Here is a 288,358-nt window from a genome sequence, read left to right as displayed (position 1 = left end):
ATCATTTTTCATGGAACGTTTGTGGTAATTAAATAGAATTTATTTAGAAGTTATCAGAATACATTTTCCAGGAATAGTTTTACCAGCTCCGTGCAATGCTCCCTCTAATTGTTTTCGTCACTGAGCAAATGTCAGGTCTGCTGAGCGCAAACTTGAAAGTCGTGAAAATTCTGTGCAACTTCCAGTGCGCATTTACTGTGAAAATCAAATCCAATTTTATGTGTCACATGCGCCGAATACAACAGGTGTAGAAATGCTTACCTACAAGCCCTTAACCAACAACGCAGTTTTAAGAAAAATACCACAAAAACATTTATAAAAGTAACAAATAATTAATGAGCAGCAGTAAAATAACAATAGCGAGGCTATATACAGGGGGTACCGGTACAGAGTCAATGTGTGGGGGCACCGGGCTGTACCCGCTTTAAGTTAGTTTTAACAGTGTTCAAGGAGGCTACTGTGGTTATGTGATTGTAATGTAGGCCTACCAGAGTGGCTTCCATCAAAAACAATGGAGAAAATGCATCCCATAACATTTTAACATCTGTTCTATCTTTCAGCCTACAGTACTAGCCAATGTGTGGTGTTAATGTAGGCCTATTACATTCCATGAGACTTTCGAAAGAAACATGCAGGGCTTGACACTAACCTGTTTATTCACTTGTCCTTCAGGCAAGGATGTGACTGAAAATGTTTTTGTTTGATGCAAGAAACCCCTTCACAAAACAACATTTATTCACAGAGAATCAGACAAATTATGCTACCCTCTGCCTATTAGCTACTTAGCTTATTCAAGTCTGTCTCATAATAAAACACTGCCCCTTTAAGACAATAAAAAGCTCTTACCTGACTGTCTTCTCAAAGATGTCTAAAAATGTACACGTTTTGTGCTCTTGTAGGAAGCAATCAGTCCCCCATTGCTGACACAAATGATCTATAACTGGGCTAATTACTCACTAACTAGCGAAGGACATGAACAAATGTACAAAGGTGCACACATTGCTACATGCAGCTCTCGCTTTGATCTCAAAACAAGTGCATCTACTCACGACCGCTCATGCTGTAAAAACAGTCCAGTTCAAAGTGAATGGCACAGATCCCCCATATGGCAATGGTCTATTTGCATATAGACCTACTACAGCTCTGATTGGTTATAGCGCACCGGTCTGTGTAGAGTACGGGCCTGAGTAATGCCTGTCAGTGTAATAGAATCCTACTCTGATGTGTTCTGCCTACAACAAAATCTCTTTCATAGTTAGTTTTGTTTTGGTATGTTGCTATAAAAGTGGCTAATATTGCATTGATTCGATCACAATTACTACAGTAATGGGAAACGTTGATAGTGTTAACTAATGGGGAAAACGCTAGAAAGTTAAGTGAAGTTTTCATGACTTCCGCCGAAGTTGGTCCCTCTCCTTGTTCGGGCGGCGTTCGGCGGTCGAAGTCGCCGACCTTCTAGCCATCGCTGATCCTCTTTTCATTTTCCTTTGGTTTTGTCTTGTCTTGTATCACACCTGGTTCCAATCCCATTCATTACATGTTGTGTATTTAACCCTCTGTTCCCCCTCATTGTCCTTGTCGGTGATTGTTTGTTTTGTAAGCTATGTGCAAGATATGTTCTGGTGTGCGACGGGTTTTGTACCCACTTGTATTATTTTGTATATTTTGGTTTTCTGAGTTTTTACTTATTAAACTGTTCCGTTTTATACCAAGTTCGATCTCCTGCGTCTGACTTCCCTGCCACCAGCACGCACCCTTACATAAGTTCAATCTCATGCTTCTTTGTGAGTGCTATTTCTTCTGTGCTGCAGTCCCAGGGAGCCGTGCGCTACTTAGAGGTAACAATGGCTCCATGTATTTTCAAAATGGAAAAAGTGAGGGATCCCCCTGGCTGTCACCCTGGCCTGATATTGCATATATTGGCTTCACTATCTAGCTACTTCCCTTCCTTCCCTCTCCTGCCAGACAGCAGTGCTTGCCAAGCAGGAAGGAAGTTGTGCCCCATGGTAGTGTTGTGTTCCTGGCTTGCAGCGTGCAAACTCGCCCAATTGAGCAGTAATGTTAGACTGTATCACGACATCCAGATTACTACCAATGCAATATTATGAGTTATATATTGTGTAGGCTGCTATGCTACTCAAAATAAAATCAAAGTAAGATGGAACAAATTACCCACGTAAACTACTGCACTGCGACATGTGATAAAGCTGCCTAGTGGGAAGCAACTACATAGCACTTTGATGCAACACCGTTGCAATGGTAATTTGTATCAGCTTGATGATGCATTTGCTAATTGGCATGTCACAGTGACTTCCAAATGGTGCCCAATACTAAAAGTTATTTCTCCATCACCCATCGAAATAAACAACACTTTATTTTGCAAGTTTTAACTACCGCCATGCTGATGTTATTGCCAGCTAACCAGCATAAATTAGCTGGCTGGGAAGGGCTGGGAAGGGCTCATCAGGACGACTGACTGAACCTAAAAAAAAAAATCTATTTTTTTATTAAGAATAATAAATCAATACAAAGGTACATGGGAAACACAAGTATACATAAAGAGTATACAAAGGACAGTTGGGCTAGGGGGTACAATAACCCATTACACAAAGACAATAAAACCTGTTCAACTCTGACCCCCTCTGGTGGTATTTTCTAAATTACGCATAAAATGTTATTCTACCCTCAAAGTACATTTTGGTTTCAAAACAATAAGTCCTACAAACACATGCTTAATACTGTTAGAAAGGTAAGAAATATGTGACTACTACAGAGCCTGAGATATAGCAGACCCCAAAAAGCTGAAACTTAGAGAATAAGATAATTGAAAGTCTAGGTTTTAGAGAAAATATGTCACCAATCACTGTTCCAAAAATAATTTTAAATATTGGATCTAATGGTGGCACACTAAACATGCGCAAATTCCCATTGAAACACAGTGCAATGATTGTGCAACGTGCCATACATTTTTCGTCTTACAGGAATTATATACACATGAGGAGAAAGCTGAAGTCTCTTCCTATCGATTGACGCAAACATATCCTCCATCTGATTCCCAGTTCGTCCAATAGATAGCAGGAGGAGAGCACATGACGTCTCTTAGCCACTTGAAACCAGTTTCGTCTGCTTTGGGTAGTGAGTCACTGTGCCAAAATGGCTGAACAGAATTTCAAGCCTGACATTTTAAAATGACCATAGCATTCTAAATGTTTGCACTTTTGGTGACTTGACCTACATTGCATACTCTGTGAATATGTCCATAGTGCATGATTAACAGTATGGCCTTTATGTGGGGGGGCGGTGGGGTGATTCTTCTGACATTGCCAGCAGTAAGATTTGAGTTTGATTTTCAAAAAGACAAGGCCTGTAGCTTTGAAATGCTATGTCACTATAGCTGTAGCTTTAAAGTTATGTTTAGTATCGCCCAAACTCACCAGGCACTGTACAGGGCCCAAAACAACCGCTCAGAGTTTAACATAAGGGACATATACACATTCATAATTTTAACAGATTTTTTGTTGGTAGAGTATTAAATTGCCTTAAAATATTGTTACATTTATTTTTGTAAAGTAAGACAACTTTTTGGTTGTAAATGTACCTTTGTGAATATTACATTTTGCCAAAATAATAATTAAATGAATTATGAATTTTTACAAATGATTTCTATCGTAGGTCAAAGAATCCAAACAGTAACTCTCTCCGTAATAGGGTAACATCTTCCTAAATATGATCAATTATAAATCTACTGATGTCTTGCCACAGATTCTTTACATGAATACAATGCCAAAATAGATGTAACACTCTCTCTGGGTGGTCGTTACAAAAGGTACAATTTGAGTTTGTCTTTTTAACATTTCATATAGTGGTTGGCAGAATAATATGTATGAATCATTTTAAAATAAACTAACTTGATTTTGTTAATAAGTAGGTATGTGTGAGGCAACATCCAAACAATTTTATATTTCCTATTGGTGTAAGGTATGCGTAACTGGCTGTAAGGGAGTCAGGCGCTTGAGAGCAGAATTTGGGTAGCAAACGGAGCCTGTTATTTAGGTCACTAAGAACACTAAACACAATACGGGTTGACATAACCCAGCGCAAACCAGTCTAACCACGAAACAATAAACAATTCCACACACAGACATGGGGGGGGGGGGGGGGGGGGGGGGGAATGAAAGGTGGATCGGCGATGGCTAGAAGATCGGGGACGTCGAATGCCGCCCGAACAAGGAGAGGAACCGACTTCGGCGGAAGTCGTGACAATTGGTGAGTCAACAGGGTTAATGGAAGGTAGGTTCTGAGGGTCAGGTCTTGACACGTTCCTGAATAATAAAGCATCACCTCTGGGAATGGGATCAAAAACGATTGCAAAATCTTTAGGTGTTACAGGGATCTTGTAGAGTGATAAGAATTCCTAATAAATAAGTTTAAAAAAACTGCATTTACAAGTTGGCTCACCAATAGGATATTATTTTGGAACCAACAGGGTTAAAATTTAGGAAGCCTCTAGACTTTTGATCCTTAGTAATGGTTATGCCTAAATATGTAAGTTCTTCTTTCACTGGAATACCACAGTATTTGTATTTATTATGGATCCCCATTAGCTGCTGCCAAAGCAGCAGCTACTCTTCCTGCTGTCCAGCAAAATGAAGGCGGTTACACAATTTTAAAAACATTACAATACATTCACAGATTTCACAACACACTGTGTGCCCTCAGGCCCCTAGTCCACCAATACCACTACCACATATCTACATTACTAAATCCATGTGTATGTATAGTGCGCGTGTGTGTATGTATGTATGTGCCTGTGTCAATGTCTGTGTTGCTTCACAGTCCCCGCTGTTCCATAAGGTGTTTTTTTATCTGTTTTTTAAATCAAATTTTACTGCTTGTGTCAGTTACTTGATGTGGAATAGAGTTCCATGTAGTCATGGCTCTATGTAGTACTGTGTTCCTCCCATAGTCTGTTCTGGACTTGGGGACTGTGAAGAGACCTCTTGTGGCATGTCTTGTGGGGTATGCATGGGTGTCTGAGCTGTGTGCCAGTAGTTTAGACAGACAGCTCAGTGCATTCAACATGTCAATACCTCTCATAAATAAAAGTAGTGATGAAGACAATCTCTCCTCCACTTTCAGCCTGGAGAGATTGACATGCATATTATTAATATTACCTCTGTGTACATCCAAGGGCCAGGTGTGCTGCCCTGTTCTGAGCCAATTGCAATTTTCCTAAGTCCTTTTTTGTGGCACCTGACCACACGACTGAACAGTAGTCAAGGTGCCACAAAACTAGGGCCTGTAGGACCTGCCTTGTTGATAGTGCTGTTAAGAAGGCAAAGTACTGCTTTATTATAGACAGACTTCTCCCCATCTTAGCTACTACTGCATCAATATGTTTTGACCATGACAGTTAACAATCTAGGGTTACTCCAAGCAGTTTAGTCATCTCAACTTGCTCAATTTCCACATTATTTATTATAAGATTTAGTTGAGGTTTAGGGTTTAGTGAGTGTTTTGTTCCAAATACAATGCTTTTAGTTTTAGAAATATTTATGGCTAACTTATTCCTTGCCACCCACTCTGAAACTAACTGCAGCTCTTTGTTGAGTGTTGCAGTCATTTCAGTCGCTGTAGTAGCTGACGTGTATAGTGTTGAGTCATCCACATACATAGACACTCTGGCTTTACTCAAAGTCAGTGGCATGCCGTTAGTAAAAATGGAAAAAAGCAAGGGGCCTAAACAGCTACCCCGGGGAATTCCTGATTCTAACTGGATTTTATTTGAGAGGCTTCCATTAAAGAACACCGTCTGTGTTCTGTTAGACAAGTAACTCTTTATTCACATTATAGCAGGGAGTGTAAAGCCATAACAAATACGTTTTTCCAGCAGCAGACTATGATCGATAATGTCAAAAGCTGCACTGAAGTCTAACAAGACAGCCCCCACAATCATTTTATCATCAATTTCTCTCAGCCAATCATCAGTCATTTGTTGAGTGTCCTTCCCTATAAGCATGCTGAAGTTCTGTTGTCAATTTGTTTACTGTGAAATAGCATTGTATCTGGTCAAACACCATTTTTTCAAGAAGTTTACTAAGGGTTGGTAACAGGCTGATTGGTCAGCAATTTGAGCCAGTAAAGGGGGATTTACTATTCTTGGGTAGCGGAATGACTTTAGCTTCCCTCCGTATATGTTTTTATTAGTCTCCCAACTTCTTACAAATTCTATTAAGAATAGTCCTGTACAAGGTATTTCCATAGCTGGACAATAAATTATTATAAACCAGCTGGCTGACGATGTCACGTCCTGACCAGTATAAGGGTTATTTGTTATTGTTGTTTGGTCAGGACGTGGCAGAGGGTATTTGTTTTATGTCGTTCGGGGTGGTGGTAGGGTGTTTGATTTATTATTTCTGGGTTTTTGGGTAATGTTCTATGTTTGTATTTCTGTGGTCTCTAGTCTTTTGTATTTCTATGTCTAGTTTATTGGGGTTGGACTCAATTGGAGGCAGGTGTTTTCTCGTTGCCTCTGATTGAGAGTCCTATATATGGGTATGTGTTTGGTTTAGTGTTTGTGGGAGATTGTTCCGTGTATAGCTTATGGCCTTACAGGACTGTTTATTCGTCGTTGTGTTCTTTTGGTGTACATGTTTATTTTGTTTTTTCCTTCTTTCCTTAATAAAAGAAGATGAGTACACATATACCCGCTGCGTTTTGGTCTCAATCCGACGACAACCGTTACAGACGAACTACACTTTTTCTGGAAGATGCTAGTCAGATTCCCATATCGATCAATGTGATACTAGAAAAAAAACATGATAAGAATATGAAATACACAATAAAGTAAGTAAGCATAATATAGACAGGAAATGTTTAAAAAGTCAGTTACAATACTATTTACATGTGCGGGGATACTGGAGTGATGGAGGTAGATATGTGAAAGGGTAAGGTGACTAGGCAACAGGATATAAGATAAACAGAGTAGCAGCAGCTTGCATGTGAGTTGGTGTGCGGGTGTGTAAAGTCAGTATAAATGTATGTGCATACTATGTGTGAGTGAGCAAATGATGGAGTGAGTGTTTGTGTGTGTGTTGGAGACAGTGTGTGTGAGTGTGTTGGACCCTGTGGGTTTGCATAGAGAATACTGAATAAAAGTTAAATAGAGATACAAGGTAAACTCGGTCTGTGTAACTATTTAGTTAGCTATTTATCAGTCGTATTGCTTGGGGATGCAAGCTGTTCAAGAGGCTGTTGGTGTCCGACTTGATGCACTGGTCCTCTTACCGTGCGGCAGCAGATAAAATAGTCTACGGCTTGGGTGGTTGGGGTCTTTGACAATTTTCCAGGCCTTCTTTTCACACCGCCTGATATAGAGGTCCTGAATGGCAGGGAGCTCGGCCCCAGTAATGTACTGGGCTGTCCACACAACCCTCTGTAGCACCATGCAATATCAGTGTAGACGAAGGGGAGGAGACAGGTTAAAGAAGGAGTTTTATGCCTTGGGACAATTGAGACATGGATTGTGTATGTGTGCCATTCAGAGTGTGAGTGGACAAGACAAATATTAGTAAGGTGTTCCTAATGGTTTGTACACTTAGTGTATATTCTTCGTATATATTTTTGTGTTTGTATGCATAGATTGCGGGCTGTAGGCTTGAGAGAAGTGGAAATACTGGGTGAAATACACTGGCAAATGAGACATCAGAATGTGTTAAAACGTGGTAATAAAATGTGTAATAACATACTGGGGCGAACACAGTCTTCTGGGGTCATTGGCTGCCTTTTCTTGTTTCTGGATAAGACAGAGTAATAAAGGTATCATATACTTTCAATGACTATCCTGTATTTAGATATTAGAAGTATGTGGCTAGGTACAGTCACCTCCAAAAGGATTGCCTCCCTTGATGAAGATGAGCAAAAAAGACTGTATATAATAAATAATACAAATACTCAGCTATAATGTATGCAAAACATTTGGGGGAAATTATATTATTTTATACTAATACAATATTCAGTTTAACAAGTAATAATAATTGGGACCTCTCGAGTGGCGCAGCAGTCTAAGGCACTGCATTGCAGTGCTAGAGGCGTTACTAAAGACCGTGGTTTTATCCCAGGCTGTGTAGCAGCTGGCCGCAGCAGGGAGACCCACGTGGCTGCGCACAATTGGCCCAGCGTTGTCCAGGTTAGGGGACGGATTGGTCGGCCGGGATGTCCTTGTCCCATCGAGCTCTAGCGACTCCTTGTGGCGAGCCGGGCGCATGCATGTTGACTTCGGTCGCCAACTGTATGGTGTTTCCTCCAACACATTGGTGCGGCTGGCTTCCGGGTTAAGCGAGCAGTGTGTGAAGAAGCAGTGAGGCTTGGCGGTGTCAAGTTTCGGAGGACGCATAGATCTCTTCCGAGTCTGATCTTAGACCATTCCTCCATATAGAATCTTTCCAGATCCTCGATATCCTTCAGTCTTCACTTATGGACTCTTTAATTTAAACCACAGGCTTTCAATGGGATTCAAGTCCAGAGACTGAGACGGCCATTACAAAAGGTTGATTTTGTGGCCAAAACCATTTCTTTGTGGATGTTTATGTGTGCTTGGGGTCATTGTCTTGCTGGAAGATTAACTTGCATTCAAGTTTCAACCTCCTGGCAGAGGCAACCAGGTTTTGGCTAAAATGTTCTTGGTAGAGTTCATGATGCCATTGACCTTAAAACCTCTTAAGGATCAGATCCCTTTTTTATTTGTATTATTATTATTATTTTGTAAAATGACATACCCAAATCTAACTGCCTGTAGCTCAGGACCTGAAGCAAGGATATGCATATTCTTGATATAACTTGAAACAGCAGGGGTTCAAACTATAGAACCCAGTTCCTACATTTCAATATAAAAATTGATTTTATCAAACAAAACAATGATTCATGTTATCTCTGGGACCCTCAGGATGACAAATCAGAGCAGGATTACTGAATGGTGAATGTATCAAACCAAGTAATGTGATAAAAGTTTTTGGTTGTTATGCACTCTCCTCAAACAATCGCATGGTATGTTTTCACTGCAATAGCTACCGTAAATTGGACAGTGCAGTTAGATTAACAAGAATTTAAGCTTTCTGCACATATAAGACATGTCTATGCCCGGGAAAGTTGGATGTTACTAACAACGTCATTCTAGTCACATTAGCGCACGTTAGCAACAACCATCCCGGTATAGGGGCACCGATCACGTAGAGGTTAACAAGGCCCCCAGGAGCAGTGAAAGCAAAACAGTCCCACAACATCAAAGCTCCACCACCATATTTTACTGTAGTTATGAGTTTCTTTCTGCATATGCATCCTTCTTTCAATGCCAATCCCACCGCAGGTGTGCGAGGCCAAAGAGCTCTATTTTCGTCTCATCTGACCATATCAAATCAAATCAAATCAAATCAAATCAAATCAAATTTATTTATATAGCCCTTCGTACATCAGCTGAAATCTCAAAGTGCTGTACAGAAACCCAGCCTAAAACCCCAAACAGCAAGCAATGCATGTGAAAGAAGCACGGTGGCTGGGAAAAACTCCCTAGGAAAAACTCCTGAGAAAGGCCAAAAACCTAGGAAGAAACCTAGAGAGGAACCAGGCTATGAGGGGTGGCCAGTCCTCTTCTGGCTGTGCCGGGTGGATATTATAACAGAACATGGTCAAGATGTTAAAATGTTCGTAAATGACCAGCATGGTCAAATAATAATAATCATAGTAATTGTCGAGGGTGCAACAAGTACGTCCGGTGAACAGGTTAGGGTTCCGTAGCCGCAGGCAGAACAGTTGAAACTGGAGCAGCAGCATGGCCAGGTGGACTGGGGACAGCAAGGAGTCATCATGCCAGGTAGTCCTAGGGCTCAGGTCCTCCGAGAGAAAGAAAGAAAGAGAGAATTAGAGAGAGCATATTTACATTCACACAGGACACCGGATAAGACAAGAGAATACTCCAGATGTAACAGACTGACCCTAGCCCCCCGACACATAAACTACTGCAGCATAAATACTGGAGGCTGAGACAGGAGGGATCAGAAGACACTGTGGCCCCATCCGATGATACCCCCGGACAGGGCCAAACAGGCAGGATATAACCCCACCCACTTTGCCAAAGCACAGCCCCCACACCACTAGAGGGATATCTACAACCACCAACTTACCGTCCGAAGACAAGGCCGAGTATAGCCCACAAAGATGTCCGCCACGGCACAACCCAAGGGGGGGGCGCCAACCCAGACAGGAAGACCACGTCAGTGGCTCAACCTACTCAAGTGACGCACCCCTCCCATGGACGGCATGGAAGAACACCAGTAAGTCAGTGACTCAGCCCCTGTAAAAGGGTTAGAGGCAGAGAATCCCAGTGGGAAGAGGGGAACCGACAAGGCAGAGACAGCAAGGGCGGTTCGTTGCTCCAGCCTTTCCGTTCACCTTCACACTCCTGGGCCAGACTATACTTAATCATAGGACCTACTGAAGAGATAAGTCTTCAGTAAAGACTTAAAGGTTGAGACTGAGTCTGCGTCTCTCACATGGGTAGGCAGACCATTCCATAAAAATGGAGCTCTATAGGAGAAAGCACTCTGTTCCAATCCAAGTGCCAATGCCATTGAGAAAACTTCAGATGTTTTCATTTGTTGGTTGATGTCAATAAAGGCTTTTTTATTGGCATGGAGGTGGTGTGTAATTGTAGATTTGGAGACTTGGTGACCCCAAGATGCGACCAAGTTCTGTAATTCTCCAACTGTGGCCCTTGGACTTTTCTTTGCTTCCCGAGCTACCTTTTTTTGGGTCCTCTACCTGGCAAGTTTTCCACTGTTCCAGTGGCTTTAAACTTCTGAAATTGTTGCCCGAATAGCAGTAAGTGGTATATTTTGGCATTTCAGTGGGATATTCTACCCATAGCCATATTTATGAAAGTCAACAACCATTTCTCTCTTTTCATTTGTGAGTAAATTTCCTTTCCCATGGTGATGTATGACAAAGGGATTTTACATGCGTGTTACCTCATTTTTATACACCAGTGAAACAAGAAGCCATGGAAGTCCACAATACAGTTCCTTAAACTGAGAATAATGTCATTGTCGTGTGTGTAGGTGGCAGGGAAGTTAGGCGCAGGAGAAACCAACTTGGTGTAACTGGGGTAGTTTAATTAAGATAAAAGAAACTACAAAAACCAACGTACATAAAAAAATAACATTGGTAAAATAACCCGTCGCGCACCAATACAAAATACACGCGCACATAACCACAAACAATCTCTGACAAGGACATGAGGGGAAACAGAGGGTTAAATACACAACATGTAATGAATGGGATTGGAAGCAGGTGTGTAGGAAGACAAGACAAAACCAATGGAAAATGAAAAATGGATCAATGATGGCTAGAAGACCGGTGACGTTGACCACCTGAACAAGGAGGGGCATCGACTTCGGCAGAAGTCGTGACAAATAATTTATAAAAGTACAATGTTAATGCAGATTTTATTTTGTTCGCTTATGTTTCAAATAATTTCTATAGGTGCCAATAATTTTGACACTTATCTTTTTGATAGTTATTTTTTTTAGCAATTGTATTAGCTAGTATAAAATAATATAGTTCCCACGTTTTATTTTGCATAAAATATAGCTCTGTATTTCTATTATTTATTTTATACATAATGTTTTTGCTAATCTTATCAAGGGTGCCAATCATTTTGGAGGTGACTGTACTGTATATGTTTAAGAGAGTGAGACCTTAAGTTGTGCGTATCTGGTATCCATAAGTATCTGGAGGCCCTCTTTGGTCCCATTTTCAACCAACAGCTTCAACAAGAACAGAGTTCAAAGAAAAGAGGTTGGGGTAATTCTTGATAATATTACTGATTGTATACAGGAGGAGCTGGTCTTTCTCCACAGAGTGAGTATGGCATCTTTCCTCTCCTTCTGACTGGCCAATTCTGACAGAGAAAAGTCCCCCAAGACCAGGTCAAACTGCACCTGAAAGTATTCACAGCATCATCATCATCACTAAAACCAACACATTGTTAGCTTTCACATAATCAGACACAAAGACGGGAACTTAGACAGGTTCATCTTTTTCGCTGCCGCCTGGTCAACAAAGGACAGCATAATGACTATGTAATCTCTGTCTGTCTGTACATTGACATGAATGACTGGACATGCATGCCTCTAAGAAGGCGATCTGCTATAGTGTTCATTGCCCCAGAGTTGTCCACACACATTACCTCCTTCAATGTATCAGTCCAAAATGAGTGTGATGCCCTGGGGGAAAAGGAGGAGGAATATTAATGTGAGGTCTCACTACACAGACAGACAACTGAAATTATGTTTTTGTTCTGATTCTTACCAGAGAGCTGTTTCTAACCCTGAACCGAAGTCCAGGAGAGAATGAGGAGAGGAGGGATCTATTTTCTTTATCTGGGAAGAGTGGTGGGATAAAAAAAGAGAGAGGTTCATGTAATGCTCTCAATGTTGCCAAGAGGGGATTAGACTGTATGTAGCATGGCAGTATTAGCCCTTTCAAACCAGTTCGAAAAGCCACCAACGATTTTCTGCATTTTCTTAATATCTGAAAGGAATTGCAGGTAACAAAGCCTGTACTTCTATTTTCAACCAACCACGGTAGTCATGAATGCGGTAATATGTCCCGCCAACGCCTTAGTTTAACACCTCTTGCACACCAGTTGCGTCAAACTGTATGGTTCGGCAGAAGTCAGAATGGTTCCGACATCATTTTTAGCCGACACTGTCAGCTACCATTCACCAGCACGATCAAGGACCCTTGCCCAATCCATGATGGATCCATGTGCTGTGCTGAAAATAATTGAATAAAGTGTTGAACTTCTTCCGTCCCCTTTCTCTGTCTTAGCTAGCCACTGACTACTCTTTAGCTAGCTTGTTAGCCGAGCAGTAGATCCAAAAATTATTTTGTATTACTTTGCCTAGATAATTGTTTGTACACTATGTCGACTTTGGTGTCTATTTCAGACCTTATGGTATTTTTCAAAGATGAGCATAAGCGCATTAAAAGGGGAGAAGACCACTATAAGTCTGGCCATGTGGAGAAGTGCAGCTATAGATGAGAATGTAAAAATCTATTGACATTCAGAATTGACTTTGTTAAGACATCCAGTCTGTATTGTAGACAGAGACAAATCTTCAAAGGCACAGTATGTATTTATCTGGAGTGGTACATGCATTCAAACAGTCTTGATTTCTAGGATCCTTCCCACTATAACACTGTAGTTTTTACATGAGGAAAACTGCAGTTTTTCCATAAACTTTGAATTGATAAATTAGGATAAAATCCTAAGTTATCAATTCAAGAGACAGTTGATTAAATATTCTACAGCTGTAATGTCATCAGTCAAATCAAACTGTATTTATATAGCACGTTTCTTACAACAAATGCATTTGAAGGTGTTCAAAGTAATGCATTGAAAGGCATGTGGCACTTAACATCCTTCCTGTTGGCAGATTCTCTCTACCACATGCGAATGCCTCCGTGGAGCTCAGAAGTGTAGCCATGCAGCCTATTTTGGTTGTTCACAATATCGGCCATACGGATGTGGAATGCGAGTGGAGGAAGCCAGCCGTGTCCAACCAGGTGCAGTCAGTGGAGGACCTGTCCCGATGAGCCCAGAGAGAAGAATCTTCAGTGTCTAAGGATCTGTCTCCGGGGCAGGTTCAGTGGGATGGTATGTCTCCTTGAACCTGAGTCAGAACAACCGCTACCCTCCCTGTAATCTCTGTCTGTACCGGACATAGTTAAAAAAAACAAGAGCACCATGCAGGCATCCTGGCTGGCATGGTGCTGTCGGTGGAGCAGAAGGAGGCTATATGGCAGGCAACAGTTGGACAGCGCACAAACCCCAACTGGCACACCATAACGAGAGGGAGGTTGACAGCCAGCAATTATGGAGCAGTGGTTAGGGCCAAGCGCGTTACTCCGTTGCTGCTTAAAAGTGTGTTGTCTGTAAAGTGGGGCACAGATAACGAAGATGAGGGCATCAAGGCATTCAAAATGGCTACCGGGATGGATGTGCAGGAGTCAGAGGTTTGGGTCACAGGGTCTGGGCTCCTGGGAGCCTCACTGGATGGTCTGGTGGGCATCACAGCAGTGGTGGAGGGCCCCTGAGACCCTCAACAAGTTTTACAGATGCACCATTGAGAGTATCCTGTCGGGCTGTATCACGGCCTGGTACAGTAACTGCACCGTCCGCAACGGCAGGGCTCTCCAGAGGGTGGTGCGGTCTGCCCAACTCATCACCGGAAGCACATACAGTGGGCGTGGACATCAGCACTGAGCACTCCTTCCCAGGGCAGGCCCGCCCGCTCGCCTGTTAAGCAGGATTAGCCCGTTTGGAGTTTGCCAAAAGGCACCTAAAGGACTCTCAGACCATGAGAAACAAGGTTCTCTGGTGTGACGAAACCAAGATTGAACTCTTTGGCCTGAATGCCAAGAGTCACGTCTGGAGGAAACCTGGCACCATTCCTACTGTGAAGCATGGTGGTGGCAGCATCATGCTGTGGGGATTATTTTCAGCAGCAGGGACTGGGAGGTCAGGATCAAGGGAAAGGTGCAAAGTACAGAGAGATCCTTGATGATAACCTGCTCCAGAGCACTATTGGACCTTAGACTGGGGCGAAGGTTCACCTTCCAACAGGACAACGATCCTAAGCCCACAGCCAAGACAACGCAGGAGTGGCTTTGGGACAGCCAGAGCCTGGAAATGAACCCAATCTCTGAAGAGACCTGAAAATAGCTGTGCAGTGATGCTCCCCATCCAACCTGACAGAGCTTGAGAGGATCCGCAGAGAAGAATGGGAGAAACTCCCCAAATACAGGTGCCAAGCTTGTGGCATCATACCTAAGAAGACTCAATGCTGTAATCGCTGCCATAGGTGCTTCAACAAAATACTGAGTAAAGGGTCTGAATACTTATGTAAATGTATATTTCCATTTTTTATTTAAAATCAATTAGCAAAAATATCTAACAGTTTTTGCTTTATCTTTGTAGGGTATTGTTTGTAGATTAATGGGGAGGGGGACTACAATTGAATCAATTTTAGAAAAAGGCTTTAACGTAACAAAATGTGGAAAAAGTCAAGGGGTCTGAATACTTTTCGAATGCACCGAATATACAGAACCAGTCATTTACTCATTCAAGGGTTTTTCTTTATTTTTACTATTTTCAACATTGTAGAATAATAGTGAAGACATCAAAACTATGAAATAAGACATGGAATCATGAAGTAAGGAAAAAAAGTGTTAAACAAATTAAAATATATTTTAGATTTGAGATTCTTCAAAGTAGCCAACCTTTGCCTTGATGACAGCCTGGAATGCATTTCAATTAACAGGTGTGCCTTGTTAAAAGTTAATTTGTGGAATTTCTTTCCTTCTTAATGCGTTTGAGCCAATCAATTGTGTTGTGACAACGTACGTTGGTATCAGTGGCGACCCGTCATTCAGGGCACCTGTTTTGAGCCCCACATTTTTAGCAAAAAGAAATAAATATATATATATATACAGTTGAAGTTGGAAGTTTACATACACCACCTTACCCAAATACATTTAAATTACGTTTTTCACAATTCCTGATATTTAATCCTAGTAAAAATTCCCTGTCTTAGGTCAGTTAGGATAACCACTATTTTAAGAATGTGAAATGTCAGAATAATTGTAGAGAGAATGATTTATTTCAACTTTTATTTCTTTCATCACATTCCCAGTGGGTCAGAAGTTTACATACACTCAATTAGTATTTGGTAGCATTGCCTTTCAATTGTTTAATTAACTTGGGTCAAACGTTTTGGGTAGCCTTCCACAAGCTTCCCACAATAAGTTGGGTGAATTTTGGCCCATTCCTCCTGACAGAGCTGGTGTAACTGAGTCAGGTTTGTAGGCCTCCTTGCTTACACACGCTTTTTCAGTTCTGCCCACAAATTTTCTATAGGATTGAAGTCAGGGCTTTGTGATGGCCACTCCAATACCTTGACTTTGTTGTCCTTAAGCCATTTTGCCACAACTTTGGAAGTATGCTTGGGGTCATTGTCCATTTGGAAGACCCATTTGAGACCTAGCTTTAACTTCCTGACTGATGTCTTGAGATGTTGCTTCAATATATCCAAATTATTTTCCTCCCTCATGATGCCATCTATTTTGTGACGTGCACCAGTCCCTCCTGTAGCAAAGCACCCCCACAACAGGATGCTGCCACCCCCATGCTTCACGGTTGGGATGGTGTTCTTCGGCTTGCAAGCCTCCCCCTTTTTCCTCCAAACATAATGATGGTCATTATGGCCAAACAGTTCTATTTTTGTTTCATCAGACCAGAGGACATTTCTCCAAAAAGTACAATCTTTGTCCCCATGTGCAGTTGCAAAGCTTTGAAGCAGTGGCTTCTTCCTTGCTGAGCGGCCTTTCAGGTTATGTCGATATAGGACTTGTTTTGCTGTGGCTATAGATACTTTTGTACCTGTTTCCTCCATCATCTTCACAAGCTCCTTTGCTGTTGTTCTGGGATTGATTTGCACTTTTTGCACCAAAGCACGTTTATCTCTAAGAGACAGAACGCGTCTCCTTCCTGAACGGTATGAAGGCTGCGTGGTCCCATGGTGTTTATACTTGCGTACTATTGTTTGTACAGATGAACGTGGTACCTTCAGGCATTTGGACATTTCTCCCAAGGATGAACCAGACTTGTGGAAGTCTACATTTTTTTTCCTGAGGTCTTGGCTGATTTCTTTTGATTTCCCCATGATGTCAAGCAAAGAGGCACTGAGTTTAAAGGTAGGCCTTGAAATACATCCACAGGTACACCTCCAATTAACTCAAATTATGTCAATTAGCCTATCAGAAGCTTCTAAAGCCATGACATAATTTTCTGGAATTTTCCAAGCTGTTTAAAGGCACAGTCAACTTAGCAAATGTAAACTTCCGACACACTGGAATTGTGATACAGTGAATTATCAGTGAAATTCTCTGGCTGTAAGCAATTGTTGGAAAAATGATTTGTGTCATGCACAAAGTAGATGTCCTAACCGACTTGGCAAAACTATAGTTTGTTAACAAGAAATTTGTGGAGTGGTTGAAAAACAAGTTTTAATTACTCCAACTTAAGTGTATGTAAACTTCCGACTTCAACTGTATATATTGTAGATATATATACACTTCAAAAGTTTGGGGTCACTTACAAATGTCCTTGTTTTTGAAAGAAAAGCAAATTTTTTGTCAATTAAAATAACATCAAATTGATCAGAAATACAGTGTACACATTGTTAATTTTGTAAATGACTATTGTAGCTGGAAACGGCTGATTTTTTTAATGGAATATCTGCATAGGCGTACAGAGGCTCATTATCAGTAACCATCACTCCTGTGTTCCAATGGCACGTTGTTTTAGCTAATCTAAGTTTGTCATTTTAAAAGGCTAATTGATCATTAGAAAACCCTTTTACAATTATGTTAGCACACCTGAAAACTGTTGTCTTGATTAAAGAAGCAATAAAAATGGCCTTCTTTAGACTAGTTGAGTATCTGGAGCATCAGCATTTGTGGGTTCGATTACAGGCTCAAAATGGCCAGAAACAAAGACTTTCTCCTGAAACTCGTAAGTCTATTCTTGTTCTGAGAAATGAAGGCTATTCCAGATTACCTGGCCTCCACAATCGCCCAACCTCAACCCAATTGAGATGGTTTGGGATGAGTTGGACCGCAGAGTGAAGGAAAAGCAGCCAACAAGTGCTCAGCATATGTGGGAACTCCTTCAAGACTGTTGGAAAAGCATTCCAGATGAAGCTGGTTGAGAGAATGCCAAGAGTGTGCAAAGCTGTCGTCAATGCAAAGGGTGGCTACTTTGAAGAATCTCAAATATAAAATATATTTGGATTTGTTTAACACTTTGTTGGTTACTACATGATTCCATATGTGTTATTTCATAGTTTTGATGTCTTCACTATTATTCCACAATGTAGAAAATAGTAAAAATGAAGAAAAACCCTTGAATGAGTAGGTGTCCAAACTTTTGACTGGTACTGTGTGTATTGTATATACAGTATATACCCAATGCATTGGGAAAGTATTCAGACACCTTGACTTTTTCAAAATGTTGTTAAGTTACAGCCTTATTCTAAAATGTCAATCTACACTCAATACACATCAACGACAAAGCAAAATCAGGTGTTTAGAAATGTTTTCAAATGTATTAAAAATAAAAACATAAATACCATATTTACGTAAGTATTCAGTATGGCGACTTAAAATTGAGCTCAGGGGCATCCTGTTCCCATTGATCGTCCTTGAGATGTTTCTACAACTTGATTGGATACAGCTTGTTTTGAAATCAGCACAGCTTTTTTATGTTGTCAAATGTCACCCATAATGTGTCTTTCTAATGTAAAAAAATGAAGGTTGTATTTAAATAAGCTATTGCTCTTCATGTATCAATGACCACATCTTAAACACAAAACCGATTTAATTGATAACAAAAACACGACAAAGTAATTCTGTAAGAGCTCGACAAATATGTAAAAATAAATAAACTTTTGTATGCGTGTTTGGAGAGCTAAAAGCTGTAGCCAGAAATGAGTGTCATGGTACAGTATGTTAATCATCCATGAGTTGATTATTTGCCAGAGCCTCCCATTAGGATGAGCAGGTAGAGGAATATTACATTTACATTTTAGTCATTTAGCAGACGCTCTTATCCAGAGCGACTTACAGTAGTGAATGCATACATTTCATAATTTTTTTTTCTCCGTGTGTAGACCTACACAAAGTAGCAAGCTAGTGTGCAGGAAAATGTTTATGTGGTGCTTCGCAAGAGTCCAGTCCCAGTCCCAGTCCAGTTGTGGAACTATGTGTGTTGGCCGAGCCAAATAAATTATTAAATAAATAAACAAATCATAGTCTTTTGTCGCTTATTACTGTTAGCTAATTAATGACGCTTGAAGAACTGTTGTATAAAAGCAGTATCACACTCGAGGTCGTGCTGTTATACTGAATATTATTCTCTTCGGCACTCGGCCTGCAGCCTCGTACCTACGACCGAATCCCAGCCATGCTGATGTTCAGCACTCCCCCGTGTGATATTACTTAACTGACATACGTTCCTCACATTATCTAGCTACATTAGGGAGGACTATAAATAAAAAGTCAAAGATGGTCCAAATCTTTGAGTCATCTAACAAAACCATGAATGAAGATGGAATGGATGACACATATCCTGGCATGGATCATATATCAAACGCAGAATTGAAAGGTAATGTTAATTTGTTTATACCCGTCTACCTTTCTCCTTAGCAAGCTAATTTTAGCTAACGTTCATTTGAATTGGAAAATTGGCATACCTAGTAAGCATGCTAATTTTACCTAAATAACGTTGACTGTTAGCAGTTAATAACTGCACGAACGGCCATTCGTTGAAAACACTTGAACTTTGGTTAGATTGGTAGTGCTTTATTGCCAGAAATAGTATTAATAAGGTGTAAATGTGCCCTAATGACTGACCATCGGATATCCAGCTTCACCGTCTTTGGCGCCCCCTCCACTGACAATAGAAAATAAATAGAAAGGGCGCCAAAAACGGCGAAGCTAAATTATCGACGTGTCAGTCATTATCTACAATCTTAGCTAGGCAAGCAAAGATTAACGTAACAAAGATTTTCAATATGGGTGACAATTTAGCGTTAACGTTAGTTTCATTAGCTTGCACTATCTTTTGGTTCAAAGTAATTAACGTCAACGTTAATGATATACTGGTAGTCTAATTTTGATAGCTAACATTAGCTAGCTTGGTAAATCATTCCTGCATTAACTGGAAAGGGAAGACAGTATGCTAATGTCTCATAACCTATATCAACCTGACACTTTGTGTCTATAAACTATGTATTAGTTGCTAATTACTTAACTATTTACAAGTGGTTAAATGTGTTTTTCAGCTGCTAATATCAGTGCAGACATGCTTCCCAGTCTCTCTAAGGAGGATTTACGTGATCTCTTTCCCGGACCAGAGCACTTCTTCTTCAGGAGAACCATTTGGCGACTTACTCATGGTGAAAATGAGGTAATGTTAGATTTTGACATTTGGGAGACATTTAATCTAACCATGCAGGCAGTGTTTCCTGTTATCAAAGAAGCATTTCCTGGCCAGCATTACAATACATGTATCTAAAGATGTAGTTGTTTTGGTCTTTGCTACATTGTGGTGTTCTTTGCCTTTATAATTACCATTGAATAAATGTATGTCTTATACAGGGTCAAGAATCAGACCTGTGTAGAACAGTCACCTCCTCTGGGACCTATGATTTCAGCCCCACTCCCACCCCCTTTCCCTCCTCCTCCTCCACCCCGTTCCACTCTCCACTGCCCCCCCATCCCCCCACCCCTCTCATTTTACATTTTACATCTCCAAACCCAAGAGACCAACATGGTGCCACCAGAACTGTACAGCTTGTCAGCCCACAGTATGTCATATACACAGACACAGAGTTGGAGCAATCAAGAATCACCTTTTTTGAAAAACAGCGTGCTGGACAAGAAGGAGACTATATCCTTTCCAAAGATCTTCGCTGTTGATTAATCAGGAATACAGTAACAAGCATGATTTCCATTAAGAGAGCGGCAGGGGATGACTTCCAGTATCCATGCAGCCGTGAACTCATTGTAATGGTGAAGCGTCTCATAGACTACTACCCAATGCTGCGGGACAGATCTGCAACCAGTGGAGCTGAGTGGGTAAGTCACTACTCAGGTATTCAACACATGTTTCCAAACACAGCACTGTTGGATACCTGGCAACCAAAGTGCAAACATCTGACACTCAAAATAGGAGGGATGTGCTTCATCCAGATCAATCAGGGAAACGTGTCTGCTTGTATCGTTTCATTTCTGTGGAATATGTTTATGATGTACAGGATCAGGGCAGCAAATACATACTCCTCTGGATCCAGGGCATACTTCTGCCTGCCCATTACCAGCTGGCAGTCAATCACCAGGAGGGAAAAGGTGATGGAGGAAAGAAAGGGTTTAGGGTGCAATAGATGGAGGTATTCATTCTGGCTACAAGGCTGCATAAACAGAACGAGCCTAATAAAAGGAGATATAACACTGAGTGAGTTCTATATCAGTGAGAAGAGCAGGGCTCCCAGAGATCCATAGACTATCTGCAGCACATTGGAGTAGTAGAAACAGCAGAAGAAGCTGAACATGAGAAGGTCCACTGCCAGCACCAGCAGGATGCCATTACAAAGTGTGAAGTCCACTCGAGTCTGCAGACCAAAGAGAGGAGTGAGTAACTTGTATTTCTGAATTCCAAAGCGACCCTGGGCAATATGGTATTTGTTGTCCAATAAGCTAGGTCACCGGGGGTCAGCCTGACCACAAACTGATGTGGTATGGTCGATTTGGAATTAAGCATAATATCATGTTTTTAGTGATTTGAAAAAACAGTCTGACCTGGGCTGAGAAGATGATGATGGTGAAGGAGATGACCACTGTTGCTCCCATGGCGATGACTACAGCAGTGGTGTCGTGGAATGAGGCCACAGTGCTGACCATGTAGGAAAGGCTGAGAGCGACCACTGACTAGAGGCAGTACGCACACCATAACACTTAAAATACCACTCACTCAATCCCAAATCTCACTTTATCCTATCATTGTGTTCAAGTGGTGATAGAATCAAAGCAAGATCAAAGACGGTTGTTCTCATTAGTCATGCAACTAAGTTCTAGGAGAATGTATTTGGCATTAGCCAATAGGGAACTGTGAATACAGTAAGATACACTTATAACCATCACCGGTAACTTCACTTTTTAAATAATGTGTATGAACACATCTAAAAAACAATTGTTTAGTTTATATCTGTAAGTGAACAGATAAACCTAGAGCTCAATTAAGTCTAACCCACACTTCAGTATTACTTAGTGACTTTGCATGGGCCAGTTTGTCAGTCGCTGGTCTAGCTAGTTGTGATGGGGTTGTGTTTATGTGTTTGTGCGTGCGTGCGTGTGACCTACCAGGTTCCAGGGATGGCTACTGCTAAATGAGCTGCAGCAGATGAGGCAGATGGCCACTGAAGCAAACAGGATGGAGGAGCTGAGGTAAATCAAATGTTATTTGTCACATGCGTCGTAAACAACTGGTGTGAACTTAACAGTACAATGCTTACTTACGGGTCCTTCCCAACAATGCAGAGATAGAAAATGGAGAAATAATAGAAAAATGGTCCATATGTTGCTCTGCACCACTGCCCCCACCATACCGGAGAAAGTGTACACACAATGCTGAAGGTCACCAGCAACTGCAGGGTCACAACACTGAACACTTGCACAGGTAGAAAGACAGGGTTACCATTAGCCCCTTGGGAGGGATACTTGGGAGGTAACCAAGAAACTTATGGCTCCAAGACCAAATCTGTCAAACATATCAGTATAAACCTTTCTGACAGCAGAAATGTTCAATTTTGCATTAACATTTTATTGTAATTGGCAGTAATGAGGAAAGACATTAATAATCCACCAGCATGACAGTTTCCCCTCTTTGCTATTGCAGAACAGGATAGTTACCTGGCTCTCCCACATGGTTACACTCTCCAGGTGGGAGGGGTTCGAAGTCCACCCATGCCTGTAGTGGGTACAGGACTGGGCGGTAGAGTAGGGCATTCTGAGCCTCTGTGGGTGTGGGGTAGTTCTGTGCATCTGTCATTCTGAGCGAGAGCGTAGTGTGAAGAGGAGTGGGTTGGAAGAGACTGATGTTTGGAGGAAAATATAGAGGGCTTAGATGATATCAAAAGGCCTGTGAGAAAAGAGATGTGAGATACTAGCCTGGGGGTTTCCACTGTCCACATGAGGAACCTGGAATTGAGTAAACCTTCATAAAGAAATGTAACAGTTACATGTCAGAACAATGATGCAACAATAACATCCTTGAATTTATGACCAAATCAGCATAATGTGTATGTTAATATTACCAAGGAATGTTTTGCATTAGTGTTCTCACTGAGACGTTGTTTTGTCTATAGATGTGTGTGAACGCAGATATTTCTCAGTAACTACAGTTCTCAATAACAGGAATCAGTAGGTCAAACCACTGGGATAAACTGAATTCAAAAATGTAAATATCTTTCCTTCTAAAATAAAATATTATAATTTGCATTTTATCTTTTACAAATGACAACTAAAAAACTAACCCCAAAAAGATGAAATCCCTTATTTTACTACAGCATTCATACACAATTAGATCATATGTTTGTGTTGCCCAATTTATTTCATTATTTTGTCCAAACTGGCACATCATCCGCTACCACCAGGAGATTTTTGACAACCCCAAAATTATGTCATCTTAGTTCTGTCATTGCAGTAGTGGACCAATTGGGAGATGACTTACCTTCTTTATACCTGGGTTTCACTTGTGCTGAACCTCAATTACCGCACTGTACTTCCTGTGAGGTTGAGTGATGATTTAGCGGCTAGCCTACACACAGACTGCTTTGCAGTTTGACTCAGACTGATAAACTGGAACTTCTACCTTCACCTTTAGCAGCCTGTGCCCTTTTGGGTTATTTCCAGAACTGAAATGTCACTGACAGTGATGGTGAACTAAGGCCTTGTTCACCCTGCAGGCCTTAATGCTCAAATCAATGTAGTTTTTCAAATCCATTTTGGACTACCGACTGTCCAAACAGCAAGTTACAAGTGACCAAATAGAATTTGTGTGTATTCAGACAGCTTTCATTTGCTGACAAGGCTACGCTTGTTGTCATAATAACGATGAGTGTGTGCAGTAGGGTAGGCTGACTGGTGGTGGTGCTCAGGGTTCACTCAGAAGTTATGTAGCAAGCTAAGGTGACAACAATACATGCCATGGACGTTCCCCAGTTGCTTTGAATGCTCAAAATCATAGGGTAAGAACACATTTAAAGCCTCAAAGGATAAGATGATCCAACTTTTAAAACAAGTCCTTTTTGGCTAGTCACAGCAGTCAACTAGCGAGCTAGTCACAGCAGTCAACTAGCGAGCTAGTCACAGCAGTCAACTAGCGAGCTAGCCACAGCAGTCAACTAGCGAGCTAGCCACAGCAATGAACTAGCTAGCTAGGTACTATAGCTGTTCAGCTTTCTAGCACATTCACTCATTTGTTTGTGAACAATTCAGACTTCAGGAAAAATAACAGATTTGAATCGGATATGAAAATATATTGGATTTGAATCACTGCCAATGTGAACACAGCTTAAGTGATAGATCATACAGTGCCTTCAGAAAGTACTCATACCCCTTGACCTATTCTACATTTTGTTGTTACAGTCTGAATAGTCTGGGAAAAAAATCTCACCCATCTACACACAATACCCCTTAATGATAAAGTGAAAACATGTTTTTAGACATTTTTGCAAATGTATTAAATTAAATAAAAAAATTCATTTACATAAGTATTCACACCCCTGAGTCTACTTTGTAGAAGCACCATTGGCAGCGATTACAGATGTGTGTCGTTCTGGTGACAGAGCATTCCACACCTGGATTGTGGAACATTTGCCTATTGCCTAAAATTCTTCAAGCTCTGTCAAATTGGTTGTTGATCATGGCTACACAACAATTCTTGCCATAGATTATCAAGTAGATTTAAGTCAAAACTCCAGTGTAGATTTGGCCTTCTGTTTTAGGTTATTGTCCTGCTGAAAGGTGAATTCATCTCCCAGTGTCTGGTGAAAAGGAGACTGAACCAGGCTTTTCTCAAGGGTTTTGCCTGTGTTTAGATGCATTTCGTTTATTTCCCTAGTCCTTAACGATTGTAAGAATACCCATATAACATGATGCAGCCACCAAAAAGTGAATTATTTAGCTTTTTTTTTTGTTGAAAACAGGATGCATGTTTTGGAGTATTTTTATTCTGTACAGGCTTCCTTTTCACTCACTGGAGTAACTACAATATTGATGATCCATCCTCTGTTATCTCCTATTACAGCCATTAAACTCTAACTGTTTTAAAGTCACCATTGGCCTCATGGTTAAATCCCTGAGCGGTTTCCTTCCTCTCCGGCAACTGAGTTAGGAAGGACACCTGTATCTTTATTGTGACTGGGTGTATTGATGCTTTTTTTTAAAACTCATCTACCAATAGGTGCCCTTCTTTGCGAGGATTTGGAAAACCTCCCTGGTCTTTGAGGTTGAATCTGTGTTTGGAACAATACAGATAATTGTATTTGTGGGGTATAGAGATGAGGTAATCATTCAAAAATACTTGTAAAGGAGAGCCACAGTCGGTGCAATGTGTGCAACAAAACATTTTGCTCAAAACATTGTTTTACCCTTTTTGTGTTTGCTTTACTGTTTTATACTTGGGATATCGCTTCTCACAAAGAATTTTTTATTTTTTTTAATCCCCAGAAGACGTCTTTAAAGTATTGAGTAACCAGTACCATATTTTTTAAATCCAATGAACGCAGGAAGGAATATAACATTTCACATGGTTGAAAAATAAATAATAGATATGCTAGTTTTCCATGTAGGCTAGTCATTTACAGTAGATAACTGTGAATCTGTCACAGCAGTCAGCATTGCCTATTTGGCAAAGACCATTAACAAACATGCCATAAAACAGTTATTAACAGTGCTCAAACACCTAAACAAGGACATTGACAAAACAGGGCACAAAAGTATATTTATTGTAAAAAATACATATAAAACCAACTTTGAGACATACAAAAGATTGGAGCTTAGAAACAGTAAAATGAACAGACAAAGACCAAGCCAGTTTGAATTGCAATACATATTTACACTTTAATAAATAAACGTAATTGTTCTATTATACTAAAGAGAAGGCAAATTGTCCATATCTTGGGATGCAGATATCGCTGTGGTGACCTTAAACATTCTCATTGAATATATCAGCATAACCGTCACAAAGCTCAGGGTCTAGGAGGCACAGAACCCTGTGATTAAACGCCAAGAATGCAATACATAGAAAATATCATCCTTGGAGAATAGCTATGCTGCCAACTAATGGCATTTGTAAAAATTGAGGTATTGCACCACGCAGTTAAAAAGGGAGAGTAGTAAAGTAACATTTGGGGCTTCAGATTGTTCAGATTTTTACTGACAACCCTCCCCCCCAGTACACAACAACATAACTATTCATCATATCACCACACAAAAAAAGTACATTTAGGTCTAATGATCAATTCCTCTTTTCACACACACACACACACATCCCCTCCCACTGTTTCAGATACATACTTTTGGCATAATAGTTTCTTTTTTGAAGTGGAAAGAGTAACATGCACAGGGATGCCAGGGCACGACAGGTCGTAGCACCTCAGAGTGCAGGATGTGGTGCAAGAACTCGGAGAGATCATCCAATAGGAATGCTGAACAGGACTGATCCTCATGCTGGTCTACAGCAGTCCGCCCGTGTTTTGATAAACTCACTGTAGCGTCACCACTGATCCCCAGACTAGACTACACCATAGAAGCCTGGAAAGACACAAACCTCTCACCAGGCAAAGGCAGCCAACACAGGCAACGGTAGCTTGTTTAACACATATGGTAATAATACAATGTCTAATAATCCTCTTATGGGGAAGGGTGGTGGGTTAATACAACAAAATCACCCCAACAGCTGTTCATTGCCTCCAGCGATGGGAATCATGGGATAGGCGAGGCAGATGCCTCATGGCGTAATCATGCCCTAAAATACATCATCCCTCACATTGACATGAATGCAGCCAGATGGCCAGACAAGTGCACAGGGGCCTGGTCCAACATTCCGGACTACACCCCAGACAGAGCGAGAGAGGCAGGGGAACGATGACCCACACACCACACCGCATGCCTTCAGCACGACAGGACGGGTTGGTCTCACTGAGAGGAGGGCCAAGTCATCGTAGCAGTATGTTTTTAATCACACCACTTTAGGAACAAAGTAGCACTATGGTCGTTCCACCTCAAAAAGCAGAGGAAAGAGGGTAGACATCAACCATCATAGATTGTTCTGAAATCATTTCTGTTAGAAACATAAGATTAGCATTCGTGCAACCTTATATTTTTGAAAGCTAATTGATTGCATCCAAATTGGGCATTTTAATTTACAGGATTCATATAATATTTATTCAATATAGTACCAAACATCCGAATTGGGCCACACTTTCTTCAAACAATGAGTTATACATGAGGAATCAAAAGGAATGGTCAAAAGCCAGACACTGACCCCCCCCCACCAGTCCCAACCCAACAAGTTTATACAGTGCCTTTGGAAAGTATTCAGACCCCTTGACTTTTTCTGCATTTTGTTAGGTTACAGCCTTATTCTAAAATGTATGATTTCCCCCCCCCCTCAATCTACACAACAATACCCATAATGACAAATCAAACATTTTTTGTGGTTGACATTTCTTAATTTATTACAAAAAAAACAACTGAAATATTCCACTGACTTAAGTATTCAGACCATTTACTCAATACTTTGTTGAAGCACCTTTAGCAGTGATTACAGCCTCAAGTCTTCTTGGGTACAACACTACAAGCTTGGCACACCTGTATTTGGGAAGTTTCTCTCATTCTTCTCTGCAGATCCTCTCAAGCTCTGTCAGGTTAGATGGGAAGCGTTGCTGCACAGCTATTTTCAGATCTCTCCAGAGATGTTTGATCGGGTTCAAGTCCAGGCTCTGGCTGGGCCACTCAAGGATATTCAGAGACTTGTCCGGAAGCAACTCCTGTATTGTCTTGGCTGTGTGCTTAGGGTTGTTGTCCTGTCCAGTCTGAGGTCCTGAGCACTCTGAAGCAGGTTTTCAACAAGGATCTCTGATGTACTTAGCTCCGTTCATCTTTGCCTTGATCCTGACAAGTCTCCCAGTCCCTGAAAAACATCCCCACAGCATGATCCTGCCACCACCATGCTTCAACGTAGGGATGGTGCCAGGTTTCCTCCAGATGTGACGCTTGGCATTCAGGTCAAAGAGTTCAATCTTGGTTTCATCAGACCAGAGAATCTTGTTTCTCATGGTCTGAGAGTCTTTAGGTGCCTTTTGGCAAACTCCAAGCAGGCTGTCATGTACCTTTTACTAAGGAGATGCATACATCTGTCCACTCTACCATAAAGGCTTGATTGGTGGAGTGCTGCAGAGATGGTTGTCCTTCTGGAAGGTTCTCTCATCTCCACAGAAAAACTCTGGAGCTCTGTCAGAGTGACCATTGGGTTCTTGGTCACCTCCCTGACCAAGGCCCTTCTCCCCGATTGCACAGTTTGGCCAGGCAGCCAGCTCTAGGAAGAGTCTTGGTGATTCCAAACTTCTTCCATTTGAATGATGGAGGCCACTGTGTTCTTGGGGACCTTCAATGCTGCAGACATTGAAGGTCTGCAGCGAGTCTTATAGCAAAGGGTCTGAATACGTATGTAAGTTATCTGTTGACAAATTTTATTTCGCAATTAAAAAAAATTATAATACTGTTTTTGCTTTGTCATTAAGGGGTATTGTGTGTAGATTTGAGGATTTTTTAAATGTAATCCATTTTAGAATAAGGCTGTAATGAAACAAAATGTGGGAAAAAGTCAAGGGGTCTGAATACTTTCCGAAGGCACTGTAGCATCAGTTCTCTGTGACAGACAAGTAGTGTCAGGAAAGTATTCAGGAACTCTTATCTGTTTCTAACTACAGAAACGATTTCAGAACAATCTGAGATGGTGGGTGTCAAGGCTTGCTGAAATGACATGCAACAACGCTAGGATTAAAACTCTCTCAACCAGAGGGTATCAGGGCACTAAGAACACACACACCCCTCTCATTTACACAGCCAGTGAGAAGTCTGCAGTTCGCCTCTGCTGTCCAGAGTCGGGCGCTGTCATCCAGGACATTGACTGTCCCCATTCATCCACACCGCTATCACACACATACATACACATACATATATATATATATATATATATATATATATATATATATATATACATACACACTCTACTGTAGTTACTAAATTAGCAACTGTGGTACAATCAAGCACACCTTATGAGAAGAAAGTTCAGCCTTGGGGTAAAAAGTGCTCAGTATGGGCATGACACCAGTACTATGGCCTGGGAAATGCCAACAACCTACTGTAGCTGCAGTAAAAGGCGCTAACACAGTGAGTTCAGCACCAACCAGCCACACAAACTGGCATCATCCACTTTTAACTCAACAATCAACTCACACCCACCATCCCTCTCCTGAAATGTATCATGGTGACAATAGAAAACCACCTACAATCACTACTACAGCAACCCAATCCACAAAATAAAGCCCTGCTTTCCAACATCGGGCTATAAAAAACAACGCATTGCAATATTTACGCATGAACAGTTAACATTTTCAGAGCTGGGCTGTTTTTTTTATGGACAGAAACATTTATTCACTGGAACGTGAATGAGTCCACATTAGGGGAAGAGGAACGCATGGGCAACAGAAACACATTTTTCCTCCCCTCCTTGAGTTAAAAATGACTTTCACAGGACTGTCAACCTGGTATGATAATAAATCGATTTACCGTTTTTCTGGAGTGCAGCAGTTTATAGTTTGGGCTATGTTCACAGAGGAGAGGTGGCTGTCTATTCCAGTGGTATTTATAGTGGTCTGAGTTGAGCTCAAACAGACTGAACCAGGTCAAATGGACTGAACCAGGTCAAATGGACTGAACCAGGTCGAAGAGAAAAAAGTGGTCTGCGGTCGCATCCTTTTGGGGCTGTGTCTGGTTCAGTAAAATTAGGAGGCTTGCCTCTGGTATTTTTCATTGCCGTAATATATTTGCTGCAATTATAGAAACATTGCAGTCTCCTGTGGGGGAAAAAAGTACATAAAATATTTATACTTTCCTCACACTTGGAATGTAACTCTTCATATTTCACATAATATTTTGTCCACACTAACTCCTACCCTGTTGGCTAGTGTGACATCATGGGGTTGGAATAAATGGGGTCATGAACACGTACGTACCTGAGTCAGGTGTGTCCCTGAGCAGGACATGTGACCAATCAAAAGGGTGAGTCAATGAGTCAATCAAAAGGGTGTTCGGGACAGCATGGCTTCACCTTGGACCAGGAGTCAATACAGCTGGACAGAGAAAGAGAGACACAAAGACATGTAATGAGACATACAGAAATGGAATGGTTGTTTTCCCTTTTGATTCACTTATTCACGTATTTTGGACCACGCAGAACATATGTATTACAGCAGTTTAAGTTACATAACTCAATCCCATCTGTGGTCCCAGGGTGGGACTTAACTCTGACCATGGTGCAGGCAGCTGACTGACTCACTGTGAGACAGCCGGATTAGAAACACTTGCTGTGGTTACTGTATTTCTTTCAAAAGGAGGTTCACACCTTAAAATACTTCTTAGTCAAACAGAGGTGAATGACTTGCGATAAGGTTAGGTCATTCTGGTAAAGAAAATAAGGTTATAGCCGCTCACTGCTTGATGCTCCCACAAGTGTTCTTCAAAATCAAAAATCAAATAAAAATGTGAAACACTTACTTATGGGCCCTTTCCAACAATGCAGAGAGGAAAAATAGAAGAATAAATAATAACTTGCCTATACAAGGAGTATACCAAACATTAATACTAAACATGAATATTAAACATTAATACCAACCATTAGGAACACCTTCCTAATATTAAATTGCACCCCCCTCCGCCCCTTTTGCCCTCAGAACAGCCTCAATTCATCGGGCATGGACTCTACAACATGACTAAAGTGTTCCACAAGGATGCTGGCCCATGTACACACGGGAAACTGTTGAGCGTTGAAAAACCCAGCAGAGTTGAAGTTCTTGACACTTCAAATATTTTGCCTTGCCCATTCACCCTCTGAACGGCACACACACAATCCACGTCTCAATTGTCTCAAGGCTTAAAAATCCTTCTTTATTAAGCCGTCTCCTTCCCTTCATCTACACTGATTGAAGTGGATTTAACAGGTGACGTCAATAAGGGATCATAGCTTTCACCTGGATTCACCAGGTCAGTCTGTCATGTTCTTAATGTTTTGTATACTCAGTATATGCATGGGGTACTGTATACTGAATAAAAAACAAACGCAACATGTAAAGTGTTGATGCCATGTTTCATGAGCTGAAATATAAGATCCCAGAAATGTTCCATACGCACAAAAATATTATTTCTCTAAAATGTGCAAGAATTAGTGAGCATTTCTCCTTTGCCAAGATAATCCATCCACCTGACAGGTGTGGCATATCAAGAAGCTGATTAAACAGCATGATCATTACACAGGTGCACTGTGTGCTGGGGACAATAAAAGGCCACTCAAATGTGCAGATTTGTCACACAACACAATGCCACAGATGTCTCAAGTTGAAGGAGTGCGCAATTGGCATGCTGACTGCAGGAACGTCAACCAGAGCTGTTGCTAGAGAATTGAATGTTCCTTTCTCTACCATAAGCCGCCTCCAACGTAATTTTAGAGAATTTGGCAGTACGTCCAACCAGCCTCACAACCGCAGACCACGTGTAACCACGCCAGCCCAGGACCTCCACATCCGGCTTCTTCACCTGTGGGATCGTCTGAGACCAGCCACCAGGACAGCTGATGATGTCCTAGCTCCCTAGCGGGTGGGCCTGGCTCCCAAGTGGGTGGGCTTACGCCCTCCCTGGCCCATCCATGGATGTGCCCCTGTGCAGCCATATGAAATCCATAGATTAGGTCCTAATGAATTTATTTCAATTGACTGATTTCCTTATATGAACTCAGTAAAATCGTTGAAATTGTTGCATGTTGCGTTTATATTTTAGTTCAGTATATATATGGGAAGGGGTAAACTGACAGAAAACAGGATAGATAAGTAGTAGCAGCAGCATATGTGATGATTTAACCTGTTATGGATAGGGGGCAGTATTTTCACGGCCGGATAAAAAAACGTACCCGATTTAATCTGTTTATTACTCCTGCCCAGAAACTAGAATATGCATATAATTGTTTGATTTGGATAGAAAACACCCTAAAGTTTCTAAAACTGTTTGAATGGTGTCTGAGTATAACAGAACTCATATGGCAGGCCAAAACCTGAGAAGATTCCAAACAGGAAGTGCCCTCTCTGACCATTTCTTGGCCTTCTTCAGCCTCTTTATTGAAAACAGAGGATCTCTGCTGTAACGTGACACTTTCTAAGGCTCCCAGAAGGCGCCAGAACGTTGAATGATGAGTTTGCAGTCCATGGCTGAAAAACAGTAGCGCATTTGGATAGTGGTCGATCTGAGAACAATGAGACGGGCGTGCGTGCACGTGAAGAGTCCATTTTACATTTTCAGTCTTTGAACGAAAACAACGACTTCCGGTCGGAATATTATCGCTATTTTATGAGAAAAATCGCATAAAAATTGATTTTAAACAGCGTTTGACATGCTTCGAAGTACGGTAATGGAATATTTAAAAAAAAATTGTCACGATACGCGCTGGCGCGTCACCCTTCGTTACCCTTCGGATAGTGTCTTGAACGCACGAACAAAACGCCGCTATTTGGATATAACTATGGATTATTTGGGACCAAACCAACATTTGTTGTTGAAGTAGAAGTCCTGGGAGTGCATTCTGACGAAGAACAGCAAAGGTAATCCAATTTTTCTTAGTAAATCTGAGTTTGGTGAGTACCAAACTTGGTGGGTGTCAAAATAGCTAGCCTGTGATGGCCGGGCTATGTACTCAGAATATTGCAAAATGTGCTTTCACCGAAAAGCTATTTTAAAATCAGACACCGCGATTGCATAAAGGAGTTCTGTATCTATAATTCTTTAAATAATTGTTGTGTTTTTTGTGAACATTTATCGTGAGTAATTTAGTAAATTCACCGGAAGTGTTCGGTGGGAATGCTAGTTCTGAACGTCACATGCTAATGTAAAAAGCTGTTTTTTGATATAAATATGAACTTGATTGAACAAAACATGCATGTATTGTATAACATAATGTCCTAGGAGTGTCATCTGATGAAGATCAAAGGTTAGTGCTGCATTTAGCTGTGGTTTTGGTTTTTGTGACATTATATGCTAGCTTGAAAAATGGGTGTCTGATTATTTCTGGCTGGATACTCTCCTGACATAATCTAATGTTTTGCTTTCGTTGTAAAGCCTTTTTGAAATCGGACAGTGTGGTTAGATAAAGGAGTCTTGTCTTTAAAATGGTGTAAAATAGTCATATGTTTGAAAAATGTTAGTTTTCGGATTTTCGAGGAATTTGTAATTCACGCCACGCCCTATCATTGGATATTGGAGCAGTGTTCCGCTAGCGGAACATCTAGATGTAAGAGGTTTTAAGAGTAAGAGGTTAAGAGTTAGAGCAAAGGGGGTCAAATGCAGATAACCAAATAGCTACTTGGACTAACTATTTAGCAGACTTATGGCTTGGGGGTAGAAGCTGTTCAGGGTCCTGTTGGTTCCAGACTTGGTGCACTGGTAACACTTTCCGTGCCGTGGCAGAGAAAACTGTCTATGACTTGGGTGGCTGGAGTCTGATACTTTTTAGGATCTTCCTCTGACACCGCCTGGTATAGACTGGATGGCAGGGAGCTCAGCCCCGGTGATGTACTGTGCTGTACGCACTACCCTCTAGCGCTTTGTGGTCGGATGCCAAGCAGTTGCCACCAAGCAGAGATGCAGTCAGTCAAGATGCTCTTAACTGTGCAGCTGTATAACCTTTTGATGATCTGAGGGCCCTTGACAAATCTTTTCAGCCTCTTCACGACTGTGCTGGTGTGGGTGGACCATGTTAAATTCCTTATGCTGGGCATACACTATACAACTTCTAAAATCTTAACTTGGCCATACTCACAGTTCCAGATTTCCTTGTCCCAAATCTTTAATTCTGTCCATTCTCAACCCTGGGTCGTGGGTGCTCATATTACACAATAATTCCCTACTTGATACTGCCGACACGCAAACAGCGAGTTGCTTTATAAGTGTGCACATTATTATGTGGGGAAACATTTTTTTAAAAGGAGACGGAAGTGATGAATATGGACCCGCAAATGGTTGGGCTGACGTAGACAATCTGGATTTATATTCTTGAGGGAATTGAAGGTGAAAACATTTAATATTGAAAAAGGCAGCTGCATTCTCTCCACAGCTCCACCAATCTGTCATAATTAAGGCTAAACCCCACCTATTTCTACAATTTCTCTTCTTTAAAATCTGATTTTAAACCTAACCTTAACTACACTGATAATTTAAGGTTCAGCAAAAGGTTCATTAATTTTTACGATATAGCCAATTTTGACTGTGGCAACTAGTGACAACCTACGCGTTGTTGTTGCTTTCTTCGCCAGCAATGTTTTGGTCTCACATGCTGAGTGCTCCTTGGCTATTAGCTGCAGTCTTTGTCCAATTGCATTGAAGCACCGCTCATAGTACAAGATGGACAACCAATATCTGATACGTCAGAACATTTTCTGGACAACAAAAGGTTGTTGTCCTGGCACCACACTGCCAGATCATGACCTCTTCCCTATAGGCTGTCTCATCATCGTTGGTGATCAGGCCTACCACAGTCTTGTCATCAACAAACTTAATGAGGGTGTTGGAGTCGTGTGTGGCCACGCAGTCATGGGTGAACAGGGTGTACAGGACTGGACTAAGCATGCACCCGAGGGCCCCCGTGTTGAGAGTCAGCGTGGCGGATGTGTTGTTGCCTACCCTCATCCCCTGGGGGCAGTGTGCCAGGAAGTCCAGGATCCTGTTGCAGAGGGAAGTGTTCAGTCCTGGAGTCCTGATCTTAGAGATGAGCTTGGAGGGTACTATGATGTTGAATGCTGAGCTGTAGTCAATGAACAACTTTCTCAATTCTTAAATTATTCAATGGAGCTTTTAGTGATATCAAAGATGACTTGTGTGAGAAAAACATTACTGGATTTTTTTCACAGTAAGCAGTGACAAAATAACCATGTAATTTCACATAGTCCGGAAGGCATATTACTAAATGAGAGTTCCAAAGAATGCAACTCATGATTGCATCACAACGTTTTCCACAGACCTGTGCTTTGTTCACCGTTTGTCTCCTGGGTCACATGTACAGTGCATTCAGAAAGTATTCACCACTCCTTGACTTTTTCCACATTTTGAGAGTTTGTGTCACTGGCCTATACACAATAACCCATAATGTCAAAGTGGAATTATGTTTTTCGAAATGTTTACAAATTATTTAAAAATGAAAAGCTGAAATGTCTTCAGTCAATAAGTATTCAACCCCTTTGTTATGGCAAGCCTAAATAAGTTCAGGGGTAAACATTTGTCACATAATAAGTTGCATGGACTCACTTTGTGCAATAATAGTGTTTAACATGATTTTTGAATGACTACCTCATCTCTGTACCCCGAACATACAGATAAATGTAAGGTCCCTCACTCAAGCAGTGAATTTCAAACATGTTCAACTACAAAGACCAAGGACTCTTATTGGTAAATGGTTGCAAAGAAATTAACCTTTTGTCCTGAATACAACGTGTTATGTTTGGGACAGATCCAACACGTCACTGAGTACCACTTAATATTTTCAAGCATGGTGGTGGCTGCATCATGTTATGAGTATGCTTGTCATCGGCAAGGAGTTTTTTTTAGGATAAAAAGAAACAGAATAGAGTTAAGCACAGGCAAAATTCTAGAGGAAAACCTGGTTCAGTCTGCTTTCCAACAGACAAACTCACCTTTCAGCAGGACAAAAAACACAAGGCCAAATATACACTGGAGTAAGCTTATCAAGACGACACTGAATGTTCTTGAGTGGGCTAGTTACAGTTTTCACTTAAATAGGCTTGAAAATCTAATGGCAAGACATGAAAATGGCTGTCTAGCAATGATCAACAACCAACTTGACAGAGCTTGAAGATTTTTTTTAATAATACATGTGCACATGTTGCACAATCCAGGTGCTCAAAGCTCTTGAATTTACCCAGAAAGACTCACAGCTGTAATCCCTGCCAAACGTTATTCTAACGTATTGACTCAGGGGTGTAGATACCTATAACTGAGATTTTGATTTTATTTTTTATATACATTTGCAAAAATGACTAAAAACATGTTTTCACTTTGTCATTATGGGGTATTGTGGTCGATTGATTTAAAAATAAAATCTGTAATCCATTTTGAATTCACACTAACACAACAAAATGGGAAATAAGTCAAGGGGTATGGATATTTTCTGAAGGCACTAAATCCTCAGTAGGTGTGTATTAAATCCGCAGTAGGCACGTTCACACTGCACCTCAGCCCAGGGCTAAAGAGTTTATCATAGTCCAAAACATGCACTCGTACGCACAGCAGTGTTCTAGAATATTGTACCATTGGCTTTCATACTTTTTGAATGTCAGCGCATATAACTGGTATAACTGCATTACGCTGCAAATACCTATTCTGCAATACTGCGTCCAAAATACCACAGTCAGCTGCAGTTACTGCACTTTTACTGCAGTTTCAAAACTGCAATCTTTTTTTGTAAAGATGGGCTAAGGGAGATTTTAGCCCGGGGCTAGCACCAACACCTTAGCCCAGAGCTAGCTGGTCCTGCTTTGGTTTCCCGGGGAAACATGGTGCCAAAATAGCCAGTGTGAAACAGGGTCAAGAACAATGCATAGACTCTTCACTGTCCAATCACAAAAGCTGCACTTGCACTTACTTTCCATATGCTTGTGATTCGTTCTGCACGCAATTTTGACAAGTACATTTATACTATTTCATTCTTCCATCCGAGGACAAACCTGACAAAAATAAACAACTTCAATCAAAGCAAAAACATTGGTTGCTATGGCTAACAAAAACGGTTGCTTGCACGCTGGCTAATGTCTTCTCACTTAGCTAGCCAACTGAAGCCACAAACTCAACAGCTGGAAGGGCAGAAAACACTCCCTTTCCGTCTGTTTTCATAGCTTTTCTATTGACATTTATTTGGATATAGCTATTAGGGCTGACCCCATTTAGTCAACTGGTCGATTGTTTGGTTGATAGGCTGTTGGTCGACCGAGGTTTCTCTCGTCGAGCAGTTGCATTTTTTAAATATTTTTTATATTATGGTGCACAAGACTGTCTGATTTGCGCCTGTCTCAGTGGACTAATCCATTGCGGAGGCCACGGGGATGGCACAGTCCATCCCTAAGACATGTGATTGTACTGAAATTGTATATGGTTATATTATGGAAAAAATTAGGGTGTAACACTAAAATCTAATATTTTATAACAAATGCGCTTTCTCCCGCATTGGATAAGGTCGCTGTCCGTGGTTCCGAAACAATATTCAGTGCGCAGAAGAATTGGCGCCTTCCCCTATGTTGCTATGTGCAAAATAGCAAAATTAACCAGCATATTGGGACTGAGAACGATGCGGTAGAGGCAGCAGCAGAGACGAGGAAAAAGCCCTTGCCTTAGCCTAATTGAAAATTGAGGAGACAGGAAACCAACTTAATTAGGTTTATAATCAATAGCCTAACTGCTAAATGTGCTTGACTTTATAAATCATCCATATACATCTACAGAAATAAGACAGATCTTGCTTCTGTTGCCTGTTTGTTTAATACCCTACTGATTCCGTGAGCACCAAGCCTCATGCTTGGTAGGCAGTCATTGCAAATAAGAATTGGTTCTTAACTGACTTGCCTAGTTAAATAAAAGGTAAAAAAAAAAAAAATGCAACAGCAAAATTTTGGATAAATCATTTTCACAGATTCGGATGCTTTACCATTTTATTTTGTTAGAACAGACTGGTATTACTTAAAATGTATTGTTTACACTGTTCCAAACAGGCAGAACAATTATATTGTAATCTAACAGCACCTGTTTGTTACACATATGCACGCAGCACTCGCTCCTATACCCTCCTTTTTCTGGATCTCCTTTGTTATTATTACAATTATTATGATCATCATTATAATAATAAGTAATGTCGTTATAATTAGTAGGATTAGTATAGTAGTCTTGTATAACCACCATCGAGCTGTAGGCCTGAGAGCACATTCTGTTTAGTCTTAATACCGTAACTTACTTAGGTCTATATTTCAATATACAGGCTACTGTATCAATCAAGCATTCATTCGTCCATGCCATCACACAGCATACGAGACATTCATGCTTTGAAATGCAATCAAGCCTTTTAGTTTTAAAATTAAATAAAAAGGGTGCTATGAATAATTAGCCTAAATGATACATAAACTGCAATTCCCAAATGTATGCAATTGTTTTTAGTCTGCTGTAATAAAGGCTTTATAGATCTTTTTTTCCCCGTTAGAAAAGACTCTCCGGTACACTTATTTAGTGTTGTTTACACGGTTTCAAATGGTCCGAAAAAATATTAATATTGGAATCTAACAATAACTGTTTGGCACACAATAGTCACGCAACATTTGCTCCTATACCCTCCTTTTCAAAATGCCAAATATCTTCCACAGACCTGACTTCCTCTTTTCCTCCTGAGCAACCAGTAAACATTTGTTGCTTTTTCACTTCCTCCACATACATTTTGCTGTCATGTGTTACTGTGTTCAGAGTTTGTTATAACCAATTTATTGATGTAATTATGATAGGCTATAGGTCAGGCCCTATTGGTCACATGCATGCAATGCTTACATGTTTCACGTAAAGAGAGCAAGGGTTGAGGGAATGTTTTTTCCAAATGAGGGATTTTGGTAACAGAACTTTTCAGTCAGAAACAAGTAAAAAACAAAATGGCTGAATTGTTGCAGCTTCAGCACGGACAGCGCAATAAAACACTTGCTCTGCTGTGGTTCCTTTTCGATGCAGTAGGGAGGAGAGCGAGACAACATGTGCCAGTCACACAGGCACTCACTGTCCTTTTTTTTTTTTTTAACACTGACCGTCGGGCTCTTTCTTGAGTCATTTGTGTGTTTTAGTTATTTAATCAAACAGTGTGCTTAACGCATCTGACAAGCTCAGTGCACATGTAATTGATTTTATTCAAACACTGTCTATATATGGAAAAATAAGTTTCAACATTTCGACCAATCGATTGGTCGAAAGAACACTCCATCCCTTCCTCACACACTGTCTACAGTACCTCACACTCAAACACATACTCATAAACACACACATACACACACACACCACTCTCTCTCCTACAAACACACACTGCTCCCAACTTTTAAAATGTTTAAGAATTTAAGGAGCACCAGAAATAAATAGAGTTTTGATGTAGTTTAGACCTACATTAGGCCTACATGAATCCTACCTTTTGAAGCACATCTCATGAGTAGCAGACCCTTATCCTTTTTTTCCTGTGCCAATCTAATTAGCCTAAACCTACTGTCAAGTTACCAGGAGACTGCATGACAGTGAATTTGCAAAGTCTACTCAGACTGGTCTGTGCTCTTGGTTATAACAGGGGATGAAACAATGAATCAACATTGCGCTCTGCTCGAATGTAACAAATATACAAATCTAACAGAACACTCATCAGGGTCTGGGTCTGCATACCGCTCGCCATCACGGCAAACTTATATTTGAAAAAACTGACGGAGGAATAGACAAGTGAAGAGCGGATGGTGAGAAGCAGGTGAGTGAGGGCTGGTAGGGTCTGTGGGATGCGGCTGGCATGAAAGTATAGTGGATATTATTAGACCTGCACATACAAGAGACGAGTGGCTGGTGCATAAATGTATAAACAAATCTGACTTCATAAACATTTCATAACAGGCGCTAGCAGAATCTTTAGATTGGAAGGGGTGAAAAAGTCGGTAGTATCATATGAAAACGGTACTATGGTATTTTAAAAATGTTGGTATCATAAGTATCATGAGGTTTTGGTACGATGATATTACTATAGTACAGGTATACCGTGCAACACTAATGTCCGACCTATTGGGCCAAAACTTTTAAGAGATCAGATTTTTGGTTTGTTTATTTTGCTAAAAGGACATACTTTGCTAGCTACCCACCTCGTTCCTTTCTGCTAGCATGTGCACGTAGTACACCATCATGATTCATACCATCATGAATCATGGCTATCTCCAGATATACTGTTCCCATCCATACAGCCAGCTGGGTTCTCAGTACATGGCACTGAACTCTCCTGGAAGAAGAAAGGCGGAGGTGCATGTTACCCAATTAACTACTCGTGGTAACGTTGTGGTAACGTGCAGAAAGTGAAGTTCTTTTGTTCACCCAATCTAGAATACCTCAATCAAATGTCAACCGCATTACCTCCTGAGAGAATTCTCTTCAGTCATCATCACAGCCGTATATATTGCCCCTCAAGCCGATACCGCGAAGGCTCTCAGGGAACTACATCACATATCCTGAGGCAGCATTTATTGTATCTGGGTACTTTAATAAAGCATATCTGAGGAAAACTCTACCGAAGTTAACACATTGCCTGCAGTACTCAAGCTTCAAAAACTCTCAACCATTGTTACACTCCCTTTCAGAATGGCTACAAGGCCCTCCCCCACCCTCCCTTTGGCAAATCAGATGACAACTACATTCTGCACCTCCTTCCTATAGGCAGAAACGCAAACAGGAAGTACCGTGCTAAGGTCTATTCAACGCTGGTCTGACCAATCAGAATCCATGCTTCAAGATTGTTTTGATTACACGGACTGGGATATGTTCCGGGTTGCCTCTGAGAATAACATTGACATATACACTGACACAGTGACTGAGTTTATCAGGAAGTGTATAGGGGATGCTGTTCGCACTGTGATGATTAAAACCTATCCAAACCCAAAAACGTGGATAGATGGCAGCATTCGCGCAAAACTAAAAGCACGAACCACCGCATTTAACCACGGCAAGGTGACTGGGAATATGGTCGAATACAAACAGTCCAGTTATGCCCTCCGTAAGGCAGTCAAACAGGCAAAACGTCAGTACAGAGACAAAAGTGGAGTTACAATTCAACGGCTCAGACATGAGACGTATGTGGCAGGGACTCCAGACAATCACGGATTATAAAGGGAAAACCAGCCACGTTGCTGACACCGACGTCTTGCTCCTGGACAGCTAAACATGTTCTTCGCCCGCTTTGAGGATAACGCCGTGCCGCCGACACGGGCCGCTTCCCAAGGACTGTGAGCTCTCGTTCTCCCTGGCCAACATGAGTAAGACATTTAAGCATGTTAACCATCGCAAGGCTGCTGGCCCAGAATGCATTCCTAGCCACGTCCTCAGAGCATGTGCAGACCAGCTGGCTGGAGAGTTTACGGACATATTCAATCTCTTCCTATCCCAGTCTGCTGTCCCCACTTGCTTCAAAATGTCCAGCTTTGTTCCTTCACCAAAGAAAGCGAAGGTAACTGAACAAAGTGACTATCGCCCCGTAGCACTCACTTCTGTCATCATGAAGTGCTCTGAGGGGCTAGTTAATTCGTTTTTTTCCTCGGCTGATTGATCGGAATCTAGGATTACAGGGACTCTGCGCAACTATATTCAATGTGCGGGACAAAATTGAGGCTATGATTAAGAAGTTGGAGCTCTTCTCTGTCTGCATTAACAAGGACAACATACAGGTCTTTCCATCATTGCATGATTTTTTTTGTGTGCAAATGAACTCAAGCTTACGGACAATGGGATCGTATCCCCGAGCTGACAAGGCAGTTAACCCACTGTTCCCCGGTAGGCCGTCATTGTAAATAAGAATTTTTTTCTTAACTGACTTCCTTGTTAAATAAAGGTAAAAAAAAAGTCAAATGTGATATAGCGAAGCACCCGAGTGAGTTGTGTGCGCAATTACGCAGGTACTTTCCTGAAACGGATGACACAAACAACTGGATTAGTTATCCCTTTCATGCCCTGCCTCCAGTCCACTTACCGATATCTGAACAAGAGAGCCTCATCGAAATTGCAACAAGCGGTTCTGTGAAAATGTCATTTAAATCAGATGCCACTGCCAGATTTCTGGATTGGGCTGCGCTCAGAGTATCCTGCCTTGGCATATCACGCTGTTAAGACACTGACGCCGTTTGCAACAACGTACCTATGTGAAAGTGGATTTTCGGCCCTCACTAGCATGAAAACTAAATACAGGCACAAACTGTGTGTGGAAAATGATTTAAGACACTCCAATACAACCCAACATTGCAGAGTTATGTGAATCCTTTCAAGCACACCCTTCTCATTAACCTGTGGTGAGTTATTCACCATTTCCCATGAACAAATAAGGTTTTGTGTGTAAAATGGTTAAATAAAGAGCACAATTATTGATTATTATTATATTATTTGTGCCCTGGTCCTATAAGAGCTCTGTCACTTCCCACAAGCCTGGTTGTGACAAAAAATGTATTGTATGTGGCAGGCTTACAATGATGGCAAAAAACAACATTTCAGAGTGCGCTGACCCTGGTGCTAGAGGGGGTACGCAGCTGGAGGTTGAATGTTTGAAGGGGTACGGGCAATAAAAAGTTTGGGAACTACTGATAAGGAAATCAGCCAATTTAAATAAATAAATTAGGCCTTAATATGGCTATAGCAAAACACAGGGAGCCTACAAATGCATGCTGGGCCAGGCACGTCGTTAGCTGGTGAAACGAGCACAACTGGAGAGGTAATAATGTGTTAATAAGTGCCTTATTGCTTATAACATTGGTCACATGGCTGAGATGGGCACAAGCACTGTCCATGACAAACTGTTCACACCCTTCTTGTTGGCGGAGAGAACATTTTGCAGGTTTAACGCTCATTTCCTACTATTCTATACATAGCAGGACATGAGGTGGAGATAGAATTTTGCAGTTTTAAAGCTCATTTCCTGCAATTCTACAAGCCTTGCCATGTCTTGTGTGTTCATGTGATATCTGAGTGACTCAAACAACACAACAAAATCAATGGGCTAAAAAACCTAGCTAAATACCGTTAGCTGAAATGGGCTAGTTGATCTAGACATTTCTTCCAAGTTATTAACAGCTCTTTCTTAGCTCTGCAATTACAAGAGGAAAACTGCTGCTTCGAAAATTGCACCTTGTGCATTGTAATATTACAACTTTCAAGAGTAAGCCTGACTGAGCTCCTTAAAAAATATATATTTAAGTTTGGGAACCACTGGCCCAGGGCTTTGAGAAGTGTGAATCCTTAGCCCTGAGCTAAAGCTTAGCCCATGTTAACAAATGCTTGGTGAACACAGGATAAGCTAGGCCCAGGGTCAGTCATAGCCTGGTGCTAAGATAACCTCGGGCTAAGAACAACGCGTGTGAAAAGGCCTAGTGCTATTACCCCTTGTGGTAGACACATAGGCAGGCCAGCCGGGCAATGGTCTCTCCCTGCTGCAGCTCCTCCAGACAGATGGAACACTCCCCGCTGTCCTTACTGAGCACGTCCGCTGAGAACACAACGAATCACAGAGACGACAGTTAGACGTTAAAGTGTCATCACAAACCCAGGGGGCAGGGAAGGGACTTTTAACATACTTTCAACACACATTATCCCTGAACTTTTATATATGCTACTGTTTGTGTAATAGACTGTAATTATTATTTGGTGGGTGCTTACATTTGTCCTATTTCAAACATGTACAAGTGTGTATTAATGTGTGTGATTTGGAAATGTGTTTTTTCCCCCCATATCCCTCTGAGAATGGGGTCACGGCCAGGGTCTGCCATTCAAAGGTAAACCTGGAACAAATAGGATTAAGTGCCTTGCTCAAGGGCACAGACAGATGTTTCACCTTGTCGGCTCGGGGATTTGAACTAGCAACATTACGGTTACTGGCCCAACGCTCTAACCTGCCACCATTATAACCCCACTGTTTACCATACAATGTCAACCCTTTCTCTGGGTGAACGTAAAGAGCCTCTTTTGTTTGTAACAAATGAAACAGGCCTCTGCACTGAGTTTTTGGTGGACTCATACTCACTGTTGTAAGGGAGAGGTGGAGATGTGAGGCAGCTCAACAGGTGATTCTCAATCTTGCCCCCCGAGAAAGACTTGGAGCAGAACGGACAGCGGATATCTGGGGATGAGATGACAAAAACATGCCCATGATTAACAACGAAACATTAGACAAACAAAAGCGGGGAGAAGATCAAATCAACTTGTCCATCATGCATGCCATGGGTCTTCAGTAGATGTTCACATTTGCATTTGTGTGATCCGAGTATCATCCTGACAATGATCAAGTCAGGTCAACTAACTCATGATTAGTTTTCCAGTCAACATCATTCCACCAGACAACATGCATAACAAGAGGAGTTCAGCCTCAGGGGTGGGACGACATGGGGGAAGAGTGTGCCCAGTTGGCCTACATATCCCCTCCCTCTCTGCCCTGCTGTCAGCTGTGCCCACGTGAGGACTTTGACCCATTTCCTAGACTTGCTTGGGGGCTGGATTAATGGCGCGTGGGAAAATAAATCCAAAGCTTGGTTTGGGTAGGGGTCTCACTGACATACAACCACTTCTGTCCATCTGTCTGATTAATAATGTAGGCCTACACTGTGAGATTCTTCCTTGTCAGTCAGGACCTTGCCATATGTGAAAGCTTCTTTTTTTTTAAATAGCTGTGGATTGTTTCGTAGGCCTATGACTATAAGGGAAGCTTATTTTTATAAATTCCCCATTACATGCCACCAGCAGTACTTGTACAGTTAATCCCCGTAATTTGGTTACATCAATTTCTGTTACTGCATGTATTAATTACAGTAATTTACCGTTCACATTCTCGGAGTGGAAACGTAGTTTGCAGAGTTCACAACCTGCTACACAACCCGAAACACATTTTGGTTTATTTCATAACCATAATTGACGAGTTGTCAATTTTTTCCATTGTCTTTTGTTTGGAGTGTTCCATGTGAGCATTTGTCTACTTTCTCTGTCCTGTTAATGTTGAGGGAGCGTGGGTGCCGGGGGGACCCATAGAAGTACCTGGCCTGCTGCGCAGCAATGTAGGAAAGTCGAAGTATTTTTATTTATTTTTTACATCCATTGCGAATGACAATATAAACCTATTAAAACTATAGTTCCTCACAGTAGGTTATTTGAAAAATCTTTCCAACAATCTCCCCCTCGATAATCACCAAGCCTCAGTGTGTTTAAGAGCAAAATATAATGTGATGATCTCATACAGTACAATTGGAAAGTTTTCAGACCACTTGACTTTTTCCACATTTTGTTACGTTACAGCCTTGTTCTAAAATTTATTCAATTGTTTTTTCCCCCTCACCAATCTACACAATACCCCATAATGACAAAGCAAAAAAAGTTGCCATTTTTGTAAATGTCTTAAAAATAAAAAACTGAAATACCTTATTTACATAAGTATTCAGGCCATTTGCTATGAGACTCGACATTGAGCTCAGGTGCATCCTGTTTCCATTGATCATCCTTGATTGGAGTCCACCTGTGGTAAATTCAAGTGATTGGACATGATTTGGAAAGAAACACCTGTCTATATAAGATCCCAAAATGACAGTGCATGTCAGAGCAAAGACCAAGCCATAAGGTCGAAGGAATTGTCCGTAGAGTTCCTAGACAGGATTGTGTCAAGGCACAGATCTAGGGAAGGGTACCAAAAAATATCTGCAGCATTGAAGGTCCCGAAGAACACAGTGGCCTCAATCATTCTTAAATGGAAGAAGTTTAGAACAAACAAGACTCTTCCTAGAGCTGGCTGCCCGGCCAAACTGAGCAATCGGGGGAGAAGGGCCTTGATCAGGGAGGTGACCATGAACCCGATGGTCACTCTGACAGAGCTCCAGATTTTCTCTGTGGAGATGGGAGAACCTTCCAGAAGGACAACCATCTCTGGTGGAACGGAAGCCATTCCTCAGCAAAAGGCACATGATAGCCCGCTTGAAGTTTGCCGAAAGACACCTAAAGGACTCTCAGACCATGAGAAACAAGATTCTCTGGTCTGATAAAACAAGATTGAACTCTTTGGCCTGAATGCCAAGCTGGAGGAAACCTGGCACCTTCCCTACGGTGAAGCGTGGTGGTGGCAGCATCATGCTGTTTTTCAGAGGCAGGGAGACTAGTCAGAATAGAGGGAAAGATGAACAGAGAAAAGTAGAGAGATCGTTGATGAAAACCATCTCCAGTGCGCTTAGGACCTCAGACTGGGGTGAAGGTTCACCTTCCAACAGGACAACGACCCTAAGCCCACAGCCAAGACAATGCAGGAGTGGCTTCAGAACTAGTCTCTGAATGCCCTTGAGTGGCCCAGCCAGAGCCCAGACTTGAACCCGACCGAACATCGCTAGAGAGACCTGAAAATAGCTGTGCAGCGACGCTCCCCATCCAACCTGACAGAGCTTGCAAGGAACTGCAGAGGGGAATGCAAGAAACTCCCCAAATACAGGTGTGCAAAGCTTATAGCGTTATACCCAAGAAGACTTGAGGCTGTAATCATTGCCAAAGGTGATTCAACAAAGTACTGAGTAAAGGGTCTGAATACTTATGTAAACATGCTAGTTTTAGTTTTTTTTAAATTTGCAAAAATGTCTAAAAAACAGTTTTTGCTTTGTCAAACATTGAGTCACCATCAGTCGATTGTTGTAAAAATGGCAATTCTGAAAATGCTTAACTGTACCTATGTTTGTCCTGAACAACTGTGGCCCTTCTGCAGGGTGCTGAAATTCATACTTCTAATAAAAACTATTAGCTGACTTTTACTGTGACTTCACTACCATAAACTCTTAACATTAACCCCTACCCAAACCTTAAGCATAACCATTTAAAATGTAAACTTCCATTGCGTAGGTACATCCCAAGCATCCCATTTTCTGTCTCTTAACTACAGAAAACATTTCAGCACAATCTGAGATGGTGGGCGTCAATTCTCTTTCTTGTGCTTTTTGAGGTGGAACGACACAGCAGCCTGATTGTAACAACTTAATACAAGGGGTTCAGCTGTAAGTCAAGTAGCTTGTATGCACGAGAGAAACATCATCCCTCCAAGAATGCCGTTTCAGTAGTAAGTCTGGCCAATTTGTGTCACGTCTCACATATCAGCTATAACAGATGTTTGCGCCCAAGCCAATTAACGTTGCTACCTAGGGTACATTTGTGTTTTTGTTCGCACTGACTGACTGTCTAAATGATGCTGTGTATAGGATTTAAATCTGCCAAAAGTGAATAGGAACTGCAACGTAATAAAACAATACATAAAAAACACAAAAAGGGTTGTCACCATGTCGGTTGTTGACACGGTAGAGGCCAATCCAAGCCTCCGACACCGGGCGTTGATTGATGCCTCTCATACGTACGGATCTTGCGCTGACGTTGCGCCCGTTAGAGTGTCGATTACCGGGTAAACGTTCAGAGAAAGTGCGGTGAGACACGCGGCCTGTCTCCTCTCCAGGCAGATGTTCCTCGTTGACAGCACCCTCGGGACTGCTATTACCGTCTTCCTCGCGCTTGCATTCGCTGTTGTCTTCCGCTGGTGATGACTGGCTGATGGATGGGTGGCTGTTGTGGTCGGCGGGGCTTCCAACGGCGCTCGCCTGTTGCCCTATGTCCGAATCGCTGCCCTCCTCCGATCGGCTACGGTTGGTCTCCGAATCGTCAAAACTCCCCGAAAAGTCTATCTTAAGACTGGCGGGCCTATTGCAGCGGGCTCGTCGATAGGAATCCCGCTTTATGCCATCTTTGACGAAAGCCGAAGACACTGGGTCCTCTTGTAAACGACTAGCTCTTGTCCCCATCTCTTTCGTTTTTACCCACAAAACAGGAGATTTAGCTAAAAATGTGTTATTTTCGAAATGTGTATTTAAATTATTCCCACGATCTCTTAAATTATCTTTGTTCTATAAATAGAGTATTGTCAAACGGTTCCTTTCCTTTCCTGTTTCTGAATCGTCTCTTCTCTCCACATTTGATTTTGTTTGACGTCCCTCTCGTCTGACTGCTTTTGGTTGCCAGCGGAAGTGAATTCAGTTTCATCTTCTTCTTCTTTGGATTTAATTGCGAACTACGCGCAAAAAGGTGTATCGTCGCCACCAACTGGATGGTTGTGAAGAAATTCACAAAATAAAAGTACATTCCATTATGGGAAAGAGAACATTTTAATGAATCCACACAAACTACAAAATAATTTACAAACATAAATAATATATATTCCCACTCCTTCAGACATTCAAAACTTCAAATTACCCTGCTCAGGCTCTGGGGCCTGAGAGTGTGGCTCTGCAAGAGCCAGTACTCCATGTAGCTCCTCATGTCTTTTAATCCCAATGGGAACATCAATGTCAATCTTTTTTTTTACACATTTTCAACTTGCACAGTGCCATTCACCACCATTGCTATAAAAGCCATTAACCATATGATTCATCATACGAACATCTACCACTCCAAAAATATTCTTTAGTATATCAATTTCAACTTCTTCCGACACTCCAGAAATTACTCTTTTGACAGGTGCCCTGCTCTGTAGCTCAATGCATGACCCAGGATAATCATCAACTTGAGTGAGGCCCAACACACATTCCTTCTGATCAGCACAAACACAATAAATCAAAACATGCGCACTTCTCGTGATCTTCACCGAGGGTACTTTAGCTTTCATACCAAGGTAAAGACAGTTTCAAGTTGGATATTCAACTGATATTCACGCTTTCAAACCACTTGAGCCACAGACTCCAAATAAGTGTCATGATGTTGGAAAAATTGCACACATTTTACTAGACGCTCTTATCCAGAGCGACTTACAGTAGTGAATGCATACATTTCATACATTTTTTTCCATACTGGTCCCCTGTGGGAATCAAACCCACAACCCTGGCATTGCAAACACCATGCTCTACCAACTGAGCCACACGGCACACAACATTGCACAGGTATTATTTTCACGATTTGGACATTCATTCTCTTGCCAAAGCTAATAAACATGTGGAAATGTGAGCAGCATTTTGTATTTTGCTGACCAACTGGCAGGTGTCTTCACTGACATTTCCAACATGTCCCTAATTGAGTCTGTAATACCCTTTCCCACCTGGACAAAAGGAACACTTATGTGAGAATGCTATTCATTGACTACAGCTCAGCATTTAACACCATAGTACCCTCAAAGCTCATCACTATGCTAAGGATCCTGGGACTGAACACCTCCCTCTGCAACTGGATCCTGGACTTCCTGATGGGCCGCCCCCAGGTGGTGAGGGTAGGTAGCAACACATCTGCCACGCTGATCCTCAACACTGGAGCTCCCCAGGGGTGCGTGCTCAGTCCCCTCCTGTACTCCCTGTTTACCTATGACTGCATGGCCAGGCACGACTCCAACACCATCATTAAGTTTGCAGACGACACAACAGTGGTAGGCCAGATCACCGACAACGACGAGACAGCCTATAGGGAGGAGGTCAGATACCTGGCCAGGTGGTGCCAGAATAACAACCTATCAATCAACGTAACCAAGACAATGGAGATGATTGTGGACTACAGGAAAAGGAGGACCAAGCACGCCCCCATTCTCATTGACGGGGATGTAGTGGAGCAAGTTGAGAGCTTCAAGTTCCTTGGTGTCCACATCAACAACAAACTAGAATGGTCCAAACACACCAAGACAGTCGTGAAGAGGGCACAACAAAGCCTATTCCCCCTCAGGAAACTAAAAAGATTTGGCATGGATCCTGAGATCCTCAAAAGGTTCTACAGCTGCAACATCGAGGGCATCCCGACTGGTTGCATCACTGCCTGGTACGGCAATTGCTCAGCCTCCAACCGCAAGGCACTACAGAGGGTAGTGCGTACGGCCCAGTACATCACTGGGGCTAAACTGCCTGCCATCCAGGACCTCTACACCAGGCGGTGTCAGAGGAAGGCCCTAAAAATTGTCAAAGACCCCAGCCACCCCAGTCATAGACTGTTCTCTCTGCTACCGCATGGCAAGCGGTACCGGAGTGCCAAGTCTAGGAAAAAAAGGCTTCTCAACAGTTTTTACCCCCAAGCCATAAGACTCCTGATCAGGTAACCAAATGGCTACCTGGACTATTTGCATTGTGTGCCCCCGGCCCCCCCCCCCCCCCAGCCCCTCTTTTACGCTGCTGCTACTCTCTGTTTATCATATATGCATAGTCACTTTAACTATACATTCATGTACATACTACCTCAATTGGGCTGACCAACCAGTGCTCCCGCACATTGGCCAACCGGGCTATCTGCATTGTGTCCTGCAGCCAACCCCTCTTTTACGCTACTGCTACTCTCTGTTCATCATATATGCATAGTCACTTTAACCATATCTACATCTACATACTACCTTAATCAGCCTGATTAACCGGTGTCTGTATGTAGCCTCGCTACTTTTATAGCCTCGCTACTGTACATAGCCTGTCTTTTTACTGTTGTTTTATTTCTTTACTTACCTATTGTTCACCTAATACCTTTTTTACACTATTGGTTAGAGCCTGTAAGTAAGCATTTCACTGTAAGGTTTACACCTGTTGTATTCGGCGCACGTGACAAATAAACTTTGATTTGATTTTCCTAGTTGAATTAGTTAGCGTAAACAATGTACAAACTTTTTTTGAATTCGAATTTCAATAGCTCTTTGGTCATGTGACCTACTGACCTCAACCAAGGTTCAGAATGTCCACTGACTACGCTTCTGTATTGCACACCCTTTAGTTTGTTCATTTTCATATCACTCGATTTTACATGATTTTTTTCTAAATTTACAATTTCAGTAGCTCCTTGGTCATGTGACCTACTTGACTCAAACAAGGTTCAGAATGTCCACTGACTACCCTTCTATATTGCACACCATTTAGCTTGTCCATTTTCATCACACACATTTTACATGAATTTTTCAAAATGTAAAATTTCAATTGCTCCTTGATCATGTGACCTACTGACTTCAAACAAGGTTCAGAATGTAATTAGATTTGAAATTTGAATCTTGAAGAAATTATTTTTAAAATCTCATGAGATGCAAATGGACAAACAAAAAGGGTGTGCAATGTGTAGGTCCACTAAGTGGACATTATGAACCTTGTTGGAGGTGTGTGGGCCTAAAAAAGTGTGTGCAATGTGTGTCTATGTCATCGGGTTAGCTAGAACCCGTTTTTAAAGTTTTAGGTGTATTGGTTAAAGAGCTATTGAAATTTGAAAAATTTGATTTGACACTATGTTGATGGCCCCTAACTGCTGTTGGTGGACGTAAGGAAAACTACAGGTGAATATCCGTCGAATATCCAACTTGAATTTGTCTTTACCTTGGTAGCTTTCATCACCATTTTGGATATTTTCATATTTTCAAGTCGGGCACAAATATTCCCAGAAAACATAGGCTACTAGATACTGTACAATGGGATATTAGGAACACTAGATGTTTTCTCACCCACATGTACTTCGTTTATTTTCTATTATTTTGGACAAAAGTCTATTCATACTTATTTCCACCGCCATCAGATTTAAGCTCCATAACCACTTCTGCCATTGTCTCATCTCATGTAAAATGCTAATGCTCGGCGAGCCAGAGTTCAGTTTCCGTTTGCGTTTTTAGAATGACATTTATTGTAGGGCAGGCCCCGTTCGAATACTTTCAAGCACACTCTTCCTTCTCCCCTACCTTAAAATATCCCTGGTCTGATGACTGGATAGTAAATTTGATTAAAATGTTACACCCTCTCATTTTCCTGTGGGCGAAAACAGCCAGTTGATGAGAGAGGACGAAGGAGAATGGCAAGAATCGTGCAAGCTAACAGGCGGGCCACAAACAGAAAAATAACAGAGCAGTACAACAGTGGTGTGCAGAACGGCATCTGGAAACGCACAACTCTTTGATCCTTGTCACGGATGGGCTACTGCAGCAGAAGACCACACCGGGTTCCACTCCTATCAGCTAAAAACAAGAAGCAGCAGCTCCAGTGGGCACGCCATCACCAACACTGGGCAATTGAGAAGTGGAAAAACATCACCTGGAACATGACAGTGAGATCAGTTTACTTGAGTGGCCTGCGCAGTCCCCAGACCTCAAGCCAATAGAGCATCTATTGAGAGATGGAACAGGCTGTTCACAGCATGAACGTACCACCGTCCAATCTGCAGCAACTACGTGATGCCATGACGTCAGCATGGACCAACGTCGCTGTGCAACGTTTCCGACATCAACACATTGACGTAGCAATTAAGGAATCTAGATTTAACATGTGCGTTAAAAATCAGTCAGTGGTGGCCGCCTGGGCAGCTGGGGACCGTTTCAATTGAAACCCCTGAAATATATCAAAGCCAGCCCATGGAAACATAGGGCAGGCCTAGTTCTATCACATTCTTTTGTCATTTTCTTACTCTCTTTCTTAAGAGAGACAACTCCTCTTATTGTGACCTATTTATTATATGTTAAAACTTTGACGCCCTCTATTGACAAGACACAGGTCTTTACGTAGCCAGGGTTGGATCTCAGTATAGCGTCCTCTCCACTTCCGCTTTAATAATCTACACTGATTTGAAATAACTGAACAGGTGAAACCAAAATCCCAGTATCCACCATATTGCTTTCACCTGTCCAGGGTTTTCAGATCTGTGCAGGTGAAGGGAAGGAGCCAAGGAGATGAGCCAAGAATATTGAGATTTCCCCAGTGTAAGTGTATGAAAAAGTAGGCTTAGTAGGCTGCCTGCCAATTATTCTTGTCAGCAGGTCATAGATAAATACCAACTTCAGTTTGCACGTGACAGCTGCACCCTGTTTTAGCCAACTGTTCTTGGTGAGGTAAGAGGAACTCACCTTACTCGTTTGGACGTGTTCTTATGTTCTTCAAGAAAAAGAGTCAACAAAGGGAGGACAGAGAAGTAGGTTACGTTTTACAGCCTCGCTCAAATAATCAATGGTTAGTGCAATCCGGGATCCTTGAGACGTCCCTACACTAAACTCTAACCTAACCGTAACCCTTACATAAACCTAACTTTAACCGTTTTAAATGTCAACTTCAATGGGGTGACGTCAGAGTCTGGACGTCCCAAGGATTCTGTTTCAAAGAATCAAATACAGACAAAAAAATTATTCGGCCCAACCTCCCTTTCAGCAACCACAGCAACTTCTTTTACAATCGGTAAAGGCTAGGCGGGCAAATCGTATATTGCCACAAGTTCACAGACAAGCATCCACCGCATGCAATCCTAATGGTAAGAGGTGGAGCACTGATCTCGCTCGAAGCATCGCCGTGGGAAGTAGTTTGGGGGTGAGAAATAAAAAGCTCATGCTGAAGATGTCAATATTGGTCGCTAATACAGGACTAGTAAAGGCTCAGTGCACTACTTTTGTGAACAAATTTAAACTAAATGTATTTAAATGTTTACCAGCATTTGTACTTGAGTCTAATCATTATCTGTACAAAAAAGTGAATCTGATAAACAGGCTCTGTCCAGTTTGTTTAAATACTTTGCAAATGCACTTTATTTCTATGTGAAAACTGAAATTGTATATTCATTATTGTTTAGTAAACACTCTTATACAGAGCAACTTACAGTAGTGAGTGCATACATTATCATGCTTTTTCAAACTGGTCCCCCATGGGACTTGAACCCACAACCCTAGCATTACAAACACCATGTTCTACCAACTGCACCACATCATCACATCACATAATCACAAACTAACTTTGCACCTTTTGATGTAGACTAAATGTTTGAGGACAGTGTTTTGTTCTTTCTGGTTTCCATTAGAATCAATCAAATGTATTTATAAAGCCCTTTTTTACATCAGCCGATGTCACAAAGTGCTATACAGAAACCCAGCCTCAAACCCCAAACTGCAAGCAATGTAGATGTAGAAGCACGGTGGCTAGGAATAACTCCCTAGAAAGGCAGGAACCTAGGAAGAAACCTAGAGAGGAACCAGGCTATGAGGGGTGTCCAGTCCTCTTCTGGCTATGGCGGGTGGAGATTATAACAGTACATGGCCAAGATGTTCAAACGTTCATAGATGACCAGCAGGGTCAGATAATAATAATCACAGTGGTTGTAGAGGGTGCAACAGGTCAGCACCTCAGGAGTAAATGTCAGTTGGCTTTTCATAGCCGAGCATTCAGAGTTAGAGACAGCAAGTGCGGTAGAGAGAGAGAGTCGAAAATAGCCGGTCTGGTACAAGGTAGCACGTCCGGTGAACTGGTCAGGATTCCATAGCCGCAGGCAGAACAGTTGAAACTGGAGCAGCAGCACGACCAGGTGGACTGGGGACAGCAAGGAGTCATCAGGCCAGGTAGTCCTGAGGCATGTTCCCAGGGCTCAGGTCCTCCGGGCGGGGAGGGAGAGAGAGAGAATTAAAGGGTGCATACTTAAATTCACACAGGACACAGGATAAGACAGGATAAATACTCCAGATATAACAGACTGACCCTAGCCCCCCTACACAAACTATTGCAGCATAAATACTGGCGGCTGAGACAGGACGGGTCGGGAGACACTGTGGCCCCGTCCAGCAATACCCCCGGACAGGGCCAACCAGACAGGATATAACCCCACAGCAGGGGTTCAAACTGTAGAACCCAGTTCCTACATTTGAATACATCAAAGAAAACTATGAATACATCAAAGAACATTTATCAAAGAAAACTATGCTACATTTTATTTCTTGGACCCTCAAGATGACAAATCAGAGCAATATTACTGAATGTAAGTACATTACATACTTTCAGAGGTGAATATATCAAACCAGTTGCCGTGATAAAAGCTTTCCGTTGTTGAGCACTCCCCTCAAACAATAGCATGGTATAGCTACTGTAAATTGTACAGTGCAGTTAGATTAACAATAATTGAAGTTTTCTGCCCATATAAGACATGTCCAATGTATGTCCTGGGACATTTTCTTGTTACTTACAACGTCATGCTAATCACATTAGCTTACGTTAGCTCAACCGTCCCAGTGGAGGGTCATCGATCCCGTAGAGGCTTTAGTCGAGACCGAGTCTGCGTCTCTCACATGGAAAGGCAGACCATTCCACAAAAATGTTGCTCTATAGGAGAAAGCCCTGACCCCAGCTGTTTGCTTAGCAATTCTAGGGACAATAAGGAGGCCTGCGTCTTGTAACCATAGTGTACATGTAGGTATGTATGGCAGGACTACATCAGAGAGATAGGTAGGAGCAAGCCCATGTAATGCTTTGTAGGTTAGCAGTAAAACCTTGAAATCAGCCATAGCCCAGGAAACCAGTGTAGAGGGGCTAGCGCTGGAGTAATATGATCAAAATGTTTTGTTCTAGTCAAGATTCTTGATTATTGAGGTGGCAGGTAGCCTAGTGGTTAAAGTGCTGGACTAGTAACCAAAAGGTTGCAAGATCGAATCCCCGAGCTGACAAGGTAAAAAACTGTTGTTCTGCCCCTGATCAAGGCATTTAACCCACTGTTCCTAGGCTGTAATTGAACACAAGAATTTGTTCTTAACTGACTTGCCTAGTTAAATAAAGGTAAAATAAAAAATGCCAGCAGCTGTGTTTTGGACTAACTGAAGTTTATTTAGTGCTTTATCCGGGTAGTCGGAAAGTAGAGCAGTAGTCTAATCTAGAAGTGACAAAAGCATACATTAACTTTTCTGCATCATTTTAGGACAGAAAGTTTCAGATTTTTGCAATGTTACGTAAATGGAAAAAATCTGTCCTTAGAATGACAATCGCAGAGAAAGGGACAAGGCAACAATTCTTACAATTCCAACTATTGAATCGTGCAAGATACTGTTCTTAATTATACAACTGCCTTTTTTGCCAAAGCTGAGATGTAAATTTTTTTTTTTTCGTTATAAATTTAAGGGATATTTTGATCTGTTGTGTCAGCCGAGATGCATTATTGACTGGGGGATATACAATGCTGTAAATTGTAAACTGATGGTAAATTGCTCTTGCGTTATTATGGGAGATTGGTTAACATTTGTGTTGACAGGATCGGAAAGGGTGATATGATGACATGCTGGATTTGGAGTGTGAGGGAGAAGTTATGGTTAGACTTGCACTGTTGAATAGCATCATTCTATTCTAATCTGAGTAGCCTACATATGTTTTCATTAATCCAAGACACAGGACCAATCCCTCTGTGTAATTGTATAAATCCTCTGTGAAAAAATACACATAGGCTACCTAGCGCAAGAATGAACTGTTAAGGAGTGTAGCCTACCCTTCCCAGTGGGCAAAACCTGATTTGAATTATGAAGTATTAGCTCGAACATCCCCCCCAAAATTTACTGACCAGAATATGATTTACACTACATGACCAAATGTATGTGGACACCTGCTCTTCAAACATCGCATTCCAAAATCATGGCCATTAATATGTAGTTGGTCCCCCCTTTGCTGCTATAACAGCCTTCACTCTTCTGGGAAGGCTTTTCACTAGATGTTGGAACATTGCTGTGGGGACTTGCTTCCATTCAGCCACAAGAGCATTAGTGAGGTCGGGCACCGATGTTGGGCGATTAGGCCTGGCTCGCAGTCGGCATTCTAATTAATCCCAAAGGTATTCAATGGGGTTCAGATCAGGGCTCTGTATAGGCCAGTCAAGTTCTTCCACACCAATCTCGACAAACCATTTCTGTATGGACCTCGTTTTGTGCACGGGGGCATTGTCATGCTGAAACAGGAAAGGGCCTTCCCCAAACTGTTGCCACAAAGTTGGAAGCACAGAATTGCCTACAATGTCATTGTATGCTGTAGCATTACGATTTCCCTTCACTGGAAATAAGGGGCCTAGCCCGAACCATGAAAAACAGCCCCAAACCATTATTCCTCCTCCACCAAACTTTACAGTTGTCACTATGCATTTGGGCAGGTAGCGTTCTCCTGGCATCCGCCAAACACAGATTTGACCGTCGGACTGACAGATGTTGAAGCTTGTTTCATCACTCCAGAGAACGTGTTTCCACTCCAGCCGACGCTTGGCATTGCATATTGTGATCTTAGGCTTGTGTGCGGATGCTCGGCCATGGAAACCCATTTCAAGAAGCTCTCAACGAACAGTTGTTGTTCTGACTTTGTTCTGACTTTGTTTCCAGAGACAATTTGGAACTCAGTAGTGAGTGTTGCAACCGAGGACAGGTGATTGTTACGCACTACGCGCTTCAGGACTCGGATGTCCTGTCAGCAACAGGTGTGGCTGAAATAGGGTTTCCACATACTTTTGTATATATAGGTATTTTTCTGACCACCATACAACCAGCTGGTCATAATTCTGACCACTATATTATGTGCTATATTTTGTAGTCTACTGGCCATAGGGATAACGTCAGAGCTTGGACGTCCCAAGGATCCCTTTTAGACTTTTCAAACAATCAAGTCCAGACAAGGAAACTATTCGACACACCCTGCCTTTCAGCAACCACCAGCTAAGCGAGCAAATCGTATATTGCCATTAGTTCACAGACAAACAACCACTGCAGGCAGTCCTAATGGTAAGCGGTGGAGCGCTGCTCTCACTTGAAGCGACTCATGTCATTTTCAATATTGGAACTATTATGGTTATACATTTTAAGTGATGTTATACATTTAAGTCATGTTAAGTGATACCGTCAGTGGTGTCAGCCGATATGTATTATTTGTTGGGGGATATACAATGCTGTAAATTGTAAACTGATGGTAAATTGCTCAAGTTATTATGGGAGATAGCCTGACGTTGGTTAACATTTGTGTTGACAGGATCTGAAAGGGCGGTATGATGCTATGGTGGATTTGGAGTGTGAGGGAGAAGTTATGGTGAGACTTGCACTGTTGAATAGCATCATTCTATTCTAATCTGAGTAGACTACATATGTTTTCTTTAATCCAAGAGCAAGGACCAATCCTTCTGTGTAATTTTATAAATCCTCTGCGAATGAATGCATATAGGCTACCTAGCCCAAGAATGTACTGTTAAGGAGTGTAGCCTACCCTTCCCAGTGGGCAAAACCTGACTGAATTATGACATATTATTCTTGTCACAAACTGGTTGAAAATATATACTGTATATATATATATATTTTTTTTACAGTTGGTCATAATTGTGACCTCTATTTGACCGGCTAGTAATAATTCTGACCACTATATTATGTGTTATATTATGTAGCCTAATGTTCATAGTTAAGACCTCATCATAACCTGGTAATGACCACCAGAGAATAGAGTTGGATATTGAAAATATAATTCATTACACTTCTATTTGTTTCTATAGTCACCAATTAAAGTTTAAATCCGCAACATATTCTTACATTTAAAATAGATTAAGCAATGGCAAAAACAAATCTACATCAAACATTGTAGCACATCTGCATACAGTAATTGTTTCATAATTCACCCACATACATTACATACGTAGAAATACTGGAACACAGAGTATATAAAGGCTGATTGTTTTATTTGATTAATGATTAATAAGAGTGGTGTGATGGGGTAGATCCTCATCGAGGACCTCTGAGCACAGAAGGCGATCTGGAGCGTTGTGGCCCTCTCGAAGAGTTGTGTGATACAACTTTATCATTCCTGAAGACATTTTTTTTGGACTCCGCTAAATTAAAGTATTTCCATGGTACTAGTTGAAGAAGTTGAACAAGCTTGTGGCAGTTATAACTTAGCGATGTCTTCATAAAATAGCAACTGTTTTATGCCTCCTTCCATCCTCCTCCACCACGGCAGTCAGGGGCATATTTTAGGACTTTCCAGAGGGCCCACAACTCATTAACCTCCTAAGTTTCCTGACTTTTCGTGACACTTCAGCATAAAAGAGAAGAAAATAAAATAGCGAATGGCATATTGTGGGCATGCAGGACACAACAGAACAGTAACGCACAGTATAATATCTTTAAAAAGTCTGAATCTACAAAAAATGTCTCATTGTCTATGTCAAATGTCTCAACTGCTCACATTTACTTACTACAATGGAGCACACACAAGTGGTAGCAAAGGCATGTTTGCTCCTCTGTCCCTTCATATTGAAGTGGGACATTAATTCATTGGTCATCAATCTGAAACATTTTAAGAAAGAGTAAATCAATATTAGACAGTAGTTGGATAATTATTATTTTGAACTAATCTCTAAATTGTAATATTTTGCTTACTCTTAATACATGTTGTAATATTCAAACAACTTTTTATAAAACACACCGCTCGGTATTCTTGAGGACATTGTCCGGGACAGAGGTTCCCCAAATTGAGGACAGCTTGGCAGTCTTAAAGGGATACTTCGGGATTTTGGCAATGAGGCCCGTTATCTACTTCCCCGGAGTTAAATTAACTATTGGATACCACTTTTATGTCTCTGTGTCCAGTATGAAGGATGTTAAGAACTAGTTTCCTGAGCCAATGCTTATTAGCGTTACCGCAATGCAAGCAGATATCCATAGACTTCCAGTCATTGAGCTATCGCTAGTCTGACTCTGGAGAAGTAGATAAAGGGAGTATCATTTAAAAAAAGGTAGAGAGGCAATAAAGAGACAATAAAATACTATATTTTTCAACTGTTATGTGACTGTCAAATCATTCCTGCAACAAACATTGTCAGGGAGAATGAGCAAGAGAAAAATGGGAGAAACTTTACATGACTCACCAAGGGAGGTGTCTTTTGAATCAGGACACAAGGGTTTTGTACCTGAAAAAAAAAGGCGAGTTAAAATAAAATCCTATTTGCTTTACAGACTTATATTATTAGAAGCAATGCTGTTTAAGTTGGATCTACATACACTACACTCTTAGAAAAAAATAGTTCTTTGGCTGTCCCCATAGGAGAACCCTTTTTGGTTCCGCACATAACTATTTTTAGTTCCAGGTAGAACCCTTTTGGGTTCCATGTTGAACTTTCTGTGGAAAGGGTTCTACATGGAACCCAAAAGAGTACTACCTGGAACCAAAAGGGTTCTACGTGGAACGAAAAATAGTTATTCAAAGGGTTCTCCTACAGGGACAGCTGATGAACCCTTTTAGGTTCTAGCAAGCATCTTTATTTTTTTGTATAAGATCAGGCAATCATGGGCAGCTGGATAGCATGTCTCTTGGGAAATCCAATCTCAGTGAGACCTGATGCAGAGAAAAAACGTTCATGATCATCAGCATAGCTAGTACAAGCCTACTGTAGTTCTTACAAAGCTGGTTAGTAGGAATCTATACACATTGAATATCAGAGTATCAAACAGAAAAAAAAGAAAAAAATTGCACAAAAAACTTACTGTCAATGACTATGGATTTAAGGAGTAGTGGTGCTGCTCTCTCCTTTCCCTAGGATGTGGCAGAATAGGTCACTGGTAACGGAGTGGGCCATGCATTAGGTCATTGACGTGTTTCAGGAACTGTAAAGACCAAGAGGAATCACGATTAACCATTACCTAAGGCCTTCACTAAGTTAGAATTAGCCTAGCAAGTTCATTGACTATGTTGCCCCTCAGCAGTCTGGCAGACATGGAGACAGAGAGAGACAGAGACATAGAGAGAGAGCAAAACATAGGCTATTTACATTTCTTAGTCAGCCAGCTGGATAACTTCTGTACTCCTTCCCTTTGTTCCCTCCTCCATCCTGGCATCCAAGCTAGAAGATTCCTGCAAAAAAAGTAACGTTGGAATGAGTGTTGAGGGGGAGCAGGGATAGGCAAACTGTATCCTATTGTGTATTCATCAGGAACTGATTTTCTTATTTACAATGACGGCCTACCCCGGCCAAACCTGGACGACGCTGGGCCAATTGTGTGCCGCCCTATGGGACTCCCAATCACAGCCGGATGTGATACAGCCTGATATGCATACCTCCTTATTTTGCTACTAAAATTCAAATAAAATTACTGCACGTATTATGTTAATTGATTAAAAGCTTTAAGGGAAAATATAAGTCATATTTTCAGGGTCAAATTCAGGTGCAATAATTTTTGACTGATTATTTATGGAAATAAATGTGTTTAAAAATAGGGTTGTGTAAATCCTGGAGGATTGTAGTAGGATATTGAAAGACAAAAGACAGGCCTACGTGTTATTTGTTAAATTCTGAAAAAAATGTAGTTAGTCATATTAGAACATCAAAACAGTATTCAGTGGAACAGAAGAAAATATGCAGCACAATAAACAGTACAATTAGCTAACACAAAATATGACCATTAGAAGCCAACACACAGTAAGCTACCAGATATCATTAATTAAACAACCATTATTTAATTGTACTGCAGTTACTGTATTTTAATGGCAATACATTTTTTGTAAGGGTATCCTGTGTTATTGTACATGTTTATCTTACATGCTGGTACCTAGAACAAATGTTATGGAAGTGAATGTGCACTTTTCAACTGGATGGACTGCAAACTACAAAAAACACTGCCATAGCCTGTAGTAAAAGCAAAAGTATTTATAGCATCAGAGATTCTCTAAATTAGGGACCATCTCTGATAGCTATAGGACCATAGAGACTGTCACAAATGTTTGCTTTTAATGACCTATCAAATTCGATGAATTGGAGGTGAAATATCACATTTCTTAGATTAAAAAATCTATATATATTTCATCACCGGGTGAGTAAAAACCTCAAATGGCCCAACTCCTGAAGAAATGAATCTGTCTGGATAAGCTGAAGTGGACTCGGCCCGAATTCCATTATCAAATAAAATTTTGCGCCGAATACAACAGGTCTAGACCTTAGTGTGAAATGCTTACATACAAGCCATTAACCAACAATGCAGTTAAGAAAAATAAGAGTTAAGAAAATATTTACTGAATAAACTAAAGTATAGCACAAATAAGTCACACAATAAAATAAGAATAACGAGGCTATATACAGGGGGTACCGTCAATGTGCGGCGGCACCAGTTAGACAATGTAATATGTACATGTAGTTAGGGGTAAAGTGACTATGCATAGATAATAAATAGCGAGTAGCAGCAGCGTTAAAAAAAGGGGGTGTCAATACAAATAGTCTGGGTAGCCATTTGATGAACTGTTCAGCAATGTTATGGCTTGGGGTAGAAGCTGTTAAGGAGCCTTTTGGACCTAGACTTGGCGCTCCGGTACTGCTTGCCGTGCGGTAGCAGAGAGAACAGTCTATGATTAGGGTGGCTGGAGTCCTTGACCATTTTTAGGGCCCTCCTCTGACAACGCCTGGTATAGAGGTCCTGGATGGCAGGAAGCTTAGCCCCAGTGATGTACTGGGCCATACGCACTACCCTCTGTAGCGCCTTGCGATCGGATCCCGAGCAGTTGCCATACCAGGCAGTGATGCAACCAGTCAGGATGCTCTCGATGGTGCATTTGTAGAACCTTTGTGGATCTGAGGACCCACGCCAAATCCTTTCAGCCTCCAAGGGGGAATAGGCATTGTTGTGCCCTCTTCACGACTGTCTTGGTGTGTTTGGACCATGATAGTTTGTTGGTGATGTGGACACCAAGGAACTTGAAGCTCTCAAACTGCTCCACTATAGCCCCATTGATGTGAATGGGGGCGTGCTTGGCCCTCCTTCTCCTGTAGTCCACGATCATCTCCTTTGTCTTGATCACGTTGAGGGAGAAGTTGTTGTCCTGGCACCACACGGCCAGGTCTCTGACCTCCTCCCGATAGGCTGTCTCATCGTTGTCGGTGATCAGGCCTACCACCGTTGTGTCATCGGCAAACTTAAGAATGGGGTTGGAGTCGTGCTTGGCCTCGCAGTCGTGGGTGAACTGGGAGTATAGGAGGGGACTAAGCATGCACCCTTAAAGGGCCTCCGTGTTGAGGATCAGCGTGGCAAATGTGTTGCTGCCTACCCTTACCAGATGCGAGCGGCCCGTCAGGAAGTCCAGGATCCAGCTGCAGAGAGAGGTATTTAGTCCCAAGGTCCTTAGCTTAGTGATGAGCTTTGAGGGCAGTATGGTGTTGAACGCTGAGCTGTAGTCAATGAACAACATTCTCACATAGGTGCTCCTTTTGTCCAGGTGGGAAAGGGTAATGTGCAGTGCAATAGAGATTGCATAATCTGTGGATCTGTTGGGGTGGTATGCAAATTGGGGTGGGTCTAGGGTTTCTGGAATGATGGTGTTGATGTGAGACATGACCAGCCTTTCAAAACACTTCATGGCTACAGACATAAGTACTACTGGTCGGTAGTCCTTTAGGCAGGTTAACCTTGGCGTTCTTTGGCACAGAGACTATGGTGGTCTGCTTGAAACATGTAGGTATTACAGAGTCGGTCAGGGACAGGTTGAAAATGTCAGTGAAGACACTTGTCAGTTGGTCAGCGCATGCTCTGAGTACACGTCCTGGTAATCCGTCTGGCCCTGCGGCCTTGTGAGTGTTGACCTTTTTTAAAGGTCTTACTCATATCGGCTACAGAAAGCGTGATCACACTGTCGTCCGAGATAGCTGGTGCTCTCATGAATGCTTCAGTGTTGCTTGCCTCGAAGTGTGCATAGAAGTCATTTAGCTCGTCTGGTAGGCTCGTGTCACTGGGCAGCTCGCGGCTGGGCTTCCGGAGTCCAGAGTAATTTGATTCTGCCGGACTCGGGAAGCGCTTGGCCCGCATGAAGCCATCTGAGTCCGAGTCCATGCCAAGTCCCAGAGTCTCAAACAGAATAGGCCCGAGCCCAGAGTGTTGACTGGGTACAGTATTCCATAAGACCCTAACCCGCTTTGGTGCGCTCTGCTAAGCTGAATCATGCAAACCCTGCTAAAAAAGATTGAAAAAGATTGGTTCTAGTGTATTATATGCAATGGGTGCATGGCCCACAAATACCATGCTCTTAGATTGGTGTCTATTAAGTGAGTAACATTTAGATCAGGGATGGGTAAGTTTGATGGGGGTACGGGCCACAAAAAATATGAAGTCATACCCACATCTATATCCCCCATATTGCAAGCAAATCATATCTTAGTGGCCCTCTTGACAGCAGAGATAAATGTTTTATGTTTTAGAGTTCATTTCATGCAAATCTAATTTTGCCATGGGTTGTAGAGCAAATGTTGCAGTTTTAAAGCAAGTTTGTTGCAATTATACAAATTTTGCCATGGGGCGGAGAGAAGATTTTGTAATTTTATGACAATGCAGTTCTACTCATTTTGGCATGAGGCAGAGATGAGAATTAGCTGTCTTACTGCTAATGTCCTGCAATTCTACACATTTTTTCCATAGGGTGGAGAGAAATGTTTTCAGTTTTTAATATCTGAGGGACACTAACAAAATCAATGAGATCCCCCTGTAATTTGATCATGATAACGAGTTTAGATAGCTGGCCACTAAACTAATTTAGCAATCCCAACAACAAAATCGCTGACATGGGCTAATTGACTGACTATCAGTAACTGACATAAGAGTAAAACTGCAGATGCACAACCAAATTTTGAAATTGCACGATGTTAGTCTACTATTTTAACTTGCAACAGTAAGTTGAGACCCCGACTAAGTTCCTAAAAATTTCTCAGAGGGACTTCATCGCGGGCCACCAGTTGCCCATCCCTGATTTAGATAACTGGTCAGTAGTTCAAGCAGATTTAAACCAAAAACCAGATATCAACCAAAAAGACGTCATGAAAAAGACATCTTGATCTGGTTACAAGACATCCAGACCAGATATCAACCAGTAAACGACATCTTTATCATGTCCAAGGACCTTACATACTATTTTCAAAGGCAAACTGGCTCTGGTAGCCAAAATAGCCAAATACTCCATCTAAGCATGAATCAATTCTCAATAGCAGTACGGTTCTAGAAACATAAAACCCTCTACATTCATATCACATTAAAATAGTTTCACAAATGCAAAATATACAGTTGCATTCAACAGTGTTTTTCATTTACAACCAGGGGTGAAAGTAGAAACGGTACAGAACCTGTGCACCAAAAATGGATGGGCCTTATCATAGAACTACATATAGAATCCCTATTAATTCAATAGGATCTTTGTGTGCCTAGTCATAAAGATGTCATTTAGCTTTTAAAATGTATTACCTTTTATTGTAGCATAAACAAACCTAGTCATGTTTTCATCTGATTGTCGAACAATCACTTCAAATGGCTCCTTTATTAGGCTACCCTCGCACGTTCATCCACTCGCAACATATTTCCAGTCTTCAAACAGTGGTGAACGGAAAGAGACATCTGTTACTCAAAACACCACAAAGTGTCATGACATTTGGCGATTGTCATTAGGCCAGAATTTATGCTTCCACTGCGGTCTGCGCGAGTTTCTGTGGCAGCCACTCATCTAGGCCTTGGCAAAATCTCAGTGTTCTCCTCGAACCACATCACATTTTGGAGCGTAGGCTACAGCATCCGTTTAAGTCCATTCGTACATTTTTCATGCCTCCGACATGCGGTAGTCGAGTCCCAAGGAGAACGGGTCAAGTCGAGTCAGTCGTGCATACTAAGAGCAAGTCGAGTTGAGTCACAAGTTTAAGTCTAATCTCAAGTCAAGTAAAAAAAAAAAAGAATGTCAGAGACATAGGACACAAACACACGGAACGCCAACATAACCCAGGAAATATGAACATGGTGAAGCTGATGTGGAACGGCGCTGCGTCTCTTGCATCTTCTGACGTCTGGCATCAATGAGCTGGTCACACTGGCGCCGCAGAACCTCATTCAGGCCCTTCTGGTGTACTATCTGTTGCATGACGATCTCTGAGATGATAAACAGTTCATCAGCATTTCACTCTGATTTCATCTTCATTCACGGTGTGTACTGTTTTCCCATGGTGAGCTCTGCTCACTTTTGCAAAGTGATTCCATCTTCCATATTTAGTACACTGTTTACCTTTTAGCTGGGCAATTTTCCTCTTCACCATGCACTTTGTATCCACAATATCCACGTGGTTTGGGGCGTTTTGAGTCTGTGTTGCTCTGTTTTGGAGTTCTGTCCCTTCTGAAGCACGCTCTCTGGAGGTGTGATTTTAGGTCTGCCTGACTGCTTGCACAGCTTGTTCACGTGATGCACTCGTGCTGCCGCCTGAAATGTTTTTTTTATCTGAGCTAGCTCGTGAGATCTGGCTATGTCAATAGCTTTGTCCAGTATTAGCTCAGACCCATCATTCAAAAATGTATCTCACGCGCGGTGATTGTATTCCAAATACAATATGGTCCCTGACCATCTCATCCTTGTTTGCATAATCAGTCTTTCACATGGAGATGCAACTCAGTCACAAACTCAAAATGATTTGCAAGCTCTCTGTACTTCCTCATGGAATTTTCACCTAGCGAAAATCATGGCCCAAGTGATGTCACTGAGTACTGCCCCTATATATAGGACCTTCCACCCCCACCTGGGATATGGATGCCTGATGAAGATCTAAGGGTCGACACGTTGTTATAAATAAATATCACCTGGGAGGATGAGCAGCAGTGTGCGGCGTTTTCCGTTCTGTTGTCCATGAGTTTGCCTACAGCTCCAGCACCTGCGGAAAGTACCTGGATGTGCGTATGTTCTTCAGCGTTTGGCTTTGAGACAGCTGTCACCTAATTGGGATTTTGGACAATATCTAGGAGATGCACTGAGAGATTACCTTGTAAGTAGGACTCTGCTTTGAAGCGACGCAGCACAAGATTCTAGCAGAAAAGGATCTAACATTCAAAAAGGCATGTGAGATGGTTTTGTCAATGAAGTTAAGTCCCTGGTGTTCTGGGAAGCTTTCAGGGAAAACAAAAGAGGCTCAGTCAGTAAATGCAGTGAACAAAAATGCAAAAATAAAATCCTATGCGAGTAAAAGGACACTGGTGAGGAACAGTGTCAGAAAAATGACAAGGCAAGTGAATGCATGTCAGCAACCGTGCTACAGGTGCAGAGAAAACATTCTGCTGGTGATTGCAGATTGAACAATTTGAAATGTCTGTTCTAAAGTTGGACACATAGCATGTGCATGTAGGAACCGCAGAGCGGGACAGATACAGTATGTTGAAACTACTGAGGAAAATGACAAGAAAACGAGGATGATTCAGAGCTGTTTGGGGTGTATACAGTTTACACTACCTCCAATGGGAAAAAGGGCATTACATTGAATGTCACTTTGTATGGAAAAGTCTTGGATATGCAGTTAGACACAAGGGCCGCTGTCTCTCGGGTCTCAGAAGTGTGTTACCAGGATGCTCTGTCTCACCTCCCGTTAAAGAATATGCAGTTACAAGGGATTATCTACTCAGGTGAGAAAACCCCTTCGCTAGGGTAAGTATATACATCAACATCATCATCGCAGACACCCTGGATCTACTCCACCCCAACAGATCTACAGATGACGCAATCTCTATTGCGCTCCACACTGCCCTTTCCCACCTGGACAAAAGGAACACCTACGTGAGAATGCTATTCATTGACTACAGCTCAGCATTCAACACCATACTGCCCTCCAAGCTCATTACTAAGCTAAGGACCCTGGAATTAAACAACTCCCTCTGCAACTGGATCCTGGACTTCCAGACGGACCGCCCCCCAGTAGGCAACAATACATCCGCCACATTGACCGTCAACACGGGGGGGCCCTTAGGGGTGCGTGCTTAGTCCCCTCCTGTACTCCCTGTTCACCCACGACTATGTGGCCGCGCACAACTCCAACACCATCATTAAGTTTGCAGATGACACAATGGGGATAGTCCTGATCACAGACGATGATGAGACAGCCTACAGGGAGGCGGTCAGAGACCTGGCAGTGTGGTGCCAGTACAACAACCTCTGCCTCAACATCAGAAAGATAAAGGAGTTTATCGTGGACTACAGGAAATGAAGGGCTGTAGTGGTGCTGGTCGAAAGCTTCAAGATCCTTGGTGTCTACATCACTAAGGTCCTATCATGGTCCAAACACACCAAGACAGTTGTGAAGAGGGCACTACAACACCTCTTCCCCCTCAGGAGGCTGAAAAGATTTGGCATGGGCCCTCAAATCCTAAAAAAGTTTTGTAGCTGCACCATTGAGAGCATCTTGACTGGCTGCCTCACCGCTTGGTATGGCAAATCAAATCAAATGTATTTATATAGCCCTTCTTACATCAGCTGATATCTCAAAGTGCTGTACAGAAACCCAGCCTAAAACCCCAAACAGCAAGCAATGCAGGTGTAGAAACACGGTGGCTAGGAAAAACTCCCTAGAAAGGCCAAAACCTAGGAAGAAACCTAGAGAGGAACCAGGCTATGAGGGGTGGCCAGTCCTCTTCTGGCTGTGCCGGGTGGAGATTATAACAATACATGGCCAAGATGTTCAAATGTTCATAAATGACCAGCATGGTCAAATAATAATAATCATAGTAGTTGTCGAGGGTGTAACAAGTCAGCAACTCAAGAGTAAGTGTCAGTTGGCTTTTTCATAGCCGATCTTTGAGAGTATCTCTACCGCTCCTGCTGTCTCTAGAAAGTTGAAAACAGCAGGTCTGGGACAGGTAGCACGTCCGGTGAACAGGTCAGGGTTCCAGCAGGTCTGGGACAGCAGGTCTGGGACAGGTAGCACGTCTGTGGCAACTGCTTGATATCTGACCGCAAGGCGCTACAGAGGGTAGTGCGCATGGCCCAGTACATCACTGGGTCCTCCCACCGAGGACCTCTATAACATGCAGTGTCAGAGGAAGGCCCTAAAAATCCACACAACGCATGGCAAGTGGTACCAGGGAGAGCCAAGTCTGGGACCAAAAGGCTCCTGAACAGCTTCTACCCCCAAGCCATAAGACTGCTGAACAGTTAATCACATGGCTACCCAGAGTATTTTCATTGACCATTTTTTGAACTAGTTCTCTGCACACTCACTGGACTCTACCCCACATACTACACTGAAACTCCAACACACACACACACACACATATTGACACCACACACATACTTTTTCACTCTTCACACAATGTGCTACTGTTTATTATTTCTCCTGATTGCCTAAGTCACTTCTACCCCTACTTACATCTACATTATCTCAATCACCTCAACTACCTCGTACCCCCAGCACATTGACTCGGTACCGGTACTCCTTGTATATCGTTTTGTAATTTTGTGTTACTATTTCCTTTATTTTTCTGTGCAAAGTTTCGTACTTTTTAACTCTGCATTGTTGGAAAGGGCTCGTAAGTTAGCATTTCACGGTAAAGTCTACACCTGTTGTATTTGGTGCATGTGAAAAATTAAATATTTTATTTCAAGTGCCAGTGCAAAAGGGCAAAATCTCATCAAAGTAGGGCGATATAGCCTAAAAATCTCAATTTTCTTCAAATTTATGGGCGAATCACGATATACATCTCAATATTTAAAAAGTTTCTCTAAATAATCTTTCTTACACAATACACTTCATTTCAAACAATCAGGAATAATGTAATGAATTCAGGGATTGCAAAATTATACCTAGACTAAAATATACCTAGCCTTCAACCAGAAAACCCACAAATAATGACAGTATTTTATCAAAATAGTTTAACCTGCTTTAGTGCAATAATCACTGAAAATGTCCTTTTTGTTACATGCACAATGCACATCCACTAATGATGACAGTTTCTGGTAGCAGGCATTATATACAAATTATCACAGGTCTCATAAATAATCTCTCAAGCACAAGCCCACAGCTAGTGATTAGCCAGCTAATCTTTATATTTAAAGTCTAGCCAACAGTTCAACTGTTATGAATAGACCCTGCTGTCCATCGCCAACTGCTTGAACAACATAGCCTGTTCACTTTGTTTAGATGTTGAAATCAAGTGCCCTGCCTGGAAAACAATATGCTTATTTCTCAGATTGAGAATGAGTTGCCAATTCCTTATACAAAATGCATATTTTTTATTGCACATACTAGACAGCTCGCATATAAGTCTGTCGCTAAAATACTGTCGCACCACTTCACCCTTGGAGAATTCACATTTGTTTCACTGAAAAGGACAAGTACTTTTTAGTGATCATCAACAGCTATTCAAAGTGGTTGGAAGTTAATCACATGACTTCAATGACATCAGCAAACCTCATCGAAAAGCTACGAAGGCTGTTCGCATCCTACAGATTGTGCGAAAAAAAATCGTCTCAGACAACGGACCCCAGCTGGTCTCTTCCGATATGAAACAACTCCTGAAAAACAATGGAATCAAGCAGACCCTTCTTCCCGCCTCGAACAGCCAGTACTTAATTTGTGCCGGTGTAACGCTGAGAGTCAGGTGCAGAAGGTGAGTTTAATGATAAGACTAAGGCAGGTTCGCAAAACAGGAGACGTGTACTGAACGTGACCAAAACGACCTGATTACTGAGGGCTAAATAAAGGGAGAGTAATCAAGGTGATGATGAGGTCCAGGTGTGCGTAATGATGGTTGCCAGGACCAGTGGTTAGTAGACCTGCGACGTCGAGCGCTGGATCCACCTCTGCTTTTTGGGACCTATTTGGCCGGATCCGGTACCTCTCAAGGCATGATTTTTTTTGTTTCACTTTTTGCAATGTAAAAATTCCTGATATTGTTGTGTTGAGTCGGGTTGGCCAGGGCTTAAAGTTTGAGCAACATTGTAGCCTATGTTTGAGACCAACATGTGGCCGTGTGAGAAGCAGGCCTGTGTCTCTCACAGACCTGGAACGCGATTCACTTTCTATGATCTCTCTGTTCTGATAGACATGAATGAGCTTGAAACTCTCATCTCTCCAGCTTTGCACTTCATAATTTATTTCCTTATAGAATCATAGCTGCGCAAAGGGTTCAGGGGGGCGCAGCTATGATTCTGCTATGATGTCTGTTCAGAAAGAAATTAAATCATTCAGAGTAGCCTACAACACCATGAGAAAGCATATCATTTAACCAAAATATTTGATCAACTTCTAAATAGGCTTTTTGTTTTACAAAGTAAAACAAGAGAGAGAGAGGCTTATGGCACTAGGCCATCACCAGCCAGTGAGCTGCACATCATTGGGTGAGTCAGTGAAACTGAAAAGTTTTTTTAAGACTATCATTTCCTCCTCATAGTGTAGCCTACAATATGTGTCTCCATACGCCTAGGCCTAGGCAATTGATGGATTCAAGACAAGGTTGTTTTCATTGATCTCAGATTCTCAGTTTGTCAATGTAAAAGTAGCCTGTCATTTTGAATTCTGAGTTGGATGACCGTTCAAAACAAATTTTCCCAGTTGGAGCTCATTTTTTCCCCCGACTTCCCAGTTGTCTTGAACTCACTGACGTCGGAAGTCGGAGATTTACCAGTTCCGAGTTCCCATGTTTTAAACACGGCATTAAAAAGATTATGCCGAAGTCTTCAGTCATGTAAAATGATGTAGATTTGCATGAAATGCGTTTATAAAAGGCCACATTTTCCCCAGACTCTAGGCCACTAAAAATGTTATCCATGTGTTATACTACTGCTCTATGCCACTATGCAAATACGATGATATGCATGCAATGCTTTACTATAAAAATGTGTTTTTTTTTTTTTTTTACCTCAGAGCTCCCTAGGTCAGTGTTTACAATGCAGTGAGCCTTTAAAGATTCACTGGACATCTGAGAGGCAGTGCTGATGTTCAGCAGAACTCCATGTTTGGTTTTCACCTGGTTGAGTGTTTCAAATCTCTCATCCATGGACGTCACAGAAGAGTCGACCACAATGTTGAAGTAGTTGACTTCAAGGTTTTTCAGTGCATCAGTCACTGGTTCATCAGGAGCCTCATATCTGAAATGCCTCTTGCTGTTTCTCAGTCTCTTCTCTTACAGAACCACCTACACATTAATTAATTCACAAATACTTTTGGCTGTTGTCTGGGCCTCAGAGAATTCCATTTTCTGGTATGTACTGAGGGAGGCCTTTGCATATCCAAATGCATTGAGGCGGATTGGAGGAACTTGTTCACCTTGTTTGTCATTGTCAGTATCACACAGCAAATCAAGAAGCGGTAGAACCCAACTCCCTCCGCAAGTGCTTGTGCCTCCACTTTGGCCACAGGATCCATGATCGTCTGTCTGTCTTCCAGTAATGCCTCCCGAACTTCAGAAGCCTGATACCTGATTGCATGAACACTTTGGAGCCTACTTTCCCATCTTGTGTCACTCCATGACTTCACGGTTATGTTCACATGTTTCTTCAAAACACTCCATCTTTGTGTGCCAGCTGAAAGAAGGTGAAGAGCTTTTTTTATTCACGCCTTCCTTTATTATTTTGTATTTTTTTGTAGTAAAGAGCTTACTGCAAAAACAATACACAGCGTTGTTTTTGAGTATGAAAGCCAGCTCCTGGTAATCTTTTCTCCATTTGACAGCTGTCTCTGTAATAAGCCTGAATGGAAACCTCTTCTAGACTTGTCTTTAGGGGAAGAATAATCCAGTCCTGGTTTGAATGAACCTCTGCGTACTAACTCAGTCCTCATAAAGTCTGTTAAAGCCTGGGGGCCAATCTGCTAGGTCATTTGGTGGAGCAGCAACTGTTCTACTAGGGTCTGTGCTGCTTGTATCTGATGCTGGCTGTACACCTCTGGTTGTGCTAGTACTGGCTGAGGCTGCCTGTACTTCACCTAGGTCTGTGTTAGTACTTGCTGAAGCCAGCTGTACTGGGTCTGTGTTAGTACTTGCTGAAGCCAGCTGTACTGGGTCTGTGTTAGTACTTGCTGAAGCCAGCTGTACTGGGTCTGTGTTAGTACTTGCTGAAGCCAGCTGTACTGGGTCTGTGTTAGTACTTGCTGAAGCCAGCTGTACTGGGTCTGTGTTAGTACTTGCTGAAGCCAGCTGTACTGGGTCTGTGTTAGTACTTGCTGAAGCCAGCTGTACTGGGTCTGTGTTAGTACTTGCTGAAGCTGCCTGTACTGGGTCTGTGTTAGTACTTGCTGAAGCTGCCTGTACTGGGTCTGTGTTAGTATTTGCTGAAGCCGGCTGTACTGGGTCTGTGTTAGTACTGGCTGAGGCTGGATATGGATCAACTGAGTCTATGCTTGTACTGGCTGATGATCCACCATCTCCTCTACTGACAAATTTAAGCCTAGCACTTGTAAATTATAGCTGCATCAGGCCCATTCAAACTGGCTCCCCCAGATTTCAGTTTTATACATTTTCAAATATAAAATGCTATGGCTTGGCTGAATACTTTATGGTTATTATTTACTGAGAGATGTGCATCCATATTGCCCAGTATGCCCATCTAATCAACATTTTAAATTCAATATATAAATAGTCTGTCAATCCATTGCTTTCCATCTTATATTATTCCAGAGTTGTAACTAAACCTTGACTTAGAGACTAGATAATCATTGTCTTGTTTTAAATTATGTGCGCCTATGAGGAGTGCCGTCACGCCCATATATTGTCTGGACTGGTCCCCGCAGAGGTTGCTGCTGGAAAGCGCGAGTTTCATTTTGTGCATATGAACACATGTTCATGCGCAACGCGGTTATCTTTTCCGAGCTGCATTTTATAAACACCATTACCCGTTGGCGTTTATCAAAAGTAAAATAGTTGTATTTCACTCTCACTTTTGTCAGGCACAAAGTCACAGAACACAGCCCTGGAAGTGGCTGGCAAGCAAGACAGACAGACCAAGAGATGCACTGCCCAGCTAGGTTAGCAAGACAGACAGACTAGAGAGAGATGCACTGCAATCTAGCACATCAACTTATTAACGTTAGTGTCATTTGCTGACATCAAATCTATGAGTGGGGAGAACACAAGTTTACCTGATTGCTGTTCCCGTAATTCACTCTCATTGTGTTTTTTTTCTCTTTTCGTGACCAGAAGGATAGTTCTGCTTCATCCTCTCATCGAAGTTGTAAACATTGCCACCCACTTTGACACGAGGGGGAGGCGGGGCCCTTGCGTATTTTGCAGGGCCCTACACAACTTGCGTATAGGGCCTCTGCCCAACAGACAGCTCCAGTCCTGACCACTCGCTAATGTTCCCGGACAGCAACCTCAGCCTACATCAAGTTGCACAACCAGCACTGGAAACTTACCAGCTCCAGTAAACTCAAAGATTGCCACGAAAGCCTGCAGAGCGCAGGTACCCTGAAAGGACCTGTATGGTCCCTAAAAAACTTGACCCGTAAAGAAACAGAAACAAAAGAGTGCTCAGTTAAGAGACTTGAGTTCAAAGACTAAAAAAGAAAAAACTAGACTAAAAAGGTAAAAGGAGACATTCTTAGTTCAGTTGTTGAAGTTTATTGAAAAAAATTATAAAAAAGAAAAAATCAAAGCATAAAAAAAACTTAAAAAACCCCACCTCAAAAATGATTGCTTTTGCCTCAGAGGATGATGTCATGAACTGGCCAATCAGTGATCTACTGTCGTTGTAAAGACAGCCGTTGGGAGACGAGAAGCAAGTACAGGGAGTGAAGATTTAATGAAAAAAAGAAAGGAAACAAACCACGGACAGCGTCTGGACAAGGGAACTATAACAACATTAATGCTGACACGGGGATCAAGCTGAGGAATAGACAGATATAGAGGAGGCAATCAATAAAGTGATGGAGTCCAGGTGAGTACAATGAAGTGCTGATGCGTGTAACGATGGTGACAGGCGTGTGTAATGATGGGCCGTTGAGCGCCAGAGAGTGGGAGCAGGTGTGACAGTTGTTGGGGTACGCCCACACCATTCCAACACATAAAAGCTGCTATTCAACATACCTAATAAAATAAAAAAAAGTTGGAAGGAAAACTATTTCTCTTATTATAATGAATTATTGGTTTTATTTCATAGAAATCTGGAAGGACTGGACAGTAGGAGAAAAAGTGTAATAGATTGGTCTTTAATACCACTATTAAAAATTCCACACCAGCGTAGCCTGAAAATATTTTTGCTATCACAGATTGTTCTGGCAATTATCACATAGTACTTGAAGAAAGGAAAAACCGGCACTCACTGAAATATTCTTTGTTTTAATGTACTGTATATATTTATTTTTTTGTAGGACAAATGCAAAACAAATGGACCTCGTTTCGGTGGTAGCCTTCATCAGCATTCTCACATAGTAAATTCATTGGGAGGAAGGATGTTTGACATGCTTTTACATTTTTCTTCTTCATATATTCATTTATTCAACATAAAGAATATTAATACTGTATTAGTATCTCAAAAGCACCCCTTTAGACATATTGTTTGTGACAATATACTCTTCAAACATGTCAAATGTTCAGTGTGGGCTCTCTGGTACTTTTTAATGATATGACCCATTTTATACAGTACCTTCAGAAAGTATTCATACATTACATTTACATACCCCTTCACTTATTCCACAATTTGTTGTGTTACAGACCAAATTCAAAATGGATTTAATATTTTTTTTCTCACTCATCTACACACAATACACCATAATGACAAAGTGAGAAAAAAAATCAAAATGTTTGCAAATTTATTAAATGAAATACAGAAATATATAATTTACATAAGTCAATACTTTTTTAGAAGCACTTTTGGCGGCGATTACAGCTGTGACTCTTTTTGGGTAAGTCTCTATGAGCTTTGCACACTGGGATTGTACAATATTTGCCTTTTTTTTTTTTAGCTCTGTCAATTTGATCATTGCTAGATAGCCATTCTCAAGTCTTGCCAAAGATGTTCAAGCTGAATTTAAGTTCAAACTGTAATTAAGCCACTATTGAAAATTAAATACAAAAATATCTCATTTACATAACTATTTACACCCCTGAGTCAATACTTTGTAGAAGCACCTTTGGCGGCTATTACAGTTGTGAGTCTTTTTGGGTAAGTCTATGAGCTTTGCACACCTGGATTGTACAATATTTGCCCTTTTTTTATTTTTTATTCTTCAAGCTCTCTCAAATTGATTGTTGACCATTGCTAGACAGACATTCTCAAGTCTTAAGTTGAAACTGTAACTAAGCCACTCAGGAACATTCAATGTCATCTTGGTAAGCAAATCCAGTGTAGATTTAGCATTGTGTTTTAGGTTTTTGTCCTTCTGAAAGTTGAATTAGTCTCCCAGTGTCTGTTGGAAAGCAGACTGAACCAGGTTTTCCTCTGTGCTTATAGCTTTATTCAGTTTATTTCCCTCCCTAAAAAACTCCCTAGTCCTTGCTGATGACAAGCATACCCAGAACATGATGCAGCCACCACCATGCTTCAAAATATGAAGTGTACTCTGTTGTGTTGAATTTGCCCCAAACATAATGCTTTGTATTCAGGACAAAAGGCAAATTACTTTGCCACCTTTTTTTGCAGTATTACTTAAGTGCCTTGTTGCAAATAGGATGCATGTTTTGGAATATTTTTATTCTGCATGCTTCCTTCTTGTCACTCTTTCATTTAGGTTAAAATATTGTGGAGTAACTACAATGTTGTTGATCCATCCTCTTTCTCATATCACAACCATTAAACTCTGTTTTAAAATCACCCTTGGCCTCATGGTGAAATCCCTGAGCAGTTTCCTTCCTATCTGGCAACTGAGTTAGGAAGGACACCTGTATCTTTGTAGTGACTGGGTGTATTGAAACACCATCCAATAGCCTAATTAATAACTTCACCATGCTGAAAGGGATATTCAGTGTCTGCTTTTTATTTTATGTTTTTTTACACATACCAAACGATGCCCTTCTTTGCAAGGCATTGAAACACCTCTCTCGTCTTTGTGGTTGAATCTGTGCTTGAATTTCACTTCTAGATTGAGGAACAGAGATGGGGTAGTTTTTCAAAAATCATGTTAACCCCTATTATTGAACAGGAAATGAGTCCATGCAACTTATTAGGCTATTTGTTAAGCAGATTTTCACTGCTGAACTTATTTAGGCTCGCCATAATGAAGGGGTTGAATACTTATTGACTGAAGACATTACAGATTCACTTTTTAAATTAATTTCAAAACTGTATTGTGTGTAGATCAGTGACACAAAATCTAGATGTAATCAATGTTACATTCAGGCTGTAACACAACAAAGGGTGTAAATACTTTCTGAAGACACTGTACACAGAAATTGACATAATGGGCTATATTTTTGGCTGCTGTTAAGTGAGCACAATTATCAAATGCATGCTTGTTTGCAATTTCGACCTGTTACACCAGTTGCTCTTCTACACTGAACAAAAATATAAATGCAACATGTAAAGAATTGGTCCCATGTTTCATGAGCTGAAATAAAAGATCCCAGAAATGTTCCATATGCACAAAAAGCTTATTTCTCGCATGTGTTTACATCTCTTTTAGTGAGCATTTCCTAACCCTTTGCCAAGATAATCCATCCACCTAACAGGTGTGGCATATCAAGAAGCTGATTAAACAGCATGATCATTACACAGGTGCACCTTGTGCTGGGGACAATAAAAGGCTACTCTGTGCAGTTTTGTCACACAACACAATGCCACAGATGCCTCAAGTTTTGAGGGAGCGTGCAATTGGTATGCTGACTGCAGGAATGTCCATCAGAGCTGTTGCCAGATAATTTGATGTTAATTTCTGTACCATAAGCTGCTTCCAACGTCGTTTTCGAGAATTTGGCAGTACGTCCAACCGGCCTCACAACCGCAGACCACGTGTATGGCGTTGTGTGGGCGAGCTGTTTGCTGATGTCCACATTGTGAACAGAGTGCCCCATGTTTGGCGGTTGGGTCATGGTACAGTATTGGCAGGCATAAGCTAGACAACGCACACAATTGCATTTTATCAATGGCAATTTGAATGCACAAAGAAACTGTGACGAGAGGCCCATGTCACCCATTGAGCATGTTTGGGATGATCTGCATCGACGTGTACGACAGCGTGTTCCAGTTCCTGCCATCATCCAGCAACTTCGCACAGCCATTGAAGAGGAGTGGGACAACATTCCACAGGCCACAATCAACAACCTGATCAACTCTATGCAAAGGAGATGTGTCGCGATGCAAATGGTGGTCACACCAGATACTGACTGGTTTTCTGATCCACGCCCATACTTTTTTTGTTGTTGAAGGTACTATATCTGTGACCAACAGATGCATATCTGTAGTTGGTAAAATCTTTGAAAATATTGTATGTTGCGTTCATATTTTTGTTCAGTATATTTTCAAACCCTAGCGCCAGGATTGATAATGTACCTGTTTTATATAAGCTCGCTTGCACTAAGGTGAGAGGGGTGGCAATATCTGAGCTGTGTCCATACAAACATGTGCCAAAGTTCCAATTTCAGTATTCATTGGTGGGGATATTTGAAACCAACCTAAAGCTGGTCTTAGCAGTAACGTGGTTGGTTATGGCATGGATTTTGACAACGGAAGCGCAGCCTTTCCAACCGTGACGCACAGTACCCATATGCACATGGAACAAGAGAGAGATGTGCTTTTTTTGTGCCTGTAAAAATTGAAAACAAATGTTTTTTTCCCCCATTTTGTTTCATTTCATTAAGAACCACGCGTAGGTTCCCCTCTCAATGAAGGCAGTTTTTTTTGGTCATGCCCAATCCATTTGCCAAGTAGTCAAAACTATAGACCATAAAGTGTTAAGCTCATGATACCGCTTTGAAATAAATCTTAATTACCAAAGCTTTATTAAAAGATCAAGTTCGGCAGCAGCCAAACATCCCCTTTTTTTAATCTATGTAGGCTATTACGTTATTGTAGCCAGCTCCTGTTATTATTTTGGATGTGCATAAAAACTTCCATGTAGGCCGCACGTGTCAAACTCATTCCACCAAGGGTCCAAGTGTCTGCGGGTTTTCGCTCCTCCCTTGTACTTGATTGATGAATTAAGGTCACTAATTATTAAGGAACTCCCCTCATTGTCTAGGGCTTAATTGAAAGGGAAAGCCAAAACCCCACAGACACTAGGCCCTCCATGGAATTAGTTTGACACTCCTGATGTAGACTATATGCCCATCATGGAACGAGATATGAGAGAATCTGGTGACACTGGTATTTAGAAACATTGAAGTTATTTTCCTGTAACAATTGCTTATTTTCCGTTTAACTTGAAAAAACAATTACAACACAAAAAACCTATTACAACACTGTTGACTGTCAACACTTCAAACATATTGAGCAAACACTGCATGTTTTTTTTGCTGTTGCTATCACTCTTTACTGTAGCTTATGCAATTTAATTGGTGTAGTATCAATCCACAATGGACTAGGATGAGAATATTCCGTGCCCCCAGCCAAATTGGAGTTGATGACAATGCAAACTGTCAATAAACTACAGAACTTGAGACAAAAACATGCATTATTAAGCCTTGATTGGCCAGTGAGTGGCCAAGTCCTCCTCACACCTACAACTTGTTTATTCATCAAAACCCAGCACTTTTGCGCCACCGCCAGCTATTGCGCTCATAATAATGGATGTGAAATTAGCTCAAATATTTCTGACACCCCCCGGACCTATAGTGCTACCGTCAGTGCTTAGATTTACCATTGCGTTAGGTTTGTTAAAATAGAGCCCTATAAGTCATTAACTAATCACAGCCCACCTTTAGGATTGCACATTCAGCAAATCACCAGCAGAAGGAGTTCCCTTTGAATCCATTTTCCCATTCACTGTGTTGGTGGTGCTCATAAAATGGATCATACCTTCAAAATTAGCCGAGTGCCAACTCTGGAAATTTGATGTACTTGTAGAGTATATTGTTCCAAACAATGTCTTGAAATTAACACAAAAAGTTGTACATTTGAGATATTAATATTTTGAATGTTGAATAAATGAATGTGAGAAGAAAAATCTGAATCAAGACATACTCCATATGTTAGAGCCCACTATAAGGAGTATAATGACACCAAGATGGTCTGTATCATGTACAGTTCACAGATCATAGGGTCTTACAGGAGGCATGTATAGGTATAAAATGGGCCCAAAATGTCCACTTTCATCATGATTTCCTAAAAAATGGTGACTCAATGTATACTGCTCAAAAAAATAAAGGGAACACTTAAACAACACATCCTAGATCTGAATGAAAGAAATAATCTTATTAAATACTTTTTTCTTTACATAGTTGAATGTGCTGACAACAAAATCACACAAAAATAATCAATGGAAATCCAATTTATCAACCCATGGAGGTCTGGATTTGGAGTCACACTCAAAATTAAAGTGGAAAACCACACTACAGGCTGATCCAACTTTGATGTAATGTCCTTAAAACAAGTCAAAATGAGGCTCAGTAGTGTCTGTGTGGCCTCCACGTGCCTGTATGACCTCCCTACAACGCCTGGGCATGCTCCTGATGAGGTGGCGGAGGGTCTCCTGAGGGATCTCCTCCCAGACCTGGACTAAAGCATCCGCCAACTCCTGGACAGTCTGTGGTGCAACGTGGCGTTGGTGGATGGAGCGAGACATGATGTCCCAGATGTGCTCAATTGGATTCAGGTCTGGGGAACGGGCGGGCCAGTCCATAGCATCAATGCCTTCCTCTTGCAGGAACTGCTGACACACTCCAGCCACATGAGGTCTAGCATTGTCTTGCATTAGGAGGAACCCAGGGCCAACCGCACCAGCATATGGTCTCACAAGGGGTCTGAGGATCTCATCTCGGTACCTAATGGCAGTCAGGCTACCTCTGGCGAGCGGCCCCCCAAAGAAATGCCACCCCACACCATGACTGACCAACCGCCAAACCGGTCATGCTGGAGGATGTTGCAGGCAGCAGAACGTTCTCCACGGCGTCTCCAGACTCGGTCACGTCTGTCACGTGCTCAGTGTGAACCTGCTTTCATCTGTGAAGAGCACAGGGCGCCAGTGGCGAATTTGCCAATCTTGGTGTTCTCTGGCAAATGCCAAACGTCCTGCACGGTGTTGTATGTATACACAAAGACAATCATGGGACCAATAGTTTTTTGTAATGGACCAGATGTATTTCCTTGAACCGATTCTTTAAAAATTGCACACAGATGAAGTTAAAAGCCAGTAGCATACCACTGCTGGCTTGCTTCTGAAGCTAAGCAGGGTTGGGCCTGGTCAGTCCCTGGATGGGAGACCAGATGCTGCTGGAACTGCTGTTGGAGGGCCAGTAGGAGGCATTCTTTCCTCTGGTCTAAAAAAATTATCCCAGGGCACTGATTGGGGACATTGCCCTGTGCTGTCTTTCAGATGGGATGTTAAATGGGTGTCCTGACTCTGAGGTCATTAAAGATCCCATGGCACTTATTGTAAGAGTAGGGGTGTTAACCCTGGTGTCCTGGCTAAATTCCCATTCTGGCCCTCAAACCATCACAGTCACCTAATAATTTATAATTGGCTCATTCATCCCCCTCCTCTTCCCTGTAACTATTCCCCAGGTTATTGCTGTAAATGAGAATTTGTTCTCAGTCAACTTACCTGGTAAAATACATTTAAAAAAGGATAATGTAGTTGCTAATGGCAGCCTGCAGTACCTCAGTCGGCCTTCAACTCGAGTTATTCAATGAGAGGGGGCAGTAGTGAACTAGCCTGCAACGCCACTTCCTGGAATAGCTCAAAAGGAGCATGTTATGTCTCTCTGAGATGCAATTTAACCAACTTAATTTGTCTTCAATGAGCTATTGGCTGCAGTCCAAATGCAAAGTAGACAGCCCTCGACCCTTGAATGACGTTTTACATCGTCACATCCGGGTGTACTTCAAATGTCCCTTGCTCAATCGAGGGAGAGTGATGATCAGAGTGGCAACCTAAAGCTATTAATGTACCTAGCAAGCTAACGTAGCTAGCTATCACTCCTGTCATCTACCTAGCTACAGTTACCCATAGCTGGCTAACTAGTTTTATAGTTTTGGTAATTTATTCCATTACATTTCAGAATTACACACAATATGTTTATGAAGCTAACTACGTTGTACAGGCTCCTTCCTATGAGACAGCCAATTTGAGCGTCATTCTCATTTGCCAACGCTAAAATCAATGTCATCTATATATTTTTTTTAGCAAGCTAGCATCATAATTATGTCTCACATGCTGAAAATGCAGCCGTGTTGATTAAATGTGGTATTTAGTGGCCACCAGAGCTTGACACGTGATTACAGTTTGCATTAAACTGTGGGTCATATCAACCCCACAAGTTATCAAAGTTCTTCACTCGCTCCCTCGAGCCGAGGGGGCGACGTTTGTGAATTGGACCTCCACTTAATTAAGTTGGGAAAGTGGCTAGGGCGACGACTGAGGGGGTAAAATGAACGTGTTTAGACTGCAGCCATTGAGTCTTCAAATAGGAATGAATGGTGTCACGTGATCGATGGCTTTGTCCATTCATATATACAGTCATTGATTTCTACTCTTACCTCACTCTTGACTATTTCCAAAGTCTCTCGGAAAAGGGGTAAGATTTCTACTCTTATCCTTATCCCGACTCTTCTTTTTCCTTTCCCAGGAGAAAGGAGGAAAATTCAGTGGGATGTTCAAAAGATCCTTTAAACCCGCAGAACACTCAGTACCTGTGCAGGTGATAATGATATATCAATATGTTAAACTATTACAATGTATCTACATCTTGATTTGATGAAGTCTGACTGTATTGACTTAACATGCATCCTATTGATAGGATCATTTATCTGTAAACACTGAGCTCTCAGCCAGCAATGTCAGCCTCGACAACAACACTAAGGTGTGTATGAGGCTGGGGGAGACTTTCATCACTGCTCATTGATCAATGGGCAAAATGATCAACTTGCCTCCTACTTTTTTTGTTCAGGAGAAAGGAGGGATGTTCAAAGGAATTTTAAAGAAGTCTCCTAAGCCTTCCCAAGATGTAACACATGCTCAGGTGTGTGTGTCCATGTCTCAAGGCTTAAAAATCCTTCTATAACCTGTCTCCTCCCCTTCGTCTACACTGATTTGAAGTGGATTTAGCAAGTGACATCAAAAAGGGATCATACTGTAGCTTTCACCTGGATTCACCTGGTCAGTCTATGTCCTGGAAAGAGCAGGTGTTCGTAATGATTTGTACACTCAGTGTATATTATCTTAACTGATGTTTCAGTAATTTAAGGATATTGTATGAAACATTTTTATATGCACAAGTATATGTATTTTTATAACACATGTACTGTTTACTGTTTCTCAGGATCATTTGTCAACAGACAGTGAGCTTTCATCCAGGCGAGGCAGCAATGACAGTCTCGTTGTCAACATCAACACTAAAGTTAGTCTTCAGTTAACAGATTCCTCATTTTGACTATTTCCAATGGCATACAGTAGGATCACCACTGACCTGCCCTTATTTTACAGGAGAAGGGAGGAGTGTTCAGTGGAATGTTTAGAAAATCCCCCAAGCCCCTGGAGGCTAGGATACATTCTCAGGTGAGTGTGATGTCTCTTCAGAGGTATACTTTACCTAGCAGAAACAGTAAACATCCTCGTAACGGAATAGTAGTTTTTCACATGGCAACATTGATAGTCACAGGTAAATCTGAAATGCATATTGTCACCTTTGTGTCTTTTAGGGTAATCTGGATGACCTATCTACTCACAGTGATCTCTCAGCCAGCACTGACAGTCTCTCGGAAAAGACCTCGAAGGCGAGTCACCCATAAATTTAGCATAGTCCTCTTTTTACTGTTATAATTTCTGCTTAACGTTGATTTATACTATTTGCTTGTACCTGTACTAATTCTTTGTATAATTATTTGACTCAGTCCATTACTATATGTAGGGTGTCCATCCACTCTATCCAGAGTCGGTGAAAATTAGCTTTGATGAAATTTTACTTCCTTATGTTATAAAATACATTTTACCAAGACAAATATGATTATTCATGTTCTGAATCGTTCATTGGGCTCTTTCTCTAACATTTAATTAACATATCAACAAATTCGAATTTCGTAATCTAATAGATCAGATAATAAGCACTGAGCTCTGTTGACAGAGCAGTGTAGCTTTCTCGCAACAACTTTTGAGGATATTACATGTTGTGGTGGTTGTCTTCAAAGTTTTTCAGCGGGTCACAAAAAGCTAAATTAGCTTGACACTAGCTGAATTAAATGTAAAAGCATTTGAAAATAAAAGGCTTGTCCATTCATATAGGCAAGTTTTAACTGGAAAGTAATGTGATCTGATTATAATAAACCAATGACTGTTCATCTGGGTAAGGGGGTGGCTCTAGACCATCCTATCAGGGCTGTGTATGTAAATATCTTCAAATTTGTTTCCTGACGCCCACACGATCAAAAACTGAGCATTTCTAGGACCAAAGGAGGCTCAGGGAAATAAAATATTGCAAATATATTTTGGAATTATTTTCATTAAATAAATACATACAGTGATTTATTAGACATACAGTGCATTCTGAAAGTATTCAGACCCCTTCCAATTTTTCCACATTTTGTTTCATTATAGCCTTGATAAAAAAGAAAAAATAATCCCTCATTAATCTACAGACAATACCCCATAATGACGAAGCAAAAACAGTTTTTTATACATTTTTGCAAATTTATAAAATATAATTTAACTGAACTATCACATATTTCTTTTAATTTTTTTAAATACATGTTACAAACATTTATAAAAACCTGTTTTTGCTTTGTCGTTATGGGAAAAAGTGAAGGGGTCTGAATACTTAACGAATACTTTTTATTTAAAAATAAAATTACAAAAACTGCTTTGGGGTTTTAACTTTAGCTGACATAAAGCTGTGAATTTCTTATTTTTTACCTGTTTTTTTCTGTCCTCCATTGAGTTAGTCACCCTAATTTTGGCCTACAAGGGTAAAAACTCCAATAACCTTTTGAACGAATTATGATAACGACATGAGGTTTGGACCATTGGTTTTCGTAGAGGATTATCTACACATTGGTCAAAATATACATTTTTGATTGGATACCCTACTATATGAAAAGGACAACTAAACAATATTATCCAGTAGGCTTTAACTCCTGTAGATGCTTTTGATGTTGATGAGTGATGACATTTTATACTTTATTGCAGGATAAGGAAAGGGATGAAGACCTATCAGACTCTAGGGAGAAACTCACCTTTTCTGACAAACACTTTGAAGCCAAGCCGGTGAGGATTTTTGTGGGGTTTATTTTTGTACTATTTTTGGTACTCTTTATACTTCAATTGGGAACTTCAGTCCTCGAAACGTACTTAGTATTTCTATTTCATACACTGCTCAAAAAAATGAAGGGAACACTAAAATAACACATCCTAGATCTGAATGAATGAAATAATCTTATTAAATACTTTTTTCTTTACATAGTTGAATGTGCTGACAACAAAATCACACAAAAATAATCAATGGAAATCCAATTTATCAACCCATGGAGGTCTGGATTTGGAGTCACACTCAAAATTAAAGTGGAAAACCACACTACAGGCTGATCCAACTTTGATGTAATTAAAACAAGTCAAAATGAGGCTCAGTAGTGTGTGTGGCCTCCACGTGCCTGTATGACCTCCCTACAACGCCTGGGCATGCTCCTGATGAGGTGGCGGATGGTCTCCTGAGGGATCTCCTCCCAGACCTGGACTAAAGCATCCGCCAACTCCTGAACAGTCTGTGGTGCAACGAGACATGATGTCCCAGATGTGCTCAATTGGATTCAGGTCTGGAGAACGGGCGGGCCAGTCCATAGCATCAATGCCTTCCTCTTGCAGGAACTGCTGACACACTCCAGCCACATGAGGTCTAGCATTGTCTTGCATTAGGAGGAACCCAGGGCCAACCGCACAAGCATATGGTCTCACAAGGGGTCTGAGGATCGAGCACATGGAGGGCTGTGCGGCCCCCCAAAGAAATGCCACCCCACACCATGACTGACCCACCGCCAAACCGGTCATGCTGGAGGATGTTGCAGGCAGCAGAATGTTCTCCACTCCAGACTCTGTCACGTCTGTCACATGTGCTCAGTGTGAACCTGCTTTCATCTGTGAAGAGCACAGGGCGCCAGTGGCGAATTTGCCAATCTTGGTGTTCTCTGGCAAATGCCAAACGGTGTTGGAGTCTGTTTCTGACCGTTTGAGCAGACACATGCACATTTGTGGCCTGCTGGAGGTCATTTTGCAGGGCTCTGGCAGTGCTCCTCCTGCTCCTCCTTGCACAAAGGCGGAGGTAGCGGTCCTGCTGCTGGGTTGTTGCCCTCCTACGGCCTCCTCCACGTCTCCTGATGTACTGGCCTGTCTCCTGGTAGCGCCTCCATGCTCTGGACACTACGCTGACAGACACAGCAAACCTTCTTGCCACAGCTCGCATTGATGTGCCATCCTGGATGAGCTGCACTACCTGAGCCACTTGTGTGGGTTGTAGACTCCGTCTCATGCTACCACTAGAGTGAAAGCATCGCCAGCATTCAAAAGTGACCAAAACATCAGCCAGGAAGCATAGGAACTGAGAAGTGGTCTGCGGTCACCACCTGCAGAACCACTCCTTTATTGGGGGTGTCTTGCTAATTGCCTATAATTTCCACCTGTTGTCTATTCCATTTGCACAACAGCATGTGAAATTTATTGTCAATCAGTGTTGCTTCCTAAGTGGACAGTTTGATTTCACAGAAGTGTGATTGACTTGGAGTTACATTGTGTTGTTTAAGTGTTCCCTTTATTTTTTTGAGCAGTGTATAACAACCTTGGTGTTCAGGTCAAGTCTAAGGTACTTGTTCTCTCTCTGCGTGTGTCAGGACAAACTTTCTACAAACAATGATCTCTCGGCCAGCAATGAAAGTTTATCAGAAAAAACCTTCCCGCCAACCTACACCAGTCCTTACATACACTATATATACAAAAGCATGTGGACATCCCTTTAAATTGGTCAATTCGACTATTTCAGCCACACGCGTTGCTGACAGGTACATAAAATCAAACACACCGCCGTGCAATCTCCAAAGACAAACATTGGCAGTAGAATGGCCTTACTGAAGAGGTCAGTGACTTTTAACGTGGCACCGTCATAGGATGCCAGCTTTCCAACAAGTCAGTTCGTCAAATTTCTGCCATGCTAGAGTTGCCCCGGTCAACTGTAAGTGCTGTTATTGTGAAGTGTAAACGTTTAGGAGCAACAACTGCTCAGCCGCGAAGTGGTAGGCCACACAAGCTCACAGAATGGGACAGCTGAGTGCTGAAGCGCCTAGAGCTGTCCTCAGTTGCAACACTCGCTATCGAGTTCCAAACTGTCTCTGTAAGCAACGTGAGCACAATAAATGTTTGTCGGGAGCTTCATGAAATGGGTTTCCATGGACGAGCAGCCACACACAAGCCTAAGATCACCATGCGCAATGCCAAGCTGGAGTAGTGTAAAGCTCGCCGCCATTGGACTCTGCAGCAGTGGAACTGGAGTGACGAATCACGCTTCACCATCTGGCAGTTCAACGGACTAATCTGGGTTTGGCGGACGCCAGGAGAACTCTACCTGCCCGAATGCATAGTGCAACTGTAAAGTTTGGTGGAGGAGGAATAGTCTGGGGCTGTTTTTCATCGTTCAGGCTAGGCTCCTTAGTTCCAATGTTGGGAAATCTTAACGCTACAGAATACAATGACATTGTAGATGATTCTGTGCTTCCAACTTTGTGGCAGCAGTTTGGGGAAGGCCCTTTCCTGTTTCAGCATGACAATGCCCCCGTGCACAAAGTGAGGTACATACAGAAATGGTTGCCGACTGCGAGCCAGGCCTAATTGCCCAACATCAGTGCTTGACCTCACTAATGCTATTGTGGCTGAATGGATGCAAGTCCCCACACAGAAGTGTTGACGCTGTTATAGCAGCAAAGGAGGGACCAATTCCATATTAATGGCCATGACTTTGGAATGGGATGTTTGACGAGCCGGTGTCCACATACTTTTTGTCATGTAATGTACCTTTTTTATCATTTATAAATATTATTGATGTATCTTATTTACTTAGAGACCCATGCAGATTTGCGGGAAGGATATATGTGTTTATATCAAATTTTGTGCCGAATACAACAACCTTACAGTGAAATGCTTACTTATGAGCCCCTAACCAACAATGCAGTTTAAAAAAATACAGATAAGAAATAAAAGTAACAAGTAATTAAAGAGCAGCAGTAAAATAACAATAGCGAGACTATATACAGGGGGATACCGGTACAGAGTCAATGTGCGGGGGCACCGGTTAGTTGAGGTAATATGTACATGTAGGTAGAGTTATTAAAGTGACTATGCATAGATGATAACAACAGAGAGTAGCAGCGGTGTAAAAGAGGGGGGCAATGAAATTGTCTGGGTAGCCATTTGACTAGATGTTCAGGAGTCTTATGGCTTGGGGGTAGAAGCTGTTTAGAAGCCTCTTGGACCTAGACTTGGCACTCCGGTACCACTTGCCGTGCGGTAGCAGAGTGAACAGTCTATGACGGGTGGCTGGAGTCTTTAACAAGTTTTAGGGCTTTCCTCTGATACCACCTGTTATAGACGTCCTGGAAGGCAGGAATCTTGGCCCCAGTGATGTACTGAGCCGTACGCACTACCCTCTGTAGTGCCTTGCGGTCAGAGGCCGAGCAGTTGCCATACCAGGCAGTGATGCAACCAGTCGGGATGCCCTCGATGGTGCAGCAGTAGAACCTTTTGAGGATCTGAGGACCCATGCCAAATCTTTTCAGTCTCCTGAGGTGGAATAGGTTTTGTCATGCCCGCATCAGGACTGTCTTGGTGTGCTTGGACCATGTTAGTTTGTTGGTGATGTGGACACCAAGGAACTTGAAGCTCTCAACCTGCTCCACTACAGCCCTGAGATGAGAATGGGGGCGTGCTCTGTCCTCCTTTTCCTGTAGTCCACAATCATCTCCTTTGTCTTGATCACGTTGAGGGAGAGGTTGTTGTCCTGGCACCACACGCCCAGGTCTCTGACCTCCTCCCTATAGGCTGTTGCGTCATTTTCGGTAATCTGGCCTACCACTGTTGTGTCATCGGCAAACTTAATGATGGTGTTGGAGTCGTGCCTGGGCATACAGTCATGAGTGAACAGGGAGTACAGGAGGGGGCTGAGCACGCACCCCTGAGGGGCCCCTGTGTTGAGGATCAGCGTGGCGTATGTGTTGTTACCGACCCTTAACACCTGGGGGCAGTCTGTCAGGATGTCCAGGATCCAGTTGCAGAGGGAGGTGTTTAGTCCCAGGGTCCTTAGCTTATTGATGAGCTTTGAGGGCACTATGGTGTCGAACGCTGAGCTGTAGTCAATGAATAGCATTCTCACATAGGTGTTCCTTTTGTCCAGGTGGGAAAGGGCAGCTGTGCTTCCCTTTGTAGTCTGTAATGGTTTACAAGCCCTGCCATATCCAACGAGCGTCGGAGCCGGTGTAATACGATTCGATCTTTGCCTGTTTGATGGCTATTCAATCTTGTTTTGTTTTAGGGTGGCATAATGGGAAAGATGTTCAGGAATCCATTTAACTCCTCAACTCAGGTAATCCATTACTGTATAAAAATGACTAGACTGTATGACCAAATAGGCTTTCATTCTTCAAGTAATGTTATTGATGATGAGATTGATAACGTTCCTTCTTCAATCGCAGGATAAGGAGAGGACTGAGGACACATCAAGTTCAAGGGACAAATTAACGTCATCTGATAAACATTCCAATGCCAAAGATGTAAGCATTTTAGTAGAATGTCTTTCAGTACTCTTCAATTCTACAATATGGAATCTCAATGCTGAATATATATATATATATATATATATATATATATATATATATATATATATATATATATATACTATTACTTAACCTTTGATAGAGTATATGTTTAATATGACAACATAAACATAAAAAATAAAAAAACTGAGTTTGTTACATAATTTATACGGCACACACATTCCCACCAGTCTTTGCTTCACGCCAACTCCCACAAAGAGAAAGGACCAGAACAGTGAGTGACTGTGTGTGTCCTTGTCAGGTCAAAAGCAATCTTATCCAGAGAGATAGGAAGGAAGGAACTGAAATGCCAGCAGTTGCTCCTAGACCCACTGAAGAGGTAGGCAGACAGATCAAACTGCTCCTCCTCACCCTGTGTCTAATTTTATAATATCTCTGCTAAGGTTGTCTGTCACTTCTCCTCCGCAGGAGCTGAAGGGTACAGCCTTACATGACCGACTGAAGAAGAGAGAGATGGGCGACAATCAGGTGCGGTTTACACCAGTCATGTTAATTTGTTGATGTATGTGTAATAACATCTATATGTAGCGTACCTGTATCTCTGTAAATTAATGCACAGTTTAGAGACTATATTTGTCGTTCTAGCTAATTCAGGCTAACAGGAATATGATCCCGAGAGAGAGGACGGGGAAAACTGCTGAAACTCCAGAGGTTCCTTCCAGACCCACAGAAGAGGTAGGCTAGGAAATTCTGACTGATCACGATTGATATTCATACCTAAATTATCTGTATCTATCAGTTGTCCTGTGTAATGGTGGCTCATAGGCTGCGTTTAGACAGGCAGCCCAATTCTGATATTTCTTTCACTAATTGCCATTGGTCTTTTGACCATTCAGATCTGAAATAGGTCTGATGTGAAAAGATCTGATGTGATTAGTCAAAAGTTGATTAGAATTGGGTTGCCTGTCTAAATGCAGAAGTACAGCAGGATTTTGTCTTCTGATTCCAGGAGATTAACATACCAGCCAGACTTGGTCAGCAAAAAATTCCAAAAGACAATCAGGTACACACACACACACAACTATCCTTGTGGGAACCTACAATTTATTTCCATTCAAAATCCTATTTTCCTTAACCCCTAAACCTAACCTTAACCGCTAACCTTAACTCCTCATCCTAACTCTGTGATGAGGCTGCCTTTGACTGGCCTCATCACCATTTTAAAATAGTGATGAAGTTTGTATTATGTCAAATGCTTAAGTATATACATGTGTGGTTTGGATAAAGTGCACTAGTCCATTGCCATGCATACCGTACTTATCCACCAGTTTAGGTGTGCCTGACCTCAATTGTTTTTTAATGAGTTGATTGCTCCAGTTTAAGACAGGTGTGATGAGTTAGATAATTAGTGCTTAGTTCACCCATGCTTTCAGTCTCCCCGAATAGTGGTTTTAATCATGTTCTATTTAATGTAGCTCTCTTTGAAACTAAAGTGTAGTTGACAAAATATGGTAATTTAAACGAATTAATGCAATTAACTTAAATCATGTTTTCCATAGTATTTCCCGGTCTAATTAACAGAGTAACATTCAACTAATTAAATGTACAGTACATTCGCATTGGTTAATCATTATGGGCAAAGTTTGTGCTAATGTGTAAATACTGTCCTTTTCTTATCAACTTGGAGTTGAACACCATTTTACAATATGCTCCATAGCAGTTTGTTTGTTGCATCCTGTATGTACAGTCAGTTGAGTTTAGCTGTTCTGGTAGACTCTTTAGTCCCAGTAAGGGGGAGAGTAAGGCTCTGTTTAGAGCTAGAAAAGGGGTTAATCCCTAGTTATGCTGTTTAGCATTTAGGCCTCGTTTTAGCTGCAGTAGGAACCCTATTGAGGGGCTGAGCTTTAGACTCGCCGTCATCTGTCATTTTTGTGAGTTTTCGTATCCTGAATGTTGCTGCTATGGACAACTGTTTGTCAACCCAAGTCAAACCATGTTTCCTAAAATCCTACATCTGCAATAAATTAAGTACTATTTTTCTACCACCATGGCTCCTCCTCATTCCCACCTATCACCTCCCTTGGCTACTCTGAGTCCACTATTCTACACTAACCCTCACCCTAATTGTAACCCTAAACCTAACCCCTAAGCCTAAAATAGACTTTGTCCTCGTGGAAACCTGGGAAATGTCCATTCTTGTTTTACTATCTTTGTGGGAATTTCCGGTACCCACGAAGATAGTATTACAAGCCCACAAGTGAAGCACACACACACACACACTCTGTCATATTTTTTGTAATATGATTTTGCCTGACAATCTATTGGAATGACATTTGTTTGTTGGTTATTTCAGGACCAATCTGATGATCTTAAAGAGGGTGAATCTCTCCTCACTGGGGAAAAGGAGGAGGGAGAAGACAAGGACGGAGAGGTGGTGGTTAACCCTACGGATAGCACAGCTTCCACTAGACCAGTGTTCTTTACTGTGACCATGCAATCATGCAAATATCAGGGTTTCTCTTTAGTTTAGTTTGTTATTATTCCATTACAAAATGCTGGTGTTTTCCAGATTCTCACAATGTTTCTCACTTCCCTTTACTTTCCCTTTGAATTAATGTCTAATTTTTTATTCTATTCTTAGGCCAAGATGAAAAAACCTAGGCGACACAATCCGTTCATGCCACGCGGTGCAGGAGGCAAGGTAACATGTAAATGATCTCCCATCATATTGTGTACACTACGTTTCACTTCCTCCAGGTGTTAACCATAGTTTGTGTCTGGGTTTACAATATGTACAGTGCCTTCGGGAAGTATTCAAACCCCTTTACTTTTTTTAACGTTACAGCTTTATTCTAAAATGGATTAAATAAAGAAAAATCCTCAGCAATCTACACACAATACCCCATAATGACAAAGTGAAAACAGGTTTTTAGAAATGTTTGCAAATGTATTAGAAATTAAAAACCTTATTTACATAAGTATTCAGACCCTTTCCTTTGAGACTCGAAATTGAGCTCAGGTGCATCTTGTTTACATTGATCATCCTTGAGATGTTTTTACAACTTGATTGGAGTCCACCTGTGGTAAATTCAATTGATTGGACATGATTTGGAAAGAAACACACCTATCTATTTAAGGTCCCACAGGTGACAGTGCATGTCAGAGCAAAAACCAAGCCATGAGGTTGAAGGAATTGTCCGTAGAGCTGTGAGACAGGATTGTGTCGAGGCACAGATCTGGAGAAGGGTACCAAAACATTTCTGCAGCATTGAATGTCCCCAAGAACACAGTGGCCTCCATCATTCTTAAATGGAAGAAGTTTGGAACCACCAAGACTCTTCCTAGAGCTGGCAGCCCAGCCAAACTGAGCAATTGGGGGAGAAGGGCCTTGGTCAGGGAGGTGACCAAGAACCTGATGGTCACTCTGACAGAGCTCTAGAGTTCTTCTGTGGAGATTAGAGAACCTTCCAGAAGGACAACCATCTCTGCAGCACTCCACCAATCAGGTCTTTATGGTAGAGTGGCCAGACGGAAGCCACTCCTCGGTAAAAGGCACATGGCAGCCCGCTTGGAGCTTACCAAAAGGCACCTAAAGACTCTCAGACCATGAGAAACAAGATTCTCTGGTCTGATGAAACAAGATGTAACTTTTTGGCCTGAATGCCAAGCGACACATTTGGAGGAAACCTGGCAGCATCCCTACGGTGAAGCATGGTGGTGGTAAAATCATGCTGTGGGGATGTTTTTCAGTGGCAGGGACTGGAAGACTAGTCAGTATCGAAGCAAAGATGAACGGAGCAAAGTACATTTACATTTAAGTCATTTAGCAGACGCTCTTATCCAGAGCGACTTACAAATTGGTGCATTCACCTTATGATATCCAGTGGAACAACCACTTTACAATAGTGCATCTAAATCTTTTAAGGGGGGGGGTCAGAAGGATTACTTTATCCTATCCCAGGTATTCCTTAAAGAGGTGGGGTTTCAGGTGTCTCCGGAAGGTGGTGATTGACTCCGCTGTCCTGGCGTCGTGAGGGAGCTTGTTCCACCATTGGGGTGCCAGAGCAGCGAACAGTTTTGACTGGGCTGAGCGGGAACTGTGCTTCCTCAGAGGTAGGGAGGCGAGCAGGCCAGAGGTGGATGAACGCAGTGCCCTTGTTTGGGTGTAGGGCCTGATCAGAGCCTGAAGGTACGGAGGTGCCGTTCCCCTCACAGCTCCGTAGGCAAGCACCATGGTCTTGTAGCGGATGCGAGCTTCAACTGGAAGCCAGTGGAGAGAGCGGATCTGATGGTTCACAGTATCAAAGGCAGCAGATAGGTCTAGAAGGATGAGAGCAGAGGAGAGAGAGTTAGCTTTAGCAGTGCGGAGAGCCTCCGTGACACAGAGAAGAGCAGTCTCAGTTGAATGCCCAGTCTTGAAACCTGACTGATTAGGATCAAGAAGGTCATTCTGAGAGAGATAGCAGGAGAGCTGGCCAAGGACGGCACGTTCAAGAGTTTTGGAGAGAAAAGAAAGAAGGGATACTGGTCTGTAGTTGTTACCATCGGAGGGATCGAGTGTAGGTTTTTTCAGAAGGGGTGCAACTCTCGCTCTCTTGAAGACGGAAGGGACGTAGCCAGCGGTCAAGGATGAGTTGATGAGCGAGGTGAGGTAGGGGAGAAGGTCTCCGGAAATGGTCTGGAGAAGAGAGGAGGGGATAGGGTCAAGTGGGCAGGTTGTTGGGCGGCCGGCCGTCACAAGACGCGAGATTTCATCTGGAGAGAGAGGGGAGAAAGAGGTCAAAGCACAGGGTTGGGCAGTGTGAGCAGGACCAGCGGTGTCGTTTGACTTAGCAAACGAGGATCGGATATCGTCAACCTTCTTTTCAAAATGGGTGACGAAGTCATCCGCAGAGAGGGAGGGGGGGGGGGGAGGAGGATTCAGGAGGGAGGAGAAGGTAGCAAAGAGCTTCCTAGGGTTAGAGGCAGATGCTTGGAATTTAGAGTGGTAGAAAGTGGCTTTAGCAGCAGAGACAGAAGAGGAGAATGTAGAGAGGAGGGAGTGAAAGGATGCCAGGTCCGCAGGGAGGCGAGTTTTCCTCCATTTCCGCTCGGCTGCCCGGAGCCCTGTTCTGTGAGCTCGCAGTGAGTCGTCGAGCCATGGAGCAGGAGGGGAGGACCGAGCCGGCCTGGAGAATAGGGGACAGAGAAAATCAAAGGATGCAGAAAGGGAGGAGAGGAGGGTTGAGGAGGCAGAATCAGGAGATAGGTTGGAGAAGGTTTGAGTAGAGGGAAGAGATGATAGGATGGAAGAGGAGAGAGTAGCGGGAGAGAGAGAGCGAAGGTTGGGACGGCGCAATACCATCCGAGTAGGGGCAGAGTGAGAAGTGTTGGATGAGAGCGAGAGGGAAAAGGATACAAGGTAGTGGTCGGAGACTTGGAGGGGAGTTGCAATGAGATTAGTGGAAGAACAGCATCTAGTAAAGATGAGGTCAAGCGTATTGCCAGCCTTGTGAGTAGGGGGGGAAGGTGAGAGGGTGAGGTCAAAAGAGGAGAGGAGTGGAAAGAAGGAGGCAGAGAGGAATGAGTCAAAGGTAGACGTGGGGAGGTTAAAGTCACCCAGAACTGTGAGAGGTGAGCCATCCTCAGGAAAGGAACTTATCAAGGCGTCAAGCTCATTAATGAACTCTCCAATGGAACCTGGAGGGCGATAAATGATAAGGATGTTAAGCTTGAAAGGGCTGGTAACTGTGACAGCATGGAATTCAAATGAGGAGATAGACAGATGGGTCAGGGGAGAAAGAGAGAATGTCCACTTGGGAGAGATGAGGATTCCAGTGCCACCACCCCGCTGGCTCGATGCTCTAGGGGTATGCGAGAACACGTGGGCAGACGAGGAGAGAGCAGTAGGAGTAGCAGTGTTATCTGTGGTAATCCATGTTTCCGTCAGCGCCAGGAAGTCTAGGGACTGGAGGGTAGCATAGGCTGAGATGAACTCAGCCTTGTTGGCCGCAGACCGGCAGTTCCAGAGGCTGCCGGAGACCTGGAACTCCACGTGGGTCGTGCGCGCTGGGACCACCAGGTTAGAGTGGCAGCGGCCACGCGGTGTGAAGCATTTGTATGGCCTGTGCAGAGGGGAGAGAACATGGATAGACAGACACATAGTTGACAGGCTACAGAAGAGGCTACGCTAATGCAAAGGAGATTGGAATGACAAGTGGACTACACGTCTCGAATGTTCAGAAAGTTAAGCTTACGTTGCAAAAATCTTATTGACTAAAATTATGAAAATGATACAGTACTGCTGGCTGGTGGAGTAGGCTAGCTAGCAGTGGCTGCGTTGTTGACTTTGTTTGAACGTGTAGCTGGCTAGGTAACCTCGATAGTTTCAGTACTACACCTTGTCATGATACAAAAGCAACTTTGTACCTAGCTAACATAACACTAATCAAGACGTACAGAGAGATCCTTGATAAAAACCTGCTCCAGAGCTCTCAGGACCTCAGACTGGGGCGAAGGTTCACCTTCCAACAGGACAACGACCTTAAGCACACAGCCAAGACAATGCAGGAGTGGCTTCGGGACAAGTCTCTGAATGTCCTTGATTGGCCCAGCCAGAGCCCGGACTTAAACCTCATCGAACATCGCTGGAGAGTCCTGAAAATAGCTGTGCAGCAATACTCCCCATCCAACCTGACAGAGCTTGAGAGGATCTGCAGAGAGAAATGGGAGAAACTCCCCAAATACAGGTGTGCCAAGTTTGTAGTGTCATACCCAAGAGGACTCGAGGCTGTAATCGCTGCCTAAGGTGTTTCATCAAAGCACTGAGTAAAGGTTCTGAATACTTATGTACATTTTTGATAAATTAGCAAAAATGTCTAAAAACCTGTTTTTGCTTTGTCCTTATAGGGTATTGTGTGTGAATTGATGAGGGGGAAAAACAATTTAACCCATTTTAGAATAAGGCTGTAACGTAACAAAATGTGAGAAAAGTGAAGGGGTCTGAATACTTTCCGAAGGCACTGTATGATATGGTTGCGTTGTGGGAAAACTGTATAATACTGTAGAGTAAAAGTTTTTTTTTTGGTTACATTTGAAACAGCGCCACTTGCCCCCCTAAGTGCATTTCTTATAGTTTTTGTTTTGAGGAAATCGGCATCATTGTAAAACATCTACTACATTCTCTGCTGTTCTATCGCGCGTGCAATGATGTCCGAGGGAAAAAAAGAACCGTTTTTGTTGCTGTAATATAGCAAACGTACGTGGCAGTTTCACCGCTATGGATTCCACCTTTTTAACAGAGTGTCTGTTTCAGGGTAAAGCCATGCCGAAGAAGGTTGAAACCCAGCCGGGAGCTACAGGCAGTGACTCAAAAGAGGTAACTCTACTCCATGATCCTCCTTCTAACACTGTTCTTCCACATACCGGTACCGTTATAATGGATACCTAGGTTTTGTTTTTGTTTTTGTATATGAAGGCTTGACTGTCACGGCTGGCAGACTGAAAAGTGGTCCAGGATTACAAAATGGCCGTCACATTGGCTGATCCATTAGATGACTAGGTTATTTTTCTAGCTCTTTGACTCCTATCAGAGAACATTATGTTCAAGTGGTGTTCTTTCCTGTTCTTTTTGTTCTTTCTCTACCTACCAAACTGCCACCCACACCACCACTCCCAGATTGTTGTGCCCATTCCTTTCCACTGCAGATTAGATTAGATTACTATGTGCCCAAACTTGTTCCCTTGCTTCCTTGTTCTTTGAACCCAGGAAGATTTTAATGTCACACTTCTGCAAACAGAAGAGCTAATATATGCCATTTCCCTCTTTCTGTCTGTAATCTGAAATTGTCCACACATTTTCTATTTTCATTTTTGGCCTGTGAATGTGATCTCTGTATCATACTCCTGTATCCCTCAGTACAATGTTGCTACTCTGGCATGACAAACATTGTTTTGCCAAGACATATTCTATGTTTCTCTACTGTGTAGAATGTATAGACAGACCTACAGTACATAACAGCATGTATTCATCACCCCCACCTTCCTATCTCAGAATGACGGTGGAAATAAATCTTTATTTGACCAATTGGAGGAATTCCGTGTTAATCCGGCAGAGCCAGAGGAGCAGGTTGGTTGCTGTAAACAATGCTAAATAATGTCAATCTGTACTCTTAAGATTACTTTTCAAACTTGGTTTCCTCTCACTGACTGCTAACTGCCATCAAGTTTTGCATTTGATTGAAATAGATTTTTGATTGAAAAGTAGGAGTTTCTAAAGTGGTGATTCAAAGCTGACTTAGAGAAATGTCTCTCAGCAGGATATGGATGGCCTGATGGACTGGTGGGGCACAGTGGAGCGTGAGTCCAACACGCACGCATGCACGCACACACACACACACACACACACACACTTCATCCAAATGATGCCATTTTTATTTTGCTACAGAGTGGGAAGACATGCCTCAAGATGATGACTTGACTGAAAAAGAGGAGGCCAAGTAAGTGATGCTATAGTTGGGTCTCATTTTGTGTACAGGCACACACACGTACAGAAGAGCCTTGTTATAAAGCCCCTGGGTAAACAGGTAATTCACACTGTAGTAAGCATTGATGATGGTTATATGAACTTGTTTTCCAGGGCGTTTGCAGTGACAGCTGAGAAGGTGCAGAAAGGTATCCGTGTGTTCAACAAGCTGTTCTCAGAGCGTGCAGAGAGCCTGTGGCAGCACGTCATTGACCTGAACAGCATCGCAGATGCCCTCGACTGCTTCAACAAGAAGACCAAGATCGCCCAAATCACTGGCGGCTCCACCAGCGCTGTAGGAGGCGTGTGTACCATTGTAGGCCTCGCTCTGGCCCCTGTCACCATGGGAACCTCCCTGATCATCACAGCGGTGGGACTGAGCGTGGCCACAGCGGGCGGCCTGACCTCAGCCGGAGCTGGACTCTCTAACACGGTCAACAACTCCATGGACCGTAAGAAGGTGGAGGCCATCGTGACGGACTACCAGAAGAAGATGACCGACATCAACAAGTGCATGCTGTTCATCAAGCAAGGGATTGAGAGCCTGCGCAGGTTCGACCTGCTGAAGATGAAGAAGCACGCGTACAACCGTGACTTCCCAGGCCTCAACAACATCTACGAGGACGGTGCCATGGCTGGGAAGGCCATCCTCATCAACGCCAACGAGATCATGCGTGTGGTGCAGATAGCCAATGTGGCTGGCAGCACCGCGGCCAGAGCTGTCCAGATTGCCAGCATGGCCACCGGAGTGCTCACCGGCCTCTTTGTGGGCATGGACATCTACTTTGTGGCCAAGGACTCCAAGGAGTTGAAGAAGGGAGCCAAGTCTGAGTTTGCTGCCAAGATCAGGGAGGTGGCGACCCAGCTGCATGATGGACTGGTGGAGCTTAATGGCATACGTGTTGAGCTGCAGTCCACAGATCCAGACAACACCAATGACACCAACACCCCAGACAGTACCAATAATCGGAAAAAGCTGGACAGTGATGACGATACAGACAATTATAAAACTCCTGACAGCAAAAGCATTGTTGATAACAGAAATACTGCAGATAACAGCCATAAGACCAGCAAAGCCTAAACTGTACTTCATTCCAACCCATCTCAACTACACAAACTATCCTGTCTGCATTAAAACGACTAGAAGCCGGAACTCTGAGGATATGATTCATATGTCTCTCTGTGATGGCACAAGCACCAATGCCTGAAACTTTTGTTTTACATAGACTGCGCATAGGCAGGTGAAAAGATAACATCACCAGTCACCACTGGCTAGGGTGAAGAATTATTATTAAAACTTCCTCTCTGTAGTATTTGGGGAAATGATGTTGTACAACAAGCCCATGTCCATATTTCGTAATTGTAGATGTGTGCATTGAGCCTGTCTTGACAACATTATCTACAGTACTTTATGAAAAGTAAGGGTTGTGAGCTAAAGCAATTTGTTCATGGAGGCAGGAAACTGTTCAGAGATGCGAATTATGACATGAGGTTACAAAAATTTGCTAACATCTTTTCCTCAGAGCCAAATGTAAAAGCTATACATAATATTTTCACGTTCAGCCAAATACATATTTTGATGGTTTAGATTATTCATAGGTTATGTATTTACAGTATGAAGGGTAGGGGTTTAGTCACTATTTGATTCCTATGAGTATTGCTTGTTACATTGCTTTGTTTTATTTTTAGGTTGGTAGGGGAATATTAGTTCATATTGAAACATTCAGGTTTTTATTAAATCTAATTTGTATTTTAGATTAGGAATGTATGTTCTATTACTGATGAGTGCCTCCTCATGTATATGATGCCTTTCAAGCACTTTAGGATTATTCTATTTCCCTGTCTCGGTTTAAAACTATAATTTTGATATCATTGATGGTCAGTCCTTGCATCTTTAGCTCCGTCTATGAATTTCAGAGTGGTTACATATGTCCAGGCCGATCTCTCAGCTTTAACCAAAACAGGCAGGGTGGCCAATTTATTGTTTCATGTACGGATTCTAGCTTTAATTCTAGTATTTTTTTTTTTATTGTTCATTGGTCAACTTTAGTAGTGTTTTTGTATTTATCTAAAGATATATGAAATGTAATAAGTTGCCAATAAACTTTGAAATGTATGTTAACATACGGTTCTTTGAATTCCATGAACAGGGTTGCAGACATTTCCTTCTTTCTGCCACTGCTGCTGTGTCAATAGGCCTTTGATATTGTATTTGTTCGACAAATAGCTGAGCTCATTTGTCAAATTGACCTCCATAGTAATGTTTGCTGTGGCAAGGTGGTAGGCCGTATATATTTGTATGCACTGCACTTGAAAGGCAAAGATTGTAAAAAGGTAAGCGATTGATTTAGGGGCTGCAGGGAAGGGGCAAAGGCAAGTGGGTTGTTTTCATTTCCTAGCTCTAATTTCTGCTTCCGAAAATCTAAAATAAGGTCACAGTTCACAGTAGAGGTCGACCGATTAATCGACATGGGCGAATAATTACGGACGATTTTCAAGTTTTCATAACAATCGGTAATCTGCATTTTTGGACGCTGATTATGGCAGATTACATTGCATTCCACTAGGAAACTGCGTGGCAGGCTGACCACCTGTTACGCGAGTGCAGCAAGGAGCCAAGGTAAGTTGCTAGCTAGCATTAAACTTATCTTATAAAAAAACAATCTATCTGAACATAATCACTAGTTAACTGCATATGGTTGATGATATTACTAGGTTAACTAGCTTGTCCTGTGTTGCATAGAATCAATGCGGTGCCTGTTAATTTATCATCAAATCACAGCCTACTTCGCCAAACGGGGAATGATTTAACAAAAGCGAATTCGTGAAAAAAGCACAATCGTTGCACAAATGTACCTAACCATAAACATCAATGCCTTTCTTAAGATCAACACAGAAGTATATTTTTTTAAACCTGGATATTTAATTAAAATAAATTAATGTTAGCAGGCTGTCACGCCCTGACCTGAGAGAGACGGTTAATTTTTCTATATTGTTAGGTCAAGGTGTGGGGTGGGCAGTCTGTGTTATATTTCTATGTTGTCTTTTTCTTTGATTGGCCTAGTATGGTTTCCAATCAGAGGCAGCTGTCTATCATTGTCTCTGATTGGGAATCATACTTAGGCAGCCCTTTTTCCCCTCCTTCAGTGTGGGATCTTGTTTTTGTACAGCTCAGTAAGCCTGCAGAACGTGAAGTTTGGTTTTCGTTGTTTATTATTTTGATTTAGTGTTCTGAGTTAAATAAAAAATTGAAATATGAGCACTTACCACGCTGCACCTTGGTCTCCTCCTTTCAACGATCGTCAAACAGGCAATATTAACTAGGGAAATTGTGTCACTTCTCTTGCGTTCATTGCACGCAGACTCAGGGTATATGCAAAAGTTTGGGCCGCCTGGCTCGTTGCGAACTAATTTGCCAGAATTTGACATTATTATGACATACATTTGAAGTCGGAAGTTTACATACACTTAAGTTGGAATCATTAAAACTAGTTTTTCAACCACTCCACACATTTCTTATTAACAAACTATAGTTTTGGCAAGTCGGTAAGGACATCTACTTTGTGCATGACACAAGTAATTTTTCCAACAATTGTTTACAGCCAGATCATTTCATTTATAATTCACTGTATCACAATTCCACTGGGTCAGAAGTTTACATACACTAAGTTGACTGTGCCTATAAACAGCTTGGAAAATTCCAGAAAATGATGTCATGGCTTTAGAAGCTTCTAATTTACATAATTTAAGACAATTGGAGGAGTACCTGTGGATGTATTTCAAGGCCTACCTTCAAACTCAGTGCCTCTCTGCTTGACATCATGGGAAAATCAAAAGAAATCAGCCAGGACCTCAGAAAAAAATTGTATACCTCCACAAGTCTGGTTCATCCTTGGGAGCAATTTCCAAACGCCTGAAGGTACCACGTTCATCTGTACAAACAATAGTACGCAAGTATAAACACCATGGGACCACGCAGCCGTCATACTGCTCAGTAAGGAGACGCGTTCTGTCTCCTAGACTTTGGTGCGAAAAGTGCAAATCAATACCAGAACAACAGCAAAGGATCTTGTGAAGATGCTGGAGGAAACAGGTACAAAAGTATCTATATCCACAGTAAAGAGTCCTATATCAACATAACCTGAAAGGCCGCTCAGCAAGGAAGAAGCCACTGCTCCAAAACCGCCATAAAAAAGCCAGACTACGGTTTGCAACTGCACATGGGGACAAAGATCGTACTTTTTGGAGAAATGTCCTCTGGTCTGATGAAACAAATATAGAACTGTTTGGCCATAATGACCATCGTTATGTTTGGAGGAAAAAGGGTGGAGGCTTGCAAGCCCAAGCACACCATCCCAACCATAAAGCACGGGGGTGGCAGTATCATGTTGTTGGGGTGCTTTGCTGCAGGAGGGACTGGTGCACTTCACAAAATAGATGGCATCATGAAGTAGGAAAATATGTGGATATATTGAAGCAACATTTCAAGACATCAGTCAGGAAGTTAAAACTTGCTCACAAATGGGTCTTTCAAATGGACAATGACCCCAAGCATACATCCAAAGTTGTGGCAAAATGGCTTAAGGACAACAAAGTCAAGGTATTGGAGTGGCCATCACAAAGCCCTGACTTCAATCCTATAGAAAATGTATGGGCAGAACTGAAGAAGCATGTGCAAGCAAGGAGGCCTACAAACCGGACTCAGTTACACCAGCTCTGTCAGGAGGAATGGGCCAAAATTCACCCAACTTATTGTGGGAAGCTTGTGGAAGGCTACCCGAAACGTTTGACCCAAGTTAAACAATTGAAAGGCAATGCTACCAAATACTAATTGAGTGTATGTAGACTTCTGACCCAGTGGGAATGTGATGAAAGAAATAAAAGCTGAAATAAATAATTCTCTATTATAACTATTATTCTGACATTTCACATTCTTAAAATAAAGTGGTGATCCTAACTGACCTAAGACTGGGAATTTTTACTAGGATTACATGTCAGGAATTGTGAAAAACTGAGTTTAAATGTATTTGGCTAAGGTGTATGTAAACTTCCGACTTCTGTAACATTGAAGGTTGTGCAATATAACAGCAATATTTAGACTTAGGGTTGCCACCTGCTCGATAAAATACAGAAAGGTTCCGTATTTCACTGAAAGAATAAACGTTTTGTTTCTCGAAATTATAGTTTACGGATTTGACCATATTTTTGACCAAAGGCTCATATTTCTGTGGTTTATTATATTATAATTAAGTCTATGATATATTTGATAGAGCAGTCTGACTGAGCGATGGTAGGCAGCAGCAGGCTCGTAAGCATTCATTCAAACTTTACTGCGTTTGCCAGCAGCTCTTAGCAATGCTTGAGTCACAGCGCTGTTTATGACTTCAAGCCTATCAACTCCTGAAATTAGGCTGGAAATACTAAAGTGACTATTAGAACATCCAATAGTCAAAGGTATATGAAATACAAATGGTATAGAGAGAAATAGTCGACAAGTCATAATTCCTATTTTAACTACAACCTAAAACATCTTAACTGGGAATATTGAAGAACTGGGAATATTGAACCACCGGCTTTCATATGTTCTGAGCAAGGAACTTAAACGTTAGCTTTTTTACATGGCACATATTGCACTTTTACTTTCTTCTCCAACACTGTGCTTTTGCACTATTTAAACCAAATTGAGCATGTTTCATTATTTATTTGAGACTAAATAGATTTTATTCATGTATTATATTAAGTTAAAATAAGTGTTCATTGTTCATTCAGTATTGTTGTAATTGTCCTTATTACAAATATATATATATATATATATATATATATATATATATATATATATATATATATATATATATATATATATATATATAAAAATAGGCAGATTAATCGGTATCAGCTTTTTTTGGTCCTCCAATTACCGGTATCGGCGTTAAAATCATAATCGGTCGACCTCTAGTCCACAGACCTATGTTTAACAGAACATAGGATCATAAGTACAGCAAAGTTTCTATGGCAGCATCCTCATCACCACTGACCTGGACACTACTGGACTACAGTGCCTTCGGGAAAGCATTCAGATGCCTTGACTTTTTCCACATTTTGTTAGATTACAGTCTTATTCTAAAATTGATAACATCGTTTTTCTTCATCAATACACACACAATTCCCCATAATGACAAAGCAAAAACATTCCTTTTTTTTTTAAATGTTGAAATATCACATTTAAATAAGTATTCAGACCCTTTACTCGGTACTTTGTTAAAGCACCTTTGGCAGCGATTACAGCCTAGAGTCTTCTTGGCTATGACGCTACATGCTTGGCACACCTGTATTTGGCGAGTTTCTCCCATTCTTCTCTCAGATCCTCTCAAGCTCTGTCAGGTTGGATGGGGAGCATTGGGGGCTCTGGCTGGGCCATTCAAGGACATTCAGAGACTTGTCCCGAAGCCACTCCTGCGTTGTCTTGGCTGGGGGTTTAGGGTTGTTGTCCTGTTGGAAGGTAAACTTTCGCCCCAGTCTGAGGTCCTGAGCACTCTGGAGTAGGTTTCCATCAAGCAGGTTTTCAACAAGGATCTCTGATGTACTTAGCTCCGTTCATCTTTGCCTTGATCCTGACTAGTCTCCCAGTCCCTGTCGCTGAAAAACATCCCCACAGCATGATGATGCCACCACCATGCTTCACCGTCGGTATGGTGCCAGGTTTCCTCCAGACGTGATGATTGACATTCAGGCCAAAGAGTTCAATCTTGGTTTCATCACACCAGAGAATCTTGTTTCTCATGGTCTGAGATTCTTTAGGTGCCTTTTGACAAACTCCAAGATGGCTGTTGTGCCTTTTACAGAGGCCTGATTGGTGGAGTGCTGCGGAGATGGTTGTCCTTCTGGAAGGTTCTCCCATCTCCACAGAGGAATGCTAGAGCTCTGTCAGTGTGACCATAGGGTTCTTGATCACCTCCCTGACCAAGGCTCTTCTCCCCTGATTGCCGTGCGGCCAGCTCTAGGGAGAGTCTTGGTGGTTCCAAACTTCTTCCATTTAAGAATGATGGAGGCCACTGTGTTGTTGAGGACCTTCAATGCTGCAGAAATGCTTTGGTACCCTTCTCCAGATCTGTGCCTCGACACAATCCTGTCTCGCAGCTCTACAGACAATTCCTGTGGGACCTTATAAAGACAGGTGTGTGCCTTTCCAAATCATGTCCAATCAAGTGAATTTACCACAGGTGGACTCCAATCAAGTTGCAGAAACAGGATGATCAATGGAAACAGGATGCACCTGAGCTCAATTTCGAGTCTCATAGCAAAGGGTCTGAATACATATGTAAATAAGGTGTTTTAGTTTTTGATCTTTTATAAATTTGCAACAATTTTTAAAAACCTGTTTTCGCTTCCTCATTGATGTGGTATAGTCTATAGATTGCTGAGGACTTTTATTTTTAATCCATTTTAGAATAAGGATCACAAAATGTGGAAAAAGTCAAGGGGTCTGAATACTTTCCGAAGGCAATGTATGGGCTCACTGGTTTGCCCACAATACTACCATTTGATTTCCATTTTCCCAGATGGTCTCTCATCTTGGTACCAACTATTCCCAGCCCTTGAATCTAGCCAGGAAAAGTGAGCAGGATGTTTCAACTGCTGTTAATTTACACTTGAGCTTTTAATCTTGTCTATTAAAATCTCATTTATTTATTCCTGATAAGACCTTTCTTATTGCCAATGTATTTTTAAGACATAATCCATTGTTTAGATGGCAGACAGTGAAACTCCAGTTATGAGTCAGAGTCACATAGGAAACCTAGCTCCTCTGTTACACTTGTCCTCAGGTGACCTGGTAACCACGCCCCATTCCCCAGCCTGGTCTCATAGACTACACGTTATATAGTAAATGTAAATGTGACAATAATTAGTATGATATGTTACATTTGGTATGGTTACAGTGAAGGAATACTCTCCTATTTTACTTGTCTGTGACCCACTGAAAACCTTTACCGGTCAGAGGAATAAGGCAACCTCACACGTTATTGCCAAACAGGGGTATGGATATGGAAATGGTCTGAAAGGTACAGAGAATGGGAGATAATGAATATATATGGATGCAATAAATACAACAGGATAACTATACATGTAATAACATGGTTATAAACAGTGCAAAGGAATGGAATGGAATATTGACAGCAATAGCACAACAGTGATAAATATACTGAACAAAAATAAAAACGCAACATGTAAAGTGTTGGTCCTACGTCTCATGAGCTGAAATAAAAGATCCCAGATATTTTCCATATGCACATCCCTGTTAGTGAGCATTTTTCCTTTGCCAAGATAATCCATCCACCTGACAGGTGTGGCATATCAAGAAGCTGATTAAACAGCATGATCATTACACAGGTGCACCTTGTGCTGGGGACAATAAAAGGCCACTATAAAATGTGCAGTTTTGTCACAAAATACAATGTCGCAGATGTCTCAAGTTTTGAGGCAGCATGCAATTGGCATGCTGACTGCAGGAATGTCCACCAGAGCTGTTGCCAGAGAATTGTATGTTCATTTGTCTACCATAAATGGCCTCCAACGTCATTTTAGAGAATTTGGCTGAGGGGAGGATGGCTCATAATAATGTCTGGAATGGAGCAAATGGAATGGCATCAAACACATGGAACCCATGTGTTTGATGTATTTGATTCAATTCCACTTATTCCACAACCACAAGTCCGTCCTCCCAAAAGAAGGTGCCACCAGCCTCCTGTGTCTCATAATGCAAATTCGGAACATATTATATGAATTGTAATTCGTAACATATTATATGAATTGTAATTCATAACATATTATATGAATTGTAATTGGTAATATATCATATGACATGGTTGATGGACTTCCACAACTGAATAGCCACCATATGAAACGCAATCTATAATACTAAATGGAGGGTTACAGATTTGCATTTACTACGTTACGTCTACCCCTGACTTCATGTTGCAGCAGCCAGCCCAACCCATTCCCAGGTGAATTGGGTTCGCAAGGCACTGAGGTAAGAAAGACAAAAAGGTGAGTTTCATGTCTCACACCCTCATCACCAGAGAGGAACAACAAAGAAAGCGTTTTGACAAGTTGTGGACTGGGATCCCTCTTCACTGGATAGGGACCCTTTCCTGTCTGTAAGTCACTTCTAAAATAATCAAATGTGCAGTGGTGTAAAGTACTTAAGTATAAATACCTTAAAGTACTACTTAAGTAGTTTTTTGGGGTAACTGTACTTTACTATTTATATTATATACAACGTTTACTTTTACTCCACTGCATTCCTAAGTATGTACATTTTACTCCAATACCGTTTCCCTGACACCCAAACCTACATGTTACATTTCGAATGCTCAGGCAGGACAGCAATATGGTCTAATTCACACACCTACCAAGATAACGTGTTGTCATCCCCACTTCCTCTGATATGGCGGAATCCCTCTTCCCGGAATGATTAAACACAAATACTGAGTTTGTAAATTATGGCTGAATGTTAGAGTTTGCCCCTCCGTCTGTCTGTAAAAAAAGAAAAGATAAATGAAATCATACTGGCTGGTTTGCTTAATTAATATAAGTAATGTGATGTATAGCATTTACTTTAACTTGAAACTTTTACACAGGTGTGAAAATTGAGTACTTTTTCGACCACTGTACTTAAGTACATTTAAAACCAGATACTTTTACTCAAGTAGGCTGGTATTTTACTGGGTGACTCACTTCTACTTGAGTCATTTTCTATTAAGATATCTTTACTTTTATTTAAGTATGACAATTTAGTATTTTTTCAACCACTGCAAATACGCTATAGTATTTTGCAAAGGACTGGCTTGTTTTTCATAGCTAGATTAGGCTATTTGACAAGGTGTTTTATTATAAGAATGTGTTGCTTGTTGCCGTGGGTTGGAATGACTTAACACAATACAGATGTGCCTGGCTGGTAGGCAGGTGCTGTTGGTATGAGCTCTTGAAAAAGATGAGTGATGCTGAAATTCTGGGAGTTGCCTCCCACTGAGATATAATATATATATATATATATATATATATATATATATATATATATACACGGCGTGCACAATTATTAGGCAAATTGTATTCCTCGGGATTAATTTTATTGTTGAACAAACACAATGCTCTCAGTCAATCCAAAATGTTATTGAACCTCAAACCTGAATGTTTAACAAAGGAAAAGTGAGTTTTGTCTTTCTCAGGGAAATATATAAGTGTGCACAATTATTAGGCAACTATTAGTGTGCAGAATTATTAGGCAACTAAATTACAAAAATAATTTCTCTCAACTCACTTGTTTATTCTCAATTTTTAGAGTAAGTGTAACAGATAAGTAACACAAAATGACAATTATATAACATTTTTGGCCTTTCAAAAATATTCAGTGACCAATATAGCCACCCTTATTTTCAATAACTGCCATTAGCCTTCCATCCATGGAGTCTGTCAGTTTCTTGATCTGTTCACGATCAATTTTCGCTGAAGCAGCAACCACAGCCTCCCAAATGCTGTTCAAAAAGGTATATTGTCTTCCATCACTGTAAATCTCATGTTTGAGAAGGGCCCACAAGTTCTCAATAGGATTTAAGTCAGGAGAGGAAGGGGGCCAGGTCATTATTCAGGCATCTTTGAGGCCCTTGCTGGCTAGCCAAGCAGTGGAGTACTTGGATGCATGTGATGGAGCATTGTCCTGCATAAAGATCATGGCCTTCTAGAATGCTGAGGACTTCTTCCTGTACCACTGTTTGACGAAAGAATCTTCCAGAAACTGGCAGTAGGTTTGGGAGTTGAGTTTCAGTCCATCTTCAACCCGAAAAGGTCCAACTACCTCATCCTCAATGATAGCAGCCCATACCAGTACCCCTCCTTCCCCTTGCTGGCACCTGACTCAAAGTGGTGCTCTGTGTCCATTACTGATCCAGCAACGGGGCCATCCATTTGGTCCATCAAGAGTCACTTTCATTTCATCTGTCCATAAAACCTTTGAAAAATCTGTCTTCAGGTATTTCTTTGCCCAATCTTGACGCTTCAACTTGTGAATCTTATTCAGTGGTGGTCTTGTTTCAGTCTTCTTGACTTGGCCATGTCTCTGAGCACTTGACACCTTGTACTTCTGAACACTCCAGGTAGGTTGCAGTTCTGGAATACGGTGGCCCTCAACTGACAGCTCCATTAAATCGTACCCGCAAAACACCAGTCTCAACAGTGAAGAGGCTACTCCAAGATGTTGGCCTTCTAGGCAGAGTTGCAAAGAAAAAGCCATATCTCAGACTGGCCAATAAAAAGAAAAGAACAGACAATGGACAGAGGAAGATTGGAAAAGTGTTATTGACAGACAAATCTAAGTTTGAGGTGTTCAGATCACAAAGAAGAACATTCGTGAGACGCAGAAAAAATGATAAGATGCTGGAAGAGTGCTTGATGCCATTTGTCAAGCATGGTGGAGGCAATGTGATGGTCTGGGGGTGCTTTGGTGGTGGTAAAGTGGGAGATTTGTACAGGGTAAAAGGGATTTTGAAGAAGGAAGGCTATCACTCAATTTTGCAATGCATGCCATACACAGTGGACGGCACTTAATTGGAGCCAATTTTCTCCTACAACAGGACAACGACCCGAAGCACAGCTCCAAACTATGCAATAACTATTTAGGGAAGAAGCAGTCAGCTGGTATTCTGTCTATAATGGAGTGGCCAGCACAGTCACCGGATCTCAACTCTATTGAGCTGTTGTGGGAGCAGCTTCACTGTATGGTACGTAAGAAGTGCCCATCAAGCCAATCCAACTTGTGGCAGGTGCTTCATGAAGCATGAGGTGAAATCTCTTCAGATTACCTCAACAAATTGACAACTAGAATGCCAAAGGTCTGCAAGGCTGTAATTGCTGCAAATTGAGGATTCTTTGACGAAAGCAAAGTTTGAAGGACACAATTATTATTTCAATAAAAAAGTATTATTTATAACATTGTCAACGTCTTGACTATATTTCCTATTCATTTTGCAACTCATTTCATGTATGTTTTCATGGAAAACAAGGACATTTCTAAGTGACCCCAAACTTTTGAACAGTAGTGTGTGTATATATACTGCTCAAAAAAATAAAGGGAACACTAAAATAACACATCCTAGATCTGAATGAATGAAATAATCTTATTAAATACTTTTTTCTTTACATAGTTGAATGGGCTGACAACAAAATCAGGTCTGGATTTGGAGTCACACTCAAAATTAAAGTGGAAAACCACACTACAGGCTGATCCAACTTTGATGTAATGTCCTTAAAAAAAGTCAAAATGAGGCTCAGTAGTGTGTGTGGCCTCCACGTGCCTGTATAACCTCCCTACAACGCCTGGGCATGCTCTTGATGAGGTGGGGGATGGTCTCCTGAGGGATCTCCTCCCAGACCTGGACTAAAGCATCCGCCAACTCCTGGACAGTCTGTGGTGCAACGTGGCATGGTGGATGGAGCGAGACATGATGTCCCAGATGTGCTCAATTGGATTCAGGTCTGGGGAACGGGCGGGCCAGTCCATAGCATCAATGCCTTCCTCTTGCAGGAACTGCTGACACACTCCAGCCACATGAGGTCTAGCATTGTCTTGCATTAGGAGGAACCCAGGGCCAACCGCACCAGCATATGGTCTCACAAGGGGTCTGAGGATCTCATCTCGGTACCTAATGGCAGTCAGGCTACCTCTGGCGAGCACATGGAGGGCTGTGCGGCCCCCCAAAGAAATGCCACCCCACACCATGACTGACCCACCGCCAAACCGGTCATGCTGGAGGATGTTGCAGGCAGCAGAACGTTCTCCACGGCGTCTCCAGACTTTGTCACGTCTGTCACATGCTCAGTGTGAACCTGATTTCATCTGTGAAGAGCACAGGGCGCCAGTGGCGAATTTGCCAATCTTGGTGTTCTCTGGCAAATGCCAAACGTCCTGCACGGTGTTGGGCTGTAAGCACAACCCCCACCTGTGGACGTCGGGCCCTCATACCACCCTCATGGAGTCTGATTCTGATCGTTTGAGCAGACACATGCACATTTGTGGCCTGCTGGAGGTCATTTTGCAGGGCTCTGGCAGTGCTCCTCCTGCTCCTCCTTGCACAAAGGCGGAGGTAGCGGTCCTGCTGCTGGGTTGTTGCCCTCCTACGGCCTCCTCCACATCTCCTGATGTACTGGCCTGTCTCCTGGTAGCGCCTCCATGCTCTGGACACTGCGCTGACAGACACAGCAAACCTTCTTGCCACAGCTCGCATTGATTTGCCATCCTGGATGAGCTGCACTACCTGAGCCACTTGTGTGGGTTGTAGACTCCGTCTCATGCTACCACTAGAGTGAAAGCACCGCCAGCATTCAAAAGTGACCAAAACATCAGCCAGGAAGCATAGGAACTGAGAAGTGGTCTGTGGTCCCCACCTGCAGAACCACTCCTTTATTGGGGGTGTCTTGCTAATTGCCTATAATTTCCACCTGTTGTCTATTCCATTTGCACAACAGCATGTGAAATTTATTGTCAATCAGTGTTGCTTCCTAAGTGGACAGTTTGATTTCACAGAAGTGTGATTGACTCGGAGTTACATTGTGTTGTTTAAGTGTTCCCTTTATTTTTTTGAGCAGTATATATATATATATATATATATATATATATATATATATATATAAAAAAAAATTATTTATATATATATATATTTATATATATATAAAAAAAATTATTTATATATATATATATATTTATATATATATATTTATATACACAGTACCAGTCAAAAGTTTGGACACACCTAATCATTCAAGGGGTTTTCTTTATTTTGACTATTTTCTACATTGTAGAATAATAGTGAAGACATCAAAACTTTAAAATAACACATATGGAATCATGTAGTTATCAAAAAAGTGTTAAACAAATCAAAATATATTTTTTATTTGAGATTCTTCAAAGTAGCCAGCCTTGATGACAGCTTTGCACGCTCTTGGCATTCTCTCAACCAGCTTCATGAGGTAGTCACCTGGAATGCATTTCAATTAACAGATGGCTATACTGTATATATAGACACACTGAACAAAAATATAAATGCAACATGCATTAATTTCAAAGATGTTACTGAGTTACAGTTCATAGAAGTAAATCAGTCAATGGAATAAAATTCATTAGGCCCTAATTTATGGATTTCACATGACTGGGCAGGGGCACATCCATGGGGGGTCATAGGCCCACCTACTCAGGAGCCAGGCCCACCCACACCCACTGGGAGCCAGGCCCAGCCAATCAGAAGTAGTTTTTCTTCAGACGATCCCGCAGGTGAAGAAGCCGGATGTGGAGGTCCTGGGCTGGCGTGGTTACACATGGTCTGAGCTTGTGAGGCCAGTTGGATGTACTGCCAAATTCTCTAAAATGACGTTGGAGGTGGCTTATGGTAGAGAAATGAACATTAAATTATCTGGCAACAGCTCTGGTGGACATTCCTGCAGTCAGCATGCCAATTGCACACTCCCTCAAAACTTGAGACATCTGTGGCACAAAACTGCACATTTTAGAGTGGCCTTTTATTGTCCCCAGCACAAGGTGCACCCTTGTAATGCTAAGTATGTTTAATCAGCTTCTTGATATGCCACACCTGTCAGGTAGATGAATTATCTTGGCAAAGGAGAAATACTCACTAACAGGGATGTAAACAAACATGTGCCAAAATTGAGAGAATGAAGCTTTTTGTGCGTATGGAAAATGTAAGGGATCTTTTATTTCAGATCATGAAACATGGGACCAACACTTTACATGTTGCATTTCATATACAGTAGGAGACAGGAATTGGGGTTCAGAGCATGATTTCTCTTTGAATTGTCTCCATATCGAGACGTTATGCCACTTTGTGCAGCCACAGTCTGTATTTTGTATAGTTTCAACAGTCGCTGTAATTTTAAAACTTCTGCTACTTTTAGGGAAGAAGTGGTCTCCGTGGGTTTCCTCTGAACTAAATTGGCATTTGTAGACACTGTTTTTGGATTGAACGACAAGATAATGATCTTGGTTCAGTTGTCTGTTGTGAGATCTGAGCGTCTTAAGCGGATCCTATTCCCCTCCCTTTCCTTTTTGGACTGACATTCTTGCTGCTTGCCCTGTACAATTTTACAAGCATATCACTGTGGTTTCCCAGAGGCAGGATGGAGCAGTGCATGGTGAAGCCAGATGTGAAAAGAAATCAACAGAAACAGGTGAGAGCATACTGCTACAGCAAAACAACATATCTCTTATACAACACTTCTAAAACACTTCTTCTTCTTAAAAAAACATTGTTTATGTGTTGTTTTTTAGACCGACTGTAGGCCAACTAAGATTATAATAACCTATCTGACCCTATAACACAAACCACCACATCAAAACTCTACTTGAATACATTACGAGACTCGTTACAAAACAAAATGAACACTGAAGACATCGTTCTATAAACACCATTTTCAGATGAATAAACCAAGAAAGAACATTAAGCTGAACATAGGCCTACTGTCAATACCGCATAGTTGAATACACTAACTCGTATCTCCTCTCTCGTCACGTCCCTCTCTTCACAGCCTTTACCTCCACCGAAGCCTGCAAAGGAGGTATACTATAATATTTAAAAGCTTTGGATTACAGAGGACTCACCTTCCTCCTGAGTTATGTAATGTCATGTTTTAAACTTCTGTTCTGTATGAGAAACCCTGCTGTAGGGTAGCACCATGGTGTAGGCGGAGGACAGCTCGTTTTTGTCCTCCTCTGGGTACATTGACTTCAATACAAAACCAAGGAGGCTCATGGTTCTCATCCCTTCCATATATTTACACTTGAGTTAAGTCCTCCAACCTATCAGAGCTCTTGCAGCATGAACTGACATGTTGTCCACCCAATGAAAGGATCTAGTACTAAAAGCATAAACTACAGCTAGCTGGCGCTGCAGTGCATAAAATGTGGTGAGTAGTTAACTCAAAGAGAGAGAAAGACAATAGTTGAACAGTTTTGAACAAATGTATTTCTTCAAAAATAAAGGAGAAGCGAGAGAGCTAGCTATATTTAATATTGTAACGGCTGTCGTAGAGAGGGGACCAAAGCGCAGCATGTTGATTGCTCATGATAAATATTTATTTTAACTCAAACCACTAAAGAAAAAATAACAAAGAGAAGACAAAAGCACACAGTTCTGTCAGGTACAGAAAACTAAACAGAAGACAACTACCCACAACCACAGGTGGGAAAAACCCCTACTTAAGTATGATCTCCAATTAGAGACAACGAGGACCAGCTGCCTCTAATTGGAGATCATCCCCCCCAAAAAACATAGAAATAGAAAAACTAGAACCTAAACATAGATATACAAAACATAGAACAACACAAAACACCCCCTGTCACGCCCTGACCTACTCTACCATAGAAATTAACATCTTACTATGGTCAGGATGTGACAAATATCTTTTTACATTTTCACTTTCTCTTATTTAGCTAGCAAATGCAGCTAACGTTAGCTAGCTAGTTTAGACTACTCAAACACCTGGTTCTAACAGAGAGATGCTATTTATCTAGCTGGCTATGGATATCCAACACTGGAACTCTTCCAAGTCAAGGTAAGTGTCTTGTTTTGTACGCTTTGTACAAATAATAAAACGCAGAACTACAGGATGTTTCTTAACATAACTCTTTATTAACTAGCTACAACTGCATGTTCGCCTATCTCCAACCACGATCAACTGACGATGCCCTAACCGTCTGGGTGGTCTTAACCAATCACTGAACAGTAGGATACGGCGGTAAAATGCATCCAATTATAATTCAGTATGTATTCACATATGAATATTACAGTAAGCTTTTGGTTTCATTAATTTATTGCCACCGGAGCCTGCCAGTGCAACTGCTAAACTGCTTGCTAACTGTACACTGTACTGCCTGATTGTAGCTGGTTTACTAACCCATTAGTTCTAGTAGCTATGTTGTTGACTTGAAATTAGCTAATGACAATGACAACGATGTAGGTTGTATGTAGCGTTTAGTGTTTATGATATGACGGTTTGGCTTGGAAAGGGTTTTTCACTTGGTCACAGACAGCAGATGTTTTGTGCACTGAACTCCACAAGCGAAGGGAAAAGTTGAGGAGAGCGCATACATTTACATTTACATTTAAGTCATTTAGCAGACGCTCTTATCCAGAGCGACTTACAAATTGGTGCATTCACCTATAATATCCAGTAGAACAACCACTTAGCATAGATGCGAGAAGGAATTATACAACAATCTGGCTGCTATGAAAGTGAACTGATTTTGCTTGTGATCAGGGTGTATTCATTCCTCCGATTCTGTTGAAAAACGGAACGAAAGGGGATAAACGTACCTGAATGTGTCCAGTAGAAACTCGTTTGCAACTGTTGGACTAATGATTACGCCCTAGATCAGCTAGATGCATGCAAGACTGACACATTCAATACCGCTTTGCACAATGTCTGCTTCACGCCATACATACTTTGGGACGCAGTTTGGGTCTTTGTGTGTAAAAAAAAAAAGATACAGAAGCACTGTCAAAGTTGTACAAAAAAAGTCAGCAAACACCGGCCACGAACGATGTTTACAATACCACGTTGGTAACAATCATTTGTTCTACCGCAACTTCTGGGGTAGCTAGCTTTAGTTTGGTACCTAGTTAGCACCAATACAACCAGCCTGAAGAGAATGACCAGAAACAGCAGTCATTTTCATTATTCTTAGCAATGATTTAGGAATCCTTGTGAGTACGTATTAGCTAGGTTGCCACTTGTTGTTCGCTTATTGAAATTGAATTTCAGTTCATGAAAATAACTAGCCAGCTACTTATCCCTGTTGCCCAAAGCTAACGTTATAAACAGCCAGCTAGCTTCATCTGGCTAGTGAGGCTCAACCAGACAGGATTATGGCACACTAGTGGAATTTGCGGTTTGCCTTCAAAATACAATTTATGTCATTGACAGTATGCAAATAAATACAAATAGTAGAATTTTGCAATACTTTTATTTTCAAGGCTAACCGCAAAGCCCACTATTGTGGCTAGTCTCACATAGATGGGTCCGACCACTATTAATCAAATAAGAACTGTCGTATAAATTAGGGTTATTTTAGACGATGACACCTAGCTATAGCTACTGAAACAGATTATGTCGTTTTGCTGTGTTTTTGGGGAAGAACATTGCATCCATGAGCTAGCTAGCTTTTTTTATGACCAGCACTGTAGGTGCGCGAGACAACTTGACGTATCGATGAATCGTTGTGGCATGAAATACGAGTGATAGTTTAATCAATGTGTAATAACTACGTAAAAAAAATGTATGAACGCGTAAATACGAGTGATAGTTTAATCAATGTGTAATAACTACGTAAAAAATGTATGAACGCGTTACATTATTATGTGACGTGCGTTCATATTCAGGTCCTGATTGGTCAACAAACTTATTTGACAAGTCAAATAGTGTTAAATAGTATATTTTTTTGACACGCAAAGACCCAAACGGCATACCATAGAAATCGTTGTTGAGAGTGAAATTGAACAAATGAACAAGAAAACAGCACAGCAAGTAAGTGAAAGACGTAGGTTTTGATTATGTTTTACTGGTAATGGGAACATACGTAAATGCCTACAAAATACGTTTTTGGTCAGTGGTGTGTGTGTGTGTGTGTGTGTAACGTTTATTTAACTAGGCAAGTCAAATTCTTATTTACAATGACGGCCTACCCCGCCCAAATCCGGACGACGCTGGGCCAATTGTGCACCGCCCTATTGGACTCCCAATCACAGCCTGAGATGCAGTGCCTTAGACCGCTGTGTTCGTGTGTGTGTGTTAACTATTTAACTGTACTAGAATGCTTAAAAGGTCACAAAAACAATGTTATATCGGTTATCGGTATCGTTTTATTTGGCAAGGAAAATATCGGATATCGGTAACAGCCAAAAATGTCATAATGGTGCATCACTAGTAAGTAGCCTAAACATATCCATGTTTCATTGAGCTGGGTGAATGGAATATGAATGACAGTCATCGAATATGCTGTAATATAAAAAAGAATCATCCTCCCGCATCTTAAGGCACCACTGCTTGAATTCAGACATTGATTTATGTGGGATGTGTCTACCTCCTGGTTATATTTCATAAATATTATATTTCATTTAGCAAAGATATATAAAGTTTTTGACCTGACAGAAAAATAATTTGTCTGTGAGTGTTCAAATCAGTTGGGTCAGGTATACAATTCAGCTGAAAATAAAAGAGGGACTATTTTTGTCCGTCAGGCCAACAGGAACTTGATCCAGACAGAGACTAGAGGGAAACAAGCCAGAACTCCAGTGGTTCCATCCAGAGTTAGACCCACTGCAAAGGTAGGCCTATCTGCTCCCACCATAACCACCACACTACTGCATCCCTTACACACTGCTGGCATAAACTTGTACTGACAGAGAGGTTCCATAGAGAGACATGGCCAGTAAATCTCAATGTTTCATATCTAATTGAAATTGTATATTTTTCCTCATGGGTACCCGGGTAATATCAGGAACCAAATGTTATGGCCAGAAACAGCAGTTGCAAGAGGACACAGGCAGAGCACATAAAGGTACATGCACACGAAAAGATTTTGACAATGACATGTCATGTTCCTCTGCCTTAGTTTGAACCTTCTCAGGCCTTTAGTCTCAAACCACTGTCTCTTCATCAGGGCTCAACAGAAATGGACATTTCACCGATTAAGGCCTCTGACCCCCGAGAAGATGAGACCGACTTAAAGCGGGTATGTGTTCGGTGGTTCTGGTTTCATTGAAGAGAAATGTGTCATAGTATAAAAGTTTTCTACAGGACTCTCTTGTAAAATACATTTGATCTCAATTAGAATATCCTGTATAAATAAAGGTTGAATACAAATGCTTCACTCTCTTTATCATGGATATCTTTTTTTAGGACAAATTTGGGGGTCTTGGTGGAATGTTTCAGAAATTACAAAAAGAGCCAACCCCTATCTTTACAGTGAGTGGACAGAGATGTGTCTGACTATCTTAGTAGTGGTGTATGCAGAAACACCTGTCAGTTAGTTTGCGCACCAATCACCTATGTTTTCCTTATGATTGATCTTATAGCTTCTCTTCTCTCTCAGAGCTACATGTCAGATAACGAGAAGCCTGAAGAGCCCACCCCAGAAAAGGAGCAGTCCTCTGAGAACACCAAGAAGAGGCTGAGTCAGGCCAAACAAGTGTGTGAGAGAGAGGAGAGCGATATCTATAGACTACTAAACATATGCGATTGTATTAGAGAAACAATGAGAGACAAAGTTTGCTATTAAATAGTGGAAGTTTTTCAACATATCACTCTTTCAGGACAAAGGAGGACTGATGGGAGGAATGTTCCGGAAGGCAACTAAAGACAAACTCTCTTCTCCTTCACTGACGGTAACATTTTCTTATTTTCGACTCTTGTTTATCTGTTGTTAACTTCGCTGTTTGGGTGCTCTACTACAACTATGATTTTGAAGTGCTTACAAGGTATCATTGTTTTCATTGGTCCTAGGTCAGTACAGTAAGTAGTGATCCCAATGACAAACAAGAACAGACAGCTGAAAGCACTCATGTATGTATCATGATAGGATGATACAAAAAAAAAAACTTCAAGCCTGGTTATTTTCTCATCCTGAAATATGCAAATAAGTCTAACTGTATTCATGTATCTCCTCTATTGTTCTGGAGAAGGGGGGGTTGTTCAGTGGAATCCTCAAAAAAAAACGAAAACTGCTGGAGAAGGGACACCTGCACACGTGTGTAGCATATGTAGATGCCCAATTGTGCACTAATCTTTTTTTGTACTGGAATGCACATTTTTTGTTCCAGGACAATCTCTCAGTTCACAGTGAGCTTTTAGCCAGCAACAACAGTCTCTCTGACAACAACAACATCAAAGTAAGCTGGTTTAAGGAAGTTAAACTCTGCTAATTTGATCCCGCTGATATGGTGGTGTTCTGTGTAAACGGTCCCTCTGTGTGTTCCAGGAGAAGGGAAGGGAGATCTTCAGTGGAATGTTCAAGAAGTCGTCCAAACCTGTGGAAGAACCACCTCAAGCAGAAGAGGTAAAGTAATACGGTATACTATTTACCTGTTGTAAATATGATGTATAAGATTTCTGGTCTCTTGACAAATCTACAATCACAACACTAAAACTGTTAATGGCAATTTTATGTTGCCATTGAACTTGATTTAATATCAATGAACTGTAAAGCGAACAGATGAATAATTCAATTGTTCACGTATTGTCACTGTGCAGGTAACATAATTTGATGAAAGAAAGTACACCCTAACTCTCTTCAGCCCAGCTTAAACAAAAAAAGGGAATCAGGTGCTCAACTGAGGGATTTGAAAATCCAAAAAACATTCCTTACCCCAGGACACTTCAACTGGAGATCCAGGAGAATAAAGGAAAAGGATCACTCAGTTTTTGCATAAATCTAATAGATTTATTGACGGGACAAACAAACAATAGACTTACGTTTCTGCATGGATCGCCTTCATCAGAGCATAACATCATTTCCTCTTTGTGTTGCCTGTCATTGTCATACAGGACCAGCAGTCACTACACAGTGAGCTCTCAGCCAGCAATGACAGTCTCTCTGACAACAACAGCTCTAAGGTGAGGCAGAGTTGAGAACTATTAATGTGCTCAGTAAGAGGGTTATGACTAAAGTATTATGGATATTATCATATAAATAGTTGACAACCGGATTATGTTCTGATGCCATTAGGCAAAAGGAGGACTTTTCAGTGGAATCCTCAAAAAATCCCCCAGAGCTCCTCGAGAGGGCACACTTGCAGAGGTGAGCGTTCTGGAGATTAACACGTGACTCAAAATATTATTTCCGACCTACTTATTAATATGCTGACTTGTATAAAAAAAATTACCCCATAGCAAATGTTATTATGCATTCTGACTGGCTGAACATGTATCTTGATCTGTTTCTCAACCAGGCATTACACGGTGAACATTCAGACAGCAATGACAGTCTTTCTAAAAACAACAGTAAAGTGAGTAAGGTTTGACAGTTCTTTACATCTGCTGAAGTGTTCTTCACAAATAGCTTCCATTGTTTCTTGGAAACGATTGGGTTTCAGGAGAAAGGAGGCACATTCAGTGGAATGTTCATAAAATCTCCCAAACCTGCTGCTGATGCTTCTCAACCTGAGGTAATATAGCGAAGTCAAGTGTTTGGCTTGGACCAGTCTTACATTTTCTATTTGTTCAGTTTATGCTATGCGAACACACTACTTTTAGCTAGTTACGTAAGCGGAGTCTGCTCACATTACAACACACTTGTGAGTCCAAAACAACAATGTGTGTACAAAACAAATTAACTAAACTAGAAGGGCTATCTTAAATTGGAGCACTGTTGTTTAAGTAACTCTTCCCTGTTATGTCTCAGGACAAACGGTCATTACAGGGTGAGCTCTCAGCCAGCAATGACAGTCTGGCTGACAACAGCAACTCTAAGGTGAGGCAGAGTTACTGCATTTAGACTTTGAAACCACTTGGGTTACCTGCACAGAAAGATCATTATGAACATGAGAATACAAGTGATTTTCGATCAATTGAAATGACAGTCTTCTTCTGTCAGGAGAAAGAAGGGATGTTTAGTGGAATCCTCAAGAGAAAAACGAAAGCTTCTGCAGATGGAACACCTGCACAAGTGAGTCTAAGTTCATCTGGTGACCAACGTGTCTGTTTGCTTCAGTTACTTATAGTAAGCGTCTGATCATTTGCTAAGTGCTCTACTGTTTTCTGTTCCAGGAAAACCTCTCTACACGTTACGAGCTCTCAGCCAGCAATGACAGTCTGTCTGAGAACACCAAAAGTAGGGTGAGTCATACTTACTGCATTTAGAATTCGAGAAAACCACTTGAGTCACTGGAAAGATTATAACAATTATGAACATGACATAAGTAACACACATTTGTATACTTATTAAAATGGCAATTCAAATGACACCGTCTTCTATCAGGAAAAAAAGGGTCTATTCAGTGGAATCCTTAAAAAGACCCCCAAAGCATCTGGAGATGAAACACCTGTGCAGGTGAGATCTAACATGTCTGTTTGCTTTAGTTACTTACTTGTAAGAGTTTGTTAATTTTCTAACTACAGTACTGTGTTCTGTTCCAGGACAATCTTGCAACATGCAGTGAGCTCTCAGTCAGCAACAACAGCCTTGCTGATACCAACAACACCAAGGTGAGGCGGTTTGGTGGAGTATTGTCTTCAGACCACACTATGTATCCAGATAACATATGTCAACACAGTAACAACAAAAAATCATTCCAATCTAAACTGTCTTTTTGTATTTCAGGAGAAAGGAAGTTTATTCAGTGGAATGTTCAAGAAATCTCCTATTCCTGCCGATGAAGGCTCTCAACAAGAAGAGGTAAGGTATCTAGAGATGACCATATTGGCTTTTAATTTGACCACGACTAATGATATTTATAAGTCTATTATTAACCGTTGTTAATTGTTATAGTAACACTTCATTGCCTCATAGGACATCATTACACAGTAGGCTCTCAGCCAGTAACGATAGTCTCTCTGACAACAACACTATTAAGGTGAATAGAGGTCCAGCTACCTGTAGCAGGATGTTCCCACTATCATTTATCGCTGTGTGTTTCAGGAGAGAAGTAAATTCAGTGGAATGTTCCATAAATCTCCTAAACCTGCCGATGAAGGCTGTCAACCAGAAGAGGTAACGACATTAGCTCTTAATTTGACCATGACTAGTCGGTCATATTTATAACTTTCGGTGAGTGTTATAGTAACACTCGATTGTCTCATAGGACAAGCGGTCATTACACAGTGAGCTCTCAGCCAGTAATGACAGTCTCTCTGACAACAACAACTCTAAGGTAAGACTGAACTCAGCTAACTTGATCTCCAGGTGACATGATTTCAGTTGCTCTTTCTAAACTGCGTCTGTGTGTTTCAGGGTAAAGGTATATTCAGTGGAATGTTCAAAAAGGCTCCTAAAAAAGCTGAAGCCTCGCAAGCAGAAGAGGTAAACATGTTAGTCCTAAGAATAATTTCTATGGTATATACAGTGCATTCGGAAAGTATTCAGACCCCTTCCCTTTTTCCACGTTTTGTTACGTTACAGCTTTATTCTAAAATAGTTTTTTTTATTTTTTATTAATCGTCATCAATTTACACACAATACCCCGTAATGACAAAGCGAAAACAGGCTTTTAGACATTTTTGCAAATGTATTCAAAATAAAAAACAGATACCTTATTTACGTAAGTATTCAGACCCTTTGCTATGAGACTTGAAATTGAGCTCAGGTGCATCCTGTTTCCATTGATCACCTTTGAGATGTTTCTACAACTTGATTGGAGTCCACCTGTGGTAAATTCAAATGATTGGACATGATTTGGAAAGGCACACACCTCTATATAAGGTTCCACAGTTGACAGTGCATGTCAGAGCAAAAACCAAGCCATGAGGTTGAAGGAATTGTCCGTAGAGCTCCGAGACAGGATTGTGTCGAGGCACAGATTTGGGGAAGGGTACCAAAACATTTCTGCAGCATTGAAGATCCTCAAGAACACAGTGGCCTCCATCATTCTTAAATGGACAAAATTTGGAACTACCAAGACTCTTCCTAGAGCTGGTCGCCCAGCCAAACTGAGCAATCAGGGGAGAAGGACCTTGGTCAGGGAGGTGACCAATAACCCGATGGTCACTCAGACAGAACTACAGAGTTCCTATGGGGAGATAGGAGAACCTTCCAGAAGGACAACAATCTCTGCAGCACTCCACCACTCAGGCCTTTATGGTAGACTATCCAGATGGAAGCCACTCCTCAGTAAAAGGCACATGACAGCCCGCTTCGACTTTACCAAAAATACACATAAAGGTCTCTCAGACCATGAGAAACAAGATTCTCTGGTCTGATGAAACCAAGATTGAAATCTTTGGTCTGAATGCCAAGCGTTACGTCTGGAGGAAACCTGGCACCATCCCTACGGTGAAGAATGGTGGTGCCAGCATCATGCTGTGGGGATGTTTTTCAGTTGCAGGCATTAGGAGACTAGTCAGGATTTAAGGAAAGGTGAACCCGATTGAACATCTCTGGAGAAACCTGAACATAGCTGTGCAGCAACACTCCCCATCCAACCTGACAGAGCTTGAGAGATATTTAATTGTATTTATTTATTTAACCTTTATTTAACTAGGCAAGCCAGTTAAGAATGGCGTACCCCGGCGAAGCCCTAACCCGGACGACGCTGGGCCATTTGTGCAACACTCTATGGGACTCCCAATCACGGCTGGTTGTGATACAGCCTGGAATTGAATCAGGTCTGTAGTGACGCCTCTAGCACTGAGATGCAGTGCCTTAAACAGCTGCGCCACTCGGGAGCTCTGCAGAAAAGAATGGGAGAAACTCCTCAAATAGGATACACATGGTACTTGCAGGTTCCTTCTCGACAATGCTACAACAATAAGAAATAAGAAAAGATACGATTATGAACATGAAGTAAATGGCTCAATAGATCATAATAAACATTTTAGCATATGTATAATACAGGGATGCACAATTCCATCGTGGATGGAGTACCAGGCCGTGATGCAACCGGTCAGGACGCTCTCGATGGTGCAGCGGTACTATTTGGGAGGACCTGGTGTGGCATGCCGAATTTATTCAGCCGCCTTAGGAAGTAGACACGTTGTCGCGCCCTCTTGACAAGTGTGGTGATGTTGTTGATCCATGTCAAGTCCTCGGTGATGTGGATGCAGAGGATCATAAAACTACTGACTCTCTACTGCAGTCCCATTGATGTGGATTGGGGCGTGTTCCCTCCTCTGCTTCTGGAAGTCAACCATCAACTCCTTTGTTTTGCTGACATTGAGGGAGACGTTGTTGTCCTGGCACAACAATGCCAGTTCACCTACCTCCTCCCTATAGACTGACTCATCGTTTTTGGTTATCAGGCCTACAATGGTGGTGTCGTCAGAAAACTTGATGGAGTTGGTGTCGTGTAAAAACAAGGGCTGAGGACACACCACTGGGGGGCCCCTGTGTTAAGAGTCAGTGTGAAGAAGGTGTTGTTGCCAATCCTCACAGCCTGAGGTCTGCCTGTCAGGAAGTCCAGGATCCAGCTGCAGAGGGTAGTGTCCTGGCCCAGGGCTCTGAGCTTGGTGATGAGCTTGGAGGGAACAATAGTGTTTGAATGCTGTAGTCAATGAACAGCATTCTCACATAGGTGTTCCTCTTGTCCAGATGTGTTAGGGATGTGTGAATGGCGATGGAAATGCCATCTTCCGTGGCTCTGTTGGAGCAGTAGGCAAATTGGAGTGGATCCAGTGTGGCTGGCATGCTGGCATTGATGTGGGCAATGACCAGCCTCTCGACGCACTTCATGATGACAGGGGTGAGTGCGACGGGGCGACAGTCATTTGGGCATGTTGTAGTGGGCAGTAATATTTGACATGTGTGTATATATGATATTATAAATGCCTCACAATCGACTCGTAATAAGACTAAGCAATTATACTATTAAAATGTTTATGACTCATAACATAAATGGGCCACCATTTACTGTAGTGGGCAGTAATATTTGATATATGAATATACAGTATATGATATATACATCACATGCGACTCGTAAAAAAGAACCTTTTATAAGCATCTAAGCTATTTAGATTCAAAAACGGAGTTGTTGACCAATAGTATTACTGTAAAGTTCACCTCCAATCAGATATCAGACCTACATGATGTAACCTCTGTATCTCAGAGGTGACACAATGGGGAGTTGGAGAGATATACTAAGCAATTGGCCTATTCAAATGTTTATCTGACTGCATAAAGATTAGCAATGTGCAAGAGACTATAGGGTTGAGTTACAGTAATACGCAATGAAGAAATGTCTGAGAACAGAATTCTAAATACAAGTGTATTGTAGCATAAGTTACAAGGCATTAACAAGCATTACAATACATTATTCTAAGCATGGTCTAAGCATAGTCGGAACGACCATGCCCCAAAAGTCCATGGGGTGGAGAGAGAAAAAAATAGAAAGTCTCACCACAGCAGTTCAGGATTAAAAAAAAAAAACTTTTATAAGCATCTAAGCTATTTAGATTCAAAAACGGAGTTGTTGACCAATGGTATTACTGTAAAGTTCACCTCCAATCAGATATCAGACCTACATGATGTAAACTCTGTATCTCAGAGGTGACACAATGGGGGGTTGGAGAGATAATACAGAGAATGCTGAATTCCTAAGACAACACAGGAAATGATTGCATACAGTTGATAGGAAGAGTCACTTTGGGTGCTGCCCTACAATGTGTCCTTGGTTTTCCTGGGCGCTGGAATGATGATGGTCTCCTTGAAGCAGGTAGGGACTACAGCCTGGGACAAGGACAGATGTCTGATCAGCGAACACTCTATACCTGGTGCTAACATGCTTCCTTTGTCCTCATCTTATCCACATCATCGTGCACATCACATCTAGACGTCAGTAAAATATGTCTCTTATCTGTCCACTGTGTCATTATTGTGACCAAATATCCTGGTCCCTGCCTGTATGCCAATTGTTTGACAGGTATTCTTTCAAAAATAATATTTATTTTAAGACATTGATGCCTTAAGTCAATGGCATCACCTGTCCATGATTTTAGAGGGCAGGATAATGATGATTTAAATCGTTTCACTGTCCAGATCTGTCTACACTTCAAAGATATCCAAATACAATGCGTGTCTGACTACCTCTGGAGGTGGGTAGAAAGATCTGATCACAATCAGATCACAATGAGTCTTTTTATCGTCTACACTTGTCCAAAAATGTGGGCACAATCTAAATGTGGAGAAGATCAGAACAAAGGACGTATGTTAGAACCAAGTATAAATGGGGCTTCTGAGGACATGGCCAGGAATTTTTGTTGGGGTATGTCCGGATTGTTATGGTGGGTACAACATCATCAACACATTACCTAATGAAGCCTGTGACTGACATGTGTATTCGTCAGTGTCGATGGATGAGTTCTGGTTGGATGAATCTTTGAACATATTCCAATCAGTATTCTCAAAACACTCCTGCAGCATTGAGTCTACCTCCTCTGTCCAGGCCCTCACTATTCTCTGTGTTAGTGGCTGCCTCTTGAGTTTCTGCTTGTAGGCAGGGAGTAGGAACAGAGTGACGTGATCTGATTGGCCGAAGTGGGGCTGGGGGATGGTTTTATATGCATCACGGATGTTTATGTACACATGGTCCAGCACATTGTTTCCTCTCATCATATTTAGCAAATGTTATTGCGGGTGTAGCAAAATGCTTGAGTTCCTAGCTCCCAACAGTGCTGTAGTACCTAACAATTCACAATAATACACACAAATCTAAAAGTAAAATAATGGAATTAAGAAATATATAAATATTAGATTGAGCAATGTCAGAGAGGCACTTTTACTGACCTCGCCCTCTGGATGGTAGCGGGGTAAACAGGCAGTGGCTTGGGTGGTTGATGTTCTTGATGATCTTCTTGGCCTTCCTGTGACATCGGATGCTGTAGATGTCCTGGAGGGCAGCTAGTTTGCCCCCGGTGATGCGTTGGGCAGACCGCACCATCCTCTGGAGAGCCCTTCGGTTGTGGGCGGTGCAGTTGTCGTACCATGCGGTGATACAGCCCGACAGGATGCTCTTAATTGTGCATCTGTAAAAGTTTGAGGGTTTTAGGGACCAAGCCAAATTCTCAGCCTCCTGAGGTTGAAGAGGTGCTGTTGCACCTTCTTCACCACACTGTCTGTGTGGATGGACCATTTCAGATCATTATTGATGTGTACGCCGAGGAACTTGAAGCTTTCCACCTTCTCCACTGCGGTCCCGTCGATGTGGATAGGGGCGTGCTCCCTCTGCTCTTTCCTAAAGTCCACGATCAGCTCCTTTTGTTTTGTTGGATACACATAGGCAGAGTTGTGGAGTCTGACTCGAGTCACAAATTTGATGAATTGAGGCTCGACTTGATTGAAAATAAATTCATTTGAGACTTCACTTGGACTTGGGACTCGACTTTGACTTGAGACTGATGACTTGAAATGATCTGGCCAGGTTTTGTCATGTTTTGTCACTCATTCTATGGCACAGAGTCTCTGGATTACTCTCCACGAAGCCAAAGACAGTAGCCGCACCATCAGGCCTTGCAAAAAAAACATGCACAAGGATAGTGAAACGCACACTCTGCCCAATGACTGGACCAGCAAACTGTCAATCAACAAAGGTTGGGTGAGCTAGCGAACAGATTGCTTATTTTTTTGTACAGCTATAGGATCGGGTGCGGCGCAAACATAAAAATTGTAAGGAGAGCTGAAAGAGAGCGACCCGGCTCTACGTATTTTACTGGTTTATGACACCGCCCCCGGTTAGAGGGTAATAAAGTTGCTCAAGAGTTAATACATACAGGAACTTTATTCAAACACACGGAGGAAGATGAACATGGGGATGGTGCTGTAATGGACAAAAACTGAGAGATAATGAATATGCTATACAGGAGATAAATACACTCGCCTGAATAGATATAGACAGATAGGCCAATTTGACCACCTCAATAATATACCATGATGAATTTGATGGATTGGAAATAAGTTTCCCACAAAAGCTACTGGCTTTCTATGGCTTTACACTACACAGTATTACTCAATTCCTAATTTTATTATGCTTTGGTCCGATCCTCAGAGGCCATGGTTTGTGAAGGGGGAAAAAGTTGTGTAATGCTTGTAAGGGAAATGGAGCAATAGCTTCTCTCTCTCTCTCTCTCTCTCTCTCTCCCTTAATTATGTGAGCTAACTTGTAACAAATAAAGAAGTACAGTCATATTTAACATGGTAAATTCACAAAAATTATATAGAAAATGATATTTTTCAAATGGAGAAAGTTTCTATTGCAAGGTGATGAGATGTGTATCTCAAGTGTGAACAGTATTTCTCAAAACTAGTGATAATTGGTAGTGGTTATATTGGGCTCAATTTTGTGAGTTCAAAGACAACTTTGGTAGTATTACAAACTTTGAAACAAGTGGTTTCTAGTAGGCTACATAATTAGAAAATGCCTGTTTCTCTGAACCTCAGGCAGTAGGCTCAAGAACACCTTTCCCTCACCAGTCAAAGGCAGCGTGCCTGTCTCACAGACTGACCAGCAGCAGCAACCTATCCTCCTTATTTACAGTGCATTCGGAAAGTATTCAGATCCCTTCACTTTTTACACATTTTGTTACGCTATAGCAATATTCTAAAATGGATGAAAAAAAAGATCCTCAATCTACACACAATACCCCATAATGACAAAGTGAAAACAGGTTTTTAGAAATATTTGCAAATAAAAAAGCAGATACCTTATTTACATAAGTATTCAGACACTTTGCTATGAGACTTGAAATTGAGCTCAGGTGCATCTGGTTTCCATTGATCATCCTTGATGTTTCTACAAGTTGAACGGAGTCCACCTGTGGTAAATGCAAATGATTAGACATGATTTGGAAAGGCACACGCCTGTCTATATAAGGTCCCACAGTTCACAGTGCCTGTCAGAGCAAAAACCAAGCCCCCCCCAAAAAAGGTATGCAGCATTGAAGGTCCCCAAGAACACAGTGGTCTCCATCAGTCTTAAATGGAAGAAGTTTGGAACCACCAAGACTCTTCCTAGAGCTGGCCGCCCGGCCAAACTGAACAATCGGGGAGAAGGGCCTTGGTCAGGCCTTTATGGTAGAGTGGCCAGACGGAAGCCATTCCTCAGTGAAAGGCACATGACAGCCTGCTTGGAGTTTGCCAAAAGGCACCTAAAGGACACAGACCATGAGAAACAAGATTTCATCTTTGGTCTGATGAAACCAAGATTGAATTGTTTGGCCTGAATGCCAAGCGTCACGTCTGGAGGAAACCAGGCACCGTTCATCACCTGGCCAGTCAGGATCAAGGGAAAGATGAACGAAGCAAAGTACAGAGAGATCCTTGATGAAAACCTGCTCCAGAGCGCTCAGGACCTAAGACTGGGGCGAAGGTTCACCTTCTAACAGGACAACAACCCTAAGCACCCAGCCAAGACAACGCAGGAGTGGTTTCAGGACAAGTCTCTGAATGTCCTTGAGTGGCCCAGCCAGAGCCGGACTTGAACCCGATCAAACTTCTCTGGAGAGACCTGAAAATAACTGTGCAGCGACGCTCCCCATCCAACCTGACAGAGCTTGAGAGGATCTGCAGAGAAGAATGGGAGAAACTCCCCAAATACAGGTGTGCCAAGCTTGTAGTGTCATATTGAAGAAGACTCGAGGCTGTAATCGCTGCCAAAGGTGCTTCAACAACTAGTTTACTACTGAGTAAAGGGTCTGAATACTTATTTAAATGTGATATATCACATTTATTTAAGTATTCAGACCCTTATACATACACGTGTGTGTGTGTGTGTGTGTGTGTGTGTGTGTGTGTGTGTGTGTGTGTGTGTGTGTGTGTGTGTGTGTGTGTGTGTATATATATATATCACACACATTTGCTAAAAAAAAATCTAAAAACCTGTTTCTGCTTTGTCATTATGGGGTATTTTGTGTAGATTGATGAGGGAAAAAAACAATTTTATACATTTTATAAGGCTGTTACATAACAAAATGTGGAAAAAGTGAAGGGGTCTGGGGTCTGAATACTTTCCGAATGCACTTTGTTTTAGAAAACAAATTTGAAAGCCAAAATTGAGGGGGGAAAGCACTCAATGTTTATGCAACCTAATAATCAACCCCTAAAAATACTTCCAGAACCACCTTCATATATTTTTTTCAATTGAGAAAATCTACAAAAGAAATCAGCCCACCCTAGTCTTCATTGATAGGGATGCATGTGACATTGCACAGCAGAAATATGGTTTATTTCTACTTTATTGGATTTATTCTTAATTTCAATATGGAAGGGAAACCAGGTACTGGTGTTTGTATATACCGTTTCTTGACGGGTAAAATGTTTTCTTATACAGGGCGTTGACCCTTGAACCCACTGACCCCCCCCCCCCCCCCAAAAAAAATAAATAATATGTAAAACAAAGTTGCACTGCTATGGCTAACCAAAAAGGACTGGTTTTGAAAGTTGGATCATCAAATCCATTGAGGCTTTAAACGTTTTCTTAAACTATAATTTTTTACACTCAAAGCAACTGGGAAACGTCCATGGCAGGCATTGTTGTTACACAAATCCTATTTAATCACTTGTAACTTGCTGTTTGGACCGTCAGTATTCCAAAACTGATTTCAAAAACCAAACTAATTTGACCATTGAGGCCTGCAGTGTGAACAAGGCTTTAGACAAATTCTAATTGGCTTCTCAAGAGGCTGTGCAGTCTTGCCCTCTACTTGTGTCTGTTCAGCTAGGACAGGTTAAACCTGATTTATTTTTCTGATTTATTGCCTGTGTACATTTGGTAAATCTACTTGTATATTTTGTATGATATAGCGGTTTAACCATTGGATCACCAAGAGCTGTAAATAAATCTACTGAGCATGCCAACCTGCCTACTGATTTCATGACCTTATGACTGCTACAAGGTCCCCAAAAATGTGTTGTAGACAAAATAGTGTCAAGGGCTGTCTGTAGCCTCAATAAATATACAGAGATTTGTAGTTGAACAAGTCATTGCATGTTTATAGATGTTTTCAACTTCGGCACACCAGGAATTGTTGATGAGGAAGCATACACCTCTCCCTCTACTCTTCAATCCATTCAATCCATATGGGAAATGGAAAAGCCGCCTGATTGAATAGAAAAGTTGAGTGAATTGTCAGTTTATTAATGTTTTTATTTGACCTTTATTTAACTAGGCAAGTCAGTTAAGACCAAATTCTTATTTTCAATGACGGCCTAGAAACAGTGGGTCAACTGCCTTGTTCAGGGGCAGAAAAAACAAAGACAGCATTCCCTAATATTCCTCTGCGATTGAAGCCTTGCTTTGAGTTCAAAGTGCAAGTGCTGGTTAATTTAATTACATTTTAAAATGTTTGGGGGGGTGGGGGTGAAGGTGAGGAGGAGGATTATTTAAGATACTTTTTGAAGATTTTTTCAGAAGATGGGCAGGGGCTCTACTGTCCTAGTTTCAGGGGGAATCTGGTTCCACCATTGGGCTTCCAGGACAGAGAAGAGCTTGGACTGGGCTGAGCGGGAGCTGCCCTTCCGTAGCGGTGTGAGGGCCAAGAACCTGAGGTGGCAGAACGGAGTGCTCGGGTTGGGGTGTAGGGTTTGAGCATAGCCTGAAGGTAGGCAGGGGCAGTTCCTCTTGCTGTTCCGTAGGTAAGCACCATGGTCTTGTAGTGGATGCGAGCTTCGACTGGAAGCCAGTGGAGTGTGCGGAGGAACGTGGTGACATGAGAGAACTTGGGAAGGTTGGAAACCAAGCGGGCTGCAGTGTTCTGGATAAGTTGCAGGGGTTTGATGGGACAAGGTGGAGAGGACAAGTGCCTGGGTTAGGACCTGCACCGCTTCCTGTGTGAGGTAGGGTCGTACTCTACGGAGGTTGTAGAGCATGAACCTGCAAGAGCCGGTCACTGCTTTGATGTTTGCAGAGAACGACAGGGTGTTGTCCGGGGTAATGCCAAGTTTATTTGCACTCTGCGAGGGCGACACTGTGGAGTTGTCAACCGTGATGGAGAGGTCTTTGAGGGGGAAGGCCTTCCCTGGGAGGAAGAGCAGTTCCGTCTTGTTGAGCTTGAGGTGGTGGGCCGACATCCAAGTTGAGGTATCTGCCAGGCACGCAGAGATGCATGTCACCACCTGGGTGTCAGAAGGGGGGGGGGGGAGAGAGAAAAGTAGTTGAGTGTCATCCGCATAGCAATGATAGGGGAGACCATGTGAGGATATGATGGAGCCGAGTGACTTGGTGTATAGAGAGAAGAGGAGGGGGCCTAGAACCGAGCCCTGGGGGACACCAGTAGTGAGAGTAAATGGTGCAGACACAGATCCTCTCCATGTCACCTGGTAGGAGCAACCTGTCAGGTAGGAGTGACCTGCAGGTAGGATGCAATCCAAGAGTATGCAGAGCCTGAGACGCCCAGCCCTGAGAGGGCGGAGAGGAGGAGCTGATGGTTCACGGTTTTGAAGGCAGCGGATAGATCTTGGAGGATGAGAACAGAGGAGAGAGTCAGCTTTGGCAGTGCAGAGAGCCTCTTTGACACAGAGAAGAGCAGTCTCGGTTAAGTGACCTGTCTTGAAGCCTGACTGGTTAGGGTCAAGAAGATCATTCTGAGAGAGATAACAAGAAAGTTAATCAGACAGCACACAAGTGTTTTGGAAAGAAAAGAAAGGTCTATAGTTTTTGACGTAGCCTGCTAATACTGTACTTTTGTTTTGAATTCAGGATTCAGATTTGGGAACAGACCGTAATGACAACCTCTCAGAAAGCAAGGTAATCTACTCTGAAAGGGTTGTCTCTGTTGTCTGGAACTTCTAGTGACTGTTTGTGTTAGTGTATTAACTCCCTCTGTATCTGATGTAGGAAAAAACTGCGATTTTGGGACTCACTGGGATTTTCAAAAGGGCTCCAAGACCATCGCCAAAGCCATCCCCACGCTCCACTGTTGATAAGGTAGTAAAGTTGTCACTCTCTGGTGTTCTTTGTAACAGTATCAATGTACAATCAAATGAATGTTTATAGTAACCCTGTGCTCTAAATATGTCAGGACCCTCTTACTGAGTACGAGGAACTCTCTGCCAGCAATGACAGCCTCTCAGACTTCACCACAATTAAGGTAATATTTTGTATACTTACATTTTATGTATAAATACATTTGATTTCATATAATTAAGTATGTTTTAGAAAATGACTCTTTTTTTTGTAGGAAAATCTCTCTGCACAAAGAGAACTCTCAGCCAACAATGATAGTTTTTCCGACACTACAACCACCAGCAAAGTGAGTCTTGAACCTTATTTTACCTACATCTACCTTTATCATCACTTTGTTAACCCACCAATTTGCTTTGTATGTTTAACTGTGTATGTATTTTTGACACAGGAGAAAAAAGGAGGGTTTGGCGGAATCTTCAGGAGAATTCCAAAACCTTTCGAGCAACAGGTAATTACAGTCATGTAACATGAGCATTAGCATGTAGCATTAGCAACTGTAGCCAACTGATATATGTTACTATGCAGTTTACACCCAGAACAGAAAACAATGTAAACGACATATGTTTACATGTCCTATCTTTCTCTCTCTATTAGGACAGTATGGACACAGAGCCACCTGTGAGAGGTAAGCTGAGGCGCCAGAGGACAATCAAGATGAAGAGACGGGTGAGTGATCAGTTATTTAGGTGAATCGACCCATGATTGACCTATGATTTCAGAGATTTCACTCACGTCGCTACTCAATACAGTTACTTGTCTGGTCCCAGTTGGTTTTGAGGCCATACTTTTGTTATGTACTATGAATGATTTTGTTATTTTCATGTTGAATATTAAATCAAAGTTGCTTCTCAGGTTGTGTCATTCCAAGTGAAAAGAACTCTCCAGAGGATTCCAAAATGTACTGCTGCTCGGGTATTGCTATTTCTTCTTACGTTCCTCAACCCCTCCAACTCAGTCCCATCACTTAATGCCCCTCTATGTAATACAGTAGTAGTAAAATAGATGCTGTGGTTTTCTGATTTCTCCCTCAGGACTCTGATAAGGAGCATGTGGAGCTGCAAGGGGTGGCCACACTGCAGGTCAGCTATAGAACATGTGTATCATGCATACTGGTGCTTTATATGTTGCCTGTGTCCAGTGGTCTGATGTCTGTCTGTCTGTCTGTCTGTCTGTCTGTCTGTCTGTCTGTCTGTCTGTCTGTTCCAGGAGAGCACAGTGGAGATCCAGCCTGTGGAGATGGCCGCATACCCCACTGACGGAGTCAACCTTCTGGAGTCTGAAGAGGTGTGTCTGTCTGTCTCTCGGTATCTGTCACTCATTCACACTCTCTGATTTGGAGATGACTGACATGTTTTCTCATTGTTGTTTCTTTTCCAGGAGAGTGACGGCCTGTTGGACTGGTGGAGATCAGTCGAAGGTGTGTTTCCACATCAAACTATTTCTGTATGTCTGTGTGTAACCGGTGCTGTACTGCACCGCTGTAACTCTGCGTTGTGTGTGGTTGATTGAGACTATAGACGTGGACTTTGGAGATCAGGAAGTTTCAATCAAGCACAATTCACTCTCTGCATCCTGCATCTGCATCCAATAGAAAATAAAACATTTGTAGAGCACATATGTTCTGCGAATCGTCACCTCTTTCTACAACAGATGCACAATACAAGGGACTGGGATCATTCTAGGAGCTAGCCATCGTTCACACATACAATAGCCTGCTAATACCTTAGCTAGCTATTAACCACATGTTGAATTCAGAATGTTGACATCATCCTAAAAAGTACAATTACATCTTAACAATACCATCCACATATGAGTAACCTCTAAATATACAACATTATTCATGAACAAAACACTGTGCGTATGACTTTGTGCTTAAAAGAATCAAACTTTTCTGAAGACGACAGAAAAAGCGTGCCTACCCCTCATAGTGCATCAAAATGATTTGAGCACGAGCACGCAGGGCAAAGCGTAAGTAAACACTCCCCTACTCCCAGGATGCAGGCATGCATAATAACAAATCAACATGACATATTAATATATGAACCTGGTGAAATTCACATAGTACTTTAACAACTGTTACATGTGCGTGCATTTAAGTGGCTGAGGGAATATTTATGTGTTGGAGAAGTGTGATAAAAGTATAAATCTTGTGTTGTTGGTTACCAGGTTGGGAGCAGTGGAATGAAACATCCCATTTCCAAGAGGATGAAGCAGATATGTGAGTCATTCATCTCTCTGTGCCTTACGTTCAAGTTCAAAATGTAATTGTCCATCTTCTGTTGACATGGAAAGTTCATTTTAAAACGCCTCCGTCTCTCCCTCTTTCCCTCCCTCAGGGTGGTGGAGCAGGTGGCTGACCGTGTGTTCATGGCGGCTCGGCTGTTTGTGCGTCTCTTCAACCAGCGGGGAGCGTCACTGCAGGGCCGTATCCTGGAGCTGCTGGCCCAGGCCGACGCTGCCGACCAGTTCCACAAGAGGACGGTGACGGCCGCTGTGGGGGGAGGCGTGGCCAGTGTGTGTGGCAGTGTGGCCACCATCACTGGCCTCATCCTTGCCCCCTTCACCTTCGGAGCCTCCATCATCGTCACCGCTGTAGGCATCTCTGTGGCGACCGCTGGAAGCATCGCCTCGGCAACGGCCAACATCACTGATACAGTGCACTCCAACATGGACTGCAAGAAAGTGGAGAAGATGATCCAGGGCTACCAGGAGGAGATCAAGGATATCAGGGAGTGTATGGAGTTTGTACAGGTGGGTTACTGTTCTTTCTCTCTCACTTTCTCACTAACTGGCAACCGCACGCATATTCACATCCTGTATACACATACACACTCCTCCACCTCTATCCCTCACGTGTCCTTTCTCTCTGTGTGTCTGCAGGAAGGTATGGAAGCTCTGCAGGAGGGGAACTTTGAAAAGTACACTGAGAGTGCAGCCAAGAAGGCTCTGAACCACAACATAAAGCACGTGATGAAGGAGGGGGGGCGGGCCGGAAAGAAACTGATGATCAACACAGACAAGCTCATCAGCACCGTGCAGGTTCTAGGCGTGGCAGGGGGGGCCGCCAAAGCTGTTAAGGCCATCAGCGTTACCACAGGTGTCATGTCCGCTCTCTTCCTCGCACTTGACGTCTTCTTCCTCGCCAAGGATTCCCATGAGCTGCGCAAGGGCGCCAAGACAAAGTTCGCCTCCGAGATCCGAGAGATGTGCAAGGACCTGCAGGACGGGCTACTGGAGCTGAACAAGGTGAAAACCCAGCTGCAGAAAACCATGGATGGGATCGAGCTGGAAGAGTACGAGGAGGAGGAGGAAGTGGAGGTGGAAGTGGATGATGACCTGGAGTCAGACCCAGTTAAACTAGCTCAGCTGGAGCAAGAGCTGGACCAGTTAGAGGAGAAGTTGGACAAGAAGGTCCAGGAGGAACAGAAATGGAATAAAAGCAAGGAGGAGGCAGATAAGAGTGAGGAAAGGGAAATTAAGGAGGAGAAGAATACTAAAAAGAAGGATGGTCAGAAAGAGAAGGCGAGACCTAAAAGTAAAACAATCGAGTTGGGGAAGTTGTGTGAGACTGAGAAAGTGGAGATGGAGAAAGAGCGGACGACTGAGAGGGGAGACACTAATGGTAGTGTGAAAGGTGATAATAGCAGCGTTCAGAATAAAAAAGGGTCTGAGAAAGGAAAAATGAAAGATAAAGGAATGGAGAGTAGAAACACCAATGAAAAAGGAAATGTTGAGGGCAAAAAAGAGAAAAGAAATGATAGAGGCAGTACGAATGAGGAGGGTGAAGAAAAGGCAAGAAAGACTGAAAAACAAAAAGGTAGAGGGAATAAAAATGAGCCAGCTGATACAAAGAAAGGGATTTCGCATGAAAATGTAGAGTCTGAAAGGGGGAAGAGTGAAAGAGTGAAGGAACAAAAAGCAGCTGGATTGGAGACTAAGATGAGGGTGAGGGAAACTTCAGAAAGAGGAAACGCAAGCAGACATGGCAGCAAGACTGACAAAGAGCAAATCCAGAAGAGGAGTCAGAGGGAGAGAGGCAGTAGAGATGAAATACCAGAGATTGCTCCAGGGAGAAGACGCAGTAAAGATCTGAAGTGTGGGAGCATAACTGAAACAGGTGAGATGGAGAGAACGAGTAAGACTGAAAGGGGTGGGGTAGAGAGGGGGGTTAGGAACTGGAGAGCAGAGATGGATAGGGGAAGTAAAGATAAGTACAGTGTTGACTTAAAGGGAGACTCAGAGAGGGGGAAGACAAAAGAGGAATCTGAGGTGAAAAGAACGAGTGGGGTTGAGAGAGGGACAGCTAAAGGGACCTCTAAGGAGGAAGGAATTATAGAGAGAATGTCCAGGAGGGAAAACAAAGACAGGGAGTTGGGGTGTAAGAGGGAAAGAGCTGAGGAAAAGCGTGGGAGTAAGATTGAGAAAATGCAAAGAAAATTTGAAAGTGGTAGGGAGGGGGGCATCAGAAATGAAGATGAGGTGGTTCATCAGAGTGAAAGGGACAGGAAGGAGGGTGATGTTGAAAGGAACAGGAGAGATGGTGATGCTGAGCAGAAGCCTCTCCGCCAAGGCTCTCGTCCACGCTCCAAAGCCATCTGCCAATTTTACATCTGATGCATTATTAACTGAGTACTTAAAGAAGTATTCTAAAAGGGATTAACCTAGTGTTTGGTTTTATATTATTTACTTGGAGACATATTGAGACAAAGACAGTCATTGTGTTTTTAATATTTGAAAGAGCAATGGAACTCAAATATGCCTTTTTATACACATTTTTCATGACAAAGTGATTTTTTAAAACTTTTCATTTATTTTTTTAAACAAGGTCACTGTAAAGATTGTTGTATGAAAATGAATTTCTCGTGGACAGATATACATAAACAATTGTCTGGAAGGAATGGGATGTATGGAATAACAAGTAGCAGAAGTTCCGGTGTTTGGGTTTTTTGTCACTGGTTATTTGGACAAATCACGATTTCGCAGGTGTTAGCATGTTTAGAATTTCGGAAGTGGAGTGGACTTTCGGCCATTACTTTCGAAGAGGGTGGAGATCCTTGTTCCGCTCCTCATTCTAGCATCTCTTCTCTTAACATGTATGGACCTAGAATTTAATCGAGCGCCTGACCAAATGCTGGGGACTTTAGTTCTCGGTTAACCAACATTATATGAACAAATCGCTGTCCAAAAGCTGGTAGCTATTCATACAGATGTCAATTAACTCCATAGGAAGAGTCACACTGACTCAAAGCACTTTATAAAACAATGGCTGCTGCTCATGGGGCCGATTCTGACCCGAATTAAGCGCACATAAATGGAACGCAATTACTTTTTTAGGCACTTTTGTCTCTATGCGTATTCTGACCTAAACTTAAGCAAGAGAAAAGCATGCTATTCACCCGCTATTTGTTCGGGGTGGAGATCTAATAAAATGGAGGTGTGGCGGAGGTGTGGCAGAGAAGTGTCAACAGAGACGCCATATTCTGCCTGTTTCAAGTGGAAAAAGCATCTACTTATTTTTTTAAAATACAAATAACAGCATTCTCCATGCACTGTAATACATACATTGATAAGAGCTGTGTAAGTGAGTAATCCGTTTGGAGAAAGGGATTGCAAATACACATAGCAATTGTTTTAGATCATTCATCGTTATGATCCCTGGAGAAGAACGTGAAACCAGTCATATGGAAGAAAACTGAAAATCATATCAACATGACATGTATTGCGGCACCTTTTCCAAAGTTTAGTAGGCTATAAATAGCTGTACCGTTATTCTGAATTTTAATTGTGCACCCTCATAATTTGCGTAGATGACATTTGGAAATCCAAGCTATAGGCTTCTGTGCTGAACCTGACGATTTTATGCATGCGCTTTGTAATGTTTTAATTTTCTGCCCGGCCTTTTCTATGTTTTATTTTACAATTTGTATAATGTTAAATATTATCCACTATTGGGAGCCACCACCAGTAATACCCACATACATGTATAAATGTCACTTTAGTGTTCTTTTTCTTCAATTTGTAGCTTACATTTTGCATCATTCCATTCCATTTACGTTTCTTTCCTCTGTCACGTCTGTGGAGTTGGTCCTGAGGGTCGCTAGCATTAGTGGATCATATTAGGCTAATGTTGTGCAATGATTTGGGACATGTAGCCTATTTGAATCATTATGGAAATCAGACCACACGTAGCAGGTTAAACCTGGAGCCTGGCACACGGTTCACGACGACTGGACCGGTCATACAGTTCCATGATTAGTGAGGAATAGGATAGCTATAATTATTGTTCATTCCTTATTGTGCACTTTTCCCCACCTTCCAATATTTCATGGATTGAATATGACAACTTTCAAGATGTATTTTTGATTCATCAATACATTCTGTGCGTAAATGTTCTCCAAACCTGTTTTTTTTATGATTCATACATACTTTCGTAACCCTAAAATGTGTCTAAATAATCAAGAGTATTTTTAAATCTACCAGTTGGTGCTGAAACGGAGATGAATATGCATATATTTATATGGCTTTCTTTTATTGATCTCTATATTCTAAACCCATTCTCAATGTATTCTAGTCAGTCTGTTGACAGAATTTGAATTTAAAAAGGTACACCGTATTTAAAGGGATGGCTTAACATGAATGTAGGTTACTGAAAATCCTGTTGAATGAAAACTCCACGAGAAAATCTGTTGACCAGGAAGTGAGAGGGATTTCAGCAGTTGAATTAACCTTTTCATGGGCGAGTTACAAATATATTTAGCGTGAGTTTTTTAATGCACGTGATGTCAGAATGCACTCACTAGCTTGGTTTCCAACCAATTGGCAACAGATTTTCATTCAAAATCAGTATAAAGAAAATATGCGCATTTTCCCACCGGTGGTGTTTCTACCAAATGGACTTGTTATGGATAAAAATCAGTGCGTGATGACGTAGTGCAGACGAAATGTACTTTTTTTGCTTAAGTTTTCATGTACTGAATAAAAATGTAAAGTTCCATGTGTTTCCATTGCATTTTCAACTGTTGTGTTAAATAGCAAATGTACAGCTGGCAGATACGGTGTGGTTATACATGCCTATATATCGATTGTAACATGTAATATTCAACAAAAAATTGATAAGGTAATGCTGCAATAGAATGATTACTGACAGAATCTTACCACTCATGCAACGAACCGGTGGACATTTCCGTGCTTCATTGGAAACGTCAGTTCAAAATAATTTTGAAGACTGTTGTGGAGGGAGGGAGAGGGTAGGGAGGACACAATGTGAAGCTAAAATGCAGACTGCTATGGAATGTTGAGTGGAAGTTTATGTGGAATGACTAGCTAGTATAGTTCAGGAAATGGAATGTAAGGTAAGAGGTTGGATGCTGCTAAAATTGCTTAATTGTTTTGGTTGGTTGAGCATTGTAACTTGTTGATATTGCTAGATAACTAGCTAACTGTAGCTAGCTATACGCTAACAGCATCTAGTTAAACTAGCTAGTTAGCTAGATTACATTAAATTCGGCTCCATTGTGACTACCTAGGTAGCTCTCGCTCACTAACGTTAGCTAACTAGCCAAGCTAAACTCAAGTTTATCGTAAATCATGGAGTTGCGAAGTGGCCCGTTTGGTTTGCTGACTAGACGGGCCACTTCGCTTTTCTAGCTAACCAGCTAACAAAAGGGCAAATGTTAACCCACTGAATGATATTTCCTTAACGTGTTAAGTTGAAGCCATTCTCTCTGTGTGTGTGTGTGTGAGTGAGTGAGTGAGTGAGTGAGTGAGTGAGTGAGTGAGTAGCTAGCTAGTATGAGAGGGAGCGAAAGAATGAATCTGATGAACAATTTAGCCTAACATGGAATCTGATTATCACAATACTGTATGCATGGCAACACATGATGTCATGACACATTCTTATGAGGTATAGCTAAGTTAAGTTATCAGTTGTGTGTATCTGTGTTATATCTTTATAGTGGCAGACACCTGAGCTGATTCCAGACCAGCTGGACAGGACATAGTTCTATCAACCTTCAAGGGGAACCCATCTTTAGCTTTTGTCAGGTCACACACCAGTTTACATACACAAATATACAACCCGTCTCTGTATCATAAATTACAGTGTCTTCACCAGCCAAATCTAGTGACCACCATCCTCTGGACTCAGCCAGCCTAAACGGACAGGTATACACATCACTGGGACATTGTTGTTTCTAGGACTGTCCTGTACTAATCTTGGTCGACCGAAAATTGTCTGTTCTTTTGACCAAATGTTTGGTATAAAATTTGAAACGTATATTTTTCCATATATTGACACACCCTATGTGTTTGAATAAAATCAACTATATGCATTGAGCTTGTCTGATGCTTTAAGGTTACGGTTTGATGAAATAAGACACAAATGACTCAAGAGGGAGCCAGAGATCAAGATAACCAGAAGAAAAACTTAACCTTACCCAACCATTCTCCTTCCGCTCCTGCTGGCTTTCGCAGATTCTGCCATTACTCTCCTGAAGTTGCCGGTAATAGGCTACAAGAAGAGTCGGCAACCTTTCTCATGTGGAATGCAAATGTATCTTACCATTTCTACCGATCTGTGTGCCGGTTATGGTTTTCACGTGCACATTTTCATGGAATAGTTTCATTTAATTTATATCTCAATCAGTGTGATGTGATTAATCAAAATTATATCCAAATCTAAATGAAAATGATAAACCTAAAAAGTAACTTCTATTGCCATTGTCAACTATGTAAAAAATAGCCTACATAAGGCCAACAAATAAAAACCTTGCATCCTGTGCAGGTAGAAAATATCCTGATGAAAATAAATATCCTATAAATCATATTGGCTACGTATGGCCTGTCTGCAACAAACTTGAAACATTGTATCAACTATTAACTTGGGTCTGCCCGAAGCTCAATAAATGTATAAAATATTCTGGGCCTCTGTTTCCTGCACCAGTGAGCTCAGGTCAGACACAGCTGTAGGCTATTTGCACAAGGGATAAGAAGCAGTGCTTGACTTGGGCAGGAGCTCACAAGAGCGGAGTACCGGCACCTCAAATGTTCTACTGCTTGAGCTCCTGTTCCTCTTATAGAATATTATCTCAAAAGAATTGTGAAGCTCCTGCACAATAATATAAACAGTGCCAGCACCCAAAATGAGTACCGGAACCTATTTTAGTCCAAGTCAAGCACTGATAAGAAGTAATCAGGTAGACCTATTTTATGACGTTTCCACTGGATCAGAGCGTTACATTTTTCCCTTTATCGAAATGGAGAGAGCTAGAAATATTGTCACTCAATGGTTGTAAAAACAGACTTTTTGCTTGCTGTTTGAGGTGAAGAAAACATTACTTTGAGAAGCTCCACAGCTCAAAAATCTCTGAAACTGGAAACACTTATCTCCCTCACTAGCTTTAAGCACCAGCTGTCAGAGCAGCTCACAGATCACTGCACCTGTACATAGCCCATCTATTATTTAGCCCAAACAACTCCCTCTTCCCCTACTGTATTTATTTATTTATTTTGCTCCTTTGCACCCCATTATTTCTATTTCTACTTTGCACTTTCTTCCACTACAAATGTACCATTCCAGTGTTTTACTTGCTATATTGTATTTACTTTGTCACCATGGCCTTTTTTGCCTTTACCTCCCTTATCTCACCTCATTTGCTCACATTATATAGACTTATTTTTCTATTGACTGTATGTTTGTTTTACTCCATGTGTAACTCTGTGTTGTTGTATGTGTCGAACTGCTTTGCTTTATCTTGGCCAGGTCGCAGTTGTAAATGAGAACTTGTTCTCAACTTGCCTACCTGGTTAAATAAAGGTGAAATAAAAAATTAGTGGTGGTGCCTTAAGCCAACCAGAAATACTATCAGATCCCCAGATGGGTACATTTACAGTGCCTTAAAGTATTCAGACCCCTTGACTTTTTCCACATTTTGTTACGTTACAGCCTTATTCTAAAATTGATTAAATAAAACAAAATGTCCTCAGCAATCTACACACAATACCCCATAATGACAAAGCGAAAACAGGTTTTCCATCAAACTTAAATGGAAGAAGTTGGAAACCACCAAGACTCTTCCAAGAGTTAGCTGCCCGGCCAAACTGAGCAATCAGGGGAGAAAGACCTTGGTCAGGGAGGTGACCAAGAACCCGATGGTCACTGACAGAGCTCCAGAGTTCCTCTGTGGAGATGGGAGAACCTTCCAGAAGGACAACCATCTCTGCAGCATTGCACCAATCAGGCCTTTATGGTAGAGTGGCCAAACGGACAGGAGTTTGCCAAAAGGCACCAAAAGATTCTCAGAACATTAGAAACAAGATTCTCTGGTCTGATGAAACCAAGATAGAACTCTTTGGCCTGAATGTCAAGCTTCACGTCTGGAGGAAACCTGGCACCATACCTACGGTGAAGCATGGTGGTGGCAGTATCATGCTGTAGGGATGTTTTTCAGCGGCAGGGACTGGGAGACTAGTCAGGATCGAGGCAAAGATGAACAGAGCAAAATACAGAGATCCTTGATAAAAATCTATTCCAGAGCGCTCAGTACCTCAGACTGGGGGCGAAGGTTCACCTTCCAACACGTCAATGACCCTAAGCACACAGCCAAGACAACGCAGGAGTGGCTTCGGGACAAGTCTCTGAATCTCCTTGAGTGGCCCAGCCAGAGCCCGGACTTGAACCCGATCAAACATCTCTGGACAGATCTGAAAATAGCTGTGCAGCGACACTCCCCATCCAACCTGACAGAGCTTGAGAGGATCTGCAGAGAAGAATGGGAAAACTCCACAAATACAGGTGTGCCAAGCTTGTAGTGTCACACCCAAGAAGAGTCATGGCTGTAATTGCTGCCGAATCTGCTTCAACAAAGTACTGAGTAAAGGGTCTGAATACTTATGTATATGTGATCATTTTTAATAAATTAGCAAGAAATTCTGAAAAACTGATTTTGATTTGTCATTATGGGGTGTGTGTAGATTGAGGGGGGGGGAAATTTGATCCATTTTAGAATAAGGCTGTAACTTTAAATGTGGAAAAAGTGAAGAGGTCTGAATACTTCAGGAAGGCACTGTATATGCCTACATTTGCGTGCAGGCCTGGTAGCCTATAGGCCTACTTCTATATGTAATCAGGTGCGCGTCCTTACTCAACATTAACAGGAGCGCTCAAAACAAAAGACAATGACTAAAATAAATTAAATAAATTGACAGAACTCATAAATAGAATGAAATAAACCAAAACGTGTTTCTCACAAGTGAAGCATAGGTTGTGCCCTCTGCAACAATGTGTCCTCTCCGACATTGAGAATGATAAGACTGGAATAATAATATATTGAATGTATTAACAGAAATGTTCATAACCAAACATTGTAGATTAGAAATTATAGGAATTAACGGTAAATGTAGGCTACTACTGATAGTAGGGAATAGACACCAACAATCAAAACGCAAACAATTCACAGTGATGTTATGAAACAATGAATGTGCACAAATTAGCGGGAGAGAGATAATTCTGTAGAGAGAAGTGCATTGTGCGCTGCGTGGTCAATCCGACATCTGCATTGGCCATGCAACATTTACTGTGATATGGCCTCTGCAGAAGTCAAGGTATTCAGACTGTACTAATTGCGATTCGTGGAGCAGCGCAGAGCTGTTGTGAAGGAAGTTGTCAAGGAAGTGCGTTTGATTATACAGGATGTACTGCCCCCACCCGCCGTCAACCAATTATGTCAACGCAGAGCTATTCAGAGCTCTCATTGTTATAACATTTGGGAGTTCGCACAGCGATGTGGTACAGAGCTCGATTTGGCTTTTGTATGCCTCCAGAGGCTCCGCAATTGCATCACACCTTCCATATGAACAATGGCGACCGTCATTCAGGGCAGGTGAGCCCCACCTGTTTAGCAAAAAAAATGTTGCCTATTTTACATGTTATTTTGCCATTAATACGTGACATACCAGTTTGCAAACAATGTATAAAAAAATGTTGAGTTAATAAAACACGGTCTCTTTGTTTCCTTGAGTAAGGCAACCCCTGTGTTTCAGCCTAGCACAGTGCTTTCTGTGGTGGTGGGGCAGCCAGCTGGAAAATACGGAGCGTAGGGGGTGGTAATGTTCTCTAGTTGCGCAGTGACTGCCTCAGTGGTCTGTCACTCACTCAAGCAGTCATCATCATGAATCAAGTCGACAATCTACTGGCAAATCCTTTTCATATGAAGAGAAGTTACAGTATCGGTGCTCATCGACCATTGGACAAATATTACAAGTTTGAAATCGCAAATTCAACAATGAGTGGTTTGGAAGGAATCAGTGGCTAAATGCAAGCATTGCAAAGCTATCACTAGCCTGCTATTCAGTGGAGAGGGTGTTTGATACAAATCTGGTTTTAAGGGTCTCTTTTCCAAGCTTAAAAGGTTAAACATTGACATGCCATGGACCAGAAAAGATTGAATACATTGGCCATGCTGGCAATCCAGTATGACATCTGCCACGTCCAAAACACCTGGAAACTCTGAAATCTCAGACTTTAGCGAGTTCAAGACAACGGGGAACTACGTAAAAAAAAAAACAAAGCTCCGATTTTGAAAATAAGTTGAGCATATAAATCAGGAACTCGGGCCTCTTTCTAGAGCTCCGACTTGAAGATCGCTGACGTCAGGATTCCTCTTTCTAGAGCTTCGACCTGAAGATCGCTGACGTCAGGATTCAGGCTTGTCCCCCCCCAAGAGCGCCAGTTGTCTTGAAAGCCCCATAAATCCAGAGAATACCAGACTTTGATGAAAGTTCCATGACAAACTTTGCCCATAAGACCGCCACTCCACCTTCCTGTTCGTGAGCACAGCACAAGGTGAGTCCAAAAATGTTATATGTATGCTGTAGCTAAGAAAGTAATACAAAAAGTGTATGTTGTGTAGTAAGCTGTTAGTAGCCGATGTGCCTCACCCTAATAATTTGGTCCCTTTCCCCCTCATAACTTAGACTACGGTTCTGACTTGGTGGTGCATATGTAACCTATTTTAGAGAGAGAAAAAAAAGAAATGTCATTGAATATTGTAAGAGCATTCATTGTCTGTTTATATGCCCCCTTTATTTATCCTACGTTTCTGACTTGGTGTACAGGGAGAACACTAAGAACGGCCCATGTTCTGAACTCTGTCGCTGTACATTTCAAAAGTCCTGAACAAATACTTATATTGACTAGGTCCGTCCTAGCTCACTCATTAAGGTCTTAATCTTAATTACAGATCGCCTCTTATCCGCTCGTCATTCCCCTATGCCAGTATGTACATCTCAATTGTCAGTAGAAACAACATTTCTTTAAGCAAGTCGGCCATATCAGCTATATATTTTTTAAAGGCAGTAAATGAGGCTGAATTAACTGTTTCGCTGCCAGACAAGGCTCCACTGATAACCAGGTGTAGCAGTGGTAAGGATTCACTCCATGGTGCTGAAAAGAAAGCTCTGCTCTTGGGACAGCTTTATGTAGGCATTAACAGTTTGTGGGCACCTTTCGTCATATAGTGCAATTAATGCATTGTTTATTGGTTTTGCTGGCATGCATCTAAAAAAATATTTTTAAAATTATATATGGGGGAGCTTGCCCCACCAAGATTTACATGCTAAAATCGCCACTTCATATGGAGATCAAGCATAAATAGGCTTTTAGTCTAGGCTTCCGCAATGGGGTCAGCCCTAGTGTACCTACTACCTATATGAACACCAACGCATCATCTGTTTGCATGCCTGGTTGGGAGGTTCTTGAAGTGGAACCATGATAAAGGATATGAGAAGGGACTGTTTGCAGTGATCTGATATCCAAACATGGTGCCCTCTGGTGATCCACAGAACACATCTTCACCCAAACACAATAATACCTGATAAATTAGGTGTGCATCTGAAAACCTGTTTCAATGAAATAAAGAAGCATTAATTCAGTTGAGTATTTAATTGCAATTTATTATTACAGTACAACTTAGACCGAGTAGTATAAAAGAATAATGACATGAAAATCTGGAACATACAAACTCAAGTGGGCAATTTAAAAAAAAAGATTTTTCTTTAAACGTTGACTCAATCTTTAAAGTTGTCGTCATCGCTTGATTACCAATGCTAGTAAAGCCAATGTGGTGGTTTGACTTGTGACTCAGGTCAGAGAACAGCCATTTCTGCTGGTCAAAAGAGGAACAGCAGCACAACAAAATCACTTCATACCGCTCGCCATCTACATCTAGTTCCAATGTACCTGGCTGCAAGACAATGCTAAATGAATAACACAATCACAGGAGTGGGATGAAACAGGGATAAACTAAATTGCATCAAGAAAAATAAAAGACTTGTGGGACAATGGAAGGGTGGTAGTGGGGGCAGATGTTCTCTGAGTGTGTGTATTGACGTTTTCTCACGTTTTGTAGTAGTGTGGGTATTAAAATAGGAGTCGGAGGAGCCACTGGAAGCCATGTGGATGTGTTGTCTGTACAAGTGTGCATCAGTCTGCGTGTGGTCTAAGAGTCCTCATCGCCGTTGACACTGTCACCATCGTCGTCTCCATCCACATGCTCTCCTTCCTCCTCTTCATCATCATCATCATCCTCCTCCTCCTCCTCCTCCTCCTCCTCTCTTTGTTGACTCTTCACCTGCGAGAGCATATTAGGTGGTGTGAGTATAAATAATACTCAAATTACACTGAACAAATATAAAACGCAACATGTAAAGTGTTGGTCCCATGTTTCATGAGCTGAAATAAAACATACCAGAAATGTTCCATACGTGGTTTCTCTCAAATGGTGTGCAAATTGGTTTACGTCCCTGTTAGTGAGCATTTCTCCTTTGCCAAGATAATCCATCCACCTGACAGGTAAGCTGATTAAACAGCATGATTATTACAAAGGTGCACCTTGTCCTGGAGACAATAAAAGATCACTAAAACGTGCAGTTTTGTCACAACACAACGCCACAGATGTCTCAAGTTGAGGGAGCATGCAATTGGCATGCTGACTGCAGGAATGTCCATCAGTGCTGTTGTCAGAGAACTGAATGTTCATTTTTCTACCATAAGCCGCCTCCCAACGTCGTTTCAGAGAATTTGGCAGTACGTCCAACCAGCCTCACAACTGCAGACCACGTATAACCACGCCAGCCCAGGAACCTCCACATCCAGCTTCTTCACCTACGGGATAGTCTGAGACCAGCCACCCGGTTAGCTGATGAAACTGGGTTTACACAACCTGTCAGAAACCATCTAAGGGAAGCTCATCTGCATGCTCGTTGTAGATTGCAGTTCAGGGGTCGTAAATGACTTCAGTGGCCAAATGCTCACCTTCGATGGCCACTGGACAAGTGTGCTCTTCACAGATGAATCCCAGTTTCAACTGTACCGGGGCAGATGGCGTCATGTGGGCAAGCGGTTTGCTGGTGTCAACGTTGTGAACAGAGTGCCCCATGGTGGCGGTGGTGTTATGGTGTGGGCAGGCATAAGATATGGACAATGAACACAACTGCATTTTATCAATGGCAATTTGAATGCACAGAGATACAGTGACGAGAGCCTGAGGCCCATTGTCGTGCCCTTCATCCGCCCCCATCACCTCATGTTTCAGCATGATAATGCACAGCCCCATGTCGCAAGGATCTGTACACAATTCCTGGAAGCTGAAAATGTTTGTTCTTCCATGGCCTGCATCCTGAGACATGTCACCCATTGAGCATGTTTGCGATCGATGTGTATGACTGTGTTCCAGTTCCCGTCAATATCCAGCGACTTCGCACAGCCATTGAAGAGGAGTGGGACAACATTCTACAGGCCAGAATCAACAGCCTGATCAACTATGCAAATGAGATGTCGCGGTGCATGAGGCAAATATTGGTCACACCAGATACTGCCTGGTTTTCTGATCCACGCCCCTACCTTTTTTTAAGGTATCTGTGACCAACAGATGCATATCTGTATTCCCAGTCTTGTGAAATCCATAGGTTAGGGCCTAATTAATTTATTGCAATTGACTGATTTCCATATGAACTGAAGCTCAGTAAAATCTTTAAAGTTATTGCATGTTGTGTTTACATTTTTGTTCAGTGTTAGACACACTTCAACATACTGCCATTCATCATTATGTTTTCTCCTCTACCCCTCCCTCGTTTCTTCCATCTCACCTCCTCCTCTTCTAGCAGATCCCCCTCCTCCTCCTCCTCAGAGTCGTTGAGATCCTCCCTCTCCCTCTTGATGCTCTCCTTCTTGTTGCTGCAGTGCTGCTGTGAGGACACCTCTCCAGGCTCAGGCTTTGCACCCTTCTCATCTGCTCGCAGAAAGAGCGCGATCCGGGTCAAACAAGCCAGAGAAAAAGGCGTCGTCAAAAGTTGAACAATGAAATCCCTTATCTGTACATACAAGTCACAGGAATGCTGAGATTGCCAGTATACATAGAGTACAAACCAGCTCATTCATGTTTTTTGTTTTTATGTTATAAAAGTTAACTGTCCACGTAACCTGGTTCAAACATTTACCATGTAACACTGAAGGAGGCACTGCATGCTGAAACATTGGTTGCTATACCATTAAATGTTAGGGAGCATAGTGTGCGACTTTCTTTTTATAAAAGCTTTGATCACATGGTTAAGGTGACACTCCTACACCCTACCTGTCTTCTTGCTGTGGTCCTTCTCCATGCGGTCTAGGCTCTCCAGCAGGTAGTCTACCTTGTGTTTAATCATTGTCAGCTCCTTCTTGATGGTCTGCAGGTCATCGGTTTTCACTGAGAGAGAAAGAGAAAAAAAGAGATGGATAAAGGTTTAAGAGATTGACCCCAATACCTTATGAAGCTCTGTATGCGGTGCTGTGAGAGTAACTTTCATTAGCAACATTACTCTCAAGCCCTGCACCGTGAGCGTCAGGGCATAAAACAAATATTTTTGGTCCACCAGCCACAACTTGTTTTCTCTAAAATACAAAAAAATAACGTTTTGTAATGTTCCTAAAACAATACATCTAGTAAGACATACTACAACTAGTAAGACATGTGTTATTGTTTCATTTCATGTTGTGACCTGAGTCTTAACCAAAATATCACAGATGAGACAAAACATTTCACCTGCTCCTTTCAAGGGCGGGAGGTTACTGTGGTAACGCGACTTGTCATGTTTGTGCCTGTGAGATTGAGTCTGACTAGTAAAAGCATTGTCTTCTCTTTCCTAGCAGTTGAAACGCAAACATAGTATAACAACCTAGCTTGTGAACAAAACAATGTAAATAGCAAATAAACAAGGACAAAGTCTCACTTCAGTAGACTCTGGTTTCAAGTAAATTAGACCAACTTTTATGCCTATGCGCAGCGCTTCTAAAAATGAATCCGTCACTCAGCTCTTCACATGCGCACAGTCCCCAGCCAGGCAGGGTTGCAGCACTAGGTGGAATAGGCTATATAGGATTCGTAGTTCTTTGACTTTGTGCAATTAAATTTACCAGCTATGAAACAAAAATGTCAGAAATACTTTGAAAACAGTTACTGCTGCATTTATTTTACTATAAATGGGATCATAGTTGGCTTTCTATTCACAAATGAAAGTGAAATGCTCAAAACTATGGAGCTCTGACCACCCACCAGGTGAAATAGACATCTTACCCACCAATGCCAAAATCTACCCGCATTTGATAGGTGCTCATTTTAGGCCCTGGTGAGCATTGAGGGTGCTACAAATAGTCCACTGTGCAAGTTTACTGTACTAGTCGAGTGGCTAGAGCAGAGGGGGCTGGACACTGACTTGTTCTTGAGGATGCCCTCTGGCTGCTCTTGGAGGAAGAGGAGAAACTGGCCTTGGTGCGGCGGCTGCCCCCTCCAGTCATGCTGACCCGCGGGCGCTTGGACGGGATCACTGCTCGGGACAAGGGTGGAGGAGGAGGGGGCACGCGGGATGGGTACGAGTACACTCTGAGAATAGAAGAACGAGTAATGAATGAACAGACTACTGCCTTTACACTAATTCCTCTTGGATATTGAGTTTACACTGAACAAAAATATAAAAACGCAACAAGTGTTGGACCCATATTTCATGAGCTGAAATATATCCCAGAAATTTGCTTCATTCTCTCATTTTGTGCACAAATTTGTTAACATCCCTGTTGGTGAGAATTTCTCCTTTGCCAATATAATCCATACACCTGACAGCTGTGGCATATCAAAAAGCTGATTACACAGCATGATCATTACACAGGTGCACCTTGTGCTAGGGAAAATAAAAATCCACTAAAATGTGCAGTTGTGTCATACAACAATGTCACAGATGTCTCAAGTTGAGGGAGCATGCAATTGGCATGCTGACTGCAGGAATGTCAGCTGTCCACCACAGCTGTTGCTAGAATTAAATGTTATTTTCTCTACCATAAGCCATGTCCAACGTCGTTTTAGAGAATTTGGCAGTGTGTCCAACCAGCCTTACAACCACAGACCATGTGCATGGCGTCGTGTGGGCGAGCGGTTTGCTGATGTCAATGTTGTGAACAGAGTGCCCCATGGTGGCGGTGGAGATATGGTATGGGCAGGCATAAGCTACTGACAACAAAAACTGCATTTTATTGATGACAATTTGAAATGTACAGAAATACCGTGACAGGATCCTGAGGCCCATTGTGAGGCCCATTTTTAAGGAATGTCTGACCAACAGATGCATATCTGTATTCCCAGTCAAGTGAAATCCATAGATTAGGGCCTAATTAATTTATTTCAATATATGAACTGTAACTAGGACTGCGGCGGTCACAACATTTCGTCAGCCGGTGATTTTCAAGCAAATAACTGGTCAGTCTCACGGCAATTGACCGTTAATTAACATAAACACATTTAGCATCTCCTGGCTTCCACACATAGCCTACAAGCCACTGATGCAGACCTTTGGAACATCTACATTTATAGCCTACACCTTCACAATAAATCCATTATTTATTTTAGACCGGTCTAAAAAAGCAAGATATGAAGAAAATGTAGTCTATTTCAGAAGACCATAATGACAACTCAGCGTATTTTAGGTCCTGATCTGGCTATGCCAAATGGCTGCGGGCTACACTAGTTCATTTAGCAGAGAAGATTTGCTTAGAATTGGCATTATTTTATAGTATGAAGAATACAATTGAACAAAGCTGAATAAAATAGAAAGGATATTTTCTCCAAACAATTTGAGGGAGTGCGCACATGCATCTCTTCTGTGTTGAGAGGTTAAGAAATAGGTATTCCTTTATGCTTAATTTAGAGTTATTAATGTAACTTTAGTTGTTCTACAAACATTGGGCTATATGTTTAGATTTTTAACCCTTGTGTAGTCTTAACATTGTGTATATTTTACTCAACCCCTAAAATAAAAGCAGCTTCATTGAATTTTAAACCCCAAATCTATTTTGCATCAAGAAACAACCCGTCATTCATCACAAACTTTGTGAATATCTGTGTTTTCCCTCTTCACAATGCAGAAAGAAAACATTTAATCATTGGACACCACTCGTTTTTATTACAACACACCTGTCAATTATTATTATTACTGCATAGGTGTAAACAATAATATTTTAGCAAGAGATAGCACTTGTAAAGCCTAAGAAAGTAGCAGAAATGTGCAGAAAGTAGTTTTGAATGCATTTTATTGAAGGGAAACAATAAGTCTTGAACTTTTTTGGCAACATAGTGATATATTCTTATATACTGTACAATAAGGAATTCAACTACAAAATACTAGTCTTCTCCCATTTTTTTAAACCATTGCCCCCCACCCACAAGGTGTATGAACAATAAATATTAATAAAATAAGATACAAACCGAAAACTTGAACATAAATCAATAAACTTTAATTAGCACATGCAGGACAATATGCAAGTGTGTGTGTGCATGGACTTTGCAGATGTATTTCTCACAGCACATAGTATTTGTTTTACAGTCCTTCTTTGGAGGGCAGAATTGGCATCTCCTCCTCTTGCCTGCCCCAGCTGCAGCCTCAGGTGGATCAGGACAAGATTCAGCCCCCTGAACAGCTTTCACAAGTGCTGCAGAGGCTGCTGTGCGGGGGAGGCGCTCCCTTCTTTGAATGTGTGGGGTTACAAGTGCCTTTCCCAGCTGCTCCAGGAACACCCTCCTCTTGTTCCGCATCCAGTTAGGGTTTGATCTTGTTCCATATCACGAAGGCATTGTATGAGGACACATCAATGACGTTATGGAAGATGACCAGGGGCCAGCCATCCTCATGCAGCTGTAAGTTCCAATCATGTTGTCCAGGTTGCCCACGTGTAACCGATGTGAAATGGCTAGCTAGTTAGTAGTGGTGCGCGCTAATAGTGTTTCAATCGGTGACGTCACTCGCTCCGAGACCTGAAGTGGTTGTTCCCCTTGCTCTGCAAGGGCCGTGGCTTTTGTGGCGCGATGGGTAACGATGCTTCGTGGGTGTCAGTTGTTGATGTGTGCAGAGGGTCCCTGGTTCAAGCCCAGGTTGGGGCGAGGAGAGGGACGGAAGCTATACTGTTACACACACCTCCTTTGTTGTGGTTGTAGTCCAGGATGATGGCTGGCTTCCTGTCCTCACAATCACTTATCTCAGCCATTTTGTGCAGTGTGCTCAGGAGTACCACATTCTTGTTCCTCTTTGGGAGGTAAGAAACTAGAGTGGTGGTGGGGGTGAAGGCAAACTGATGAGAAGGCCTCTCTCCCCCTTTTTGTGAGGAGTGCAGGGGGGAGCTCAGGCTTGTTCTTTCTAACTGTGCCAACCATGGTGATCTTCCTCTTCAGGAGCTGCTGGCTGAGTTCAATCAGTAGCACACAATCTCAATTTCTCTCTGTGTGTGTGTGTGTGTGTGTGTGTGTGTGTGTGTGTGTGTGTGTGTCTTTGTGGTGTATAAATTATTTTATAACTGCTGGGTCAAAATTGACCCGAAGACAATCTTTATACCCTGGTGGTGTACAGCTTTCATGGAAATATGAACAAAGGCGATGTTTCACTTTTTCTAATGTTGGTCACTCTAGGAAAAGTCATCAAATTTCAAGTAAAAATATATATAATTTAGGGGGTTCTCTCTGCTGTTAAACATAGTGGTGGGTCATTTTTGACCCTGAAGACAACAAGGGTTAACACATTGTAAGGCTGCATGATGAGACTAATGATGCTTAGTTTTTTTTGCAAAGGCTGTACACATTACATCAGTCACTCATTCCCAATTTGAAAAGCACTTGATAATGCCTAGAATTTCCCAACGGCATCCCGTGTGGCCATAACGCACCCTAAAATCCATGCCTTTTGCGGCCAGTGGCCGTTGTGCCCTTCTCCCTGAGTGCTGTGCGCTCCATCACGTGATCAGGTCTTTCTCACAGGCTACAAGTGAAGACCGATACGTCAGGGACGCAACTGCGCGGGGCCTTATCCCATTCCGACGTGCATATTGAAGATATTGGAAGAACTGTCCACATTTACTTTGTCAGCCAACAAGATGAGTAGGCCTAACGAACAGCAAAAGCACTAGCCTATGTCAATCTACTATCTTCCATAGTACAAAGGTTGACCTATTCTATTCTGTGTGAGAAATAAATATTCCAAAAATAGTCGTAGACAGTTGTGGGATGTGATAGATCCCAAATTAATACAACCATGACCATCAAAAAACCTTTTATACGCAATATGGCTGATGCAACAGATCAGAACGTTTAGCTTAAAATGTTGATAAACTATTAGGCTAATTCTTCACATTAGAAGTGCAGCAATGCACACATGGTAGAAGGCTATATGCGCGGATATTCCATTAGCGGAAAACACCATTATCAAAAGTGAATTTTTATGGTGAAAATGATCTTCCCCAAACTTGAAATTCATACGCGGCATATGTATGCCAGCTAGGCTCTACACCCTTTGTAAAGCGCATTCATGTGCTTAATTTTAATAAGTTGTTTGGCCACTTTAGTTGTGATACAAACCTTATTAAAACATGAGGTGTGGGACTATGATTCGAAAAAGGTCGCAAAAAAAGGCATTGTTTTTTATACTGGGCATCATTCACAAGTGATAGGCTTATATTGCATTTGCGTTGATGTCGGAGTGATTAGAGGGACAGAGTGCTGAGTACCCGGCAGTTAGCAAGTTTGGTAGGCTACTAATGACCATCATCAGAGCTTGGAGAAGCCTAATTACCGTGACTAAACGGTCACATGTAATTTGGCTGCCATCATGACTCGTGTGTGGCGAGTCATGAAAAATCGTTGCATTTATATTTTTGTTCAGTATAGTTAAAATATAGCTAAAACATAGGATGTGGGAACAGACAAAGCACTGGACTCACCGGTCATAGTAATCTCTCTGGAAGTCATAGTCCAGATCAAACGTGGGACTACTGTGGGGAGAAAAAGAGTTGTCAAAATAAGATGCACGTATGCGGTGGAGAAGAAGAATTAACGGAGTAAGATTTGGAGACCCAGAGGAGGTTCAAAATATTAGATATTTAAAAACGGGATTCTTTACATTGAATCAGACCTGTACATGTCTCCCGCCGAGCGCTTTGCGGTCTTTGACCTGTGGGGTTTGGGTTCTCCAGCCAAGTTAATGTCTGAGGAAGAGAGAGACAGTTAGTCTTGGTTGGCAGTTGGAAATACAATCTTTATTCATATTCAGTCTATTACAGAGGCACCTTTAAAAAAAAAAAAACGTATTCTCCACAAGCAGGCCGGGTATGGATCGAAAAGATCAGTTTTGCACAATACCCATAGAACCGTGAGTTTGAGGCATTGCTCACCAGCCCCAGACTGGCTTTAGTCCTTACCCAGCACCTGTCCCACGATCATGCGTCCATCCTCGGCCCCTACAGCAGCCCGGGCACATCTCTCGTTGGCGAACTGGACGAAGGCAAAGCCCTTGTGCACAGAACAGCCCACGATCTTGCCGTACTTGCTGAAGATTGCCTCCACGTCTGCCTTGGTGACCAGGAGTGTGTTGAGGTTCCCGATAAAGACCCGCGAGTTGAGCGAGCGCGGGTCCGTCTTGTTGGTCACGTTGCTGGCCATCAGGCTGCTGGTGGTGGGGGACAGACTGGTGGAGGGGAGACGGGTGAAACCAATTATTAACTGTGTCAATACAAGATAAAACTACTCAACCATCTTTATATACAAACAAAACGAGTGGCAGGGAATGTTCAGACCTTGTTCAGTGTAATATTATATCAACAGTATCACCAAAATATGTAAAATACATTTACATTTAAGTCATTTAGCAGACGCTCTTATCCAGAGCGACTTACAAATTGGTGCATTCACCTATAATATCCAGTAGAACAACCACTTTACAATAGTGCATCTAAATCTTTTAAAGGGGGGGGGGGGGTTAGAAGGATTACTTTATCCTATCCCAGGTATTCCTTAAAGAGGTGGGGTTTCAGGTGTCTCCGGAAGGTGGTGATTGAATAGTTTAAATAGTTTAAGCATCTCATGCTCCAGCCATGTAGCTTGCACAAATTTGTTTGTGCCGTATCTTAAAATCAGTCTTCGATGTCCCATGTGTTGGTAGTGTAACAACCATTAGCCTTAAAGGGATACTTTGGATTTCGGCAATGAGACCCTATATCTACTTCCCCAGAGTCAGATTCATTTGTGGATACCATTGCTGTCTCAGTGTCCAGTATGAAGGAAGTTCGAGGTAGTTTTGCGAGCCAATGCTAAGTAACGTTACCCATAGACTTTGTCATTGCGCATTCTGCTAGTATGTATAGTAGATACCCACGGACTTCCAGTCATTATACATTGGTTCGGAAAACTACCTCGAACTTCCTTCATACTGGACAGAGACACAACAATGGTATCCACAAGTTAATCTGATTCTGGGGAAGTAGATGAAGGGCCTCATTGCCAACATCCCAAAGTATCCCTTTAATATCAGTAGTACATATACAGTATGTCTAGTGTGATGCATATGGCACAAATCCAGGAGGTCCTGCTGTAAAAAAGGATCCAGGATAAGCACAATAAGTAATCAGACAACTTCTATTACAATATGTGAAAAATACCATAACGTCGTATTTATGCATACATACAGAAGCTGCACACCCTATTTCATACACAAACCAAAACTCATTCAATAGCTTAATTGACATTTCCAGGAAGAAACGGATGCACACGGGTGTCCATGACTTCAGACAACAGGGTATTATATTAGAACAGTGTGGAGGGGGCCATGTGTGTGTTCCAATCCACCTGTAGCAGGTTGTTGCAGGGTTTGTTTCATATTGCCTGAATTGCACATCTGGGGACATAGTTAACAAGTGTCTTAAAGTAGTAAATGGATAAGTGCTTGAACATTGAGAATGTCACGCTATGGGATACTATTTAGCACTGTAAGCATATGGTCAGGAAAGGGCTTGAGTGTGTACAAATTAGGTGCTTATAATATTAGTGGCACATGTGGTAATTTAAGGAAAGCTGGGCAAAGGAGTTTGGGCACAATCGGACGTTAGGGAGTGAGATCTCACTGGCACTGCATACAACCTGAGTGTCAAGAAAGGAGACGTTAACAACCGTTGGGGGGTTAAATAACCAATCACTCACTCCATAGCGTCTGTGTGCAGGGCGATCGTCTGTCAGTCAGTCAGTTCTGACACTGAGCGCAGGGCCAGTGTGTGCGGGCAGGTGTCTTGGGTGCTCTCAGCAAAAACTACAACTTCATCAGCACCCTCTCAGAACGCAGAACTTCGCCCCACGACTTATACTGAGGCGGGCGACAGAGAACACACCTCAGTGACATTGTATGTACAGGGTTATTACAGTCTTACCTGGTTGGGTTTTGTACATAATTCAATTATGAGCCAAATACAGAGAAAACAGGGTTCAGGGCAATCCTATAGGAGGAGCACATTCAAGGGACACTCTGCTATTGATGTGTAATTGCCTAGCCTATCAACTTGTTTAGGAGAGAGATGCAATATACTTCAGGTACTTTTAATGACAGATTATGCAACAGCATCAATATGTTGATCGATTTTTTTTAAATTACGGGTCAGGCATCCATTGCAAGACTAAGTTCAATCGACAGACAGTGGGCCTAGACATGCTTAGCTCTAATTGCAATTAAGGGGATAAGCAATGGGAGGTAATGTGGTAATAGCTGAGGAGTCATAAAATGTACTAGACGAGCAGTCACGTGTGATGCACACAGGGAAATAACATTGGGACGTCATGTTGCATGAACACACTGAGAAGCTAAATAGTCAATGTAAAAGAGGACAGGCGGGCCTATGCCTACTATGCCTATTTCCCCAACAGTGAATGTTCTGTGCAGGGGTCACCAGAACACTCAAGCTGCTTATGGGCCTTCAGCAGCACTGCTTGGGGTGCACTTCAGGGACTTGGAGTGAGTACTGTAGAGCTGAAAGTCCCGACTCCCTTATTTCAAGCAACCCAAGTGGACAATTATAACATTTGTCAGAGCAGGTATATTGCATTTACCCCCCCCCCCATGTTTTCACACTGCTGCTACTCACTGGTTTGTTACCTATGCACTTTACCCCTACCTACATGTACAATTCTCTCACCTAACCTGTACCCACCCACATTGACTCGGTACCGGTACCCCCTGTATATAGCCTCGTTATTGTTATTTAATGACATTTTTTTTACCTTAGGTTATTTAGTAAATATTTTCTTAACTGCATTGCTGGTTAAGAGCTTGTAAGCATTTCACAGTAAGGTCTACACCTGTTCAGCGCATGTGACAAATAACATTTGATAGGATACAAGTGAAAATAAGACGGTGTAGGGTAATTCCAGGGTAACAGTGATGTGGAGACTCAGATTAAAATGTATGCCAAAGTGAACAAAACTAAAACCACTGACTGCAAAGTTAGACAAACCACAACGCCAAGGACAACTTAAACATTTTACAAACACATTTACTTGAAGAGTGCAGATGCAAAGTTTGGTAAAAGAATCACGGCACAAACTGTAATTATGTTACCAAACTTTGCATTGGCACCGTTCCTGAAGTAAATGTGTTTTTATACAATTGCGGAAATTGTTAAAAGTAGTCCTTGTGCATAGAGTTGTATGGTTTGTTAACTTTAATATCATTGGTTGTTGTTTGGCCTACATTTTAAAAGTGAAATCTTAGTCTCAGCATCACTCTTATTGTGGAATTGCCCTGTACTAGGCATGATTATTAGTAGTAGTAGTGATGGGGAGGGGAAAATTGATAGCTACATATTGGGATATTAAAACTCATTCTCATCTCTCTGCATCAGACATACGGTGAGCAAAATGTTCGGCACATTGAATCGCAATAAATCTTTTTTTTTTTTTTTTTTTAATCACAGTATCAAATAGCAATACATATTGTATCTGCACCCAAATATCGTGATAATATCGTGATAATATCGTGAGGTGCCCGGCCATTCCCAGCCCTAATTAGGATGGCAATTTCACATGAAGTAAAACAGGTTGGGGCTTGCTTTAGCACTTCAAATGTTTGTGGTAGTGGAAGAAGTGTTCGGATTTGAAAAGCAGACTAAGATTTCATACCCAAGTTGTCATCCAACTTGTTGGAAAAGTGGTCAAAACAGCAGTTGTAAAGATTTCATGCGGTTAATAAAACAAGGCTCATACACATTTTGACAAATGGAATTTAATGACTTCTCCGTGAGTTAACCAAACGTCCATGTAAGTACAGTACCAGTCAAAAGTTGACACCTACTCATTGAAGGGTTTTTATTTTTACTATTTTCTACATTGTAAAATAGTGAAGACAACTATGAAATTTGTGTAATTTCTTTCCTTCTTAATGCATTTTAGCCAATCAGTTGTGTTGTGATAAGGTAGGGCTGGTATACAGAAGATTTGATAAAAGATCCAAGTCCATATTATGACAAGAACAGCTCCAATAAGCAAAGCGAAACGGCAGTCTATCATTACTTTAAGACATGAAGGTCAGTCAATCCGGAAAATGTCAAGAATTTAAAGTTTCTTCAAGTGCATTCGCAAAAACCATCAAGCTCTATGATGAAACTGGCTCTCATGAGGACCGCCACAGGAAAGGAAGACCCAGAGTTACCTCTGCTGCAAAGTATGAGCTCATTAGAGTTAACTGCACCTCAAATTGCAGCCAAAATAAATGCTTCACAGAGTTAAAGTAACAGACACATCAACTGTTCTGAGGAGACTGCATGAAATCAGGCCTTCATTGTCAAATTGCTGCAAAGAAACCACTACTAAATAAGAAGAGACATGGCTTGGGCCAAGAAACATGAGCAATGGACATTAGACCAGTGGAAATCTGTTCTTTGGTCTGATGAGTCCAAATTTGAGATTTTTGGTTCCAACCACTGTCTTTGTGAGACGCAGAGTAGGTGAAAGGATGATCTCCGTATGTGTGGCTCCCACCGTGAAGCATGGAGGTGGTGTGATGTTGCTTTGCTGGTGACGCTGTCAGTGATTTATTTAGAATTCAAGGCACACTTAACCAGCATGGCTACCACAGCATTCTGCATCGATACGCCTTCCCATTGGGTTTGCGCTTCATGGGACTATCATTTGTTTTTCAACAGGACAATGACCCAACACACCTCCAGGCTGTGTAAAGTCTATTTGACCAAGGAGAGTGATAGACTGCTGCATCAGAGGACATGGCCTCCACAATCACCCAACCTCAACCCAATTGAGATGGTTTGGGATGAGTTGGACCTCAGAGTGAAGGAAAAGCAGACAAAAGCATTCCTGGTGAAGGTTGAGAGAATGCCAAGAGTGTGCAAAGCTGTCAAGGCAAAAGGTGGCTACTTTGAATAATCTCAAATACAAAATATATTTTGATTCGATAGACACTTTTTTTGGCTACTACATGATTCCATTTATGTTATTTCATAGTTTTGATGTAGCATAGACTAGTGATGCACCGATATTACATTTTTGGATGATATCTTCCTTGCCAAAAAAAAAGAAAAAGATACCTAACACATTTTTGCAGCATTTTAAGCATTCTAGAACAGTTAAATAGTACACACACACACAGCAGTCTAAGGCGCTGCATCTCAGTGCAAGAGGCATCACTACAGTCCCTGGTTTGAATCCAGACTATCACATCCGGCCGTGATTGGGAGTCCCATAGGATAGGGTGGCGCACGATTGGCACAGCTTCGCCCGGGTTTAGCCAGGGTAGGCCATCATAATAAATAAGAATTTGTTCTTCACTGACTTGCCTAGTTAAATAAAGGTTACACACACCAAAAAGTTATTTTGTTGGCATTTACATATGTCCCCATTACTAGTAAAAACAATCAAAACCTATTTCACTTACTGCCATTTCAATGGCATTTGAGAACATGTTTGAAACAAGAACACGCTAGCTCCATTCAAACAACTGACTAGAGAAATAAGATCATCAACTGCGCTTGCTGCAGACGTGATACCCTCTGTCAAGGCATTGAAATGCCTGCTCAACAAAACTGTCCACACAGGCTATGAATAAGCGAGTCGGTGGCATTCTCGCTTTACTGTGTCACCACCATGCTCGATGCTATGTACAAGGACCGCTACGTCGAGGCAGACGAGCAACAGGGTTTATGTGAAATGTTACATACACAGCTGGACAAGATGAAAGCGGACAGTGACAGTGCGCACAGAGGAAGAGAGGAGACGGACAGACAGAGCTGAAACTTCACTGCTTGACATGTACTGTATGATGAAATCCTGGTTGAGAATGAAACGACTGAACGAAACAGCACAGCAAGCAAAATAAATGGGTTTTGATTATGTTTTACTGGTAAAATGAGGACATGCATAAATGCCAACAAAATAACTTTTGGGTCAGTGTGGTGTGTGTGTAACCTAGGCAAGTCAGTGAAGAACAAATTCTTATTTATTATGACAGCCTACCCCGGCCAAAGTTGGGCCAACTGTGCGCCGCCCCTATGGGACTCCCAATCACGGCCGGATGTGACACAGCCTGGAATCGAACCAGGGACTGTAGTGGACGCCTCTGGCACCGAGATGCAGTGCCTTAGACCACTGTGTCCATGTGTGTGTTAACTATTTAACTGTACTAGAATGCCGCCAAATTATGACAAGGAAAATATCGGAATTGGAAAAATTCCATCTCGGTGCTTCACTAATTACAACCAAATAAGTTATGCCTTGAAGTAATTCACTAATTTCATATCAAATAGCTGTGGTAGGCCACAAGTCTTTTTATTCAGCTGAAGCAAGCCCACAAATTTACAGGAAATTTATATTTTCTAGTTCAGTCAATTTTAGCTACCTTAGAAGTGTTTACTTTACAGACTGAGAAGCATCTATTGAGTTGCAATGTCCAATACTTCCAGTTGATTTGGGCATCCAATGTATCTATAACAAGTTTTAAAGCCACATAATCCAAAAGGCTACATGTAATCTTTTGTCCTAAAATTACTGGTCGCAATTTACAAATTATTTTGTTTCACATTTCGATTCATCCCGATTGAACCAAATCCCAACTAATACAATGGCGAAGTGAATAATTTGTCAAATTTATTTGTATTTTTTTTAATCAGTGTTTGCCCAACCCTGGTCCTTGAGTACACATTTCATTGTAGCCCTGGACAAGCACACCTGATTCAACTTGTCATCTAATCATCAAACCCTCAATGAGTTGAATGAGGTATCCGTCCTGGGCTACAACAAAAATGTGTGCTGTTGGGGGGATTCGAAGACCAGGGTTGGGAAACACTGGTTCAAATGAATCAACACTGTATGTATCGTTTAAATGAATCAATTTTGTATGGCCTTATTCAGGAGTGTCGGTGGAAAGTTTTGGGACATGACAAAAACATGCTAATAATAGCTAAACAGTTAACTACAGGGTACAAGATATGTTTTGAATTGGCTACCTAGTTAGTCTGTTTATCATATTGTATAGGCTATATAGGCCTACCTGGTACTGTTATGTCTGATTGCTCAAGGAGCGTGAGACAACGTCCTACTCATCTCACACACATGCAGGGGATGTGCGTAAACAGATGCGCTAAAGTGTCATTCTGATCCTGGCTGAGACGTAGATTTTTATTTCATTGAGACAATATTTTAAAACTATGCCTAAATTACATGAATTCATATCCATAACTTCTCCAAAACTGTTAGGATTGTAGCATTTTCCAAAACTTTTCCCAGGCCTGGAAAACACCATTTAAAAATATCATGACTTTTCCAGGATTTTCATGACCTTACGAAAACATGTGTACCTCTTGATCTGTAAAAGTGATGTTCTGATTCCAGATTTGAATGGCAGAGTGGAGGACGATACCACTCACTAACTGTTGAACTTGTTGGGAAAGTTGTCAAAGTAGATGTGTCAAAAGTTGCATTGTTCACAGTGAATGGAACCAGGGTGGGAAATTAACCAGTCACTGTGGCAGGTAGATTTTTATATTTTTTTAATTAGCCAAAATATTATTTTCTCAATAATTGCACACAAATTGAAATGAGCACGCTTTCTAATGTTTCAAAAACAAGAAATGTACTACTAGTAATGGGGTATATTGCATAATTTAATTTCCTTTTTGTGACCTGCGTCTTTTAACCAATGTATGTTAAGAAATAAATCAGAGGCAATAATAAAAAGAGAAACGGCTCGAACATCAAGCCTGCCCTGCCAAAAAGCTGAGTGATACAGCTGATCATTATTATAGTTCAGGGCGCTACGCTGACATTTTTTACAAGGAGTACATGAGGTGCTCCTAAGTAGAAATGTAGACGCAACCAAATGAAATCTAGGAGAACAATGAATACAAGTTTTTGGGAGTGATGCATGCTCAATCAAGCACAAACATTAGCTGAGAAACATTTTCAGCTGGCCCTTTAAGGGACAGGCCGTTACCATGGTAAATCTCTGACTGACGTCTTCCTAGATGTAGACAGTTGCAGCAAACTCAAACTAACATTGAAAAAAACCAAGCACGCGAACTAAACTATGTAACTGGCCACGAAACGAGGAGAAAGTCACACTTTATTAGCCTTTGTCAATTTCGACCAACTTCTACATGTGGGTTTTGGATTAAAACTGTCCCCAAATGCTCTGTGACCACCCGTCAACGTGGCTGGCGAAATATACATTCTTACCTGCCAGTGACAAATCTACCAGCATTCGGCAGTTGTTAATTTCCAACCCTGAATGGAATGTTGGAAATCATGTGCCTAACAATGGGGAGCTTTACATGCTTACCAGACCACCTGCGTTATGTGAGTGAGCTCGCAAAATAAATTCACGTTATTCAATCATTTAATCCAAACTGCTTGCAGGCGTCTGTGTAGCTAGGCGCTAATGCACTGCAAGTTCCGCTTCTTCCATTTACTCATTGGTTTTTATGAGCATATAGGCTACCCACATCATGAGTGATAAAAAGATTAACGAGGTCCACGCGCCAGTCGGTGGCTGGCGGTAATATACCTTAAAGTTTGTTGCCAACAGCCATATAAAATCTACAGAAGAATGAACGAGGAGAAATGTAAATCAAAGAACTAAAAATGAACTAGGTTTCCCCATTTTACCTGTGGATTAATTGTTGGAGTAGAGAACACATGGTGTGACTGAAAAAGAGTCAAAATTCTACAAACTCAGCAAAATAATAAATAAAATAGACAATATGCAGTAGGGATGCACGATATCGGAATCGGCCGATAGCCAAAAATGCCAACATCGGCCCTGTCTAGTTTAACGCAGATGTGCAAAACCGATGTCAAAGCTGATGTTCATACCCATGTAATGACGCCATGAAAAATACAGCCCTACACAGAACAAAAACATAAAAATACTAAGCGCACACTGCCAACAACTAAACAAGTTCAAGTCGAGCAATCATTTGAAAGAGTAAGAACATTTCAGCGAGACAACTCAAAGGCGAAATCCATTAGTACCAAGATAATGGAATTCATTTCCCTTGGCAATCAACCGTTCTGTCGTAGATGATGTTGGCTTTCGCCGACTGGTCAAGCACCTCGAGCCCCGGTACACACTGCCAGCTTTCACAAACTGCCAGCATTCACAAATTACAAAAGTACTCTACCAGAGGCTGTGAACAAGCGATTCCGTGGCATTCTCTCAACCTCTTTACTGTGTCGCCACCATGCTTGATGCTAGGTACAAGGACCGCTACTTTAATGCAAGAAACAGGGTTTACTTGAAATGTTAGACACAGCTGGACAAGATGGAAATGGACAGTGACACTGAGGAAGAGGCCACGGATAAAGCTGAAACTTTACTGCTTGACATGATGAAATCCTGGTTGCAACTGAACAACGAAACAGCAACTAATTGAAATGAATAGGTTGATTGTTTTACTGGTAATGGGGACATGTGTAAATGCCAACAAAATAACTTTTTGATCAGAATGTTTCAACCAACTAAATTTTAAATAAATCATTATGGTTTTTGTGGCAAGTTAAATATTGGATATGGTCAAAAAATATAATATCGGTGCATCCCTAATATGCAGGTAAAAAAAAACAATGTTTATCTCCCAGGACAAATTAGAACGCAACAGCAAGTTAACTAAATGTCCATGAATGTGTCTAGGGGGATAGACAAATCAACATGCACACGCTGAGACGGTTTAGTCATCATGTTAGAATGTTGAAGAAATAAATCCCTTTAAATAAATTGGACAAAAAGCTCAGAGCAATTGCTCCTAAAACCTCTCATTTAGAAAACAGCATACGAGGAATAGATACGAGTCAGAAACACTACAAATTGACAACGTGTAAATAGGATAATTGGTCATAAAGTAAAGTCTCATCCAAAACAGAGTTTTGGACCAGAGTATTTCACAAGGTAAATGAAAGTTGGGTTCATCTCAATCCTGCCCAAAGCACACAAGTAATCATAAAAACTATAAAAGATATCAAAAAGTTGTCTACAAAGCACAATGGTCCTGACCTCTATGCACATTTAAGTGTGAATGACATTTCTAGCTTAAACGTGTACGACAAATAGCGTTCCAAATAATAACAATTAGTATGACAAATATTTAGAGTGGAACTTTTGCTGTCACTTGTCCCAGTAATTAGACACAAACAACCTGACCAATCAATGCCGAGGTCTCTGGCAGGGAGGGGCCTGAGGCAAAGCACCACTTCCAAAGTAAATGTAACTACTGTACTAGCTATTACCAAAACGGAGAGTGGACTGTCAATGTCGTTTGAGCTGCACCTACCGATACCTTTAGACCCATTGTTTAGTCTACGATGCAACTTGATGAAATCAGGTATATTAAAATAATTACTATTCCACCTGGACCAGTTTGAAAAACACACCCCTAGCCAGGAAGGCCTAAATAAACTCACAATTAATATACAAAGCTGTGATCTAGCTAGCTATACCTTGGTTTAGGGTCTAGCAAAGTGAGGCTGAGTAAGGACAGAGTACATAACTGCATTATTCATAAAGTAACGTTTAATTTGTGGTAACAAAAAGTACAAATGTCCTTGTGTTTTCTGCCACATTGTTAATATTATCTAAGTAAAATATCAAATGACGTAACTATGTGAAAAACGTGTCCAGAGAAAAATGGCCAACCAGCATTTCTTGCAGAAAAAAAACAATTCCCGCAAAAATAGCGTTCCTGTATCAGTCCTTCTGTGGATATCCAAGGACTCCAAAACCAGCTAATCAATCACAAAAATGTAAAAACCACCACCGGCCAAAATCAAGGTGCAACAGGGAAGATTGCTAGTAAAAAAATGTTAGCGATAAAAACAGATTCCACAAGGTTAACTTTAGCTTGCAGCATAGCCAACCAGCCAAACTAACTAATGTTAGCTGCAAAACGGCTGCAGTACAGCGTGTTATTGTCCAGACAGAGCGCGTTATTCGCAGATAGTCATAAAAATATAACTAGCTCGGCTTACACAATCATGAACTCAATTTGCAAGACAACGGAGATGGCAAAAAAAAGCTAGCAAAAATGTTAAGGATCCTTCTAGCCAGCATGTTGCCGGGCCAACTAGCTAGCTAGCTAAAACGCTAACGGAACCAAAGTCACTAAGTACATCAGTATGTTTAGAAACTCTGTGATGGAACCATGATGAGCTAACTAATAGTTAGCTAGCTAACCGCTCGCTCAAATAGAAAAATAAATGCCGTTAAAAAAATAAAATTCCAAAGATATTGCAGTCAGAGAAAAATTCAAAACAGTCTTGAATCAAAATACTCACCAGGAGCTTAAAGGTTAAAATGACTTATATTTCAGCAAAATCTGTCAATATAGTGCTGAGGTAGTCTTCTTGTAGCTATAAGAAACTGGTTACACCCTGCACGAAATGGCGCAGCACATAGAGGGGAGGTAGTCAAGACATGTATTAAATCAAATATGATCTATATTGGCAAGATAGTCGACTGACCGCTCTAACAATGGAATTACATGTCCGCAAAGGTAGAAGGGAAGCGCGATCAGGTGGGAACATTCTAGCCAATGAGAGGGCAGATTCGCGTGTGAACGACGGGCACAACTCTGATATAAAATCGTTTTTCTCAAAGTTACTGGAATGCCACGTGCACCCACCTATATCAGAATGTGTAACAACATAAACATTACGAAACGAATAATCGATCAAATAAGCCTCACGTAGCGAATTCAATTTTTAGTTGACCAAATTCGACACTTCTCATAGACCTCCAGAGAAAGAATGGGGAAAACCCCCACTTGGTCTACTTATCACGCAGATAGATTTGGGGTGGATTTTAAGCCTCTCGCTTCGCCTGTTCCTATCTGACTAAATCCGCTTTAGTAGACACCTATCAAATCTGATTGGCTAACTCGTTGTAAAACCCAAACCGTTCCTGTCAGTGGTTGATTACAATGTCTGTCACCTGCTTTTTTTGTTACAACCTTGCAGCTGATAGGTCGTGTTGATCAGGGTCAAACCTTGTGTTCAAAACGCAAGACCTCTCCGTACAGCAGTGGTATTCGAACTTGGGGGACGCAATTTATTTCCAAAGAATTTCTCACGATGCACACACACAAAACATTTGTTTATAATAGGGTTCCTGCGTGGCGCCGCGGTCTAAGGCTCAGCATCTCAGTGCTTGAGGCGTCACTACAGACACCCTGGTTTGACTGTATCACAACCTGCTGTGATTGGGAGTCCAATAGGGCGGTGCACAATTGGCCCAGCGTCGTCTGGGTTTAGCCGGTGTAGGCCATCATTGTAAATAAGAATTTAAGAACTTACTTGCCTAGTTAAATAAAGATTACATTAAATAATAATAATACACTGAACAAAAATTATAAACGCAACATCCAAAAATATCAAGATTTTACTGTGTTAAGGTTTAAGGAAATCAGTCAATTGAAAAAAATGTTTCACTAGCTAGCAATACAGACAACCTGCTGATTAGCTACCGAAATGAAGGCTAGAATAATTTTTGTTTATCTGTTGGGATTAGGTTATGGTTTGTCATGTTTGTTAGGTGCAGATATTCATAGGCTATACATTGCCTCATTTTCCTTTTATTTGACAGCTTAGCTGTCGTGTTAGGGTAGTAGATGCCCACACAGTGGAGCTCATATGATGAGTTAGATATTTGTTTACACTACCGTTCAAAAGTTTGGGGTCACATTTTTTGTCTATTAAAATAACATCAAATTGATTAGAAATACAGTGTAGACATTGTTAATGTTGTAAATGACTATTGTAGCTGGAAACGGCTGATTTTTAATGGAATATCTACATAGGTGTACAGAGGCCCACAGCAACCATCATTCCTGTGTTCCAATGGCACGTTGTGTTAGCTAATCCAAGTTAATAATTTTAAAAGGCTAATTGATCATTAGAAAACCCTTTTGCAATTATGTTAGCACAGCTGAAAACTGTTGTCCTGATTAAAGAAGCAATAAAACTGGCCTTCTTTAGACTAGTTGAGTATCTGGAGCATCAGCACTTGTGGGTTCGATTACAGGCTCAAAATGGCTGGAAACAAAGACTTTCTTCTGAAACTCGTCAGTTTATTCTTGTTCTGAGAAATGAAGGCTATTCCATGCGAGAAATTGCCAAGAAACTGAAGATCTCGTACAATGCTGTGTACTACTCCTTTTACAGAACAGCGCAAACTGGCTCTAACCATTATAGAAAGGGGAGTGGGAGGCCCCAGTGAACAACTAAGCAAGAGGACAAGTACATTAGTGTCTAGTTTGAGAAACAGACACCTCACAAGTCCTCAACTGGCAGCTTCATTAAATAGTACCCGCAAAACACCAGTCTCAACGTCAACAATGAAGAGGCGACTCTGGGATGCTGGCCTTCTAGGCAGAGTTCCGCTGTCCAGTGTCTGTGTTATTTTGCCCATCTTAATCTTTTCTTTTTATTGGACAGTCTGAGATATGGCTTTTTCTTTACAACTCTGCCTAGAAGGCCATCACCCCGGAGTCACCTCTTCACTGTTGACATTGAGTCCCTCTTTTTAACGCAGTGCATCGATATATTTTATTAAACTAAATCACCAGTGCTGTGGAATATGCCGCCTCACCACACGTTTCTGGCGGCCCAGTATGGTGGCAAATCCGATTCAAAAGTCGAACATGCACGAGGATGGTGCGTGTGAGCATGATGAAACATTGCACGAGCAAACTGAGTCGAGAGAGAAGAAATGTGGTCGAACGAGCAGAGGACGGGTCCCGCGAGTCAGTGTTGTCAACTTGGCGAACACAGACCTATCTCTGTCCATTCTTAGCCTGTAATTTCTGTTATTTGTATGGTATAAAAAAAAGATTCTGATATGTACAGTACAATCAAATGCAATTGCATGAAATGTTTCTAAAAGGCCATTTTTTCTCAGACCTGCAAATACAATGATAGATTCATGAAATGCTTTTACTATAAAGGAGATCTTTCCACCCCTACTCTTGTCCACAGCTGTATGGGAACCCACAACCTTCTGGCCCGCAGCTCTGTGCGCTATGAAAATTCATGCTTTGCCATGCAATGCTTACTAACTATTTTGCCAACTTGGACAGGTCCCCCCTTCCACACGGAACCCCACTAACCCACAGACGAAAACGCACGAGGTGGCTAAAAACAGACCTCCCTCCCATCTTCCACCAGCTTGCTACCTATGGCCCGGCTAGCTGTCTGAATCTCACTGGACCCTCTGATCACTCGGCTAAGCATGCCTCTCCTTAATGTCAATATGCCTTGTCCATTGCTGTTCTGGTTAGTGTTTATTGGCTTATTTCAATGTAGAGCCTCTAGCCCTGCTCATTATACCTTATCCAACCTCTCAGTTCCTCCACCCACACATGCTATGACATCTTCTGGTTTCAATGATGTTTCTAGAGACAATATCTCTCTCATAATCACTAAATGCCTAGGTTTACCTCCTCTGTACTCACATCCCACCATACCTTTGTCTGTACATTATACCTTGAAGCTATTTTATCGCCCCCAGAAACCTGCTCCTTTTTCTCTCTATTCTGGACGTCACAGACGACCAATTCTTATAGCTTTTAGCCGTACCCTCATACTTATTCTTCTCTGCTCCTCTAGGGATGTAGAGGTGAATCCAGGCCCTGCAGTGCCTGGCTCCACTCCTACTCCCCAGGCGCTCTCTTTTGATGACTTCTGTAACCGTAATAGCCTTGGTTTCATGCATGTTAACATTAGAAGCCTCCTCCCTAAGTTTGTTTTATTCACTGCTTTAGCACACTCTGCCAACCCGGATGTCCTAGCTGTGTCTGAATCTTGGCTTAGGAAGTCCACCAAAAACTGTGAAATCATCATCCCTAACTACAACGTTTTCAGACAAGATAGAACGACCAAAGGGGGCGGTGTTGCAATCTACTGCAGAGATAGCCTGCAGAGTTCTGTCCTGCTATCCAGGTCTGTACCCAAACAATTTGAACTTCTACTTCTAAAAATCCATCTCTCCAAAAACAAGTCTCTCACCGTTGCCGCCTGCTATAGACCCCCCTCGGCCCCTAGCTGTGCTCTGGACACCATATGTGAACTGATTGCCCCCCATCTATCTTCAGAGCTCGTGCTACTAGGCGACCTAAACTGGGACATGCTTAACACCCCAGCCATTCTACAATCCAAGCTTGATGCCCTCAATCTCACACAAATCATTAATGAACCCACCAGGTACAACCCCAAAGCCGCAAACTCTGGCACCCTCATAGATATCATCCTAACCAATGTGCCCTCTAATTACACCTCTGCTGTTTTCAACCAAGATCTCAGCGATCACTGCCTCATTGCCTGCACCCGTAATGGGTCAGCGGTCAAACGACCTCCACTCATCACTGTCAAACGCTCCCTGAAACATTTCAACGAGCAAGCCTTTCTAATCGACCTGGCCCTGGTATCCTGGAAGGATATTGACCTCATCCCGTCAGTAGAGGATGCCTGGTTATATTTTAAAAATGCCTTCCTCTCCATCTTAAATAAGCATGCCCCTTTCAAGAAATTTAGAACCAGGAACAGATATAGCCCTTGGTTCTCCCCAGACCTGACTGCCCTTAACCAACACAAAAATATCCTGTGGCGTTCTGCATTAGCATCGAACTGCCCCCGCGATATGCAACTTTTTAGGGAAGTTAGAAACCAATACACACAGGCAGTTAGAAACGCCAAGGCTAGCTTTTTCAAACAAAAATTTGCTTCGTGCAACTCCAACTCTAAAAAGTTCTGGGACATTGTAAAGTCCATGGAGAATAAGAACACCTCCTCCCAACTGCCCACTGCACTGAGGATAGAAAACTCTGTCACCACCGATAAGCCCACTATAATTGAGAATTTCAATAAGCATTTTTCTACGGCTGGCCATGCTTTCCACCTAACTACCCCTACTGCATTCAACAGCACTGCACCCCCCACAGCTACTCGCCCAAACCTCCCCCATTTCTCCTTCTCCCAAATCCATTCAGCTGATGTTCTGAAAGAGCTGCAAAATCTGGACCCCCACAAATCAGCTGGGCTTGACAATCTGGACCCTTTCTTTCTAAAATTATCTGCCGAAATTATTGCAACCCCTATTACTAGCCTGTTCAACCTCTCTTTCGTGTCGTCTGAGATTCCCATAGATTGGAAAGCAGCTGCTGTCATCCCCCTCTTCAAAGGAGGTGACACTCTTGACCCAAATTGCTACAGACCTATATCCATCCTACCCTGCCTTTCTAAGGTCTTCGAAAGCCAAGTCAACAAACAGATTACCGACTATTTCGAATCCCACCGCACCCTCTCCGCTATGCAATCTGGTTTCAGAGCTGGTCATGGGTGCACCTCAGCCACGCTCAAGGTCCTAAACGACATCGTAACCGCCATCGATAAGAAACAATACTGTGCTGCCGTATTCATTGACCTGGCCAAAGCTTTTGACTCTGTTAATCACCACATCCTCATCGGCAGACTTAGTAGCCTTGGTTTCTCAAACGATTGCGTCGCCTGGTTCACCAACTACTTCTCTGACAGAGTTCAGTGTGTCAAATCGGAGGGCCTACTGTCTGGACCTCTGGCAGTCTCTATGGGGGTACCACAGGGTTCAATTCTTGGGCCAACTCTTTTCTCTGTATACATAAATGATGTCGCTCTTGCTGCTGGTGAATCTCTGATCCACCTCTACGCAGACGACACCATTCTGTATACTTCTGGCCCTTCTTTGGACACTGTGTTAACAACCCTCCAGACGAACTTCAATGCCATTCAACTCTCCTTCCGTGGTCTCCAACTGCTCCTAAACACAAGTAAAACTAAATGCATGCTCTTCAACCGATCGCTGCCTGCACCTGCCCGCCCATCCAGCATAACTTCTCTGGACGGTTCTAACTTAGAATTTGTGGACTACAAATACCTAGGTGTCTGGTTAGACTGTAAACTCTCCTTCCAGACTCACATCAATCATCTCCAATCCAAAGTGAAATCTAGAATTGGCTTCCTATTTCGCAACAAAGCATCCTTCACTCATGCTGCCAAACATACCCTCGTAAAACTGACCATCCTACCAATCCTCGACTTCGGCGATGTCATTTACAAAATAGCCTCCAATACCCTACTCAACAAGCTGGATGCAGTCTATCACAGTGCCATTCGTTTTGTCACCAAAGCCCCATATACAACCCACCACTGCGATCTGTATGCTCTCGTTGGCTGGCCTTCACTTCATAATCGTCGCCAAACACATTGGCTCCAGGTCATCTACAAGACCCTGCTAGGTAAAGTCCCCCCTTATCTCCGCTCACTGGTCACCATAGCAGCACCCACCTGTAGCACGCGCTCCAGCAGGTATATCTCTCTGGTCACCCCTAAAGCCAACTCCTCCTTTGGTCGTCTCTCCTTCCAGTTCTCTGCTGCCAACGACTGGAACGAACTACAAAAATCTCTGATATTGGAAACACTTATCTCCCTCACTAGCTTTAAGCACCAGCTGTCAGAGCAGCTCACAGATCACTGCACCTGTACATAGCCCATCTATAATTTAGCCCAAACTACTACCTCTTCCCCTACTGTATTTATTTATTTTGCTCCTTTGCACCATATTATTTATATTTGAACTTTGAACTTTCTTCAAACTACAAATCTACCATTCCAGTGTTTTTCTTGCTATACTTTATTTACTTTGCCACCATGGCATTTTTTTGCTTTTACCTCCCTTATCTCACATCATTTGCTCACATTGTATATAGTCTTATTTTTTTTTCTACTGTATTATTGACTGTATGTTGTTTACTCCATGTGTAACTCTGTGTTGTTGTATGTTGTCGAACTGCTTTGCTTTATCTTGGCCAGGTCGCAATTGTAAATGAGAACTTGTTCTCAACTTGCCTACCTGGTTAAATAAAGGTGAAATAAATAAATAAAAAATAAACAGGACAAAAGAACAGTTTCTAAAACTGCATTTCTAAGGCTCTGGTCTGTCCAAGAAGTGAGGGTAAATGGTATAAATGTTCTCTGCTATCCACTTTATGTTTTAATTATTATTTTGGGTATAGGGGAGGGTCACTTGTTTTTTTTTCAAGCATTCAGGGACGGTTTAGGGAAAATATATTTGCTGAAGGGAGGGCCATCCATTTTCATTTCAGAGGTCAGATTTTATCCATGTAACCCTTATTATAAATAACATTCACTCCCTCAGGTTAGGCAGGGCTCTGGTTCTCGTTGTACTATATCCTGTAAAAATGTTCTTATTACTGTTATTAGTACTGTTATTTCAGTGAATTCAGAAAAAAGTGGGACACATTTTGCAGTTCCGTCTTCTGTAACCTCTTCAGACATCTATCCAACACATTAGCCCAACACATTTCTGAAATCCTCAGATGTTTCCTAATCACACAAAACGTAATTGTCATTGCAGTAAAATTAAGACTATAATAATGGTGTCCAAGTTTATCTAATAATAATAATAATAATACATGGGACTTATATAGTGCTTTTCAAGGACCCAAAGTCTTTTTACAATTAAAGAAATGAAAAAGAAAAACAACAAAACAGGACTCAAAACAAAACACCAGACTAGACGAGACATGAATAAAAACAGGCGTGGGCGCAACGAAGGGAAAGAGTGTGATGTATCCGTGTATGGGGAGGTGAGGGTTGGGATTTGGATACGAACCCGGTCTAGTGTAGGGAGTAGGGTAAGTGTTAGGTGCTGCTCAGTATGGTGCAGAGAGGAGTGTCTTAGTAGTGTATTTCTTTGCTTGCTTGTGTGTGTCAAATCAAATCACATTTTATTGGTCACATACACATGGTTAGCAGATGTTAATGTGAGTGTAGTGAAATGCTTGTGCTTCTAGTTCCGACAGTGCAGTAATATCTAACAAGTAATCGAACAAATTCACAACAACTACCTAATACACACAAATGTAAAGGGATGAATAAGAATATGTACATATACATATATGGATGAGCGATGGCCATGCGGCATAGGCAAGATGCAGTATAGAATACAGTATATACATATAAGATGAGTAATGTAGGATATGTAGACATTAATAAAGTGATGTTATTTAAAGTGACTGGTGATATCTTTATTAAATCCATGTATTACATTTATTAAATTGTCAAGAGATTTGAGTCTGTATGTTGGCAGCAGCCTCTCTCTGTTAGTGATGGCTGTTTAACAGTCTGATGGCCTTGAGATAGAAGATGTTTTTCAGTCTCTCGGTCCCAGCTTTGATGCACCTGTACTGACCTCACCTTCTGGATGGTAGCGGGGTGAACAGGCAGTAGCTCAGGTGGTTGTTGTCCTTGATGATCTTTTCCATATGTCCATAAACATACCAGCCAGCTGGTCTGCGCATGCTCTGAGGACGCATGCTCTAGGGATGCCGTTTGGGCCGGCAGCCTTGCGAGGGTTAACACGTTTAAATGTTTTACTCACGTTGGCCACGGTGAAGGAGAGGAAACAGGCTTTGGTAGCGGGCCGTGTCAGTGGCACTGTATTGTCCTCAAAGCGAACAAAGAAGTTGTTTAATTTGTCTGGGAGCAAGACGTTGATGGTTGATGTCCTCGACAGGGCTGGTTTTCTTTTTGTAATCCGTGTGTGTGTGTGTGTGTGTGTGTGTGTGTGTGTGTGTGTGTGTGTGTGTGTGTGTGTGTGTGTGTGTGTGTGTGTGTGTGTGTGTGTGTGTGTGTGTGTGTGTGTGTGTGTGTGTGTGTGTGGGGGGGGGGGGGGCTTAAGAGTAGGCCGTGTCAAAGAGGTGGGGTTTCAGGAGGGACTGAAAGATAGTGATGCTCAGAGTCACGGATGGCTGGAGGGAGTTCCAGAGCCTAGGAGCACCCCTGGAGAAGGCCCTGTCGGCGAAGCTCTGGAGCTTCGACCTGGGGATGATAAGGTGGCCTGCTGTGGCGGAATGGAGTGTGGGTTGGTGGGGGAGAAGGTCTGAGAGGTGGGGGGAGGTGGTGAAAGGCTTTGTAGGTCAGGAGGATCTTGTAATCAATGTGTTGGGAGATGAACGAAGGACAGGGGTGATGTGCTGCCAGGACTTGGTGTGGGTGAAGAGTCGGGCTGCAGAGTTTTTAACCATTTGGAGCTTATGGAGGAAGCTTGAGTTGATGTCGGAGAGTACTGAGTTATAGTAGTCAAGACGGGAGGAGATGAATGCATGAGGGTTTAAGCAGCAGGACGGAAGAGGGAGGACCTGACTTTGGCAATGTTGCGGAGGTGGAAGAATGAGGATTTGACAATGTGTCTTATGTGGTGGTCAAATGAGAGGGTGGAGTCCAGGATGATGCCAAGGTTACATGCATGGAGGGAGAGACAATGGATTTGTCCCAGTCTACCAACGCAGGAGTGGCTTTGGGACAAGTCTCTGAATGTCCTTAAGTGGCCCAGCCAGAGTCCAGATTTGAACCAGATCGAGCATCTCAAATCTCAAATACAGGTGTGCCAAGCTTGTAGCGTCATACCCAAGAAGATTTGAGGCTGTATCACAGCCAAAGGTGCTTCAACAAAGTACTGAGTAAAGGGTCTGAATACTTATGTAAATGTGATATTTCCATTTTTTATATTTAATAAATGTTCAAACATTTCTTAACTTGGTTTTACTTTGTCATTATGGGGTATTGTGTAGATTGAGCAGGGGGAAAAAACTATTTAAGCCATTTTAGAGTAAGTCTAACATAACAAAATGTGGAGAAAGTCAAGGGGTCTGAATACTTTCTGAATGCACGGTGTCTGTTTTAAGTGTATGCAAATAGATTATACAAGTGGTTAGGAATGGTTTTTAAAAAGACTAGAAGAGAAGTAGTACATTTCTCCTAAACCTTCAACCATGAAAGACTATCATGCATGTTGTTGATGTTAGTTCTGTTTGTGCAGTTAAGGGCAAGGTGAGCTGCTTTGCTTTGAGCCAGCTGCAGCTTTGCTAGGTTTTTCTTTGCTGCACCTGACCATGTTACCGGACAGTAATCAATACTCGACAAGATCAAAGCTTGAACAAATAGTACATTTGATCTTTGTGTCAAAAACGCAGAATATCTTCTCAACAACTTTGTCAATATTGACCACCACGATGCTGTCTATCCAAAGTGGTTTTAGATGTATTTAAGACCAGTTTATTGTTAATTACCCATTCTGACACTGACTGTAACTCCTTGCGAAGAGTCTGTGAGCTCACTGGCTGTAGGTACTGATGTGTAGTGTGTGCAATCAGCAGCATACATAATCATTTTAGGTTCTCATAAGACAAGTGGCAAATCATTTGTAAAAATAGAGTAGCTGCACTGAGGGATACCGCACTGTACATATCTGATGTTTGAGAAGCTTCCATTGAAGAATACTCTTGAGTTCTATTGGTTAAGTAACACCGCAACCATGTGAGGTGATGTAATGCCAATTCAAGTGAGTTTTTCAATGACAAATGATGATCAATAGCATCAAAGGCTACACTGAAATCTAACAATACAGCTCCAACTATCATCGTATTTAAATTTATTTTAGCCAATCATCAGTCATCTGATTGAGTGCAGTACAAGTTGAGTGCCTTTCCCTATATAGATTCTGAAAGTCAGTAGTTAACTTGTTTAAAAAAAAATAGCATTGTATTTGTTCAAACACAATTCTCTCATCAGTTTACTAAGAACAGGCAGCAAACAGGCGGCTGTTAAAGCCAGCAAAGGGTGCTTTACTATTTTTAGGTAGTGGAATTAGTTCAGCTTCCTTCCACACCTGTGGACACACACTCCTTTAGGCATTGGTTAAAGACACGGCAAATAGGAGTGGCAATTACAGTCTGCTACCATTCTCAATTGTTTCCTGTCTAGGGTGTATATACCTGGTGGCTTATCATTATTGATGGATAACAACTGTTTTTCCACCTCTTCCACACAATCTTGACCAAATTCAAAACGGCAATCCTTCTCTTTCATTATTAGATCGTCAATACACAAATATGATGGTTCACTGTTCAATGTTGTCATTTTACTTCTCAGTTTGTCTACTTTACCGGTGAAATAGTCATTGAAATGGTTGGCCCTATCAAAAGGTTTTGTTAAAAATGTTCAATGAACGATGGAGATGAATTGGGTTTTCTACCCATAATATCATTTAAGATATTCTAGTCTTTCTCCTTGTTTTTTATGCCATTTATCTTGTTTTGGTAATATAATTTATTCTCTTTTTGTTAAGTTTAGTCACAAAATGTCTCAATTTACAATGTGTCAACCAATCAGCTGAGCAACCTGACTTGTTGGCCACCTCCTTTGCATCACTTCTTTGAACCACACACATTTTCAATTCATCATCGATCCAGGGGAGAGCTAACAGTTCTCACAGTTAGTTTCATAACAGGTGCATGTTTGTCAACAATTGGCTAGAATAATTGTACAAACACTCCAAGTGCTGCAACTGGATTCTCCTCCTTACACACATCAGACCAACATAAATGTTTTTACATCTTCAACAAAAGAGTCCTGAGAAAATATTTTGTATGATCTCTTACAGATAACTTTAGGCCCTGCCTTTGGAACTTTGGCTTTCCTTGTTATTGCCACAATGTTAGGGTCACTGCTACAGCCAATGGGAGCTGATATTGCTTCGGAGCAAAGCTCTGCATCATCGGTGAAGATACGATCAATACAAGTGGATGCGTCACAGATCCGACACTATGGTATAAACTCTAGTTGGTTGAGTGATAACCTGGGTTATGTTACAGGTATTAGTCATATTAAGAAGCTTCCTCTTGAGAGGACATCTAGATGATAACCAGTCAATGTTTAGGTCACCAAGAAAATACATTTCTCTTGGTGACCTGTAGCAGCACCTTAAAATAAGAGGCATGAGGCAGGTGAACCCGCAACCACTGACTGCTGATGTAAAAAGGGCTTTATAAAATACATTTGATTGTTGAATTCTTGTCTTTATTCATGTCTTTATCTTGCCGATAAAAAAAGAGAGCAAGTGGCTTTCAATAGTGTGTGTGGAGTTGTATGCTTGAGCTATTATGTGGGTAGTCTCTAGCCTAGTAGCTAGATCATTTTGTGCATTAGCAAACTCCTCGTCCGCTCAATAAATAACAGAAGATGGCTAAAGGACACACAGACCACCTGGGATATACATTTTTGTTCTGTCCCCAGACCTCAGACAAGTTTATACAAAAGCCCCTGTACAACCATGTGAAATGTAATGATTTGTTGGTGAATCTCTCTTGTTTTTAAATTAGTTGTAATAAAAAAATGTTTTGCATCTCTGGTGGCTGAAGACTTCTATTCTAGTACATTTTAGACAAAACTTTTGACCAAAGGCATAGCCCAGAACAAGAAACAATTGTAACATACAACAAATATTTTCACATATTTACCAAAAAAAGTAATTCATCCCATGCCGCAAAAGCCAGAGGGAGCCTGGGCAGAAAATTACAGAGGAAGTGTGTAAGTGAAGTATCACAAACTTAATATCTAATAGGCCTAGCTTACACACATGGCTGATTAGTAATAAAGCTTTCAATTTATAGAGAAGTTTTATTTCAACACTGGTGATATTACATGTCAAGGCTCTGGATAAATATGGTGTGTAAATTAAAGTAGCCTGTCACAGTTGCAATGGTATGCCCATTCCATAGCCTATGTAGGATGAATAATAATTTTCATGACAACACGGGAAACAATGTGTACTATGTTCAGTTGTAACCCCATGGGAGTCGCAGATCTGACAAAAAAAGTAAGGAAGATCATTGAGTTGACTGTTTCTGAAAATGACTTGGTTTGGTGAAGATGTAGGCTACAGTATTCAATAGCTACCTGTTTATGCTCTGAAAATACTTTCTATTCACGTAATCTCCCTCATCTGGTCCAAAGGGTCTTTGAATGAGGATGTGTCCCATCTATAGAACCAATGACGCTTGGAATCTGCGAGATAAATTAGGCTATTTATCATGTCGTCTAGTCTTATCAATTTGAGATTAGCAAAGCATCACTGGCAGTCAACTGACCAGAGCCTACTGTGCCTGCAATTCTGATGGCCAGGGAATGCAACAAAGACATTGAAACATCTCTTCAATGCGAGGCAGACTTCTTACGGCTCTACATAGTTGCCTTGCCAAATCGTTCTGCATTGCCCACATTGTACAGGAAACTTCCAGTGGCAATTTAAAAAAATTATATTTAATCGCTAAGCAATACAGTTTGCGTTGCAGTCAAAGCAAAACTGCTTTGGGTTACAGTGCTACGGGTTGAGTACAGTGAGGGGAAAAAAGTATTTGATCCCCTGCTGATTTTGTACGTTTGCCCACTGACAAAGAAATGATCAGTCTATAATTTTAATGGTAGGTTTATTTGAACAGTGAGACAGAATAACAACAAAAAAATCCAGAAAAACGCATGTTAAAAACGTTATAAATTGATTTGCAGAGGGAAATAAGTATTTGACCCCTCACCAAAACATGACTTAATACTTGGTGGCTCCCTCCACAGATTTTCTATGGGATTAAGGTCTGGAGACTGGCTCGGCCACTCCAGGACCTTAATGTGCTTCTTCTTGAGCCATTCCTTTGTTGCTTGGCCATGTGTTTTGGGTCATTGTCATGCTGGAATTCCCATCCACGACCCATTTTCAATGCCCTGGCTGAGGGAAGGAGGTTCTCACCCAAGATTTGACGGTACATGGCCCCGTCTATCGTCCCTTTGATGCGGTGAAGTTGTCCTGTCCCCTTAGCAGAAAAACACCCCCAAAGCATAATGTTTCCACCTCCATGTTTGACGGTGGGGATGGTGTTCTTGGGGTCATAGAGAGCATTCCTCCTCCTCCAAACACGGCGAGTTGAGTTGATGCCAAAGAGCTCCATTTTGGTCTCATCTGACCACAACACTTTCACCCAGTTGTCCTCTGAATCATTCAGATGTTCATTGGCAAACTTCAGACGGGCATCTATATGTGCTTTCTTGAGCAGGGGGACCTTGCGTGCGCTGCAGGATTTCAGTCCTTCACAGCGTAGTGTGTTACCAATTGTTTTCTTGGTGATTATGGTCCCAGCTGCCTTGAAATCATTGACAAGATCCTCCCGTGTAGTTCTGGGCTGATTCCTCACCGTTCTCATGATCATTGCAACTCCACGAGGTGAGATCTTGCATGGAGCCCCAGGCCGAGGGATATTGACAGTTCTTTTGTGTTTCTTCCATTTGCGAATAATTGCACCAACTGTTGTCACCTTCTCACCAAGCTGCTTGGCGATGGTCTTGTAGCCCATTCCAGCCTTGTGTAGGTCTACAATCTTGTCCCTGACATCCTTGGAGAGCTCTTTGGTCTTGGCCATGGTGGAGAGTTTGGAATCTGATTGATTGCTTCTGTAGACAGGTGTCTTTTATACAGGTAACAAACTGAGATTAGGAGCACTCCCTTTAGGAGTGTGCTCCTAATCTCAGCTCGTTACCTGTATAAAAGACACCTGGGAGCCAGAAATCTTTCTGATTGAGAGGGGGTCAAATACTTATTTCCCTCATTAAAATGCTAATCAATTTATAACATTTTTGACATGCGTTTTTCTGGATTTCTTTGTTGTTATTCTGTCTCTCACTGTTCAAATAAACCTACCATTAAAATTATAGACTGATAATTTCTTTGTCAGGTGGCAAACGTACAAAATCAGCAGGGGATCAAATACTTTTTTCCCCTCACTGTATGTTGGCCAGATATGATTGATTCTGCAGAAAAAATATAACGTTCCTAAAGAAAACCGTCTGAATGATCTAAAGCAGTGGTTCCCAACCTATAGTATTGTGAGTCTTTTCAGGAACACCCAGGGGTCCTAGCATCCCTGGTTGAGAGCCACTGATCTAAAAGGATCTACTCGAGGTCCAATAATGAATTCCCTTTGTAATGCACGGCGAACAATACCGGCTCTATTTCAGGTCCAATAATTAATTCCTTTTGTAATGCATTGGGGACAATGCAGGCTCCGATGTCATTTGGATTTTCCGCAAATGGACAGTCCATAGTGACGGACAAGAATCTGATTGGCCGAGAGCCCCGTCTTTATTCACCAGGCCAGGCTAAGATCAAGTTAACCTAGTAGGTAGCAGGTCTGCTACAGAGCATTTGTTGCAATGGTTTCTGATCAGGCTATACGTCAAACTCTCTTTCTGGAAACAGGAAATTCTGAGTTTGCTCAAATTCTGGTTTGACAGATCTCGCTAACTCACTAATCTGGCGTTCTGGAATACCCCTCTGATGCCTGAAACAACCAATGTCAAAATAACACAAGGGACACTGTCTTCTGTTTATTGCACAAATCGTACATGTTTCCAACTGCACCAGTAGAACACAATATTAGGCAGCAGTGGAATAATCATTGATCAAAAGCCTAAAAGATGCATTCAAGAACAAAGAAAAATAGATCAAGATCTTGAAGGGTGAAAATTGAAAATGAACCAAACTCAATTCACTGTTCAACTGAATCCTGCCGATATAGGCTAATGTAACAATTGGGGAGGTAATTTACAAAAGAAGAAAAAACAAATTACGTCATCTTTGTCTCTTCAGTTTAAAAGTACTTTGTCCTCATATATAATATAAACCTCTGCATCAATACCAATCAAATATTTTGACAAATTATTTCTTAAGTCAAACATAATTTGCTAAAGATGATTTCTTTACAGTTTTAATATATGTACATATCAATTGATCTAACTTCTATAATTCTCATACAAAATGAGAAAAAAGCTGGACTTTATCGCTGCCACAAAAACAAAAAAAATGGCAAGCAGATCAATCCTCCCTTCTTCTGTCCCCCTGGCCTGAATGCTATAACACAGACCCAGAGGCCTGAATGGGAAGATGGGCCCAGATATAGAGAATGGCTTCTGAAAGCCCACACAGGTCAAAAAGAGAGCCAAACAGCAGTCTCTACATCTGATCTCCAGAGCCTGATCAAACCTCGTTCCTTCTTTATGGAGTCTGATATCTGGCAGAGGCTGACGGCTGGCATGAGCCGTGGATGTAGGTAGCAGGACCCGAGGCTTAGGGCCTCATCATCAGGGTTCCTCAAACAGAAAAGTAAGAAACCTTTTGGATGTATATACTGTATGCATTATGCAATGAGACCATCCAGGTGGTCCTCAGTAGCCCTCCAGCTCACCGTCTCAGCGAAATGTACTCTCAACGGAAGAGAGGATGGCTTAGGGAGGGAGGGGCTGAAGTCAGGGTGCTCGTCCAGGAGGAGTGTAAAGGAGAAGGATGGGGAGGTTAAGTTGGTGGAAGCAGAGGGAATCTTTCTTTCTCCTTGCTCCAGCCGGAGCTCTGTTTCAGACATTCCTCCTAAGTGCAAATCCCAAACTAAACAACTAGAGTCAAATGTACTCTCAGAGGAAGAGAGTACACCTTGACGTCACTGAGGTTGTTCCGGGGGCCAATGTAGCCAATGTTTCATAACATTGCATGGTTGGCCGCCAAACACACACTTTGTCTAAGAAACTCACACCATATATCCCTGATTAAAGTGCACTCAGTAGCGTGGGAGGGGGTTGGGCTGAGGGAGACGAAAAGCAACACAGCAGAGTGGAAGGGAAGAAGTCACCTGGTATAAGCCATCTGGAGGCTAAACTGATTGGCCATGGGCTGATGTTCTGAAGCTAACTTCGAGAAGAAGAGGGTGTAAAAAGTTTAAGGGGCTCGGGTTTCAAATCTATGGAGTGAATCACATTTGGGGGGATGATCAGAGGTTAGAAGGTGTATTTCCCATCCCTCCATTTCTGCCATCACCAACAGAAAAGTATGAGGGAGAGAGGTTGTTAAGGAGAGTGGGGTAAATGTGTGCTCTGATGTTCAGCAGATTGTGAAACGTGTGTGTTGTTGAAGTGGTTATGTTCTTAGGGGCTTGGCAGAGCACATGTATGGGTGTACGAGTCCAAGTGGTTGTCTAGGGATGTGAGCATTCATCAGCCTCCCTCTAATACAGAACAAAATCAGGGTTGAGACTATTTGCATCAGCAGGTTGTATGAACAAAACTGTCTACAATTCACTCCCTGTCGGATAAGAAATTAGATTTTGTGTCTTGGTTTATACTAGTCACCCTCCCTAACCCTCAGCTGTGTGTATGTACTTATGTCTGCCTGTGTGTGTGTGTGTGTGAGAATACCTTTACTGTTGTGTGTCGATAGTGCCTGCCTATGTGGATAAATTCTAGGGCAATAAAGAGTGTGTGTGTGTGTGTACTCTCGCATGTCTCAAGAGGACATGCACTGGACGTGGTCTGGCCCTCCGTCCTCTTCATCAGAGGAATCTGGAGAGCTCCACGATTCATCAGTGTCTCCCTCTGCACCCTCGCGACGTGTCTGGAAAAGAAAAGGGAGGGAGAGAGCGGGGTGTACTGATTTGATTACTGGAATAGAGATTATACATGGAGGGTGGGTTGTGGTGTGTTACACTTACCCTCTGGGGCCGTCTGTTTCTCATGTGCCTCATGAGGAACCACAGGAGCTGTGTGTCATACTGGTCTCCATGGCGAACACTGTCCTCATCACGCTCACGCTTGTTCTTCTTCATCACCTGAGCAACCACAACAACAGTCACATCAAAACTCACAGCTTTGGTATGCAGTATTCAAATCAAACTTTGTCACACGCGCCGAATACAACAACTGTAGTCTTTACCGTGAAATGCTTACTTGCAAGCCCTTAACCAACAGTGCAGTTCAAAAAGAGTTAAGAAATTATTTATCAAATAAAGTAAAAAGTAATAAAAAAGTAACACAATAAGAATAACGAGGCTATATACAGGGGGCACCAGTACCGAGTCTGTACCCCCTTGCACACTGACTAGTTGAGGTAATCTGTACATGAAGGTGGGGGCGAAGTAACTACGCATAGATAACAAACAGCGAGAAGCAGCAGTGTACAAAAGGGGGGGGGTCAATGTAAATTGTACGGTGGCGATTTTATTAATTGTTCAGCAGTCTTATGGCTTGGGGGTAGAAGCTGTTGAGGAGCCTTTTGGTCCTAGACTTGGTGCTCCGGTATCGCTTGCCGTGCGGTAGTAGAGAAAACAGTCAATGACTTGGGTGACTGGAGTCTCTGACAGTTCCCAGTGAAAGCAGGATATCCTTCTCGTCGGACTCGTTAAAGGAAACAGTTTCTTCCAGTCCGCGGTGAGTAATCTCTGTTCTGATGTCCAGAAGTTATTTTTCGGTCATAAGAGACGGTAGCAGCAACATTATGTACACAATAAGTTAAAAAATAAGTTACACAAAACGAAAACAAATATATAAAAAAATAGCACAATTGGTTGGGAGAGTGTAAAACGTCAGCCATGTTCTTTGGCGCCATCAAGCCTATACGTTGTGTTAATGTTTGGGATATTGGTGATATGTTGTGGTTTGTGTGGATAAAATGGTATGAACCGTACGTCTTTGAGGCCCTTGAGCCCTGTGAGATTCTCGGCAGTGGGGGACCACAGTTTAACATCATGGTCCAGACCACTGGTGGCCAGACCTGGGAGGTGAGGGTGGGGCTCCAGGCAGTTGACCTGGGAACAGAGGATGAGACAAAGCGTGACGTGACAGATTGAGATGAATGAGTGAAGCTGATACTGTACAGTTTGAGAGTATTGCTTGCGCTCGTCAGCTTCTTCAAGCACCGAGGCCCTTTTTATCATCAGACAGCTTCCCACCCACCATCCCTCCTTCCCTCTCTCACCACTCCTCCTCGGTCTCCCTCCATGAACTGGACAATGCGAGCGGAGACCTTGTCCCACAGGTAGATGTGTCCACAGTCACTGCCACTGATCACAAACTCACTGCTAGGGCCATAGAAGTTCACCCCTTTCACTGTGAAATGGAGAAATAGAGAGGTCCAGCAGTTAGAGCGTTGGGCCAGTAAGCAAAAGGTCGCTGGTGCGAATACCCGAGCCGACAAGGTGAAAGATCTATCAATGTGCCCTAGAGCAAGGCATTTAGACCTAATTTGCTCCAGGGGCACCGTACTACAATGGCTGACATGTAAAAATAACAAATTTAACTGCACCTATCCGGTGTATGTGTTGCTGTTTTCTTTACTTATAATTGACTAGTTCATAATCATTCCTTCCCCTTTTTTCCCCCAGTACCTGTAGCGTTGTTGCGATGGCCCTTGTATCTCCTGCGGTAGTCCGCACCGTCACTGTGGCTGGAGTCAAACAAGTAGATATCCTCATCGTTGTAACTAGTCAGGAGCTCTGAACAGACAGATCGAGAGAGACATGGTCACTGATGGGGAGAACAGACATGAGGACAGTCATAACAGCAAGAGCCAGAGGACCTCAGACTTGTGAATAAAAATGTGTTTGAGTCATGTGTTTTACCTGTGCCATCATGACTGTACACTAAGCAGGTAATGTTAGTTTTGGACTCGCTGGATACCAGGTGAGATGGACAGAACTTCTTCAGTACGCCATTATTTTCATTCTCATTAATCTTCCTCTGGTCATAGATCCTAAAAAGGTTGAAGTTGAGGAGAGATAAGAGAGAGAACATGGTAAGAATGTGCAGAATCCAAGAGAATGCACTTTGCACTTCCTCTGCTTTACGATACACCTATAAAAGGGATTTGAGTCTCACCGAACATACTGATCTCTCCCACCCACAGCAAAGTGGTGTGTGTTGACAGGGTTCACAAATATGGTGTACAACCCCACTTTCTTATCCCCCTCCTTCACCACCACCAGTTTACTGAGAGAAAAGGAAAAGAGTAAAACAAAGTGGGTAAAGGGTTAAACGGCTGTTATGTTATACATTGGGCCTGGAGTTATTCCTGGTCTGGTCACATGGTGATGGAAAACGAATGGCCTTAGTACAGTAATGTCCAGGTGATCTTGCAGTAAGGCGTTATCACTCACTTGGCAGGCCGGTCGAGGCGCAGGTCGATGGCAAACACTATGGCGTCCTCCCCAGCCGACAGGAAGGAGCAGGGAGAGTCTGGCTCCAGGGCCAGCTGACACACAGACAGAACAAACACAACACACATAAATCATCTCAGGTCTCAGCTTAAAAAGACTTAGAACTACTGCATCTCAAATGACAACCAGTTCCCCACAGCGCCCTACTTTTGACCAAAGCTGACATACACTGAATGTACAAAACATTAAGAATACCTGCTCTTTCCATGACATAGACTGACCAGGTGAATCCAGGTGAAAGCTATGATCCCTTATTGATGTCACTTGTTAAATCCACTTCAATCAGTATAGTTGAAGGGAGGAGACAGGTTAAAGAAGGATTTTTTAAGCCTTGAAACAATTGATTGTGTATGTGTGCCCTTTAGAGGATGAATGGGAAGACAAAAGATGTGTCTTTGAACGGGGTATGGTAGTAGGTGCCAGGCGCACCGGTTTGTGTCAAGAACTGCAACGCTGCTGGGTTTTATACGCTGCCGCAACTCTATATTAGAAAGGTGTTCTTAGTAATGTTTTATACACTCCTTGTAGGGTTCTGGTCGAAAGTTATGTAATATATGGAGAATAGGGTTTCATTTGAGCCGCAAACCGAAGTCTGGCTTCTTGGACAAATGTTGAAACTCATTATCACGAATACAACCACACTCCTGAGGTATACACATGGTCTCCATACCTTGTGTGCTGCCCCTTTATGCTGAGCCACTCTCTTGGTGTTCTTGCAGCGCTGAGTGGCAGAGAGCTCAGCCACTCTGATCTGACCGTCCCGGGCACACATGGCCAGGGTGGAGTCTCCACTGTGTGGCAGGAACTTTGCCTGGGGAGGAAGAAAGGTACATTTCAACATCTCTCAAAAGTCCCCTACCACATTTATAGCTTACCTTTCTCATTTTACAATGGCTTGTTAAATGGTTGTCTGTCAACAACACCAGAAATGTTGCCCTTTTCTACAATCCCATCCTATCCTGATTGTCCTCTCCCCTAACCTGAAAGACGTTGCTCTTATGCCCGCTGTCAAACTCGAGCTCAGCACGGCGACGTGCCCAGTCCCACACTACCACCCGCAGGTCATCGCTGCCGGAGGCCAGGCGTGTGCCTGAGGGGTTGAAGTGCAGGGTGTTCACACAGCCAGTGTGTCTCTCCAGGCGCCCCTGGAGCTCCAGCCTCTGGACCAAGCCTCGTGCACCACACACACGCCTCACAAACTGGTGCGAGTCCCGGCCAATCTCCCTCGACTTCAGGGAGGGCACCGCCCGCCATGATGGCCCGCTGAGGTCACGCAGCTCCGCCCCCAACCACGCGTCCATGGCCTGCTCGTCCTCTTCCTCCTCTTGATCTTCCTCCTCTTCCTCGTCATCCTCGTCAGAGCTGGAGGAGTGGTGGGCGGTGCCACCACTCGGGCGGTTCCTCTTTCTGGCGGCCCGCTTTCCTGCATCTCTCTCATTCACTCTCTCTCTTCTACCTCCCTCGCTCTCTCGCTCCCCTTCCTCGGTCAGGGAGTAGAGGCCACTGCCGTCCATGCTGTCTGTGTCCTCCTCCTCCTCCTCCTCCTCTCCAGGCACCCTTGCAACCTTAGCATCTGGCATTGGCTTGTCCTTAGCCTCTTCTCCTGCCTCTCTGGGAGCTAAGGGAAGCATTTGGACAAGAGAGCAAGTTGTCACACATTGAGTAAAAACAGTTACTGTCAAGAGGTGTTGAGGAAACTCATCCATTGTAAGACAAATATTAAGTGTATTATGTCAAAGTCATGGTGTCCTGTGTCGTGGATAGATGTTGAACTATGACAGCTATTTGCTATAGTCCTCTTCTACTACCTGCTTGAGATCCAGAGTGTCCCTCTGTGGCTGCGGAAGCATCTCCCTCCCCTCGCTGGTCTTCTCCTGGATCTGGCTCCTCGGACCCATCTGAAAAACAAACATACAGAGATGCCCACATTAGTTTTACATAGCAGGTTCTGGTGGAGTTTGTATTTCCAGTCGGCTAAAAGCAGAACATGGAGTAGCCAGCCAAATAGAAAAAGTAGCCAGAAAGGGAATTCCGGGCTTTGGCCAGAGGAAGTGAATTGAGTGGAGCGGGGGAGCGTCTGCCTTTTCTTTCGCTCCGGTACTGCTCAGCCACGAGCTCTGGGCATGCTCTGCACAGCATTTTTCATTTCCTTCATCACTGTTCTTTTAATTAGGCCTATTCTGTTGTATTTATTTTAAAGAAATAGTTTAGCAGTTTCAAAGTTGTCTATCAACTGTAAGATGGAATCGCAACAGAGCCAGTTACAACTGAAGTATCTGATAATCAATAGATTAGAGAAAAAGCTATTTGTTTTCTTAACACAGGGGCCGCATCTCATCAGGTAGGTCCTTGTTTATTAGCCTACGACATGTTGAAATGTTGACGCTTCTTACGATTGCCTACTTCAAAACCAAACGGTACATAGTCACGAAAGTAGATGGAGTGTTTGTTAAATTATCTTCTCAAGCAAAAAAAATAAAAATGAATGGAGCTAATTTGGAGCAGCATTTTTCTTTCCTGTGAGCGCTGAGCTATCTTTTGGGAAGCGGGAAAGGACATTGAGAGCCGGATCGGTGCGCAAAGACCACTCCATGAGCGATGAGTTGGATTTCCAACAATTCCTCTGCTCTCATATTCTGGCTCAGGGGTCCGGGGGGCATGCCCCCACAATAAACTGCAGAATGAGCTTTATTTTGGTAGCCTCTGGTACATTATAATGCCTTGATTCCATCCGAAACACAGCTATTGAATACTTTAACTTTACCTCCAAATTTGGTAAAATTAGTTGTGGTATTGAGTAATTTGCAATAAAAATGACTGAACATTTATGAATTCAGTGTGTTAGATGTTATCCAAAACAACTAGGCCTATACCGAACAAAAAGTATAAACGCAACATGCAACAATTTCAACGATTTTACTGAGTTACAGTTCATATAAGGAAATCAGTCAATTGAAATTAATGAATTAGGCCCTAATCTATGGATTTCACATGACTGGGCAGGGACGCAGCCATGGGTGTGCCTGGGTGGGAATAGGCCCACCTACTGGGGAGCTAGGCCCAGCCAATCAGAATTAGTTTTTCCCCACAAAAGGGCTTTATTACAGACAGAAATACTCCTCAGTTTCATCAGCTGTCTGTGTGGCTGGTCTCAGACGATCCCGCAGGTAAAGAAGCCAGTGTTGGAGGTCCTGTACTGGCGTGTTTACAAATGGTCTGCGGTTGTTAGGCCGGTTGGACGTATTGCCAAATTCTCTAAAATGACGTTGGAGGCAGTTTATGGTAGAGAAATTAACATTAAATTATTTGTCAACAGCTCTGGTGGACATTCCTGCTGTCAGCTATGTTCTGTCAACTAAACATGGATTCCATGTTGAGAAACAATATAGAATTGCGGGAAAATGGTTTGTGCACCCCCACTTTTATACAAAGGCAGGCACCCATGAATAGACCTACAGGTAGGGTTGAAGAAAGAGGCAGGTGTTAAACATGGGCTTTGCTACACAGAAAGCAGCAGTTGACTACTCCATTGTCAACATTTTACTCAAATCAGTAGGCCTAGACTAGCCAGCCAAATAAAAAAACTACAGGGTTCTACATATTTTTGCTAAAAGAGCTCTATTTTGGTGGTCTCTAGTACACAGCGAAATTACTAAATACTGTCATGACTGTCCTGTGAGGATTTGAAAGGGTCAGATCAGACAGTAACCAGACCCTCTCTCACCCACAGAAAAGTGGAGGAGGGAGGTGGGGGTGGTGGGTCGACACCTCACGCCCTGTTGTAAATCAAGGAGAGAGAACATCCCTCTCCAAATTTCACAGAGGAATGTGCTTTGTCTACACAGAGGTTTCCCGCCGAAACTCTAACACGCTCTAAAGCGAATACTGGAAAAATATTCCTAACAGAGAACGTGGGGAATGGTCAGTAGTGAGCTATACAGTGGTTCCTCCTTTAAAAGTTGTGTCATACTGCAGCACACCTTGCAGGCTGCTGCAGCACTCTATGGCACGTTATTTAATTGTCAGCCATTTTTTATGTTAATGCAAGTTAGTGCTAGTTTGACCAGCAGAGAGCATCTTTAAGAAGCATTTCATACTCTCCCATATTGGCATTACTAGAGAATTTAAAACCTTTTTGTAATAACATAGTACATGGGATTCATTTTAATAAATTTGGCTTAATAAATTTGATTCATATTATGGTGTTTCTATTTAGAGAAAAACGAAACCCTCAAGGTTTCCGTTAGGATGGAATGGAAAATATGGCACTGTACAACGTGACGGTCGGGAGTAGGCTACAGCATAAGAGGATTGGAGGATTCTAAATTGTTTGCCTTCATTAGACAACTTTGTTCCAATATTTCTGTAAATCAGTGATATTTCTTCACATAGTAATTTGTTATGGATCCATAACTAAAATTAACATCTGCATTTTGAAAGAGTATTTTTATCATTATTTGATTGAAGAAAGCATAAAGATGTTGAAGAAATACAGTACTGTACAGTATATGCTTTTATATTTGGATAATAAAGCATTGAAAGCATTTTGAAGACATAAGCCACCTGCATTTGTTTATTAGGTAATCATAGTAAACACGCTTGTCTCAGAGCAGCGAAACGGTGCTGAAATAGACGTCCACAGCTGGAAGGCACATATACACACACACACACACACACACATATATACATATATATATATATATATATATATATACACACATACATATATGATATTTTGGAGATTATTTCATTTTTTTAAAAAGTGAGCAATTGTAATCTGAATAAAGGCCAAAATAATATTTATAAAGGCCATAATATAGCCCTTCTAATAGCCATAATGTTGTGTAGTTTCGACCCAATGATTAATCTGACAAAGAACTTCGCGTCCTGCAGGCCTAGGCATGGCCTGGCGAGACATTTGGGGCGGCAGTGTAGCCTAGTGGCTGGTAACCGAAAGGTTGCAAGTTCGAATCCCCGAGCTGACAAGGTACAAACCTGTCGTTCTGTCACTGAACAAGGCAGTTAACCCACTGTTCCTAGGCTGCCATTGAAAATAAGAATTTGTTCTTAACTGACTTGCCTAGTTAAATAAAGGTAAAAAAACATTCAATAACTATCAAAAGAAAGTCGCACACTCCATGTGTAATCTCCCAGCAATTTAATGGGTATTTACCAACATTTTGGCATCATGAATACTTGAACCAGGTTATGTAGAACCACAGATTAATTAGTGTAACCAATGACAGTGTGTCATAATGATTAAGTTAATTCAAATTTGTGAAACTGTTAAAAAATAGTATATGGCATATTAAATATTATGCTATTGTTATATAGAAACATAATAGAATATTATGCATCATATTAGCATCAACAACATTGTTTCATTCAATTTCACATAATTTCGTATTTCATTTTTGCTACATGTAATCTTTTGGTTCAACAATATATATATATAATGAGCATCATCAACAGGGGGAACATATTAGGTGTACGCTAATAAACTGTAAAACATTTTTTTTACATTTATAACACTTAAGAAAAAATGTGTTCATAAGGGCCTGAGATCAAAGTCAATATTCAGACCACTAGGGGTCAATGTTTTTAGATTGGATATCCAGTAAGCCTCCCTTTGTAGTAGTAGGATCTCGATGTTACCTCCTCTCCTTGATAGAGCAACATGCTCAATGCCTGTGTATTTGAGGGAGGAGATGGGATGGTTAGCTTCAACAAAGTGAGCTGCTACTGGATAGTCAATGTTCTTACACCTGATTGAGCTGCGGTGTTCAGCTATGTGTTGTTTTAATTGTCTTTTTGTTTGTCCTACATAGGCTTTTCCACATGAACAGGTGATGAGATAGATTACTCCCTTGGTCTTGCATGAGATGATACCCCTAACAGTAATCTTTCGACCTGTATGTGGGTGTCTGAAGAAAGACATATCCTGTCTGTTTGGCCCTGTCCGGGGGTATCGTCGGACGGGGCCAGTGTCTCCCGACCCCTCCTGTCTCAGCCTCTAGTATTTATGCTGCAATAGTTTGTGTCGGGGGGGCTAGGGTCAGGTCAGTCTGTTATATCTGGAGCATTTCTCCCGTCTTATCTGGTGTCCTGTGTTAATTTAAGTATGCTCTCTCTAATTATTTTTCTCTCTCCCTCTTTCTTTCTCTCCCTCTCGGAGGACCTGAGCCCTAGGACCATGCCTCAGGACTACCTGGCCTGATGACTCCTTGCTGTCCCCAGTCCACCTGGCCCTGCTGCTGCTCCAGTTTCAACTGTTCTGCCTGTGGCTATGGAACCCTGACCTGTTCACCGGACGTGCTGCCTGTCTCAGACCTGCTGTTTTCACCTCTCTAGAGACAGCAGGAGTGGTAGAGATACTCTGAATGATTGGCTATGAAAAGCCAACTGACATTTACTCCTGAGGTGCTGACCTGTTGCACCCTCTACAACCACTGTGATTATTATTATTTGACCCTGCTGGTCGTCTATGAACATTTGAACATCTTGGCCACGTTCTGTTATAATCTCCACCCGGCACAGCCAGAAGAGGACTGGCCACCACTCATAGCCTGGCTCCTCTCTAGGTTTCTTCCTAGCTTCTGGCCTTCCTAGGGAGTTTTTCCTAGCCACCGTGCTTCTACACCTGCATTGCTTGCTGTTTGGGGTTTTAGGCTGGGTTTCTGTACAGCACTTTGTGACATCAGCTGATGTAAGAAGGGCTTTATAAATACATTTAATTGATTGATAGTGCTATTGCACTGTGCGCATGAGCCACATTTGTAGTTCCCATTTGGGATAGTTGTCAAGAGTGTCTGGGTGGGCTCAGGGGGCATGTCAGGGCATGTCAGAGCTCACCAAACTATCTCCAATATTGCGACCACGCTTATAGACCACCATTGGGGGTTCCTTGAAGAGGTGTGAGATTTTTTTGTCTGATTGCAGAATATGCCAGTGCTTTTTCAGGATTGCTTTCAGTTTTGTCCTTGTAGCCTCTCATTTTGAATTTCTGAATTTTTTTAGCATTGTTGTCAAAATCTGACTGGTGGCCACAGATCCGTTCAACCCTGCATAACTGGCTATATGGTAGACCATTCTTGAGGGGAAGGGGATGCATACTATCCTCACATAGCAAGGTATTGCGATCTGTGGGCTTTGTGTATAAGTCTGTGTGTAAGGCATCATTCTCTTTGATAATCCATAAGTCCAGGTAGTTTATTTTTCTCTCATCAGTCTGCATGGTGAATTTGAGGTATTCAGAGCTCTCGTTTAGTAGAGTTTGGAATTCATTTAGTTCCTGCTGACTTCCTTCCCAGAGCACAAAGACATCCATCTATCCATCTCTTCCATAGAAGTATTTTAGAAAGTAAGGGGCGTGTCTCTGTTTTAAAAAGGAATGCTTCTTCAAATTGTCCCACATACAGGTTTGCATAGTTGGGGGAAAAAGGGGAGCACATGGCTACACCCCGAATTTGAAGGAAAAAGTCTGACTCAAAGACAAAGTAGTTATGGGATAATACCAGTTCAGTAAGTTGTAAGATGCAATCATTGGATGTAGCAAGGGTAGAGTCTCTCTGCTGAAGGAAGTGTTGTAGCGCCTGCAAGCCTCCAGTGTGTGGGATGTTAGTGTACAAGCTCTCCACATCAAAAGTGGCCAGCAGGGTGCCCCCCTGGTATCCTTCCTAAGCCCTCTATCAATGAGATCATGTGACTAGTGTCTTTCACATAAGATGGGAGATTCTCAACCATCGGTTTAATGTGGTACTCCACAAATGTGGAATTGGATTTTATTTTTGTTGGATTTTAGACATTCAATGACGTCATCTTCACGGACGAATCAACCATGGCCCTTGAGCAATTTGCTCAAAATTGCTACAGAAAAAAAGGAAGCTCAAGCAAGCTGAGTCCCATGCATCTGCTCAAACTCCATGTCTGGGGGGCAATTTGTCACCAGGGACCAGGCCCATATTTGATTTTTGATGGTAAGTTTGGCTATTTACAAAGCAAAAGGTACATCAAATATTGTAGCCTACACCTCACGGACTGTTATGTGTTCCACAATAATTCACTCTTGCCTCCTTTTTCAGGTATCATGGCTCGAGATTTCTTTGAGGAAGAAATCATCAAGAGATATACTGGACCCTATGTCAGAGAGGTGTTTCTGGGACCACATAGTTTCTTTCAAGGTAGGATTATAGCGATATTTTGTTACGTTTAGGCCCATTTACATGTATATTTCTATTATTGTACCTAATGTTGGCTGTTAGGCTAAATGTCTTTTTTTCTTCTCCAAATGCAGACAATGACCCAAAACACACTGCCGGCCCGGGTTTGCATTGCAAATGAGGGCATAAAATGGGTCAAGACGCCAGCAGAGTAAGTAGACCTTTATGTCGTAAAATAAAGGTTAAATAAAAATAAATAACAGACAACACCTTCGGTAGGCCTACAGTATATCAACAAATATTTTGTTTAATCTCTACATATAGGTCTCCTGATTTAAACCCGATTGAACTTGTTTGGCATCAACTGAAAACATTCATCCGTAACTCTGCCAAGCCGACAAGCAAAGATGAACTGGTCAAGGCCATCAAGACGTTTTGTCTGAGAAATTGACGATACAACAATGCAACAAATGCATTGACCATCTCAAATGCATTGACCGCCTTCATGTGCAGTCTCAAAAACCATCAAGTGCTATGATGAAACTGCACCTCAGATTGCAGCCAAAACAAATGCTTCACAGAGTTCAAGTAACAGACATCTCAACGTCAACTGTTCAGAGGAGACTGCGTGAATTAGGCCTTCATGGTCAAATTGCTGCAAAGAAACCACTACTAAAAGGACACCAATAAGATTAGACTTGCTTGGGCCAAGAAACACGAGCAATGGACATTAGACCGGTGGAAATCTGTCCTTTGGTCTGATGAGTCCAAATTTGAGATTTTTGGTTCCAACCACCATGTCTTTATGAGACGCAGAATAGGTGAACGATTGATCTCCACGTGTGGTTCCCACCATGAAGCATGGAGGAGGTGTGATGTTGTGGGGGTGCTTTGCTGGTGACACTGTCAGTGATTTATTTAGAATTCAAGGCCCACTTAACCAGCATGGCTACCACAGCATTCTGCAGCGATACACCATCCCATCTGGTTTGCGTTTAGTGGGACTATCATTTGTTTTTCAACAGGACAATGACCCAAAACAAACCTCCAGGCTGTGTAACATGCTGACGAGACCGGACACGTTGCGTGCGCGAGCGTTGCAAAGTAAATGTAGAAATCCATGTTATTCAATTATTGTGCCACGTGCCATCTCCTCATTGGTTATACCCACGTTGGTGATTGAAAGCCGAACTGTTTTGCCGGTCGTCGCGGTAATACTATGAAAGTTTAGATGCCAATCACCATATAAGTTCAAAGATGAAAAAGCCTGGAAGGAGGAGAGATGACTAGAAATGATTGGGTTGACCGTTTTATGTGTGGATTAATTGTCTGAGTAGAGGACCTTGTGCATTTCAGGGAAAATAACAACTCAATGTTTATATCCCAGGACAAATTAGCTAGCAACAGCAAGCTAGCTAAATAGGACAAATTAGCTAGCATGTGCAAGCTAGTTAGCTAAATTGCCATACATGTTTAATTTCTTTTTGACCTGTCCCCAAATTAATGTAATTGGTTCAGAGTTTGTTTTGATATTTTAACCTGCGTGTCGTGATCGCGTTTGGTGTGGGGGGCCAAAATAAATGTATGCACGATTGTGCTTGCGCACAGATGGTTTGGGTTCTGTGTAAGGGCTATTTGACCAAGAAGGAGGGTGATGGAGTGCTGCATCAGATGACCTGGCCTCCACAATCACCCGACCTCAACCCAATTGAGATGGTTTGGGATGAGTTGTACTGCGGAGTGAAGGAAAAGCAGCTCAGCATATGTGGGAGCTCCTCCAAAACTGTTGGAAAAGCATTCCAGGTGACTACCTCATGAAGCTGGTTGAGAAAATGCCATGTGTACAAAGCTGTCATCAAGGCAAATGGTGGCTACTTTGAAGAATCTAAAATATATTTTGATTAACACTTTTTTGGTTACTACATAATTCCATGTGTCATTTCATAGTTTTGATGTCTTCACTATTATTCTACAATGTATAAAATAGTACAAATAAACCACATCAGGAGACTTTTGAGGAATTTAGATTTTTGGGTGTAGTTACCCTTTAATTCAAGTGCACATCTAGCAAGAGGCTGTTGTTTAGCTATGTTTTTGTAGAGCACATGTGATAGTCGAGTTTGCTAAACAAATACCCACTGGGTTGATTAAAATAATCATATCATTCTGACAGGTAAGCAAAGGTTACTTTGTAGCTAACATTTAACAGAGGGATTTTGGGAAAGCCTTTTCATCTACCAGAAGACTGTTTTCATTATCATCAACACTAACGGCTACAAAAAGTGGTAGACACGCTTACTGCACACACATAGACAGGGGCATTCTCATTGCCTCTTCAGGAAGTTGCAGGAAATACGAATTACTGATGCATTCTTTTCAAGTCTTATAATGAACTTGGGCAAAGTAATTATTTTTCAAAAGATTTAGTTGATGCACTACTAAGGTCAATGCATTTTTGAATATTGTTGGATTCCGTGAGCATCCTAATTATTATATTTGAACCTGAATGAGGCTCTCCAGTACCTATTGATCCTGCAGTGATGATTAGCCATCTTCATCGAATGTTTTCATAATTTATCTGCAGATAATCACCAAAAAGCCTTGGCCTCACTTTAGCGTCACTGTCTGGCAAGCACCGAAATCTTAGGAAAGTTAATATTTTGGTTTGCTTGTCCCGATGGGTTAGCATGGACATATAACCACCTTGCATGATTTATGAATGGCAAAGGGATATAGGAGATCAACTTTCAGTCAGTTCAACACTTTTTATAAACTAGTCAACACTTGCTCTTCAGTTGTCAATCAAAGCACAGTAACTAGGCTGTGCACCACAACTCCGCGAGGCTGGCTATGTGAAACAAGCGAAAGAAAATAAATGAATGCGACAGAGAACAATAATTAGTCTAAGTGGATTTCGACTCATTGATACCACTGACATTACAAGGGACGTTCAAAAACCTATCAATATATCGCTAGAAGATGCGTATCATTCATTCTAGGAGGAGAGGGCTCGACGGACTAGCAAATTTAAACTTTTATATGAAAAGTTCCCTTGTTAATATCAAGTGGAAAAAGTAGCCGGCTGAAAATGAGTCTGTAAGAGGCTGATTAACCGACGGCCGGCGCTAATGAAAAACACTGAATGAGACTGTCTCTCCACTACCTATGGTTCCTGCAGTGAGGATTCAACATCTTCATCACATTTTTTCATAACTTATCTGCAGATAATTGCCAAAAAGCAGTAGTAGCCTACCGGTATGCAAATTAAGGAGCCAAATGAACGGCCTTCTCACTGATGCAATTCGGGTTTGTTCTGTTGACCTAAACATTTTTATTTTTAAAAGCCATTCGTTTGCGAACAACTCAACCCATAACTAGGCTACACTGACGAGTCACTTTAGAGGTCACTGGCAAGTCTCGACATGCGCTTCGAATCCTAGGAAAATACAAACAAGATCTTTGGTTTACTTGTCCTGATGTGATACCATGGACATGAATACATTGTATGATTTAAGAGATTGACTTTATTCAGTCAGCTCGACACTTTTTATAAACGAGTCAACACAAGCTGTTTGGTCATCAATCAAAGCACAGTAAATAGCCTATGCGCCCCGACTCAGTGGAAGGCTATATGAACCTGCCACAAAACAATAATTATGTGGATTTCAACTCATCGTTACCACTTACATTACATGGGACGTGTAAATTCACTCACAGGAGACTCATGCTCTCCCTCTGTGAAAATACGTTTGACTACAGCCAACCACAGCGTACGAAAATAACACTGGTACCGAGAGGCGGGACAGACAGCAGACTGACAAACCAGCAGTGTTTCCCTGTCGTCGCTCGCTTTGTGACTGACAGGCGCCTGTCCTATCGATAGATCGGTAAAATATGTATATAGTTTATTCTAGCGGAAGAAGGATATAAATACTTTTCTGACTGGCGAATTGAAACAATTTTATGAAATGAAGCCTAGTTAATAAAGTGGAAAAAGTAGCCGACTGACAATTACTCTTATCGGCTGTTTAGCCGACAGCCAGCGCTTATGGAAAACTATGCAACAGTGAGGCCTGTGTGATCCCTCACCGTTAAGCACACTGGATTTACCATCTGCCATCCTGTTTCTTTCTTCCTGTGGACAGAAGGAGAGCCTGGAATGAACAGAGAGACAGGGTCAAGTGAATTACATTGCTGGCTGCTTTTGAAGACACCTAATTATGTTGATTGTCAATAATTGCAATATGTCCAAACAACTGACATGACCCCCTAAGTTATAGCAATACAGCAAGACATCACTAAAGACAGCTAGCCAGTTTAGTCAGCTAGCTAAGGTGACTAATAAACAAATTAATCATATGATTGAAATCTTGCAAACTAGCTAGCTAAACACATCAGCAACTAGGCCTTAAAGGAAAATTCCACCCCAAAACTATTTTGGTATTTGTTTCATTAGTCCATTGTTGATATAGTCCGAAAATGTTTTGCATATCAGCAATCTAGTTAAGATATATTTGCGTTTCAAAATACAGACAGCAAAACGCATTATACCGGCTGTATTTCCGTACTTTGAAAGTTATTTATCTTGAAGACTTGATTGCTGACATGCAAAACATTTTGGGACTATATCAACAATGGACTAATTAAACAAATACCAAAAGATAGATTTAGGGTGGAGTTTTCCTTTAATGAAATCAAGTGTGTACTTACCTATAGACTGGCAGTTAGTTTCATGTGTATCTGACTTTGCAGCCAGTAACTTGGAGTAAGCTAGCTGATTTAACGCCACTCCACGGTGAAGGAAGTTTCTGATGAAATTCACCAACGGACTAGAGCAGAGACCAGGCTGTGTGTAATCTAGCTCAGACAACATTGATTCGCCCAAGATCACGGTTTAACGCTAACCTTGTACCTATGTTTGTCCTTTGTAGTCTGTGTCAGATGAAATCCATACTTTTTCAATAAACATGAATGAAAATGGCCCATTGTTTCCTATTTGAGATTAAATTAGCACCTGCACATTTGCAAAGGCACGCAACTACAGAGGACAAACATAGGTACAAGGTTAGCGGTTCATAATTTAAATGTTTTGAAGTATTGATCTGAGGCGAATCGTTGTAGTCTGAGCTAGATTCCACAAAGCCTGGTCTGCTCCATTTTATTGGTGTTTCATTAGAAACTTCCCTCACCATGGAGTGGTTTAGTCCACTAGGAGTAAGCTAGGCTGTAATACACAATTAATTGGTATATACAGCCTGGAACTGACTGCAAAATCGTGTAAATGTTCCTTACAAGTCAGAATGTTGAATACAATTACGTTTGAATGTACTCTACCGGTTATCTGTGCGGTTTGCCCTTCAGCTGCTCAAAATTTGACACAATATATCCGCAAGAAAGTATTGTTTACCCATTTCTATCACATGCACAAAACCATGTAAATACCTGCTGACTTCAGTTAGTATGTATGCATCATGTGCACATGCTTGCTCATGACCAAAGGCACGTGCACTAGGGCTGGTAATCTCCAGGGACCTCACGATATGATTTAATCACAATACTATATGTATTGCGATTCTCATGATTATATATGTATAGCGACTCAATGTGATTTTTATTGCAATTAGTTGTTTCAAACACATTGCTCACCTTATGTCTGCTGCAGAGGGACAAGAAAGAGCCATGAGAAAACAAGTTTTGGTCAGTCAATGAAAGAAAAGTGCTTAAAACAAATTGGCTCCCTATTTAAAAAGAAGATGGAGAAAAGGCTATGATGATGGTTGGTGCAGGTACAGCCAACTTGAGCAAAATAATATTGCAATATTGTCAAGACGATACATCCTCGAAAAACAATATCCCGATATGTAACTGTATGTATTGTTTCACCCCATCACTAACGTGTACAAGATTTAAGTACATGCACGCAATGCATGCACACTAACAAGGGTGCGTTGAGTTCGCATGAACGTTTGCTACGTTGCTGAACGGTTTGTACTGAATGGCACGTTTTCCCAAAACGTTATTGTAGTTCTTGAACTGACAGGCTGTGGCTTGAAGCAATGAGTGACGTTTTAAAAGGGTAGCGGTGCATCTTGAATCTACAACCCAACACCTCCCCGTTTTTCAACTGCATCGTTGAACGTTCGATTACGTTTTAAATGTACTGAACGCTGCCTTTTAGTCAACAATCGTTTAGATGGTTTTGCGCATGTGCCAGGTGATACAAATGTCAACTTCAGTACTGGTGCTCTAAAAAGTTATTACTTTCCTGTCGATATTTTGTTGAAAAAAATATCTCCCATCTGAAGGACTAACACCACGGACAACCGGTAGAGTACGTTAAATGCAATTGTATAAATCATTCTGGCTTGTAAGGAACATTTATTTACACGATGTTGCAGTCATTAGTTTCAGGCTGTACATAGATACCAATTAATTATGTATTTAATACAGCCTGATTAATCAGACGGAGTAAGCTAACTAACAGTAACTGTCAAACTAATCTTAGCTACTTGCTGCAGCAACACTGACATTTAACAAAACAGTTGACAGGCCACCGTGTTACTTAAAATTAACCAGAGATAGCTAGCTATCGTGCACGAAGTATTCTGTTGGTTGATTTGAAACGCTAATCTACACATTTTGTTACATTTAGTTAAATGTTGTTCAGGACTTTGACCAATTTCACGGTAGTTACATGTAAACATGCTAGCTAGCTAATGTTACCTCTAGTCGTAGGCCCAACGAGGCGTACGTCGTTTAGTCCTAATCTTCGGTGCAGATGTATTGTCTTCAAGCTATTACTTAGCTAGCTATAGCATATTGGATAGAAAATCTTGGAAAAACACACGACATGAGGAATGTTTGCATAAAGAGACAGGCAAATTAAAGACGACGCGTGTTTGCTCTGTTTATGTTTTGACGTTCAGCTTGTTCTTTTTTTTTTTTTTTTCATAATTCCAATTCCGGCGAAGGACTTTTTTTCACCGGAAGTTTGTGTGTACAACAATGCACCGTTCTTATTATACAGTGCAATGCACCGTGTCATCTAATCTAAATATTTAAAGTACTTTCTGTAATCGATCATATTTGTCCGACACATAACAATAAGTGAAGTTGGGTGAAAATGGTTTCCCACCTGTAGTCCATAAACATGGCATCATGATGCGCATAATAGCTTGTATTATTATTATTTATTACAATTTAATAACCTTTCGCGATGGGGAGGTCGAGGAGAGGGGGTTACTACAAAGCAGAATCAATGAGTTAGCCAGCTAACTTGCCTAAATATTGTGAAATACCTTTTTATGTTTTACAAGGATACGCTTGAAATGGGCATGGCCTAATTGACTCAACAACCCAAAACACATATCCAAGTTAAGCTTTCTTAATTAATCAGAAAATCTATATTTACAGTGCCTTCAGAAAGTATTCTTACCCTTTAATTTATTCAACATTTTATTGTGTTACAGCCTGAATTCAAAATGGATTAAATCGAATTTTTTTTCTCACCCATCTACACACATTACACCAAAAAGTGAAAACATGTATTATTTTATTTGAGCAAATTTTTGGAAATTGTTGCATTTATATTTTTGTTCAGTGTATATATATCCGACTCGCTCTCAGATAAATAACTAGTACTGATAGGTTTTACACAGTCAAATGTAACGAATCCCTACATTTTTTATATAGTAATGTACAAATGATACGTGACATCAATATGTAATCAAAAGGGGACCTTCACGCTCTCCCAGAAGTTTGGTTGGTGCATAAAACCCGTACATTCAGATAAGCAAAAAGGTATGATGCGTCCGCACTTAAAAAGATGTGGCATAAAGCTTAATTCATTTTTTCCATTTTATTTAACTCAGGAGGAGGTTGACATCGATCTGGAGGCCTCTGAAACTAAGGAAGCTTCCCTGGCCATACAGAACAAGTTCAGACATTTCCAAAGGTAAAAAAAAGTAGTAGAGAAAGCTTTATGCAGGAGAAAATGGTATGTTAATGAGAAACAGAAAGACTGAGAGGGTCAGGATTAAATGGTAAGAATTACATTTCAGGTTTATTATCATGACCAAATAATAGTGATTCGGTTTCCCATACTGAGATGCTGGTTAAAGATTAGGGTTAAATGGAAGGTGATTGAATAATGCACATGATCTAAGTTTTTACTGCTTTTTCACAATTCAGTATTATTTACTGCTTTATCACTGAACTCACTTTCCTTGAGAGTCGAGTGTAATTTCTGGTAGTTGTTTTAATAGGGATTTTTTTGTTCCAAAATCCATTTACATTGACCAGTCGTGTTCTATATTAGTTGCTGACCAAAATAAAAAGTTACTCAAATTAATTCAAGTCTTGAGTTTCTATTGGTTACATTTAAACGGCGTAGGTCCCACACATTATATCAAGTCAAGATATCAATGCAATCAAATTGTATCTGATTGAATTGTAAATTCATTTAGAAACAACAGTTCACTGGCTGAAGAAGATGAGCAACCCTAGGAGACCGCCTGGTTGACGCGACTCTCATGGTACAGAGCGAAGGAGAGCTATGACACATTGGTCTGGACAAGAGTCAGTTTGTTGGTGCAATATTTTCAGAAATTCTGACAGACAAAGATGTAGTATATTTAATTCAACTGCTATTAATACTAGGTAAATTTCATATTCACAAATGCAAATGGTCTAATTCAAAACCGAACCTTTTTCATTTTATAAATGAGTTTAAACAATATGGCACTACTTTAACTAAAATGGGGGGAAAAAAAAAAAAAATTCAGGGGGTTGAGAACTCTCGATGTTTGGATTTGAAAAAACATTAGTTGTATTGAAAGCGGGAGGAGCTCACAGGCTGTGTGTGCTTGTCCGTGTGGGTGTTTGAGTGAGAAAGACACAGAGGAGAACCAATCAGTAAAAAAAAAGCACAGCCCCGTTCATTATCAACACTTTGTGCCTACAACATCAAGGAGCCTTTCCAGACTCTGAAGTCAGGAAGACTTCGAGTTTGGTGTCAGCCAGACTATGGGTGACTGTGCTTGGCTCAAAATCACTGCACATATTTTCTGCCATGTCATATCACGCCACTAGAGGCTGCTGCTGCCTAGACGTGGGCAATGCATTTCAGTAGCATGAGTTTACATCAATCACAGTAGATATCACAGAAGGACCATGTAGCTGCTGAAATGTTGTGTTTTTCTCCTCTACAACTAACACCAATGAGGACACACAGTTGTTTGAAATACACAATGCTTACAAAAGCCATATTGTGTGAGTTTTAAAAGGACCTCCCCCACAAAAAAACTCTCCTTTCCCTTTATTTCTCTCAAATGAAGCAAATGAAGCGTAACAGGCCATGGGTTAAGCAAACGGCCTTCATTTTCTACAGTCAACCAGATATGCTTGGCATCTCAGTCAACACTCCTCCTGTCGTCCTGTCCCCTTACAGTACACATTCCCCATCTCTACATTCCGTTCCCCCTCATATCCCTCTCCACAAGAGCTGGAGGTGACTAAATAGGAATTAGCACTGCTAGCCACTGAATACCTAGGGAGGGGGGAGTTAGTATGAGATCATGTAGCAGACTTTTATTTATAACTCCCCTCTCCCCTTTCAATTTGTAAACTTATCTCACATGCAACACACACACACACACTTGCAAGTCGACAAATTCACAGAGCACAGACAAATAAAAATGCTTTTACCATAGTAAAACTATCTGTTGGTTATCACTGAGTCAAGACTGATAGCCCACAGGGCAGGCTAACTGACCTATGTACTTTATGTCTAGTGACACCAAACCAGAAGCGTCACCCTTACCTCTCACCCCTGTCCCTGTGTATCCTAGTGCCACATTGTAGTGCCGGGCCAGTGCCAAGAGAAGCAAACTGGACACCAGCACCCCTGCCAACATGTCCCTCATCGTCCTACATCTATTATTTTTAGCCAGGATCGGAGCCCATCTTAACTAAATATGGGAAAAGTGTCTGATCTCCAGGACTATCTCTGACCATCCCCCTGCCCATCATTCCTAGTCTCTCTTGATTTGTCTCCCTCTAGGTAGTGGAATGTCATTCAATCACTTCTTTCTATTTCAAACTCTCCGTCTTTCACGATCCTCTTCTTTACTGAAGAAGAGGTGGGGGGGGGGGGGGGGGAGTCTGTTCCTCCTCTCTTATGCCACCTACTTTTAACCTGCCACACAAACACGCAGATGCAGGCACACGCACGCACACACACACTCATGCACGCATACAGGATCGGTCCCTTACTCTCGTCAGCGCTGTCACCTCAACAGCCGCTCTAATCCCCTCCCACCTTATTTCACACACACACACACACACACACACCTACATCCAGAATTAAGCCCACCCCCTCTCGCTCACTCTGCCCTGTTTCCAGCTCCCCATGTGAGAGGTTTTTAATAAGGGGGGCTCAGGAGTTGGTCTTGCTCTGTTCTGGGTGGTGGGGATCGGAAGTCCTTCCTCATTTTTATCAAATTATTTATTTATTTATTCTTTTTTTTTAACTCATTGAAACTATATTAATTCCCAAATAAGTAAGGAAACATGAATTGGAGCTGGGTGGTTGTGGCAGTCCTTCTGTCTTGCGGGGGACCGTCATGGGGTGAGGAGGGTTTGGACTTCCCTGAGTACGATGGCACGGACCGGGTCATCGAGCTGACTGCCAAGAACTACAAGTCTGTGATGAAGAAGTATGATGTGATGGTTCTGTACTACCATGAGCATCCCGGAACAGACAGCGTTTCCCAGAAACAGTTTGAGATCGAGGAACTGGCCCTAGAGGTGGGTCAGGGGACTGGGAGAACCTGTTCAGGGGGCTGGGAGGACTTGGTCAGGAGAGTGGGAGGACCAAATCGTGTGGCCAGAAGGACTGGGTCGGGGCTGGGAGGACTTGGTCAGGGGACTGGGAAAACAGGGTCAGGGGACTGGGTCAGAGGGCTGGGAGGACTGGATCAGGGGGCTGGGAGGACTTGGTCAGAGGGCTGGGAAGACTTGGTGAGGGGGCTGGGAGGACTGGGTCAGAGGGCTGGGAAGACTGGGTCAGGGGACTGGGTCAGGGGGCTGGGAGGACTGGATCAGGGGGCTGGGAGGACTTGGTGAGGGGGCTGGGAGGACTGGGTCAGAGGGCTGGGAAGACTGGGTCAGGCATTTGGGAGGACTCGGGCAACTGGGTGGGGGTTGGTGAGGAGAGGGAAGGGAAGGGGTAACTGGGAGGTAGAAGTGGGACACAGTGCCTGGGTAGGGATGCACCATCTCTGCTATAATTGATCAATGCGTTGAGGCATTATGGACTGTGAAAGAAGTGTGTAATAAGGGCTAGGTGGATACAGACAGCATTGACAGGTAACTAAGTGTTGTTGTTAAGGGCATAACAACTCAAATGTGACCTTTGCGACAATTTTCACAACAAAGATGATAATGATTGAAATTAAGATGTTCAAGGCAAGAGATCAGAAGCAGCAGTTGCAAGGGTCAGACTATTAAATTGATTTGGACAAAGTTCATTACATTTTAAAGGCTTTTTAGAGGCTGAATTAGTCATCAAGGTAGATGGGTAGAGGCAGACAAGATATAGTCCATGGCCTGCAGAAAAATTTGTCCACTTTGGGGTGGCAAAGGTTTGATGGTATTAAATTGTTCCCCACAAGACCCTGATCAAATTGATATATGATAGCCACTCCAAAATAGTATATTTTTTAGTTTTTCACACTTATATATATATTGTTGCTGATAAAGGAATGTTCACATGCGTATTGAAAATGACTGTCAAACACCAATGATATTCTATTGGGTGGATCTCATCTTAAAAACCATGGAATTTGGTACATTTTTGCTAACAGATCTAATGATTTACCTAGACTGGCACATCATTGAAACAATGTTACAAAGTCCGACAGATCAAAATCTGGTAGCGTATTGGTTTCATAGTTGCCACCTGTAATAGTACTCAGGAGTACTCAGCTAAAATAAAAGGTGTGCACTGTCATTTGTTGAGTTGTCCCAGCAAGTTAACACAAATATTTAGGTAAACACAATCATCTCTAAAAAAGGAGCATTGGTGATTATAATCTTTTCTGTCCCTGACCATCAAGATTTTAAAATGATGCTCTCTGACCTTCAACCTTACAAGTTATTTGATGAAATACAGTGAGCTCCTTTTTTTGGCTCTTTACTCCAGCACTTTAGATTTGAAATGACACAATGACTATGAGGTTAATGTGCAGACTGTCAGCTTTATTTTGAGGGTATTTTCATCCATGTCAAGGGGAATCGTTTAGAAATGACAGAACTTTCTGTACATAGTCCCCACATTTTAGCGGACCAAAAGTATTGGGACAAATTCCCTTATGTATGTTTTAAAGTAGTAAAAAGTTAAGTATTTGGTCCCATATTCATAACACACAATCACTAAATCAAGCTTGTGACTCTACACATTTGTAGGGTGCATTTGCTATTTGTTTTAGTTGTGTTTCAGATTATTTTGTGCCCAATAGCAATGAATGGTAAATAATGTATGATACTTGTGCATCTGTAACTTTCGCACTCATCATTATTCACAATTCATTTAGGATTATCCGTAATCAGGTTAGCATCCACGTTAATGTAGAAGTGTTTACAAACACATTCGATTCTTATTTACAATTAAAGTGATTCCAAAATGACACAATACATTATTTACCATTCATTTTTATTGGGCACAAAATAATACTTTTTGGAGTTTACTTTATGTTAGATAATCTTTTTGGAGCCATTAGTTCAGTGGCTGGTTGACGAATTTAATAGAAATTAGAAATAATCCAGCTTTTTAGCAATTGGGCCATTGCTGATACCCTCGACATCCCTCAGCAGCCACTTACAATGCATATTTCAGTAGACCCTATACTACAATATACATGTTGAACATAAATAGTGTAACAAGACACCATCTATAAAAAGCTGTAAACCTAAGGCTTTAATACTTCACCAGCTATGTAAGTTGATGCCCTCATCAGGCAGTTTGTTAGAATGTTATGTTGGAATACAGTGTATATGACAGGATTCAAGACATAGATTTTATCTTTAACTATATACAACACCAGTCAAAAGTTTGGACACACCTACTCATTCAAGGGTTCTTTATTTTTACTATTTTCTACATTGTAGAATAATAGTGAAGACAACTATGAAATAACACATGGAATCATGTAGTATTCAAAAAGTGTTAAACAAATCAAAATATATTTTACATTTTAGATTATTCAAAGTAGCCACCCTTTGCCTTGATGACAACTTTGCACACTCTTGGCATTCTCTTAACCAGCTTCACCTGGAATGCTTTTCCAAAAGTCTTGAAGGAGTTCCCACATGAGGTAGTCACCTGGAATGCATTTGAATTAATAGGTGTGCCTTGTTAATTTGTGGAATTTCTTTCCTTCTTAATGCGTTTGAGCCAATTAGTTGTGTTGTGACAAGGTAGGGGTGGTAAACAGAAGATAGCCCTATTTGGTAAAAGACCAAGTCCATATTATGGCAAGAACAGCACAAATAAGCAAAGAAAAATTACAGTCCATCGTTACTTTAAGACATGAAGGTCAGACAATGTGGAACATTTCTTGAAAGTTGCAAAAACCATCAAGCGCTATGATGAAACTGGCTCTCATGAGGACCGCCACAGGGCAGGAAGACACAGAGTTACCTCTGCTGCAGAGGATAAGTTCATTAGAGTTACCAGCCTTAGAAATTGCAGCCCAAATAAATGCATCACGGAGTTCAAGCAACAGACACATCTCAACATCAACTGTTCAGAGGAGACTGCATGAATCAGGCCTTCATGGTCGAATTGCTGCAAAGAAACCACTACTAAAGGACACCAATAAGAAGAAGAAGAGACTTGCTTGAAGCCAAGAAACACGAGCAATGGATATTAGACCGGTGGAAATCTGTCCTTTGGTCTGATGAGTCCAAATTTGAGATTTTTGTTCAACCTGTCATGTCTTTGTGAGACGCAGAGTAGGTGACGGATGATCTCCGCATGTGTGGTTCCCACCGTGATGCATGGAGGAGGTGTGATGGTGTGGAGGTGCTTTGCTGGTGACACTTTCTGTGATTTATTTAGAATTTAAAGCACCCTTAACCAGTATGGCTACCACAGCATTTGCGCTTAGTGGGACTATCATTTGTTTTTCAACAAGGCAATGACCCAACACACCTCCAGGCTGTGTACGGGTTATTTGACCAACAAGGAGAGTGATGGAGTTGACCTGGCCTCCAAAATCACCTGACCTCAACCCAATTGAGATGGTTTGGGATGAGTTGGACCACAGAGTGAAGGAAAAGCAGCCAACAAGTGCTCAGCATATGTGGGAACTCCTTCAAGACTGTTGGAAAAGCATTCCAGGTGGAGCTGGTTGAGAGAATGCCAAGCGTGTTCAAAGCTGTCATCAAGGCAAATGGTGGCTACTTTGAAGAATCTCAAATATAAAATATATTTTGATTTGTTTAACACTTTTGGTTACTACATGATTCCATATGTGTTATTTCATAGTTTTGGTGTCTTCACTATTATTCTACAATGTAAAAATAAAGAAAAACCCTTGAATGAGTAGGTGTGTCCAAACTTTTGACTGGTAATGTATATGTATAATTTCATACCCTATATATATAATCATTACTACAAACCAGTGAACGATCCTGTTATGAGTAATATAGACACATTTTTTTTTTGAAAATAAAATATAGATAAATTAGGGAACCAAATACTGACCAAAAACGGTCTCATGAATAGTGTTTTTGGCAAATTTTGAGAACCTTTGCTAATATTTTACAAATATTATATATTTTGCACACCTGGCTAAATTGGTTGTGTTATCTGCATATCTATAATATATTTTTTATTATCATTAGGCATATTCCACCTATTATTGAAAGAATTGTGGCAATGACAGACCAATCCAATGAAAACCAATGGAGCTAGTTGGCGGCCATATTGGAAAATGTGTACGCTATGGTTATATTACCAATAGCTAGGCATCATTGTTTAGACTTTTCCTAGCTTTATGTATTGTTTGGTGCACATTTTGTGAAAATGGTTTAGCTGTATGTCTTTGCTGGACGTGATGCATTCCTATGGGATTTAATATAGGGTGCAATGTACGGGCAGGTTTCACCTACTATTTCTTGATGTTAGCACAATTTATAGAATCATATTGCGTATTGTTTTAATTATTAGACATCAGTGAATGCTTTTAGAACATTTTCTAAGTGTTTTAATCTAAATGTATTTTAAACGGATACAAAACTCAGCAATTCTGACAGGTTTTTGGCATGTTTTTACCACTAGTCTGGTAATAATTTGCTAAATACATTTAACTGACATACTTGGGACATCCTCATTGTAACACACATTTTAAGCCATTATTGGTCTTATTACATCAATCATTAAGTTATGGCCATGCAAAATGTTACCTTTTATTAACTAGGCAAGTCAGTTAAGAACAAACTCTTATTTTACGATGACGGCCTACCGGGGAACAATGGGTTAACTGCCTTGTTCAGGGACAGAACAACAGATTTTTACCTTGTCAGCTCGGGGATTCGATTCAGTAACCACTAGGCTACCTGCCACCCCAAAATGCAGTTCCTTTCCGTTGAAATGAATGATTGCCATCTTGAAAATAGGCTCCTGGGACTGATCATTGACAAAATCTATGATGGCTCTATAAACCTAAAAAAAAAATCTTGTTCTGTGTGTAATTTGGTGTAGTTATCATCTAGGGTACCATGTGATAATAGAGCAAATCCCAATACTGTCCATTCTGGCTCGATATTCCCCAAAATGAATACATGTATGACATTTGACCCCACCCCCGCCGCAGGTGGGCCAATAGATATGTCATTACCATTCCAATTGTTTCATACCTTATGAAGGTAATAACATGTCAGTTGCCTTGGATTGAGAAGATTGTTCTCTGATAATACAAAATGACATTTCATACCCTCAATCCTGTTGGCCCAACTAACCGCATAGGGCTCATAACATATGTGATAGCCACATTTGCTACCTCCGACACATGGCTATCATACCAAAATATGGACAAATTTGTTACATGTGGCCCTCTGGCCCATGGACTAATAACAACAGGAATGACTAACCAGCTGATACTATACATTTCCAATTGAGCGCTACTGCCTGATGGGAAATGTAGGGGGTAGCATATTGACCCACCTGCTGATCCAGGAATCTCTTGGTTGCTGGAAATGTCCCTGCGATGTAGTGTTTAAAGACTGACTCATGGTTTTGTGGTCTTAGATTAAATGGGACAATGGTAGGGATGGGCATGTCTTTGAGGAATGGTCAAACTGTCTATGTCTCAAACATGACATGGACAGAAGTAGCAGGACCTCAAGTCATCAGCTGATCTGATTTACAATCCATCAAAAATAATCTCCTTCTTACCTAACATCTATCAGAAATGTACATTACTGAATATTCTGTACATATTGGTATGTTGAATTGATCCAGATGTGTGTACATGGGCATATTTCTATGTTGATATGTGTGTGTATGACTGTGTGTGTGCATGTGTGTGTGTGCATGTGTGTGTGTGCATGTGTGTGTGAGTGTAAGTGTGTGTCTCTTTATGTGACCCTGTTCTTTGAAGTACGCCCCTCACTACATATATCACACACTCATCTGCCCTGTTTCTCTCCTTGATTTACAACTGGCCTGCCATGTCATCATCTCATTTCAACAGTCTCTGATAGTTACACAGTAGGTCTGCTTCAGAGTCCAGTTCCTCCATAAAAAGAAATCGACTTTCACCCAAATAAATAAAATCAGTAATTCTATTTCTATGGCTTCACCACTCCATTGCAAATCAGTTAGAGAACTCCAAAATGTCTATACGTGCAGTGAGATATTTGGAGCTATTCCTTATTCACTCACATCTGTGGGCGGCGTGTAGTCTAGCAACTGAAGGGTTGCCATTTCAAATCCCGGGTCCGACGGGAAAAATCTGTCACGAAGTGAGTTGGCAACCAGAGGGTTGCTGGTATCAAAACCTTGATGCCATTGCCTGCTGCAGTGCCCTTGAGCAAGGCACTTAACCGCCCACAACAACAGCTCCCTGGAAGCCCAGTGTGGCACCCCCCCACACCTCTCCAAAACCTGTATATGTACAGTGTCTATCTCTGTATGTATGTATATGTACACACATTAGGAACACCGGCATTTTCCATGACATAGACTGACCAGGTGAATGCAGGTGAAAGTGCCTTTGAACGGGGTATGGTAGTAGGTGCCAGGCGCACCGGTTTGAGTGTGTCAAGAACTGCAACGCTGCTGGGTTTTTCACACTCAACAGTTTTCTGTGTGTATCAAGAATGGTCCACCACCCAAAGGACATCCAGCCAACTTGACACAACTGTGGGAAGCATTGGAGTCAACATGGGCCAGCATTCCTGTGGAATGCTTTCGGCACCTTGTTGAGTCCATGCCATGACAAATTGAGGCTGTTCTGAGAGCAAAAGGGGGTGGAACTCAATATTAGGAAGGTGTTCCTAATGTTCTGTCCACTTTCAGAGGGGTTGGGTTAAAAGCAGAAGTCAAGTTTTGGTTGGAGTAATCTTAATCTGAGCAATATGGATGTCAAGAATGTGTGCATTGAGTGATGCTTTTTAATTACTTTTGTCACCACAGTAAATGTCAACCTTTATTTCAAATAACCATGCATGAAACATGATCTCATTCAGCAGTGAGACCCATAGGCCCCCTGGATGGTGTGAAACTGAGAAGAAAAGGCTGTTATGGGGCTCCCGTGTGGCGCAGCGGTCTAAGGCACTGCATCTCAATGCTAGAGGCGTCACTACAGACCCTGGTTCGATTCCAGGCTGTATCACACCCGGCTGTGATTGAGAGTTCCATAGGGCGGTGTACAATTGGCCCAGCATCGTCCGAGTTACAGTTTGGCTGGGGTAGGCCGCCATTGTAAATAAGAATTTGTTCTTAACTGACTTGCCTAGTTAAATAAAGGTTAAATAAAAAATTATAAATTAAATATTGACTGGTGGATTATAAAGAAATCAGTAAATTTTTTTAAAGAAGTGTATCTCTCAGCGCTGACAAGGACTTCTGACATACAGGGCCTACCGTAGAGGCTGCCGGTTTCTTTTGTCGTGCTGGCCAATGAGCTAATCCTCTCAAATCCTACTCTGCCAGGACTGGACCAACTATATAGGACTGCAACTTGACTACTTTGGACTACAACTCCCATCATTCCTGAAAGAGAAACACAACACAGCTCTGATGGTGGAGAATCTATTTTGAGACTGTTGCCTCTTAAGGAGTTGTATGGTTTTGTTTTCCTTGGACTCATTTAATCAACATGAGATTGAATAATCAACAAATAGAGCAAAGTCTGATGGAGATATAAAACACCTTTTGGAAATGGTGTCATGACAAGGTGCCACAGTTGGAAACAAACACTTCAGGAAATGAACACGTGAGTGTGGGTGTGTGTATTTGCGTGCGTATTTGCATGTACGCAGGTGCGTGTGCGTGTGAGACATATGTCTACTCATCAGGGTGTTTTGATTAATGATATGTTAATCATCATCTGAGAATGCGTGTTCACCCCCCCCCCCCCACACTTTCCTCTTTATGTTATAGACATTGAGTCCTAGCCCAGGGTTGGGGGCAGTACACCAGGTTTTGGCCCCAGTACTGCGGTGTCGGCTAACTGGGCTGGCTGACTGACAGCTGCAGTACTGTAACTGTCAGCAGATCCTAGAGACTTGAGCGTCACCAGCACCTTGCCAAAATAGTCCTGGGTTGGTGTGGCTTTGGGTCTATATTTATCTAGTGCTGCTGTTGTGGCTGTTTGTGCATCCTACAGTGCGTTCTGAGTATTCTGACCCCGTTCCCTTTTTGCACATTTTCTTACGTTCCATCCTTGTTCTAAAATGGAGTAAATCATTGATTTTCCACATCAATTGACAAACAATACCGCTAATTGACAAAGTGAAAACAGGTTTTTACATAAGTATTCAGACCCCTTGCTATGAGACTCAAAATTGAGATCAGGTGCATCCTGTTTCCATTGATCATCCTTGAGATGTTTCTACAACTTGATTGGAGTCCACCTGTGGTAAATTCAATTGCTTGGACATGATTTGGAAAGTTCCACAGTTGACAGTGCATGTCAGAGCAAAAACCAAGCCATGAGGTCGAAGGAATTATCCATAGAGCCCCGAGACCGGATTGTGTCGAGGCATAGATCTGGGGAAGTGTACCAAAAAATGTCTGCAGCATTGAAGGTCCCCAAGAACACAATGGCCTCAATCATTCTTAAATGCAAGATGTTTGGAAGCACCAAGACTCTTCCTAGAGCTGGCCACCCGGCCAAACTGAGCATTCGGGGGCGAGGGCATTGGTCAGGGAGGTGACCCGATGATCACTCTGACTGAGCTCCAGAGTTCCTCTGTGGAGATGGGAGAACCTTCCAGAAGGACAACCATCTCGGCAGCACTCCACCAATCAGGCCTTTATGGTAGAGTGGCCAGACGGAAGCCACTCCTCAGTAAAAGGCACATGACAGCCCGCTTCGAGTTTGCCAAAAGGTACCTAAAGGACTCTCAGACCATGAGAAACAAGATTCTCTGGTCTGATGTAACCAAGATTGATCTCTTTGGCCTGAATGCCAAGTGTCACGTCTGGAGGAAACCTGGCACCATCCCTACAGTGAAGCGTGGTGGTGTCAGCATCATGCTGTGGGGATGTTTTTCAGCGGCAGGGACTGGGAGACTATTCAGGATCGAGAGAAAGATGCACGGAGCAAAGTACAATGAGCTCCTTGATGAAAACCTGCTCCAGAGTACTAATGACCTCAAACTGGGACAAAGGTTCACCTTCCAACAGGACAACTACACTAAGCACACAGCCAAGACAACGCAGGATTTGCTTCGGGACAAGTCTCTGAATGTCCTTGAGTGGCCCAGCCAGAGCCCGGACTTGAACCCGATCGAACATCTCTGTAGAGACTTGAAAATAGTTGTGCAGCAGCGCACCCCATCCAACCTGAGAGAGCTTGAGAGGATCTGCAGAGAGAAATGGGAGAAACTCCCCAAATACAGGTGTGCCAAGCTTGTAGCGTCATACCCAAGAAGACTCTAAGCTATAATCGCTGCCAACAAAGTACTGAGTAAAGGGTCTGAATACTTATGTGATATTTCAGTTTTTTTTTTTTTTTATACATTTGCAAACATTTCTAAACCTGTTTTTTCTTTGTCATTATGGGGTATTGTGTGTAGATTGATGAGGGGGAAAAAAACAATTTAATCAATTTTAGAATAAGGTTGTAACGTAACAAAATGTGGAAAAAGTCAAGGGGTCTGAATACTTTACAAATGCACTGTATACTGCTGTGTTGCTTCTTACAGAGTACATACTCAATCTGGAGCATCTAGATTCAACTCGGATTGCTGTTGGTTTGATCACTAGTATGCTGTGTATCTTTTATATGTATAGGGTAGATAGAACATTGTTAGCTGGGCCTGGGATCTTTTGCCCTGATTCCCCTCTATGGGGGAATAGTGCTGTAGGCTAGATAGTAGTGTCATGACATTATGTGAAACTAATGTGCTGTGCACTCTGTTTTGGTCTATTGCTGAGAGAGAGAGAGTGTACGCTAGGTCAGTCAACGGGAATAGAAGAGGAGAGCATGTCAGCTCTTTTCGATCCCTTCCCTGATTTGTCATAAAGCGAACTCTCCCCTTGCAGTCAGGCAAGAAATCTGTCCTCTTGTCAACTCATGGCCCCACACAGCAACCTTATATAGCTGTAGTAATCTGTTTGGCTAAAAGCCTTTAGCTGAGTTTAGCCCTCAATCTGTTTATCAGGCATATCTAGGCCCTGACCCCCTTAGGTCCTCTTCATTTGAATACCCCTCCCCGTGACAAATATGGACAGATAACCCACTGGGCAAAGACGTCAGTTCAATGTCTAGTTTTGATTTATATTTGATTGAGTGGTCAACTAATGTGAAATCAACAACAAAAATCGAACCATGTCATTGAATTTAGGTCAAAGGTTGGGTGAAAGGTTGATGACTTTTCCACGTTGATTCAACGTCATCAGATATGTTTATGTTGTTGAAATGACATGGGGACAACGTTGATTCAACCAGTTTGTGCCCAGTGGGACATGTCTACAGGGTAAAAACCTATTCATCTGAGAAGTAAATAGTGTGGAGACTGAAAATCAACTTTCCTGGGACAGTCTAGTATTATACTATTATAACACTGTATAATAATTCAGCTCTGATATTTGGGCCACTCTTTTCTATTTACTCAGAACTAAAGATTCTCTAAACAGGTACATAATATCAAACTGCATAAAAAGACATAAAGCATGAGCCACTATTGCTTGCATCCTCCGGTTACTGGCTAGGATCTATAGGCCTACAGTCAGTGCCAGGCCAGCTATTATCATTGCCATGCTGTGGAACATGACAGGAACATCCCCGGGTATGGAACTTTGCTATGCAATAAAAGTAACTGCACAGAAGCACTGATAAATGGTCCTTCACGCCAGTCTGTGTGTGTGTGTGTGTGTGTGTGTGTGTGTGTGTGTGTGTGTGTGTGTGTGTGTGTTTGGGTGCCTGCACCTCCTTTATGAAGTGTGAGGAGAGATCTGTGAAAGCAGGGTTGCACCTGTTGCTATCCAAACACCAAGTTACCCTAACACAGTCTGCAGAACTGTTATCCCGCCCCCTCTGTATGCATGCCACAGATGTGGCAACATCATTGGTTGAACTGGTTGTCAGACATAACGGTCAAGTTTCACACAGATTTAGAAAGTGCACGGACAGCGCTCTGAGTCCCAGGCTTTTATGGTGTTGGAACTGGAGGGAAATATGTGTGAAATAAGACAAGACATAAGAGAAGACAACAACATTTTTGTTTACTTTAGTGTGTACACAGTAAACAGAGTATAACACCTATCCCTCCAGCAAACACACAAAACTGAGGGTGTGGAAGTGAACGCATATATACATGTCCTTACAGAACACTGATAAATAAACCTTGAAAACAAACTCCCCATAAGTCCTTATAAGTTGTCCGTACATGGCACAGAAGATATTCCTGCTCAGGCTTAAGGGTGCCACTGTATGTCTTCAGTTATATGACATATTATTTTATTTCACAGCTTGCAGCTCAGGTCCTTGACGACCTTGACGATGAGGAAATTGGATTCTGCCTTGTTGATGAAAAGAAGGGCAGTATTGTTGCTAAGAAACTAGGTAAATACACACTGAAATGGACACTGTTACCTTCATTCAAGATTGGTTTGATTATTTAAAGTTCTGAGGTCAGTTATGACGAAATGTTACCATCTTTCAACATGATCCATCTAAGCGTCACCACTGACCAGGTGGACAAAACGACCTAATAAACTAAACTACCTGACCTGTCTCACTGGATGCATCTCAATAGTCATAAGTGGATTCCTCTCTGAGTCTTGCCTCCTTCATCTGCACCGATCAGGAAACATACTATAAGAGAAAGCAATATGGGTGGACGCCCGTCACCCACCGAGACATCACCTTTTTAATTATTTCATCTCCGTGATGATGAAGGAAAGGAAACAACGAATTTAAGCCACAAGACTATTGAGATGCACCCCTTGTGTCACTGTGCTAAGGCAGCCCATAAGAAAGCCTGACCTCTAGTGGATTTAAGAGTATATGTAACCCCTGAGTAGAACCTCTGTTTTCTCCTCAGGACTGGAGGAGGTCGACAGCATCTATATCTTCACCGAGGACGAGATCATTGAGTACGATGGGGAGCTTGCTGCAGACACAATTGTGGAGTTCATCTTTGATGTACGTGAGAATAATGTCACCCAGTTATGCCCTCTTTTACCTAGCTGCAATTTGTAGAAACAGACTATTTGTCCACTACTGATATATCCTGTACTGTTTATTTCTCTTTCCCCTCACCATTATCTCCCTCCACCATGCATCTCTCTTTTACTCTGTTCTAGGTTCTTGAAGACCCAGTTGAGATCATTGAGAAAGATGGGGAAGTTAAAGGTTTCCACAACAATGAGGAGGACATCAAACTGGTGGGCTACTTTAAGAGTGAAAAGTCTGAACGTAAGAATCTATAATCTATTCCTTTAACATTGTAATTTCGCACATGTTTTTACTGTATGGTATAAGTCTGCTCATGTGTATAATATTTTATTTTATGGATAAAACAATGTATTTATAGTGTATTTGTCAACTAAATATTGGAATTATTAAGATATTTAATAAGGTCTTAACAGATGCCTGTAACATTTCAGATTATTTGGCCTATGTGGACGCGGCTGAGGAGTTCCATCCACACATCAAGTTCTTTGCTACATTCACTCCCAAGGTGAACAACCTTACCCACTAACAACTACATCCTAAAAATTACACCGGAGCAGTACTCTACTCAAAAAGTAGCCCATTGCTCTTTCTGACCAATCCTCTGTGTTCCAGGTTGCCAAAGATCTGGGCCTGAAGGTGAATGAAGTGGACTTCTATGAGCCCTTCATAGATGAACCCATAGTCATCCCTGGAAAACCCTACACAGAGGAGGAACTTGTTGCTTACATTGAGGATCACGACAGGTGGGAGTAATGAACACAGTGGCCAGAAGGGCACAATATACACTACTTGACCAGAAGTATGTGGACACCTGCTCGTCAAACATCTCATTCCAGAATCATGGGCATTCATATGGAGTTGGTCCCCCCTCTTGCTGCAATAACAGCCTCCACTCTTCTGGGAAGGCTTTCCACTAGATGTTAGAACATTGCTGCAGGGACTTACTTCCATTCCGCCACGAGCATTAGTGAGGTTGGGCACTGATGTTGGTCGATTAGGCCTGGCTCGTAGTTGGCTTTCCGATACATCCCAAAGGTGTTGGAAGGAGTTGGGGTCAGGGCCCTGTGCAGGCCAGTCAAGTTCTTCCACACCGATCTCGACAAACCATTTCTATATGGACCTCGCTTTGTGCATTGGGGCATTGTCATGCTGAAACAGGAAAGCGCCTTCCCCAAACTGTTTCCACAAAGCTGGAAGCACAGAATCATCTAGAATGTCATTGTATGCAGTATAATTAAGATTTCCCTTCACTGCAACTAAGGGGCCTAGCCCGAACAATAAAAAACAGCCCCAGACCATTATTCCTCCACCAAATTTTACAGTTGGAACTATGCATTGGGGCAGGTAGCTGTTTCCTGGCATCCGCCAAACCCAGGTTAGTCCGTCGGAGATTGCATGTCTGTGTGCTCGATTTTATTCACCTGTCAGCAACGGGTGTGGCTGAAATTGCCAAATACACTCATCTGAAGGGGTGTCCACTTCCTTTTGAATATATAGTGTATGATGAGGAGAGCTAAGCATTTTGTAATTTGACCTGTAAAAACCCCAGGCCCTATAACTAGGTGTAAGGGAAGTTTCAGGTGAACCAAAAGGAGAGCAGTCGTTGATAATATCAATCAAAATCAACAGTTGCAACTGAGAGACACCTCCAGAGAAAATGTCTAACGGGCCTCTTGGAGACAGTACTAAATGTTCTCTAAACATCAACCCGAGAGGTTTGTACGAAGTCAAAACAAAAGACAGTGACTTTGCCAGCTGCTACAGATTCACAGTGTGTCCTCGGTCCTTGTACCTTCAGTAGCTCTGGCGTCAATCATTATCAAACGATAGGAGAATAATCCATAACATTCAGCAACAAGTCTAGTGACCACCAACCCATACACAAATTGTGTGTCACAAATAGAGCACTGTAAATCATGTACATTGCAGAAAGGGAAAACACAGAAAATATGCTAAGCAGTAGAATCCCACATTTTAAGTGTCAACTTCCTCAATGAACAATAAAAAAATATCTTGCCTCCTATTTCTTTGCAGACCAACCATGAGGAAGATGGAACCAGATAACATGTATGAGATCTGGGTAAGCTATACAAACTATTCCCATAAAAATCACCCTACAAAACAAAATGGAAGCGTACCTCGACAATTGTAATTGATATCAAGCTAAGTATTTCTGTGGCCTAAATGTGCAGATACTGATGGAAATACACTTGTAGGTACTTACTGGGCACAAACAGGTTGAATCAGTGTTGTTTCCATCTGTGGCCAGTGGGTAGTCTATATGTATTTATCATGGATCCCCATTAGCTGCTGCCAAGACAGCAGCTATTCTTCCTAGGTCCAAACATATTAAGGCACTTACATTACATATAAAACAGTACATCATATAACATTATTACACCACTACATATCTACATTACAAATAGTATAATACCACCATACAACAATATTACAATGTACTGTATGTGTGTGTGAAGTGCGTGTGCTAGCGCTTGTGTGCGTATGCGTGTATCTGTACCTTCCTGTTTGTCTCTTCACAGTTCCCGCTGTTCCATAAGGTATATTTTTAATCTTATTATACTGCTTGCATCAGTTATCTGATGTGGAATAGAGTTCTATGTAGTCATGGCTGTATGTAGTACTGTGCGCCTCCCATAGTCTTTTCTGGACTTGGGGTTTGTGAAGAGACCTCTGGTGGCATGTCTTGGGTGGTATTCATGGGTGTCCGAGCTGTGTGCTAGTAGTTTAAACAGACAGCTCGATGCATTCTATATTCCCAAACTCACTTTGCATACTTTTTTTAGGAGGACGACATCGATGGCGAGCACATCATTGCGTTCGCAGAGGAGGACGACCCAGGTACAGAACCAAAGGAGCAACTAATGAGTCAATAGGACTGGGTAGGGGAGGAAGGAACCATTTTCAGCAAGAGGGGTTTCATAAGGCTTAATTTGCATTTAACCCTTGACCTTTGACTTCCCAGATGGTTTTGAGTTTCTGGAAATCCTGAAGGAAGTAGCAGAGGAGCACAATGATAATCCCAACCTCAGCATTGTCTGGATTGACCCAGATGATTTCCCCCTGGTAAGATCATGGTCATGGCTGGTCACTTATCAATACAATAAGATCCATCTATCCAAAGATATGAGATTCTGATTGCTGTTGCTTTCTTCCTGGAATATTATCCTCCCTCTTTAGCTTGTCCCATACTGGGAGAAGACCTTTGGAATTGACCTGGGCTCTCCCCAGATTGGTGTTGTGGATGTTGAAGATGTGAGTAACGTTCCTGTTATGATCCAAATTGTCATGTACAAGGAGCCTTGTGGTTCCACTAGCATTAAAAAAAATCCAATAGTCTATTTTTGGCACCGAATTACTTTGTGTATCTCTATAGGCTGACAGTGTATGGATGGAAATCGACGATGATGACGACCTGCCAAGCGCAGATGAACTTGAGGAATGGATCGAAGATGTTCTGTCCGATGAAATTGATCCAGATGATGATGACGATGACGATGATGACGACGATGACGATGATGACGACGACGACGACGACGACGACGATGATGATGATGACGATGATGAGGACGACGACGATGAGGACGACGACGACGACGACGACGATGATGATGATGATGATGATGATGATGATGATGATGATGATGAGTAAATTGTTGATGTCATCAATGTATAAATCTGGCCAATATAACATAATCTGGCCAATCAACATCATCACCTTCTTCAAATCTTCCTTGTCCTCAGTTGAAATAAGTCATTAGGTTAAATCTGTAAACTCATATGGACATCATGTTGTCAACATCCTCACTCAGAGCATCTTCCAAAAATATTGTTCCATTTCCCAAGCTATCCTAAACTCCCTTTGCTTTGAATTCATTAAATACAGTACTTCTCAGAGTCCCAATCAATTTTTTATTCACACCTGTAACTTTGCCATCCGTACAATATGAAAAGGGAAAACGTAAAACATTGATTTAGAAAATAATATTTTCACAACTGAATTATTGGATATTCACTAGCACTTAACCTAAAAACACCTAATGCTTCTGATGTTATATTTCAAACAAATAGAAGGGTTAACTCTGTTGATGCATTTTAAGTCTAAGGCCATCTGTAAACTTGTTGTTTGGATGTATTTTATTTTTGTTTTATTTTCTCTGGAATAAACGTTCGCCCCTCTCCCAACTTGTAAAATCCAAAGGTGCAAGCCGGCTTTTCCTGCAGGTCATAGGTCATACCAGCCTACTCAGTTAAATTATTGTAACTTTACTTGAAAAGGGCGGTTAGCTTTTTTCTTCTTGTGCACTGAAAAGTGCTGTAAATCACATGGATGTTTTCTACTGATAAAGAAATATAACAACAACAGTATTCTATTTTTTTAAACAAGAAAACTTAAACATACTGTAAAGTCTTAAAATAAATGACAGCTTGGAAAAAGATACAAAAATGACAAGTGTTCTGGATTCTTGTGCGCATGTGTGCTCTTGTGTGCGAGAGAGACAGAGAGAATAAACAGTCGTTTCTATTATTTGTCATGCTTTGGAACTGTACCATAAAACTATAAAAGATCAAAGCAATATGTCTCACTGTTAGAATTATTTTATTTTATATGACATGATGACATATTGCCATATTACGCCACACGCTTTTCCGGAAATAAAGTGAATTTGGCGCGAGACGCTGAGCGAACTTGGTGATGGAACGTCAGAGACACGCCCCCAGCTTCTCCTACCATGTGGTTGATATAAACACGGTTCATTTTGGTGACAAGCTTTTTGGCTTCAACATTTGTAACATTTTCTTAACTGTGCGCTCATTAACAGCTGTCAGCATGTCTGTGTCCGTCGACGTGAATTTTCAAGCCCAGATTGTGTCTGTTTTGGATTCACTTACAAAGGTGGCCGTCGTGGAAATAACGAAACTGTTCGAGTGTCACTTCCTTGCTACAGGAACCACCGTTCAAATTGAAGAGCGGACAGAGCAAAATGAAATCCTGCAAACGGTGGACTCGGTCAAAAAGTCCGGCAAGAAAAGACTTCGCAGTATCGGAGTTCAAGTGGACGAGGAGTTACCTGGTATATGAAAGTGTTACTTCACCACACTGTAACGTTGTTGCTGTTAAGATCCCAGTGAAACAGTTTACAATCTCATCAAACGGATCTTGCTGCTGGATACTTTGTTGTACTACTTGCTAGTTGCAATCATGTTCTCGGTTGAGACATATGTAAAATTGTGTCACATATGGATAAATAAACACTTTAGTTTGCGTGATGACTCAGTCTTATCATTCTCGCTGAATGTGACTGAAATGCAGTTTTTTTATGACATGTTGGAAGGAATTAGGACACTGCAAAATATAGATTACTGACAAAATGTCAACAAACAACATTTGAGGCAAAAAATAACAAAGTTATGCACAATAAGTGATTTATTTAATCTCTACATTGTTATTCATGTCAGTACTGATCTGCACCATGCTGATCAAACCAATGGAATGTTTGTGTGCTTTGCCCCCCCCCCTTCCATTCCCTCTAGCCCCAAAACAGTGCTCCTTCTCAAAGGTGAGCAGTGGTTCTTTGAAAAGGAGCAGTGAGGAGGGTCCTGCACATCATGTCACCCTGCTGGAGGCTAATCAGCCTGCTGACCTAAAGTGTTATGTTCTAGAAGACAAGGTCAGTGTTTGGGGGTTAATGTGATTTGTGAACCATAAGATGTATTTGGTGTTTGTTAAAATAACCCATGGCTTTTGGACCTGTAGTGTAGGCTAATTTGAGTTGCTGACACCTGTATTACAAGAGATAAGTATTCATATTTTTGGCTTGTCATCCATCTGTCAGGATGTGGAGATGGTGAAGGGGAGCAGTCTGGCACCAGAATCCCCAACAACCACTGAGCCAGAAGGAGAACAAGTTATCTATTCCAGTAAACACATTCATTCTAGGTGGCGGTGAAGCTATAGATACATCAATATATTTGTTATAAAGACTTTGTATATAAAGGGTTGAGGTTACCATCTAACAACCATTTTATTTTCTATCCTCTAGCCCCTGTGTATCCAACCCACCTTTCTGGTACTGTTCAAAGCTCCCCAACTAAGCAGAAACTCCAGCCCCTCAAGACAGAATCAGAGAACGGAATGAACACAGAAAGGGTGACTAAAGTCATCTGCCAAATGGTCCCAAAGGCAGAAGAGCCGTATTCAACACCACAGCCTAATTGTAAAGAAAAGCCTAACCAGGTGGAGCCCCAGCAGGCCAGTGTCAGCACCGCAAAGGAGACAGCCTATAGCCCGTCCTCCTCAGATGGGGCTTTGGCTCCTGAACAGGCTAAGAGAAAGTTGACATCTATGGGTGCATTGGACCCTCCCTCTGCGATGAAGAATAAAAAGGTGGACTTCAAGCTGGACCAGATGATGAAGAAGAAGAAAGTGGATTTCAAGCTGGACCAGATGAAGAAGGTAGATTTCAAGCTGGACCAGACCTCCCTGGAGCACAAATTGACGAGGGCCTGCTCGGTGCTGCTGGTGAACCTGCTTTTGGTGCCTGGAGGGAAGAACTCTGGAGGGAAGAAGAAGGCTAATGGGAGCTACTGTCACGACAGCAAGAGGTTCCCCATGCCCAAGGACCTCAAGACCCACCAGGGCCTCCACACAGGCAGGCGCCTTTGCTGCTTCACTCAGTGTGGGAATGGGGTCTGGCGGCTTCAAAGCGTCCTCTCCCCGAGCCGCTCCTACGGCTGCAAGATCTGCGGGAAGACGTTCAAACGCAGGAAGATCTTGAGGAGGCACGAGCGCTTCCACAACGGGGAGAAGCCCTATTCATGCTACCAGTGCTCAAAGATGTTCGCCCTGCGGAAAAGCCTCCGCAGGCATGAGAGATTCCACACGGGGGACAAGCCTCACAGCTGCCTCCAGTGTGGGAAAAGCTTCCGGCTTAGGGACAATCTGAAGGCTCACCTGCGCTTTCACACAGGTGAGACCTTTCACCTGCTCCTTCTGCTCCAAGAGCTTCAGAATTCTCAGGAACCTTGAGGAACACAGCGTTGATCACTTGGGAGTGACAGCGAAGTAGCTCACTTTCTGACAAAGAGAGCTGTGCCTAAGCATTAGCACCTAGCAGCCTTTATCGGCTGGTTGTGTAAGCCGCATTACAAAGCTTATCTACCTCTAACTGAAACTACTAAATGTCCATTCCTCATTTATAACCTATCGTTCAGCATTGGTTGTTTTTGAAAGATACTATGATTGTAAATAACCATTATGGCCGAAGTTGGGGACAGTGGAAAGATCTGAAATGAGGCAGTCAACCATCCTGCGTAGGTTTGGATTGTCCAGAATGATCATCTGAGTAAAGCTTTAGTAGACACTGATGTTATTAATAGCCATAATGTTTTTCCAGACACAGATTATGCCTAGTCCTAAACCAAAAAGTTATTTCAATGGAGATTTTCTATTGAGCATGCTGGACTAGGCTTAATCTGGGTCTGGAAAACTGGCCCTAGGTCTTTACACTGCATTTCGTTGGCCAAAACACAAGGGACATGAAACTGTTGCATGTCTCTTTGAAGAATACATAGCGTTGTACATTGGCCAGGGCTGAGATTAGTTTGAGGTCTTTCTCAGACAGCAATCTGTTTTCATGATACATATTTTGACTTCGTATTAAATACAAACAGATTGTTCCTTTGTGTATTTTGGTTTGTAAGTAGTTGTAAAGGTAGACTTAAATTTGCATGTTTGTTTTATACTTTTATCTTGAACCATTATGCCAAATACTATAGTAATGTAGCAACTGTCTCTCCTTCTCTTTGTTCATAGTGCTGTTTCTGTCAGGAAAACATCCTCCTGAAACTTCCCTGACGTCTACACAGGAAAAAGTATCTAAAGACACATGACTTAGTTTAAAATTAAAAGAATGGGAAGTATGATGCATCCTTTAATTTTGCAAATACACATTTGAATGTTATCTGTAGCGAGAAGTTAAATGATATATGATATTTGATTGAAGCTGATGTCTCTGGCTTGTGATTTGCTGAAGATATAACAAATATGACTACATGGCTTTTAGTTTTAATACAAAGTTGTTTTAACCTGTAACACTTATCTGTGTTCCAATTAAAAATATATTATTTTGACCAAGAACCTGATGGTCATTCTGACAGAGCTTGTCCTTGTGTGGTATTGTGTGTAGATTGAGGGGGGAAAAAAACGTTAATCCATTTTAGAATAAGGCTGTAACATAACATGTGGAAAAAGTCCAGGGGTCTGAATACTTTCCTAATGTGCTGTAATTCCCTGCGTCTGCATGAAAAGGTATTTTTTTATGGTATGTACTGTGGTTGGCCTTTTTGTCTGGCAATAAAAAAAACACCTTTTGTATTATTGGTTTCACTAATGCCTTGTAAAAATGTACACATCAGAAGTGTCTGGTTGTGTGAATCTCGTCTCTTTTGTTACAAAAGTTAATGTATGTTACAGTAGTTTATTTTATAGCTTATAAAAAAAATCCAGCTCCAAAGATATAACTGCAGACTACTTCCCTGTTGTGAAGTGGCTCCAATTACAGTTGAGTCTATACTTCCTTTGGAGGCGTGGCTAAACGGAGCTTTGCTTTCACTTTTGAATGTTTGAACTGTATACAGGGAAGCACACAGGCGAGATCTAAAAGCTGACATTACAGGTAAATTATTGCCTTTTGTGTGATTTAGCGACTGACCTCATGTCTAATCGCCTACTGCGTTAACATGCCATTCACTTCAGCAGCTGGCTACTATTTGAAACGGACATTTTGGAGCACCATCTACAGCAGTCAGGGAATACTTCATTTCCTTTTAACCTTATACTCCAATCTTTGAACAGCAGGAAGGGAGCAAGATGGACGAAGACTGTACCATTCCTCTGTCAAGCAAAACCCAGCTTGAGGTGTTGCTGACATGCCCAGTGTGCCATGACATATTTAAAGACCCGCACCAGCTGTCCTGTGGGCACAGCTACTGTATGGTGTGTCTGGAGGGCATAATAGACTTCGGTTCAAACATGCCCTTCCGCTGCCCAGACTGCAGGGCCTACTTTGGATCGACGGTTGACGTCCAGAAGAGCTATACCCTGGCTAACATCGCAGAGGACTTCAGAGAAAACCTAAAGGTGCTCCTCTCAATTTGTTCACAGATCTGGTTTATTACTTTTGCCAAGACTAATGTTCCATTTATCATAATTATCAACTAATTAAAATGCATAATAAAAAACTGTAGAAAATATCTTGATGAAAATTCCGGTTGTTTCAATCGCATTCATCTCTCTTCTCCGCCTGTCTGCCTCCCTTTCTATGACTTGAATTTTTGCTAGTGAAGTTCAACATTGTGTCAATTTATCACGTTGTCCGACCGGAAGCTGTAACGAACGAACTTGGAACAGTTTATCAACTCGCCTATTCCGGGTCCTCAACTTTTCCTGCGCCAGTGAGATGCTTCTTCGGTGGGGTTTATCGGGGTTGGCATCCAACGTTATGGTGCATTACCGCCACCTACTGCAATGGAGTGTGGGCCTGCGACAGGGAGAAACTAAACTATATCTGCCAGCCACATTGCTATTAAACAAGATAACCACATATTTGAGACTATATCTAATGACGTACTACTCCGTATTCTCTTTAAACTACTTCCCTGTTTCCCCTTCCGGTGATTATTGAGGCTGGGAGTGTTGGAAAGATTTTCAAATAATGAGGAACTATCATTCCCAATGGCTTTAAAAAAAAAAAAGATTTAAAAAAATACTTTGTTGACTTGTGTGAGGCAAAGAAAAAAATTGTGTTGTACATGGTGAGTTAAGACCAGTGGCAATTTTAGCATATAATTCTTGGTGGGGCAAACTCAACATATATATTTTTTTATATACAGGCCAGGAAAGCCAATAAACAACACTAAATAATCCATTAATTGCACTATAACGGTGACAAACGGTGCCCACAAACTGTTAATGCCTACATAAAGCTGTCCCAACAGCAGAGCTTTATTTTCAGCACCATGTAGTGAATCCTTACCACTGCTACACCTGGCTATCAGTGGATCCTTGTCTGGCAGCGAAACAGTTAATTCAGCCTCGTTTACTGCCTTTTTAAAAAATATAGCTGATATGGCTGACTTGCTAAAACAAATGTGTTTTTCTACTGACAATTGAGATGTACAAACTATGGCATAAGGGGACGAAGAGTAGATGAGAGGCAATCTGTAATTTTGATTAAGACATTAATTAGCGAGCTAGAACAGACATAGTCAATATAACTATTTGTTCAGCACTTTTGAAATGTATAGCGACAGAATTCAGAATCCACGGGCCTTTCTTACAGTATTCTCCCTGTATAAATCAGAACCGTAGCATAAATAGAGGGGGCTTATCTTACAATATTCAATGATGACATTTCTCTAAAACAGGCAATAAGCTACATGTGCACCACCAAGTCAGAACAGTAGGCTAAATTATAAGGGGGAAAGTGACCACATTTTTAGGGTGATGCACATGGGCCAATGTATTCAACCTTTTCTGGCCCGTGGTGTTGCATGTGAATTATCCTTTTAAGCTTGGAAAATAGACCCTTAAACCCAGACTTGGACCACACACACTCTCCACTGAATAGCAGGCAGAGGAAGCAAAATAGTGATTGCTTTGTAACGCTTGTAGTTAGCCACTGATTCCTTCCAAACCACTCATTGTTGAATTTGCGATTTCCAACTTGTTGTGTAATGTTTATGTCCAATGGCCGATGAGCACCGATACGTTTTATCTCTAATTTCTCTTCATATGACAAGGATTGAAATGGATTTGCCAGTAGATTGTCGACGTGATTCATGATGATGACTGCATGCTAGCTAAGGTTTTGAAAGTATGATGTTGACATGATCAGTAGATATAACGTGATTTGACGTCATTTTATTTGTGGCCAATGACTTTGAGCCTTCTTGTATGGGCACTTCTAATGTAAATCTATGACAGCACCCAAGTAGGCTTGAACTTTCTATCTCTCCCTGTAGATTTTTCGGTGACATAGTGTCCCCATGAGTGACAGACCACTGAGCCAATCCCGGTGCAATTAGAGAAGATTACCAACCCCTACGCTCTGTATTTTCCGCTGGCTGCCCCTCCACCACAGACAGCACTGAGCTAGACTGCAACACCTGCAGCTTTATTAACTCAATAAATGTGTTTAGAAACTGATATGTGACACATATTAATGCCAAAATAACATGCAGAACAGGCACAACCTTTTTTGGAATTATTGTATACATTTTTATTTTAGCTAAACCGAAAGGTTGCTGGATCTAATCCCTGAACTGAGAAGGTAAACATCTCTTGTTCTGCCCCTGAGCAAGGCAGTTAACCCACTGTTCCCCGGGCGCCGAAGACGTGGATGACGATTAAGTCAGCCCCCCGCACCTCTCTGATTCAGAGGAGTTGGGTTAAATGCGGAAGACACATTTCAGTTGAAGGCATTCAGTTGTACAACTGACTAGGTATCCCCCCTTTCCTAAACAGATGGGATGCAAAACCGAGATGCTCATGTCTCCGCCCGAACAATGGGAGTCTTTGTCCCAAAGGCGGGAAGACAGGCAACAAGCTTAGGTCTGCATATTATTCCCGTAGAAACACATTAGGCTTATACTGGACAGATTTTGTGAGCCCTCTCGCTTCACCTCTTCCTCTATATCACCGGAGAAAGCATTCGAGCAAGCGAAACAGCGCCCTTCTATATATAGTCCATGTATCTGATGCTGTCTGGACAGAAATAGCATGACATGCCATACTCTTTTGATCCAGACAGCATCAAATACATGGTCTACACATACTGAGACAGAGGGAGGCTGCTTCGCTTGCTTGGATGCTTTAACTGAGATTGATGCGTCTCTCCAGTCAAATAAATTATAAATATTTCAATATCTCATTTGGGAGGGCAAGGAAGTACGGTAGGGTGGGCCCATAACTCTGGCCCTGCTACCTGTCACTAGATTGGTTTTGTTGACTTATAAATGAACCATGATTAACTGATTGATTTTCTGATTTAATTGAAGGCTAAGAAGACAGAGAATGCGTATTGTGACTGCTGTCCAGAGACACAGAGCCTGGCAGTGAAGACGTGTCTGAAGTGTGAGGTGTCACTGTGTCAGGAGCATGTCCAGGATCACCTGCAACTCCCTGCCTACATGGGACACCCTCTGGTCAAACCCCTGGGGGACCTGAGCAGGAGGAGGTGCCCTGAGCATGATGATGAGGTGCTGAGGTACTACTGCTCCATGTCGAAAACCTACATCTGTAATATCTGTGCCATGGACAAGAAGCAGACCAACCTCACTGTTGACACCACCAACGTTCTGGGGAGAAAACTGACTGTGAGTTTTTCCACCTCTCTTCTTAAGGGTAGCCATAGGAGAAATATGTGCAATGCTAGTTTTACATACTTGATTTATTTTCTGTTACCCTCCTTCAACCAGAGTAAATGGGGTGTGGTGTGGCAGGGTAGGATTTGGAGGCAGAGACTTTCTCATACACATAGTACACTTCCAGGCAGGTACTGTATGTACTGTAGAAATCCCAGGTTTGAGAATGAAGTGAGGTTCTTCCAGTCTTAATCCCCAAAATGTTGTCTCACAAACACAAACTATATCGACTTTATTATCCCACCAGGGGGAAATTTGTTTGTTCATGTGCTTAAAAGACACAAATAAATGAACCATAAAACACAGAATGAAACACACACCACCCAGACACTCTGCCCATGCAGAATGATTGGCACAATATTGTAATGTATAATATCGCAGACAAACACAGGAATAATAGCACTCTTCAAACAAAAGTACATATACACGGAGTATACCAAACTTTAGGAGCATTTACCCTCAAAACAGCCTCAATTCGTCGGGGCATGAACTCTAAACGGTATCGAAAGCGTTCCACAGGGATGCTGGCCCATGTTGACTCCAATGCTTCCCACAGTTGTATCAAGATGGCTGGATGTCCTTTGGGTGGTGGACCATTCTTGATACACATGGGAAATTGTTGAGTGTGAAAAACCCAGCAGCGTTGCAGTTCTTAATAAAAGCCGGTGCGCCTGGCACCCACTACCATACCCCGTTCAAAGGCACTTCAATTATTTGTCTTGCCCATTCACCCTCTGAATGGCACACATACACAATCCATGTCTGAATTGTCTCAAGGCTTAGAAATCCTTTAACCTGTCTCCTCCCCTGATTGAAGTGGATTTAACAAATTACATCAATAAGGGATCATAGCTTTCACCTGGTTAGTCTGCCATGGAAAGAGCAGGTGTTCTTAATGTTTTGTATACTCGGTGTACATCTGTGAATATGTGTGTAAATGGGTTTCAGGCATTTATGGAGCAGCAGTTCCAGGTGCTAGAGGGAAAGCTACAGGAATGCAAGGACTCTGTCAGCAAGTTGAAAGAAGACTTCAAAAACGAAGTTAGTTCTATTTTTGTGTACTCTGCTGTAATGCTTTGATTGTTTTTGATTTCTTGTGAGATTCATCGTTTTATTTCTCTGTGCACAGAGGCAGAGCTCTAATTCCAAAGACTCCCGCATTAACAGTGTAACTGTGGTGTTGCTGTGCCTCTGGTTCATTGTCCTTTATTATGGTGAGTAGATCTGATAATGACGCAGTCAGTCACGTCTTGGATTTTTTTATATAGTATTAAATGAGTCATTACTCTCTTACTTGCCCGAAAATAACATTGTCAATCATTGACCTGCATACACTTGGACTTCAGCAAGGTGTATGTGTGGGTGTATCAAATTCTATTGGTCACATACGTGATTAGCAGATGTTATTGCGGGTGTAGCGAAATGCTTGTGCTTCTAGCTCCGACAGTGCAGTAATATCTAACAAGTGATATCTAACAGATTACACAACATATACCCAATAACCACAAATCTAAGTAGGAATGAATTAAGACTATATACATGTGGACGAGCGATGTCAGAATGGAACGGACAAAGATACAGTAGAACAGTATAGAAAAAACAGTATATACATATGAGATGAGTAATGCAAGATATGTAAACATTGCTAAAGTGACTAGTGTTCCATTCCTTAAAGTGGCCAGTAATTCCTAGTCTATGCCTATAGGCAGCGGCATCTAATGTGCTAGTGATGGCTATTTAACAGTCTGATGGCCTTGAGATAGAAGCTGTTTTTCAGTCCCTCGGTCCCAGCTTTGATGCACCTGTACTCTGACCTCGTCTTCTGGATGATAGCGGGGTGAACAGGCAATGGCTAGGGTAGTTGATGTCCTTGTTGATCTTTTTGGCCTTCCTGTGACATCGGGTGCTGTAGGTGTCCTGGAGGGTGGGTAGTTTGACCCCGGTAATGCGTTGGGCAGACCGCACCACCCACTGGAGAGCCTTGCTGTTGCGGGCGGTGCAGTTACCCTACCAGGCGGTGATACAGCCCGACAGGATGCTTTCAATTGTGCATCTGTAAAAATGTGTGAGGGTTTTAGGTGACAAGCCAAATTTATTTAGCCTCCTAAGGTTGAAGAGACTTTGTTGCACCTTCTTCACCACACCGTCTGTGTGGGTGATCCATTTCAGTTTGTCAGTGATGTGTACGTTAAGGAACTTGAAGCTTTCCACCTTCTCCACTGTGGTCCCGTCGATGTAGATAGGGGGGTGCACCCTCTGCTGTTTCCTGAAGTCCACGATCATCTCCTTTTGTTTTGTTGACGTTGAGCACCACTCTCCCAGAGCTCACACCTCCCTGTAGGCTGTCTCGTCATCGTTGGTAATCAAGCCTGCTACTGTTGTGTCGTCTGCAAACTTGATGATTGAGTTTGAGGCGTGCTTGGCCACGCAGTCATGGGTGAACAGGGAGTACAGGAGGGGGCTGAGCACGCACCCTGGTTGAGGATCAGCGGAGTGGAGATGATGTTTCCTACCTTCACCACCTGGGGGCGGCCCGTCAGGAAGTCCAGGATCCAGTTGCACGGGGCGGGGTTCAGACCCAGGGTCTTAAGTTTAATGATGAGCTTGGAGGGTACTATGGTGTTGAATGCTGAGCTATAGTCAATGAACAGCATTCTTACATAGGTATTCCTCTTGTCCAGATGGGATAGGGCATTGTGCAGAGTGATGGCGATTGCATCGTCTGTGGATCTATTGGGGCGGTAAGCAAACTGAAATGGGTCTAGGGTGTTAGGTAATGTAGAGGTGATATGATCCTTGACTGGTCTCTCATAGCACTTAATGATGACAGAGGTGAGTGCTACAGGGCGATAGTCATTAAGCAGTTACCTTTGCCTTCTTGGGTACAGGCACAATGGTGGCCATCTTGCCTGAGTGGGTGGGTGCACACGTGTGTGTCTGATGAACATTTTGTCTTCATCACAGCATATAGTTCCTCTCTGGAAAATCAAAACCTCACAGACACACTGAAGAAACAGGAGACTCTCTTGCACGATGTCTACTCCTCTGTGGCAGGTGAGAAGCAAATAAATAACTTTTGTTCTTTGTGGATGATCAAACTTGAAGATTCCTGCACTGTAGAAATAAGTATGGCAATACATCTTTATTGCTGTGTGGTAATAAGAGATGTGATGTATTTGTTTACAGAATTCATAGTTGACAATCCACCAAAGGGCTACAGAAATGCAGACACCAGAGAAGCCCAACGTAAGCAGTGATACAATGGGTCTATAGTGTGTGTGCGTCAGTCTATCACTGATCTGATGTGCTTGTTTGTGTATGTGTGTCACTGATCTGTGTCCCCATTTGTCTTTCTTAGGTGCTCTGACTCTGGACGTAGACTCGGCCAGCCCTTTTCTCAAAGTGTCCCTTGATCTCCAGTCTGTGGAGAGAGTGGAGAACAAACTGTCCCTCCCCAACCACCCCTCCCGCTTTGACAAAGCCCCCCAGGTTCTCACCACCCAGTGCTACTCCTCTGGGAGACATTACTGGGAGGTAGAGGCCAAGGGCTACTGGGACATCGCTGTGTCCTACCAGAGTATTAAGCGCAAGGGGACTGAGGGCCCTGTTTTTGGCCTCAACAATGAATCCTGGAGCATCACACACAATGCAAAGGGAAACCTGTTTGCCTACCACAACAAGATGAAGAGGGAGATCGCCAATTCATTGAAAGGCAACAGAGTGACAGTGGTGGTAGACTTTGAGAAGGGAACCATCACCTTTTCTGAGGTGAATATCAACCTGACCAAGCTGCACCAGTTCAATGCTCAGCTCAGTCAGCCTGTGTGCCTGGGATTTGGCCTGTACCGCGTAGATCCTCCCAGTAGAGTCGCCATTATAGAGACCCAGTAGTGGCCCTACGCGGCACACTCATCACAAAGCACTGGACCAATGACTGTAGAGAATAACCAAGTATTGTCTCTGCTGAAACAAAGATGTAAATGTTTTACTACAACTCCCGTTGTCTCAGGTTTCTATTATACAAATGATGTTGACATGATTCTATTGCATCTTGATTAAATAAAAGTTGAAATGATTGTTTTACCTAATGTGTCTATCAACGTTGTCATTTTTTTTGGTTTACATTATTGCCATTTAGCAGACGCTCTTATCCACAGCGACTTAGTGTATTCATCTTAGGATAGCTAGGGGGGACTACCACATCAGTCATAGTAAGTACATTTTGCCTCAAAGTAGCGAAGTCAGTGCTAGTAGTAAAAAAAAAAATGGCTCTATTCAATCCGCATGGCGGAAATTCAGCTCGATTGGATTTTAAAGGCAATGTCCCGCTTTAGCGGAGACTCCATTCAAGATAAACGCGCCATATGTCAGTTCAATCTGAAATTACCTTTACATTTCTATCACGGAATCTGTAACTCTTTAGCTTTACAGATTGAAGTCAAGTGAGAGTTTACTAAAGGTAAGGATGTTATGTACTTTGTGTGGTGTTTTAAGATACTCTTTGAAGAGGTAGGGTTTCAGATGTCTTCGGAACATGGGCAGGGACTCTGCTGTCCTAGCGTCAGAGGGAAGCTTGTTCCACCATCGGGGTGACAGAACAGAGAAGAGCTTTGACTAGGCCAAGTGGGATATGCCCTCCCGTAGGGATGGGAGGGCCAGCAGACCAGAGGTGTCAGAACTAAGTACTCAGGTAGGGTTTGAGCATAGCCTGAAGGTAGGGAGGGGCAGTTCCCCTCGCTGCTCTTTGTAGTAGATGCATCAACTGGAAGTCAGTGGAGCGGGTTGACATGGGAGAACTTAGGAAGGTTGAACACCAGGTGTGCTGCGGCATTCTTTAAAAATTGCAGGGGTTGGATGGCACAAGTGTGGAGCCCACCCAACAGCGAGTTGCAGTAGTCCAAACAGGAAATGACAAGTGCCTGGATTAGGACCTGTGCTGCTTCCTGTGTGCATACCCACGGTAAGTAGCAACCCAATTAAAAACATATAACAAAAAAAATAGACCTTTATCCTGTATGAGTGGAGAATATTTCTTGTTTTGTTTATTGTAAAGGATGTATAAGTAAATTCAGAGCGAGAGGCTCATTAATTACTGTTGGTCTGTCGCAGCCATCCCTTTTAGCGCAAACATTATTCACAGTAAATGAGACACCAGAGTTTGAGCTCTTTATCTTCATTGCTATTTTATTTAAAAATAATGGAATAACATAAGTCAAATTGACCTTGATTTCTACAGTCATTTATTCACACCGGACTAGACACAGTGGACTTTTATTTTACAATAATGAAAAGTAAGAAAGTCTCTAAAGCCCACTAAACTATGTGAAAAGAAACCAAGAGCGTAGCATGATACGCCACTTTCCTCAATCTGATATTTTCACTATTTCCTGACTCGGTTTCTTAAAAAAAAAGAGATGCTGAACTTTTTTCTCTGAGAACCTAAAGGCCACCAACAAAAGTAAGATGGGTATCATATATTTATCCAAATATATAAGAATAAGGATGGAAAACTTTTTATGAAGCTTTTGGCTGCCATGGATCACCAAAAATATTTTAACTTTTTCCTGTAAAAACTGACTTCAAAAATAAAAGTATGTGGACACCCCTTCAAATTAGAGGATTCGGCAATTTCGGCCACACCGTTGCTGACCGGTGTATAAAAATCGAGCACACAGCCATGTAATCTTCATAGACAAACATTGGCAGTAGGATGGCCTTACTGAAGAGCTCAGTGACTTTCAACGTGGCACCGTCATAGGATGCCACCTTCCCAACAAGTCAGGTCATGAAATTTCACCCCTGCTAGAGCTGCCCTGGTCAGATGTAAGTGCTGTTATTGTGAAGTGGAAATGGTCTAGGAGCAACAACGGCTCAGACGTGACACAAGCTCACAGAACGGGACAGACGTATGCTGAAGTGCACAGAGCACTGATCTCAACCCCATCGAACACATTTGGGATGAATTGGAACGCCGACTGCGAGCCAGGCCTAATCGCCCAACATCAGTGCCCGACCTCACGAATGCTTTTGTGGCTGAATGGAAGCTAGTCCCTGCAACAATGTTCAAACATCTAAAGGAAAACATCCCCAGAATAGTGAAGGCTGTTATAGCAGAAAAAGGGAGGACCAACTCCATATAAATGCCTATGATTTTGGAATGAGAGGTTCGATGAGCAGGTGTCCACATACTTTTGGTCATGTAGTGTTTGTCAACATGTGACGGCACAATGATCCAATTTACCCTCTGGAATAGAACCCTTTAGAACCCCACTATGATTTCAGGTTCCTTCATATGGTATACATCCTCTCATAACACCATCATTGTGAATGGACCCGTTAAAAGGTATGCAAGTCCAAACAATACAACACACAACTAAATATATATACTTCACTCCCTGTCCTCGCACGTTTTATCTCGGTCACTGTCTCCACTGTCCATCTCTAAATGAATCCCATGTGTTGTTATGTTGATCATTTCCTTCCACTGGATCGCTTTGTGGTACATGGCACTCTTCTTTTCTCCAGTTGCTCTCCTCCAAACGCCATTTCTTCCTCTCATCCCACTCAGTCTACCTTAGGCCTGTTATCACCCCTGACCCAGCAAGACACAAATCACAATTCTCCCCTTGTCTGGGTGTGGCCGGTCTTTACTTGACAACCATGGTATTCTGATTCCTGATGGAGCACCAGGCCATGAAGATATCCCTGAAGGAGAGAAAAAGGGGAAAAAATAAAGACAAGTCTTTAAGTCAGTCAACATAATCAATCATGTTTCTTTTTCTATTCCAACGCAACTTCTACTTAAACCTCCCAAAAAAACGACAAACTTTTCTCACAGAAAGAAAAGGAACACAAATAAATGTAGATCCAAACCCACAAACCTGCAGTGAGTGGCGACACATTCACTGCTGCAGTACTCTTTGTCCCAGTCCGTGCTCTCTATTGCAGGGTTGGTGCATCCTACTCGTACGCAGAGAGTCAGGGGGCCAGAAGCAGCGTCAGTGGGACGTGGAGACACATTGAACTCCATTTCCATCTGAAGAAAAAGAGGTGAAAGTTGAGCAAGGAGTCGAGAGGAATTATTGAAACGCCAAGTATATTTAACATGAACATTGGGTCAGAAACCACAGCTAACCTCTCCCGAAGTGAACTCTTCCGTAACAGAATCCTCATCTGCACTCGCCGTCAAGTCAGTGGACTTCGCCAACTGCAGAGCCACTGTAGGGGTGGAGTATGCTGATGCAGGCACGGCGGAAGTGGTGACACCAATTGAGTGGGCGGTTGCTGTTGTAGTAACAATAATAGGCAAGGATGAGTCTGCCTGCAAAGAGGCCGGGACTATCTTGATCTGTAGTGGAGGGGGAGGTGTGGCGGTGATGGACACAGGAGGCCCCGGCCCGGCATTTCCTCCTCGGGGCTTGGCCTGTAGGGGAGGTGGGGCTGGGGAGTGTACCATCTGCTGGAGCCGCGGGGGAGGAGGGGCGTGCTGCATCTGCAGCAGAGGTGGGGGCTGGCGTGGGGCTGAGGGCAGCAGGGTGCGCACGCCGCCAGGGAGCACCGTCACCATGGAGTTGGGTATCTGATGGAGCTTAGCCCCGGCCTGGAGCATCTGTTTGGAGATGATGATCTTGGTGATGGTGGGGGTCAGGGTCGGGGTGGCTGTGGGTCCCAGGGTGGGGGGCTTGCAAGCTCCTGTGCGGGAACGCGTGGTGACTTGGGGGACGTCCAGAATAATGTTGGAGGCGCAGATGTTGGTGATGGTATTCTGGTCTGCGATGTGTTGGGGGAGACGGGAGGGACGGGCGGGAGCCAGGGGGGCCAAAGGCACCGGCTCAGGTATTGGAGGAGGTGATGGTGAAGAAGCTGTGTCCATCACTTCAATGGAGGGCTGGGGAAATGAGCACATTTTTTGGAGAGATAATAGCTTCTAGACATTTACAGGAAAACATTGTCAGAGCTACAGTTACACGTCTTCCAAGCAAAGACAGGCCAAGAGTTTCTTACCTGTGAGAGCTGATTGGCTCTGTAAGCTGCTAGGGACTTCAGGTACTCCTTTTTCGCTGCTTCCGTCTTTCTCTTATACACCTAATAGTGTCAGAGGGTATAATTACGTAAGTAAAGACGTACGTAAAGGCTAAATGTACAGATAATTGACAAAATAAAGGAAACACCCACATAAAATATCTTAATAGAGTGACGGGCCGCCACAAGCCACCAAAACAGCTTCAATGCGCCTTGGCATAGATTCTACAAGTGTTTGGAACTCTATTGGAGGGATGCAACACCATTCTTCCACGAGAAATTCCATAATTTGGTGTTTTGTTGACGCTGGTGGAAAACACTGTCAGGCACAGCTCCAGAATGTCCTACAAGTGGTTCAATTGGGTTGAGATCTGGTGACTGACACACACCCTTTAAACCCTCTATGCTTCTTTGAGACCCCTCTTTCAAAGCCACTGATCTCTTTTTCTAGCCATGGTCATCAAAATAAAAGCATAATTAACTCAGGAACCATACCTGTGTGGAAGTACCTGCTTTTTAATATATTTTGTATCTCTCATTTACTCAAGCGTTTCCTTTATTTTGGCTGTTACCTACATGTGTATTAGTAAAAGTGTATGTACTGTATACCTGTTTCTGCTCTTCCCCAAGACTGTCCCACATGGAGGCTACTATCGTGGACACCTCTCCAAATGTGGCGTTGGGGTTCTGGCCCTTGATGGCAGCCTGAGTGTCCCTGAAGAACAGGGCGTAGGCAGAGACGGGTTTCTGGGGCTCGTTGGGGTCTTTCTTCTTCTTCCCCTTCTTCCCTCCTCCAGGCCCTGCCGTGGCGGCCACCATGGCAGGCTTGCCCCCGCCGCGCCTCACCAAGGCAGGGGAGACTGAGGAGACGAGCATGGGGGAAGAGGCTGGCATGGTGGAGAGGTGGGAGAGTACCGCAGGGGAGACAGACAGGGACATCGGAGAGTCGACCAGCACACTCTTCAGGGTGACAGCGGGACCAGTGGACAGAGAGAGACGTGGGAAAGATACAAGGCTAGATCATCAGATTTAGTAAGACTTAGCAAGACACATCTTGCCGAAATTATTCAGACCCCTTGGATTTCTTCCAAAGTGTGTGTTAAACTGGGATTAAAATTGATTTAATAGTAAAAAAAATATGCAAAAAATACTCTACAATGGTAAAGTGGAAGACAAATGTATTAAAAGAAATTAGTGACCCAATTAGGTCCCGCTTTAAATTACACTTAGCTTATAAAGGCTTCATAAAGCCTTCCTAAGTGCTACATAAGTGTTACAAAGCATCTATAACCGTATGTCAGGCTTTATAAAGGGGTTCATAAATGTGGCATAACTGTGAGACATAATCCCCCATGTAAAATGGGACATAACCCACTATGTCAAATATGATATAAACATGTGCTTCGTACAGCGTGACATTTGGTGCTGAAAGATGGCATACGCTCTAAAGTGAAGTCACGTTAGTCACATTACACCTAATCTCGTTCCCACCTAATCTTGTTCCCACCTAATCTCGGTCCAACGCATCAAACTTGGACTTCATTAGTTAGGGTTAGGTTTAAAATACAATTTTAAGAAAAATTGTGGAAATGGGTAGGGCTTATATATAATTATGACTTTTGACTGTGTTATGTAGTGACGATTACAAAAATGACCAAAGATTTACAACTCAAATATAGAGTCATTGCATAAGTATTCAGCCCCTTTGTTTAGGCAAGCCTAAATTAGTTCAGGAGTCCAATTTGACTGTGTGAAATGAATAGGGGTTGATATGATCTTTAAATAACTAACCCTTCCCTCTGTCCCCCATACATACAAAATCTGCACAGTCCCTCAAGCACAGATTCAACTACAAATACCAGGGAGCTTTTCGAAAAGCCTCATAAAAAAGGGTACTGATTGGTAGATTGGTTATTGTTACCTATCAGACATTGAATATCTATCTTAAAACATGGTCTAGTTAATAATATGTATTAAACCACCCATACACCTCAAAGATACAGTCGTCCTTCTGAACTGAGCTGCAGGACAGGAATGAAACCGCTCAGGGGTGTTCCCATGAGGCCATTGGTGATTTCAAAACAGCTACAGAGTTCAATGATTGCAATGGGAGAGAACTGGGAATGGATCAACAACATTGCAGTGACTCCACAATAATGACCTAAATGACAGAGTGAAAAGAACAAATATACAAAATATTCCAAAACATGCATCTTGTATGCAACTAAAGTAATACTGCAAAAGAACATGGCAAAGGAATATACTTTTTGGCCTAAATGCAAAGCTCTAGGTTGGGGGAAATGCAACACAACACACCACTGATTAACTGCCTCCTTATTTTCAAGCTTGGTGGTGGCTGCAGCATGGTATATGGGTATGCTTGACATCGGCAAATACTGGGGGAGTTTTTCAGGATAAAAATAAAACAGGACGGGGCTAAGCTTTTACACCCGACACTGGGAGAGGAATTAACCTTTCAGCAGGACAATAACCTACAGCACAAGTCTACACTGGAGTTGCTTACCAAGAAAACAGTGGATGTTCCTAAGTGGTCAAGTTACAATTTTGACTTAAATCTGCTTGAAATCCTATGGCAAGACTTGAAAATTGACATGATCCCTAACATCTTGACAAAGCTTGAGGAATTTTGAAAATAATACAAATCGACAAATATTGCACAATCCAGGTGTGCAAAGCTCTTAGAGACTTACCCAAGAAGACTCCCAGCTGTAATGGCTGCCAAAGGTGTTTCTAACATGTATGGACTCAGGGAGCTGAATACTTATGCAACGACTATATTTTACTTCATCTTTTGATAATGTTAGAATTTTTGTCCCACTTTGCCAGAGTATTTTGTGTAGATTGTTGACAAACATGACAACTAAATCCAATTTAATCCCACTTTGTAACACAAAATGTGAAGAAATCCAAGGGGTCTGAATACTTTTGCAAGGCATTGTATAAACAAACATACAAATAGACACTCACCCTGAAGTCATCCATATCATCATCCTGGAGGGAGCCCGCTGGAGAGGGCGTGGCAGACAGCTGGTCAGGTGATTTGGAACGAGACAGAATGTTCCCACCATGAAGGCCAAGCCCGAGCTGGGCGCTCAGATCTGATTGGTCAATGGTGGTTAGCTGATTGTGTCCCAATAGGCCATGATTCATGTCACCAAGTGGGACATCAATGGTCATTGGAGAGGAGCTGCTGAAATGGGAGCCAATGGAGTGGCCAAGTTCCTAGAGTGACAAGGCCAGGAGCGTTTACTTAGCATTAGCGCTTAACAAAAAGCATCTTAATAACAAAGCATTTGCATTTGAAAAAAACACATTCTTGATGCACAAAGCTATTTATAAAGTATACTACTTACCACCCCTAGTGTTGAACTGAGCAGGGCCCCCCCTCCAGGCTGGCTCATCACCCCCAAGCTCAGGTGCTCCAGGCCCTGAGAGGTTGTGTTCACATAGGTGGAGGCAAAGGAGGGGTCATTGCCCCCCACCACAGCATTCCTCGCCAGGCTTCCAGCACCCGCGAGACCCCCTGCTCCACCTGACAGTTCCCCAAAATGGGAAACCACATCCCCAACACTGAGTGCCGTGTCCAGGGAGATTGGAGGGATCTCAAACACCTCATCACCAAGACTGGGGGTATGGAATGTCTGCTAAACAGAGAGAAGGAGAAGGACAACTGTTAATGGGACAGATACAGTACACGAACATGTTACGTGTAAATACACTGCACAATGTCAATAATATGTAGTATGGAAACTGTGCAGGCTTCTAGGATCATGATACCCACCTCAGAGGAGAGAAAAGGATGACCTGCCCCAGATATGGTAAGGTAATTATCACTGCCCCCTGGAAACTGCAAAACAGAAATGTGATTTAGTACTTGTGTTCTCTCAGTACAGTGGATCACAGCTCCTTTCAGTCCAAACATATCAGGCTCAATTGGGACAGTCACTTGACTCGCCTGCGGACGCATATACAACATAGGTTATTTTCATTTCGGGTGAATACTCTTTCCCCCTTGTTTAGAAATAGGCCCCATACCTTGTTAATTGGGTCGTATCCATTATAAGCCTGTGCTTCCAAGAACTCCGGGTCGACATTCTGACCAGTGCCATCAGAAAGTTCAGAGTAAAAGTTAAGATCCATCGTGACAGACCAATCAAAATTGTGCGATTTAACTACGAATCAACCAAGATTGGCGAGCTCTTTGCAGCTAATGTAGCTAGCTAGAAATCACCATCATGCCAGACCAGACGAATCAATCGACACACGTTTTCAACTGGTGTGCTAGCTATAACCGCTAGCAGTACATAAATATATGTAGCTAGACCAACTAATGTTAGCTAGGTAACCCCAGTATACAAAATTTAATTGCAAATAACTGATTTGTTCAGGATTCTCAGATAGATACTTGTAGCTCATCAAAGAAAACTCAATTCACTAACGTTAGCTAGCAGGCTAGCCAACAATGCTAACGCTAGCTTCCAATGAAGCATATGGATTTAGCTCACGTTTGCTCTTATTTTATTTTTTTAATTACAAATTATTGGAAAGATCTTTGTTCCCCATAAGAACCGAAATCTGACCGTAAGATATTTAGCTAGATATCGGGCAATTTGTCAAAATAACGTTGCTCGGTCTAATTCAGGTCCATATTCAGCAAACTCGACCAGGCTCGACGCTGTGATCTAGTCAATTAATATAGTAGTCGAACAAGTCTGTCTAATCGAGTAAACATAATCGATCGCGTACTCAGGACTAAAGAACAGACATGGTTATCTAATGTAATAGTTCGATGGAAATATCTCTAGAATATCTCAATTTATTTAACCTTACTGGACAACATAGTAATACAACTCTGCTCAGACCTATCCAAAATATATAGGATATTTGGATATGGGTCAATTTTGAATTATGTCCAACTTCTCGAGGTGTACACTCCCCCTCGTGGAATTTTAAGGAATGGATTGGTGTGAGAACGGAGGAAACTTCCTCAATGCCAATCCAACACTCTTCGTGATGGACATAAGACTAAATATGTTTCAAGACGATCTGATTATCCTAACTTGTAAAGTTGTCCATTACAATAGGTAGTTATACGTGTTCTTCGATTTAAGTGTGTGTCTGTGTGAGATCAGCTCAGGTAGGAGTTGCATGACAAAGCAAAGGAGTTGAGTCCAGCGAGAGAACCTCTTTGTTTACATTGAAAACTAGCTACTTATACAAGTTAGTTAAATATTGTCATAGTAAAAAGGTGGTGTGATATGTAGGGTTTATTAGCTAAACAAATGACAGCCAGTGATGGTCGTGTCAAGAATGACTGTTGGTGAAGTTAACACAACCGTGGCAATTTTGGGGAGATAAATCCAAAAGCTAGTTCAAGTGGCAAGATGGTACAAAAGATGAAGGCGTTCAGTAGATTTAGCTAACAATCCTACTCTGTCTTCAATAACGAAATATTCGTAAACTATATCTTACCTCCATCCTCACTACATCGGTCCGCTGCTTTCCTAATTCTATTTTGTGTTTCCTCTTTTCTTTACTTGGCTTCCGGGTTTCCTTGGATTTATTCTGGGGAAATGACGTCACTCCTGTAGAGATTTCTTAGTCTTCTTGGTACTGATGATAAACTTAATTAAAACAAGCATGACAAATCGTGCCATAAGAATGGTATTTACAACATAGTTTTCACATACTTAATCAAATGAGTCAAACAGAACAGTGAAAGGTTGTTTAACAAAAACATGCTTTATTCACTCATTCTCAACTTGAAGAAAACGAGTTGCCTAAACAGTGCAAATCAAAGTAATACAAAAAGTGATGTCAGATCAGATGATGTTTGATCACAACTCAATATAACTCAAATAAATAGATGTGTGTTGTGGTGGATGAATCAGAATTCGTTGGGTAACATAGATAATTAAGATGTTTTATTAGTATAATATGCTTATGTGAGATACTTGTCATTAGAAAGTGTCCTTTGGACTCTGGTGTCTTTCAGTTGCCCGTTTCCCTTAGCTGGGGCTCAGTCACTTGGGGCCCAGAGAGGGGAGAGGTCAGACTTGTTTTTTTACATGTCTCTGTTGCTATGCAGAATATCAGCAAGAGAGGACAGAATGAAACATTGTCTTCGTGTGGATGTGTCTTTTCCTATTCTTAAACCATGTGAAGGGATGGCGTGATTAATGGGGAACCAATTATTTGTCTCCACAATGTCTGTGCGCAGGTCACTCCCCTCAGTGAGCTTGTCCAGGAGTGGGAACAAGAGGTGTCTTACTGAGGATGGGCCTCTATGAGATAGCACTGACAGAGGATATTTATGATGTATTTTGATAAGAACGCCTAAAAAGCATTCCAGAGAACATGAGCTAATGGTTTTGTTCTATACCGTACCAGGGAGGGACGGTTCTAGGGAGACCAGACACCGGTCTATATAATGAATACTTGAGATAGCAGTTGCTGTCTGCTGTGCTTTATAGATATCTTTTCATACAAAACTTAACCTTTGTGAACTGTTCCTAAGATTTGTGGTTCGTCAATGTACGTTGAAGGGGTGGACCTTGAGTATAAAAGCTCTTTGTATTGAAGGTGTAGTCACCTTTCTCAATAGCATCATTGAAGGTCAAGTGCTTTTGCAAAAGTATCTTAATTATAAAGATGTAGTTAACTCGGACTGGTGTGTTTGTAACTCTCCTAATTTGGTAATGCAGAAATTAGCCACCACAGTGTACAGTCAGCTAATACTGTTTATGTTAGACTACTAGCGCACGGGTCTTGGTTGCTGAATGAGGAGCCCGAAGCGTTTCTTCAGTGTCACTCGGTGCAGAGAGAACTTGTCGTCGGGGGAAAACCGAGCCTGATGGACCGAGCTGGTGGGCTGGCCCAGAAGGTCCACCTTCTAAGATTGAAATAATGGGTTTGTTACAGCCATATGTAATGAAAAGCGGACAGTACTATGCAATCAGAATGGGTTTGTTAGAGCCATTTGGAATGAAATGCGGACAGAATTACACAATTAAATGGCATTCGAGTGTAATTTAACAGTTCACATCCAGGGAAAGAAATATTGAAAAAAATAATGCAGATACGCAGGAAATGCTTACCTTCATCGTGTGCACCCTCTCTCCATTTTCGTTAAGGTAAAACTTAAGGTACATGGTCGCGAGCTCATGCTAAAAATCTCTACAAGTTTGATGGGTGCTTCCAAGGTGAGAAAAAAAACACATGTGAAGGTACCATAAAAGATGGTAGACCAGATTCCATCCTTCCCATTAGACTGGTTTCCAGTGACTACATTTAAATTGATAGTTACAACACTCTTATTTATGCGGGAGCAAATTTCCACGTGTAACGAACTTCCAGTATACTTGTACTGTTGGTGTGACATCACTTCCCTGAACAACCGCGAGATTGGGCAATGGGTTCTGCCGTTTACAATGGACTTTCCCAAATCACCTTCTGAATACATACAGTACCAGTTAAAAGTTTGGACACACCTACTAATTCAAGGGTTTTTCTTTATTTTAACTATTTTCTACATTGTAGAATAATAGAAGACAACAAAACTATGAAATCATGTAGTAACCAAAACAAGTGTTAAATAAATATTTTATTAGATTCTTCAAAGTAGCCACCCTTTGCTTTGACAGCTTTGCACACTCTTGGCATTCTCTCAACCAGCTTCATGAGGTAGTCACCTGGAATGCTTTTCCAACAGTCTTGAAGGAGTTCCCACATATGCTGAGCACTTGTTGGCTGCTTTTCTTTCACTCTGCGGTCCAACTCATCCCAAACCATCTCAATTGGGTTGAGGTCGGGTGTTTGTGGAGGCCAGGCAATCTGATGCAGCCCTTACACAGCCTGGTTTGTTTTGGGTCAATGTCCTGTTGAAAAACAAATGATAGTCCCACTAAATGCAAACCAGATGGCATATCGCTGCAGTATGCTGTGGTAGCAATGCTGGTTAAGTGGGCCTTGAATTCTAAATAAATCACTGACAGTGTCACCCGCAAAGCACCCCCACACCTCCATGCATCACGGTGGGAACCACACATGCAGAGGTAATCTATTCACCTACTCTGCGTCTCACAAAGACACACCAAAAATCTCAAATTTGGACTCATCAGACCAAAGGACAGATTTCCACCGGTCTAATGTCCATTGCTTGCGTTTCTTGGCCCATGCAAGTCTCTTCTTATTGGTGTCCTTTAGTAGTGGTTTCTTTGCAGCAATTCGACCTTGAAGGCTTGATTCACGCAGTCTTCTCTGAACAGTTGATGTTGAGATGCTTCTGTTACTTGAACTCTGAAGCATTTATTTGGGCTGCAATCTGCGGTGCAGTTAATTGTTGATTTCTGAGGCTGGTAACTCTAATAAACTTATCCTCTGCAACAAAGGTAACTCTGGGTCTTCCTTTCCTGTGGCGGTCCTTAGGAGAGCACCGTTTCATCATAGCGCTTGATGGTTTTTGGCGACTGCACTTGATGAAACTTTGAAAGTTCTTGAAATTTTCCACATTGACTGACCTTGCCATGTCTTAAAGTAATGATGAACTGTCATTTCTCTTTGCTTATTTGAGCTATTCTTGCCATTATATGGACTTGGTCTTTTACCAAATAGGACCATCTTCTTAACAAGGCACACCTGTTAATTGAAATGCATTCCAGGTGACTACCTCATGAAGCTGGTTGAGAGAATGCCAAGCGTGTGCAAAGCTGTCAAGGCAAAGAGTGGCTACTTTGAAGAATTGCAAATATATTTGGATTTGTTTACTACACGGTTCCATATGTCGTTTCATAGTTTGATGCCGTCACTATTATTCTACAATGTAGAAAATAGTAAATATAAAGAAAAACCCTGGAATGAGTAGGTGTGTCCAAACTTGACTGGTACTGTAAGTGTAAAAGGCAGGAAAAAAACTCAAACACATGCGGTCAAGAAAATACACAAGGACCAGAGAACTCAGCTGCTTTCACTGTAATTCATATCACAGATACAATCAGGTCATAAAACAATAATAATAACTCATTGCGGTCATCGTCGCACCATAGCACACAACTGACCAGCTCTACATTGTACAATACACCCATCTTCCTAGCACTGGATCATTAACTAATATACCGGTATCCCCCCCCCCCTCTCTTACAGTTATCACATCCTTTCAGAAAAATGTACATCCACATATTGGACCCCTTCTAGTTCACTGACTCAACAGGGCGCAGAAAGGTCCTATGACATCAGACTCAGGCATCATGGGAGCAAAGTTCTGGTCTGCTCAGTACAAGTGTGTCCTCTCGTCCAGTTAAACTGGAGGACCAGCTTGGAGGTTCTTGGATAAAAAGGCTCCTAATACAGCAGGGCTCCCCTTAAAGATGAGGCTGGGAATGGGATGGGTTTGAGGGGTGGTTGAGGGAGAAGGAGAGCAGTGGCATGAGAAACAGAGTTGGGCACGGAGTCACTTTGTTGGGGTTCAGGCTGCCAAGTGGATGGTCATGAAGGGAGGAGGAATATCATGAATGGAAAGAGTTGGGTACAAACCTGCTCCTTTCCAAAAATCTACATAAAACAAATGAGTAAAAATAACAAATTAATCCATAATTCAATATAGATCATGATAAAAAATAAAATGAATAGGAAAAAAAAATAACATGATTTTTCGGGGACTACATTAGACAAGACGTGCTTGGTCAATCCTCTGAGCTGGAGGAAGAGTCCGAGTCCTTCTGCGCCATGATGACGTCGTCCAAAAGGGCCTCCCTGTCAGAACTCTCGTATCCGCCTCGGGACAAGCTGTCGCCGCCTTCCATCTTAACATCAAAGGCTTGAGTCAGGAAAGAAGAATCCTCCAAGTCTTCGTCCTCCATCATGTAGGCCCCGTCTGAGACCAGGGTCTCTTCTTCACCTCCGCCCAGGAGTGGGTCCTCCATCGGGTCAGGCTGGGGAGCGTGGTGGTGGTGGTGGTGACGGTCTCTCTTGGGAATGACAGAGTGTGCGGAGAGTAGCCGGTGGAAGAGGCTGTCTGGCAGAAAGCCCTGGAAGAAGAAGATGAACTACAGTTGAAGTCGGAAGTTTACATACACCTTAGCCAAATACATTTAAACTCAGTTTCACAATTCCTGACATTTAATCCTTGTAAAAATTGTCTGTCTTAGGTCAGTTTGGATCACCACTTTATTTTAAGAATGTGAAATGTCAGAATAATAGTTGATATAATTATTTCAGCTTTTATTTCTTTCATCACATTCCCAGTGGGTCAGAAGTTTACATACACTCAATTAGTATTTGGTAGCATTGCCTTTAAAATTGTTTAACTTGGGTCAAACGTTTTGGGTAGCCTTCCACAATAAGTTGGGTGAATTTTGGCCCATTCCTCCTGACAGAGCTGGTGTAACTGAGTCAGGTTTGTAGGCCTCCTTGCTCGCACACGTTTTTTTTCAGTTCTGCCAAAATTGTCTATAGGATTGAGGTCAGGGCTTTGTGATGGTCACTACAATACCTTTATTTTGTTGTCCTTAAGCCATTTTGCCACAACTTTGGAAGTATGCTTGGGGCCATTGTCCATTTGGAAGACCCATTTGCGACCAAGCTTTAACTTCCTGATTGATGTCTTGAGATGTTGCTTCAATATATCCACATCATTTTCCTACCTCATGATGCCATCTATTTTGTGAAGTGCACCAGTCCCTCCTGCAGCAAAGCACCCCCCACAACATGATGCTGCCACCCCTGTGCTTCACGGTTGGGATGGTGTTCTTCGGCTTGCAAGCATCCCCCTTTTTCCTCCAAACATAACGATTGTCATTGTGGCCAAACAGTTCTATTTTTGTTTCATCAGACCAGAGGACATTTCTCCAAAAAGTACAATCTTTGTCCCCATGTGCAGTTGCAAACCGTAGTCTGGCTTTTTTATGGCGGTTTTGGAGCAGTGGCTTCTTCCTTGCTGAGCGGCCTTTCAGGTTATGTCGATATAGGACTCGTTTTTGGATATTGATACTTTTGTACCGGTTTCCTCCAGCATCTTCACAAGGTCCTTTGCTGCTGTTCTGGGATTGATTTGCAGTTTTTGCACCAAAGTACATTCATCTCTAGGAGACAGAACGCGTCTCCTTCCTGAGCGCTATGACGGCTGCGCTGTGTTTAGACTTGCATTCTATTGTTTGTACAGACGAACGTGGTACCGGATTTCTTTTGATTTTCCCATGATGTCAAGCAAAGAGGCACCGAGTTTGAAGGTAAGCCTTGAAATACATCCACAGGTACACCTCCAATTGACTCAAATGACGTAAATTAGCCTATCAGATGCTTCTAAAGCCATGACAACATTTTCTGGAATTTTCCAAGCTGTTTAAAGGCACAGTCAACTTAGTGTATGTCAACTTCTGACACATTGGAATTATGATAGTGAGTTATTAGTGAAATAATCTGTCTGTTAACAATTGTTGGAAAAATAACTTGCGTCATGCACAAAGTAGATGTTCTAACAGACTTGCCAAAACTATAGTTTGTTAACAAGAAAATTGTGGAGTGGTTGTAAAACAAGTTTTAATGACTCCAACCTATGTGTATGTAAACTTCCGACTTCAATTGAATAAAAATATTTTACTACCTGAAATAGAACCTATCCCCCTGCCTTTCATTCAATAAGTTAATAAAGGGTACTCACAGAGCACCGGACAGTCTCAGCCCATTCTGGTGCAACTGCACAGTCAGGATTCTCCTCCAGAAACTCCCTCAGATCCTGCAGCATAGGTCCATGTGCAGCCCCAACCTGAGCAAAAAAATTTAATAAAAATTAACTCGGGCAATCAGCATCCACAAATGAATATTTATTTGAGAGAGGAACCCCATGCACTCATCCTTTGCCATTTCTCACCTTCTTTCCTGTCCTCATATCAATGATGTTAATCTTCTCACTGCCCGACAGCGCTGCTGCCTTCTCCGTCCTCTTCTTCTTCCTCTTGCTCCTGTTCACAAGGAGCTAGGGGTTCGCAGAAGACAGAGTCACTACAGCCGCAGTGGAAAATCCCAAATTATTCTGCATTTTTCACAGGGCACTACTTTTGTCCAGAGTCTCGTTTGAACCCCAGCCATAGTCTTCTAGATAAAATGTACCTCCAGCATGTCTCCCTCCACCTCATATTCTGGGTTCTCCTTCAGCCAGTTGGGCAAGTCCCTGCGTCGAGGGGCCCGCTCCCCACTCAGCACTGTGCCCGTCATGGCATCGACCACCGGGACCGCTCCGTCTGGATCTGACAACTAGGGGGAAGTGAGAGTGAGCGAGGTTTGACGAATGCAGACATTGAATGAACATTTGAGTATGTAGTTTGTTAGTTATTGTCGTCTACTGTTCTCAGACAAGTATCTGTGTATTATGAGCAGTCTTAACCACTGACTCCATGACAATGTGGACAAGTATTGTATACACTGAGTATACAAAACATTAAGAACACCTGCTCTTTCCATGACAGACTGACCAGGTGAATCCAGGTGAACGCGATGATCCCTTATTGATGTCACTTGTTAAATACATTTCAAATCAGTGTAGATGAAGGGGAGGAGACAGGTTAAAGAAGGACTTTTAAAGCCTTGAGACATGGAATGTGCATGTGTGCCATTCAGAGGGTGAATGGGCAAGACAAAATATTTAAGTGCCTTTAAACGGGGTATGGTATTAGGTGCCAGGCGCACCAGTTTTTGGTCAAATACTGCAACGCTGTTGAGTTTTTCCACGCTCAATAGTTTCCCGTGTGTATGGTCCACCACCCAAATGGTCCACCACCCAAAGGACATCCAGACAACTTAACACAACTGTGGGAAGCATTGGAGTCAACATGGGCCAGCATTCCTGTGGAACACTTTCAACACCTTGTAGAGTCCATGCCCTGACGAATTGAGGCTGTTCTGAAGGCGGGGGGGGGGAAGGGAAAGAGCAGCTCAATATTAGGAAGGTGTTCCTAATGTTTTGTATACTCAGTCTATATGCGTACTTCTTGGTCCCTACGCTTCCTGCGCCCGCTCCCCTCTCCCCCTGACCCGTTGGACATCAAGGCATGCTTAGAGAAGGTCAGCTTCAGCCCCTCCTCCTAAGAGAGTTGGATAGTAAAAGAAAGGGGGATGGAGAAAGAGGGTAGACAACAAATTTAGTCATCCCATCTATACCTCAGTCACCCATGCTTTAACCCAATGTACTTCAATGGCTTAAAAAACTGAATCAGCTGTTATTACTGGGCTAGGACAAAAGCCCAGGACCAGAATTGAGTCGACCCCTCTTTTCGGTGTTCCTCTCATCTCACCTTGAGGAGTTTGACCGTGAACTCCGATTCCTCTCCATCTGCACCTTCTCCACCGGGGGTGCTGTTGCCTTTCCGCATGAGCCGTGCAAAGCTGAGCTCATCCCCCGCCCCTAGGTCGTCAGAGCCTGGGTTGAGCTGGGCGTCAGAAGCGTAGCGTCGCCCTGTTGGCCACTGCCCAGACAGCACCAGTGTACAGAGGCTGTCCAGCCGGTTTATCAACACACGGTCCTGAGGGAGCAACCAGTCAATCACTCCACCAACACAACAAACACCAAACCTTTTACTGTACAGTTTATTATTCAACGTCCCGTTATTACTGTATTTGAAGTACTAATGTGTAAGCTTTTACACAAACACAATACTGTTTGTTGAACCAGAACATCATCCACATACTGAATCTGGACCCATCCATACTCTATAGCAGTGGTTTCGAACCTTTTATGGTTACTGTACCTCCAACTGAATTCTGCTCTGCCCGGAGAACCCCTTCATGTACATTTCACCAGTAAGCCTATGGTCTTATGAATCTTCTCACGTACCCCCTGTGGAAAGGCCAAGTATTCCCAGGGGTCCTAGTACCCCTGGTTGGGAACCACCGCTCTATAATTGCAGACAGTACACGTCCCCTACATACCTTGGGCCAGTCAACCCTGAAGGGGTCAGTGAGGGACTCCGGTGGCGCGCCATCTTGAGATGGAGTCATTGAGAGCAAGCTGTTCTCTCCGTCTTCCTCCATCTTCAGAGCAGCTGAAAACAGAAAAGAAAATGACAAAAAGTGTGTTCTACCCGTGTTGTCTTAACTCAATCCTCACACTCTTCTAGATTCCTCTTAACCATTACTCACCTCTCTCCCTCTCTGCATCGCTGTCCCCACTGTCGTCAGAGCTTTCTGATCGCCGGGAGGAGGTAGACGAGCCTGAGTCAGAGTCTGAATCCAAATCAGACGTCCCTCCTTCTCCTCCACTTCTTCCGCCTTTCCTTCCTCCGCTTCTCGGGCCCCTCCCCCTGCTCTTCTTCCAGCCCAAGCCGGTCCGGGCCTGTCCCGTCCCATCAGGGCGAGAGAGGGGTGTGGTCTGTGTATCTGAGTGGCCGAGAGCCTCAGAAGCTCCAAGGAGGACGGACTCCCCGTTCAGTCCCTCCTCCTCCTTGACGGCGGAGCCCTCCTCTGCCTGTGGTTGGCGGAGGGGAGTGGCAGGGGCGGGCTGGTTCTGCTGGATCTCGAGGTAGTCGTGGCGGGCTTGGCTGAAGGAGAACTGCGGGTCGGAGAAGACTGAAAGCTCGGTGCGGCTGACGCCGTGGAGGGCGGCGCCCAGCATGAGTTCCCGGTCGTGGGCCGGAGTGCTCCACCAGACGGGAAGCTCAGAGCTGAGTGGGGCCAGCAGTAGGCTCTCCTCCATGGAGGGGTGGGGCAGGACACGCTCACGAAGACGGCGCAGCAGACTGATGCGGTACAGGGTGCGAGAGGCCCGCTCCTCGGTGATGGGGGCCATAGACTGCCCCAACTCTGACGGGTCTGGGGAGGGAGAGAGGGTTAGGGAATCGGTGTCGCTCCAGATCAACCCACATATCCAACACCGTACTCTATTATATTTGACCGCGTCAAGGGATTTACACTTCTCAATATCCTGTATTTAATAATACTGTTTGACGCGGTTCTGACCTTCTCCGCGGGCGGGCCGCAGGTTGCACACCCTCCGGCACATGGCCATGAAGCAGCGGAAGTAGCGACTCAGACTCTCGTCCGTCTTCTTGTCCAGACGGGCGAAGGTCCGGAAGCGGGCCCATTCCAGTTTAGCATCCTCCCCCTCTTGGGCGTGTGGCTCCTTTATCCGCTCGACACCGAACGTGGATACCACACGGTAGAAATCACACTCCTCTCTACGGGTCCACCTAGGAGAGAAAGTTAAGACACACAAGACAGATGGTTAAAATATCGGAACACTTAAAACTCACGCCGAGTCTTATACCAGATAAGTGTAAGGTTACAGCATACAGACACATTAAACAAACAACAACTGTACCTCAGATTCAGGACACATATGCTTGCAGAGTTAATAGCTGAGGGTAGTAGTTGGTACCTCTGTTGGCGTTCCTGGCGTGCAATCTCCTTCAGCTTACTGGCCTGCTCACACCTCCTGCGCTTGCGGTCGCCCTTCTCCGCTGCCTCCACCTTCAGCTGTTCTCTCTTGTAGCTGCGCTGGTATGCAGTGATCAGACGCCGGAGCCGCGCGGTAAGTGACGAGCTGGTCGGCCACTCACAGGCTCCTGACAGGCCAGAAGGCGGTCCCTTGGTTTTAACAGGCCCCGGCTTGTCATCGACACAGATATCGTCACCCATGTTCATGGAGTCAGCCTGGGGGAGAGGGATTATCATGAATATAATAACAATATTCTCTAACCAAAATTCAATCAATGAAGAATATTAAGTACAAATTCTCACCTCCTCGAACAGGTCTTTGGTGTGCCTTGACGCAGGCTTGAACTCTGGGTCTTCAGAATACTTGTCATCGTCTCCTCTGGGGGGCAAAAACAAAGTTACAGCCACCAATTTGTCAAGTTAAATGTGGGTGAGGCCAGCTCTTATGAGTTTAGTGATATAAAGTCAGCGGGTTGTTTAGCGAAGCGCTAATAAGGTTAGCCAGTGTAGCTCACCCGTCTCCCAGCTCTGCGTCTGCAGAGTGCTGCTCCGCATCAATGGCCTGGTCGTCAGGGCGACCAGCTCTCTCCAGGAAACAGAGACAGTCGTCGGCGCGCATGGTGGTGTACATCTCATACCCTGGAGGCAACAGACTGGAGTTACTACAAACACACTCACTCAACACCACGTCCCTACTGATAAACACAAGGTATTCTTGACAAGTAAACAAAACGCTTAAAGACTTTGACATTCAAAACGCAGACCGTGTTTGAAGACACCGACGAGGAGGGAGCGGTCTGCCTCTGTATCCCACCAGCCTGATGGCACCTCCTGCTGCTCCATCTCAGGCATCCAGATGTCAATATCCCTACGAGGACACAGACAGCTTCAGTATGTGTGTGTGTGTGTAGATATGCATGTAGCAAGTAATGAGTAGTTTTAATAGGGTGATACCTGGCATCGGCTCCTCTCAGCACAGAATCGGCATGCTCTCCAATGACTTCCTGTCTCAGGTAGTACAGCATACGCACTCTCAGCAACACCCTAAAGACAAGGATAGGGTTAATGCTCTGATACTGTGCAAAAACACTTCAGTAGTCTCTAGGGTGAAAACACACAGACTTGTTGCACTGGTGCTTGAGATGTTTGCGGTAGCTGTCGTCCAGAAGCAGGGAGTCGGGGTTGTACTTGCGGATCCACTCCACCTTCTGAACGTCAAAGGAGCTCTGGGCCTTCACCCTCTTCCCCTTCCTGCCCCGAGGAACAGGGATGGACAGACCTAGGACATAGAAACACATTGACACATTGACCTCACAACCCTGGAAAGCAATGCTAAAGACAGAGAAAATACATCAACACAAACATGTAAACAGTTAACCAAAACAGAGCAAGAAACGTTTAGACAAATGGGTGGATGGAGGTTGTAAGACACATTCGGAGTGGTTGAGGAGTGTGTGTGGTTCTATAGCAGTCCTACATACCAGAGTGGTTGAGGAGTGTGAGTGTGATTCTATAGCAGTCCTACATACCAGAGTGGTTGAGGAGTGAGTGTGTGGTTCTATAGCAGTCCTACATACCAGAGTGGTTGAGGAGTGTGAGTGTGGTTCTATAGCAGTCCTACATACCAGAGTGGTTGAGGAGTGTGAGTGTGGTTCTATAGCAGTCCTACATACCAGAGTGGTTGAGGAGTGTGAGTGTGGTTCTATAGCAGTCCTACATACCAGAGTGGTTGAGGAGTGAGTGTGTGGTTCTATAGCAGTCCTACATACCAGAGTGGTTGAGGAGTGTGAGTGTGGTTCTATAGCAGTCCTACATACCAGAGTGGTTGAGGAGTGAGTGTGTGGTTCTATAGCAGTCCTACCTACCAGAGTGGTTGAGGAGTGAGTGTGTGGTTCTATAGCAGTCCTACATACCAGAGTGGTTGAGGAGTGTGAGTGTGGTTCTATAGCAGTCCTACATACCAGAGTGGTTGAGGAGTGAGTGTGTGGTTCTATAGCAGTCCTACATACCAGAGTGGTTGAGGAGTGAGTGTGTGGTTCTATAGCAGTCCTACATACCAGAGTGGTTGAGGAGTGAGTGTGTGGTTCTATAGCAGTCCTACATACCAGAGTGGTTGAGGAGTGTGAGTGTGGTTCTATAGCAGTCCTACATACCAGAGTGGTTGAGGAGTGAGTGTGTGGTTCTATAGCAGTCCTACATACCAGAGTGGTTGAGGAGTGAGTGTGTGGTTCTATAGCAGTCCTACATACCAGAGTGGTTGAGGAGTGAGTGTGTGGTTCTATAGCAGTCCTACATACCAGAGTGGTTGAGGAGTGAGTGTGTGGTTCTATAGCAGTCCTACATACCAGAGTGGTTGAGGAGTGAGTGTGTGGTTCTATAGCAGTCCTACATACCAGAGTGGTTGAGGAGTGTGAGTGTGGTTCTATAGCAGTCCTACATACCAGAGTGGTTGAGGAGTGAGTGTGTGGTTCTATAGCAGTCCTACATACCAGAGTGGTTGAGGAGTGAGTGTGTGGTTCTATAGCAGTCCTACATACCAGAGTGGTTGAGGAGTGCGTGTGTGGTTCTATAGCAGTCCTACATACCAGAGTGGTTGAGGAGTGAGTGTGTGGTTCTATAGCAGTCCTACATACCAGAGTGGTTGAGGAGTGAGTGTGTGGTTCTATAGCAGTCCTACATACCAGAGTGGTTGAGGAGTGAGTGTGTGGTTCTATAGCAGTCCTACATACCAGAGTGGTTGAGGAGTGAGTGTGTGGTTCTATAGCAGTCCTACATACCAGAGTGGTTGAGGAGTGTGAGTGTGGTTCTATAGCAGTCCTACATACCAGAGTGGTTGAGGAGTGTGAGTGTGGTTCTATAGCAGTCCTACATACCAGAGTGGTTGAGGAGTGAGTGTGTGGTTCTATAGCAGTCCTACATACCAGAGTGGTTGAGGAGTGAGTGTGTGGTTCTATAGCAGTCCTACATACCAGAGTGGTTGAGGAGTGAGAGTGTGGTTCTATAGCAGTCCTACATACCAGAGTGGTTGAGGAGTGAGTGTGTGGTTCTATAGCAGTCCTACATACCAGAGTGGTTGAGGAGTGAGTGTGTGGTTCTATAGCAGTCCTACATACCAGAGTGGTTGAGGAGTGAGTGTGTGGTTCTATAGCAGTCCTACATACCAGAGTGGTTGAGGAGTGAGTGTGTGGTTCTATAGCAGTCCTACATACCAGAGTGGTTGAGGAGTGAGTGTGTGGTTCTATAGCAGTCCTACATACCAGAGTGGTTGAGGAGTGAGTGTGTGGTTCTATAGCAGTCCTACATACCAGAGTGGTTGAGGAGTGAGTGTGTGGTTCTATAGCAGTCCTACATACCAGAGTGGTTGAGGAGTGAGTGTGTGGTTCTATAGCAGTCCTACATACCAGAGTGGTTGAGGAGTGAGTGTGTGGTTCTATAGCAGTCCTACATACCAGAGTGGTTGAGGAGTGAGTGTGTGGTTCTATAGCAGTCCTACATACCAGAGTGGTTGAGGAGTGTGTGTGTGGTTCTATAGCAGTCCTATATACCAGAGTGGTTGAGGAGTGAGTGTGTGGTTCTATAGCAGTCCTACACACCAGAGTGGTTGAGGAGTGTGTGTGTGGTTCTATAGCAGTCCTACACACCAGAGTGGTTGAGGAGTGTGTGTGTGGTTCTATAGCAGTCGTACATACCAGAGCGGTTGAGGAGTGTGTGTGTGGTTCTATAGCAGTCCTACATACCAGAGCGGTTGAGGAGTGTGTGTGTGGTTCTATAGCAGTCGTACATACCAGAGTGGTTGAGGAGTGTGTGTGGTTCTATAGCAGTCGTACATACCAGAGTGGTTGAGGAGTGTGTGTGGTTCCCGGCCGTTCTCTGGGGGGGTGATGAGCTCCCAGATGAAACTCTTGATGTTCTCGTCACCACGGTAATGCAGCAGGCAGAAGACAAGGATGACCCTGCAGATGGTCTCCACGTCACGCTCCCCGAGCCGCCGCTTACAGCGTGCATGAGACAGGATGTCCCGCCAGCGCCCCCACCTGGACAAGCACAGGAGGTGGCAGAGTGAGAACGGAGACCTCGGCACAATAGCGTGGAGCTTGCTTTGGTAGAAAATACAGTCATAACTTTACTCTCACATGTGTATTGTAAGTACACCTGTCCAGAAAAAAAAAAAACAACCTCCAGTCCCTAGTCAGGTCCACCTACCCGTAAACAAGAAGGTGTTTCTCCACACGGAAGCAGTCGGTGCGGCCGTAGCCATTTCCGGCGTGGCGCTCGGAGCGCCTTGAGGACCGGGACTGCCGGGAATTGGCGGGTGGGTACTCGTCGTCACTGTCGGGGTCAGAGATCTCCCCGCCCTCGCCCCTCAGGGTAGCGAACTGACGGGTCTGCTTCCTCACTCTGGGTGTGTCAATCACCAGAGTGTTCTACAGGGAAGATGGGAGAAAAATGAGCTTTTCACAAAACACATTGAGAAAGGTAGTGCACACAGAATGGAGACGTTCACATTACCTTCCTATTCATGGAATCAAAGTCTATGTCTGCCCTCTTGGCCCACTTCTGCCAGAACTCGGGGTCGTCCAGGGCGATGTCGGTCCTGTTTTCGGTGGCCACGAAGCTGGCCTTGGAGAAGGTGGAGCCCTTGCCCTCGCTCTCGATGGTGATGGTGGTGGCTCTCCTCTGGAGGATCTGGTCAATGTCCTCCTCGCAGAACTTGGAGCCCTCGTCCTCCTCGTCCATGATGGCAGCGTACGCCCCCTTCCTCAGGAGGTCCTCGATCTCCTTCTTAGAGAACTGCTGGATTTGCTGAGAAGCGGTTGGAAGAAGAGATATTAACCAAGATGGTTGGCATCCAAACAAACCGCAGGCTTAAAAATAATATTGTACGTAAGTAAATAACAATATTTTGGGCCTCCTTACTCCGTTGACGTTGCTCTCCTTGTTGCCGCTCATGCTCTGCAGTACAGCCCGGTCCAGACCCAGTTTGAGGCTGGCCTTGTCCAACATCTCCCTCTCATAGGAGTTCCTGGTGATCAGACGGTACACCTTCACCGCCTTGGACTGGCCGATACGGTGACACCGCGCCTGAGCCTGTTGGGAGAAGGCAGGGTTCGTACAATCAAATCAGATGCTATTTGTACAGCGCGGTAAGGGACTTAGGATGAAACATTAGAAGAACCCAGACAAAAGAGGGAGCCTGGAGGTCAAAGGTCAGACATTACCTGCAGATCATTCTGAGGGTTCCAGTCTGAGTCAAAGATGACGCAGGTGTCAGCAGCAGTCAGGTTGATGCCCAGGCCTCCAGCCCGGGTACACAACAGGAAGACGAAACGGTCCGAGTCTGGTTTGCTGAAGCGATCAATGGCTGCCTGACGCAGGTTCCCTCTCACTCTGCCATCGATACGCTCGTACAGGTATCTGGGCAGAACAATGATAAAGGCAACTCCTTACTCATCTAGATTACTCTTCACAACAAAATCGAGTTTTTAAATCAACATGCCCATCTCTCTTTTTGATGAGGTAGTCTATCTACAGCTCCATAGACGGGTTGGTTGTTAAGCAACAAAACCAACATGCACAACTATGGGGAAAAACAGACAGGGTTGGCTTAGATTGTTGACAACATGAAAAATAGTTTACATCTCCAATGTTTATTGAAAACATAAATACAGGACTAAGATCGAATCCTACTACACCGGCTCGGAGGCTCGTCGGATGTGCCAGGGCTTGCAAACTATCACGGATTACAAAGGGAAACACAGCCACATGCTGCCCAGTGACGTGAGCCTACCAGATGAGCTAAATGCCGTCTATGCTCACTTCATGGGAAGCAACACTGAACCATGTATAAGAGCACCAGCTGTAGCGGACGACTTTGATCCCACTCTCCGTAGCCGATATGAGTAAGACCTTTAAAAAAAAACAGGTTAACATTCATGTCTGCAGGGCCAGATGGATAAACAGGATGCCTACTCAGAGCATGCGCTGACCAGCTGGCAAGTTTTCAACCTCTCCCTGACCCATTCTGTAATACCTACATGTTTCAAGCAGACCACAAGGGTTGGACAATATAGTAGTAAATCAACAATGTTTGACAGACATCGTTGATGGCAACAATGATGTGACAGACAATAGTTAAAAAAAAAAAAAATGTATACATAGACGATATAACCTATTTGAACATGACTTGCACCGCCGGAGTCGAGAAGCTCACAACAGTGCAGCTCACAGCCAGGTGTCATGCCAAATGACCTACCTATTTGCCTAAGCAAATCTTTCATGATCAACTTTCAAATGAATCCAGGAGGCCAGTAACAGAGTTCTCTTAAAAATGTGTTTGTGAATAGCCTAAATAAAATCATGATATTATAATAAAGAGAACCAACAATTGCGAGATAGAATAATTGAATGGGGAAGTTTAAACAAACCTTTAAGTTTCTGGCCTCCACCTAACCAAAGTTTTAGGAAAAACAAAGTGTGCTGCCACAAAATCCCTGTAAACCAAACAGACCATAATATAGTCACTAGGCTACAGTCAATAACATTTTCAGTAAACGTTACTTGTACAAGTTTAACTTCTAAACAGACATTTATATTATTGTGGAAGTGTTTATTCATATCCTTGAATTGCACAACGGGCATAACATAAGCTCCCACCGCAGCACTTTTGATAAGCGGGAGCAAAAAAATTTCGCCTAATATAAATAAATAAATAAATAGAACCCACATTTGGATAGGCTAAAAAATACAAAAATAAACAAGACGAAATTAACCAAATAAATTTGTGCAAATAAATGTAAGGAACACCACAGAATATTCTAGCCTAGACTACATTTATTTCGAATAAGACGCAACAGTGAATACAGGCTTTGAAAATTAAACAAATAAAAAGTGCGATGAAAAACCAAATGTGGACTATTTTTCATTATATATGAACCTACCTAATGTAACAACATTGCCTGCTGTAGGCCTACTGAAAACACGTACAGACAGAACGTCTTTTGCACAGCTGCAGAGGTATTTGAGGGCGACGTTGGCCAAGTGCGGAAAGCGACCCTCGTTCCCTCTCCACCATGCCAGTGGGTCATCATCTCCGATTACATCTTAAGGTAGGTAGGATGTGAGCTCTGCGCTGGCCTAGTGTTGCGTGTGACTGTTAGCTTAACTCTCCCAAGAAGACTGCCCAGTAAAATCACCATTGAAAGGGTCTTGTATCACACTGAAGGCCTACAACATTTGGTTCCAAATCACCATTCAAAGTTATCGGTGCCTCATATCACCATATAAATTGGCTTATATTTATTTATACTGAACAAAAACAAATTCGCTAGGCCCTAATCTATGGATTTCACATGACTAGGCAGGGGCGTAGCCATAAGCCCACCCACTTGGGAGCCAGTCCCACCCTCTGGGGAGTTTGGCTGGGCCTATCGGAATACGTTTTTCCCCACAAAAGGGCTTTACTACAGACAGAAATACTACTCAGTTTCATCAGCTGTCCGGGTGGCTCGTCTCAGATGATCTCTCAGGTTTAGAAGCTGCGGTCTGCGGTTGTGAGGTCTGCGATTGTGGTCTGCGGTTGTGAGGCTGGTTGGACGTGCTGCCAAATTCTAACAACGTTGGAGGCGGCTTATGGTAGAGATATTAACATTAAATTCTCTGGAAACAGCTCTGGTGGACATTCCTGCAGTCAGAAGGCCAATTGCATGCTCTCTCAAAACTTGAGGCATCTGTGGAATTGTGTTATGTGACAAATCTGCACATTTGAGTGGTCTTTCATTGTCCCCAGCACAAGGTACACTGTGTAATGATCATGCTGTTTAATCAAATTCTTGATATGCCTCACCTGGCAGATGGATGGATTATCTTGGCATAAGAGAAATAAGCTTTTTGTGCATATGGATTTTTTTTTAAAGGTATTTTATTTCAGCTCAGGAAACACTTTACATGTTGAATTTATATTTTTGTCAGTATATTTATTTATTTATTTGCACACAAAACACACTATTGGTAAAATGATTTCCACGTCGTAGTCAAATGATTAGACTGTTAAAAAAGTGTTTCTTTTTGTGGTTTGTGTATGACAGGCTGCATTACAGGTTGTTTAATGTGTTGCTAGGCAATGGAACGACGTGCTCCCCCCTGCCCTGGATAAATAAAGACGATACAATAGTACATCGACAATGTTTGGACAGGTCGATGGGACGATGCGTCATTCCAGATATCGCTCAACCCTACAGACAACCATAGTCCCCGTTCCCAAGAACACCAAGGTAACCTGGCTAAATGGATATCCCATGTAGTATGCACGTGTAGCCATGGAAGGCTAGTCATGGCTCACATCAACACCATCATCCCAGATACCCTAGACCCACTCCAAATCGCATACCGCCCCAACAGATCTACAGATGACGCAATCTCTATTGCACACCACACTGCCCTTTCCCACCTAGAGAAAAAGGAACACCTACATGAGAATGCTGTTCATTGACTACAGCTCAGTGTTCAACACCATTGCGCCCTCCTAACTCATCACTAAGTTTAGGACCCTGGGACTGAACACCTCCCTCTGCAACTGGATCCTGGACTTCCTGACAGGCCACCCCCAGGTGGAGGGTAGACAACACCACATCAGTCACACTGACCCTCAACACCGGTCCCCTCAGGGATGCGTGCTTAGTCCCCTCCTGTACACCCATGACTGCGTGGCCACGCACGACTCCAACACCATCCTTAAGTTTGTTGACGACAAGACTGTGGTAAGCCTGATCACCAACGATGATGAGACAGTCTATAGGGGAGAGGTTAGAGACCTGGCCGTGTGGTGCCAGGACAATAACCTCTCCCTCAATGTGAGCAAGACAAAGGAACGGATCGTGGACTAGAGGAAAATGAGGGCTGAGCACACCCCCCATTCACATCAACGGGGCTGTGGCAGTGGAGCGGGTCGAGAGCTTCAAGTTCGTTGGAATTCACATCACTAATAACCTTTCAGGGTCCAAACACACCAACACAGTTGTGAAGAGGGCACGACAACGCTTCTTCCCCCTCAGGCGGCTGAAAAGATTTAGCATGGGACCTCATTTCCTCAAAAAGTTCTACAGCTGCACAATCGAGAGCATCCTGACTGGTTGTGTCACAGCCTGATATGTCAACTGCTCGGCATCTGACCGCAAGGCGCTAGAGGGTAGTGCGTACGGCCCAGTACATCACTGGGGCCAAGCTTCCTTCCATCCATCCAGGACCTCTATACCAGGCGGTGTCAGAGGAAGACCCTAAAAATCAAAGACTCCAGCCACCCAAGTCATACTGTTCTCTCTGCTACCGCATGACAAGTGGTACCGGAGCGCCAAGTCTGGAACCAAAAGGCTCCTAAACAGCTTCCACCCCCAAGCCATGACTGCTGAACAGTTAATTAAATGACTACCCGGACTACTTGTATTTTATTATTTTGCACTGACTCGATGTACACTCACACACAATCCTTCACACACACTGCTGCTACTCTGTTTATTATCACTTTACCCCTACCTACATGTACATATTACATTGTGTACTCCGTGCCCTGCATATTGACTCTGTACCAGTACCCCTTGTATATAGCCTCGTTATGTGTTACCATTTTTCCTTTCGTTTATTTAGCACGTTTTACTTAAATTATTATTTTTAAACTGCATTGTTGTTTAAGGCCTCATAAGTAAGCATTTCAGTTGTGACACCTAGGTATCTTAAGATGAATGCACTAACTAAAAGCGTCTGCTAAATTACTAAAATGTAAATGTCTACACGTGTTGTATTCAGCGCATGTGATGAATACAATTTGATATGAAATACATTTGCATATTTGTCTCAAACGCATCATTACAGTTGGTTAGCTAGCTAGTGAATTCTAGCCCTATTAGCATAAACATCAGTCAAAACAAGACATGGTATCAAGAACAACCTAAAAACTAGCTAAAACGAGCCACTTATGATTCACAACATTGCAGCTCCTTGTCATTGTTGCTAGCTATCTGGCTAGCCAGAATCACAACACAAAGATATCTGTCCCATTGAATTGCTGGCATCGTTTTCTTGACGTTGTCAGCTAACCCGACTATACCTCTTGTTGATGAGGCAGTCAATCTAGACCTTCATACCTCTTGTTGATGAGGTAGTCCTCCAGGATGTCCAGGCAGCGCACCATCTGGGAGAAGATGAGCACCTTGTGTCCCCCGGCCTTCAGGCGAGGCAGCAGTTTGTCCAGCAGGACCAGCTTGCCTGCGGATCTCACCAGGGCCTGCAGGTGGAAGTCTGGGACCATGGGGTCGTACACCTCCCTCAGCTCTGCCACAATAGACTCCTCCGCCCCTGGACAGAATAGAGGACGGGGGTTATTATAACATGGCATAACATCCTGGGAAAGGTATGAAGACAGGAGTTTTCCATGATGGGTTGTACTGATGTTAGTTCAACAGAACCTGTGGTAAGTCTCAGGTGATAGCAGGCTAGCTGCATTAAGAGGAGACGCTATTGGGGTTGTGTTCTTGGAGGAGGAAGGGTATTGACGTGTAGTGTAGTGTTGGTGTGAGGTACCTGTGATGAGGTAGGGGTGGTTGCAGCACTTGCGTAGCTCCATCATGGTGTTGAGCAGATTGGGGACGTTGCTGTTGCTGGTTGCCCCCATGCTGAGGAAACTAAAGTTCCTCTCTAGGATGGCCCGGTAGTACTTCTTCTGCACATCTGTCAGCTCCACCTGTGTAGATAGGTTGTATTGAGCTTGATGGTTATGGTCCATTACAAAAAATAACATCATGCTCATATACAAGATCACCTTGGTTATAGGGTGCAATATTATACATAAAATCTTACCTCAATGATGGTCTCCTGTTTTGGCGCCAAGTTCTTCTCCACATCCTCTTTGAGTCTGCGCAGCATCATTGGCTTTAGAATAGCTTGGAGCTTCTGGACCTGCTCCTCTGTTTTGAGGTCTCCAAAGTCACGTAAAAACTCGGACTCTGAGGAGAACTGAGCTGGCTCAAGAAAGTGCAGCAGACTGAAGAGCTCCTCCACTGTGTTCTGGAGGGGAGTGCCTGTCAGAAGCACCTTATGCTCCTGAGAACCAGGGAGGACAGGAACAGAGTGGGGAGGAGGAGAGAGAAGGAAGAAGGGGTGAGGTGCAAAACAGGAAAGGGAGTTATTCTGTCGCTTCCTTGACAAAAAAGACCAACGTTGTCAAATCACAAGTAATACATCTGTCACCCTGTCCCTGTCCCTTGGTGCAACTGCGGTATGAGCTGACAAATCGGTAAGCGGCTGCTCGTGTGTCACCAATCACTCCCTTCCTTATTATCCCTACTGCGTTAAAAGTTTAATACGCCGATAGTCGACACTTTCTATCGATGGCGGAAATAACAACAAGCTCACACGTTTTCATGTTGATTTGGATGGGGGGGATTTATAGCCTATCAGTCTAATCGAGGTGTAGTAGGTAATAGAACATCACACATTTGAGTGTTTGAACGTGTTACGCGGCTGCATTAACTTCTGCACCGGATTTGTCGGATATTAAGTCGGGGGTGGTTTGGTTGCATCCAATAGCAGCGTTCGCAATAAGGTAACGCAAGGTGCTGCTTGTGGATTTGACAGATCTGATGCAGTTCCACCTACGACACGCCAAAACAACCGCTACGCGGATTTCGGCTAGCATGGATCTGATAGAATCTAGCCCTTAGTCTATCCCATGATTACTCACCAGGTCCAGCATCTTGAGGCTGTCCAGCAGCTTGCAGTTGCGGTTCTTGAGGCGGTGGGCTTCGTCAATGATCACACAGCGCCAGGAGATCTCCCTCAGCTCAGGGCAGTCGGACAGAATCATCTCAAACGTCGTGATCAGGGCATCAAATTTATATGCCCCTGGGATCAGATGGTCCTACAGAGAAAATGTAATACAACACTAGTTAGAGAAGCTAGATGACGATGTATCAAGAATCGTATAATCTGAACACGAGAGAATCAATGTCTTCCAACAGGTCCTACTGCAGAACACTAGTACTCAACCACTGTAATCCGTTCTTCTGTTCCACAAACAGAATGCAAGACAGACACACACCTTGTCGTCCTTGCAGTACATCTCGTACTGCTGGATCATCTGCCTGCTGGCCAGGCTGCCGTGGTAGACGATGGCATTCATGTCGGTCCAGGTGGCGAACTCCCTCTCCCAGTTGGTGATGGTGGAGAGGGGGGCGATGACCAGGAAGGGGCCCTGGACCCCGGCACCAAACACCTCAGACAGCAGAGAGATGGACTGGATGGTCTTCCCTAGACCCATCTCATCGGCCAGGATACAGTTCTGCCTGTAGGGCAAGAAGATGTGTCAATACATTGGCAATGCATGCGCGCACACACACACACACACACACACAAAAAAAAAAAATCCTCACACACAAAAAAAAGAAACATCCTCTGTCAACTGCATTTATTTTCAGCAAACTTAATGTGTAAATATTTGTATGAATATAAGATTCAACAACTGAACAAGTTCCACAGACATGTGACTAACAGTAATGGAATACTGTGTCCCTAAACAAAGTGGGGGGGGGGGGGTCAAAATCAAAAGTAACAGTCAATGCAGCTGGTGGCCACACCAGATACTAAGTACTGCAGTGCATCTCCTCCTCATGGACTACACCAGTTCTTGCTGTGAGATGTTACCCCACTCTTCCACCAAGGCACCTGCAAGTTCCCGGACATTTCTGGGGGAAAATAGCCCTAGCCCTCACCCTCCGATTCAACAGGTCCCAGACGTGCTCAATGGGATTGAGATCCGGGCTCTTCGCTGGCCATGGCAGAACACTGACATTGCTGTCTTGCAGGAAATGACGCACAGAACGAGCAGTATGGCATTGTCATGCTGGAGTGTCATGTCAGAATGAGCCTGCAGGAAGGGTACCACATGAAGGAGGAGGATGTCTTCCCTGTAACACACAGCATTGAGATTGCCTGCAATGACAACAAGCTCAGTCCGATGATGCTGTGACACACTGCCCCAGATCATGACAGACCCTCCACCTCCAAATCGATCCCGCTCCAGAGTACAGGCCTCGGTGTAACGCTCATTCCTTTGACGATAAACGCGAATCCGACCATTACCCCTGGTGAGACAAAACCATGACTCGTCGGTAAAGAGCACTTTTTGCTAGTCCTGTCTGGTCCAGCGACATCGGGTTTGTGCCCATAGGCGACGTTGTTGCCGGTGATGTCTGGTGAGGATCTGCCTTACAACAGGCCTACAAGCCCTCAGTCCAGCCTCTCTCAGCCTATTGCGGACAGTCTGAGCACTGATGAGGGATTGTGCGTTCCTGGTGTAACTCGGGCAGTTGATGTTGCCAGCCTGTACCTGTCCCACAGCTGTGATGTTCAGATGTGTAACAACACCTGCACAGGATCGGTACGTGGTCTGCCACTGCGAGGACGATCAGCTGTCTGTCCTATCTCCCTGTAGCACTGTCTTAGGCGTCTCACAGTACGGACATTGCAATTTATTGCCCTGGCCACATCTGCAGTCCTCATGCCTCCTTGCAGCATGCCTAAGGCACGTTCACGCAGATGAGCAGGGACCCTGGGCATCTTTCTTTTGGTGTTTTTCAGAGTCAGTAGAAAGGCCTCTTTAGTGTCCTAAGTTTTCATAACTGTGACCTTAATTGCCTACCGTCTAAGCTGTTAGTGTCTTAAAAACGACTGTTCCAGAGGTGCATGTTCATTAATTGTTTATGGTTCATTGAACAAGCATGGGAAACAGTGTTTAAACCCTTTACAATTAAGATCTGTGAAGTTATTTGGATTTTTACTAATTATCTTTGAAAGACAGGGTTCTGAAAAAGGATGCTTCTTTTTTTGCTGAGTAGACAGACCAGTCAAAAGTTTGGACACCTACTCATTCAAGGGTTTTTTTAATTTTTACATTGTAGAATATTAAAACTGTGAAATAACACATATGGAATCATGTAATAACCAAGAAAACATTACATCAAAATACAGTTGAGATTTGATAATCTTCAAAGTAGTCACCCTTTGCCTTGATGACAGCTTTACACACTCTTGGCATTCTCTCAACAGTCTTGAAGGAGTTCCCACATATGCTGAGCAATTGTTGGTTGCATTTCCTTCACTGCGGTCCAACTCATCCCAAATTGGGTTGAGATTGGGTGATTGTGGAGGACAGGTCATCTGATGCAGCACTCCATCACTCTCCTTGGTCACATAGCCCTTACACAGCCTGGAGGTGTGTTGGGTCATTGTCCTGTTGAAAAACAAATGATAGTCCCACTAAGCGCAAACCAGATGGGATGGCGTATCGCTGCAGAATGCTGTGGTAGCCATGCTGGTTAAATGTGCCTTGAATTCTAAATACGGTGGGAACCACACATGCAGAGATCATCCGTTCACCTACTCTGCATCTCACAAAGACACGGCAGGTGGAACCAAAAATCTCAAATTTGGACAAATTTTGGAAACATTTCCACCAGTCTAATGTCCATTGCTCGTGTTTCTTGGCCCAAGTAAGTCTCTTCTTCTTGTTGGTGTCCTTTAGTAGTGGTTTCTTTGCAGCAATTCGACCATGAAGGCCTGATTCACGCAGTCTTTTCTGAACAGTTGATGTGTCTGTTACTTGCACTTATTTGGGCTGCAATTTCCGAGGCTGGTAACTAATGAACTTATCCTCTGCAGCAGAGGTAACTCTGGGTCTTCCATTCCTGTGGTGGTTCTCATAAGAGCCAGTTTCATCATAGTGCTAGATGGTTTTTGCGACTGCACTTGAAGAAACGTTCAAAGTTCTTGAAATTTTCCGCATTGACTGACCTACATGTCTTAACGTAATGATGGACTGTCATTTCTCTTTGCTTATTTGAGCTGTTCTTGCCATAATACGGACTTGGTCTTATACCAAATAGGGATATCTTCTGTATACCCCCCTACCTGGTCACAGCACAACTGATTGGCTCAAACATATTAAGGAAGAAATTCCACAAATTAACTTTTAACAAGGCACACCTGTTAATTGAAATGCATTCCAGGTGACTACCTCATGAAGCTGGTTGAGAGAATGCCAAGAGTGTGCAAAGCTGTCATCAAGGCAAAGGGTGGCTATTTTGAAGAATCTCAAATACAAAATAACACTTTTTTGGTTACTACATGATTCCACGTGTTATTTTTCTACAACGTAGAAAATAGTAAAAATATAGAAAATCTCTGGAATAAGTAGGTGTCCGAACTTTTGACTGGTACTGTATGCATGTAAATAATGGGATATGAAATGCATTCAAAAGCACAAAGAAATGTCAGTACCTGTTGTACCAGTTGAAGAGCAGCCAGTTGACTCCCTCTAGCTGGTATTCTCGAAGTACGTTCCCACTCTTGTACTCTGTGAATTCCTCCAGCTTCTTCCACGCAGCCGCTTGGGGTCGGGGCTAACGAGAGGAGTGAATGGTTTAGACTGAGGAATGATGACATAGGAGACTAGAGCAGTGGCACTCACATGGAACGTGGCGAACACACGCAACCAGTGAATACCCACACACACAGCATCTGACACTCACCGTTCTTTTGAGCTGAGGTTGGCGGTCCTGGATCTTCCTAAACTCCTCCACCTTGTCCTCATCCACGTCCTCCCTCAGCTCCCAGGTGGCGTCTTCATAGGGCAGAGAGCACCACTTCACCAAGTAATACACCACCGGCTGAGGAGACACAACACACTTTGAGAAATAATCCTGAGACTGAATTTTCATAATGAGATCAATTCGTGGTTTAAATTCATGGTTTACAAGAACAGATATCAAGATTTGTCCTTTAGAAATCAGAATTTAGTCAGGCAGGAATGCTGCATCCTCATCAGATTTCAGAGGCATGGTATGGACTTCTCTCACCTCTCCATTGTCCTTGTCCACACTGTTGGATTCATCCAGGATACGGTCCACCTCCACATAGTCTGGGTTGAAGGCCTCCTCCTCCTGGGGACAGGGGCACAGAAAGGAGAAGACACAAAATAGACACCGACTATGATCCCTGTAGTTCATCTTTACACACATTCCCATCTACTTGTCAGTCGGAGGGCTACCACCTTTCTGCGAAAGAGGCCACAGCATTCCCTTACCTCCTGTAAGAGGAGTCTCATTTGTGCGTGTTTGATCTTGAATCTCTTCAGCTTCTGATGGATCCTCTTGTCTCTCTCCAGCTGCTCCAGAGTGGCCCACTCACAGTGCATGTAGGAGCTGGGAGAGGGAAAAGGAGGGTTTAGGGGTTAGTTATGGATACGCCAAACAATTTAATGGATCTCACACCAGTATTTTAGTCAATAGACCGTAATCAGGGATTAGCACACCAAAGTGTAATGAACATAAGGAAAGAGAGTGACACTTACTAGTTCTTATATTTGACAAAGAATTCCTCAGCATTTATATAATGTCCTGGAGACACCTTTAAAATATGAAGAGGGGAACAAAGATGATACATAACGATTTGCAACTTCTTAAAATCAGCAAAGTCGATAAACACTAACAATTAAAAGAAGAAATAAAGAGCACAGTAAGCACACTGACCTCCTTTTTAGTTAGCCTCATGGACAAGACTTTGTCTACAATTGCTGCATCTTCCTCGTTGGGGTTTTCCTGTGATACATATACACGTGTGTTATACAGCTGTCATTTGCATGTGATAAACAAAACAGAACAGCCCAAACTTGATTAGATCTCCCACTCACCACAAAGAACTGCATGCTGGAAAGGCCGTCCCCGTCCAACTGCAGCTCCTGTTTGAGCTGCTCTCCCATCAGCTGCCCCGCTGCCCCTCCGGTAATGGACGCCACCGCCGCCGTCGTGGTTACGTCCACGTCCTCCTCCGGCTCATCCTCGTCGTCGGTGATTTTGATGTCCAAGTCCTCCGTGTACTTCTTCCTCTTCACCTGACGGTTAGAGCGCCTCTTCTGGTGGGGATGACATGCAAACAAGTCAGACAGGAAGTCTAAGACAAACAGCCAGTACAACACCGAACGTATTATGTTCATAAATGTCGAATCAGGGATGTGGGTTTATTGAAGTGCCATTTACAAAGCGGTGATAGAAAAAGAGATCATACTATACTGTAGTTTAGTGTGGCGTCATGCATGTGTGTGGGGGGGGGAGTGGTTGTGTTGTGTGTAGGTGTGTCAGTAGGAGGGATGTGTCTCACCGCTAACATGTCCTCCTCCAGGGCCTTAGAGGGAGAGGAAGGGCTCAACTCCCCATCCGAGTGGTCTGAGGAGGCATTCCTCTTCCTCTTCTTACCCCCCACTAGAGTGATCGTACTGGGGCGAGAGAGAGAGGATGAGAAAGATGATTAGTTTCGAAAAATAGATATTTCACTCAAAATTAAAATGACAGAACTGCTCCTAACAAACTTACTTGATCTTTGACTTGCTTTTGCTTTTGCTGCCGCTGGTTCCAGCCACCCCTACAGGTGTCCCTACAGCAGCTCCACCTGCCGCCTTGGCCTTGCCTTTCTTCTCAGCACAAGCCATGCCCTTCCCCCCTGCCCCTGGTGGGCTTTTCTTCTTACTCCCGCCTCCTCCCCCCTTCTTCTTGGCTCCAGGTGTGCCAGTGGTCATCGCAGCAGCCCCTTTGTCAGCAGCCTTCTGTCCAGCAGGCAGTTCGTCCTGGTTGAGGACTCGTGGAATGTTCCTCTCTCCCCGGGCCTTTGCTCTGGCGATGGCCTCGGCCACAATGCGGTTGGCCTTCTCCTGCTTTCCCAGGGTCTCCACACGCCGTACAGGCTCCTGGGCCTTGGCTAGCCGTATCCCTGTTGATGCCATGGTGGTGGTGGTGGAAGGGGCAGAGCCGGCAGCCGAGGTGTTGATGACCTTCACTACGGAGACGGTACCGCCTGCTGTGGAGGTGGAGCTCATCTGGGGAAAGAGATGGACGAGTTAAGAGTAAGGAAAAAAGAAAAACACTGACTAGAGAGATGTGCAATTCAGGGCTACCTATATTGAGACGTGTGTGTGTGTGTGTGTGTGTGTGTGTGTGTACCTGTGGTTGCAGCAGCAGTTTGAGGGGCATGGCCAGTCTCTGTCCACCTTGCCCCTGGGAGATCTGAACCACCTGTGGGCTGCTACCTTGCCCTCCAGACACCAGCTGAAACTGCAAAACAGAGACAGTTCAAGTTACAGATCAAAGTCTTCATAGAACAGGTCTGTAATTCTGATTAGTTAAATGAGTGAGGATCCTTTTGTAATTACTAATTCAGGCCATTCCTCCTTACCTTGGGTCCCCCCTGTTGGTTGGGTTGCTGCTGCACTTGCAGCTGGATGGTAAGTACTTTAGGCTGCGCCCCCGTCTGCCCTGCCCTGGCCTGGGTGAGAGCAGCCAGCTGACCCCCCTGGAGGACCAGCTTCCCTGGGAGGTTACCCAACACCAGCCTCTGCTGCTGGCCCTGCTGCAGCTGACCCGACCCACCCACCGTCACAGCACCCCCCTGGGTCGTGCCACCATGGGGCTGCTGCAGCACCAGGGTGATCCTCTTAGCTTCACCCTGAGGTGAGAGCAATTATCAATTAGAAGATGTTGATTAAATTACAAATGTACAATCTTGAGACCTGAGGTGGAGATCAGGTCACTGTATTCCTGACTACTCAAAACAAAGCATTTGATCATTCTGATGGTAAGGTCAAAGGGCAGTCTTACCTGCTGTGGTACTGTAGTGAGGGTAACCCCTTGTGGTCGGACTGAAGTGGTGCCTGTAGCAGTGGTGGTAACCTGCGTTTGCATGGTAGACTGCAGCTGCACCTGTGTCTGGGGCTGTAGCTGGATTTGCTGCGCTTGGGCAAGCTGGGCCTGCGGTATTTGCATCTGGACAGTTTGCGTCTGGCCCTGGCCCTGGGGCATGGAGATCAACTGCACCTGCTTCAGGGGTCCGTTGGGCGACTGAACTAGCCTCTGTATCCCAGTTCCCACCTTCACCTGTCCCTGCCCAGGAGACGCTTGGTTCAGGACCGTTCCTCCAGACAGTATCTGCATGCCAGGCCTAAGTTGGGTTCCAGACAGTACCCTGGCAAAGGTGACCTTCCCCGCTTGGGAGCCTGTCCCAGGAACAGTCTGCAGCACCTGTGCATGCCCCCCAGGTCCCTTCAGGATGACGATCTTGGAGCCTCCCTGCCCTCCGGCCTGCTGGGTGATGGCAGCTAGCTGCTGAGGAGTAAGCTGCTGTGCGATCTGTGCGAGCTGCTGTGTGGTGAATTGTTGTGTTGTGATCTGTTGCGTGGTGCCAGCAGAGCTATTGACAGTCAGAGGTGGGCCCAGCAACACTGTGGCAGCCCGACTAGTGTTACTGGCTACAGAGAGTGTCGTCTGAGGTACTGTTGACGCGATTGAAACAGTCTGAGGGAGGGTGAATGGGACTGGGGCCTGCTGCTGCGCAGGGACTGGGTCTGGGATGGTTGGAGATGCCACCGGTATGCTGAGAGCTGGGGTGGGTTCATAGGGGGGTTCAATCTGCCCCAGAGCCAGCTTCAGAGCCTCCTCCACAGGGTCTGAGGAACCCTGGGTGAAGGCATCGCCTGGCAGAGCATCCAGGTTGAACAGCGGCGTGTCATCAAAGAGGTCCATGATGGGGTCTGCCATGTTGCCCAGTCCACAGAAGATATCGAGAACAAAACAGCCTTGCTCTCAGTCAGAAAGACAGGGAATCCGTAAATCTTTCCAGAATGTGCACTTTAAAAAAACTATTGGAAAAACCAAAAATATTTTAAAATTAATCCATGATCATCAATATTATTCTGAGAATACATATCAATAACATATAATTCACTTACTAAAATTGACTAATTTTGCAGTTTCAGTCCAGTGCAGAGAATTGACTTGGTCTTCATCTGTGTATCCTCCAATGACAGATATTGGAGTGGTGGTGTTGATGGTGGGGAAAACGAGCTAGATACCAGAGAAAGATGCTCAGGGAAGAGGAGAGTCCCCCTGTTTCTCCACTTCTTCCTCACGCCTTTCCTCTTCCTTGTTTTCAGTGCCTATTTCTCTCCTCTGCTCTGTGTAATGATGGGATATGGATGCCCATCTGCAAGATCATTCGCTGATGTCTCTTTCCTAAAGCACAAAAGGAGAAGATAAAGACTTAGCTTAACCAGGAAAAAGTGGTCAAGCTAAAACTGCTCTCTTGGTGAGGTGAAATGGTCTGAATTGTCATGTGGTAGTTAGCTAGTAACGTTAGCTAGCTAGTTCGTTAACTAGTTAGCCATCCAGCTACCTATAACAACAAACACTTGTGGTTTCTGTTTTTTCTTGAATCAAACATGCCTTCATTATGATCATAGACCATTTTAAAAGCAGTATTTGTATGGAAATGAATAGTTTAAATGGCAAGTGGGAGAAACCCATCTGTCTATACATGGTCAGACGTTTCTGACTGTGTTGTTCTCGGCAAAACGGTTACAGAGATAACGTTAGCATTGAATGGCTATTGGCATTGCATAACCCACATAAGGCGGGTTTGGGATTAAAATCTATATCAAAAGGTATATAAATAACTACTGCAATATGTCAGTCAATAGCTAACATCTTCATAATTTACTGCATACCATCCACTCTTTCAATCTCATCAACAAACCGGACCAAACCAAAGCAACGTGCCACAATAACCATACTAGCCTGTCTACGATCAGACACGGGTAAGGCCGCAATGGCATTTGGGATGGACTACGTCTGTTATTCATTAAAAAAAATACCGCCTAATAACCATCCACTGCCTCGACTCTCTCAGTTATCATTTCGGGGTGCTACATTTACCTTTGCATCGACACACATGGCTTTCTCCGTCTCACAACACTGTACGATTACAGGAAACGGCCAGGAAAGAGCAGGAACTAACGTTCTTGCCAGCGAAAACGTTGAAAGTGTACCCCTCGAATACCATCCGCTTGACTATCATTGGTCTGAATGTACACCAGCCGGCAGCATTCCTACAAGCCATTGGCTAAAATGGATTGTCCATCATCCAATGAACGAAATCCTGAGCGGAAGACAGTGATGGACGTAGTTAGGTTGAGAAAACAATAAATGCGGCCTAGTTGGGACAATTTGGCTCAGCAGTCCTACACGTTGGATTTTGCTGTCAAACCAGCAGCTGAGTTTACCGCATGTTAAACTTGAGTCCGATTTTAAGATATGTCGTATATTCCATAAATCATTTCTCTATCTATGGTGTTTTATTTGCAAACCATCAAACAATGTGACCTCATAGTCTTACATTTTCAGACTCTACAAAAAAGAGACCATGTTTGCTCACTCACACATTGTTTAACCCATCTTTAAAATTGTAGCTATACACAGACTAGAGATGCTATACTTATTTTAAAAAACGTTTTATTTTATTTTCATAGTCATCTTTACAGGCTAAATCAAAACTGAAATGCACCATGGCTTATGGGGCTCCCGAGTGGCGCAGCGGTCTAAGGCACTGCATCTCAGTGCTAGAGGTGTCACTACAGACCCTGGTTTGATCCCGGGCTGTATCACAACCGGCCGTGATTGGGAGTACCATAGGGCGGTGCATAATTGGCCCAGCGTCACCCGGGCTAGGGTTTGGCCGGGGTAGGCCATCATTGTAAAATAAGAATTTATTCTTAACTGACTTGCCTTGTTAAATAAAGGTAAAATATATATGTTTATCATGGATACAGTGTGTTTTAATAACATTGTAACCTCTTCATCTCTGTAAGGTGCCTTCATCCTATCATATCTTTGATTAGCACTGGATTCACTAACAAAATCACTGGCAGCATAGGAGTAAATGATACCTCACAATTACCTTTCAAATGCCATGTTGTCCAGTAACTGCCTCCTGAGGAGATGATGTCCATACCAGAAAGACTCAGGCCTTCATCTCACTTTAGCCCAATTAGAAGAGTTTGTGTATGGTGCTCTCTTCTTAACTTTACACTGGGTATTGTCTTGTGTGTTTATTTTTGGGGTACACACAAACTGAACTGGCACACTACCTACTAAAAGAGGCCTCCTACTTTAAAGATAGGTGGACAACAGAGTAAATATAATCACACACACACACACACACACACACAAACTAGATTTAACAACTCAACATTGCCGCCTAGAGGTGATTGTGTGGGTGAACTGTGAGTGTGAGCCTGTTCCTCTGTTTTGAAGGTCTCCAATGTCATGTACTGTACAGTAGGAACACACAAAATCCATTACTGGATACACATTACTTGACTTCTTTTAAAATAAAAACTTGAACCTCATGTTTAATAAAAGTACAAAGAAGCATATTTAGAATTATTTTAACCTGTTCCATTTTATTTATGTTAGACTCATTTTCTATGTAATCACGTGTAAAAAGTAGGCTAGCAGCATTGTGTTAAAAAAAAGAAAGAAGAAAAGTAGACATTTGCATTTAACTAGTACATAACTCAATATTTTGAATAAGTATATATTTAAGCAACGCCCGAGGGGGTGTAGTATATGGCCAATATACCACAGCTAAGGGCTGTTTTTATGCATGACGCAACGCAGAGTGCCTGGATACAGCCATATACCACAAACCCCCGAGGTGCCTTATTGCTATTATAAACTGGTGACCAACGTAACTAGAAGAGTAAAAAGTCATCTTTTGTCATACCCGTGGTATAATACATTTATAAACTGGGTGATTTGAGTCCTGATTATAAACTGGGTGGTTAGAGCCCTGAATACTGATTGGCTGAAAGCCATGGTATATCAGACCGTATACCACAGGTATTTTTACTGTTCTTACTACATTGGTAACCAGTTTATAATAGCAATAAGGCACCTCAGGGTTTGTGGTATATGGCCTCTGACCGCAAAGCAGCCTGGCCCATTACATCACCGGGCCAAGCTTCCTGCCATCCAGGACTTCTATACCAGGCGGTGTCTAATTAAAGCCCTAAAAAATAAAAAAAATAAAATAAAAAAAAAAGACTCCAGCCACCCTAGTAATAGACTGTTCTCTGTGCTACCGCACGGCAAGCGGTACTGGAGCACCAAGTCTAGGTCCAAAAGGCTTCTCAACAGCTTCTACCCCCAAGCCATAAGACTCCTGAACAGATAATCAAATGGTGTTATTGGTTAAGGGCTTGTAAGTAAGTATTTCACTGTAAGGTCTACCTGTTGTATTCGGCGCATGTGACAAATACAATTTTATTTGGTAACCAGCTTATAATAGCAATAAGGCACCTCGGGGGTTTGTGGTATATGGTCAATATACCACTGCTAAGGGCTGTATCCAGGCACTCTGTGTTACGTCGTGCTCTAAGAACAGCCCTTAGCTGTGGTATATTGGCCATAAACCGCACCCCCTCGGGCCTTATTGCTTAAATTTAGTCACGCCGACTAAAACATATTTCAAACATAAATATCTGTTTTAACCTCTGCACACACAGACTTTGATGACTTTTAAACAACATGTTCAATGTGATCTTAACAAACACAACAAAGAATACACCCCTGATATCAGTGGAGGCTGGTGGGAGGAGCTATAGGAGGACGGGCTCATTGTAATGGCTGGAATTAAATAAATGGAATGGAGTCAAACGTTGTTTGCGCATGTTTGATGTGTTTGATACGGTTCCATTAAATCCATTTAAGCCATTACAGTGAGCCCTTCCTCCTATAGCTCCTCCCACCATCTTCCTTTGCCTGATACATGATCTGTGAGAGAAAAAAATCCCTTTCCATTTTTACTCAGGGAATATTTTGTCCAGGGTGCATATTTTGCTGTTGTACCGCAAAAGGAGAACTTGCTCAAACTGATCATCAGTCAAACCATTCCTTTTAGGGGTGAGAATGTTCCCGTTATGACTGAAGAGGCGCTCCACAAGAGCACTTGAGGGTAGGATGGCATTGAATTTGAGGAACAGCTTTCTCACTCTCTGGAAATATTTCAGGCAACTGAGATTTTTGCTGGTTCCCTCGAGGTATCTCCGGACTTCCTCTTCTGTGTCACTGTTACCAGTCCCAGGTCCGAAACTAAAGAATTCGTCTTCTGACTGCACATTGTCGCTGCTGATTGGCGCACCATCAGTCGGCTCCAATCGAGTTGCCTCAGCCAGCTCCAATCGGGTTGCCTCAGCCACCAGCATCAAATGCATGTCTTCTCTCTCAGCTTCTGGTAGCCACCACAAACGAAATTGTGGTGTAGTTGCTGTCGCCATTTTTGCATCCAGACTGGCAAAGAGCTGTTTGAAACGGTAATCTATTGCTTCCACAACAGGGTTGATGACGTCCAAGAGATAGAGTGCAAGAGTTTTCTTCTCACATAGCTTTTTCTTCAATGTGAGTACCGTAGGTATGACCAGTCCAAGAAAACATTTTTGCTCTCCTTGGAAGAGTTCCAGTGCAAAAGCAAGTGGCTTGAAGACATTTATGTATTCTTTTAAAAATGCTATCTCATAAGATAGCAGTCTTGGGACCCCAAAGCAGTCACAAACATCCATTAGTTTTGTTTCAGGGAGAGAGACCATCTTTTCCACTGCAGAGTATTCAGAAATCCAGCGACTCACAGAAGGAGCAGTCAATTTCATTTTCTCTATGTCCTCAACTGCTGCTATAGCCAATGGGGATTGGTGGACGCTGTTCCATATGGCAAAACATTTGGCCATTGCGCTGCAGTACACTTGGGCAGTTTCTCCGTGTGATAGAACTTGCGCTAGATCGTGGGAGGCAATCAGATTCAATGTGCGCGATGCACATCTCTGGTGCGGCAGCAGAAAGAGGTGCATGGCCTCATCTGCTCCGTCAAGTATGGTGCCCACGTCCTGAAATTCAACAATGTCATCTTCATAGTTTTCATTGTCCCCCTTTGAAAACTCTTTGAAGACTTTGACGAAGTTGCTGCCATTATCAGTGACTGTAGCCTGAAGTTTGTTTTCAATATTGTAAGCCAAATGAATCTCGTGTATTTTGGCTGCAATTGTTTCAAATGTGTGCGAGCCTCGTATTCTGGCACAGGCAAGTGCAGCAGACTTCCTCTCCAGCTCATTCTTCTCAATCCAATGACATGTCATCCCAATGTAGCTTCTGTTGTGAGCTGACCAGATATCAGCTGTAGTGCACACAGATTGTACACTGTCCAGCTTTTCCTTTAGTTCCTCCTTCATTTTGGAGTATGCCATCATAATTCCATTGATAAAAGTATTTCGGGTCATGGACATCTTCCCTCCACTTAAGCCCTCAATCAACTTCCTGAAAGCAGGCTGTTCCAAGACAGACAGCGACTGGACATTTTCCACCATAAAGTTGAAGACCAGGGTGTTCACTTTTGGCTGTGATGTCATTTGATTGACAAGGTTTTCCAGCTTGGATTTCTTGTAGCGTGGCTCATTAGGAGTCTTTGTGGGTGATCCATTGGGTCCATCCATCTCACCTTTAGGCGACTTCAGATACATGATTGCATGCTTTCTCTGAAATACAATCAAAAAGAAAATGTATTAATACACCTTCATTTACAGTATATCAGAACATCCCTGTTGTATTTTTTAACATACAGGTAAATCCCCAAAGCATTTACCCAACCTATTTATTGTCATATGTAGCAGAACCAGATACTGTCCCATAATCTTTTGAATGTGCTTCAAGATTATATCATCAAATTTAATTTAAAGCGGCAATCAGCAGTTGAAACTACAACAAAGCAAACTCCCCACCCCTGTTTCGGTAAAAAGCTGAGAGACAGGGCTGGAGAAATGTAACCACTCTCAAATTCATAGACAGAGCTATGAATGTGAGGACTGGCCATCCATTATAGTTTTAACCAAGTTGAGGCTATGTAGTGTTTGTTTACATTTACTTTGATTACAAACATTGGCATAAAACAAGCTTATATTTCAGGTTCTGATGGAGTATGACATTTGAACTAGGCTCATGAGGCATTTATAAGTTATATTCTTCAAGAATCAATGGGTACATATCATTCATTTAAAAAAAAATAATAATAATGTGGCAACTGCTCCTTTAAGATATATTTGTGGATTAATTTACTTGTACCTTTTATGCAGATTATTTATATGAAGAACATTTCCATAATTTGTTGGCGCTTGAAGCCCATTCAAAAACTACAAGGCTGAGAGGGCAGTTACACTGACCACCAGTAGTAGTACCCCATTTGTCCATGATTTCATTAAGGGTGCATCTCAATAGCCTTACGTGGCTTCCTCTAATCGTCTCCATCTCCTTCATCTTTACTAATAGGAAACAACAGGTCAGGTGAAACTTAATTGATCCCTTTACTTTCAACTTTTTCTAGTCACAAAATACAGAGGTGTAATCATTAGACCAAACCATTGCAAAACGGAACGTGAGTTTCTATTAGACAAATTCAGGTAAGTCCATCCCCGTTTCGTTCCGTTTGCTTACATTTAAGAAACGTTTTGCAACAGAATTGGCGTGATGAATACATGCCTCTGTATTGAGACACTGCCCCCACATGTTTTTCTTTGTTGTTGCGGTTTTTGTTGCAGTTTTCGAGTAGGTGAAAATTACGATGCATTGCAATGTTTGAATATAATTTATATTCAAATGTTAGAATTTCATTTCCAAGCGACTTTTTTTTTGCCTGATTGTGTGATTGGTTCCTGCTATACAGTACCCTTGGGACTCCTTTGACGTTGAACTGTAAAATGGTTATGGTAAGGTTTAGAGTGGTAAGAATATGGCGACGCATGAGGGAACCAATGAAATGTCCGTATAGGCTCGATGAAATGTACCGGCACCCAATCAAAACACAGTAAAGCCGTCATTATTTTATTGTGAAAGAATGTTAGTAGCTAGGCGGAGATGGTTTATAAAGTTGGTACGGGCCACATGTTTTACAAACGACCTGCTTTTTAACCCACCATAGAACATATTCATTGAAAGCATTCAACTCACCTCTAAATGTTTCTTCAGATTTGATGTCGAGTTCTTGGAGGTAGACAACATGCGGATTTTGGGTTTGCATAGAACACACTGGACGGTCATATTTTTTTCTCTTAATTCCTTGAAAATGAAATGTTGTCTATATTGCCAGACATGGAAAGATGTGGCAAGAGCGCCGGCATCCATTTTTAATAAATTATCCGCGCAATGTGTCGTATTTAGTGCGAGACTGCAAGCGTTTAAACAGGGGTGTATTCATTTCGGCAATTCTGTTGCAAAACGTTTCGTCTGTTACAACAGAAACGGTTTACTCCAAATTGAAATGTTTTTCACGAAAACGAGACTTTCTATTGGACAAATTCAGGTAGGTCCCTCCCCGTTTGTTCCGTTTGCACCCGATGTAGTCTAATCTGGTGCTGTTTGGTTCTTTTAAACTGTAAACAGTTTCCGTTGCAAGACGTAATGAATACACCCCAGACAAAGCGCACTGCAATGGCCTGATTACGTAACGACGTAATCTGGATTACTTGTAATGCGTTACTACGATTGGTTGTTTTTTTAACCAAGTAACCCAGCCCCCTGTGTGTTTGTGGACATGTTCCAGGTTGTCTTTATTGTAGTCGGCTTGATCACATTTCAGGAGATATTGATGTGGCTCTTTTATTATTCCCCCAATAGAGTGTGTCCCCAATTATATTTTAAAAGGAACTGAATGGCAATAATTTGACCAAATGTCACCATATAAAGATGATATTTTGATCTTGAGGCATATATCATAGAGATTTGGTTCAGTTTCATTGAAATGTTTTTTAAAGTAACTGAATAGCAATACATTTTATTTTTTTATTTGTCACATGCGCCAAATACAACATGTGTAGACCTTACCGTGAACTGCATACTTATAAGCCCTTAACCAACAATGCAGAGTTTATAAAAAGTAATAAAAATGTGCTAAATAAACTAAAGAAAAAATTGTAAAATAGCAACAACAACAAAAAACAGCATATGTGAAGAGTGTAAAGGAATGTGAATGTACAGGGCATTCAGAAAGTATTCAGGCCCCTTCTCCTTTTCCACATTTTGTTATGTTACAGCCTTAATCTAAAATGCATTCAATTAAAAAAAGCCTCATCAATCTACACACAATACCCCATACTAAGACAGAGAAAATAGTTTTTTAGATATTTTTGCCAATGTATAAAAAATACCTTATTTACGAAAGTATTCAGACCCTTTGCTTTGAGACTCGAAATTGAGCTCAGGTGCATCCTGTTTCCATTGATCATCCTTGAGATGTTTCTACAACTTGATTGGAGTCCACCTGTGATAAATTCAATTGATTGGACATGATTTGGAAAGGCACGCACCTGTCTATATAAAGTCCTACAGTTGACAGTGCATGTCAGAGCAAAAACCAAGCCATGAGGTCGAAGGAATTGTCTGTAGAGCTCTGTGACAGGATTGTGTCGAGGAACAGACCTATGGAACGCCGTTTGGGTCTTTGCGTGTCAAAAAAGATACGTCATTTAATTGATCCCCAATCCTTAGGTAAAGCTGTACAGTGCAATATGAATGTCAATACACACAATAGGCTGACTGGGGAGGTGATTTCACACACGCGATAAGAGCTACAACGCTAATATTTGCGTAAAGTCTTCATAGTTGTGTTCTGTGGGTGTCACCGAGTAGACTGATACCCCATTTCATTGCTTCACATTCCAACCTTGTTTTACATGATCTAGTCTAAATATGGCATGACTCCGCCAATTTTAACCTTCTGCATCACTTTCAAAAGGTACGTTTATTTTGAAGGCAAACCACAAATTCCACTATTGTGCCTAATCCTTATTGTGGCTAGTTCACAACACATAATCCAGTCCGGTTGAGCCTCACTAGCCAGATGAAGCTAGCTGGCTGCTTATAACGTTAGTTTTGGCCAACAGGATTAAGTAGTTGGCTAGCTATTTATTTTCATGAACTAAAGTTAAATGTCAATAGGCAAACAACAAGTGGCTACCTAGCTAATACTTACAAGGATTCCTGAATCATTGCTAAGAATAATAAAAATGACTGCATTTTCTGCTGCTATTGGTGCTTGCTAGGTACCAAGCTAAAGCTAGCTAGCTATCCCAGAAGTAGCGGTCCAACAAATAATGCCTTATTACCAACACGGTATTGTAAACACATTGTTCGTGGCCAGTGTGTGCTTGTTTGCAGATTTCTTTGTACAGCTTTGACAGTGCTACTGGTAGTAGTGGTGGCGCTTGGCTTGCACGTGCAAATTCAGCACACAAAACATTCTATAATAGAATTGTGTTATTTGACATGTCAAATTAAAAGCTTATTTAATTGTTAAAGTGTTATTTGATGTGTGTCTTTTTTGACACACAAAGACCCAAACGGCATTCCATATTGACCTGGGGAAGGGTACCAAAAAAGTTCTGCAGCATTGAAGGTCCCCAAGAACACAGTGGTCTCCATCATTCTTAAATTGAAGAAGTTTGGAAGCACCAAGACTCTTCCTAGAGCTGGCCGCCCGGCCAAACTGAGCAATCGGGGGAAAAGGGCCTTGGTCTGGGAGGTGACCAAGAACCCAATGATCACTCTGACAGAGCTCCTCTGTGGAGATAGGAGAACCTTCCAGAAGGACAACCATCTCTGCCGCAATTCACTAATCAGGCCTTTATGGTAGAGTGGCCAGACGGAAGCCACTCCTCAGTAAAAGGCACATGACAGCCCGCTTGGAGTTTGCCAAAAGGCCCCTAAAGGACTCTGATCATGGTAAACAATATTCTCTGGTCTGATGAAACCAAGATTGAATTCTTTGTCCTGAATGCCAAGTGTCACGTCTAGAGGAAACCAGGCACCGCTCATCACCTGGCCAATACCATCCCTACGGTGAAGCATGGTAGTGGCAGCATCATGCTGTGGGGATGTTTTTCAGCGGCAGGGACTGGGAGACTAGTCAGGATGGAGGGAAAGATGAACGGAGCAAAGTACAGAGAGATCCTTGATGACAACCTGCTCCAGAGTGCTCAGGACCTCAGACTGGGGCGAAGGTTCACCTTCCAACAGGACAACGACCCTAAGCACGCAGCCAAGTCAATGCAGGAGTGGCTTATGGAAAAGTCTTGAGTGGCCCAGCCAGAGCCCTGAACATCTCTGGAGAGACCTGAAAATAGCTGTGCAGCGACACTTCCCTTCCAACCTGACAGAGCTTGAGAGGATCTGCAGAGAAGAATGGGAGAAACTCCCCAAATTCAGCTGTGCCAAGCTTGTAGTGTCATACCCAAGAAGATTTGAGGCTGTAATAACTGCCAAAGGTGCTTCAACAAAGTTATGAGGAAACAATCTGAATACTTAAATGTAAATGTGATATTTCAGGTTTTTATTTTTAATAAATTTGCTAAAATGTCTAAAAACCTGTTTTTGCTTTGTCATTATCGGGTACTTTGTGTAGATTGATGAGGGGGAAAACAATTTAATCAATTCTAGGATTAGGCTGTAACGTAACAGAATGTGGAAAAAGTCAAGGGGTCTGAATACTTTCCGAATGTGTGTGTGTGTGTGTGTGTGTCGTCAATATGCGCGTGTATGTGTGTGTGTGTGTGTGTGTATATCCGTCTGTGTGTTTGGAGTGTCAGTGTAGTATGTGTGTGTGGTTAGAGTCCAGTAAGTGTACATCGAGCTTGTGCAAGAGAGTCAGTGCCAAAAAATAAGGGGGTTAATACAAATAGTCCTGGTAGCCATTTGATTAACTTTTCAGCAGTCTTATGGCTTGGGGGTGGAAGCTGTTAAGAAGCCTTTTGGTCCCAGACTTGGTGCTCCGGTATCGCTTACCGTGCAGTAGCAGAGAGAGCAGTCTATGACTTGGTTGTTTGGACTCGTTAACAATTTTTAGGGCCTTCCTCTGACACCGCCTGGTATAGAGGTCCTGGATGGCAGGAAGCTCAGCCCGAGGGATGTACTGGGCCATACGCACAACCCTCTGTAGCCAAATGTCATAATTTAAAGATGATATTTGATTTTAGGGAAATATTATGTAGGCCTAGTATCAGTACAATGTCATTGATCATTTTCATCTGAAAGCGCCACTGCTCTACAAACAATTTCTTATCGGGAATGGCAAAGCATAAGCTGTAATGCACATTTTTGCTACCTATAGAGGAGGTGATATAATGGCAATTTGTCACTACCTACAGAGGAGGTGATAGGCCAACTTCGCAAGACTCTTCCACATTGTCTTGAAAAAGGTCAGTCCCACCCAATTGACTTCATATGCACGCTAATCAGTTTTTTTATTTTTCAAGTGGGCCCTCTAGCTTTTCTAACTCTGTGTCTTACTGTCTGTCATGAATTAAGGAAGCGTAACTGACTGGTTGTGACAGCACACCACACTTGATCCACAGGAGTCCGGCAAAGATGTGCTCGTGTGCTTGCCAAAGCTTCCATCTGTTTGTGCGCGACTGGTAGCCCTATGAGGAGTATCCGTTATTCACTATCCTTATGCTCTCCCCCCTTGCCAATGCCCTGCCACCATGCCAACTCTGGTGGTGAGAGCTATATTTACAAACAGTTGTCATGATGCTGGTTCAATGAAAAGCAAGAGTAAAATATTTATACCTTGTAGCCTAATGTAATTGTCGAAATATGAAACTACCAACAATGAAAAAACGAATCTAATTCACATTGTACCACTATAGACTTTGAAATACTCACCAAAAAGAGACAAAGGATTAATGTATATATTCATTTTAATATGACCTGTTTATATAAATCTTCCTAAGAGGTGTGCACACTGCAAAACACATACTGGCAAATAGGGAATATAATTAGTTACGGGACAAGCAGGTTAAACAAAGCAGTAAGCCAGGGTGGCTAGCCAGAATGGTAGGCAAAAATGCCAGAGATTCAAAAGGCAATGAAATGTTGTAATCAGGTCTTGCCATATTTTAAGGGGCTACAGGATTTACTTTCCTTGTTATGTTTAAAAGTGTAAATGAAAAAGATACTACAAATTGATTGCACATTGCCATTTTTGTGCCATAGTGCGCATCAACTCTGGTGTCTGAACAGAAATAGCCTCTCCTCTACCCTAAAGGACAAGTTACACACAAACTGAACACATGAGACGATTCACATATCTACCATGCAAATTCTGTCTTTGTGTTTCCCTCCACCCCTCTTCTTTTATTGTTTCTCTCAGACATTAAATGATATATATTTTTCAGTCTCACCAGTTTCCCTCCCCATTCCTTTTTCTCTCCATCTTTTCCCTCTGTTCTCCTCTCTCCATCCTGCAGGCTGTCTCCCTATAGGGGGAAAACCAAGAAGCCGGAGAAGGTGGAATACTTCCAGCCACCCATCAGGTTTCCCCTCTCTAGTTTGAGGTAGGCCTTGTCTCCCCTCTCCATGATCACTAGGCCTGCGTTGGTGGCTGCCTCCCGCGTCACATCCATGTCCCCAGCGAAGGCTGAGATCATTGGCCACCCATTCAACATCAGACTAACCTAGAAAGAACCACACGGTTAGTCTCAATCTCAAACAACTAACTATTTGTGGGACATGCGTGGCGCTATGCTACATGCTCTATGTTTACGGCATGTACAGTATGTCTCTCTCACCTGGATAGTTTGTCTGTTGTAGGCCTTCACTACATGGAAGTTGAAGCTGTAGACTCCCCTCCTGGGGGCTAGGAAGACACTGCTCTCCTGGTCAAAGTGATTGCCCACATTCACCAGGATCTGAGGTAAGAAGAGAAAGGGAGAGAATGAACACAGGATGATAAGAGAGATAGGGAGTGATGGGGTATAGAAATCAATCATTCATCAATGATCAATCAAAGAGAAACAAATCAGTCAAAGATAATTAATGAATAAGAAGGCATTGGTCAACTTCACCTGTTGATGTACTACTTTATATGGTCAATATTTATATGAATTTGCTCACCTGGTCGAAATAGATGATCATGGTGCGGTTGCTCATGTCTGTGGGCTCGTGGTTTGTCTGGCGGGTGGCAGAGAAGGCCACCCGGCCGGTGCCTGAGCGTACTGACATGCCCAGGGCATTTCCCGCTGGCTCAGAGTTGGGAGTGGAGTCACAGATCACCAAACACTTTCCTTCCAGGACGATAGGCTCTGTGTCATTCTGGGCCTGGGCCCCTAGAGGCCCCCATAGGAGCAGCAGCCCCAGCAACACTGTGGGCTCTAAGGTGGATGAACGAACCACCCTGGGATACATGCTTTCAACTGGCTTTGTTTTGATTGTATATTGTATATCTGTTATTAATTCTAGTATGAAGGAGAGTCACTTTGAAAGATTACAGACATAGATAAATATGCCCAGGCTGGCTAAATCGATGTCAGACTTTTAAAACGCTAGATATTCTCTCGGATCACTCAGGTCCTAAAATGTCTCACAATTGATTTTGTAGCTGATATTCAGCAGGATCATTAGTGTCCTCAATTGGTTGAACTTGGTCCACCACCCTGTTCTATGACAGCAGTCCCCTATCCCACCTCCTAGCGGAGACGCTATGTAGGAAGTCTCCCAGTAATAAATATAGAGGTTTGTCAACAGGTAGGACTCACAGACTGACAACCAGGAGGGTTTGGAGTTGTAAGTGTTCCGCAGAAGTCGACGAAGTCAGAACATACAGTCTCTCCCCCTATTTACCCCACACTATCTGTCTGTCCTTCCCTCCCTCTATCTCTCTCACTCTGTTCTCATGGATATCTCTCCTGTGATTCTGTGCTGGTTTGCAACAGTGGCAGTAGGTGGCAGGATAGCATGGGCAAATAGACGTTTGGGTGTGTTCCAGGACCTGAGAGAAGGAAGGAGAAATGGTGGGAGGGATAGATGAAGAAAGGTAGAGCGCTTGTGAGGAATCTCGACTACCATAGAAGCGGATGAAGAGGAGGATGAAGAGGAGGATATTGTTAAGGGGGAGGGAGAGGGAATGAGGTAACGTTCTGGACCGGTGTCAGGGGAGGATGTAGAATCCAGGAGGGAGTGAGAAAGAAAGAGGGAGTGGGGGGAACAACTCCACTGAGAGACCATCTGTCTTTCACACGCACTCTCTACCTCCTGACGTTCCATAACATGCCCAGCCCCCCCCCCCTTCCTCGTACCCACCATGTTCGCACTTAGTTTCTCCATCATCCTCTTGTATTTTCATACAAAATCCTTAGGTGTTTCTCTTTTCACAACTACATAAATGGTTACTGTATATCACACGGAGAAGAAAGCACTTCATCCTCTATTGATATTATAGATAGAACAACATTTTAGACTGTACCCCCTCTTTATTATGTGATTTCTCTCTTTCCTTCCAAAATAATCTCTACATGTCGTCAATTCAAGTGCAAAAAGACACTCTGACACATCTCTGATGATCACATTCTCTGTGACATTAGTGATTAACACTGTTATCAACCACCTTATAAAACCACCACACAGTCTTTCTTCGAACACACACAGACGCACTCTCTCACACCAACCCCAAATTATTTTCTTTAGAGAGTTGGTCCTCAATTTTCAACAGTCAGAAGATTAGCAGTTTTCCTGAACAATTCAAGATGTTAACACAAGGAAATTGCAGGACTAGGCATTTATTCACTGAGTACTGTCAGGCAATCCTGGAGTCTAAGTTTAAGTTCATAAAGAAATAGTTGAGGGTATCACCTGTTTCAGTTTGAAAGGTGTCGTCCTTATTTTCCATATCGGGTGAAGTACATTTTTGCTCCTTGGAGATGGAGTGATAGTCACATATTCCTCATAACCACTTTCTACTCTGTTCTCTCACATTCTACAGGATCACAGAGACCTCCCTTTGAAACAGGCATCTAAATGGCCATGCCAGAGGACCCACTGTGTTATAATCTCTCTCTCTCTCTTTCTCTCTCTCTCTCTCTCTCTCGTTCTCTCACACACACTCTTTAATTCTCTGTCACTCACCCACCTACTAATTTTCTCTCTAACAATGAAAAGTGGCAGTGAAAGTATTGCATCTGAGATGTTTTAATGTTGAAGGTAATTTTGTGACATTGTTTAGTCTGACACGAACTATGACATTGATTTAAAGCATATGAATCTACCCTGAGCATCTTCAAGCGAATCCCTTTCAATATAATGGCCTACATAATTTCACTTTTGTGAAAGATTCTAATGCCTGATGATTTTGTTACCGATACTACAATATGGTTCAGTCCACACACCTTCCATTATTTGGGTTATTTAGCTTGGTACATGAGTGCCCCATAGAACCCAATTTTGATTATTATATGCATAAAAAATAGTCTAAACAAACTCAGAAAAGGAAAAGGGACCCCATAGCTATGTTACATCACAAGAATCTAGAACTATCCACTGAATGTTACATTTTCTTTAGAAT

General features: G+C 42.5%; 12 protein-coding genes, 1 long non-coding RNA gene and 1 other non-coding gene across 33 annotated transcripts; 5 read left to right on the top strand and 9 right to left on the bottom strand.

Annotated features, from left to right (window-relative positions):
• Positions 1-29,185: 29,185 nt before the first annotated feature.
• Positions 29,186-48,049, bottom strand: LOC115169505 (E3 ubiquitin-protein ligase ZNRF1). The gene is made up of 5 exons (XM_029725191.1): positions 47,102-48,049; positions 43,835-43,930; positions 43,195-43,300; positions 29,982-30,098; positions 29,186-29,822 (listed from the first exon to the last, which is right to left on the bottom strand). The coding sequence occupies exons 1-4, from the start codon at positions 47,613-47,615 to the stop codon at positions 30,041-30,043; spliced, it is 774 nt and encodes a 257-aa protein (XP_029581051.1). The 5' UTR covers positions 47,616-48,049; the 3' UTR covers positions 29,186-29,822; positions 29,982-30,040.
• On the bottom strand, positions 38,962-39,038 carry LOC115170300 (small nucleolar RNA SNORD71). Its single transcript, XR_003871043.1, has one exon. It is a non-coding gene; the product is annotated as a small nucleolar RNA SNORD71 (small nucleolar RNA).
• Positions 48,050-55,812: 7,763 nt separating the features above from the next.
• LOC115169503 (uncharacterized) lies at positions 55,813-99,769 on the top strand. Of its 8 annotated transcripts, none has more exons than XM_029725183.1 (22): positions 57,070-57,280; positions 57,525-57,581; positions 81,953-82,024; positions 82,124-82,186; positions 82,274-82,345; positions 82,646-82,723; positions 82,810-82,881; positions 83,025-83,099; positions 84,505-84,582; positions 88,883-88,933; positions 89,043-89,120; positions 89,425-89,502; positions 89,592-89,651; positions 89,769-89,858; positions 90,133-90,186; positions 91,477-91,554; positions 91,765-91,824; positions 96,418-96,480; positions 97,156-97,230; positions 97,421-97,460; positions 97,549-97,600; positions 97,741-99,769. In XM_029725183.1, the coding sequence occupies exons 1-22, from the start codon at positions 57,278-57,280 to the stop codon at positions 98,705-98,707; spliced, it is 2,316 nt and encodes a 771-aa protein (XP_029581043.1). In that variant the 5' UTR covers positions 57,070-57,277; the 3' UTR covers positions 98,708-99,769. The 8 variants fall into 8 exon arrangements, with proteins under 8 accessions (XP_029581044.1, XP_029581049.1, XP_029581043.1 ...); XM_029725182.1 differs by having other exon boundaries at positions 57,073-57,280; positions 97,418-97,460; XM_029725184.1 differs by lacking the exons at positions 57,070-57,280; positions 57,525-57,581 and adding an exon at positions 55,813-55,836 and having other exon boundaries at positions 97,418-97,460.
• LOC115169504 (uncharacterized) lies at positions 58,737-65,661 on the bottom strand. 2 transcript variants are annotated; one of them, XR_003870878.1, is made up of 5 exons: positions 65,553-65,661; positions 60,307-60,389; positions 60,023-60,142; positions 59,407-59,448; positions 58,737-58,825 (listed from the first exon to the last, which is right to left on the bottom strand). It is a non-coding gene; the product is annotated as an uncharacterized LOC115169504 (long non-coding RNA). The 2 variants fall into 2 exon arrangements; XR_003870877.1 differs by lacking the exon at positions 65,553-65,661 and adding an exon at positions 64,748-65,547.
• A 6,893-nt stretch (positions 99,770-106,662) lies between the features above and the next one.
• LOC115169501 (uncharacterized) lies at positions 106,663-139,279 on the top strand. Of its 2 annotated transcripts, XM_029725180.1 has the most exons (38): positions 106,663-106,781; positions 112,800-112,857; positions 113,215-113,244; positions 116,925-117,011; positions 117,185-117,244; positions 117,347-117,418; positions 117,586-117,651; positions 117,779-117,874; positions 117,999-118,070; positions 118,189-118,197; positions 118,506-118,574; positions 118,664-118,741; positions 119,230-119,298; positions 119,411-119,482; positions 119,634-119,690; positions 119,778-119,849; positions 120,086-120,154; positions 120,278-120,349; positions 120,451-120,519; positions 120,662-120,733; positions 120,820-120,888; positions 121,004-121,078; positions 121,322-121,393; positions 121,485-121,553; positions 121,634-121,702; positions 132,021-132,068; positions 132,159-132,248; positions 132,343-132,411; positions 132,502-132,573; positions 132,676-132,735; positions 132,882-132,953; positions 133,140-133,199; positions 133,319-133,366; positions 133,494-133,571; positions 133,665-133,704; positions 134,454-134,505; positions 134,624-135,038; positions 135,168-139,279. In XM_029725180.1, the coding sequence occupies exons 1-38, from the start codon at positions 106,681-106,683 to the stop codon at positions 136,899-136,901; spliced, it is 4,542 nt and encodes a 1,513-aa protein (XP_029581040.1). In that variant the 5' UTR covers positions 106,663-106,680; the 3' UTR covers positions 136,902-139,279. The 2 variants fall into 2 exon arrangements, with proteins under 2 accessions (XP_029581040.1, XP_029581041.1); XM_029725181.1 differs by lacking the exon at positions 118,189-118,197.
• Positions 139,280-146,216: 6,937 nt separating this feature from the next.
• On the bottom strand, positions 146,217-166,962 carry LOC115169500 (heterogeneous nuclear ribonucleoprotein C). Of its 2 annotated transcripts, XM_029725178.1 has the most exons (9): positions 166,442-166,962; positions 156,824-156,983; positions 155,050-155,315; positions 154,764-154,836; positions 154,573-154,623; positions 150,036-150,202; positions 148,916-149,029; positions 148,431-148,573; positions 146,217-146,887 (listed from the first exon to the last, which is right to left on the bottom strand). In XM_029725178.1, the coding sequence occupies exons 2-9, from the start codon at positions 156,826-156,828 to the stop codon at positions 146,783-146,785; spliced, it is 924 nt and encodes a 307-aa protein (XP_029581038.1). In that variant the 5' UTR covers positions 156,829-156,983; positions 166,442-166,962; the 3' UTR covers positions 146,217-146,782. The 2 variants fall into 2 exon arrangements, with proteins under 2 accessions (XP_029581038.1, XP_029581037.1); XM_029725177.1 differs by lacking the exon at positions 146,217-146,887 and having other exon boundaries at positions 148,343-148,573; positions 154,752-154,836; positions 166,442-166,961.
• A 7,874-nt stretch (positions 166,963-174,836) lies between these two features.
• Positions 174,837-201,213, bottom strand: LOC115169499 (DDB1- and CUL4-associated factor 8). Of its 5 annotated transcripts, none has more exons than XM_029725173.1 (14): positions 200,961-201,213; positions 198,327-198,391; positions 187,887-187,976; positions 187,059-187,696; positions 186,749-186,889; positions 186,019-186,113; positions 185,741-185,851; positions 185,485-185,615; positions 185,251-185,358; positions 184,842-184,972; positions 184,552-184,671; positions 183,580-183,696; positions 183,347-183,482; positions 174,837-174,877 (listed from the first exon to the last, which is right to left on the bottom strand). In XM_029725173.1, exons 2-13 carry the CDS (start codon positions 198,355-198,357, stop codon positions 183,375-183,377), a joined length of 1,821 nt encoding a protein of 606 aa, XP_029581033.1. In that variant the 5' UTR covers positions 198,358-198,391; positions 200,961-201,213; the 3' UTR covers positions 174,837-174,877; positions 183,347-183,374. The 5 variants fall into 5 exon arrangements, with proteins under 5 accessions (XP_029581033.1, XP_029581034.1, XP_029581036.1 ...); XM_029725174.1 differs by lacking the exon at positions 174,837-174,877 and adding an exon at positions 199,884-199,893 and having other exon boundaries at positions 181,417-183,482; XM_029725176.1 differs by lacking the exon at positions 174,837-174,877 and adding an exon at positions 199,884-199,893 and having other exon boundaries at positions 181,417-183,482; positions 198,327-198,372.
• A 3,413-nt stretch (positions 201,214-204,626) lies between these two features.
• Positions 204,627-221,610, top strand: LOC115169498 (calsequestrin-1). Its single transcript, XM_029725171.1, has 11 exons — positions 204,627-205,043; positions 216,445-216,538; positions 217,020-217,120; positions 217,282-217,393; positions 217,585-217,658; positions 217,766-217,896; positions 219,188-219,233; positions 219,958-220,012; positions 220,137-220,237; positions 220,352-220,426; positions 220,548-221,610. The coding sequence occupies exons 1-11, from the start codon at positions 204,807-204,809 to the stop codon at positions 220,821-220,823; spliced, it is 1,302 nt and encodes a 433-aa protein (XP_029581031.1). The 5' UTR covers positions 204,627-204,806; the 3' UTR covers positions 220,824-221,610.
• A 239-nt stretch (positions 221,611-221,849) lies between these two features.
• On the top strand, positions 221,850-225,548 carry LOC115169496 (zinc finger protein 232). The gene is made up of 5 exons (XM_029725167.1): positions 221,850-222,246; positions 222,707-222,843; positions 223,009-223,093; positions 223,216-224,142; positions 224,988-225,548. The coding sequence occupies exons 1-5, from the start codon at positions 221,868-221,870 to the stop codon at positions 225,062-225,064; spliced, it is 1,605 nt and encodes a 534-aa protein (XP_029581027.1). The 5' UTR covers positions 221,850-221,867; the 3' UTR covers positions 225,065-225,548.
• A 212-nt stretch (positions 225,549-225,760) lies between these two features.
• Positions 225,761-233,685, top strand: LOC115169497 (E3 ubiquitin/ISG15 ligase TRIM25). 2 transcript variants are annotated; one of them, XM_029725168.1, is made up of 8 exons: positions 225,761-225,849; positions 226,029-226,313; positions 229,232-229,549; positions 230,546-230,638; positions 230,727-230,811; positions 232,562-232,651; positions 232,784-232,843; positions 232,956-233,685. In XM_029725168.1, the coding sequence occupies exons 2-8, from the start codon at positions 226,044-226,046 to the stop codon at positions 233,486-233,488; spliced, it is 1,449 nt and encodes a 482-aa protein (XP_029581028.1). In that variant the 5' UTR covers positions 225,761-225,849; positions 226,029-226,043; the 3' UTR covers positions 233,489-233,685. The 2 variants fall into 2 exon arrangements, with proteins under 2 accessions (XP_029581028.1, XP_029581029.1); XM_029725169.1 differs by having other exon boundaries at positions 225,770-225,849; positions 226,032-226,313.
• Positions 233,686-236,112: 2,427 nt separating this feature from the next.
• On the bottom strand, positions 236,113-243,216 carry LOC115169495 (TOX high mobility group box family member 4-A). 4 transcript variants are annotated; one of them, XM_029725165.1, is made up of 9 exons: positions 243,113-243,216; positions 241,422-241,487; positions 240,994-241,284; positions 240,608-240,862; positions 238,229-238,579; positions 237,602-237,682; positions 236,733-237,485; positions 236,479-236,633; positions 236,113-236,302 (listed from the first exon to the last, which is right to left on the bottom strand). In XM_029725165.1, exons 1-9 carry the CDS (start codon positions 243,116-243,118, stop codon positions 236,245-236,247), a joined length of 2,016 nt encoding a protein of 671 aa, XP_029581025.1. In that variant the 5' UTR covers positions 243,119-243,216; the 3' UTR covers positions 236,113-236,244. The 4 variants fall into 4 exon arrangements, with proteins under 4 accessions (XP_029581025.1, XP_029581026.1, XP_029581023.1 ...); XM_029725166.1 differs by having other exon boundaries at positions 240,994-241,281; XM_029725163.1 differs by lacking the exon at positions 243,113-243,216 and adding an exon at positions 241,676-242,526.
• A 3,379-nt stretch (positions 243,217-246,595) lies between these two features.
• Positions 246,596-273,980, bottom strand: LOC115169494 (chromodomain-helicase-DNA-binding protein 8). 2 transcript variants are annotated; one of them, XM_029725160.1, is made up of 39 exons: positions 273,865-273,980; positions 272,883-273,165; positions 271,756-272,792; positions 271,334-271,603; positions 271,102-271,212; positions 270,478-270,977; positions 270,266-270,380; positions 269,799-270,020; positions 269,638-269,706; positions 269,460-269,515; positions 269,193-269,310; positions 268,966-269,049; positions 268,639-268,776; positions 268,388-268,509; positions 265,152-265,395; positions 264,795-264,971; positions 263,912-264,154; positions 263,636-263,795; positions 263,200-263,410; positions 258,283-258,478; positions 257,981-258,151; positions 257,573-257,866; positions 257,267-257,487; positions 256,895-257,097; positions 254,186-254,342; positions 254,018-254,107; positions 253,828-253,931; positions 253,579-253,702; positions 253,367-253,442; positions 252,948-253,279; positions 252,587-252,816; positions 251,771-252,439; positions 251,561-251,673; positions 250,927-251,154; positions 250,621-250,716; positions 249,746-249,889; positions 249,507-249,611; positions 249,297-249,401; positions 246,596-247,665 (listed from the first exon to the last, which is right to left on the bottom strand). In XM_029725160.1, exons 3-39 carry the CDS (start codon positions 272,689-272,691, stop codon positions 247,321-247,323), a joined length of 7,779 nt encoding a protein of 2,592 aa, XP_029581020.1. In that variant the 5' UTR covers positions 272,692-272,792; positions 272,883-273,165; positions 273,865-273,980; the 3' UTR covers positions 246,596-247,320. The 2 variants fall into 2 exon arrangements, with proteins under 2 accessions (XP_029581020.1, XP_029581022.1); XM_029725162.1 differs by having other exon boundaries at positions 253,005-253,279.
• Positions 273,981-276,363: 2,383 nt separating this feature from the next.
• On the bottom strand, positions 276,364-280,369 carry LOC115169493 (uncharacterized). Its single transcript, XM_029725159.1, has 2 exons — positions 279,979-280,369; positions 276,364-278,513 (listed from the first exon to the last, which is right to left on the bottom strand). The coding sequence occupies exons 1-2, from the start codon at positions 280,150-280,152 to the stop codon at positions 276,792-276,794; spliced, it is 1,896 nt and encodes a 631-aa protein (XP_029581019.1). The 5' UTR covers positions 280,153-280,369; the 3' UTR covers positions 276,364-276,791.
• A 4,333-nt stretch (positions 280,370-284,702) lies between these two features.
• Positions 284,703-287,821, bottom strand: LOC115169492 (cerebellin-1). The gene is made up of 4 exons (XM_029725158.1): positions 287,650-287,821; positions 285,916-286,789; positions 285,591-285,710; positions 284,703-285,476 (listed from the first exon to the last, which is right to left on the bottom strand). Exons 2-4 carry the CDS (start codon positions 286,204-286,206, stop codon positions 285,279-285,281), a joined length of 609 nt encoding a protein of 202 aa, XP_029581018.1. The 5' UTR covers positions 286,207-286,789; positions 287,650-287,821; the 3' UTR covers positions 284,703-285,278.
• Between the last annotated feature and the right edge of the window lie 537 nt (positions 287,822-288,358).

Source organism: Salmo trutta, chromosome 31 (genome assembly GCF_901001165.1).
Source record: "Salmo trutta chromosome 31, fSalTru1.1, whole genome shotgun sequence".
Classification (NCBI taxonomy): domain Eukaryota; kingdom Metazoa; phylum Chordata; class Actinopteri; order Salmoniformes; family Salmonidae; genus Salmo; species Salmo trutta.
Note: the sequence above shows the minus strand (reverse complement) of the source record. Positions and strands in the feature narration are given on the sequence as shown.

Coding starts and splice junctions, on each gene's coding strand:
- LOC115169505 (XM_029725191.1), bottom strand. CDS start 47,615: ATGGGGACAAGAGCTAGTCGTTTACAAGAGGACCCAGTGTCTTCGGCT. Junction 43,931..47,101: donor CCGTGTCAACAACCGACATG/GTGACAACCCTT, acceptor TCTCATCCCCAG/ATATCCGCTGTCCGTTCTGC. Junction 30,099..43,194: donor CTATGTGTCTACCACAAGGG/GTAATAGCACTA, acceptor TTCTCTGTCCAG/CTGTATTGACTCCTGGTCCA.
- LOC115169503 (XM_029725182.1), top strand. Junction 82,346..82,645: donor AAGATGTAACACATGCTCAG/GTGTGTGTGTCC, acceptor ACTGTTTCTCAG/GATCATTTGTCAACAGACAG. Junction 90,187..91,476: donor AAATTCCAAAAGACAATCAG/GTACACACACAC, acceptor TGGTTATTTCAG/GACCAATCTGATGATCTTAA.
- LOC115169501 (XM_029725180.1), top strand. CDS start 106,681: ATGTCTCACACCCTCATCACCAGAGAGGAACAACAAAGAAAGCGTTTT. Junction 119,691..119,777: donor TTTCTAAAAACAACAGTAAA/GTGAGTAAGGTT, acceptor ATTGGGTTTCAG/GAGAAAGGAGGCACATTCAG. Junction 132,069..132,158: donor ACAACCTCTCAGAAAGCAAG/GTAATCTACTCT, acceptor TATCTGATGTAG/GAAAAAACTGCGATTTTGGG.
- LOC115169500 (XM_029725178.1), bottom strand. Junction 154,624..154,763: donor TCGGCGGGAGACATGTACAG/GTCTGATTCAAT, acceptor TTCTCCCCACAG/TAGTCCCACGTTTGATCTGG. Junction 148,574..148,915: donor GGACCACAGCAAGAAGACAG/GTAGGGTGTAGG, acceptor TTCTGCGAGCAG/ATGAGAAGGGTGCAAAGCCT.
- LOC115169499 (XM_029725173.1), bottom strand. CDS start 198,357: ATGGCAGATGGTAAATCCAGTGTGCTTAACG. Junction 185,359..185,484: donor GTACAGTCATGATGGCACAG/GTAAAACACATG, acceptor CTGTCTGTTCAG/AGCTCCTGACTAGTTACAAC. Junction 184,672..184,841: donor AGGGAGACCGAGGAGGAGTG/GTGAGAGAGGGA, acceptor CTCTGTTCCCAG/GTCAACTGCCTGGAGCCCCA.
- LOC115169498 (XM_029725171.1), top strand. CDS start 204,807: ATGAATTGGAGCTGGGTGGTTGTGGCAGTCCTTCTGTCTTGCGGGGGA. Junction 216,539..217,019: donor TATTGTTGCTAAGAAACTAG/GTAAATACACAC, acceptor TTTTCTCCTCAG/GACTGGAGGAGGTCGACAGC. Junction 217,394..217,584: donor TAAGAGTGAAAAGTCTGAAC/GTAAGAATCTAT, acceptor GTAACATTTCAG/ATTATTTGGCCTATGTGGAC.
- LOC115169496 (XM_029725167.1), top strand. CDS start 221,868: ATGGAACGTCAGAGACACGCCCCCAGCTTCTCCTACCATGTGGTTGAT. Junction 222,844..223,008: donor GTTATGTTCTAGAAGACAAG/GTCAGTGTTTGG, acceptor TCCATCTGTCAG/GATGTGGAGATGGTGAAGGG. Junction 223,094..223,215: donor AGAACAAGTTATCTATTCCA/GTAAACACATTC, acceptor TCTATCCTCTAG/CCCCTGTGTATCCAACCCAC.
- LOC115169497 (XM_029725168.1), top strand. CDS start 226,044: ATGGACGAAGACTGTACCATTCCTCTGTCAAGCAAAACCCAGCTTGAG. Junction 230,639..230,726: donor AAGAAGACTTCAAAAACGAA/GTTAGTTCTATT, acceptor CTCTGTGCACAG/AGGCAGAGCTCTAATTCCAA. Junction 232,652..232,783: donor TGTCTACTCCTCTGTGGCAG/GTGAGAAGCAAA, acceptor ATTTGTTTACAG/AATTCATAGTTGACAATCCA.
- LOC115169495 (XM_029725163.1), bottom strand. CDS start 241,780: ATGGATCTTAACTTTTACTCTGAACTTTCTGATGGCACTGGTCAGAAT. Junction 237,683..238,228: donor TTGGGGAAGAGCAGAAACAG/GTATACAGTACA, acceptor TGACACTATTAG/GTGTATAAGAGAAAGACGGA. Junction 237,486..237,601: donor GAGCCAATCAGCTCTCACAG/GTAAGAAACTCT, acceptor TCATTTCCCCAG/CCCTCCATTGAAGTGATGGA.
- LOC115169494 (XM_029725160.1), bottom strand. CDS start 272,691: ATGGCAGACCCCATCATGGACCTCTTTGATGACACGCCGCTGTTCAAC. Junction 263,411..263,635: donor CCACCCCTACCTCATCACAG/GTACCTCACACC, acceptor TATTCTGTCCAG/GGGCGGAGGAGTCTATTGTG. Junction 253,443..253,578: donor GACGCAGAGCTGGGAGACGG/GTGAGCTACACT, acceptor TTTGCCCCCCAG/AGGAGACGATGACAAGTATT.
- LOC115169493 (XM_029725159.1), bottom strand. CDS start 280,152: ATGGATGCCGGCGCTCTTGCCACATCTTTCCATGTCTGGCAATATAGA. Junction 278,514..279,978: donor ATCTGAAGAAACATTTAGAG/GTGAGTTGAATG, acceptor ATTGTATTTCAG/AGAAAGCATGCAATCATGTA.
- LOC115169492 (XM_029725158.1), bottom strand. CDS start 286,206: ATGTATCCCAGGGTGGTTCGTTCATCCACCTTAGAGCCCACAGTGTTG. Junction 285,711..285,915: donor TGATCATCTATTTCGACCAG/GTGAGCAAATTC, acceptor TTCTTACCTCAG/ATCCTGGTGAATGTGGGCAA. Junction 285,477..285,590: donor ACAACAGACAAACTATCCAG/GTGAGAGAGACA, acceptor GGTTCTTTCTAG/GTTAGTCTGATGTTGAATGG.